The sequence below is a fragment of the Barbatula barbatula genome (genome assembly GCF_947034865.1).
Source record: "Barbatula barbatula genome assembly, chromosome: 14".
Taxonomy (NCBI): domain Eukaryota; kingdom Metazoa; phylum Chordata; class Actinopteri; order Cypriniformes; family Nemacheilidae; genus Barbatula; species Barbatula barbatula.
In genome coordinates this window covers 12,427,712-12,671,504 of record NC_136777.1, presented here as the reverse complement: position 1 = coordinate 12,671,504, position 243,793 = coordinate 12,427,712, and the positions used below count along the sequence as shown (strand labels likewise).

The 243,793-nt window shown below is 38.8% G+C and overlaps 6 protein-coding genes across 14 annotated transcripts; 4 read left to right on the top strand and 2 right to left on the bottom strand.

Annotated features, from left to right (window-relative positions):
* Window positions 1-4,741: 4,741 nt before the first annotated feature.
* Window positions 4,742-30,464, top strand: ppm1ba (protein phosphatase, Mg2+/Mn2+ dependent, 1Ba). 4 transcript variants are annotated; one of them, XM_079472609.1, is made up of 7 exons: window positions 4,742-5,226; window positions 20,636-21,505; window positions 21,730-21,847; window positions 23,368-23,479; window positions 24,287-24,344; window positions 24,539-24,614; window positions 29,257-29,498. In XM_079472609.1, exons 2-6 carry the CDS (start codon window positions 20,651-20,653, stop codon window positions 24,575-24,577), a joined length of 1,182 nt encoding a protein of 393 aa, XP_079328735.1. In that variant the 5' UTR covers window positions 4,742-5,226; window positions 20,636-20,650; the 3' UTR covers window positions 24,578-24,614; window positions 29,257-29,498. The 4 variants fall into 4 exon arrangements, with proteins under 4 accessions (XP_079328735.1, XP_079328736.1, XP_079328738.1 ...); XM_079472610.1 differs by lacking the exon at window positions 24,539-24,614 and having other exon boundaries at window positions 4,745-5,226; window positions 29,257-30,464; XM_079472612.1 differs by lacking the exon at window positions 24,539-24,614 and having other exon boundaries at window positions 4,775-5,226; window positions 24,287-24,348; window positions 29,257-29,422.
* Window positions 30,465-33,344: 2,880 nt separating this feature from the next.
* Window positions 33,345-39,522, top strand: slc3a1 (solute carrier family 3 member 1). The gene is made up of 10 exons (XM_079473832.1): window positions 33,345-33,883; window positions 34,537-34,716; window positions 34,926-35,068; window positions 35,222-35,347; window positions 36,310-36,429; window positions 37,244-37,368; window positions 37,450-37,651; window positions 37,921-38,097; window positions 38,181-38,306; window positions 38,383-39,522. Exons 1-10 carry the CDS (start codon window positions 33,490-33,492, stop codon window positions 38,806-38,808), a joined length of 2,019 nt encoding a protein of 672 aa, XP_079329958.1. The 5' UTR covers window positions 33,345-33,489; the 3' UTR covers window positions 38,809-39,522.
* Window positions 38,834-48,534, bottom strand: prepl (prolyl endopeptidase like). 4 transcript variants are annotated; one of them, XM_079473829.1, is made up of 14 exons: window positions 48,245-48,534; window positions 47,984-48,112; window positions 47,818-47,884; window positions 47,533-47,745; window positions 47,321-47,447; window positions 47,016-47,232; window positions 46,695-46,886; window positions 45,949-46,155; window positions 45,600-45,775; window positions 45,280-45,496; window positions 45,048-45,197; window positions 44,838-44,964; window positions 39,389-39,471; window positions 38,834-39,036 (listed from the first exon to the last, which is right to left on the bottom strand). In XM_079473829.1, exons 1-14 carry the CDS (start codon window positions 48,344-48,346, stop codon window positions 38,953-38,955), a joined length of 2,091 nt encoding a protein of 696 aa, XP_079329955.1. In that variant the 5' UTR covers window positions 48,347-48,534; the 3' UTR covers window positions 38,834-38,952. The 4 variants fall into 4 exon arrangements, with proteins under 4 accessions (XP_079329955.1, XP_079329954.1, XP_079329957.1 ...); XM_079473828.1 differs by having other exon boundaries at window positions 47,818-47,911; window positions 48,245-48,506; XM_079473831.1 differs by lacking the exon at window positions 47,533-47,745 and having other exon boundaries at window positions 48,245-48,514.
* Window positions 48,535-48,622: 88 nt separating this feature from the next.
* camkmt (calmodulin-lysine N-methyltransferase) lies at window positions 48,623-133,737 on the top strand. 3 transcript variants are annotated; one of them, XM_079472605.1, is made up of 12 exons: window positions 48,623-48,715; window positions 48,832-48,978; window positions 49,077-49,249; window positions 52,013-52,077; window positions 104,673-104,733; window positions 107,540-107,594; window positions 110,284-110,347; window positions 114,752-114,818; window positions 115,882-115,956; window positions 121,821-121,884; window positions 123,688-123,819; window positions 130,866-133,737. In XM_079472605.1, exons 2-12 carry the CDS (start codon window positions 48,859-48,861, stop codon window positions 130,956-130,958), a joined length of 969 nt encoding a protein of 322 aa, XP_079328731.1. In that variant the 5' UTR covers window positions 48,623-48,715; window positions 48,832-48,858; the 3' UTR covers window positions 130,959-133,737. The 3 variants fall into 3 exon arrangements, with proteins under 3 accessions (XP_079328731.1, XP_079328733.1, XP_079328732.1); XM_079472607.1 differs by lacking the exon at window positions 115,882-115,956 and having other exon boundaries at window positions 48,625-48,715; XM_079472606.1 differs by having other exon boundaries at window positions 48,637-48,978.
* Window positions 133,738-182,925: 49,188 nt separating this feature from the next.
* On the top strand, window positions 182,926-186,298 carry six3a (SIX homeobox 3a). The gene is made up of 2 exons (XM_079473634.1): window positions 182,926-183,965; window positions 185,217-186,298. Exons 1-2 carry the CDS (start codon window positions 183,274-183,276, stop codon window positions 185,407-185,409), a joined length of 885 nt encoding a protein of 294 aa, XP_079329760.1. The 5' UTR covers window positions 182,926-183,273; the 3' UTR covers window positions 185,410-186,298.
* Window positions 186,299-197,532: 11,234 nt separating this feature from the next.
* On the bottom strand, window positions 197,533-200,378 carry six2a (SIX homeobox 2a). The gene is made up of 2 exons (XM_079473720.1): window positions 199,534-200,378; window positions 197,533-198,412 (listed from the first exon to the last, which is right to left on the bottom strand). Exons 1-2 carry the CDS (start codon window positions 200,091-200,093, stop codon window positions 198,091-198,093), a joined length of 882 nt encoding a protein of 293 aa, XP_079329846.1. The 5' UTR covers window positions 200,094-200,378; the 3' UTR covers window positions 197,533-198,090.
* Between the last annotated feature and the right edge of the window lie 43,415 nt (window positions 200,379-243,793).

The following is a 243,793-nucleotide window of genomic DNA, read 5'->3' as shown; positions in this document are numbered from 1 at the left end:
GACCATTTTCAGAGGGTCTTACAGACCTCCACATGCTATGAAGTATTGGGATGAAATCCTCAACTCTATTGTCAGATCTTGTGCTGGTCCAGTGCAGAGCCCTCCTGGTGCATGATAATACCCGACCTTATGTGGCTCTAGGCTGTTTCTGGATAATGAAAGCATTGATGACATTGACTGGCCCCTCACGTTCCCAGACCTAAATCCAGTTGAAAACCTCTGGGATCTCATGTATCCAAAGCCATTAAGTAGCACCATAGACTGCCCAGGAGCTCACTTATGCTCTGATCCAGGTCTGAGAGGAGATTTCACAGGAGACCATGTGCCATCTCATCAGGAGTACGCCCAGACATTGCGTGGAGTTCGTACGGGCAAGTAGGGCAATGCACATTACTGACTAACATTATTAGTTACTGTGGTAAAACTTTAAAAGTTGAATGAGCCACTATTTAAAAATGTTTACAGTGATTTTACTGTAATTCCTGCCCTGAATGTGTTTATAATTTTGGTTTTCATTGACCATTGTCACATTATTTTGTTCTCGCAAGTTACATTTTTTTATGCAAAGGTATGCAAAGTATGTAAGTAAATGGATTTAACTTGGATATTTTGTTCGTTGAGATCTAATGTAATGTGATTTAGGTGTTCCCTTTATTTTTTTTGAGCAGTGTATATTAATGTAACCATCAACACAAACACATAGTATGGTCTTCAATAAAAACTCGAGACAGTAAAATGGATTTACAAGGATTCTTGGACTACATTTCTCATCTGATACTGTGCTTGATGCAAAGAAGGTATTTTCACTGACAGTCTTATAAACAAAATGAAGAGAGAATGTTTAAAAAATGTAAAAAGGCAGCTTTTGCAAGTGATCTTTAGTAGGGCCTTTAATGTTTATCAGGTTAATGGCCAGCTAACGAGACAGCGGCTGAATCTGAAATCGCATACTTTCATACTATATAGTAGGCAAAAAGCAGTAGGCGAAAGAATAGTATGTCCGAAACCTAGGTCTTCATAAAACAGCAGGGGCCACTAATACCCGGCTGGTGCACAATTTCTCACGATATTTGGACGTACGTATACTAATGTTGCATCCGAATACGTGTAATGCTGCTAGTCAACCAGCCACCCACCAGAATTTAAATACGAGGCATAATATTGATCTTATTTTCAGCAGTTTATTTATTTATCTGCACTTTACAATATTATATATTCCTTAAATGTTTTTTGGTGACCCATTCCCGAAATGTGACCTCTGCATTTAACCCATCCAGAGAGTAGTGAAGTATAAGTTAAAAGTAAAGGACCACCTCTGCAGTATATTACCCATTCCTTCACATCGTTGATTATTGTGGAACAATAGTAGCCAGCAATAACCCTGTTGTAAGTGCCTCTGACACCAATGTGATTGCCAGTTACAGGGTTATTGTGACACTCTGTAAGAACAGATGTTTTCTCTTCCTCTGACAGGCTAAATCATGTACTGCCTGCTAGGGCCGGTGTAGAAGTCTGTCAACTGTTTTAAGAAAAATAAATCATATTAATATCTTACTGAGACTAAACTAAATTATAACTGCACCACAGTCATACAACTGTAAACAGCTTTCGTGATTTAGTGCTGCATCCACCAAACGGCCTTTAGTATTTTTTACATCCAATCATTGCATATGAACACACATAAAAATGAGAGAAATACAACATTGGACATAACTGACATCAGTACACAGAATTAATAATGGAAATTATACATTCAAAAAACTATTACATTATAATATTATAAGCCCTTGAAGCCTTTCTATGTTTTCATTTATACAACATACTACAATATTAACAGAGTTGACCAATGAAATCGCTAGAAACATGAGGCATGGTGGGGGGTATGTGGTTTGGGTTTAACTGGTTTAGGGGAAACAAATTCTGCGTCCAAATACCCCCATTTGCGGTCTTGGCCACTTGAGAGCATGTGCACGGGACAGGAAGTTATATATATGTTTGCACTTGCTAAGTGTGTCCCATCAGTTTAGAAATACTACATGTTCACGTGGGATCTTCAAGCCCACTAGAACACTTGGGCCAAAAACAGGAAATACGTCAAGGAAGTAGTCAAGTGCTCAAGTTCAAAGACTGCAAGTGGGGGTATTTGAACGCAGTCTAAAATAACTTCTAATGGGTACCCTTTTTAGTGCCTTATTTAAATTCGGACAAAATTACATTACAATTTATGTTGCTGGTACTTTGTTAAAATTGCTAATACTGTCTTTTTCACTAAATGCTTCATATAATAGCATATAAATTAGGATATGGGTGAAATCAAACAAATCTTGTTCTTAATGTTTTAGTTATTTATTATAATAAAACCATGGAAATTTTAAAATATCAAAAGTGATGTTTTTTGTCTGTTAAGCAGACGTTGACCCAGAAATACTGGCGTTTATGTTGCAATCTAAAATTTTTACATGTCATTTTAATGCTTATATATTACTCGGCGTCTTTAGCCTGCTAGAAGCTAACTCAGCTTCGGTTAGCCATACAACAATATATCAAGATAACAATTTTGTGATCAGGAACTAACTACCTACTAAAATGGGTCCTCAGCAGACACAATTCACACAGGGACCGTATTTTTCATGACACCAGATCGCATTCATTTTACACCCGTTCAGGCAAAACACCACGTACCTATTTAGCCCTTGTTAAGTAAGTACTTACTGAAATTAAGAACCTACCCATTTCGGAGGCACCCTTGGTCCCAATTCTTAACAAAATAGCCGACAGCACACTCAACACAGTTTTTCATTACTGAAAACATTTCTGTATTGTAGGAATAGATTGCTGCCAAAACAATTTTAATAAAAATTTGATCTTTATTATAATGTTCATCAGATTAATGGCAAGCTGACGATACAGCATCTTTATGAGATGTTTGCGTGTGCAGTTCGCTTTTAAACACAAATAATAGTAATTATTATTTACAACATCTGACTTTAAATAGCACACAATCGACATCATCTAAAGAAAACATTGACACTAAATAACTGAAAACAAAATGGCCGACGGCACGCTGAATACAGTTTATCATTACTGAAAACATTTCCGTATTGGAGTAAAAGAATGCTGCCAAAACAATTTAAATGAAGAAATTTTGTGATTACAATGCAAATAATAATAAAATCAAGGCTCGGACTACATTAACTGAGAACATTAATAGTGTAAATCATTAAGTTAGCCAGCGGGTCATCAGTCTTAAAGGGTAACTCTGACAAAAAATGAAAAGTCTGCCATTAATTACACACCTTCAAGTACTTTAACATCTGTAGGACCTCCATTTTCCCCCAAAATGCAAATTAAGGTAGTTTTGGAAGCTTTCTGATTCCAGATTGCAACGCAAGCTTCCAAAACTACTATAGTGCACTACAGTTTTTAAACCGTTTTTGTTTAAGGTGAGCTTTTTCTGTGTCACTAGGCATTTAGTTGGATCTAACAATGGACTTTACACTGGTGGTCATTATTATCACTTAATCAATATATCATTACGTATATGTTTATCTTTGTTACTAAGATTCGAACCGGTAACCTTCTGATCACAAACCCAACGCTCTAACCACAGGTACACATTTAAATTAGTATTACAGTATGAATACAAAACAGAATTTCATAAACCTTTTTTGGCACAAAAGACTTTGTGCTTGGGTGATGGTTTTGTGTGCTTAGAAGTTTTTGTGTGCTTAGAATACTTTTTCTTATGCTCAGATGATATTTTTCTTGTGCTCGAAGGTGATTTTTGTAATGCTCAAAGTATCTTTTTCTGATGCTCAGGAGTGCAGTCATCTAAATAATCTATGGTTATCACCTGTGGCTAACAGGGAGGCTCAGGTTCTTAAAAAACAAACTTTGGTTGATTTAAAAGGGGTCTGGCTGGAGAAGATGTGGACACATTGGCGGTGGGTACCTACAGACTCCATGAAGTTTTCCTTTGAAAATATTTGTTTGTGTTTTTTTCTACACTTACAAAATGATAAAATCATGGTTGATTTCCTAAAGGGCTTTTAAATCCTATTAAAGTACTATAGTGCACTACAGTATATATTACTATAATATAGTATGGTGCAGTATACTATAGTAAATTCTGTAATATATATTATTGTTTCATGTGATCACACTCATCTATTGCATGTCATTTTGTCAAAGCAAAAGCTGTTACTATGTATGGGCTTAAAGTTTACCTGTGGACTGTGGCCTACAGCAGCACCCTGTGCTCGACTGGCATGTCTGAAGCAAGACACGCCCCCTCAATACCATATGAAATGTAGAAATAAATAATTGCGAAAATAAATAAATGTGAAAATGTCAAAAAATTTGGAAATACATATATTAGAATAAATGCATGAAATAAATACGAAAATGTACATAAATAAATGTTTAAATAATATAATTTTTAATATAATTTTTTTTGTTGTTATTTTTAGAAAATTTATTTCTGTATTATTTATTTTCGCTTTTTTACATTTCTTGATGGATTATTTTTGTATTTATTTATTATTAATTTTGGCAGGATTGGGCTTCCATACTGATTATGAGGGCACACGCCTTTTTAAAAGAAGAATCGACCCACATTGATAAACTATTTACAACGCTGCAATATGTCATGAAGAAAATAAGCATTTTATTTTGTATTATTATTCTTAAGAGTTCCATAAATTATTTCCCGGTTAAAGTGGGAAATATCGAATTTCCGAGAGCCCTTGATGGCAGCATCAGCAGAGGAGATAGCACGCCCATAGTCTATGGCCCCTCCTACCAAACAGAACTCGGGCGCGCGGCCGTCAATGGCACTGAGTAGTGCACGTCACCTACCTGTTTCTATCATGTAGCTAGAAAAGCTAGCACGACTCGAAATTCTTTACCGATTCGGCCTTTACGACTAACATCGAGGTCGCACTCATAGTTTACTTCAGTCAAGGTGAAACATTTTGTCAAAGATGTTTGCTAAAGCTCGCGAGCCCAACCGAGAGCCGCTGAGGGCAGAACTGACCGTGTGAATTTAACCGCATTAGCTAGCCAGCTAGCTGGGTTTACCTTTAGCTGCACTAGTCGAGTCGAGCTAATATCATTCGCGGCCCAATTCTTTAGATGTTTAGGGAGACGATTTTCGATAAGAAAGGTAAACTCGACGGCAGCCTGGAACGTGGCGTCTTCTGGAGGGGATATTTCGACCTGAGAAACGTAAGTGACATCGCTTTTCTCGGAATAAGTAGCAAGCTAACGTTATCTACCGGGCTGGACTTGTTGTTGTAACTGCTGCACTTTCTCTTACGGTAGTCTGTGCAGCACTGATGCCTTTCCCATGCCTAACAAGACTTCATTTTTGGGCTTCGATTTAATGCCCCTAAAATACTGTCTCGGGCGGTTATCAAGTACAACTAGGAATTCTCTGGGTTGCGTTTCCCAAAAGCATCATCATGCCCTGGCTGGTGGCACACTTCTGCCATTAGGTTAACTCACTCGGGAGGAATATTGGTTGTAACATGTAAGTCTGGGCTTATTACACCCACGTATGTAGCAGTAAATAAATCAAGCTGTGATTAAAGTGACATATTCAGGGAACAAATATTCAAAAGAGAGAAATGAATATGTTCCCGTAGCCAGTTGTAAGCATTATTTGCCTGCATTTTACATTTGCCCAGATTTAAGATGTTTTAATTGTTGGGGTTACAAGGCACTTTTTGGTTGACCTTGTATCGTGAGGTTTGTTTTATGATAATTATGTTACATGCAACATTATAAATGCTATAAAGATGGGTAGCAATGTATCTTTTCCATATGTTATATTATTGAACTACGTTTATTTGTCTGATTTTCTAACCCCCAAAGCTCCGGTCAGCACCAAAGCATCAGCAATAAAGAACCTGTGGCCAAACTTTGTGCTTGAAAAGAGAACTAGTGCTTTTGCTTCTTGGCTGGATTTAAAGAGACACGATGATGTAGTCAAACCATGTTTAAATGAACAAGATTGTGGTTCTTCTCTAGATTATACACCGTGAACAATTGCAAAAATGTCCACAACAAAGTAGTATTCGAGTATACTTGTCTGGATTATGTGCTACCTCAGTGTAAATTAAGCCATCGCATGAGAGTCTGTTGTAGCTGATAAATGTTTTCATTTTTGCACCTCCTATTACAATAAAAACAGGGCTTCAGACTGCGAATAAAACGGTTGATGAAAAACAATAAAACCAATTTTTTTTAGTTATATTTTTGCTGAGATCACAGCGGAAAAAATTCTGTGTACCGAATGCCAACGAGAGAGAGAGAGAGAGCGAGCTGTGCAGGTAAACATCACCCCCTGACACCAAGAGGTGCTCTAGAGGCTCCTTGTAAGAGCGCCTGACTCCCATGCCTTGTAGCAGGAGTAGTGCGACCAGTTACACCAGCAGTTGGGCTTTGCTGCGCACCAGAGCCTGATAAGGCAGCGAGGAATAAGCGCCCACAGATCGCCACAGAAAATTCCATGTATTTCAGCGCTTATTGACAAATATACAAACAAAACATGAACCAGTACTAATATGCGCTGTGACAGATTTTTAGTGAGCCCGAGTACGAACAATGTTATATTTGAGACGTTTAAAACTAAACTAACCACGGAGAAGTTCAGGGAACGTAATTTATCCGTCTTATTACTTGAGGAACCACTGGATGATTTCAAATCCGTTCAATGCGAGAACAAACGACATGCAAATTCTCTTGTTAAGATTTATCTACTAAGTCTACTATCAACTGCATTCAAATATAGACAAGCAGAAGTTTAAGACTATTTGAACACATGTAAACACTTTTAATACTATTGAATGGAATTCTACCGATTTCCACCAAAATTTAGTGCAAAATTAAAATGGAAAGTGTGCAGATTCTGTATGGCCTTGCTTATGAGGTAAAACTATTTAAAAAAAAAAATCATGTGAGCAAAACCTATAAGAGTGAAGATGTACACACAAAGTACTTCATTTAAAAATGTTAGTTCATGTTATGTGGTTCTTAAGAAAAACATTTGGCGCCTGTGTTTTTCCTCTATTGGAGCCAATGGTTACTTTTTCCCTAAAAAGGGGAAGGTGATCAAATGTATCTGCTGAAAAGACGGTGTACAATGACACAAAGGGCCATGTAATCATTCAAGTCTCTCAAAAAATATGGAAAGATAGTTTGGACCAAGCGGATATTTAAAAAAGCTAAAGAATTGCTGTTTTGCACATTGTACGCAATTGTTATATTTTGAAGATGGTCTGAATCATTTTTTCAAAAATTCTGTTTTCCAAGATTTGTCATCCCTAAAAACTAAGTTACATTGCAGCTGCACCAAAAGTTTCAAACATTGTAGTTGTTTCTTTGAGATGAAAAGGAGATATAAAGACATCTAAAATTAGCTGAAAAGGAGGGCATTATCTGTGTCAAGGAGGCATAATTATTTAAGAAAGCTGGGCCAAAGTGAGGTATAGAACATTCTCTTGTCAATTAATGTCAATTAAACATGTAATGTACAAAATATTTGTCCTTGCATCTTTTATTGTACAAAATTTGTACAACACCTGGTTCATGTCTTAATAATGGCACAATATTGTCAAGCTTCGAACCAGAGCTGTAGAATGCACTCAAAATAGAAATGTGTACACTGTTTTTATGAGGATCTTGAAAACGTGGTCTCATTTAGGTCATCCTTTGCCGAGTTAGAAAAATACCAATTAATTAAAAAATCTTAAACGTCTTATGTCAAAACTCTATATTTATTGATTATGCATTGATGAATCAGAACTGCCATACTTATTTTGAGCTTTGGCCATGCAAACAATTACCACACATTCTTCTCTTAATCACAATAGGATTTCCTTAACTTTACTTTAATTCTGCAGTGTAATTAATCAAATCAATCAAAGGCCCATTTGTTCTGTTCTTATAGAGTGTTCACACCAAACGTGGTAAATCGTGCTGTTTGTGTGTAGTTGGACGCTTGAACATTTAGAGTTTACTTGCATCATTCGTGCACGAAATTCGCTTCATTACAGATGCAAATTCGCGTCATGGGAGGGGCTTCTGCCAGGCGGCTCCAGTCTCGTTGCGAAATGGCTGACATGGATTTTGTTGAGAAGGTAGCTGCGCATTATGTGCTATGGAAGGCTGAAGAATGACGTAGACTCGTTCGGCGCCGTGTCTGGGTCCATCAGATCCTTCGGAGGAACAGTCCTTAATTTTTGTTTCGGATTTCTGCCTCCGCTCGCTATGTCATAATCACGTCCCTACTAGAATTCACTCCGGCGAATCATGCGAACGCTCAATTGGCGTAATTTGCACCGCCTCATTCGTGCGAATCACACTGCAAGTAGGTCTATTGCGTCTTTGCATTGACTTAACATCGAAATAACTCCTGCTTAACGCTTCATTCGCGCTTGGTGTGAAAGCAGCATTAGGATGATATATGGCTACAAGCTTTGCTTGTTCTTTACTGCATTTTTAAATGGGCTGCCTGGGACCATTGTTTGCAGGACCTCTAATGTCTTGAAAGCTTTTGCTCAGTAGCTAATCAGCTACTGCATGCATCTCATGAGTGGATTATCAAATTGAGCTTGTTAAGGCCACTATCTTGAATCCCTTTGAACCTAGGCTTCTGTTTGCAAACGCTGATTAATTATAGGAAGATCGCACAAAGTCATGTTCTACACCTTGAATCTATATCTGTCATTACCCAGTATAAAAAAAGACATTGGTTGGTGGCTTATATTTTGCTTTTTCACTTGCAAAGTGAATGAGGACTGAGGCTGACAGTCATTGACATTTTGCATTATGGGCAAGAGGACTTGAGTCCTGGGATGCAACGATCTATGATGAAAACGATGATCGTTTGGTTCTATAAAAACATTTTCTAAATAAAATGATTGGTTATGCTGCCGTTTCGGGTGGTACCCAGAGATTTAATTTAGGGATGCTCCGATCCGATATTCGTATCGGGTATCGGCGTCGATACGTAATAAAATTCTAGATCGGGTATCGGTGCAATTTGTCACCGATACCCGATCTGACATAAAATTTGTGCTAGACGATGTAAAAGTTCATGGAGACACCGGCGCTAAAACTCTCTCGTGGGCGGCTGCGCATTGCGCAACGTGCGACATCATACGCTAGCAACGTGTGACATCATACGCTAGCAACGTGCGACATCATACGCTAGCAACGTGCTCTGTACGTAGTGCACGTGAACAAGTGAACATATAGCAGCGAACAGCATGGAGCGAGCCAAAATATCTGTCATTTGGAGTTATTTTACAACAGCTACGCCAATAAGTTCCACCGCTTTCATTGTTATGGATGGGCAACCGCTGTCCGTCGTTGCGAATAATGGCTTCAGACTCCTTATAAACCACCTGGAGCCGCAGTACGACACGCCGAAGCGTAAATATTTAACTCTACCTTGAACTGTACCGAAAAGTCAAAAAGCAAACACATATCCGAAAAAATTGAAGATGTCAATGCGGTGAGTTTTACAACAGATATCTGGAGCTGCGACGTGTCCCCCGTGTCGCTTTTAAGTTTAACCGCACACATCCATGGATGTTAAATTTTATTTTCACTAAACTTTAGTTTAGTTAAGTGGACTTTGCTTTAGTGACTAAAGCATTAAAAAGATCTGATTCATGTTATTTTGAATATCTAAAGCAGTAAAGCTATTACTTTTTTGCTCAATTTCAGCAGCTTTTTTTTGCGAATTGACTTTTTAATTATTTTTGCACTTTCTTAAAAATTATTAAGAGATTTTGTTTCCATTTATTTATACCCGTTTATCAAGCTAGTGAAGCTGTTGTTATATTCAGCTGTTTAATTTGCACTTTAATTTTGAATGTCTTTTGTCCAAAGATAGTGAACACTTTTGTTTTATTTTTCATTTGTTTTGCACCGGTGCTGGTTTAATAAACTATTTACTAAATTTGTGAATCATTAGTTTGTTATTTTGTTTTACGGGGTCAGGAAATTTATGTTAAGTCGAGCCTGATGTCTTGCACAGCAATGCACATAGTTTATTAAGTAATTGTGCACTTTAAAATTTTTACCTTAGTATCGGATCGGTACTCGGTATCGGCCGATACTGAATCTCAGGTATCGGAATCGGTATCGGAAGCAAAAAAGGTGGATCGGAGCATCCCTAATTTAATTGGTTGTGTTTCGAGAGTTTGGAGTCCAAGAAGAGCATATTGAAAGCTCACAGCATTGCCTGGTTTCACTTTGATAAACTTTACTTAAAATACAGTCAAGTGCAAAATCTGCAGCACCACGCCCCATACAAAACATCCAAATCTACTATAAGCTTGATTTGTTACCATCTTACACACCGTCTACAACACATGCGAGTAGCATGATGCAATGTGGCAAAGCAAACAGAAACCAAACAAGGTATTTGTTGCATCTCTTCTCGCTGGATCCAGTGGGCACAGAATTTTTGTTTATAATGGGTTCTAGTGATGTATTTGAGCCGCTTGCGGAGAATGGAAAACGTTTCCCATGAAAGCTGAGCGTGGCGCCTCGAGGAGCAAAGCGAGTAGTCCCCCTGCTCCGCAAGCGCCACGTGAACATGCGCTCAAGTTCATTAGAATGGATTAAAAATGCTCATCCTGCTCTGCACCAGTGTATTTGGACACAAATTGTCAGCTGAGACCACTCCTGTCAGATCTACGTAAGAAACTTTATCATCAAACACTGACAGGGTAGACAAGATGCTTCACTCGAAATGAAATATGAACAAAAATGCCCGTCACTATTCTGCATCATGTTACTTTTAGTGTGATATTACGGTTTAAACTTCCATGGAGAATTTATTCTGTACCTTAATTTCTCTTCAAGCTACTTTATTTGTAGTAAGTCTTTTTGTGTTAACTTGTTTTCCAGACCATTATTAGCATGCAGTCAAACGCTATTAATACATTTCGTTGCACTGTACTTGTATGTGTGTAATGACAATAAATTGAATCCAATCCAATATATCCCTATACATTTAGATTAGATTAGATTCAACTTTTATTGTCATTACACATATACAAGTACAGTGTAACGAAATGTAGTCCATCAAATTGTTCCATCATTGTATAACATGTGACCTGTCCTCATTTGACCTGCACAGAAACGCAGCTAAGGACAGTTACTTGTTTATGAAATGTATAGCTGCATGGTTTGTTTAGAGGATCTTCCTGCATTTTGTATAGGACTTGGGATATCAAATGAATCTGCCTGGCATGTGTCATGGTGCATACTGATATTTGTTTTGGCATGGCACTGTTTCAGTGTAAAATTAGTTTTTGCCAGAAGAATTATGGATATAAAACACCGTGGTACGTTAAAGGGCCTGTTAAGGACTTGTGTCTCCTGTCTGTAAATTTACTCTAATTATACAGCTGCTCTTGTATTGACATAATGCTATTTGTTTAGGGTCCAATAAACAAGACAACACAACAAGTACACATCTCAGTGCCAGTTTAGGGACTCTGACACTTGACTTAATATTTTTTAATGCATGGAGCACATGGTGTAAATGGAAGCTTTTAGGACATGTGATTGTGTGTTTATTTGTTTGACATATTGTTAAATAATTACACAAACAAGTTGTGTAAAAGCACTATTGTATTTAAATGTGCTTTGCAATGTTAGTTTTGTTTATCAGATATCTTGCTGCACTTGCAAATCCAAGGGTCACAAAAAAGATGTACTGAAGTGCCCTGTTGAAGCTCTCTGTTACCATAGAAACCACTCTCTTAGCTGCCACTCCAGGCACTGTTGGCATGGAAACGGAACATATGACAGTGGTCCAATGGTTACATCATTGCAGTACCAAAGATCTCAGGAGTGTGTTGAACTCCTCTCTTCACTTCGTTGGAATGTGGAAATCTTGTATGAGCAACCAGTCGTCTAGATGTGTAACAGGTGAACAGGCCAACGTTCGGTCAGGTAAGGATTATTTTTATGGTCACAAAATGACTCTGGTAAAGATGGTTTTTAATAGAATTCTGGGAGTTATCCGTTATTCCGCGAATATCTGGTCAGGTTTAAGACTGGTGCCTGCTCGATTAAAGAGGGTTGTTATGAAAGTGCGCACCTTGTGATTGCTTGATCTGCAACGCCTTTTCATGGGCACACCGCAAAAGCAGTTTCTGTTGAATGCTGACCTTTTCAAATTCATTGGTAGTCTGTTATGATTCTAATGATGAGGAATTGTGTGGGTGATGGTGGATGAAAGTCAGTGTTTGTCACAGGTGGCCTGAAGTGCTGGGCGATATGACAAGGCTGAATAAATCCCTAATGTTTCTTTCTTTTGATGGGTCCTAATGTTGAAACCCTTTTCAAAGGTCTAGCCCACTTCCTGCATTTACTGGATGTTTTATTTGTTTGTATTAGTGCTTTGGCACAGAGTGCCCTGTGGATCCTCGCACATTCATAGGCAATGAGTTATTGTCATCTGGCCTTGTTCTGTTTACTGTGATGCTAAACAGAGCGCATGATCAAAGCGTGGCAGATCCGGAGTCAAAGCACAGGTGCTGAATGCTGTTTCCAACGAAAATTTGAGAGGATAGAAAAGTAGTCTCCAAGAAGGTAAAATTCACAGCATGGATGAATACATTAATGTTATGTACAGTTTTACATATGCATTACACGTACATGTGCTTTGTCGTGTAAAAGATGATCTATATCGCGGTTTATAGAGGAGGTTTAGGGATATGCTGCTTCCCATTGATGGAAACTGAAAAGTGACCTCAAAGCTGAAGGTTTAGATAAGTGGATGGGGGTTTGCATGCAATCCTATCTGGGTTTATTTATAGTTCAATAGATGTGAGGTGTGGCAAGCTCAGATGCCTAGACATGCGGTTCTGTGACATCATGGCATAACACATGACTCGATTGCAGCTTGCTGAGCAATAGCGGGGTCTCCATGGTACAAACCAGGATCCCTCTGTGTGTCATTTAAACCTATTTTCAGCTTGTCAAGACCACATGACCATTTAAAGGTGCCGTTCTTTGGCTGTTTTCGAAGATTTTATTGTTTTTGGGTGTTTAACAATGGATGTTCATGTTTAAAAAAAAACGCTTTATATTTCACATTTTCAAAGTCTATTGTTCAGCGCTATCCCTCTTCTCACAAAAAGATAGGTTTCTTTCTGATTTCTATAAAGTTCCTCCTTCCGAAACGCTCTGATTGGTAAAGCTGACCCAGTCTGTCGTGATTCTTTCCCCGCTTAGAGCGTGTGTCTGAATATGTCCAACCCACACCATATCAGCGAGCTTCCGCTTCTCAGGTTGTTGTGATTGGTCGTTCCGTTCCCTGTCATTGCACGTGGATTCATAAGCGTTGGCTTTTAGCAATAAACAGTACAATGGCGTCAACTTCACTTCATCAGTTAATATATTTTTAAATGTATATTTCAGTTTAAAATATATTTGTCCACACAAAACTACAGAGGTTTACCAGACTTTTATTTTGGCAGGTCTTGGGAATGCTTATTTTTCAGTGTGTGATGGCTTCACTCAGTAAAATGTTCTGAAATAAACTCTCAGAGCAACTCTGGAGATGAAGTTCATGTCCTCATACAGCGCAGACATGGACAAATCCATGAGAATCATGCGTGTTGACATGCAGATCAGCCAGATGGCATGTTTAAATAACAGGATTCGGCATCCACAAGTCTGGATCTAGTTATATGGACTCAATGCAGCCAGACAACAAGTGTCACTCGCAAAAAAGACTATAACTAAGAAAAGTAGCGGTGCTATAAATGACAAACACGCTTCAAACAAACAAGCGGCTCTGTTTTACGCACCTGCCAAACTGCATTGCATGCGTGCTTCACTGGTAAATACATAGTTATATGTCGCACTGTATAGCTCTGTTAGGCGGACAGCCACAAAAAACGCTTTCAGCCTTTGGAGATAAAACGTACTGTGACTCGCCCTATTCAGACAGGATAAACTTTGCCGGCTGAAGTCCTAAACGTTTAGTTTAATGATACGGAACGGAAGTTCTTTAATTTATTCTGCAGCGTCTTCTGTGTTTACATAACATGTCCAGAGTCTTGAGGCTGTGCGGCAGTAATCATGGTCCGTGGGGAAACACGGTGGACCGTATGTACTGTAGTTAAATGGATTAAAAAAAGCTTGCCTCTGATTTTTTGCTTTCTAATTTCTTGAATTACTCAAGAAATCATTGCAGCCCTAGATCGTTGGTTATCTTAGAATGTGTGTAGCTGAATTCTTACTACCAGCTGTAGGACTGTGATGGAAGTGAAAGTAATAAAGTGTGTAGCTCAGTTAAATGTTAACCATCTCTGATAACTAAACACTACTCCAGTGGTTCTTCTCTAAGGAAGGCCTCGCCCCCTTTTTGGATTATTCCTTTGGGCAGTGGTTTTTCAAAAACTCGAAATAGTGACATCATGTACCTGGGAAGTAAAGGGCTGTGGTCCGATAACAGCTGTTCTCCGTAGTCCTTGAAAAGCAAATTCTGTTAAAGACTATATCTCGCTTGACACTGAACTTTGAGCTTTATCGTTTTGCTGATTTTTTTAAACATTACAAATTAACTAAAGTTTGAAAATTGGCATCACAGGGAACGGCACTTTAAAGTCCCTTGGTTGGACTCAAATCCAACCTTTTTAAATTACATGACTCTATGGGGAACAGAGTACAGTTCTGTTCATATTCACAATATGATGTTGATGATGTATTTCATTTAGTTAACACTTCTTTCCATGGGCTTTAAATCATTAATAATCTGTTGTAAATGTAGCTTGAGCCTATTTTCCAAATATTTTACACAATACATACACACACATTTTTTTCCTGTTATAAGGAAGTTGATTTTATTGTCCAGTCATTATTATGCTAAATTGCATTAAGGAAATTTGCTAGCCATGTAAAGTTATTGAAATGACCGTCTTGATTTGCTGCCCCTGGTAGATGAGATACTACATCTCAATGGGACCTTTTGGGATAAATAAATACTTTAAATAAAAAACTTAAATAAGTTTGTCTGTTGTCTCTCCTTGGGGCTGAATCTGCTTTCTCTTTTCTATGATGCAACATTTGTCCTATGTAATATATTGATCTAATTGATTTAGTTCTGCAATTTCTGTTGAGACTAAATTTAAGTCTGGTCATTCTTTCCCAGCAAGCCACTGGCTTTGGTAAAACTACACAAGACTTCTATTCCTGGGTATTTGTAATGTTCTTACTGGAGCATGTTAGCCAAAGCTGCTTATAGCTGCTCTGAGGTCTGTAATCTATCAGTGTTTAACGGCCAGATCTAGTGACCATTACAGAGTCACTGTTTCTTGCACGTATGAGTTGTGGGCTTGCAGTATGAATTGAATGTGATTAAAGGAACAGTTCACCCTAAAATTCTAATTCTGTCATCATTTACTCACCCTCAGGTTTTAATCAAAACCTGTATACATTTCTTTGTTCTGCTGAACACAAAGGAAGATATTTGGAAGAATGGCAGTAACCAAAGAGATCTCATCAAAATATTATATTTATATTCTATGGCAGTAAATGGGGGATGAGATCTGTTTGGTTACTGATATTCCCTAAATATCCTCCTCTGTGGAAGTAACACATTTCTCTGTCTTGCCCTGCACACACCCTAAGCTTAATGTGATTAAAAATATTAATGTTTAACAAATGAAGCTAAAGATGCAAATAAGAGTTTTTGGTTATACGTGGCAGGGCTCGACATTAACGCTTGTCCGGATCAAATTAATGTTTTGTAATGGCAAGTGAGAGAATTTTAGACTTGAAAAAAACAAACAGTGCGACATATGTAGAATAATAAGAATATGTGCATTAGACAGAGCTGCGTGTTTGTGTAAAGTGCGTTTGTCGTGGTTGTGCTTGTTTGTGTGTAGGGATGCACCGATACCACTTTTTAAGGATTGAGTGCAAGTACTGTATTTTTTCCCTGGTACTCGCTGATACCGATGCCTGTTGTACAGTTTTTTTGTGTTTTTTTTTTAATGTGGCAATTTTCTAAGAACAACACATTGAGACTAATGAACATATCAGCATCTTTATTTTTTACAACTTCAACTCATATTATGAAAAAATGTATCAATCGTATGTGCGTATCACAAATTTTCAAAGCCCAAATTTCACAGTGTCCAATAACCTCCAAAGGGCAAAACCAAGTACGTAAGCATGCAGATTGCCATGCGTGGGTCGTCATTGATTTTAAAATATTTCCACACTGCTAATAGTGTTCACACCAAACGCGGTAAATCACGCTATTCGAGTGTAGTTGGACGCTTGAACATTTTGAGTTTACTCGCTTCATTCGCGCGTGGAATTCGTATCATGGGAGGGGCTTCTGGCAGGCGGCTCCCGTCTAATTGCGAAATGGCGGACATGGATTACGTTGAGAGGGTAGCTGCGCATTATGTGCTATGGAAGGCTGAAGATAGACAGAGACTCATTCGGTGCCGTGCCTTTAAACCTCTCTAGCACCAGTGCTATGTGCATAGAAAGTTAACTAGCAGCCTTAACACTAATAATAATTACTGCTTGCCTTTGTTTTATAGCAGTCGCTAAGAGTATTAGGCCTGTAGCGATGCGTCGTCGACGTCATATTTTAGCTGCTAAACAGGCTGGCCTTTCATTTCGTATAACAGTAAAAAACTTTTTTTTGTGTAAAGCAGAATATGTTTTGCTGTGCAAAACTGTTGTATAATAAAGTATATTATTAAGAATTTTTGTGGTATTTTTGAGATAGATTTTGGTTTTTATTAATCGAGCAGTAGAAAAATTATCGATAGACGAGTCGGCAAATGTGTCGTTAGACTAGTCGACTAATGGTTAAAATAACCGCCCGATTAATCGTTTAATAACTAATCGTTTCCCAAGCCCTAAAGAGTAGGCCTGTAACCAAATTCAGGCAGCCAAAGCGGACACTAGTTTAAATGCTTAGAAGCAAACTTGACCAATCTAAATCTGAAACTATCATATTGATTTATATTATAATTTTAATGAAATGTCATTTTTGTATGTTTTTTTACTCTTGAGAAGTGAATGACAATTTTACATGTCCGAAGGACAACTACATGACAATTAGAGCTGCAACTAACGATTATTTTAATAATCGATTAATCTGTCGATTATTTGTTCGATTAATCGATGAATCGGATACAAATTTTTAAAAGCATTCATTTTCAACCCTTTATTGAAAAATAGAACTGACATTGCAAAACATATTTCAAAAGCTTTATTATTACTTATTATATTATTATTACAGCTGGCTGTGGTTTACATGATGCATTTCCCATCAAGAAGCCTCTCATGGTTTGCTGTTTTTTTCTGGAATTTTTTCGGGTCTCTCTGATGGTCTTTCCTCTACCTCCGCTCTGCTTTTTTAATTTATTTTTTCTCCGCTATGCTGCGCGGCGCGATCAACTTTTTTTAGTCCTGTGACACACTAGATGCGTGGCGTGAGCGTCTCAGAAGCCTGGCGTGACCGTTTTTAAATCGGCTCCCATGTTAACAGGTTAGAGCTTGCACACTGCCTGCGTGAGACGAGCCGCACGGAAAACGCGTGCATGCTAGGAATTGAATCGACGCCTATTTTTCACGAGACACGCAAGCGTGTTGGAAGCGTTTCCAGGCAAAATAGAATAGGAAAAGATGTTTATATGTAATTTTGTACACGAATACATATTAATGAATGCCATTTTGATGTTTGAAAGCTAATCATCATTTATTTGAACGTATTTTCAAATTGAATTTCATTAAACCAACATCTACACGTTACGGGGTTTACATGTCCACTGTAGAAAACATCAGGACTTAAATCATGTTTATAATGCATTTTTGGAGAAACAACAAGTGAATATTGAAATAAATTATACATTAATATTCCTATTAAGTATGAGATATTATTACTAAAATGTTGCAAATGAATACTCCAATTAACTACTTTTTTCCATAAAATCTTCCTCCAAGAAAATGCTTAGGCTATATCCAATGAAAAGATACATTGCATTGAATGGGAATATTAATTTATGTCCATCTTAAACACATATTGCATAAAGTAAACTCGTGCATCAATTGATTACGTTACATCTTTAATAACATATCTGAGAATCATCTTAATACGAATTGTGGTTCGTATTAAACCCCAAAATGTATTGGTGACTGAATTATTTTTGTTTTTTATGCTCTTAACAATGTGATTAAAAAAGGAAAAAAATATGACACACTACAATAACAACGTAGTCTAGTGTGTCATCTGAGTGACGGTCCAACATCAGGTAATAAAGCTACAAAACATTTGGAAATGTTATTTAAATAAACAGACAGCCTACTTACTCATTTTTCGGATTTTGGAAGGTGTAGGTTATGTGAAAAAAGTTTAAACATGTCGTGAATACAAGACCCTTGTCTGTCGGCGGCCTCCCTCTATGTCACCTATAGCAGCAGCAGCGCGCCAGCGCCGCGTCAGGCACGGTGCTGGTGTGCAAAGATACAGAAAACACGACGCAGCCGCCACAGAGCTGACACGCAACAGAAACGCCACGCTCACGCCACTCAAACATGTGGCGCGCGTTATAGTCGCGCGATACAACGAATCGATAATGAAATTCGTTGCCAACATTTTTAATAATCGATTTTTATCGATTTTATCGATTCGTTGTTGCAGCCCTAATGACAATACTAAATAAAGATACAATGCCGTATTGTCCTGCTTTGTATATGTGGGGGATATTTGGATGACCAACATTACAGTATTTGTAAGCAAGTCACACTTTGGTGACCAAAGCGGTTTCATATCATCAGCAGACATGCTTGATAGCAAAAACATTCACAATTGGTTATCCAAATATGATTCACTTAGAAATTAGGAATAGTCTAGACGGGTGCATGTCACAGCTTGACTCTAGTTTTAATAGGAATGTTATCTGAGGAGAGCAAATCTAATCTTCCTACTGGGTGAGAAGTGTACTCTCTGCAATCACATCAATTGGGATTACACTACTGATGAACGAATGAAGTGCTTACTGGGGACACTAGCAACACGGTGAGAGCGAGATCTTGCCGTTAAAACCGTAAGAGATATATTTTAAATTAAATAAGTGAATATACATTTTTACTAAGATATGGTGCTGCTTTGGATCTGGGTTTGTACAGTAAGCACTATGTTAGCTGGCTGGTCTAAAAGACACCACATCAGTAAAACAGCCATACACAGACAATTGGAATATCTATCTGGGCTGCAGTTTGTTGCTTTTTCAGAAGCTACACCCACTCTGAGACTGCAGGGCCAAGAATCTCAAAATGTTTATTTCACTTAAAGTTTGTTATTAATAGATATCCATCTGTTGAGCACCAAGACTAAACCCTCCTGATTTGTATTCACTTTGCAGTGGGCGTTGTTGGACCATATGTGGTAGTTTGTCAAAATGGCTGCAATATTTCTTTCTCTATTTTTAATTCGGGTTTCCAACCTTTCTTTTTTTATCATATGCGGATCGGTCTTGCACATCGCTCAATGAAGCACAACATGCCGGTTTCTGAACCTCCTCCACGCACATCGATCAAAACTACTGACATGATGACAAAAAGACAGAAGACAGAATCCATGTTTCACATGGGCGCATCTGGGGAATATTATACCTGAATTACCTGGATAATCTGCAATCAAAAACAGGTTTTTTCTCTTGACAAGAGTTCCGCTTGTCCAACTGACAATAACAACCAAAACAAATCCTATCCAGCGATGGGGTGTTTTCCATGTTAACTTCGATCTTTTGCAATGTCCTATGCTGTGATAAACACACATCGCGTCTGCTAATCATTCGATTTGCGTTCTAATGACTCCTTTGAACCGATTCATTTTATAGAACGGTTGAAACAACTGCGATAACACTGAACTCACGAGACTCACATTCTGAATCCATCAAATAACTTACTCAGAAATTACCTTTAAAATAAATTTGTTTAGACAAAAGAGAGGTAAAACTAGATTAAATCATCAGTTGTTAGCTAGCTGCTAATTCAATTTGTATATGGTGGAAATAAGATTTGTTATTCAAAGTATGGGATATGGGTATAATAGTTTTTAATGATGGTCTACTGATATAATTATATATCAAGTGTGGCAAATAAAAATCAATGAAGGCCAAAATACAGCTTTTTGCAAAGAGGGCAAGAATAAGGAAAGTGAGTGACCGGTGATATCTGTGGTGCATTATTTCATACCCCATTATATAACTTAGATAAGGTTGTAAAACAAAAAAATAACAACTGAATAAAAAACGAATTATAAATTTTTTGGTGCATTTATATTGGATTTTTGGTCAGTATTGGATTCGGAGTTCAAGAGTAGCGTACGTCGTCATTTACCACCGAAGACAAGTTTCGACCCAGGAAAAAACCCTGTTTCATAATATGTGAAGGTGCACCATAATTGTGGTGCTACATCACTAATGTAGTGTGAAGGAACATTTTATCTTGACCTGTAGGCCTCAACATGTTTTCTGTTGTGCCACAACCCACTTTCCACATTTTAAATATTTGTTGTTTACTCAAATGTTTGTTGCACTAAAACTTTTTGTTTCTTTCTCCATAGACGGTGGCCTGAGCCATGGGGGCATTTTTGGACAAGCCCAAAACAGAGAAGCACAATGCTCACGGAGAGGGAAACGGCCTGCGTTTTGGCCTGAGCAGTATGCAGGGATGGAGAGTTGAGATGGAAGATGCACACACTGCCTCTTTGGGCCTGCCATACGGTCTGGACGACTGGTCCTTCTTTGCGGTCTACGATGGCCACGCCGGCTCCCGTGTCGCTAACTACTGCTCCAAGCATCTGTTGGAACACATCGTCTGCGTGGGGTCGGTAAACGAACTGCTGAAGGCCGGAGCTCCAGCCCCCGAGACGCCAGCCATAGATGCGGTGAAGAGAGGGATCCATGCCGGCTTCTTGAGGATCGACGAGCACATGCGCTGCTTCACAGACCTGCGGAACGGGATGGACCGCAGCGGCTCCACCGCGGTCGCTGTACTGCTCTCTCCCGAACACCTGTATTTCATTAACTGTGGGGATTCGCGTGCCCTTCTCTGTCGCAAGGCTCACGTCTGCTTCTCTACACTGGACCATAAACCCTGCGACCCAAGGGAGAAGGAACGCATTCAAAATGCAGGTGGCTCGGTGATGATCCAGAGGGTCAATGGGTCGCTGGCTGTTTCTCGTGCACTAGGTGATTATGACTACAAGTGTGTAGAGGGCAAGGGTCCCACGGAGCAGCTTGTGTCACCAGAGCCGGAAATATTCGAGATCGCTCGGTCAGAGGCGGAGGATGAGTTTGTGGTGCTGGCGTGTGATGGTATCTGGGATGTGATGAGCAATGAGGAGCTGTGTGCCTTTGTGCGATCGAGGCTGGAGGTGGCGGATGACCTGGAGAGAGTTTGCAACGAGGTGGTAGATACCTGTCTACACAAGGTATGGTTCCCTATATACCCCTTAAGGTTGCTTTTAATGCTATGGAGATTTGTTACCTTCAATTTTAGTTTAAATGAAGCTCATGTTGGTCCCTGATGTGAATGCTAACCTGCTGTTTATGTGTTAGAGCAAAACACTTTGCTTTACTTATTTAATTTGTGTGACACTTTTAGTGTGTTTTTGTGTGATTTTTTTTTTAGATCTTTCTCTTATTCTCCTTTCAGGGAAGTCGAGATAACATGAGTATTGTATTAGTCTGTTTGCCAAATGCACCCCAGGTGTCAGAGGAGGCGGTGAAGAAAGAAGCTGAGTTGGACAAGTACATTGAGTCGCGCGTGGAAGGTGAGAAGTAGACACATTCACGTATAAATATGCCTAGATTGTTCACTGTGAGTCTAGGAGCATTTGTACAAAAATATAAATAGTCAATATTTGGCTCAGTTTATTAAGAGTGGCCCACAAAAGCATTTGGATTCTAACCGCACACTTAAAATTGTTACATAATGCAATGACATTCACAAATTAAGGCATGTGGCTGTTTGAAAGAAGGAAGTTACGCTTTTAAAACAAAATCACAGCACAAAAAGAGTTTTGTTAGGTTTTAATACACAAGTAGGAATGTAATTCATACGTTTTTGGACACTCTGTGGCTGTCAGCGGCTCTTGCATAAAATGAAAATTAGAGATAAATGTCAAAATAACAGAAAAGATGCTCTCTATTTTTTCAGACCTCAAATACGGCAACAAAAGTTTATGTTCACTTTTAAGCAATACAACAGTAATTTTTGTACATGCATTTAAGAAAAAAAAAAATATAAACTATGATTAAAATCCAGTTTATCATAAGTCTTATCATGCTGTCAGTCTTTCACATTGCTGTTGGATGACTGTAGGTCACTCTTTGATTTGGTTGAAATTCACACTACTAGTTGAAAGCCACACTACTAGAACACCTGTGCTATCCGACTAGCTAAAAATCATCTTTTAGTTATGAGTCGTTCGAAAGCTGACTATACAGTCAAATTAATTCTGAGAAAAGGTCTAACATTCTTTTGCAGATGACCCTTGATATTTGATTAATGCAATTCCTTTCATTTTCAGTGTCTAAAAGTGTCAGAATACTTTTTGGGGTCGCTGTAAAACACACATTAGTTTCAGAATAAATGCCATGTTCCCTCCCCCACATTTTGTAATTATCTTCTCATGTTCTTGAATGCACTATCCTATCTCCCTTTCTTTATAATATTCCTCTCTTCCCAGTTTAATATCTTTCAATAACCTGACACATTTCACTTTCTTCCTCCATTGGCTTTCTTTTTCTGCATTGGACGTGGTAGTACTCTGGCAAGTGCTTGTTAGTTTTGGGGGTTATGTAAACTTTTGGCTACGAGCATTGGGCAAAGGTTGGGCTAACGTTGTTGTAATGTTTGGCTGAGTACTTAGAGGGCCTGAGGGAGTTGTCAGCACTGCTACTCTGGTGAGGAATGCGCTGGCTGAACATCTAACTGGCAACAGACCCAGAGCGGCCCAGAGCAGACCAATTGCGCCACATGGTTTCCTTCTACAGTCTGTCTCTCTTAATGTCTCTGTTTTTTTTATTCCTTTCTCGTTACCTTCCCTTTGGCGTTTCTTTTCTCCTCCGAGGCTTTTCACTATTTACCCCATTTCTTTCTTTAAAATAATACCAAATATTGGAAGTAGTGCACTTGTATCCACTGATGTGATCTCATTTTCTTGTTGGCACCGCCGAAATAAACCAGGTCACATATTCGATAGTCTGTTATATTTGTGTTCCATTGGCTGCTGGACTTGGTAAATATTTAGCAAGCTTTAACCTGTGGTTTATCTTTTGTCCTCATCAGCGCTCATAGAGAAAGCAGGGGAAGAAGGCGTGCCTGAGCTGGCACATGTCATGAGCATCCTTTCCCAAGAGAGTATCACTAACCTCCCACCAGGGGGCGGCCTTGCCAGCAAGTAAGTAGATATTACCCTTGCAAGCATAGATTGACACCTGCCTAAGTACAATTATGGGGTGGTGTAAGGAGCCTGAAATGTTTGTGGGTTCACTGTCAAACAAACTTGAACCAGAATCTTGCTTGACCCAGGATTTTCTTAGGTTTCCTAGACGTTATTCATTGTCATAGTTCAGCCCACAATCATAATTCTGTCATCATTTACTCACGCTCTTTTCATTTAAAACTTGTATCACTTTCTTCCGCAGAATACAAAAGAAGATATTTTGAAGAATGTTGTTAACCAGCACCCATTGACTTGCATTGCCTTTATGTCCATAGAATAGAAGTGACTTGGGCCAATGCTGTTTGGCTACCAACTTTCTTCAAAATATATTTTGCTTTCTGCGGAAGAAAGTCATACAGGTTTGAAAAGACAAGAGGGTGTATAAATGATGAGAGAACTATCCTTTTAAGTTTATTGTCTTGTCCATTTTGTATCACACGCCTCATATTTTAATAATTTTATTAAAAAAGTAAAAACAAATACTGAACGCAGATTTCTTGAGCAAACACAGATGCTAGGTGCCTGTGTTCTATGCTCTGCACAGTGTTAGCATTATGCGCAACACCAAAACGAATCAGACGAATGTTAATCATTTCCAATTTTATTTATTTGTACATTCTTAAAGCACAGCAATAGCAACACCTTGTCATTCCTTTGTATTTTTTTACAAGAGCCACAAGGGGCTAAAATAACTTCTGTAAGCATGAGTTTTAAATGTATACTCATTTTCTGTAACAGTGTATCTGTTTTTTGTCACTGCAGGCACAGTGTTATTGAAGCAGCATACAAACGGTTGATCCCCCAAAGAGAAGAGGATGCTGTAAGTATGCACAGCCTAGTTTTTTTAGAGGTCTTGAATCTCCCAGGATGGTGCCTGCTTTGCCGCAGGGCTTACCATAAAAGGGTAGACGTGTAAAGATCCCACCTTCCCAATTGAACTGTTTGAGTCATCTCATCATGAGACGTTAACATGATTCACACCTCACTCATTCTTACCTAAGCTCTCTATCACAGGGGCTTCCCAAACGTTTCAGACCGCGACCCCCAAAATAACAGTGCCAGGGCCTCGTGTCCCCCACTATTCTCGGAGGTGGGTAAAGTATACAAACATTGCGCGCAACTGCGCACATGCACTTATTAGGTCTATCCAAACATGCGCATAATGACAACACAAATGAACACAACCTAAATGTATTGCCCACCTAATCCAGAAAAGGCACTTTTAAATGTTGTTTAACATATCTGTGTGTCAGGAGTGTGTGTACAGAACCTAGAACGATAAAAATCCACCCATTCATTTAAAAAAAATAAACATCAAATGATCTGCATGCACAAATTGGAATGTTTAACATTGTGCTGTTAATCGACTTGCTGCACCTAACATAATGCGGTTGGTAATATGACGTAATCACTTCAGGGGTCACGATCGAGGGGTAGGAAATTCCAAATGCTGATGGCTTTTTATTTGCATGGTTTCTTTTTAACTAAACTAATATTTGTATGTTTTGTCACACTTATTGATTAAATACGCTTTTCTGAATAGTCAAAAATACGACCCCACCCTCGCGGACTTGCGACCCCCCCCCCAGGGGTACCGACACCTACTTTGGGAACCCCTGCTCTATCACACACCACGCTTCATGCATTACCTAATAGCATTTAGAGATAAACATCCAGATCAGATCACCGCAGCTGTAATGACCTCAGAAAACGAACCTCTGCCTCAAAGCACAGTGGTTGAGATCACACAAACACTTCTAACACATCCCAACAATAGGTGAGATTTATTGGCATATGAATAGATGACGAACGGCAAGTGATTAGTTACAAAGTTTAATTTAATACCTTGTAAATAGCTTTGTACTCATAGGCTTGTCTCATGATGATGATGTGATGATGTAACCGATTAATGTGTGGTTTGAATACATTACACTTCGTTGAATGCTGGAAAGCCTGCGGTGAGACCTGCCCTAAAAATCTATCCAAATTGTCCGTTGGTGCAGAGGAATTTTCATTCCTCATCTATCTGTTCCTTTCTCTCCAGCTGGACATCTGAGAGATGCCTGTGTGTGGGTGTATGCTTGAAAGAAAGATAGAGGTGGTGTTGTCTGGACTGTTGGACTGTTTTCATAGTTAATGTTTTGTTGGTTTGTTGTGAGAAGTAGACTAGCTCTGTGTTTTTCTCTGTGATAGCCTGTGGCAAGCTTGACTATCCGTCAGCCTCCTCTTTTGTTAGTAGGGATGCTCTGTAAATGATCGGCCAAATCAGTATCAGTAGCAAAACAGGACAAAACTATTTTTTGTTTGTTGAAGTGCACTTGTAACCCGTTTTAATAAAGAAATTAGGCACTATTGCCAATGTTGGTGTTGCATAAAACAGGAGAGGTCCCCCTCCCGCTTTTAAAAAGTAACTAAGTAACCTTTACTTTGAGTACATTTTTACTTGAGTTGATTTTATGACTGGTAATTTGACTTGTACTCAAAAGTAGGAGTTCTGTATTTGAGTATAATATTTTTGTACTTTTTCCACCTCTGATAATGATGTATGTGTGTTCACCCTTTGATTTTTGCAGCCCACCTGTTTCATTTGGTAAGTTGATACTAATGTTGTTTTGTAGAACAGGCAGTTCATTTTCAACATCACTTCATCTTGCTAGAATGTACGGATTGTATCAGTTGAGCGTTTGTAGTACAGTTAAAATGTCCAAAAGTACAATGTTATACTGTACTTGTTAAATATTACTTAAATCCAGTGGATTATTCGCTACTTTATTTTCAGAGCAGGAGTGTGGCTGTCAATGAATGCAGATGGTCTGTTTAAATTGGATTTGATGTTATCCTGCGTGTTAGTGGTTGACCAGTGTACAGACAAGGCCAATAAATGATTTACAATCCTAAAATCTTATGTAACCTATATTGCCTTTTAAAGATTTGAATCAACAAACTTTGCAACTTGCAAAACATCAGCAATAAGATGCATATTGTAATAGTCAGGAATAACGTATTCTTGACTCATGAATGTTACGTGATGGTCCAGCTGTGAAACTAAAAGCATCAGATCCAGGCTGTATGAAGTGCAGGCAGTATTGCTGATCTGCTCAATGTTTGAGAAAGTAACTTTGCTTGATGCTGTCTCTCTGTGAGGAATACATGATTGTGCGCTCATCATTCAGTTAACTTCTGGGTGTCTGGTTGTTTACATTCTTTTATAACGTTTATCAAGGTGTCTGTAGTTGTCACTAAAGGTACATGACTACATTCTCATTCACATGATTAACTGCGAGTAATCACCCATGTATGGTGAAATTAAACCTACACTATTTATTTAGTTTAACATGTTTATTTCAGTGCTGTCAATCGATTAAATACATTAACTAACTATTCACAAACAGCATTTATGTTTACAACTACACTTTTACATTCTAATAATTTCACATTTTATTTCCAAATGAATGTAGAAACAACACGTTTCTTTAACAGCATCAATTTATGAATGGAATCCGACATACTAATATTGTTGGCTTTACAACTGATGTCTTTATTAAATATGTTTTTCTATTTATCATACCCATTATAATTCCTAACGGGTTGGAAATATACAATGAATAAAGTTCTCAAACACTTTACAGTCCTTACCGCTAAATACACATTAGTGACAGGAGTCACAGCAGCACGTTTAAGAACGCAGGTCGAATGCGCTTCCTGTTGTTGGCTACGCTTTTCATTCATTTAAGACTTTATTTAACTCGTTGAAGACTGTGCTTGCCAAAATACTTGACAAAATGTGCCTTCTGGCATAAGTGTTTTTGTTCATTAAACCACAAAAGAGAAATTAATAATGTTGCGCTGTTTGACAGATTCTGACGAAGGCTTTAAGCCATTTGAACACCAGACGGGACTGCGTTTGCGTCGAGCCGCGCTCCACAGCCAGAAGCTGTCAATCTATACTGGACCTGTCAATACAGCCATTTCAAATAGCGCCTTAGTAGTTTAAAGGCCTTTCTATGAATAAGAGCGTGATTATATAATGTATTGCTAGACAACGATGACAACACAATTTATGGGTACCTTTTTTGAAAATGAGATGGATATTCGATGCTTCGATAGGAGGAGCCTGATTCACAGTCTGTGTTATGCAATGGGGATCATGCCATTTTGGTTATATGGGCAGTTGCATAGCAGAGGGGCACGCACTTCTCTGCCAAAATATTATTTATGATGTAACGAAATGGGACATTTTAGGGATGTTTCAGTGATGGAATTTTCCCACCGGTTAATCAACATGTAAAAAACACCAGTTCGAAACTGGTGACACCAGTGACATTTGCTTGTATTAAACACAGACCTTACAAAACGAATAATCACAGCACACATCAAGCAAAAAAAGAAGAAAACATTTTTTTTACTTAAGATAAAATAAACATATTGAGAAAATCACCCGCTGTTATGTGTTGTGGAAAAGCGGAAATGTTATGCTTTACATAGATACCAAACTTGAGTGGGTAATTCTCAGAGCAGGCAGCAGCGACAGAAATTTCTAGGCATGTTTCAAGCCAATTTTATCACAATTTTGGTGCATTTTTATATATTTACGGTAGGAAATTTACACAATATCTTCGCGCAATAATCTTTACTTTATATTCTAATGATTTTTGGCATGAAAGATCAATCATTTTGACCCATACAGTGTATTGTTAGCTATTGCCACAAATTTACCCATGCTACTTACAACTGGTTTTGTGGTTGAAGGTCAAATATAAATTTTCTTAATTAATATTACTTTATTACCATTAAGTTATCTAATATATATATATATATATATATATATTTATGTGAAACCTGTCCTGTTAAACTGCTGTATGGTCTTGGCCACCGTGCTGCAGCTCAGTTTCAGGGTCTTGGCCATCTTTATGTAGGGCAACAATTCAATTTTTCTAGTTCCTCAGAGAGTTCTTTGCCATGAGGTGTCGTGTTGAACTTCCAGTGACCAGATTGAGAGCGATAACACCAAATTTAACACACCAGCTCTCCATTCACACCGGAGACCTTGTAACAATTGTACATTTTGAGGGGACAGCAAATTTACACTTGTATACAAGCTGTGCACTCACAACTTTGCTACAATGTAAAGTGTCATTTCTTCAGTGTTTTCACATGAAAAGATCATATAAAATATTTACAAAAATGTGAGGGGTGTACTCACTTATGTGAGATACTGTTTATATACAGTATGTATATATATATATATATATATGGACAACATCTCAGTATTAGCCATTACACAAACATTATATACGGCAGGAAATTGTTAATCTGCTGTAAAAATGTGTTTTTGAAAAAGAATTCTGTTAGGTAATGGGTATCATACATTTTCCCCCTCAGTCCGAATCGTTATGATTTTCTGAAATAGTTGGCAGATGTGTAACATCATAATGGTTTCATTGGGAAGAACAACAATTCTATAGCGCAAGGACATTTTTTACTCTATATACTGTTTTTTTACTCCGTTATTGTGAGTGAGTATATGAATGCTTGGTTCCTTGAGAATTCTGCCATTGTTTGCGGTTCCTTTTAATCCTGTTTTTTTTGTGTGATAATGATCAAATCACTGGTGCTTATAATGCATACTGTATTAGACAAAGAAATGGAAAGCCTACAGTTTAGCTATAATAAAATACCAAATGTGATTATATGCGCTTACTGATCTTGTACTCTATGTGGACTCTTTGCAGAGTGCTGCGGAGCTTGAGGACCCCTGGTAGTCGTCCCACCCAAGGAGAGAACCCTTCTTCTCTACACAGACATCAGTCATGTTCCTTTTTCCAGCGAAACCAAGAGATTCAATGGACAGTCTTTCAAGAGTCACAACACAATGGAAACCGTTCAACCAAAAGCATTACAAACACTTTTTTTCTAATAGAAGAGGGAAAGTTCCAGTTTGAAAAAACTCAACTAAATGACAAAATACACATACAATAAAAAAAAAATTATTGCTTTTTTGTGGTGGCTGTGGGTGTTCATTTTGAAATTAAGGATTTTTTTTGTGGGTTGGACCCATAAACGTGCTGTGGTGCCTTTTTCAGTTGGCTGCAAACGAGTGACTTCTGACAGATGCCCTGAGCCCAGGATGCAATGGAGAAACTTGGCTATGCGATACCACTGCAGCCCCTGGTACGGGGATCATCACTGAGTTGAAGCGAGGATGTATTTGACTGATGAATGTGTGTGGAACATGTTTTAAAGAATTGCTTCATTTACTATGTAACCTGTGTGGAAAGGTTTGAAGCTTGTTGGCTTTATGCGGCTTCCTTCCTTCCCCTCTCAACATGCGCTGACTGACCTTTCGTTTCGCAGGTTATCACTTGATTGGTTGTCGAAAGCTTTTAATCCTGCTGTTTCAGAGAATATAGAATATATAGAGAGAAATATATATATAAATTCATATATATTTTTTATTTTTCCCAAGATTAATGTTCTTTACGCTTAACGTGTGAGAAGCAATAGAGCTGTGTTGGTGGCGACTGATGTCGTGCGAGTTCCTTTTTTTGACACATTTGAGTTTGTTAAAGTTTTGTACTTGTGTAACCCATGAACTGTGGGTGTTGATGGCTAAAAGGGATTGTTACTGCCCACCAAAGCCACGCAGCTTTTCTCAGCTCCCCTCTGTATTATATATCTAGGTCTTCTTTTCCTATCTGGCATCACTTTCACAACGCAGATGTGAACTTGCAGCGAGCTGCCTTTGTTTTTCCTGTTTTCCAGAGTATATTGTAAAGTGGTGTTTTGTTTTGGTTAGGTGAACATGGAAATACTAGCTTTGATGAAGTCACAAATTGTTTTCTGATTCATTATACAAGTGTAATGTTGGTTTTGCTCAAGTATATTTTCAACGATTGACAGTACTTATTGGCCTCAGAACCTGAAAGGTGACATTGAGCAGAACAATAAAGATAAAGGAAAAAGAAGTCTTGTGTCTTTTGTTCAGTTACAGCGGTGATGAGCTAATAAAGCAGACACAGAGTTCCTTATATATGGCCTGCATTACAGCTTACATTCTTGAAAATAAGGGTGCTTTTATGTTTACCAGTTTTAGTTCCATAAAGAACTTTTAAAGGGATGCTCTGCCCAACAATGAAAATGCTGTCATGAATTGCTCACCCTCAAATTGTTCTAAATCTGTATACATTTATTTATTTTGTTGAACACCGAAAATATTTTTGGAGCAATGTTTGCAACTGTCAATTCTGGGAGACCATTGACTAGCATAATAAAAAAATGGTTCGATTTAATTTTCATGGTAGTCAATTATGCCCCAGAACTGTCAGTTGCTAACATTCTTCCAAATATCTTTCATTTATATCTTTCATTAGACATTTATACAGATTTGGAACAATTTATGACAGAATTTTAAATTTTTGTGTGGAGAATCGCTTTAACATCTGTTTCACAAAAAGGTTTTTATCACAATTTGTTGGAAATCTCTTCTTTACAATATTATAAGAATGTTGGACTGAATCTTTCAGTTCTTCTGTAAAAAAAACTTTGGTAGCACCTTTTTTAAGAGACTGTATTTCAGCCAATTTCTAAATATAAACTTGAAAAAATAGATATGAACATTTTGACTATATTAAGCAAAATTGATGCTGATTGTTAATTCCTTAAGTATCAGTAAAACAGCCAAGAGCTATGTTTTCCATGTGAACTTTTGTTCCTTTGCTAGAAGAGGTTTTTTTTAGATTACAACAGCTAATCAGATTACAGCTTGCCAGATCAATAAACAGCCATCCGTGATATTTATTTATTGTATACGTAACACTATGCCTTTTTTCTTTAAAGATCCATCTAGAGTATGAAAAATGTGCTGTATCTACAGTGCATCCGGAAAGTATTCACAGCGCTTCACTTTTTCAACATTTTATCATGTTACATCCTTATTCCAGAATGGATTCAATTCATTATTTTCCTCAAACTTCTACAAACAATACCTCACAATGACAACATGAAAGAAGTTTGTTTGAAATCTTTGCAAATTTATTCACGGTCTTTGCCATGACACTCAAAATTTAGCTCAGGTGCATCCTGTTTCCACTGATCTTCCTTGAGATGTTTCTAGAACTTGATTGGAGTCCACCTGTGGTAAATTCAGTTGATTGCATATGATTTTGAAAGGCACACACCTGTCTATATGAGGTCCCAGTGCATGTCAGAGCACAAACAAATACAAGGAATTGACTGTAGACCGCCAAGACAGGATTGTATCGAGGGACAGATCTGGGGAAGGGGATAGAACATTTCTGTAGCATTGAAGGTCCCAATGAGCATAGAGGCCTCCATCATATGTAAATGAAAGAAGTTTGGAACCAACCGGACTCTTACCAGAGCTGGCCGCCCAGTCAAACTGAGTGATCGGGGAAGAAGGTCCAAGGAGGTGACCAAGAACCCGATGGTCACTCTGACAGCGCTCCAGCATGTCTCTGTGGAGAGAGCAGAACCTTCCAGAAGAACCACCATCTCTGCGCATCTCCACCAATCAGGCCTGTATGGCAGTTTAGCCAGACGGAAGCCACTCCGTAAAAGGCACATGACAACCCACCTGGAGTTTGCCAAAAAGCACCTGAATGACTCTCAGACCATGAGAAACAAAATTATCTGGTCTGATGAAACAAAGAATGAACTCTTTGGCCTGAATGGCAGGCGTCATGTCTGGAGGAAACTAGGCACCGCTCATCACCTGGCAATACCAACCCTACAGTGAGCATGGTGGTGGCAGCATCATGCTGTGGTGAAGTTTTTCAGCGGCAGTAACTGGGAGACTAGTCAGGATCGAGGGAAAGATCAATGCAGCTATGTACAGAGACATCCTCGATGAAAACCTGCCCCAGAGAACTCTGGACCTCAGACTGGGGCGACGGTTCATCTTTCAACAGGACAATGACCCTAAGCACACAGCCAAGATAACAATGGAGTGGCTACAGGACAACTTTGTGAATGTCCTTGAGTGGCCAGCCAGAGCCCAGCCTAAAACCCGATTAAACATCTCTGGAGAGATCTGAAAATGGCTGTGTACCGATGCTCCCTATCCAACCTGATGGAGCTTGAGATCTTTGAAAGACTAATGGGAGAAACTGCCAAAAATAGGTGTGACAAGCTTGTAGCATCTCAAAAAGACTTGAGGCTGTAATTGGTGTCAAAGGTGCTTCAACAAAGTATTGAGCAATGGCTGTGAATACTTATGTACATGTGCTTTTTATTTTTAATAAATTAGCAGAGATGTCAAACAAGCTTTTCACGTTGTCATTATGGGGTATTGTTTGTAGAATTGAGAAAAATAATGATTGTATCCATTTTGGAATAAGGCTGTAACATGATAAAATGTGAAAAAGTGAAGCGCTGCGACTACTTTCCGGATGCACTGTAGAACAATAAATGAATCGTGTAAAGCAATTAAATTCTACTGAAAGACTACACCGAGACATTGGGTAACTAAAATGAAGTCTACCATCTGCCAAATAGTTGATTCAAAGAGAGACAAAGCTGAGAAACAAAAGGGATGCTTACAAGTTTGCCTCAGTTTGCTCAAGTTATTTTTTGTAAAGAAATTGTTTAATTTTCCTTTTAAAAATGTATGTTCGACAGAAGTAGTATTCAGACAGATATACAAATCCTATATTAACCATTGTGACCAATTGATTAACAAAATTAATAACATCACAGTCCAAGAGTTATTTGACATTTCAATAATATGTAGCAAAGGTAGATTGTGATTGTGCCTAGTAATCTCTACTCAGAGCTGCCGCATTCCTCCGGGAGGGGTTTTATTGTGTGTGTGTGTGTCAAAGATGGAGAATGAACGGCTTTTGTGTACTATGAACTTATGAATGCCTCTATTTAACAGGACTACTGCCGTTTGCCTCTCACAGTTCATCCTGTGCTCTGGGTGACCATCAGCAGGCTACAACTGCAAAATGACTTCAACCAAAACCACGAACGTTGACGCACTGGAGCTAGAAGACGGTGTCCAGAACGCAGCCTTTCAAGAGGATGAAGATAGATCACAGCCTGAGCCCGCCGTCGTCTCCGTCACCGGGCAAGACGAGGTGGCGTACACTCAGATCAAACCTTACGCTGGAATGCCCAAAGAGGTTCTGATGCTATACTCCAAACAAGCTTGCTACAGAGTTCCTCGAGAGATCATGTTCTGGCTGATCATCGTGTGCACTCTGGTCCTAATCGGCGTGACCATTGCGATCGTGGCGCTGTCACCTCGATGCTTGAGCTGGTGGCAGGTGTCTCCTGTCTATCAGGTCTATCCAAGATCATTCAAAGATTCAAATGCTGATGGTGTTGGAGATCTGAAAGGTAAGATTTGACCTGCTTTGGGGAGAGACTGCAGGTGAATATTGGAAATAAACATTGCTTTGTTGTTATTTTGTTTTGTTGCCTATTAAGCGAATCTGTATTATGAAGTACCTCAAAACATGTTAGTGTGCTCACTCATTTATATTTGCTTATTTTGTATGTAAGCATGTTTTGACTAGACTAACAATATTTTTATAAACATTTCATTTGTACATCGTCATACGTCCAACGCGTTATTTGGCAAGTTGAACACGTCAAGCAATGAGAAGCCAGCATGTTTGATAGTCTTAAGAAGTCAGAATGCATGAAACACTGTGGCACCCCACCTTTAATCTCTTGGACATGCAAATAAAGATGTTTGTCCCTTCTAATGGCTCTATATGGCACCATATATTCTGTTCATACCAGAGTAAAGAGTTGTTTAACTGCCCTTATGTAATGTTCACAATTACATCTGCTCATGTCATAAAGTACAAAACAGATTTTACAGCAGATTCTTCGAAACATGCTCACAAGAATCATTCACAGAGTGATAAGACAGAGTGATTATCTTGCACATGATCCTTTGGATAAAAACGATAAAGATGCCAAACGTATTTTTATTGAACATGGTTGGATGACAGTTCTATAATTGAATAAATGCTTGACCTCAGGAATCAAGGAGAAGCTGAGTCATTTCGACTACCTGAACATTAAAGCGATCTGGATCAGTCCTTTTTACAAATCTCCCATGAGGGACTTTGGGTATGATGTGGAGGACTTCAGGGAAATTGACCCCCTCTTTGGAACCATGCAAGACTTTGATGACCTCTTGGCCAGCATGCATGACAAAGGTATATCGGATCCTGCAACATCTGTTACGCTGTCGATGTGTGCCAAGACAGTTAAACTGTATCAGGCTCATGTTATGGTCTTCATAAGTAACGCAAGGATTTAATGAGTAACTACTACAAACACGTTTCTTTTGTAATACTTGTTAACATACAATGTCAGGTCATTGTGTTCAGTTTCCTAATGGGTTTAACCTCTTTCGGTGTTCCAGGTCTGAAGCTGATCATGGACTACATACCTAATCATACCAGTGACAAACACATCTGGTTCCAACTCAGCCGAAATGGCACTGAGCCCTATAAGGACTACTATATCTGGGTTAACTGCACGGAAGATAAACCGCCTAACAACTGGGTATGAATTATACAGCATTAGGGCTTCCACCAGTATCAATGGCAATCAGTTTATTTACTGATATTTTCATTCAAACCGAAACAATTGTGACTGTGCAGTAAACTTTAACTGCATGTCCTGTAAAGTTGTGTTTGACATTGTTGGATTTGTTAGGTAAGCGTGTTTGGGAACTCCTCTTGGGAACACGACGAAATGAGAAAGCAGTGCTATTTCCATCAGTTTCTCAAGGAGCAGCCAGATCTCAACTTCCGTAACCCTCTTGTCATACAGGAGATGACGGTAAGAAATGTAAACATTTGCGAGACTATGACATTTAAAAGACAGCATCGAAAGAATCTTTTAGAAATGCGATGTAATGTATCGGCCTTTTGTGGTTGCCAGCCTACATATGACATTAATACAGAATACAGGTGTGTTTTTAGTCATCTTAAAAATAGATTCTGATGGGATGCGCTGCATTCAAATATGTTGTATGTTAAGAATGTTTGAACACTGTTGTGATGGTGGAAATCAACAAAGGATGTGTGAGAAAACAGTGTGGATGAATGAGTCTAAAATGTATCCAGGCACTAACCCACCTGAGCGTGAAAACACCACACATTAAAACACACTTAGAGACTGGAAATAAAAGAGATAGCAGCCACTAGTCGTAATAACAACTTAAAGGGATAGTTCAGCCCAAAATTCTGTTATCATTTACTCGCCCTCTTGTCATTTTAAACCTGTTTGTCTTTCTTTCTTCTTCAGAGCACAATAGAAGATATTTAGAGGAATGTTGGTAGCCGAATGGCACTGGCCCCCATTCTATTGTAAGGACAGAAAACAAATGCCAGTGAATTGGGGCCAGTTAACAACATTTACGTATTCATATTATTTGTATAAACATATATAATTAATCAGTTTTAGCCTCTCATTCTGATTTAGTCAATAAGAGTAAACTCTCTAACTAGTTAACTGTATGTTTACACAAGACATTGTCTAACCAGTGGAATAGTAAAATACTTCTCTTTTTGTGCCGTGTTGGGTGTATGGAACACTATTGTAGTTAGTTTAGAACTATAATAAGGGCAAGACCTAAAATATTTTCACCCACATGTGTGACCACTTAGTGTGACCAAATATTAGTCTTCAAGCTCTTAAAAAAAGCCATTCATCCAGACCTTTGAATATATTTGCAATATCACGTTTCACTACTACAAACGTTGACCTTCTTGGATCTTTGGTTTCTGTCACTGTTATAGGACATAATCCATTTCTGGCTAAAGAAGGGTGTGGATGGGTTCCGCATGGACGCCGTGAAACACATGCTTGAAGCCAAACATCTAAGAAACGAACCCCAGGTTGATCCAGACCAAGATCCGGTAAGTCAAACAATAGAACCTATGAATATCAATCAACACTTGGATTTTTACAATGAATCACTTCTCAAGAAATAATGAAGAGAATTTTAAATTATTACATTAAAGAATTTCAGATTTTTAAACCGACAACTTCTACTTCGAATGTGTTCAAGGGTTGTGCCATTGTCAAAACTTGTTCTCACAATGTCATTTGAGGATACATATTTCTCTGGATTTACCTCTGTCTAGCCAGTTTATTCCTTCAGACGATTACAAAGCCACTGAAGAACTACAAGGCCGAGGCATGACCTGGCTTTCAATGGCTTTTCTTTCTGTTGTCGCTGAAATTGTTAGCTCTCATTTAGGGGATTGTTCTGGTTTTAAAATAAGTGATTCTGTTGCTTAGATACAGTTCACCCAAAAGTGAAAATTCTGTCATCATTTACTCAACCTCTTGTCATTTCAGACCTGTTTGACTTTCTTCCGCAGAACACAAAGGAAGATACTTTGAAGACTGTTGTTAACTGGCCCCCATTGAACTGGTTTTGTGTCCATACAATAGAAGTGAATGGGTGTCACTGCTGTTTGGTTACCAACTTTCTTCAAAATATCTTCTTTTGTATTCTGTGGAAGAAACTCACACAGGTTTGACATGACAAGAGGGTGAGTAAATTATGACACATGTTTTCATTGAGATAGATGCAAACTGAGAACTTAATGCATTTAGACCAAGTGTGAGTGGGTTCAAATCTACAGTTGCCTCGTGAATTCTCGCAACGAGACCATTTCTTGTCTAATGTGACATTATTTCCCCTCTCTCTTTGATGTTGTTCAGTCGACTGTGGACACGGAGTTTGAGTTGTTTCACGATTACACCTTCACACAGCCGGGGCTGCACGAGATCCTGACTAACTGGAGGGTAGAGATGGACATCTACAGCAGAGAGCCCGGTCGCCACAGGTACCCTGAATATGAGCCTCTACTTCTTCCCAGTTATCCCTGCATTGCTTTTTTATAAACGCCTGCTTTATATTTTCTCAGATTTATGGTGATGGAGAGCTATGACTACGAGGAAATCGAAAAAACTATGAGATACTACGGTACAAGTTATGCCACGGAAAGCGACTTTCCTTTCAATTTCTATTTGATGTATCTACCTGACGCCCTGTCGGGAAATAGAGCCAAAGAACTGGTTGACGTTTGGATGAAAAACATGCCAGAGGGAAAATGGCCAAACTGGGTGGTAAGAGACAGTGTGCTCTGAGAGTTGCATTGCCTACATTTGTATCTGAAGTTTGCAATTTCTGTGCCATTGGTTACAACACACAAAGTCCAAAACCAAAAAATTGTCGCTGAATATTAAGCTGGAATGTTTTTTGTATTTGAAAAAAAATCACACACCTCAGTCTTGAGTATAAACCATAAATTCAAAGTTGGTTCCTTGCTAAAATTATATCTTGCACTACTGCACAATCCCCTATGGCAAATAAATCCACTTGTCTGTGTACATAGGTGGGAAATCATGACAAGCCACGCATAGCCACGAGTGCTGGTAGGGAATACGTGCGTGCTATAAACATGATGTTGTTAACACTTCCTGGTACTCCTACGACCTACTACGGAGAGGAGATCGGAATGGTGAATGTTAATGTGTCTGTCATTCAGGATCCTTTTGGAAAGTTTAATCCAGTAAGTGAAAGTCAATAATTTTTTTATGTTTTAAAAGGTAACTGCAGCATGCAGATATTTGTACTTGTATATTAACTATTTAGAACAACAGTCGGGACCCACAGCGAACACCAATGCAGTGGAGTGACAAACTCAACGCTGGCTTTAGTGACAATATAACCGGCACATGGCTTGACATAGCTCCAGACTATGAAACCGTTAATGTGGAGGTATGTATTTTCCAGAATGCTGGAACAAGAAACTACGTGTTGTTGTTTTATTCCAAAATACTTTTTTTTCCTCTAGGCTCAGCAAGCCGATTCCAATTCCATAATTTCTCAGTATCGAACCCTGAGCATGCTGAGAGGAGCTGAGCTCGCCCTGATCCGAGGCTGGTTCTGCTACGTCAGGAGCGACGCTAACGTATTCGCCTATTTGCGCGAAATGGACGGGAAACGGAAAGCCTTCCTGGTGGTACTAAATTTTGGCGAGGATACTGAAACGGACCTGTCTTCAGTCAGTGAGCTTCCAGATGTCCTTACTGTGCATTTGAGTACAACACCAATAAACCAGAAGACCTTCTTAAAATCTAGAATTCCAACATCTAAAGGGCAGGGATTGCTCCTGCAATATTCCACCGATAAGAGATTTCATTCGAATCATGCATCTGAGTGTTATGTTTCAGAGAAAGCCTGCTACTTTCCTGCACTAGATCTTTTGTACAAGTGCTGAGGAAACATTCTAGTACGAGGCTTCTAGTAGAAGACAGATGTTTTTATTAGTTTCTTTAAATACGTTTAATTTCATTCTATTAAATAGACAAGTGTTTATAACAAAATCAATGTTTGGACTTTTCGAGTTCATGGGACTTGGCGTTTAATATTGTCGTCCTCTTTTTCTCTGAGTTTTTCGGTGGTCCAGTCCAAGTTCTCTGTACAGAAAAGCAAACTGTCGGGCATTCTGTGTGAAAAGAGAAAAAAGAGGGCAACACGTACTATAAAAGTAATACAGAAATAAATTTACTTTGCACAGAAATACATTTACTATATAACCCTCTAAAATCGAGATGAAATGGTTAACATCTAGACTGTTTCCTCTGAACAGCTTTCTAACCAGAGACGACTTCAATGAAATCCCCACAGTACAAGTTAATATGTAATACTGTGATTTATCTAATGCAAAAAATATGATCATAAAAAAGTTGATCATATTATCAAAAGCTTGAAGGTTAATCTAAAGCTTTGTAATATCCAGCAAGTGTTAACTGAAAGTTTGAATAACACAATCTGATAAGGTGAATATTATCATGCACCTCATTCAAGGACAGGTGAAAATCCTCAGGTCCAAAGTGATCGGCACCTCCCCGGACGTCCAGAATGACAGCTGGGACACGTGCTGGTTGTAAAATAGTGCACAAGTTTGTGTTATAAAACGGAACAGATCTCTAAAAAAAATTATGTATTTTATTGTTTTTATGCTTGAATGAAGAAACAACAGATATGTCAACAAGATCTCACTGCAAAAACGTATTCATAGCCACTTTGTAGAATGGTTATGTACGATCTCAGTTGTACATTTTAGTACGATTTGCTTTCAGGCCACTGACATTAGGTTTACGGGTGCGGCTTCAGTAAGGCTATATTCTAGTAATCGTATGCTTTTTTTTACTATTTACAACATACCAATTCATGCGAATTAGCCACCTCGTAACATTATTATGAATTCCTGTGAGATCAGGTGGGATGTGAACATAGTTAATGTGTTGGAACTAAACCTGTCTTTACTTCAACATATTGTACGAACTTAAAAGTGGACACTAGTCGCGCTTGCTTGTAAAACTGAAGAGGGGGAACAAAGTTAAATAAATATTATATATAAAATATATTTTAATTGGAATAAAAAATTTGAATTTCATAAATGGATCTTCATGTCAAAGGTGATTTTTGTTAGCATAATCTGGTTCACCGGCTCTGCATCGTAACGCTTGAAAATATCCAACACTCAAACAACGAAACGATGAAAAGCTGCCATGTTCAGTACGTAGACTTGGCCCACTCTCCTGCCTGACTGGCTTATTTCCCCCTGGTGATGAGATCTCTCTGAAGTGAAGCTGAGTGCAAAAATCACACGTCTAATCCTTCAGACTCTGTCTTCTGCCTCTTATCTGCAGCACGGCCGCTTGTCTCTCTGCCTATTCCTCTTCTTCTCCTGTCTGCATGTTTCACAAGCCGTCTCCTGACCTTGGCACAGCCCGGTGTATTGTTCCTTATCTCCCTGCCTGATACACTATCTCATAAACATGTTAATCGTCCGAGCTGGCAGCATGCGTGATCAGCAGTTTATCTCGCGGGGAGAAAAGAGGGAGATTAGAGGCAGTCTTTCTTTTTTTATTCTGTTGTATGTGTGTGGTGTGGTAGCTGAGGCGTCTCTATGTATGTGTGTGTATAATAAAGATATAATTAAGGATGCACAGAAGGAGAGGGATTCTGGACTAAGATGTGCTGACAGCGTATCTCGCAGACAAGCTCACACACAAGGTGACCTCAGGTTGATACGGAGAGGAATCAAATCACCTGTTTCCAGATCAGTGCTTTCCTCTCCTGAGGGGAGAGTATAAATGCTTCTCTTAATCCAGGGTTTTGAGTTGAGAGCTGGGGTTTCGACTAGTGACCTTCTAAATTCATCTCCATTATACTTTAGGCCTACTTCACACATCTCCCTTCTTTGTTTGTTAATAGTTCAAATATTACACATTATTGTATTTTTACATTATTGTATAGGCTGTGTGTTACAGTGATTTTGCCAAGGTTAAAATGATAGTTCCCCTAAAAATGACAATTCTGTCGTCATTTACTCACCCTCAAGTGGTTGTAAAACGTCTCCGGTTACTTTCGTAACCTTGGTTCCCTGAGAAGCGGGAACGAGACATTGCAGAGACCGTATATGAAACTCCTCCTCTTTTTCACTTTTCCTGAAGTCCTATAGGATAACCGCAGTAAAAAAACTGGCCAATTGTCGCAATACATGCACAGTATGCAAATACAGCCGAATCTAGAGAGTATAAATACAGTGCATGTGACGACAATCCTCAGAATCTACGAGAGAACGCCGCCCGGTGATAAGCGGCGAACACGGCGATCTACGCAATGTCTCGTTCACGCTTCTCAGGGAACCGAGGTTACGAAAGTAACCGGAGACGTTCCTTTTCGAGAGCGGTCACTTCGACATTGGGGAGAACCGCATATGGAACGGTAGAACAATCCCGCCGTGAGAGCTAGCAAAAACAGCCCGACAACTGGGATAACACACAAAGTATGTGGAGAATACAAATCAACCATTCGCGAGGTCGCCCCAAGCGTTAACCGCTGATTGGCTGAAACCGGCCTATGAACTGCTAGATCACTGAGCACGCCAATGAACTGCTAGATTGGCCTCTTGGCAAATTTGCATATCCAAACCCAACGAACGCAGCGGGCTGCGCTGAACAGGGCAGACACCACAGCAGTAGAACCAGCACGGAAACCCGGGCGATATAATAGCGAACATAAGTACACCAAGCACAGTGTAAACAGCAATGCGGTAACAACTGTGTAGCACAAGAAATTACAAGGTAGAAGATAAAGCTTAATCTGCACTCACCGAGAGGACTTGAGAAGCCAACGAGGACACATCCAATCTGTAGAACCTGGCGAAAGTATTCTGAGAAGATATTCTATTCTGAGAATATGCTGTGTATTCTGCACAGCATATGTCCTGAATAGATGTGCCCTTAGACCAGGCCAACGAAGAGGCGATAGCCCTAGTCGAATGAGCTCTGATACCGAAGGGGCAGTTCTGACCCTGACTTTCGTACATCAAGGTAATAGCGTCCACCACCCAGTGAGAGAGCCTCTGTTTTGAGACAGCCCGGCCTTTAGTACCCCACCAAAACAAATAAAGAGCTGCTCAGACTGCCGAAACCCGACCGTGCGATCAATGTAAGCCCGCAAGACCCTTACCGGGCAGACCGCTTTCTGAGCGTTAGCATCCTGCGAGTCTGACGACTCGCAAGACAAAGCGGGCAAAGAAATGACCTGTGCTCTAAAAGGGGTAGACATGGACTTTGGCACATAACCCGATTTTGGCCGGAGAGTGACGCTGCAGTCGCCGGGTCCAAAACGAATGAAATCAGCGCCGACTGAGAGCGCTTGTAAATCCCCTATGCGCTTAGCCGAAGCCAGGGCGAGAAGGAGAACGTTTTTTTGAGTGAGCTCTCTTACAGAAGCCGCGTCCAAAGGCTCGAAAGGGGGAGAAGAGAGAGCCTTCAACACCAGCGCTAAGTCCCAAGGCGGTACCGAAGGGGTTCGCGGGGGGAAAAGTCTCCTCGCTCCTCTGAGGAATCTGACCACCAGCATGTGCCTACCAATCGATTGCCCATCAACCGGGGAACGAAACGAGGCGATAGCCGCTACATAAACCTTCAGCGTTGACGGGAGGCCGCCGTTGTCCAGCCTGTGCTGCAGGAAAGATAAAATATCAGACACGGGGCAGGACGCCGGGTCGATATTGTTACTGTTGCACCATTTAGCAAACACCCCCCATTTTAGAGCGTATAAACGTCTGGTAGACGGCGCACGAGACTCCGAAATAGTATCCAGTACACGCTGAGGGAGTGCAGTTAGAACCCCCGAAGCGGCCAGGCATGGAGGTTCCACAACTCTGGGCTGGAGTGCCAAATCGTGCCGTTCACTTGGGACAACAGGTCTCTCCTGAGGGGAATCCGCCATGGCGGTGCCGTCAACAACTCCCTCAGGTCCGGAAACCATGGTTGATTCGGCCAAAACGGAGCGACGAGAATCACCGACGCCGTCTCCTCTCTGATTTTGCACAGCACAAGGGGTAAAATCTTCACCGGAGGAAACGCGTAAAGCGGTCAGTTCACCCAAAGCCGGCTAGTCGAGGTCGCGAGCGGACCTCTCTTCGGCCCGTACCTCTTCTTAGCTGGGCCCGACCATTGTTTAGGACGGACGTCCGGCTCGCGACCTCGACTAGCCGGTGCGGGAACCGTGTGCTGCTTGGCGGGTCTCTGCGAGGAGGGAGGCGCGGAAAAAGAGCGGGCTCTGGGAGACGGTTGGTAAGATCGTCGAGGCAGCACGTGACTCATGGCCTTGGCGCGCTTTTGCGCCTCACTAAAACGCTCTACTACGGACTCCACGACGTCACCAAAGAGGCCGGAGGGAGTGATCGGTGCGTTCAGAAGGGACTTACGATCAGCGTCCTTTACATTTATTCATTTGGCAGACGCTTTTATCCAAAGCGACTTACAAGTAGTTTTATACAGTGGCACATTACTGCAGAGCAATCAGGGGTAAGGTGCCTTGCTCAAGGGCCCTTCAGTCATGACCTGCTGGCACTGAGATTAGAACCGGCAACCTTCTGATACCAAGCCCAACACTCTAACCATTAGGCCACAGCTGACCGGAGGTCCGCCAACGTAAGCCACAGATGATGGTGGAGGACGACCATGAACCCCATAGACCTGCCGATAGCTTGTGCGGTGCGCTTTGTAGCCATCAGAGCGAAGTCGGTCGCCGCCCTCAGATCCTTCATGGCGTCCGCCTCCAGGCTGCTGCTATCCAGAGACTGAAGGATCTTAGCCTGGAACACCTGCAGCACCGCCATAGAGTGCAAAGCGGAGGCGGCCTCGACTGTAGGCTTTACCGATCCCGCTCCGATCCTGCCCAGTCCTTGTCCGAAGCCGAGATGGACATGGAGTCATCATCCTCCTCGAAGCCGAAGGAAACGGCGTCCGCGATGGAAGGAGGGGGACGAAGGCTCCCGTTCACGTAGTGGTGCCGTAGGTGACGGCAGAGGACGGGGGGCCGGAGCCGGGTCGTCTCCGCCACCTCGTGGAGTGGGTGGACTCACCAGCGGCTCGTTGGCGGCGGTGAGCCTCGACCCTATGAGTCCACGAGCGATGGTTCTGCGAGTCCTCAGGACACGCGCCGGCAGGTCTGCACCGTGCGCGCAATCAGACTCGCAGAATGCATCCTCCGCGTGAGCAAGGCCCAGGCAGTTAATGCAGTGCTCGTGAGTATCCTGAGTATAATGGGGCCCGCGCAAAGACGACAGAATGAAGCGTGAAAAAGAAGATTCTGAGGATTGTCGTCACATGCACTGTATTTATACTGTCTAGATTCGTCAGTATTTGCATACTGTGCATGTCGTTGCACTGTAGTTGTATGTATGTAATGACAATAAATTGAATCCAATCCAATGTCTTGCGACAATTGGCCAGTTTTTTTACTGCCGTTATCCTATAGGACTTCAGGAAAAGTGAAAAAGAGGAGGAGTTTCATATGCGGTCTCCGCAATGTCGAAGTGACCGCTCTCGAAAGGGAACTGTATATATTTCAATTTCACAAAAGAAGATATTTAAAGAATGAGGGAAATAAAACAGTATTGACGTCAATACTAGTATTTTTTCAAAAGTGTCCCAGAACGGTTTGCTTTCCAACATTCTTGCAAATATCTTATTTTGTGTTCAACAGAACAAAGAAATGTATAAAGTAATTTTTCCTAACATGGTAGTCAATAGCGCCCCAGAACTGTTTGGTTGCAAACACTCTTCCAAATATCTTTCTCTGTGTTCATCAGAACAACGAAATGTTAACTGTTTTATAACAACTTGAGAGTGAGTAAATCATGGCTGAACTGTTCCTTTTTTGGGTGAACTGTTCCTTTAAGTGGATACAAAAGAGTAACGATACATATAGACTCACTGTCAGCACAGTCTCCATCATTATACATCTGGACTGCTTTCTTCAATCTTTCCACATACTTCAGCACCCCTGATAAAGGTACTCTACCGTCTTCCGAGTATGCTGTGATCAGCATGGACGGGTAAAGCTGGAAATGAAATACCATGAAACCATTATACACCCCTTAATGTACAATACACATAGATTATGTCAATGAGGTTAAAGTGATACCTGAGGTTTAATGTTGTGACAGGGGCAGTAGGAAGCAATGTTGTCCCTGTGTTCTGAGCTCACAAGGGGGTCTCCCCACTCCCCCCTCTCTTCTATAGTCAGTGGAAGGAATGGGTCTTGCATAGTGCCAAGTACATCTAGAAAAGGCGCCTGCAAAGAATCGCAACTTCATATAATCTCACAAATGAAGGAGTAGGTTTGGGTGGTACTTAATGATGCATTAAAGGTTCACCTGTAGAATTACAGCTCGGAGAATCTGAGGGTTTTGGTTGCACAGCGCCCCCGCTAGGACGGCTCCAGCACTGCGAGCCGTGAGGGCGGTCAGCGCAGGCTGAGACACACCCAAGTGATGAAGAGTCTGAATGCAGGAAGCAAGATCTTCCACTCCTTTCGGTTTCTGCAGCAAAGAACCTGACCTATGCCACGCTAGACCACGTTCACCACCGCCCCTAGACATGTATCAACACTCATCAGGATGCATTAAGAGACTGAAAATGTTGCCTCTATTCTTTAGCATAGATGGAAAAGGTGACTGGAGTTGTAGTTTATCACCTGACATGGCAGTAGGCCAGAGCCCAACCGTCCTCCAGCAGCAGTCTCTTCTCAGGACTGAAGGCCATGTTGAGATCCATACCATATGCTCCATATACATGCAAAAGCAATGGAGATTTACTCAGCTGATGTAATGCAGGCATGTGAAAGAGAGTCAACGGCACCATTGTTCCATCCTGAAACCAGACATTGAGACGATACGGCATATTAAAGAAGTCCTAGTAGGACTTTATTATTTATTTACATCACAGTGAGTGCGTTGCGTGTTGAAATGTAAAAATATGCGGTCATATGTTATCATTCTCTTGGTAAAGTCTGATAAACTAATTTTACATTAAATGCCTCACACCTGACTGGCCGCCTGCAGGCGTGTTGTGTTACATTCTGGGAAAGAGTTAAACTGGGTGTCTTCCTCTATTACAGATAGTTCTCCTGTTCTTGGAGAACAGAGGTGGCGTACTGGTGAGTGCACTGGGGAGGAGAGGAGGAAACCAAATGACCTTCCCTTCTCGCTCCCTACACGCCCTGGTGATAGATCACAAGCCCACTGGGGAAACTGAAATGAAAATAGAAACATTACTAAAACTAAATGTGTATTTTAAACTTTTAAATGTAATATTTACAGCATATAGTAAAGTTCCATTTGACTTCCTAATAAGTTCCGTAATGTTTCGAATCCCTAGTTTCTAATAGTTTCATTTATCCAGTATGCTAGTTTTTAAAACGGCAACATTTTAAATTAATCACCTGAATGTTTTTATAACACCTGAATTGAATTTCTCTTTATTTTAATATAAAATGTATATTTTATTAAAGCTGCCACTTGTAAGGTTTTTGTGGAAAAAACATCATTGTACATGAACAAGTACATGAAAACATAAATTGGAGTTTCCTTGACCAAATTCATAATAGTAAGCTTATTATTATAATTTACAAACAGTTGGGTCAGAATTTGAGGGAAATGTCAGTTGTTTTTAACAAATTTTACTACGTCAGAGTGTCGCTATGCAATAACGAATAAACTGAGTAAAAGTAAAATTGATCCAGTTAATTCATTTGAGATGTTTTGAGATTCAATGTGACTGTTGTTCACACCTGCAGTGTTTTTAACTCATGGGGCTCTTTTGAGGTAAGAATCTGAATCAGAAGCCCACATTGTGAATCCTTCAGTGTAAACACAGAGTGATCATGAAGCAGCTCCATGTCTTTAATGACTGTTCCTGGAACAGGTGTGAACATCGGCACCCAGTGTGGTATGGACGGAAAAGCCAAAGGTGTCCTTAATAGCTTGAGAAAGACAAAATGAGACAATTGGACAGAAATGAACATTCAGTTTGGCTCTGCTGAAGTCACTTTATGAACGGAATAATTGACCACTAACATGGAAATACAACAAAATGATTGATGTGGTATTACCTGATACTCCTGGCCTGGTCCAGTGTTGGCAAGAATAAACAGATGGTCTTCCGAGTGCTCCACATGGTACATCAGACCAGGTTGACGGGATTGGATGAGGGTGGGACATGAGAATGGAGCTCTGCTGTCAATAAACCAAACTTCTGAACTGTTTTTACTGTTACAGTTAACTGTGACCAGTCTCTGGTCTCTGGAACGACTGACTTCCACAAAAAACCTGCGGAGAGGATACAATACCACATCGATCTGGGAAAAACACAGCACTTAACCAAAATGGTCAGGACCTAAACACACTCTGGTCCTACTCTGGATCTTTTTCTTCGTAAATAAGGTCGCTTTGGACAGCATTATCCCTGAGATGAAGACGGAAAACCCGCAGGCTCTGAAGAGTCTCCTGTGTGCTGTAGAACAGGACATCATCTGTGGCCCATTCTGCAAGACATGTTTGAACGGAAAATCTGTCAAGAACAGGTAACAACCAAGGCATGTCTTTTGCAACTATTACAGTAAAACAAACCAAAGCTAATGACATTGTCTAAAACCACCGGGGTTTTCTGTGGAAGGCCGACTCCTTCTAGATGAACCAACACAAATCGGGTCTCCTCATGATGGTCTTTCTTCACAGTGGCTGCCAGCTTGTTCTCCGAGGGAGACAGTCTGACCCTCTGGATAGTTTTATATCCATCTCCTCCCCGATCGGCACAGAACACCTCCACCATCTCCTGTTCATCTGTGTATATTTACACCACATTGTTTGTTTCTACTTTGAACTCAACCTTTTAAAACTAAATACGCCATTTACCATGTGTCAGGGCTGCTCTTTTGATGCTCTGGCCATCTTCAAGGTATATGTGATTTTGTCCCTGGAACTGGAGACGGTGTTGAGAGAATGGAGACTTAATATAATAAATGATTTATTTAGAATATGATTTATACCAATTATCATGTATTTGAAATATTACACGTACAGTTACATTCTCTGGTACATCAGCAAACCTCCGATGAACTGAAAGCAATCTTCTTTTAAAATGCTTCTCTTCACCACTGATTTTTCTAATTTGGGCTTTGGACTGCTCTGTTGGGGTCTTTGAAGTATCCTAAATAACAGAATTACATTAACATCGGTTATATTAATGCAGAGGACATGCTATGTGTCTAAACTTTTGTTTGAATCGTTGTTATTTATGTGTAGTGCACCATAAACTCCCAATACCAAATGCGTGTCTTACCCCAGTGTAAAGACGTAATGTAGACGGAAAACATGGGCTCGATCGATGTATACAGCTCGAGGCTGATCGCGACAGCAGACAAGCGGATCGGATGAGATTCATTTAATACGGCAGGATGTCACCGTCCCATTTATTCATAAAATCTTCACATTTAGAAATATATTACACATTCACATCACCACTGTGTAAATATTAATTTAAAATTCACACCACCGACCCTCCATGTGTTTATTCTAAAAATGTGCGGTGCGTTGTTTACAGTGGCGCAAGAATATGACATCTTCTCAGGCGAGATCAATCGAGGAGAGAATCGTCGATGACAGCCGGCGGACGTGACTGTTCGATGACTCTGAAATCGACTGGATTTCCGTTTCCCTTGAAGAACAGGAGGAGGTGTACGGAAGTAGCGTGCGATTTAATGAAGCAACGGAGACCACCGCATACCGGCGAAGTGATAAAACGTCATTAAATGTAATGATCGACTTTATCCGTCTACGCAGAACAAATGCCAAAACAGCCTTAGCTTTGTATCTGCGATTCTTTTTCGTTTTATTCATACTGTGATAACTTGTCTTTGCGTTAAACAGAATCAAACCTAACAGGTTGCTGTAGGTATGAACGCTTTTAAAGATCCTGCCTCGCCTGCGACGGAAAAGCGCGCAAATAATCACCAAGATCACGAATCTAACTGTGGAACCGATGTGGCGCGCGCACGGTGGGCTCTTCTACGACAGGTGAGGGGTTCCGCATGCTGCTGACTTCATGTCATCTGGTGCAAATAAACGTTTATGCAGTGATATCACACGCATTGACATGTGCTGTGTCGTAACAGGTTTTGAAAGAGAAGCAGCTCGACAGCTCTGATGTTCAGCAGGTGTCAGTGCGAAGGTTTTCCTCCTTTAACTTGTTCACCAGGGTCACTACCACAGAGACGGGTGACCTGTCAGATGGCCCGTGGGTGGAGTACAGAAGTACAATCTTTCCCCAGTACAGTGCCTTACTCAGGTGGGTTAAGTAAGAGTCCTTATTACTTCACTCTTTTTTTATTTTGTAAACATTTCTGCCTTGAGACCTATTTGACACTCTTCTGGGTTGCACTGGAAGAACATCTATAACTTGTTTATTGAATACAAATACCAGAAAAGTTAAAGCATATTTAACTGGTGTAAATGACCTTGTATTCTGCTATCAAGTCCACTTATTTAATATTAAGATACTGTATACCGGCTATTATATCGGTTATCGGCTTAAAACGTTAAATTATTATCAGTTATCATTATCGGCCAAAGTTGACATATCGTTGCACCCTGGGAATACAAATGGTAATCAGTTCACCAAAAAAGCATGGCATTATAATAAAACAATATCATTTTTTAAGGGAATATCTTACAGTCCTACTCCTCAACTGGTCAGTTGGGTTTGTTGTTTTATTGCCAATTTCAGCATTTTGGATGTGACATTTGCAATCAATACGTGAACTATACACAATATAGAAATATATGTTTCTTGGCAATTTATAGAACCATGTTACCAAAAGTACACATTTTTGAGAACTGACATTCTAATTTAAAAACAGAAACCAAAAGCACTAACAAATTAAGAAGGGATGGCTCTTCATAGAACATTAAATAGTTATCATATGTTTTATTTTCATGTTCCCATTTATGAGGAATATGGACTGATATAAATGTTTCAATTCTGAAAGCTGCACCATCCTGACTATGGAAAATCAAACACGGGTCTTCAACGTTTTTCGGGGCAAGGACCCCTTAGATGAGAGATGCATGGAGCAGGGACCCCCTTATACTAAATGTGTAAACAGAGCTCTTTAAATAGAAACAACCCTTAATGTTTCAGCAATATTATGTTAAGGCATTACATTAACACTATTATGCATGTTATTGTTGCACATACATGTATTCTTTTTATTGTTAATATAGATTGTTTGATTATTTTAAAGGACTTGCAGCATCAAACTGTTTCATTTCACTGAGAGATGGACAGTTAAAAATGTACTTTTATCAAGGCTTCAAAGAGTTGACTGGCCCTGGTTAATGGCACAAAACTATTCTAGTGGAGGTAGAGGTTGTCTCTGGATGCGAAAGAAGAAATCACTCAAGATTTTATGCATTCTGTTGTAAAAGCAAGCCATTTTATTAAGTGTCATTCTTTTAGTTTTTTCCTTCTCCTCTACCGCTTTTTTATGATTCTGAGCTCCGTTGTCTTTCTCGTGGATCAGCATTGAGTTTTTTTCTGCAGAGCATCATTTCAGACTAAGGAGAGCAACATGCAACAAGTTATTTGTGTTCCAACTTGTTTGACGTGCACCATCAGTACACGGTGTGCGTTTCACTGATTTTAAACACGTACGATAGTTTTGTCAGACTTTACAATGCAGAAGCGGTATTGTGTCCTTTGCCTGTCAAATTAGCGCTTTACAGCTTTAACAAATTTGACACAAATTATTGGCACCCTTAGAAATTCTTATGAGTAAAATATCTCCCAAGTACATTCCCATTGATATTTACATTTTCTTAGCACACCAATGTGTCTAGAAACTTGATGTTGTCCAGTCATGACTTCTTTTTTTACAGGAGAATAAATATAAGTAACACAAAGCCCAAACCCCCTTAATAATTCATCACAATGGATGAAACCAGATATAGTTCTGATGTCCAATAAAGTTCTGTTGAGCTACACAAAATACAAAATGGCTTTAAGGAAATAGTTAAAACAATAACGAATCTCTTTGGAACATCAGGGCAATGATTAAAAAGTTGCTGGAGAAATTCTGCTTGAAACAGGATGTGTGTCTATATTGTCTCAATGCAAAGCGAGGAGAAGAGTTTGAGTGGCCAAAGACCAGATGGAGAATTGCAATAATCAGTTGAAATTTGGGCTCAGAAAGTATTTGATAAAGATAATGGAAAACTGCACCTCCATCACCACAAGTTGTTTGGGACACTGTTCAAGACACAAATCTTCTGCTCTCATGCAAAAACAAACTCCACCATGTTAATCCATACTGGAACTTCAACCAGGACTGGGTTCTATGGCCATATGACATGAAAATTCTTTTTTTTGCAATTTATTTATTCAGCAATAACACAAGATTAAAAAGCCCCATGTCCACAGTTAAATATGTCGCCAGAGCTTTATTGTTGTAAACCTTATCTTATACCAGAGGTCCTGGACATCAGATACATGGCATCATGTTTTATATCAAATACCAACAAATAAAAAATTAAAATGTGACTTGCTCTGCTAGAAATATTATAATGGGCCGTGGTTAGATGTTCCATCAGCACACTGGTTCAAAATAAACATCAAAATCAACAAATATTGTAGACTTTTTAAACAAAAGATCTATTGGGAAACAATGCAGATTTATTTTTATAGCCTTCTTTGCTCAAATTTACCAAGGGTGCCAGTGATAGTGGAGGGCACTGTATGAGAATCTAACTCTGAACTTATGGGAAGGGAGACAGAGAATGTACTGATTCTAAACTTACAGTCTTGAAAGAAAGACATAGGTGCTTATTTGATTTAGGACCTACCGGTTTTTTATGATGCAGATGTAACATTTCTTCTATCGCTTCTGCTGCCTAAATGGATGTTTTTTGTCCACACACAGGTTAAGATTGCAATGCGTGGGAGCTTCAATGAGACCGCGCGGCTGTGCACATGCGCAGCTTAAAGAGAATATATGTTTTAATATTTTCTTTGTATGTACAGTACATGTAAATCATGCTTATTGATGCATTTCAGAGACAATCTTGGCCCCATTAGAGTGGATGAGGTGCTCAACAGCTTCGACAACACAGGGAATGTCTGTGAGTACCCTGTCTGTGCATATTCATGTGTTTATTAACAGCTGATGTCAAAACATAACATACTGTAAACTCAAGTGCATTCTTTGTGATCATGTAGAGGTCAACATGGTCTTTTACTGTCTGATTAGAGATCAACATCATTTCACTGTCTTAAAAGGAACAAATCTTCTGTCAGACAGAAAAGTGTGTAGATCAAGCTGCAGATCCATGAAGCACCAGAGGCAGGCACACTTGAGCTTTATAAGCACATCATTGACTTCTGTCTATGAGTTCAAATAAGACTCTGTGAAGAGTATGACAAATATATCACACAGTGTAGGTTATATACACAATTCATCTACTATTAACATGGGTCATCACTTTGTCGGCATAGAAATACATCTTTTATCATAGGCATCATTTTGTATTTATCTCAGTCTTAACATTTTTGCCATTGAGACTTGTGTAAGTCTTGCCAAGGTCACATTTGTCCAATTCCAGGAGTTATTTTAAGGATTTTATACAAAATAACCTATTCTTTGGTTGCTTTGCATTTAGTCATTTAGCTTTGCATAAAAGAAAAACTATTTTACTCGAAAACGTTTCTGAAACTATTTTATACCCTGTACGTGTTTTGTAAATAAACTAGGTTTTCTCTGTGTCGGATTTTATGTCTTGAAATATGTACTTCTTTCACTGGATTAGTCAAAAGGGGCAGCATGGATGTCCTCTGCAGCGGGGTCATCACTTCTCTTTTCAAACCTTCCTCTCAACCACTCTTAATTGATCTTACGCATTGGTAAACCCAAACATCTCCCCCATCGTCTTTGTCAGCTCAGCCAGGCGGGTTCATTGTCTGAAAAGGGGGGTGCCTCTTGTATTACCCACCTCATATGCCCAGTTCAAAACCCTCGCCTGAGGATTTGACAAGCCGAAAAGTCTCTATGTCCTCCGATGCGCTGAATGTGGATTAGCTATCCAAATGTATGGATTACAATGATCCAACTTGTCAGGAATGGAAGGGTTGACTGTGCTGTGTGTTTAAGTGCTGTTGTTTCCAGCCGGGATCAAGAGGGACACAAAAAGGTCTTATCTGAACACGGTTTAGAGAGGCTTGTTGACCACATTTGGATTCAAACATCAGCCTGTCATGTGGTTGGGTCAGATGTTGGTTAAAAACTAAAAAATATATGGAGACATGATGATTTGTCAACACATCCTAATACTTGTTTTAGAGACATTAAAGGGATAGTTCACATAACGTGTTCCAAGATGTGGAATTTTCTCAGGTTGCACATCCTGCATTCGTTTATGTGGAGTTAAACACATGTCTCATTGGGTCACATGACACGTAAAGGACCGATCACCTTGAGACAAATCGAGACATTCATGCTTTCAAACATGCAGTGCTTAGCCTCAGCAGGGTTTGCCAGAATGCTCTACAACCGCTGATATCATGAATCATGTGTGACGGTGTCTTTTAGAGCATTTTCAAAGCGTAATGAGCGTTATTAGCATGCATGCCTCTTTCGTTTTGATGCCGTGTGTTTGTTTGTGTGAGTCCAATGCCCTCCACTGGCGTTCCTGGGCTTCCTACCCCCTGCTTGAGCAATTATGCAGATTCAGGGACCCGGTATACTAATTGCTCAGATTGAGGCTGTCCAACGAGACCTGTCAGGGTCAGAGGTCTGCCTCTCCATCTCTGCCTTATTCTCCTCTCCTGTGTCGGTGAGAGTTAATTAACAACTGCTCTCAGACTGTTTACATGACAGCTCGCTGACCAGACCCGAGCCCTCATTAATGCCCAGCGGCCTGTTGAGCGTGCGCAGGAAGCTTTGTGTCAAAACACAAAAAACCCAACTCATCTGTGAAAGTACCATCAATCAATACCGTTGATGAAAAGGCCAGGAACCGCTTTCTCTATAAAGCAACCGACAGGAAATATTGTCTGTGTTTGAGCGACCCAAAACCGACCGCGACTTCAAGCTGAATGACGAAGGTCTAAAACAGTTTAAAGTCATTACGTGAAACAGCGTTACGTGATAACCTACACGCGAGGTGGCATAATAGAAGGATTTTCTTTTCTATGCAAGCGCGCGTATAAAAGCAAACGTTGCTAATCGTGGCTACAGGGGTCAACGGTGGGACCAGCTCTATCGGCTGAGGGCTGTGATAAAGAGAAATTACAATTCTAGACTATAGGGGTCATTGTGCGAGGGGTAATGCAACAGTAATTACCAACATACCTCAGCAACCAGGTAACACTTTTATCTTTTGTTGGAAAGGTCCTTTCTTGAGTGGAATTAGACGGGAGAGTGTGTGAATGAGGAGGACGTAATAACAGTCTATAAATTCACACTTGTGCGTTTATCAGACTTTTGCGTTTCATTGTTTTTGCAATGCCAAGACTCCTCATGAAGTGTGCTATTCGCTTTCCTCTGAAGTGACTAGCTTCAATTTTTTTATTTCATCTGGAAATGTGGAGCTTTGCACAAATTATCATTCTAAAGACCCTTTCGGAAAACGTTAAAAGCGCAGGTCCAAGTCTGGTCCAGAAGAACTTCCAGTTTTAGCGTGTTAAACGTTTGAACCGAAACAACCAGAAGCTTTATAACTGAATCAAAATGTTAAACGAATAGCTTTATTCTACTTAATAGCGATTTCATTGCATATGTAAGATTAACAAAATAATAAAAATGAAAGTGCTGCTGGAATAGCGTTTACATTTTGCTAAGTGGTCTATATCAGTAAACTACTTTAACAAAGTGATAAGCCATGAGATGGTGCTTTAGTGGTTTCGTAAAAGTGTTCAATAGCCACATTATATTATTTATAAAGTAATTATTGTGATTATTGTAATAAATTAAACAAACATTTCTTCTGGGTAATTGTCAAAATAAAAATTTTGTAAAATGTTTAAAGTTGTATATATATTTATATTATTTACCAAAGTACAGTGTTTCCCACTGGATTTTGAGAGACTGTGAGACCCCATACATTTTACATTGAAGAACAGCAATATGAGGTGATTTAGGCTTTATAAACCTGCTAGTTTGTCTCATGTAGCGCACAGCCTTCTGCCGTTACTCTTCTCATCGATATGTTTTTGTATTATGACCGCTTTTTTATTTTATTTGATAGTTTTATGGTAGATTAATGAATGGCGAAACCGCAGTATCTTTTTAGCCTTTTTATTGTTTATATGTTGTAAAGAACACCGGTTTGTCTACAGGCCTCTGTTTCCCTGTGAAATGGAGTGTATTTGTGTCTCTGTGTGATACTGCGCTCCCATTGGACGATAAAGTGATTAATGCTGTGTAGTTAATTTGTCTCGCGTTTCCTCGTGTCCATCAGCGCAGTTGGTGTGTTTGTGGACCCCCCTCAAGGCTTGTATTCACCTCCTTGTGTACTGAGCCCCCCCCCCCTCTTTTGCCTAGCAACCATGCCAGTTTTACAGCAGCACTAATGTACTTGATGATGTTTTAAAACAAATAGATCATTTATCTGATTAGCGTCTTGGTGGAAAACAAGGCATGTGAATGGCCACCTCTTACTCCGAGCTTGGGCAGTACTCCAAAAATCTGACTCCAGCGAGGGATGTGTGTATGTGTGTGTTCCCTCTGAATGTATGTTTGTGTGTAAAGCACTTCATGTAATGACTCTCGTACACTTATTTTTGTAAGTGCTGTCTCTTTGGTTTTTGCATTTATGTCTCCTCATTAACAGAACTAACATGTCTAATCTGTGTGTTGTTAATGGGCTTCCGCTGTATTTAAATTATATTTCATAGATTTATATACATTGTAGTATTTTCCTCTCTGTAAATGACATAAAACAGACAAATTATTTATCAAAAAAGGGATTCACAGACTTATTTATATAGAGATAGAAGAGTAATCTTATTCAGTTCATTTCAATACTTTGCTTCAACTTTAGGCGCTTTTGCGTCCCAGATGTTTGTTTTTTGCAATATGTAATTCTCATAGTAAACATTTTATGTCATTTTAATTTAAACATTTTGGACTATGTTTTATGCCTGTATTAGACATGGCATTTTATTTTTACAGTATATAAAAATATATTTTTAACATTTTAACATTTTTGATAATATAGAAAGAGTGACAACATTTTTGTAAAATGTACATATTTAGTGTTTTTTTGTCATTTTTAAACTCTTTAGTTGAATGTATTATTAATTTGAATGATAATTTTTAATGATAGGATGGAGAAAATATCATTTCCACCACAAACAAAATCATAAAAAAAGTCCATGTGCCCAAAGATGCCCATAGTTGAAAACAACGTCCTTATCTCGTTTCATTAAATAAAACTTAAGAAAATAAAACAAAAATACTGTGCACAATTTTTGTGTTACTTTGACGTTGACAAGACTGACGACACTGAAGTATTATGATTTCAAATGTGCAGCACTGATAGCATGAATTTCTCAAATCACACAACTTTGTCTAATTGCTGTCAAGGTCATTTCGTTGAGGTCACAAGCACGGTGAACAGTGTTGAGTTGCTCAGTGTCTGACAGCTGATCGGAGGGTTGTGGGTTCCATACCCCCCCCCAGCTGGCCATAGTGCAGCCTGCCTTTTGTATTTGACCAGCCAGCCCGAAAGCCGGGGGCCGGTATGCCTCAGAGGGAGAGCGAGTGAGGAGAAAAGGAGCGAAGAAAAGGAGAGAAGTAATTACGTCCAGTCATTGAGTTCTGAAGTTCCCCCCAGGTTCATTACAGGGGCCCTGCATTGGCGACAAAACGTCGGCCATTTGGAGCGAAAGAAGCAGGAATGTTTTGGAGGAATATGACACCTCCAGATCTCAGCACTGGCAAGAGAAGCAAGATTACGAAGCTCACACCCCCTGCTTTTGGGTTACGGTATAATTGCCTGGCTTAGTCATTGTCTGCACTTTGTCGTTGTGTCACAGGACAGAGGCCCCACACTTTTGCTTTTTGGCCAGTCAGCGTCTTTCTTTTCTGCATTCTCCTGTTGGTATTTTCAAAAGTCTATTTCATTAAATGATAAAAGTTTGGACATTCAACATGTATACTTGACTTTAATGATGAAGGCCCAGAAAACATCTAGGATCTAAAGACTCTTCACATCAGAACAGTCACATAAAAACAAATGTGTTTCCTTCTTAATCAGAATCATCATTCTTTCACCTTTCTGGCCTAGTTGCGAACGAATGCTGTCGATGGATATTTTGTAAAGCTTTAGCCACCGAGTCTTTCTCCATTTTTGACCTTCTTACTCACAGAGCGGGCAGCCCATTTATTTTCCAGCAGGTTAGTTCCTGTCTCATTGTCTTGGTGGAGCCGTGTGGGGACGTAATCTTCAGCAAAAAGAAGAAGTAATTTATTAGTCCCGGCCCAGGGGTTCATGCTTCACAAAACATATTGAGGTCGGGGCGACCAATCACCAAACAGAGTTAGGGGAGTGCGGTGGGGGACATCCTAGTGCTTCTTTCACCCAGCTCTCCCTGCCCATCCAGCCCACAGGATTATGGGGGATGGATGTAGTGCTGGTCAAATGGCCAGATGATGCCAGGACTTCCCACTGAGATCTTTAGGTGTGTGTCTGTAACAGACTTGCATAACCAAGGCGCATATTATAATTTAGGAAAAGTGTACATGCAAGTGGGCCGATGTGCGTATCTTCACATATCTGACCAGTATTTGAGAGTCGTGCTATTGTTTTTCCATCCACTTGCTTGTAAGTACACCAGTTAAATAGCTTGCCAACACCCACCCCTTCTCCAGAACACAATCCCATCACGCTCTGTATAACAGTTTGTACCACACAATGATACTCTTCCACACACACCCACATTCCCTCCAAACAATCCAGTTGATGCTTTTTCGTTGCTTTTCCAAGTGGCTTTTTACAACTGTTCCACAATGGAGTAGCTAATTACTGTAGATTTGGAGAGCTGGTTAATTGATCGTGCTAGCGTCCTAATTGCATCTCTCTTACCTGGGGCCTCTGTGATGGCAGTGAATGCCTCTCATATGACCTCTGTGTTTTGACACAGTGAGAAAAACACATTGCTGAAACTCTTCACAGGGATACTTGTGGAAAGGAGGCATGTTTATTTAGATGTTTTCAGGATCCGTCGTTTTAAAGCACTCGTGTTGGTGGTGGTCGTTATTTTCGAGTCTCTCTCCGCGTCCCCCTTGTTTGTTAATCTTTTCTTATGTGACGTGTCCAGTTGGGGGCACTCTCATACTTTGGAAAACTCACGACTCTAATATGACACAAGTTTCTCTCATCCCTGTTCTTAATTCTCCGCATAAGACTCTAGATAGCGCCTGTGAAACCCGGTGTATCAATCTCGTACCTCTCCCCATAACCATGTTGAATTTTCCCATCAATCTGGCCGATGTGGCTAACTTGCTAAATTGATGCTTAATTCCACTTGTGATAAAGATATTAATTGAAAAGTGTCACATTACGCTTAGTGAAGAGGTAATTCAGTCTGTCTGAACTTCGCACCCGTGCTGTCATTCATTCGCTCGCTCACTCTCAATTTAACACACGCATGCGCGCATGTACCCTGTTGATGTGATGTTGCCCTCACTGTTAGCGTGAGCCGAAACCCATAGCGCGCTCCAAAGTGGGGCACCGCTGATCAATGAGAATCGTTTAAGTCCATTCTCTCCTAGAGCAACAAAACACAGCGTTTTACTAATCAATTCAAAACAAGTGTCTTTGACTTTTCCAGTCCACAGTGCACATAACTTCCAAAGCGTGTGTAGTGAAAGTGTTTGCATCCCTCCAAGTCTCGACTCGGCAGGAATGCGTGTGCGCGCAGCGCATGTCTGCAAGATCTTTCGCATTTTTTCCCCTCTTCTGTTAAACGCCCATCCGCGTTTGTGTGTACTCTTGTGTGTACACAAGAGCTCTGCATCAGATTAAATTAGCCAGTATTGTCCTGTTCACTAAAAGGGGGCTATGCTATTAGCAACCTTTCTAAGGACTGCCGCATCCCGCACCAGGCAATCAGATCACTCAAGAGCCTCTTTCCCCCGCCGTGACCTGGGCTCTGGGCCGGGCCGGGCCGTCGCTCCTCTAATGCCCCTCTCCAGCCTCTACTAAGCCCCCACCAGCCAGCGGCAAGCCCCCTGCGTCCTTCACCTCACACAGGGGAAGAAAGACAAGGTCATGCACATGGAGAAATAAAGGCGAAATGATTCCCATTCAATTGAGGTGAAGCATTCCATTTAGCAGCTAGCCCCGGGCTGCCACTGAGAGAGAGCTCTAACCGGTCAGTGCATGCACCATGCACATTGCCCAACTGTGGGTTTACGTTATTTAGAGAGAGTGAATGCACAGCTTTGACAGGCTATTACTGTAAATAATGAAGAGATGGGCTGCAGATGTGAAGCAATCAGACACAAGCTTGTGGCCATGAGAGAGAAAGTGAGATGCTGTGGGACACTGAGAGTTGTTATGTTCCATTTACTGGCGATGCTAGATTGATACACCAGGAACCTTTTAAAAGGTACTTATTTGTACCTAAATATTGTGTAAGCCTTCAGATATGTAAACATTTGGTACCAATATGGATGTACTAATATGCACTATTTAGGTGAAAAAGTGTACCGCCTCAGTGACAGGTTTTGTACCGTTTCTCTAAGAATGTATATATATATATATATATATATACACGTTTCCATTGTTTACCTTACTTGTGCTTGTTATTATTGACCTAAAACTCGGAGAGCTCTTTAGGTACACTCTAAAAATTGTGGGTTGTTTTCCACTTGTGGTTGGGGCAGAAAATGACAAAACCAAACCATGCGGTTAATTAAGGAAATGTTCATATTTGACCCAACCATGTTGAAACAACCCATTGTTTGTTTTCAGCGTAATATTAGAGTATTAAAATAATGCCACATCTATATAAGAAGTTACTGTGGTATTTCTATTGTACTTCAACAACTTTTATGGTGTAGTTGTATTGCCTTAAAAATTCATGTTGATGTATGAAAATTTCCCCAATGTATGTTTAAAATTTATATTCATTTATTACCAATTTATCAATAATATACAATTATTATATACTGTAAAAATAATTTGCATTAATCATTCATGTACAGTAATGAGTTTAAGATGTTTCGGAGTTAAGTTATGCCATTCCTTTCTCCATTGTGCCTGATCATTTACATAAAGCCACATGGTTAAAATATGAATGTCACTCATGTCAACTACACTGTGGTAATACTATAGTACTTTTTATTGTAAGTGACACGTTGTTCGCTGTAATTGTGTTCTAGGAATCAGGGGCCATGTTTCATAATATTTCGTCATTTCAGTATTTCATTTTTAGTAATAAACTTGGCAGTTCTCAGCGTTAGGGATAGATCACCCTAAAATGAAAATTTTGTCACCCTCAAGTTGTTCCAAATCTGAATACATTTCTTTGTTCTGCTGGGAAAGAGATATTTGGAAGAACGCTTATAACTAGACAGATGTGGGGCACTATAGACTTCCATAGTAGGGAAAAATACTACTATGGTAGTTACTGGAGCCCCAAAACTTTTTAGTTTCCCCACTTTCCTTAAAATATCTTCATTGTTTTCAACAGAACAAAGAAATGTATACATTTTTTGAGAATGAATGAATGATTACAGAATTGTTTTTGGGGGGTGAACTATCCCTATAAACTTGGAAGTTTCTGTAACATCACCCCAGTTACACATGTTGAAGTTATGCTAATAAAGGTGCTAGAGGGGTATATGGCGAAGACCTCACTGCTGTTCATACACACATGGATACACACACATTCACTTTTTAAACAATGATAGAGATAGTCAGCAAGAGAAAGGACAGTGAGAGGTTGAGAGATTCACTGTATTGGTCTTTCACACACAGACACAGGGTCAGTAATAACAGCGGGCAGGCTCCATTACTCCCACGGTTCGAGTGTTAAGTGCTGTTCTGGTATCAGTGGAGGATCAATAGCCAGCACTGTGTCACAGTCAACGCAGTCGTGCCAAACAGCCTCGGGTCAGAGGTCACTCAGCCAGACAGTTGAGAGGGCGTGGCAGCCCTTGGGGGGTGGCATCACCACAACGGCCCATCGATACCCAGGCGGGGCAACAGAGTGCTAATGCCCTGCTGATGGAGGACCTCCCTGCCCCCAGAGGACCATTAGATAGAAACACACATACACAACACGTCACAATATGTTTAAGCTTCATGGTTTTCTTACAGATACATGCATGTCATTGCACGCAATCTCTTGCACTTTGGAAGCTTCACCTGGATTGTAGTAGTACATACTGAGACAAGCGTGCACTGCTTTAATCTAGTCTGCAGCTTGTCTTAATGAAAAGTTCATTATAGATACTCACAGTTATTGATCATTCCCTCAACCTCACATACAAAGACGTTCGTGTGATGTCCTACACTTAATTTCTAAAGCAAAGAGGGTCAGTGGGACTTGATTTTAGGCCTTTGTACCATAAACATATTTTCAATATGGCCTCAGCTATTTTCGATCCCACTGTATACTGTACTGTACATCATATCTTCTTTTTCGACTGTATAACACAACAAACTTTTATTCAGTGTTTTCTGTGATTCGTGCTGGCGTGGCATTGAAAACATGCATTTATTTTACAAGGTGCAAACTGTGTCTTTCTTTACATCTTACCGAAAAAAACGACCTACAAGTACAGCACGTTTTGATGTAATCCCAACTAAAAGAGCGTCCGTCTGTCTCTGAGCATGCTTCAGAGAGCGAATCCGTTGCCCGTGCCCTCCTGCTTTTTTCCTCGGAACAAGGAAGCTGCCTCCCCTAGATGAGTCGGTGGGCGCACATCTGTGTCCGCCCACGACCATCGGATGGACGAAGTCATGCAGAACCACCACGGCCCTTGCTGGACGTGCATTCTTGCCCACCGGCCAAACTGCTTAAGTGCTGCATTCCATAGAAGTGCTTCAGGTATAACAGAACAAACTCCGCCAGGGAAAAAAGACGAGTCCGATACCGACCTCGAGCCCTTTAGAGAGCTGCGGAGCACAACGAATCTTGCACTATGTGCTGCCGTGGCAGGGGAGTGGCAGATCTATGACCAGTCTCGTGGTGCTCAGCGCCATCTGTGGCTGACGCGTACGGTGATAAAGGAGGCTGACAAGGTCCCCTCCCTCGATGCACCGATTTCCACTACCGGCCTCTTTGGCCTGGCGGTGGAGGGGTTCTCAGAACGCTTCACAGCAGCGCAGAAATATTTGCAGGCCATGAAGCATTTCCTGCCCAAGAGACCCGGATCCAGACCTGTGGCAGCTCGCCGAAGCCAGCTCCAACTCCGTAGCCGTTAAAAGCCCCTGCTGCTCAGAAGGCTATGGGAGCTGAGACACATCAACGCTCACCCTCAACGACAGGGACCCCGGCCTAAGATCAGGCTCCTTTCTGAGTCCAAGGTGATGAACAGGAAGGGACCATGTCTCGCTACGGCTGGACCTCCTTCATATAAAGCTCTTGCACTACGTGCTGCCACGGAATTCGATAGGCAGATCCATGATCAGTCTCGTGGTGCTCAGCACCATCCTTGGCTGACACGCATGGTGATAAAGGAGGGAGGGGACAAGGTCCCCTCCCTCGATTAAATAAACCACCGGGAGACTGCATTTAATAGATATTATTTACTAGAATAATTTAACTTGTTATATTAACACCATGTACTGTTTACTTTTTTGTGTTTTTCGGTTTCTATTTTCCCCTGCAAAACTGCTTTGGAACAATGCCAGTGTGAATAGCGCTATATAAATAAAATTTCAGTTCCGGGTGTCGGTGAAAATGTGTTTTTGGTACCATGTTGTGAATGCCGGGCCTTTTCTAACGTCCACACAACATACCGCTGTTATAGCAAACAAATCTATAAAACACAAAGATTGTCAGGGAAAGAGCAACCTTCCTCTTCCACTCTCCACGGACGTCAAGCCCCCAAAAAGGTGGCATACCTCTTCATTGCATTCAACCACTAGCACACTGTTGGGACGATCAACTGGATTAGGCCACCTATTAGTTTGGCTTTTCCGCATTTAGCAGGGATTCCCTGTTCCATACCCTATCCCAGAGCAACGGCTTTGGGGCTAACTGGTGTTAAGCCCCGCCCCTTTTGGCGGGTGCCATCGCCATAGGTCTGTGCAGGTGCTGTGCAGTTTTCACTGTGCTATTGAAAAAAGCTTCAGTCATCTGAGAAAAAGGAGTTTTCCCCCATAGTGTCCTGCTACGCAGTACTCGTTCCCGTATCTCAGGGAACCGAGGTTACGTTAGTAACCGAGTACGATCCTCTGGTTGTTCTTTCTGAGGTCATCATTGCTGCTAGAGTTGTAATGGCTCTCTAGTGTCTCCTCTCCACTCTCAGCTTCTATCTGCCCACAATCTAGTGACCCCCACCACTCTAGCTTTTCTCATTCTATCATCGCTTTCTCTCCATTTCATATTTCGGGTAGCATTTTATTCTTTTACCGCACTTTCCGGCAATGACCTTGGGCTCCGAGCCTTCAAAAGCACTTGGTTTGCTTCCTCCTCTTTGATGGTCACAAACATGTGGACTATGTGTAGAAGGTTATCTATGTGCTTCGGTCTAATGTTGCAGATATTTTGATCAGGTTTGTATGATATGGTTTTATGTGCAGCTAGATTGTTTGTATGCGTTGTATATTCATGCATTTGATTGATACAGAAATTTTATGTTTTATCCAATCTTTATGAAAAACGAACGTCTATTTGCCACTTAAGCTTCATGATGGAAAAAAGAGGTTGTGGGATCAAACACTTTGATGGTGAAAGCGCTGTCTACTGCCAATTTTGCCTTTTTGTTATTTGATACGTTGTTTTGCCATGTACAGGTTTGGACACCTAAGTCACACACAAGAAACTACCTTTATGTCATGTATTGGTTGTTTTTAGACATTTTTAAGTGTGGCTTATGCGTCCATATTTGAGACCACTGTACCATACAGTCTTTGTATCATTTCTGATTCCTAAACATAAAGCCTCATAATTTGAAATTCCATCAAAATATCCAATGCTTTCTCAACCCACCAAACATTTTAGCAGTGGAGGCTTTTTTTTAAAGGTGTTGATAACAGTGTTGTCATGGGGGGATAAACAATGGTGAAGGTATGTGGCGCGGCAGTAGCATACGTAACTCTTGACACATTCATTCACGTGAACAGTAGGTTCAAGTCAATCCTGCAACTTAGTCGCGAAAAAAATAGCACACACTAATATTTACTATTTATAAGCAAAATTATATATTTTTTTCATACTGTGAACTTGTGACAAAGTTCCCAAATTTCATATGAAACGTTTGCTTAATATTTGCATTTTTTTCTAGAAAACTGAAGTGAGCAAACTGGTCAAAATAACTAAAAAGATGCAATGTTTGCAGATCCGCTAAGAAAGTTAATAAGAAGTTCAAACGTATGTTTAAACAACACAATACTAATGTTTTTACATGTGTTTTAGCATCAGCTTAAAAATGAAACTACGATGGAATAGCTTTTTCACAACTTTCTCGCAGTCTTTCACACTTTGTCATTCCTAAGGTTTGTTTCTGTTGAAATTCAACAGACACTAGATTTGAATAGCCACAATACATGCAGAAATGCTGATTCAAAACTGAACTGAAACTGGAATGGTCTCTTATTTTTTCCACGGCTGAATATTTAAAGCTTTCCCTTTCTATATACTGTACAAGTCAATTGCAGTTTACACTACAATTGTTTTTTTTTGTCACCGTGACGAAAAGTCCCAATCCATTGCAAGTTTCAATAATAAACAACATCTGTGAATAGATTTTCTCTACAGCTGTGCGATGGGGACTATTCCTGCTCTTCAGAAACACTTCACATATAGCAAGCTTGATTGTCCTCTTCAGGCCTCCGTACTGAGAGCTCATTCAGCGTAGTACATAAACAAATCAATCAAAAGATACTCTCTGTGTGTGTGCTTGTGCCTAAATGACATTGCATATGTTAGAGTACTTAATATACACGTGCATTTAAAAATGTATACACCGTAAGCACCTATTGCATGCGCTATGCACTGCACACTTTACTCGTCACTAAATCTCCGTACAAATTTCACAATATATTCACATCTGCTATCGATATTAAGCATCCTTGAATTCCAAGACACAACAAGATATTGAACTTTAAAAACAAGCTCAGTTTTGACCAAAACCTCTCCTGGAATGTGCGACAAACAGGATGGATTTAGGTTCTCATGAAAGGTTTTATGAATTACATAAGATTTGTTTAATTAATGGGGTTATTGTGAGACTACACAGATCGGCTCGCCGACCCAGTTCGGCTCTTTGTTTTGCTGTTTATTTTGAGGTCTGACAGGATTTTGGTACTGTTGTGAAGCTAAGGTGGGTTTCCTGTGTAAGGACTGAGTTTAGACAAACAGCCTGTTTCCCATCCGGTTCAACACAAGCCTAACACAGTCTGAGACATCACAATGCCTCTGTGACCTCTTGTTCATCATAGCTGCATCTATACACCATGGGTGACTGGTCCTGCAGACTTAACAGTGTCTATACTTGCATTACAGAAGAATGATTACATTTCTTCTGAAACAGATGTCATTGCACCACATCTCATTGCAACATTTAATGAACTGATAACTTTCGATAGTGAAAATGAAAGTGATTATTGAAATGAAATTTTAAACAGGAAAGTGAAATGTAAGACTTCTTTGTCTTGCTAAAACTGATTTCATAGCTAACATTTTATCTACTACCCACAATACAATTTTCACACTTTAGCATAATTTGAGACCAAAATCACTATTTTACAGTTTACATTTTTTTCTTATGTTTCACACACACATCACTTAATTAAAATGATGTAATATTACGTAAAAAAAACTGTAGTAGTTGCAAAATTGTTGTTGTAGTGTAAATGAGGCCACAGCCGTATTTTGAATTAATAGTAAAAATTATTTTCAAACAATTCATGTTTTATGGTTTATTTATTCTTTATTTTGATGATCGCAGTGTTCAAGATCATTTATATTTTTAGAATGGGTTTGAAAAATATGTAGATTGTAATGTTAAAACTTAGACCAGTTAAAAATGATTAATTTAATTTTATAATTTAAAGTAAAAAATATTATAAATACATGATGTTTAAAAGTTTGATTGTCACCTTTACAAGGAAAAAAGCAGAATTCCATCTGTGGTAAACATAAGTGGCTGTAGATAAATCTTTTACTACCTGGCAAATAATTTACTACAATTGTTTAATTCCATACATTTTCCCAGAATAAGCTTGGTTTATAATATTTTTTTCCCTCCTCAAATGTTTCTCCTTCCATTATTCTGATACTGTCACAAATGTCATATTAAGTTTTATAAGTCTGACGGTGATTCAAGTTCTCATTTTAGGGATATCTTAATATTTATCAACCACAAAACTCCCCAAGTGTCTCTTTCTTCATATCAAATTGTTCATGCAGTTTCTTTATTTAACTCTAGGTGGCAGCAGCTGTAACATTTTAATCGAATGAAGAAAGGACCCCAAAATTCATCAGCATGAGAAAACAGTGTAGCGCCCTTCGCTTGCTTCCGTTTGTCTTTCTTTTTGTGCATTTTTGAGAGAAATGATGTCAGAACCATTAACAGAACCTTATTTTTTGTATTCCGAGTTGGCGTTCTTCATATGAATGAATATTTTTGCAGGAAACCTCCTTAATCGTGTTTTATTTTACAGTTGCCTAATTATTTAGCCAACCCTAAAATTGACTATTTTTGCTGTTCGTAGTCAGGCTGAGGATTGGTGGGTTTTTGAAGTGAAGCATGGTGATATTTTCTATATCAAATGGAGGAGAAGAGAGGCCGAAATGGAGTGATTGAAGTGAATGGATTACATTAGTCCATTCCAACTAGAATTAACTGGACCGAATGATACGCAAGAAGGCCTGTTAACATTCCAATCATCTACTGGCTTTCTGCATACATGTTGAGTTTATTTCGTGTGTGTGTGCTTGCTTATGTTTGTTTGTTTGTGTGTGTATGTCTGTACAGCCTTAAATAGAGCACTTTGACTCATAACAGCCGTTAAGATTCCATTTAGGAATAAACCCTGTAGCCTCTTTCTCTTACACGCACACCACCCTCCTGCTGCTATGTTGTTTGTTCTCCCCTTGTAAATTTTGTGGCAATTTTCTGTCTTGTTGCTCTCTGTCCCTTTTATAATGCAAGTTTTTAATAGGAAATGTGCAAATAAATTAAAGTGTGGGAACGATTTTAGTTAGGAGATTACATTTAGGTAATGTGAGATGTTTATGTGGAAAGTGTTTTTGAATGATCTTCATTGAGTGTATAATTAGGTTTAATAATTAAAATGCCAATTTAATTTATCCAACAAATTAATTACATTTTGGCGACCAAGACCAAATGAGGAGAATCAAAAGAAAGGGCGGAAAACATTAAATGGACAGTTCACACAAAAAAGAAATTCTGTCATCATTTACTCACCCTCAGATTGTTTCAAACACGTGTAAATTCTTTGATTTGTTGAACACAAAGGAAGATATTTGGAAGAATGTCGGTAACCAAACAGATCTCATCCCCCATTTACTGCAATAGCAGGGAAAATAAATACTATAGGACTCAAAGCTTCCTGTCGAGCTTCAAATACCTCAGGCCAAACAAAAGATTTAGCAAAATCCTATAAAGCAGGGTTTTGTAAATGATTTAAAAAAAATTGTACACGGAAACATGAATCGCACTGCACATAATACCACACGATTATGCAAATGCATTACGTCATCACTGTATGGAATTTGCACATGCACGTTTCTGAAGTGATCCTCGGGATAGATGGATAAAAGTAGTGTTATTGTAATTCGATAGATGGATTGAGCCAAGATAATCCAAAACAGATGATCATTTTGCTTGCAAATTTGATTGATAGAGGAGAAGAGGGAGAAAGGTGGCCTGGGATTTTCAGAAAGATTTAAAAGGCGCATCTGTAGCTGGGAGACAACACACACCCCCACATCATGTCATCTCTCCATGGGTTCACTCTCATCATCTCCACACCTCTTTCTTCTTACCTGTGGTACCCCACTTCCTCTCTTCCCATCTCCCACTCGGCCCCGGTGCCCTTTTAGTTGTTTCATTTTCGCTCATTCTCTTGGTTTTTCTCTCTCTCTCTGTCTCTCTCAAGAGTGTTGGCAGTATAATCCTCTGCCTCAACCCGTGTTGCCACAGAAACATCAATAATATTCCTGCTCAACAACATCTTAGTGCATTAAAGTGGTCATATGGAGTACACCTCTCCCTCTCTTGCCCACCGGCGCTCTCGGTTTTGGACTCCCTGTAATGCATTTCCTGTCATTTCTAGAGAAAAAATAGCATGGTGTACTTGGAAACGAAGGATGAAGGATTGTTTTTTATCGTTATTTGGAATATCCTCAGATCCACTGTCTTGTTCACACGTGGCTTTGTCTCTGTGTGGGGTTAAGTGTGCATGTTTTCACACACACCTAATTGCACTATTTGCACTCGGGAATATATTTGCGGGTCACGCACATTTGTTGCCCTCAACTGCTCGGATCCAAAATCACCGTTCGCACAAACACACCCCCACCTCCCGATCATTCAGTGCTCAGAGAGTGTGTGTTTGCATACCACTTTTTCTGTAATGCATTCTCACTGCTCCATTCACTGATGATCACACACACACACACACACACACACACACACACACACACACACTGTTGGTGGTCTGTTCAGGCTGAGGATGTCATCATCACAGCAGACAAATTATTCTGATTGACCGTCTGATTTCCTGATAGAAGGGCTTCAGTCGTTAACGGAGGCAGGGGTCCCGCACTCCTAGTTCAACTTTAATCAAATGATTTGATTTTGCCTTTTATTATCTCTCCCAAGTACAAAAATATCACCGGTGGTGGGCTTTTCAACTACTGATGAGACCAAACTCTGGGTTAGATGGGGGGAAGTACAGACCAGGGGATGAGAGCTCACTTCCTGTGGCTACGGCAAGAACTGTACAGAGTCTGAGAACCGTCTTAACCAAGCCTGACATCATATAATAGCAATGAATAATAGTTTTTGAGCGCTTTTCCACCATCACGCCGAACCGTTCTAAGATAAGTCTGAAACGGTGACAGTTATGTTTCCATGTGAGCCGGGTTCGACACGGCACGATTACAAACTGTTCTTGGAATTTTCGACACGGTTGTCTAAAAAAATGAAACCATTTACGTACCGGTTGGCATGGATCAGTATGGCACAATTAAGCAACAAGAACGATTCGGTGAGATGGTGTAAAAGCGCTCTTTGTCTTACCGGTATTTGACTGCGACAACACTTTTGTCACTTTTTATTTTTGTCTTTTTGCTTACCTGTAGCTCAGTGGTAATAGCATGGCGCTACAATGCCAAGGTCATGGGTTCGATCCCAGATATTTCACATACTTACCAAGAAATGTATAGGATAATGCTATGTAAGTTGCTTTGGATAAAAGCATCTGCCAAAAGCATAAATGTAAATGCCACACTGCATGGGAGGTCCTCCGGCCAGTTGAGAGAACCGCCACTTGCCCGATCGGGCCAATGGTGTATCGTCATAGAAAATTATCATTTGTACGTTTTTAAGACTTGCTTATTCAAATAGTCACCAACTTTATTTATTTAGAACTGTTTCTTTAAATACATAACACACTCATTAAATAAGCCAGCTTTCATGTCTTACTTGCCATAACTTGAATCGTTTCATTGGTCACATCATTGAGATTTGATTTACAAAATTCAGGGATGATCTGAGATTGTCCAGTGTCTCTCCCGCTAGCCATTCCTCCTGACATTTCTTTGGTTTAGCACAGAACCAGCTCAGCTTGTAAGAGCTGCCTGCATAACATAACAAAACATGCATCGAGGAAAGGTTCAATGGACACTCCCATGCTTGCAACACACTCGGTCATCATCTTGCTTTTGTTTTTTTTAGGGTTGCCGTGTAAAGCAATGTTCTGCAGCGAGCGTCTTCAAATGCCAAATGCCTTTCCTGCATTCCAATCTTTTCCAGTCCTCTCCAAGCAATTTTCAGTTATTTTCTTGTCTGAGTGCAGCTTTGCGTGAGGGTTGTGTTTGGGACACACACACAAAGATACACAAAGATACACAAAAACCTTGCCTTGAAGCTCTACCGGCTGCCCCGCGTTTGACTGCCCGGATAGGAAGAACTGCATGCTATGGGTCATGCAGATGTCACTTCCTATTAACAAGTGGAGATTGCTACCCGTGTCACGCTGGGCATACACCTCCATGCTCTTGTGTCTGTGTATGTGAGTGAAGCTTCTCTTGCTTCTCGTCTAAAGTAAAATTATGTTTTTTGTGGTATAAAGGACTATTTTGCCCCAAAATAAAAATTCTGTCATCATTTATTCACCCGAAACATGTGTAACACAAAAGAAGATATTTTGAGAAATGTGTCTGGGGTTTTGTGTCTGTATAACAGAACTAAATGGTAGACAATGTTGTTTGGTTACCAACATTCTTCAAAATATCTTCTGAAGTGTTCTGCAGAAGAAGAAAAGTCATAAAGATTTGGAATTACTTAAAGGTGAATAAATGATGAAGGAATCTTCTTTTTTGGGTTAACCTTTCCTTTATTTGTCACACATGCGCCTCTGATGGGGTTTGGTTTTGTGAATATGTGGTCATATAATTGTGAAAGCTATTATGTGTTTAGAAACACTAAACTTTGATTAGAAAAGGCAACAAAGCTTGGCACCCACACCAGTACACCCACACACATTTAAATGTGGATATACTTTTCTCTCTTTGTGGGCCCACTGTGGAATCAGCACCAATGTGGGCAATGCAAAGGGATGCATAGATGACCAGACAGGGTCTGAGCACTTTAGTGAATCATAAAATGAAAAATGACACTATGTTACATTATAGCCTATAGCAACAAAAGTCCTCACGAAGTGCGTCATTTGATGCATTTCAATTCAGTTGCTTCGAAGGTTCAATTTTGGGTTTGGAAGCCCCCTTGGCTCCCATCGACTGCTGTCTCTGTAGGTAGTAGACAGCAGGGCAGTCCGCTCGGTTTCAGAACAGAGCTGTAGTGTGTGTGCCAGCCTGTTTCCCCCCTCACCAGCTCTGTTTTAAAAAAACAGATCTCAGACAGCAATAGCAGGGGAGAGCTTTGAATTAGTCATGACTGTGGACTTTTAGAGTGCTACCCGTTTTGGGAATCTGTGTGTGTGGCCTTCACAGTAATCCTTGCCTCCGTGCTTCCTCTCTCTTTCTCTCCTCCTTGTGTATCATTGTAACTCGCTCGCTGAATAATTGCAGTGAGGGGACTTTTCAATGCATTCGTGATTGGCTCTCTGGGCGATGTGCGCTTGCACACAGTAGGTTGGTGTAAAAGCATGTTCTCCGCTCGCTGTTCCCGAAGCCAGACTCCTGCAGATATCAACACATGAATGTGGACAGAGCTGCTCGGCTACCCCACGATCACCTTATACCAGACTGAAATTCATCTATTCTTGATATTTGATGTTCTTGCACCGACGTGAGAATGTAGAGAGAGCCATTAGATGATATAGCTGGGGTGGTGTGGCTAAGGTGTTTATGGTCTGGGATGGTAACCGAGTAAGTCAGAACTGCAGAAGGGGTTGACTTTATTTAATTGTTATTTTTACGCCCGTTCTCTGTTTAGTAAAGGTTTTGTGACTTTTTTGTAAACATCTTCCCATGTTTAATGAGTAGCTTAATTTAAAGTGGTGGTCTAATGTTGTAATGTTTACTTAAAGGGCAGTGAAACCCCACCTTTCCAGCAACAGTCTACCTCACTGTCATTTTGATAAATGCAACTAAAATGGGCGTTTTGACAAATGAAATGCGTTAGGGTCTTACACTATGGCCTAAAACAAAGGTCCACACGAAGCGTGCTATTTGAAGCGTTTCAATACAGTTGCTTCGAAGGTTCAAGAGCATCAGGTCACGGTACCGCATTCCTGACACAGACTGCCTTCATGAGCGAGTCCAAAAGTCCACTTCAAAAAAGCTCAATATCAACTAGTTTTCTCAACATAAACCAACTCTGTTAACATATAAATAAATGTGCTTTATGTTTCATCATTTACTCATTTACTCACGCTCATGTCATTCTAAACTTGTATGACTTCCGCTTCTGGCTCGATCGTGGAAAGGCGGCTAATGTGGATCAGTTTAGGGACCAAACTGGCTCCAGGGAATTGTTTCTGAATGGTATTGATGTATGTATGCATCTGCCACAGTTGGTAACATTTCCTACTTTTTTTCACCGGCTTTGACCCTGAATGAGTCTAAATGAGGTCTTTGACCAGTTATGGCATAAAGTGAGCTACTTTCCAATGTTTAACTGATCTGTGTACAAGCTCTTTCTCCAGCAGCGCATTATTCAGAGTGTTATGACATAAACACCAATGGGCCTACTTTTAATCAAGTGGGAGGAATCAGTAACGTTTTTAAATTGTACCAGATCCTACACATCATTAAAAACAGACACTTACATCCATCCACTCACCAGCAACTCACACACTTCAGCCTCCCACAGGGTCACTATGCAAATGTGACCTCATGCAACAAACATGTTATATTCATATAGTTGTAAGTCGACAGGCCCATCTTAATACACAAAGATCGATATGCTATACAAACATCAGATCCACATTGTTTGGGTTGTGTTTTGTGATAGCTGTTGAGTTTAGTTTCAAACAGAGAAATTGTAGGTTTGTCAAACTGCCAGATTTAGTGACCGTCCCAAAGGTATGTTATTAATCCAACGCCCCACCTTGCCCGGCGTCCCGCTAATGTGTATGAGTGAACCTGAGGGTGTTAGACACCTGCCCATTGCACCAACCCACACCAGCTGGTGTCTTTGTTAGTAAGAACAGTCAATTGGATATCAACTGAATGAACACAAATGTGTTTGTGTGTGTTAATAAAGTGAAAGGACTGCGTGTTCAGCGAAACTGAATGTCTTTTTTTCAAGCTGTGTTTGAAAAATATGCATTTAAAGCTTAGTGCTTGCACCTTTCATAAACCATATTCATGCGTTTTTAATGAAGAGATGTAAAAAGAGATCCAGAAAATGAAAGTCTGTCATGATTTACTGTATGTCATGTCTTTCAAAACCTTTGTGATTTTCTTTGAAAACAATGTGAAAGAAGTATGATACAAGTAAATATAACTGTAATGATAACCATATTATATATCAAAAGATACATTGTTGATTTTAAGATTGCACACTTGCAGTTTCATGGGTGTGTGAGACCTATAAATTCAAATGGATTTTTATTGATTTACCGATTTGACAATTTATCATTCATCATCTAAAGAAAATCCCCTCTGATATTTCTAATACCTCTGGTGTTATAGTCAGTGCTCGAATTGAGGGGGGCTAACACCGCGTCTACACCGGACGCGACCGATGCTACATGACAACAAACATTTTTAAAGATAAATTAATTTGTTTATTTATGTTGATTTTATTTACTCGTTTATTGCCCAGAAATCCCCATTTGAACTCAGAAATATAAACTTTTAAGCTCATTTGTTTTGGTAACACTCTCTCTCTCTCTCTCTCTTTCTCTCTCTCTCTGTAAAGTATTTATCCAAACTATGGTGTGACAAACTCAAAGCACATGTAATAATGCTGTTCTTATATTTTCTCCATTTCAATCAGATATTGGTGGGTGGAGTTGGTGTAGATATCCCCAACCAACAAGGTGCGCTTTTTCCACTCATTTTAGACATTCCAACAATGTAATATCGCTGTCCTTATAATACCTAGGATGTCCAAATTCAACGTTTTTAAATGATTAAAAAATGTGAATTTTCAAATAAAAGTATTTAAAAGAAATAAAAATTCTTAAAAAAACCATATCATGGGGACCCCATAAGCCATGATTCAGTTCGAGGACTGGTTATAGCTTGCTTTCCTTTTTCATGTAAAACTGCTTTCAAAATGTTGTCTTTAAAGTTATTATCGTTGTGAACATGCCTTCAGACATACTTAGTTTCTTTAATCATACTTTTGCTTGTGACTAAAACAAACCTAGAAATAACTAATTTTAAGTTATTCACATATAATATACTCTTCCACTGCCATGAGCTGTTAGCTGATTTGAGCGACGACGGCTGGAATAGTTTGATCTGGTTTGAATCATTCATGATCGGAGACATGCGAGTACATTATTTGTACGAATTTTTGTAAAACAATAAGAAAGTACCCCAGATTGCCTCCCCCCACACATTTACAGAAACCTCAAACTCTTCTTCTGGATTAAGGTTAGTCTGTAGCTGGCTGGTGTTAGGTGTGTCCAGACAGACTTTCCTCAGTAGGGGGTTAATATTTGACCAGACGCTGCCTCTCTTGGTAGCCCCATTATTTGGGTTTCTCAGCATTCAGAAGACAGGTGCTTCCCCTCCCTGTATGCTGTGAGCAAGGAGGACCGACTTCTGTGGAGTAGCACTTCAATAGGTGGGATGCTGGGACAGCAGCAGGCTAAGGAAGTCAGGAGGTTCACTAATAACAGGGATGTGTGTTTGAGTGTGTGTGTGTGTGTGTGTGTGTAGCACTGACCAGTGCACCAGTGCTATATTGCAGTGTACAAACACGGTGAATTAGATTTCTCAATCATGCAGGGTTTAGTTCTTTTTGAACAAACAGCGGCATTGACCTTTCAAACCAACATTAAATTAAAGGGGTAGAATGCAGTTTGTACCTTTTCAGGGCCATTATTTGAGCAATTAAAAGCTATCAGTTGAGTACTGTATATGGTCCTGCTTCTCGCTTGTGTTTTTCCATTTTCCCTTCTAAGTCATGTCTTTGTCTCACATCAGGAGATGCTAGCATATAGCTGCAGAAACATGAACAAGCTATTTATAGGTCTGTGTTTAGGTAAAACAATCAATTTTAATTCATTCTGTGAACTACAAACAATATTTCTCCCAAATTATTTCTATATGCATTTATTTGCAGCAAATGAAAGCTGGAGAAACAGGTCAAAATAACAGAAAATATGCTCTGTATGTTTCCAGACCTCAGATACTGCAAAGAAGTTCATGTTCACTTTTAAGCAATACAACAGTAATATTTGTACATTTCATTTCGGAAACTGATTTTATTTTCATGTGATTACCTGGATTTTTATCACAGTTTTCATGGGCCTTGTCATGCTGTCACTCTTTCACGTTTGCTGTTGGACGACTTTGACACTCCTGAAGTTTGATTTTGTTGAAATTTAACAGACACTGGACTGGAATGGCCGCAATACATCTAGAAATACTGATTGAATGAAAATTTGGAAATGTCTCTTAAAGTTTTCCTGGCTGTTTATTTTGCTCTGCCAACGATTCGTGCAGTTTTTATTTATTAAACAATCCACATTTTGTAGGCTCATTTTTAACATACAATGCATTGTACTGTATATTACTAACACAACGATGATTGATTAATGAATTCTAAACATATAATACATCAAATTTTCATGATCAGAATCTTGCAATGCGGAAACAAATGTTTCACAGTAGAGACATTTTTTAACCATTCCTTAAGGATGGATGCTTTGAACATTTCAATGCATTGCATAGACCCCTTTGTGTAAAGAACTATATTCTCCCCTTCCTATCTCCTGATTGGATAATTAAGTTGTTTCATTGGAGTGGTGGTGGGGGTGTATAGTAAATCCCTGTGCATTAGCAAAGACAAATGAATGAAAAAAAGAGGAAAATGAAAATATGTTTTGCCAATTCAAAGCCTCCCCTTGTAACTCTCCCTAAACGTCCCTGACCGAGGTGTAACAATAGCTGGCAGTCACTGGAGACAAATCATTTCATCAGTGGGTTACATCAGACAAGGCCCATGGGTAAAACCACAATAAGGAGCTAATCTCCTAATCCACCCAAATTACGTCCAACACCTTTCAATGATGATTGCACTGGATGGAGGTGGGGGTGTATAATCTCCTGATGAGTTGTGTCCGCAGATACAATATAGTAAAATTTGAGGGCTTTGTACAATTCATTGCTCTTTGTTTTTTGGTGACCGACAGAAAACAATACAATACGTAGACAAAAGTAACATTTATTTCTTATAAACCCCACAAATAGGTTAAATAACAAACATTTGTTAAGTCAGTTATGTTAAAAAAAGCAAAATGTGCTTTTAACAAAAATGTGAACATTCATCTTTTAAAGTACACCGTGTTTGGTACTCTTATCTCTCAGGCAGAATGTGTATTTTACAGTTTTCTCTCAGCATTGAATACAATTGTCGAGGACACTTCCTGCCTGTCCACTGAGCACATCCTGTGTCACACACCCTTATTGTTACACAGACATGTTGACAAGGCTCTTCACATGACCTTCCAATGTCTGTGTTTTTGCCAGCTCAAAGAAGCACATTGTCTCCTCTTCCAATGCCATACAATAGATACCGTAGTACACAGGCCCCCTGAAAGACTGATCTGAGCATCACAAATAAGTAACACAAGCCTGAGAGTAATGGAACAGCTATGTGTAGCAATCTGTTCACAAATACATCTCAGGTATTTGCACAGTTTTTAGGTCCCATATTCTGTCTTGAGGTGTCATGCTTTATTTAGCATAGCATATAGAATACACAGCCCGTATTGGCAGGGCCGTTTGAAGGAATTTGGGGGCCCCAAGCAAAATGGACATGGAGGCCCCCCCAACCCCCCGCCCGCACACACGCAAAGCCTACAGGAACCACAGCATAGCCATAAAGTTTAAGTTCAACCACACTTTATATAAATAAAAAAGGTTTACAGTGCATAAACTGCTGTTGCATAAACATTCTGAAATATCCATGGGCTAAAGTGACTGGTATTAACACAGTTTGGTGGGAATTCAATAGTGATTTGCACTGTTGTTTTTCTAACAATATGACAGCACACACTTATCAGTTTAAACTCTGGGCTGTGCAGGATATCAGCTGTAATTCTAGAGCTTGTGGTGGTACCTTGTGCTATAGAGGAAACATCAGCACTGAGAAGTGATGCATCTGATGTTGAGGATGAAGTTGATGGTGTAGCTGGGAAAATAATTGAAAAAAAAAATCTGAAATTACCTGTGAAGTACGTTTTACCATTTCACTGTTAGCATATTGAAAGAGGTCACTATTAACAGCTCAGCTCAGTGAGAGAAATTCACTCTACCTTCATCAGTGGAGGTCTCCTTAGGAAGAGCCTGAGGGCTGAGAAATTTAAGCAAAGCACTTTGAGGGAGAAAGAAAAGATGGTAACACTTAATAATAACAATCATTAATAGATGGTAAATTGATAGTTAATTAATCTTTAGTTTACTGTCATTTAACTGTTAGCAAACAGTCTTTTTACTGTTAACAAACAATGAAATTATAATTATATGTTTACTAATTATTAGTAGTGCTGTAAATTAACAGTTTATTGTAACACACATTATATCTATCATATAATATATTAGGTATCGGGTAATGATTAAACATTTTTTGTAAACCTTTAAGAAACCATTTTAAAATATCTATAAACATTACATAGATAGACGACCAGATATTCCTAACACTTTGTTAAGGGTTACTAATGCTTAAAAACATCCCAAGCTAATGTTTGATGCACGGAATTTATTGTGTGGTTTTCCTAACCCCCCCATTTGGTAAATAGATCATCACGGTGGAATAGTTAGTATAGCATGCTAACGTTATGCCACTTTCATCAAAACCTATTACAAAGCTATAGCAATGTCATGTCATTAAATACGATAAACAGTGATTCTGGAACAGATCTGCATCTTCCTTATCCCGTTAAAAAACATATTACAGTAGTATGTAACCATATTCCGTCCGAAGTTGCACTAACTGTTCATTACAAGCAGCATTTGCCGTCAGGCAGGTTACAGGTAACGTTAGCTAACATATTTTTGCAAGCCTACCTGCTGCAAAATGACACCAAGACAAGAAGAGCTATTTTATCCAGTGTAATTTATCACTTACCACTATCTTGTTTATTCTTATCCTCCTCTTCCTTTCTCTTCTTTCTTTTTTGGGATCCTGAAGCATAATTCCGCTTCATGACTGCCGACGGAGGTTTTGTTTTTGCCGGCAGCAGAGATCACGAAAGGGGCCCCTTGAGGGGGATCCCAATAAAAGTGTCATTGCACTTTACTGCATTGACTGTCAAAGGGGCGCTCAGTTTGTCGTTGCATTTTATTCTTAACCAGTTGTTGTCTTTGGGCCCCAGGCCAGCTCGGGGCCCCCGGCCAGCTCGGGGCCCCAAGCAATTGCTTGGTTTGCTTGCCTTGTCGCGACGGGCCTGCGTATTGGCCCCTGATAGCACACATACAATTTTTTTATTGTTTTCTCTGCAATACGTCTCTGCGGTCTTCTGTCAGATTAGATTAGATTAGATTAGATTCAACTTTATTGTCATTACACATATACAAGTACAGTGTAACGAAATGTAGTTTAGGTCTAACCAGAAGTGCAATTAGCATGTGCAGGATCGAATAAATACAGAATACAATATGAGAGAATACAATACAGTGGGCATGGACTATAAAAATATTTTGCAGTAGGAATGTTCTGTGAAAATATGACAGTAGGTATATACTATGAACAATATATACAGATGGCTATATACTATGAACATTAATGTACATGTGGATATGAACAGATAATAAAAAGATGTCAAATAGACATCTGTAAGATGTTCATGTTGTAAAACTTCTAAGACGTCGACGTTTTACACAGTTAGTGTTACATTTAGCAGACATCTTACGGACATACCTGTGCTTTCTAGTTAGTTTTGTTTTTATGGTCAGAGACTTTGTAAAGATGGAAAAATATATTTCGTTGATTTCGGACAAGATGTTAGAATGGCAAATTGTGGCTCATGTTTGGGACTGCATCTCTTGGTGGATGAACCATTAGTGTGTGATTGAACTTCATGTTCAATCATTGCCTTGTGTGATGTAACATTGATCTAAGAATCGGGTTGAAGTGTGGCTAACTGGGCTCTGTCAAAAGTAAATGCTTGAGTTGAAAGAAGGTTGAAAATGGTACAATTCAAGAGCACAGTGTACAGAATTAGATCAAACTCAGCAAATTACTTGAGAGAGTTCACAGTGATGTTAATTTGTGGTGCGGTCTGTGTCCATAGGAGAAATATGCGTGTCCAGCGCTATTGCTGCCTGCTGTCAGCCTATTTCAGCGCGCACAATAGAGGTCTGAAATGTTTTCAGTGTGTTCTATGCGTGAGCATGACCCAGACCATCCTCGCATCTCAACCTCCATCTCCACCTCTGATTGGACTGCTTTGACAGCCGAATGCTCCTGCATTTGTGTGGACTCCTCTCTTTTTGGAGCCTCCAAATGGTGCTTTCTCTGTGCGAAATGAGCAGGGGCAAAGCGAGGGACCCCATCCATTCTGCTGATGCCCTCTGACAGAGCCTGACTTGCCCCCTTGGACCCGCACCTATTTGAAACAACTATGCTTCTATTCATTTGGCCATAATTGACCGGTGCTGGTTAGTCTTTATGTGGCACGAGAACAAAAAGGGTTACAAAGGAGTCCAAGGGCCAAATATATTTACCTTCACTATGTATGGTCTTTTTGTCTGACCAGGCACACACATAGACATGCTAAATGTAATTTTTTTTGCGGTCTCTCTGTGCCACACATACCCAGCGTCTGACCACACTTTGGTATTTTGAAGTCTGGTGGTGTCACGAATTTTTGCGCCCGCTAGGGGCATTGAATGATAATTTAGTACCGAGGAGGACAGCATCTGTTTGTGTGTGTGAAGTAACTCCCTGTTCTGTAGGGTGCCGCACGCTTTGCCAGACTCTCTGGGGTCGCACGCCACACGCCCTCTCCGTGGTTCTAATGACTCTGTAACTGCGGTAAAAGGTGAGGTGCAAAACCCCCAAACTATCTCTTTACCCTCCAGAGGCCCCTTGCCCTCCTGCTCATCTACTCCGATTCTCGGCCTCCCTCCCCCTGTACTTCCACTGAAACGCACTCCTCTCATTACTGTGTTAATGATGTGTTTACATCCCTGTGTGTTATTAAAGGCTAACCTCAGAGCACTAATAATTGGGCCTCCCCTTCACACATACTCATCAGGCCTTCTGTTTTATGCACACAAACACACACAAATAAATATACCCCTCATGCTCCCATGGGATGACGTATTGGTTGAAAATATTCTTTGAACTTGAAAAGTTGCATATGAGATAACAAATTATTTGTGTTTTAAATATGAGGTATATCAGAGACAGAATGGGGAAACAGACCGCTGATTGGAAAAAAAGAGAAATGGCAATGTTTCAATTATAATAGTGGCTGTAAAGGAAAGGAAGTCCAACCTTTTTAATAAAAGAGCAGTTTGGTCTATAGTATCACATTGTTCTGTTCTGTTTTTTTCATTTAAACAAATTACAAATTACAAAGCTACAAATTACAGTGAGATCCAAAGGTTTAAGAACTACAGTAGTGAACGATTTCAAATTTGCATTTTTTTATCTTAAATAAACAGTTCACCCCAAAATGAACATTATGATTTTACTCACCCTCAAGTTGTTCCAAATCTGTGTAAATCAACAAAAAACGGTTGTATTTTTGTCTGTGAGTGGAAAAATAAAATGTTTTAAATATAGTTACCCGTATCTACAGTAAATGGGTTGTGATGGATCAGGCAATGTTGTAGTACAGTATCTACAAGTATCTTTTTGGTTATTACTGTAGGTTGATATTAAACAACTGAGTGAATTTACTGCAGTCAGTTACTGTTTGCGCTTCAAAATGAATCATAAATGGGCCACATTTCTTATGAATCACATTTAAATACATAATTGATCCGTCTATTCATTGTAAGTAAGTGGGTCTTATGAGACAAACACTGTGACCATTATGACCTAAGGAAATGGACTCTTTTCACACACATCCACACAGAGTATTTAAGCTAAGATGCTTTATTTGTCTTCAATCCCCGAGACACCGAGAGCTCTACTTTGTTTACAGTGAGCCTTTCGAAAGGTTTTTGCAAGCATATTTTTGGATACTCTCATGGTTTGGGTGTGTATTTTTGATTTGTTTCTTGATGGACACGTCTCAGTCGCTCTCCAAACCTCAGACGACTGTACCTTAGTGCTATCTCACTCAGTGTATAAAAGCTTTTCAACCATGACTGCTATAAAACCAACCCAGCACCCAAGAGCAGTTCAACAAGGGGGTGAATGATTAGAAAGAGAGCGAGAGAGAGAAACATCGCTTTCAGGGTAGAAGTGATGTACATGTATGCTTTGGTTTATTTCTATTGCTCCATTGAACACTTTTTAGAGCATTTTAGCATTGTACATAGATGCTGAAAATGCCTCTATTTGAAACGTGCATTGTGTTTGTAGGTCATTTATAGATAAATGGTGGAAATCCTTTACACTTTTAAAGGTGGAACTCTATCCTCTTTTAAATTCACTGCCTGGACTCCACATATTTCCAGCCTTGTTTTGTAACCAATTACAATTAGCCTTTATAGTTCTGGGGCCCCATTGACTACCATAGTACATTTTCCTACTATGGTAGACAATAGTGCCCCAGAACATTTTCATTACAACTCTCAACATTCAGCGGAGGATAATACAATTTATACAGGTTTGGACTAACATGAGTCATTTTCGGGTGAACTGTCCCTTATTGAATTGAGGTACAGTATATGATGCACATGTGTGAGGAAAGTAACATGTGTGTGTGAGTCATGGGTAAGAGAACATGACTGTGTGTATGTGCTCATGTTGATTTATTTCAGATATGCTTTTCTGCATTTAAAACGCCAAACGACACTCTCTCTTCCTGACCCTTCACCTCCACTCCAGCTCGCGACTGACAGACTCAGCTGCGTAAGGAGAGGAAACCTGGATGAATTTAGCCCAATTAAACATCCTTTTTTTGTCTGTGTCAGCTCTTCTGCTGAGAGATGAATTACATGATTTAATATGACAGCTGTAATTGTCACTTTAAAAAAAGAAAAAAAAATTATGCATATTGTTTTGTCACAGTCATGACTATGGCTCGAAAAGGAAGTGCTGTTTGGCTTTGAACTAAATGTATGCAAAGTTATTAAAGTGACACTTTAATTCAGCCCTGTCAATAAGACCTTGTGACCTAACTTGACCTTAAGGCCAGTTTGAAGAACAAAGCCTGAAAATCGCTTAATGGCTTTAATGGCATTACATTAATTTAAATAATTAAAAGTATTATTTGCAGGCAAACAGAAGAAGTTCTGACCCTGTGCATCCACAGTAAAAGAAAAGAGGTGTGCTGTATCTTAAAGGTGCTGTGTGTACGTTTTAGGAGGATCTATTGACAGAAATTCAATATAATATACATAACTGTTTTCAAATGTGCAGGGTCTTTCCTGAATAAAGAAATTGGAGGTGGCTGCTGCCGTCAAATTTCGTCAAAATGATGTCGGGTGTCACAAAAACACTGCTTTCATTCAATGGACTGTCATTTGTAACTGCAGTTGCGACATTACGCCACTATGGAGGTGCTGGTTTGTTATAAGTGTAATGAGGCGCTGGAGAGTTGCTAGCTGTCTCTGAATTCGCTCACTTGTTCACTCATTCATAATTCCCTGTATAGCGAATGCCAAATGGTCCTCTATACGGGAAAGAAGTGAATGAAAATGAGTGGACAATTTCGGACACTGACGTAATATATCCTGCGTCTGACAATACTGTCGCTGACATTTGTCATAACGCTAATATTACACCTGTGTGGCTTTATGGATTATTTTGTAAAATAGTTAATTTGTCACGTTTATTATATTCGTTTTTAATAAAGAGAACAAAACAAATGTTTGCCACGTTTATTTACTATTACAATTATTAGGTTTAATAAAATTACTCGCTATTTTATTTTTTTAAAAGCACCGCTGTATATAACATTCATTTAATCAGTTTATTTATTGTTCCTTATTAATCAGTTATTATTATTTGTATACTTGGTGGGTCACTTGCGAAGCTTACAAACATCATTTGTTTTATATAACTCATTATTCCCTGACTTCTTTTTAAAACCAAAGCACACCCTCGCTTCAGCTCTGAGAGCTTGAAGCGTTCTTCTATTTTTCGCCATTCTAGCTTCCACTTACTTTTGGACATATGTATAATGCGTGATTTAAAAAAAATGATACGATTGTAAAGGTACACTATCGATACAATCTTTTTTTTCTACATACACCGCAGGGCCCCTTTTATGTAATTCGCCATTTTGTTTCTACAGTAGCCCTAAAGGGAGAAACTGCTCTACAGATCTCCTTAGGCAAAGAAGTCAATATGTGACAACATATTTGTTCTGTGTCAGCCACGGTAGTGCAGTGCACTGGGGTCACAGTATCATAAAGCAGTTTCAGGTCTGTCAACTCATGACCCAGGTCTAGCTCAGTATAGCTTTCTTATGTCACGGTCATGTTACTGAGGCCATGCAGAGAGTGGTAATCATGTCAGGAGGGACGTGAGGAATTGTGTGAGGGGTTGGGATGTGGTTGATTGGTACATGACAGACAAGGCGAGGGGTCAGATATAATCAGGAAGACAGTAATTGAGGCGGGAGGTGAATTGTTCTTGTTTGTTTGCTTTTAATATTCCACTATGATTGAGTAATTCCCAACGAGATTAAAGGACAGGATTTCTATCTTTGTAGGTGTGCTTGTGTGTGTGTTTGTTTGTTTGTTTGTTTGTTTGTTTGTGTTTACGTGTGTTGTGTGTCCTCATTTTGACCTTTTTAGACCCAAATTTGGTCATTTACATTTACATTTTATGTGTTTGTATATAAGGTACAAAATTATTCAACAGTAATTTAAATGGCTAACTGGCTGATTAGGTTTGCTTGCTCTTTTTTTATCTGTCTTCACTGTAGGCCTTTTTAGGTCAAAAGTCTGTGTTATCAGATGTAATAATCTACTAATAATCTACTCTGTAATCATCCTTTCATCATTCATGTGCAGAAAGGATGTCTTATTCAACTGTCTGTTTCTCTTATTCTCTTTCACTCCCTCTCTCTCCTTCAGCTTCTTAGTCAGGTTAAGGTTTTGACAGCATAGGAAGGCAGAGTGGACGTTAGGTAAATTACTTTTCTTGATAACAGAGCAGAGTTTAATGAAATGCATCGCTGTGTCAGCAGACGTCCTGTTCTGAAGCAGTGGGGCCTGCTGTCAATCAATCCTTTTATAGAGAGTGGGCGGCGGCTTCCACAGAGCAGGGATTTACTCTCCCCGTTTCTGCCTATACAGAATTTTTGCAGAGATGCACCGATATATTGACCAATAATCAGTATCGATCGATAAAAGCTATTTCGGCTGATATCAATTATTAACATTCAGAAAATTAAGAAATATTAATTTAATCTTCAGTATCAGCATCAGCAGAGATCTCTCTGAATAATCATATCGGTGGAGAAATTTTGTATATGTGCTTCTCTCTAAATATGCTTTGTTGCCTAGCATTTTTCTCAACATGTTTGGAAAATGGTAGTCTTGCCAACACCAGAGCATTGTTTTACTGCACTCAACAGTTTGTGAATGAATTGATGCATGCATCAGTTGTAATATTCTGAGACTAGATGTCATATGATCCCTTTTAAGTAGACTGTGACACAGTCCGCAAAGGCTGTACGCCATAAAAATAATGAACAAGTTCTTCTATGATGATAATGGCTGGATTTGACAGATTATCCGATTTCCTGTAGTGATCCTAAAGGGCTTGAAATTGTGATACCACATAAAATAAAGCTAACATCCCTCATCGTGTAGACAGGGCCCTAACCTTTGTATTTTCATTTATATAAGTAATACCGTAGAGGCAAAGAAGAGACCAGATGGTTTACAGTATGATTTATTGTATTTGTGGAGCTACGACAGCTCCCTATGCTAATGTGTTTAAAAATACAATTCTAGGTAGGCATTGTCATTACAGAAAAAGCAGAAATGGTTCAAATCCCACAACATGATATTCCCAAATTAAACGTACCCTGTTCCCCCCCAAGACCTCGCCCCATGTGTGGTGAGATGTATGACCTCTGAGCATCCACTGCAAGTATCCGACCAGGCCCGTTCATTCACCCACATGACCTCAATTTGTACCTATTTAGCACCGCAGAACTGAGTATGCAAGAAGACTCCACCACATCACATCGCCTGACAGAGACAGCGAGGGTGGCGGACGACCGCAGGGAAGACGATGAGGTACTGAAGATTTTGTCACAATGCCGCATGGACTGATAATTGGTCACGTCTTCCTTCCATCCCCACCGTAGATCTATAAAAATGTAAATGAGCATGGAGTCTGTCGGTGATAGCAGATGAATCGGAAGCAGCAATGAGGGCCGTTTAACAGGCAAGAGCAAGAACTTGTGGAAATGTTGAGATAGGACACCGTTTTGTAAGAGCTGATCACATAGTGTTCTTGCAATTGCAAAGCCACTTGACACCAAACTGACATTACCATCAAAGTCTCTAAATCATATTTCAGAGCAAAAATCAATCCTTTGTTGATGTACCAACATAAGAAGAAATCAACCCGAAACTGTCCAATCAAACCAGCTTGGCTAAAATCACAACCAGTTCATTCCTTCGCGCAATCTTCTTCACAACCCGCACCCATGATGCTCCATTGAGAAAACTTCACCCATTTCCTGTCCTAAAACCCAGCCTGGAAACCCAGCTATTTTCACTCATGCAGTCAATATTCTCCTCCCTTTATGCCTCTCCCTATACCTAAGGCACAATAGCCTGTAATAACAGCGCTGTCTTTAAAAGTGGTAGAGATACGGCAGTGTGTCGACGGTAGGAAAAGGCCTCAATCAGTATCCATAGAGCACCTCCAATTGTGTGATCTATGGGGCAACGGAAAAGGTAATTTGAGCAAAAGAAAATGACACCGGCACAAAAAAACATGGTGATTTACACAAAGTCAAATCCCACCATTCTGTCGACACCTGGCTGTGTTATTATGTCAGGAGTTGGACCGCCGGTTGATATCGTGGGGAGGCGAGAGAAAGGCGAGGGAAAACATTTGTACACAAATGATCGAAAAAAAAGCCAAGATGCTAAACAAACAAAAAAGCTTTCTCTTCGCATCCATGGCTATCAATTCTCCCTCCTCTGGTTTTGAAAGCATAGCTCCTGGCTCGATTGTTCAGGCATTGTTCTCGCGAGGGCAGGCGGAGTCAAAGAAGAGGGTATCAGAAGAAAAGGGACAATTTGTTGTTGTTTGTTGATATCTAGACCACTATAGCTTGATTGCCTAGCATTAAACTGGCAATAACAGCCCCAATCATCACACTTACACCACAAGATGCAGAACAACTGAATTGGATCAAACTAGTCTCTCCAGCTGGCCGACGATCCTTCGCTCTCTTTTTTTTCTCTCTGCCGTGAAATGCTTATTAGCCTGTATCGATCCAACCTGGTCAATTGTCAGCTCCTCTCATCCGCAGAGTATTGACGGCATAATCAGTGGATGGAGGCGGTAGACGGATGAAATATGATGTTGGTGGGTAAATTATTGGCTGCTTGCCTGTTGACCTGGGGTGGAGGACTCGCACCTTCACACGTATACACACAGACACAAAAGCCAGCATTCGAATGGGTTTACACCTACAGCCTAGCTATCAAATGGATTCTAACCCTGCAAAGTTATATATAGAAAGCAAATGCTTGCGTAATCATTTAGCATTCTGAGTATTAATTGCCTTTAAATGGACCTGAATAAGTAACTGAAAACATTTCCCTTTACGCACTTACTGCATACTACTCGTGCTCGTCTTTAGTTTTCATTGAGTGTAAATTAAAAGATGCAGATTTTTCTCTCCCAGCTCAGGAGTCAAGTTTCCATGCATCTCCTCCTGCAGACAAAGGCAAATAGATGGCAGTCTATTGAACGCGTGCTGTTTATATGTACCTAGAGCTCTGTTGATTTGTATCTACTGCAAGGCCAACCTTGAGCTTCTGGCCTCAAGATGAATCCTGGTCTCCTAGAGATCTGCAAACCACTCAAGTCCTCAGAAATGGAATTGGCTAAGAGAAAAGTGTGTAGAGAGACAGAGAAACGGCAGAAACGACTTCAATTAGACCATATTAATGCACTCGCTGACATACTGAACATCTCGACACAATAATAGGGCTGTGAAATGAGAATACATTGTATGAAATGTATAGGTCTATTCACCAGAGTACAGACACACTCCGCTTGATGCCTTGTCCCCTGCTGAGCAGGACGTTTTGCTGGGTAGAGGAGTAGCTGCCAGGGCCCGGGTCTTGCTGAAGGATGGGTTGCGTTGTACTGTGAGTCGGGCATCTGTTTCAGTCACTTGTGCTGTCATCGGTGCATTGTGGAGTCATGTGTCTTTTGCGAATTTCACAAGAACAGATGATTAAATCACCACACTATACCTTGCATCTGTATCTTTTAAATTCGGCGAAATGCTTGTTGCATATTTTAAACACATTTAAATCCTACTTGGAAATTAGTAAGACTCGGCATGAATCCTCCACACTTTTATTGGAGCATGAATCTGCTGTAAGATCGTTTTTACAAACAATCAGTTTATTTCTCTAAGTATGACAAATATCTACAGTACTTCTCACTCTGCAACGCCAACACTTTCACATCTGTCACTTTGAAAAGTGCATATAGTAGCATAACTGTGAGCTCTGCAAGACTGAAGTGGAGGCTTTAAAATGATACCAATTCAGTGTGAAATTGTGCAGCTGATTCAAGGATATAAACTCAAAGAGGTGTAACTATAGCCAGTGATCTGACAGTGGGTGGGAAGAGAAACTTGTTCCGAGTTTATTGAGAGCATGAGTGTGTGTTGCTTTTTCCTGTGAAGAAATAAAGGAATGATTGTGGAAGATGGTATGATTGATACGGATAGCAGAGGCTTAGTTGTTTATGGATTGGTCCTCAATGCAAGACCGAGTTTGTTTATTCTGATTTGGAAGTTGCTTCCATTTGATTTTTGACGGAATATTGATTGCTTGTCAGAGTTGTTCCTGTACATCCTCTCTTTTGGATCTACAAAATAATCACACAAAGACAAAGATCCTGTCAGGAAGATGATGCTCGGGTGCAAACTGCGGAAGAGCAAAGTTTGGTTTGCATGCCATTTTTGGCAATCGTGGCATCAAACAGACCGCAAATACACCAAATGCCAAGTAAGAATGCAAAGTATTCTATTCTTCTGTGCCTTATTATGTAACGTGGTTACTGTAGTGAGACAGTGGAGCATTTGTGGTATCTGTGTTTTTTTACAAATACTCATTCGGAAAATTAACCAAAGTTTTAGTAAACATGGTTTTGGGACGGATTGGGACAGATTGATTATAATTTATTACCACAGTTTTGCTACACGTTACTGCTGTTGTGGTTATGGTTTGAGTAAAAATACTGCCAAGAGAACTATGGTTATTATAGTAAAACCATGGTCCACTTTCATGAAGTACCATATTACTGCAGTAAAACCTTTGTTAATTTTCATAAGTGATGTATTAAAAATATCAAAGTTCATATTATAGCAAAACACTACTTTATCTTTAGGTGACGTACATCTATACTGTAGTATTGTATAGCAGATATGCAATTGATCTTTACCATATCGCTGATGTCCTTCTGAAACCTTGTATCTCCTTATTTCGATTATTTGTCACCTATAATGTTCGTCCCTGGGTTTTGCAAATGTCTTATCAATAAAACGTATTCAGAAGTGCTTGCCAACAGTATTTAATCATTTTAAAAGCACAATGATTTTTCCATTTCCTGAAAAACTGTGATTTTGGAGATCTGAACTTTTTTTGAAAGGGACAGTGGTGATATCAAACTCACTCATTCCTGTTGACCAGTTACACCTCACATTCTCATCGCTGGCCTGCGGGGTCTTGTAAAACATTGAACTCTCTTTTCTTTTCTTTCTTTTTCTTTCCTGAAGACAAGTTAAATTAGCTGTCTGCCGGCGATGCCCCACCGTCTGCCGACTTCCCTGTGTTACCACAGCGCACAGTGACTGTCAGCAAGAGGCTGACGACTTAATAGTGTCTCCTGAGTGGATTTGGGCACTTTGCCTGCCTCTGTTTACATGCGCATGTCAGCCCTAAAATATTCAGATGGAGATGTGAAATATTCATATGAGGTCTCAACCAGGCCTGGCAAGATTCCCTCCACCCCTCCACACACATGCACACACACACCACCAATGTGCTGTCAGTCACCAAGACCCAAGAGAACGCTGATGAAAGTATCGTCTCTTTAAAGGTGCCGAACAGGATGTGACCAGAGAATTGAAGATCAGAATATTCAAAAAAGATTTAGACATTTTATTCTGTTAATAGCTTCTCAGTTTGCATATAATATGAAACACATAATGTTTCAACAGTGTTTTCAGCATTACTGTAGAATCTGTACGGCTATGGCAAAATAGATACAATCTCAGTTAAGTTCTGAGCTTTCAGTCTGAATTAATGAGAGATAAAGATTAGCCACCTTTATAAATAAGCAGTATTTTGAATTGCCAACGTTGTTTGGATGCAACAACAAACACACAACACAACCAGTCTGATCTGCAAAGATTCTTCTGCTAATGAATTTTGTTAAATTATTAACAAATTTGATATGATCTTATTTCAGCTCACTCATTGCATTGGCTGCCACAGAATTAGCCTTTGACTCCTCAAACCATACGTCTTTGTTTTTGCTGCTGGCAACCAGTTATGTGTCGTATGAGGCTTATGAATCTAACTTGTATGATTTTTTATATGACGTGTGTTTTTTTTTTTAGTGATACTTTACAAATATCTTGTCAAAAATATTGTTAATATTTACTGTAAATGTTTGTACGAAGAAACATCACTGTATAAGTATCACCGAGTTTGCTACGAATTATTGAATTCCTATTTTCAAATTTCCGAGTATCATCCTGAAATACAAAAAGGAGTGAAATTATTTAAATTAGATTTTCGGCAAAACTGCTTTCCTGTTATTAATCTAATGCCTTAATATTGCAATAGGCCCGAATTGAAATGCACAAAGCGCAGCTACATTTATCCACCAGATACAGTACTGCTAAGTGGGTGAAAAAACATCCGCAAATCAACTTTTCCTGGCAAATGCAACATTTACAGTTGTTTTTGATTATTTATAATCCGTACCCATTCATAGCGGTTTTTGCACGTCACAGACGTCAGGCTTGTCTTTCAAAGTAGGGTAGTACAAATTGCTTCTGCTACTATACTATATATGAGTCCATTCAATGTGCACCAGTGCAGAGGAGAAACTAACATTGTGTGTATGAGAGACAGAGAGAGAGAAAGAGAGCGAAAGACAGAGAAGGGAGGGAGAAGTGGGTACATTAGAGAAAGAAAGAAAAGCGTGTGACATTGGGGATTGTTGGCAGCCCTGGTTTCATTGGCGCTTCCTTGAATGGCTGCCATATGTCCTCGCTTATCTTGACATTCTAATCTCAGTGCTGGCCTAGAGATGGTGGGGGATTTATTTAGTCTGCTCTTCTGTATGAATGCAAACAGTGGAATAGGTAGGCCTGCCGCAGCCCTTACCCTCGTTCAATCACACTGGTTAAAATGATGTGATACGGCTTGCGCTCTCTCCCTTTTGCTGTGGCTCTCTCTCATTTTCTCTGTCTTTTTTTTCTCTCACCGTCACTTGCAATGCGGCTGTTTATCTCTTGGCTCTTCCCTTTGTGCAATATCAAACCGGTGAAATGCCTCTGCATTATATTCCAGTCTATGGTCTTTTCATTTTCCACTGTGCAGTCAATATTAGTTTGTGTGGGTGCTTGTGAGGTTTGTTTGTTTTTCGCTTTGGGTTTTTAATATGTGTGTGTGTTGAAAAGGGTATATGCAGAAGGGCTACTTCGAAAAGCGTGTGTATATGGATTGCAAAGAATAAAAGTGTGTGTGTTTAAAAGGTTTGTGGAAAGTGTCTGGCTGAGCAGACTGTTCTATATATAAATGCCTTGCTAGTTCATAAGTGACGTTAATGATAGAGTCAGGCAGACAATGGCAAGCTGTCAGGGTCAGTAATTGAGTAGGAGGGATGAGCTCTCTTCATTTTAGTCCATCGGTGTCACGGCGACAAGAGCGCCACGGCAACTCATCACCCAGAGATACCAGCCTGCCTGAACAATAGCTCCTGTCCGTCACAGCGCGTGGCCATCTAGTGCTGGCGGGGTTAGTGAGATGATGCTCTCGCCAGAGAAGAGAGAGCACTCATTACTGCCGTACTTCTCCGTACTGCCGCGCACACACATTTGCATACAATGGATCGGCGTCGGCCGTGGCAAGAGTCGGGTTGATATGGATAAGTTTGATTACCATTGTGGAGCGGTTTGCGGCCGCTTTTAAAGGTTAAGTTTTCTCCTATAGGGTTTGAATGCGTGACGAAATTAACTCTCAGGCCTTCCACAAATCCAACCTGCCACTTATCTGAAGCCATTGTTTGCGCCTGTGCCGTGAAAGGCTGTTTTATTTGGCAAGAACGTGGCCCTATTACTTAGCCTAATTAAAGCAAGGTACATAATTATGGTTAATTACACACCGACAGCAGCATCCCCCTCCCCATTTTTAATTTTCAATGTGTGCTTTTGTATCATTGCATATCAAATGGGTTTACAGTTGTGAGTATATTTACTGTTTCAGTGTATAGATATAGAAGTTTGTGTGTATAGATTAGTAAGAGGCATGGAGTGAGATCAAAACAGTGCTTTGAGTTTTTTAATTGCATTTAAACCAGCTGGGTCTTCAAAAAGAGATGACAGAGAAGAGGGAGCTGGAGGTCTGCCTTTGGGGAAACATTTGGAAACTTTTCTATTCATTAAATATTAAAACAAATCAGGATCTCCAATTAGACCATGTGTGTCTCTTGCTAACTCTGATTAATATCTTATCTGTGGAGGGATTTTACCCGCCTCTTGAAAACTGAAAGGACTGTCTTTCTTTGGTTACTACTTTGGAAGTCTTTGCCCGTTTCTCAATATGTCTTCTGTCCTCATGTTCTTGCTCTACGTCATCAATAACGTGAAAGTCCAGTTCCAATACTCAAGAACACACGAACAGAGAACGCATCAATGTACCCGGATATGTTCTTGAAATTAAGGATGTATCGAATTTAGTCTTGCGCATCCCTAACCTCCCTGAAGTCCCAGTAGTCATTGCGGCGCGTCCATCAGAGTTTGTTCTTTCCAGACTGCCTCTACACGAGAACACATGTCTGTTCTTTGCATTTTTGGAATTGAGAAACGACCTTAGACTGGCCGAATCATAATTTTCATATGCTCTGTCTGTCAAGATTTGTTGCGTTTGATCAAAATTTGCATGAACGATAAATATTCATAAACAATTGCTGAAATGAACTGCAAAAAATACCCTTAAATTGTATATTCCGGCAGCTGAGGCATGAGAAAATATATGTTCCTTGAAGTTTTCCTTTTATTTTAGAATTTTAACATTTTGTTTATCAAATTAAAAAAATGTGTGAAAAAACTATTTTATAGACTAAAATAAAATGGTATAATTCCATAAAATGACAGGTTTAAGAAAGTATTTTATTCAATATTTTTGTGTGCTGTGCATTTTCAACTTGTTTTAGTCACAGCGTTGGCTTAGAGACATGCTAATGTTATACTGTAGTAGCTTGCATGCAGTTAGCAAGGAAGCTAAAACGTTTTTCTAACCAAAAATCTGTGGCCGTTTCTCAATATGCGGTCTTGTGTCCTCGTGTTGTTGCTCTACATCATCAATAACCCTCAAAGTCCGATTCCAGTACTCAAGAACACAACAACAGGTGAGTACTTCCACGTGTTCTCGATATCAAGGATGCATTGAATGCACTCATACGGAACCCACCGAAGTCCCAAAAGTCACTGCGCCGTGTCCATCCAAGTTTGTTCTTCCGATGGTGTATCGCAAGACCGGTCTCCATGAGAACACAAGTCTGTTCTTTGCGTTCTTTGAATTGAAAAATGGCCTGTGATCTTAAAGGTCACATTTGTCTTGAACAAATGACCTAGTCAGAAAAACTTGAATTTACCTTAATGTGGTAACTGTCTTCTTTATTGCTGTGGGGTATTGCTAGACATTTGCCTCCCCCATTCTCCTCATTCCTCTAGAAGTGTCTGAACAAGAAACCTCATCGCAGTAATAAGGATCTGTAAGTGGGTTTAGGGCATATCCAGTGATATGTTCAGGCATATCACTGGTCACCTCTTCTTAAGGTCTCTATTTTAGTCCATGGCTGGCAGCGTAAGGCCTTTCACAACAACACTCCTCAATATCCCTCTGTTCCTTAAATTGCTTTAATGAACAAGCATAATATCACCTATTAATAAAATTACTCAGCGCAGGAGATATTTGCTTTCCAGGGTTTACCGGTATGTGGGTACTTACACAAAGGTTGGCTTTTGGGTGCCTGTATATTAATTTCCTTCTTCCGTCCTTTTTAAAAAAAATGTTCATGTTCTTTCTTTTCTGCCCTATTATTGCAATGCTGTATAGTTGCAAGCCTATAATGGCACACAGAGAGGTGGAAATATAGCGGACCACAGAGGCCCTTCAATTGTAGTCTGCTATGTTAGGAGATTAGTAGCATTGTAACATGACTTTCAGTGGAAGAAAGTCAACATTTTCAGTGTTCATGTGTGTCTCTCTTTATCCACAGTGCTCTCGGTATGCAGCTGTCACACGCTAGGCTTGACTTTGCAACACACAGGTCCATGCAGGGATGCTGTTAGCTTTATGAAATTCCATCTTTACCTGGCTGAAATAACTCATCCACAGTGGCAGGGTTTTTGAAATCTGTGGTTTTATCTGGCCTGGGGCTTTTGTTGGCCAGGTGAAGCTGCAGAAGCCGTTGACCATAGACTAGTGTTTTTCAAGTATAGCCAAATGACTGTTCACCTGTAGAACCACTTTTCATCCTAGTATTACCCCATTGCTGTTTGTTTCTTGGTTATACAAGCCTCATCATAATTAAATAGTGCGAGGTAACAAGAGCTCAAATACGACAAGGGTGTCTGATGCATTTACTCAGTCCTAACATAAAAGATCATCTCACTGTACGTGTAACTTGCATGAAAACGTTCGGACAGTCACACCCTCAACAACACGTATCGCTGAAGCTCCCTGATGGCATAATATCTGCCTGCTCTTGGTTCATCTCGAGTGACGTAGATTAAGTGTGTATCTTTGCCCCAGGCTTGATCTTTAAAACAATAACCCACATTTGCCAGGTTCCCGGAGCGCTTTGAGGATGGAGACACAAAGAAAAAGCAGCATTCAATCTCTTCGTTTTTATCTAAATGCTTCGAGTTGTCTTAAGATGGAAAAGCATTTGGACTTGTCTCGATTTACTGTGATGTAACATGAAGCGTTTACTCACTTAACGTGTTATCGGGTTTAGTGTTTTTTTTCTGGCGCTTTTAACATCTGTCTGTTGGAATACTCTGAGCTGTCACACGTTGGAGTGTTGTTTTGCAAAGCCGAAAACTTTTGACTGTGCACCTTACCAAACACTCTACCCGCAATGTCCCTTGAACTCCTCTCCCTGATATTACACACATACATCTTAGAGATGTCTATTTGATGTCTTCGTTTGCATCTGTGAGATGAATTATTTGACTGTTGGCTCATCTGTAAGTCTTTAAGACGTTTCCTGTCAGATGTCATATAGACATCTTAAGACTCAATAAGATTGAGGTTACAATTTGTACTCACTTTGTTAGAGTACATTCTATCCTATATTTTTGACTAAAGAGTATCTAAATGTATGACCTATAACAACACACTAAAAGAAACTGGGAAAAGTCTACCTAATATATTATATAACTAATTACTTAATACATTTTGGTAATTTTAACCCTTTGACAGCACTCAACATTCATCTACTTAATTATTATTAATAATACATAATCAATAAGAATAATTACACTTTAAATATTACTTTTTCAGGGAAGGTTGAATTTACCTAAAATTGATGAGACCCAAAAGATTGAAGTCCCAGACATTTCATTTCTACATACTTTGAGCATTATTTGATCCGTCTTATTGGAAATGAATTGACTATTTATCTTGGTCAAAACTGCTAACGTTTCGCTAATTCTCCTAGCGCGGTCTTGTGATGTCTCATATGTGTAGATCTGTGAAAGAAAAGGTCAGAAACACAGACATTAAATGAAAGAAGCACAGAAAACATACATATAACTTTGTGGTCTAACCAGACAACATGAGCAGCCGGACATTAGAAAAGGTGCTTTTTAAAGTGGTTTAACTAGTAATGCCATCGCCAAGTAAAAATCTTTTGCTAGATATTACCATTAAATGAGTGAACACTTGCATTAATGATGATATTAGCACGTCAAACAAAACGTACCTGTAGCTTGACACTTTTATGCCCCACCAGTACGACGATCATTTGAATCTTGATTCCCGCCTTGAAGTTGATGCATGCGCACTGATCCAGGGCTAATATTTAATTTCACTTAATATTTTAATAACAATCTTTAAAACAAATAAATAGAATCTACAACCCATAAAACTTAAAAAAATAAGTAAAATATACCCCAATATGATTAAGTTGCCAATATTACTTGACAAATATGAATCTATTATTATTCAGAATTATCTTATTTTAAATTGATGGTTTAAGCATAAAGAATTCTGTTCTGATACAGAAAGTAGAGAACAATTCATGGTTTAAGTCTCTAATGAATGCTTAGGCTCTCTCTTCCTGCTAGGTCAGTGTTACTGTGAAAAGGGAATACTTATCATCGTGTTCGAAAAAACATTTTCTGTTAGTACTAGAGTTTGTGTGTGTGTGTGTGTGTGTATTGTTTCAGGAAAGTGACAAAAGTGGAAAATCATCAGACGGACGTAGCGTCATGTTTTAATTGAGTTCTATTATAGTACATGCCTGTCATTTTTGATAATCTATAGGATTATATGTCCTGTCTCATGACTCCAGAAGTGTTTGAGAGCTTGTTTAAGTAATTATCTATTGATAACCTAACTATTGTGAGCTTGATTTACCCAAGTAAAGACGTAGTTAGTTGACTCTGCTTAAATACTACTGCGTTTTTAATGCAAGGCAGCTTAGCCTTCGGAACTCCTTGAGAGCGCTGAAGCTGGAAAACTACAAACAAATTTTCAGTAAATATTCTTGGATTAATGGCAGTCCTGACTTTTTGTCTTAATTCATCATAACTGGTCTACGGGTCTTTTACTGTAAATTCAATTCAATTTAAAAAAAATTATTTATATAGCGCTTTTCACAATTTGCATTGTTCCAAAGCAGCTTTACAGGGGAAAAACGAAAAACCCAAGAAAGGGTAAAACACACTACATGGTGTGTTATATAATAAATCCAATTATTCTAGTAAATAATATCTAATGTCAGCATCTCCTGGTGGTTTATTTAGCATATTTGCATTAAGTGAATGCTTGGCTGAAAAGATGCGTTTTTAATCTAGATTTAAATTGGGCGAGTGTGTCTGATCCTCGAATAATATCAGGAAGGCTATTCCACAGTTTAGGTGCTACATATGTGAAAGCTCGACCACCTTTGGTGGATTTAGATATTCTAGGTAAATCCCCTACAGTGTAAGCCAGGAGTGCTGTAAATAAATAGGTGCATGACAACGGGTATCAGTTTTGAAACTGTATGTATCTGTGTAATCTATGGATCTACTGATAGAGAGGGTGGGTATTTAGAAGAAGTAATGCGAGCCTACACATGCTGGGTGCGTACCGTAGAAGCGTATAAAACGAACGAGAGTGTATTTTGTGTATGTGCGTGGCCACACAGGTGGCTCTAAATGGCTTTGCTCTCCCCCGGTGGGCCGGGGTTTTGGTGTGTCCGAGGCTTTGCTTTGTCCAGGGCTTTCTGACTGATTAGACCCCGGTGAGGTCTCACTTAAAGGCCGAGCGAGAGCAGCGTTCTACCTGCACTGCCATGCTGTTCCTATCACAGCCACTTCCCCCATAATGCCACTTAATTCCCGAGAAGTGGCACGTTGCAGCAGTGGCCAGCCGGAGGAAGGGTGTCGTAATGCATCTGGACCCGACATCGCCCCACAGGGATAATAGTCCTGATTGCTCCTGATTCCCCATCTCCACAAAGTACCTCATGTAAAATAAGTGACATTTAAAAGGCATCAAGATGTGAAAGGGAGCTAGGGTGTGCACCGGAGAAAACTAGAGAGAGAGAGAGAGAGAGCAGGGGAAGTAGTAAGCTTTTCACCTGAATGAGAAGAAGAAAAAGGTCCCTTCCACTGCCGGCGGGGGCACGACAGAAAAGCGATAAGCCCTCGTGTCGCGAGCTGACCCTCGCTGCTAAGCTTTTTAACTTCCCCCTGTCTCCACTGCTTTTCTCTCCCTGCAGGCATCCGCACACACGGAAAGAGAAAGAAAGAGGCAGGAAAAGAGAGACTGTGGCAGTGGGTTGACATTGCTTCTGGGAAGTGCTTGAGTTGGCGTGCTAAAAATCATTTTAGGTTAGATAGAGGCCCCCTGAGCTGGCCCGGGGATATCGCCACGCTCATCTCCGTTTAGAGTGAAAAGCGGCAGCGTGTAGCAAAGCCTGGAGGTGCCCTGCTTGTCCGTTCTCCGGGAATGAGACAGCGAGAGAGAGAGAGAGCAAGCCAGCGAGCGCTGTGAAGGGAATGCGAGGGCACTTGCTGCATGTTACAGTGAGGTTACAGGCAACATGTGCCCTATGGAATGCTCTGTGAACTTGACCCAACACAGAGAGTCCAAGTCCAGTTATTTGACTTATTCACACACATTTGTCTTTTATCTCAACACTGTTGCTTAATTTTTATATAGTGAATTTATATAATGTTGTGATAATACTACTCTTGTCTGCTTTGTGTTTTTGTCTAATTGCTGAAAATTTCTTCACTGTAATTTTCCATCCTGACATTATTGGACAGATTGATCACACTTTATTTTAAGGTCCAATTCTCGCTATTAACAAACCATTAACTACGACTTTTGCCTCAATAAACTCCTAATTTTTCCTTATTAGTCGTTAGTACGGTAGTTGTTAGGTTTAGGTATTGGGTAGGATTTGGGATGTAGAATAAGGTCATGCAGAATATGCGCTTCATAAGCACATAAACAGCCAAAATGCTAATAATAGGCATGCTCTAAGAAATGAGTTATTAGTGAGAATTGGTCCCTATACTAAAGTGTTAACGGCAGATTGTGACTTGATGTAGTCTGTGAAGAGGTTGGGGCGTTCTTTACTATGGCCTTGGCTTTAGTACAAAGTAGTAGTTCAAACAAGAACCTATAGGAGCAGTTCAGCTTAAAATGCTAAATCTGACATTATTTAGTCACCCGCATGTTGTTCCAAACCCATCGTTGATACGCAATTCTTTCATATTTTCCAGGGAACACAAAAGGAGAAATTTAGAAGAATCTTTACTTTTATGTTGATCAAGTCCAAAAACTTCAACTCCAAAAACAGGCCACTTCAAAGTCACAGATGTAGTTTATACAGGGAATGTGCAGAGAGAGAGTGTATCAGCCATGTATTTAGGCAGTTTTATGAAAATTTGTGAGTTGTACTAATTTTTTACTAATTTTACTTTTTCACTAATTTGTGAGTTGTACAAATAACATGGTTAAACTGTTCTTGTGATGAATCAGTAGTACATTTGTGGTTACCATAATTTGGCAGAAAAAATATATATGTTTCTCCTGAGGTTCTCCAAACACTGGACAGGAATGGTCACAGTACATCTAGAAATGTTGATTTGAAATGAAGATTAGGGATGGTGTCTTAATTTTTTCTGCAGCTGTATATACAAACTGAAAATGAAGTCAAACTTGATAGTTGTGGTGACTCTAAACAGATATTGTTGGTAAAGATGAAAGAATGAAGATGCAAGAATGAAGAGTTCATTTGTAATAAACATAAATGTATTAATGTTAATAAGTAATAACTCAAAAAACACAATAAAATAGAGATGCACCAATACTAAATTTCTCTGTTAATTCAACTGTTAATATTCAATTCCGCTGGGATCGAACCCACGAACTTGGCATGGCTAGCGCCATGCTCTAAACACTGAGCTACAGGAAATAAATCTCAATAATAAGAGTTTCATATTCAACAGTTGGACAAAAACTAGTTTCAGTACCTGTCAGGCAGATGACACCATGATGGCATATTGTCATGGTTACAGTTCAAATAAGAGTTTGGCCTTTATGATAGACCGTGTTGCCCTTGAGATGCATTTGTGTGTTTGTGTGAGTGCGTGTGTCAAGATCTGTCCTTTGTTATAGCTGTTAACACATTCTCACCTGTACACATTAAATCTCACACACACCTGCAGCACTGGATAACTGTTCACACATTATCACCCACTGAGCACACGCATTTTCTCACAGTGCTGTTTCATAGCCTACATTACTGCATGGCCCTGTAGGGGATAAGATAGCAGCCAAGTCGAGTGCTGTGATGCTATATAAAGAGACAAATGGGCAGCACTGGCACTATTTTTCTGTCAACTTAACAGGTTTATAGTAGGAAATGTGGGTAGATTGTCGGTTGATGACATTTTGCTATATTTAACTGTGATAATTATTTTAGAAAAGGTAGCGTTTGAACGCGTCATTGAACCTAAAAGAAAACTGAGTTTTTGTCAGCGAATTCACTTGTAATATCTCATCACCCGTCTCATCCAACTCTTCCCCTTTTTTCTCTCTCTCTCTCTCCCTCGTGTCATCCCTATCATTTCTTTCTCTCCCTCTCGCTTTAATTGTTTATATGCATTAACATTCCCCAAATAGACGTTGTTCAGGTGACAGGGCTGTAATTTGCCTGGCCCTTGTTCCACGGTGCGGTGGAGAGAGGTAAGCAATTTAGGTTTGCGTGGCGGCTGTAATCTGGGGTTGTCAACGGCCCGCGCCATTCCAGCCTATGCTAATCAATCAGCTGCGGCCTGCACCCGCTCATCTGAACGGCTTAGCCCCGCACCCGCGCGCTGATATATCTATTAGTGTGCCGTCGGCCCCGCTCCGCAGCGAAGATGAGATTCGCCAGCTTTGGCATTTTCTCTCACAGATAAGTAAGCTATCAGGCCACCGGATAAATAGCAGAGCAAAGAGTTGCCTTGGCCTCTGCGTGCGCCTGTGACAATGCGGCGATGGCTCTCCTCCCCTCATTATACGCCGCCACCCCTAATCCAAAAAAGTTGTTTACCAAGAGAGGAGGCCGGCCTTATCTACCCGAGGCACAGTGTTGCGGCTTTGAAAACACACTTGTGTGCGCAGCTGGGCAAGACGGAGGGGCTTTTTCCTCTCTATTCTGTCATTTCTGTGTGGTTAGAGGCTGACTTTTTTTTGCCAGTCGGTGTGTGCACCGAGCACTGCTGAGGGGTGTGTGTGTCCGTATGAACGCGTTTGGGTTGTAAATGATTAAGCGCCTTGAATGTGAACTGAGTGTTCATGCAATTCCAGAGAAAAATCAGAAGCTGTCTCTGAAACGGCTCTGATTGGTGTTTACATCTGTAGCAAAGACTGTAGGGTAGAGCGGGGGTAAGCTGTGCCACTTTTCATTGCAGTGATTTTAAGAAAGTGTCTATTACATTTACGTCACATTAATATGTATAATTTTATTCAGAATATTCAATTTATTTCAATATATTTGTAATGGTATTTCCTGTATTGGGGTACACTATTAAAAAGAAAGATGCTCAAAAGTTCTTCACAACGATGACATAGAAGAACCGATTTTGGAATCACAAAGAACCATTCAGTCAAAGGTTCTTTAAAGGAACATCTCTTTCTAACTTTTTATAATCTGAAGAACCTTTCTTCGCCCAAAGAACCTTTTGGGAAACAGAAAGTTCATCTCAGTTTTGCAGCATTACCTTTTATAATACACATTATTTTGAAATACAATTCATTTTAGCTGACATGTGAAAATGTGCTTTGACAATCAAAAATAGTTGATCACATGCAACTGTATGTGCCGCATCCAAAATTGAAAATGTAATTTTATTTAGATTAGATTAGATTCAACTTTATTGTCATTACACATATACAAGTACAGTGTAACGAAATGTAGTTTAGGTCTAACCAGAAGTGCAGTTAGCAAGTGCAGGATATACAGTTCGAATAAATACAGAATACAATATGAGAGAATATAATACAGTGGGCATGGACTATAAAAATATTTTGCAGGAGGAATGTTGTATGAAAATATGACAGTAGGTATATACTATGAACAATATATACAGATGGCTATATACTATGAACATTAATGTACAGGTGGCTATGAACAGATAATAATTAGTTCTAATGTGTTTCTTATGTCTTGTCGTGTCACACTGGTCACGTCCGGTGTAGACGGTCTTTTTTGAAAATCTAATTTTTACAGTTTTACACAGTGGCACGTCTTATCCCACTTTCCCCTACTGTATATCCGAGACGACTGGAGAATGTACCCTGATTTTTTCATACTCCAGCCTTCCTCCACCACCCAGAACACAGCACGGTGACTTTGGTTATCTGTACGTGTGTGCTCCGTAATCCTGAGTGGGTGTAAAGTAGCAGTGTGAGGGAACAGATTGCACTTGATCATGCTGAAATGAACTCTTATCCATTATTGGATCTGAAATGGAGGAGGCTTAGGAATTATCAGAGGCCGGCGGTAATGTGGAGATCATCTGGAGAAAGCTGAGGGCCGGCTGGCTTTCCGAACGGGATTGTGAACACCCTGTCTCGCAACTTTCTCCATTTTGTTTCTTAGAGGTTGCCTGAGTCCGATTTTCCTGTCATAGTGTGTACCGCATTTGTTGAACTTGATAAATTATGTTCTTAAGGAATGCACGTGTGTATGTATTCTTAAAATGGTATTGTCCTTTAACCTCACAGAATCTAACCCTAGAGTATGTAAGCACATACTGGTGTGAAAAATTGTGGACATGAGTGCCTGGCAGCATCTGCGCATCTCATCCCAGCTCATATGATTATCATCTGGCCTTTCCGCTGGGATTAGACAGGCGCTGCACTTTTACAAAGTTCACAGGGATCAATAGTTCATCCACAAGGACTTCTTGTAATGAGGTGCTGTGTACCAAGGTTCTTGTTTATCAGAACTCAATAAGTTTTGCATTGCGCTTTTGAGAAGAGAAAGTATCAGATCAGCTCTGTGTCTCATTTTGTAATTGATGGTGAGAAGTGATTGGATTACCTCAGGAAGAGCTTTATTCTGCTATCACCTCATGGCTTCTTCATTTCCTCAAGTGCATCTTGACCCCTGGCATTAACAAAACACACCTAACATGCACAATATAAAACTGTTGTTTAGTGTGTTAGATTTAAATTTGTAATGTCGCTCTTAGTGTCAAAATAAGTTTACATGTACATAAAAACACTGATGCTGTCAGCTACCAAAAATCGAATAATTATTGGCAAAAATGTAGTTTTTCTATTATTCATTGTAAGTTCACTACATTGCAAGTTTTTAGTTCTTTGAAAATGTGTCATGTGAATAGGCTGTGCAAAAATTTTGCGTTCTCTCAAGAGAATTTCAATACAGAATTTATAAAGCACATTGGTTTGGTTGCCCAAAGTTTACAAAATGGTGTACGGGAGCAATAGGTCCGATAAGTATCGGGCATCCATATTATACAGGGCTTTGTAGATAAATAATACATTTTAAATCAGTCCTTTAATGGGCATCCAGTGTAGAGACAAAGTTGCAAATTAATAAAATATATTTAAAATTGCAAAAAATACATTCAACCAATATTCAATAAGAATGAGGAATAATTTTAAGGAAAGCATTAATTTCTTTATGGTCTACTTCTGCCATGATTATATCTCGCCATAATCATTATTGAAAAGACCTCTGAAAGCAGAACAACTCCTGCTCTTATTAGGCATCCTCTATGTTATCTCACCATTTTGTGCAATTGCTGAATCAATCAATTTCAAATGTCATTTTTAAAAACGTCTGACTTATGAGAATGTCATTAGGCCATCTGTATGCAAGCAGCGTATTTAAGTACACTGCCACTTTCTCCAGAAATGTTCTTTGATGCCTTTTTTTCTGTAATACAGCAGTGCTGATTTTTTAAGGAAATACTTGAGGGAGCCGAACTCGAATCTAAATAACATCAATCACCAAATCTCATAAAACCACAAGCCTCTTGAGTGTTTTATTTCTGCAAAATGCAAGGTGTTGATAATCCAACCTACTAGATATTGAGTTTTACAATTCTCAGCGTTCTGTCGTAGAGGAGACTAGAGCTTCAGAGAATTGAATAAAAAAAGCCATAAAGTTGTTGTTATGATGACCTCCAAGTGTCGTAAGTTTGTTTTTCTGTCAAACTAAAATCCTTCTGTGATAAATCGTCTGATGGCCTCTCGAAATGTCATGTGGTTCATCAGCAGGTGGAATACCAAGCAGGTGCTGTCTGTTTTTAATGGCAGAGGCATATGTTGACGTTTTATCAATAGACATTATTAAATCTTGCTTGGGTGAGTTAATCTCAAGCTGATGGTGCAGAGAGGTTGAGAGAGACAGTCTTTAACAGGCCTTCCTGAAAGGCAGGTCATAAGCTGCTTATTATATCGACTGTGTCTTACACACACGCACACACGTTTTTCACTCCCTCTCTCTCTAACCCTCCGGATTTCTGTCGTTGTTTATGCTGAAAACTGAGAACATTTGTGTCTCTGCACCAAAACACGTTTCTTTGTTCTCAGGTCTGAAACAGTAGAATAACACTTCACAAATATTTCAACATGAAGATGAGTCGACGAACAAGTAAAGTTACACATGCAAATCCCAACACGAGGGAGCTCCCATCAAAGGACAGCTCAGGGGCCTAAGTTTATTGAAATGACTATTTTCCTCAGCAGTGTGCGCACGTGTGTGTATGTATGTGTGTCTGAGAGACAATAGCAGCTTTATGGCTCTTGCTGGAGCTAGCAGAAGGAGCAGAGGCTGACAGTGGGTGATAAGACCACCAGCCTGCTTCTTGTGATAATCGTTCGCTGGACCCCCACTCACTCTGTGCACGGCTTACAAGTCTAAGTAGCCAGAATCTTGTGTGTGTGTGTTGGAAGCGAGCGAGCAGACGCCGTCCTTTCTGCGAACAGAGGGAAACCACCAGTGTGATTGAGAGCGAGACATTGTCTTTGTTGCATCAGGTGAAGGTAGCATCCTTGTGCAGGTATGCAGAGTGTAATAAAGCAAATTGTGCTTCTTTGGTTTTAGGACACAGTTTCATCCGACTATTTAACTTCCAGAGTATCCAAGTGTCCACTTGATTCATACAAGGAAATCTGAGATTAAAGGGATTCTCCACCCCAAAATTACTCAACTTCAAGTTGTTCAAAACCTGTAAAAAATTAAGTTTTTCTGTTCAAAACAAAGAAAGATATTTGGAAGAATGTTAGGTATTGAGATTTCTGAGGCACCACTGACTCCCATTAAAACGGTTATCGGATGTTCACCTCTAACCCCTCTCTTCTCTTTCAGGTGTTTGGCCCTCTGAAGAGGTGATGGCCTACTATTGCCTAAAGAAACGTCACATGTTTACGTGAGCCAACCTTTTCTCTCTATTTCTTTCTCTCTCTCTCTCTTGCTTTCTTTTTTAGCGCCATCTTTCTGCCTCTGCTTTAGCTCCCTCTCTGTCACTCTGGCCATATGACAGAGAAGCAAGGGGCACTTTTTGATTTCCACTTAAGGCGGTACACAATCCTTTGATTTCCTGTTTTTACATTCAAGAGGCAGAGTAGGGGAGAGAAGCTTATCGATCACACAGCAGCAAGCTGAAGGTCAACTGGGCATATAGAGACAGAGCAGGGTTTTGCGGCCTTGGGCCCATGATTGTGAAGAAGTGTGTGTGAGTGAATGTTTAACAATAAGCTGGCAAGTAGCTTTAATTAACATTTTTTTATATATATATAAAATCTGTTTTATAACATGCTGTGAAACAATTTAAGAGACCATTTCAAATGTTAGTTTAATCAGCATTTCTAGATGTATTGTGGCTATTCCTGTCCACTGTCTGTTGAATTTCAACCAAATCAAACCTCAGGAGTGACATAAAGTGTCACATAGGATCACTATATTGTCAGTATTGTCAAACATGTACAAATATTACTGTTGTATTGCTTAAAAGTGAATATGAACTTGTTTTCTTTGCAGTATGAGGTCTAAAAAATACAGAGCATCTTCTTTGTTATTTTGACCTGTTTCTCCAGTTTTCATCTTCTTAAATTAAGTGCAAATAGAAGCAATATAATGCATAAATGGTCTTTGAAATGGTCTCTTAACTTTTTCCGTGACTGTATTATTGATATGGTATACACACGTTTTTTTATTTCAGTTATTATGGATTTTTATCATTTTTGTATCAGACTCAGGGCAAGCAGTGGTAAGATTAACTTACTCTCTCACACTGGCCCCCGGGCCCATATTTTTGAGCCCTGGTGTTGAGATGTGATATTGTCTGTGTATGACTTGTACACATATTCAAACCTCTTAATCACAGGGCAAAATTTCATGTGCATGTGCACAAGCAGCGTGTTTGTACGCGTGTGTGTGTCGCGGCTGCACCCGCTTGTCATCAAGTGCTGTGCACCCACTTGCTATCTTCTAGACCTGTTATCAGCCACTCACGAAAAAAAGAGAAAAAGAGCAGGATAACAGAGAACAAAAAAGTCAATTTACAGAGAGCGCCCATCTCTTCTCTTCATCCCTCTGGTATTTCGCCTTTCTTTCCACTAGCCCAATGTTCAGCCAAATAGCTACCTGTCACTGGGGCTTTGTCCCCGCTGCAGCTCATACTAGCAGTTTTGTGCGCATTAATTTTTAATTGCACTCCCTCGTTCAACAATCGCTCTCACTTCATCCTCCGTTCCGTCTCTCTGTCAATGGAAGGTGTCGGATCACGGGCCGAGAGCCGACAAACACATGGAGACATAGAAATGACTGGCGAAATGATGAAGTCTCGCTACCAGTGTGTGTGGGTGTGTGTCTGTATGTGTGTGTGTCTGTTTAAGAGGAAGATAGAGCGGGTGGTTCTGGTGAGGGTTTGAGTTGCTTTTGATATGTGATGACTGTATATTTTGTGTAGGACATACACGGATACATTTTATGCAGATTATAGTGTACATTTTTATCTCATTCCATTTCTTCCTGTGTAAATTATATGAATTACTTTTCATATGAATTATTTGGTGCAGGTCTCTGTGTAAAGTGTTGGTTTAATATGCTTTGGGGTTGTTATTATTTGGGTGGAAATTCATGAATAATAAAAGGCCAACATACTACATGTTTCATGTATTTAAAGAAAATGCTTATTCAACATACTAAATAACATCGGTAGCATTATTGAAGAAACAAATGTGTGTGTTGGTGGTTGTAAATGTGATGGTGTGAGAGTAAAAATTTTGGGGAAAAACAACAATGAAAATAAATCTGTCCTATGGCATTTTATATTATAGGCTAAATATAAACTTTAGGAAAACAAAGTATAATATATTATTAGCAGCTTGTTTTCTTATTTTTATGTTCATCATAGGCCACGACGTTATATTTGTCAAGGAAGAAATACTAGAAACACTTTATAAACCACTTCGCAAGATGGAAACACTGATCCTAAACACTTCCAGTTTTAACTTTTTGTTTTCAAATATTATAAAATCTTAAAGAAATTATGATGAAGACATTTGGATTTGATTCAGTTATAAATGTTCTTTTGGTTGTTTTCTGTTCAAGAAAAACTGACACAGGAAGTTCTTCTGGACCAGAAGCTTCCAAAGTTGTCTATACGGAAAGGATCAAAACCATTTTTTAATTGAAATCGATGTAATTTGGAGTGCCGTCCAAGCGGTAATCATTCAACACTTTTTATATGAAAAACATACACAGTATATTAAATTGCAGTTTTAACAGTGGATGCCATCACGGTGCCACTGTCACATTTTTTTTGTACAGGAGTACAGTACAGAACCAAAGTTATCCCCATAAGTTTAATTAAATGCTTCTGCTGCACACAAATCCACATTTCCAGCAGGAAAAAGGACAATTCTTCTTTTGTGAATGTACATACACCCACATTCTCCCACATGCAGGGAGAAAGAAGGAGAAGGAAGGTTGAGATCAATGAGCCCAGTGGAATTGCATTCCAATCAATGGTATCCCCCTACACAGGCAAGTTAATTAGCGTTATTGTCAAGACACAACAGCCATCCCTCCCTCTCTCTGCATCTTCCTTGATCTCGCACTTGTTTTTCTGAATCTCATTTGTTCTTTTCTTTTAACTAGCAAATTTACTCTGATGTAATACTGATATTTCACTTAAATGCTAAACGCATCGCTCTCTCTCTGTCTCACAGCGGCTCCTCGGTGTGCGAGTTGGGTGGAGGGATGACATGTCTTGCTGGGCTCATGGTAAGTCAAAAGTGAACAAAAATGACATACACTATGCTCACACGGACTGACAGTCACAGGCAAATGGGCAATTTCCATCAGCATGGGTAATCTAACATGGGCATATTGTAAGCAACACAAAATCGGCCAGCACACGTTGACATTTCTACCTCAGTGACCATAAACACATGCAGCCCAGTGGGCTTACTTCATCATAAACGCACAGGCATGCAAATGCAAGCACTTTCTCACTCTTTACTCTCGGTCAAACACAGAAACACACACACCAGTGGCTTAGGCTGTGACTGTGTGTAGTGTATAGTAGTTTGTAGTAGCCTCTCCAGATGGACAGGCTTAACATGTTATCGATTTCGCCTTCACAAGACCAGCTTTCCCGTATCTCCTCACTCAATACCCCCGTGTTGTGACATTACGGACCTCCAGTGGATCGCCCTCTTCGTCCCCCACTCAATCTCAATCGCTCTTTTTTCCTCTAGCATTCCTTTTTCTCATCCGCAGTACTGACTTCTTCATGGCAGCTTTGTAACAGACATCGTTCATGCGTGAAACATGCATTTCTTCTCTCTCGTCATCTTTTATGCGTTCCCCTTCCCTCTTTTTCTCTTCTCCGTCAGGTGCCCTGCAGGGTTTTGGCAGCGCTGCTTAGATTTATTTTGGGGTGACTGGTTGGTTTCCTGCAGGTCTTAATGCCCATATGGCTAGCTGGTGGTGGGGCCCTGTGACTTGACACTTGCCCATAGGGCAAAAAACGCCGCATGATTCATTACTGCTGTATTGTCTCTGTTTGTCTCTGTCTCTTTCTTGTTTTATTATGGCTATTTTCACTTTTAAGTACATTTTCCCAGGGTGCTAAAATAAAATTTGCCAAATGCCAAATGTGAGCAAATAGAATAGAGTTACTCAGTGGGACATGTGGATCAAATCAATTAAGCCGTCTACTAAAGACAACATTTCTTGCAGCTTGTGCCTCTTATGAACGTCTTATTTTTATTAACGTCTTTTTTATTTTTAATAAATGTTTTATTTAGTCATAGTAAAGTGACATTAAAATCTGAGTTTCTGTGTTCTGAGTTTGTCACACAACACAAAAGTGCGTTATTAACCCCCCAGCCAAATTTGAATGGAAAAAAAACATCCAAGCAAATAAAATAAGTTATCAAAATCTTGAACAAATAGGCAGGACTCTCAAACGCTGGGGGAGTGTCGGCTATCGCCACCGAAACCACGCCCACTCGCGGGAAAGCGGCCATTGTCTTGACACTGTTTCTCAACTGTCAAATACCGCTGGTGCGGAGCCATGCATGCTTGGACGCCCGTTTCATCATCAAGTAACCTTTTTAGGCCCGTCTAGAAAATCTGAACACAGAATAGGTGAAAAACTGTTAAACATTTACGATGTGTTTAGAAAAATATATCTGATTTCTCTTTACCCGGTTCTCTTTACTTTTTTTATAAGTTTATAAAATTTTATAGTTTTATAACTATTTGTGGTTACACACAAACACAAAATGTCGACTTGATACTGCACTTACCCAATGTATTGCATTGTTCACCATTAACATGCAAAGAAAAAGCATCTGGGCAATTCCATGCAAATGTCAGTTTTAGAGGAAAAGAAATCTAAAGGTTTTCACCGTACTCTCAGATGTCATAGTTTTTCTTAGTCATATAAGTGAATTGTAACATCCATAACGGTCCATATTCCTCATAAGTGGGCACATTAATGTTTTAATATAACTATTTTGTGGTCTATGAAGAGCATACCTTCACTATTTGTTTTGGTTTGATTGCTTCTGGTTTGCAGAAATCCTACAAAGCATGTTATCTCTCAAAAAGCCTAGTCATGTTTTTTCACATCCCTAACATAAAATGCGTAAATTATAGAATTATGAGAATATATATTATCAAGACTAAAAATGTCACATCCATAAAGCTTGAATTGCCCATCTAAATAATCCATCATAAAATATTTTTGTAAAATTACAGTTTCATTGTAGGTAAAATTTATCCAAACATTTTTAATCTCGGGGCCAAAATGTAACATTTTATCATTCACAAGCGCAACCTGAAACCTCCCGACCGCCTTTACGAACGCACACACGATCCTCCCATCCCCGCGTCTGCCCACTGCGCCTCTCCAAACAACTGTTACACCGGCTATGATAAAGACGACTACTTGAATGAAAAGACTGTATATAAAAGAGGAAAGAAAGAGCTGACAGCGGAGCAGCACAAAGGCAGCGGATTCGCAATGCAAAGTTATATGAAGGGCATCTGGCAGGCCTGACGAGCTGAGTAAGGAGTGACAGCGGAGCGCGATGGCCCCGCCTGATAAACGCCACACTGCAAATGAAAGGCTCTGCGCTCGCCATCATCCCCTGTCACAATGCAATTACCCAACAGAGTGATAGCAAGATAGAGGGCTCCCAGCCACCGGGAATGATAAAAGTATTGACTGATTTGATTGAATGATTAAAATAATGCAGACGTAAAATGAAAAAACGACCGAGAGACAGAGATGGATGGAAGGGAGCAGAAACGAGAGAGAAAGTGAGGCAGGGTGGTCGTTTTGGAGTGGGGTTTTAATAAATACCGGCGCCGTACCGATATGATGTGATTGTGTACGGTGTGATGTGGATATCTGGCTTTGTTTCTGTTTATTTATTTTCATTCTATTCTTTTTCCACAGATTGCAGTTTGTGCTGATGTGAAGGAAGTTCTGCTGTCGGATGGAAACGAGAAGGCGATTCAAAGTATCCTTGTAGTACGGACCGATGCAGGTGTGTGTGTTTCACACCCATGCATTTGGAAGGAAACGTGCGGTAGTGAAACTCATCTCCACAGACGTAGTGCAGATTGGAAAACCTTGATGTCTATTTAACCCCAATTTACCACGTTCCACGTTCCATCTCACACATCCAGCTTTCTCAAAGAATACCCTTACACCCACCCCCGACACATCTGAATGCGAGTCAAATCATCCAGCTGACACCCGAAACCTACATTTAGCATGTTTAATACATATTCATGCCATTGAAGGCTACCGCTGTGTGTGTTGACTTACCTGCTCCTTGTCTCACCCTCCTCTTCCATTCCTCTATTGACTTTCCCTTTTGCCAGGAGCACAGATGAAGCTTAAACAGGTGACAGGGCACAGCTTAAACCTTCCTTTTCCATTTCCTTTCTCCCTTTTTTTATGCCTCTCCATCTCTTGTTTCTCCACCACAGTTGCTCCAACTAGAAAGTTGTTTGTCTCACGAAGGCGGCATAACGCGTGAAATTATGGTGCCAGCGTTCATTAGTGCAACAGCCGCCACTGCCACTACAGCGAGCTTTTATTGAATACCAAGTCTCAGAACAATGGATGTGGCATAAAAATGAACACAATTCAGTATTGAGAGCAGATTTGTTTAACAGTAAATGGAGGGAAGGGAAACCGAGCAAGACATATTCACAACAATCAGAGTCTGTCTCTGAAATGTTTCCTGTAATGGGTTGTGAATAGACTGGCAGTAGGCTGATTGGGAATAAATTGACAGTGCTTTGTTTGAGAGATGTTTCTGCCATAATAGAACACGGAGAGATCTGATGATCGGGCCAGGAGCGACAAATTCTCTTGTGAAAATCTTGTAGCGTATAGAACCATGTAGCATTTTCTTTCTTTGTTTGTGTCCAGTCTACGAAGCGACTTAAATCAGCATGTTAGTGATAGGATTGCTCTAGACGTTAGTTTTCAAACTGGGGTCAGGGGATCCTCAGGCGGCCACCAGAATGGTCTAATGGGTACCCGGAACATTTTTGAGAAACAAATTGACAGTAAAAGTTCTACTAAGATTATTTCAGTTTAATTTCTGAAACGCGAATTTTTTTTACAAAGCCCATCGCTCTGAAAAGCGAGGTGTGCTACGATTGGCCATTTAACCAGTGCGTAGTGATTGGCCGAATACTGCAAGCGTGTGACGGAAATGTAACGCCTCTTACCATATTTGGAACATCAGGTTCCAAAGCTGTTGTACTGACAGGTACGCCCACCTTATTTGCGTATAAATTTGGGCGGTCTTTGTCTAATCGTACCATGAACTGATGTAGATGTGTGGGGGTGTGGTTACACGAGGCGTTTCAGGCAGGTCTGGCTGAGCATTCAATTTTAGATAGAATGCATGTTTTGTTCCAACACTGTAATTTTTGCAATTTTACTTGTCTTACACATGCATGGGCAACTTATAACACACCAAAGACACATAAAAACACATTTACTCCAAATGACCCCTTTAACACTTTATTTTACTCGTTGAGCTTGCGAAAATACTTGACAAAATGTGCTTTCTGGCATAATCTTGTGTGTTTTTGTTCATTCAATTACGAAAAAGAGGTTAATACAGGTGCGTAATACAGATTCTGACGCAGGCTTTACCCCATCTGTAAACCAGACAGGACCGCTGTCGCGTTGGATTGAGCCGTGATCCACAGCCAGAAGCTGTCAATCTATACTGGACGTGTCAATACAATATTTAAAAATTCGCCTAAATAGTTTAAAGGCCTATATATGGATAAGAGCGTGATTATATGATGTTACGCTAGACCGTGATGACAAAAATAGGATGTTGCGTAGATCTGAAAACACGAATCGCATGCGTTAACACGTTAAGGTCGACAGCCATAATTAATATACAATCAAATTCAACAAAATTGTTTATTTAATACAATTATTATACAATAAAATATTAATATAAATGCATTAGTTAAATAATATAATTATTAGCCACTAGCCAAACCGATCTACAGATACAGACCAGATGTTATCTTCGGGCCAGGCACCTGCGTCAGATGAAACCATCTCTAAGTAGCAAAAGACTACTCTGTACTTCCGTGTAAACGGTATGCTGCCTTATAAAGCAACCGTGTAAATACATTTGGAAAGCTTTAAATACACACCAACTCTTTGAATTGCACATAAATGGCCCCTTCACAATTGATTGTTAGCATTTTTTAACACACAAATCCAAAAAGTAACAATCCATTTCTTGTCACAATGCGTTATAGAATTGCTCTGTTTATAAGGATACATGCCTTTCAAGAATGCTGCATTACAATCTTGCTTAAAATCTATTTTCGGAGACAATGTATAATTGAAATGTCCTTTTAAACATCTTCACGTCAGTAGCACAACTACAGTGCCTCCTACATACAACAAATAGCCAGCTGAAAATAATGTCCAGGTATTACTCAGGTAGTGATGCTGCATGTGGGACTTTGTGCTCATATTGTATATTTTTAGCTTAAGGCACTTTTAAAATGAGAGAGATACAGCAGGCAGCGCTGACCTCTCCCCCAGTGGTATTTTTGTGATTGGATTACACTGTAAGCTTCCCACTTTCTCTCTCCTTAGCAGCTGATCGCACCAGTGTAACACGCACACTCTGCTTCCTCCCCTCCTGCCCTCTTTCATCGAGGGATTTACACTCCATCCCAGCGCTATAGATTGGATTTGCTACGCTTGTTTTCCGTGGAGCGAGAGAGAAAGCGTGAAAAAAAGCAGGAAATCGTAATTGAATTAGTTTAAAACTGTCAAGGGGTCTATTCATAGATGTGCTGACATCAATCCCGCAGCATAACCACAATGGGCAGAGGCACATCTGAGGAGATGGCCGCAGGTTAAAAGCCTCCCTATTGATTACCTATGGCTATTCTTTGCATGATTTGGTTTCGAGCTCTGTGGTAATCTGAGGATGAGGTGTGGAGAGAGAGGCCAGAAGGAAACAGGCTATGTAGAATGACTTCATTACATGACAGACTTTATGAAATTGATTAAACTTTAACAATCTTGCTTCCTTGCTGAAGGAGATAACGTATTTACGAAACGGACTCTGTAGAGTTTGTCCGTTTAAGGCTACTGTAGAAACAACATGGTTTTTCCTGCGGTGTATGTAGATAGAAATGGTCATTCTAAGGTAATAAACTAATTTAACAAAGGCTAATGAAGCGTTATGTTTTTAAGTTCTTACAAAAATGCATTACAAACAAAATATCATTTGTGTGCATTTTGAGACAAAACAATGGCACTGATGTATTTAAAAATTTGTGAGCGCAATCTGTTTTCAGTTCAGACAGCTCTGAAATATATTCTCTTAATCCCTGTCCAGGAAACCACCCCATAGTTATGTATACTGTATTGGATTTCTGTCAATAGATCCTCAAAAATAACACACTGGACCTTTAAATGTTTTTTTACAAACCTAAAAACCCATATTTTTAGGCTGCAAGATCAGCAGACTCTGTTGCCATCTTTAAAAAACGCCTTAAAACGCATCTCTTCCGTCAACACGTCTGTGATTGATTTATCCTAATTCTTTTCCCTTTCCTTCTTAAAAAAATAAACAACAAACAATACTAACCTCACTATTCTTAGCTTTGTATACTGTGCTAGGCTTTAATGGACTAGTTTGATGCACTTATGTATTTTGTTGCCTATGTTGTTATAATTGCTTCCAATGTTTCCTCATCTGTAAGTCGCTTTGGATAAAAGCGTCTGCCAAACGACTAAATGTAAATGTAAATTGGTAAATTAGTTGGTTAAAAATAGTAATATCCCCCAGAAAGTTCTCAGCATACATTTCGCATTGTTATATTACATCTTATAGGAAGTTTTTGTTTTTAAAGAAACACAGGTTAGTTTTTAATTATTAAATCTGTTGATTTTGGTCACTATATCATTCCTGTTATTCCCAACACGAGTTTACAGAATTTCGTAACTATGTTACGAGGTGGATAATTCATATGAATTCATACAATATAAAATCTATTAAAATGTATGATTATTAAAAAGCTAAACTAACCCCACCCCTAAACTTAGCGTCACTGGCGGGAATGCAAATCTGGTACGAATAAGATCGTAAAGTGAATAAGCCACCTAATTTTCACCGCTTAAAATACCTACGAATTCCTGCGAGAGTGTGTTGTAATAACGTTGCTTCACACATCGCATGACTTCTTGAATAAATGATTCAAGAATGTGGAAAATAAACAGATATAAAGAAACACGTAACGTTGTCTTTAGACTAAACTTTTAAATGCTAATGAGTGTATCTGTCTTCACGAGGTAGTGTTTTGTAATTCTATTCATTTTAAGCAGTTTTTGGTCTTAACCCATGTGCCAGACGTGCGCAGTGTTATAGAGCGAAACAGGCGAGATGGGCTCCTTCTGTCTTCCAATGTGTCCACCAGGTAAGAATCCTCACACACAAACACACACACACACACTCCCAAACCTCTGATAATAAAATAACTGATATTGCATTACAGCCATACAAAGTCTATCTCTTAAAACAAATACGATCAGAGTGTACAATAAATTTGTATTTTTTTGCGCTCCATGGAGTATAGGAAAGTGTGTTTTGGTAAAGTGGCATTTATGGCACTTATGTTCAGGACATAATAGTGTCAATAAGAAGGCAAAATGAGGTCGCAAGGCTTCACATCACTCTCTGAACCCCACTGGCCTGGTAGCGGTGTATCCGAGGCCACCGGGCGAGCTCTAGAACGCCTGCGTGCTGAGGTGTATCCATGCAGAGCGATGATGAGCCACTCTCCATGATTGAATGCCCTCATCTAGAAAACTCGAACACAGACACTAACACCCCTCTCTCACATTTGCCAAAACACAGCTCATCCACTGTGCACACCATCACGCAAATGCATTATCACCTAAAAAGTAATGTTGGCACTCAGTGATCTAACCACCCCCCCACACACTTCTCTCCTCTCGCTTTCTCTGCACATGTCCCCCTCCCTGTGTATTTACACTGGGCTGATGAAGTGAAAGAGTAAACGTATAATTAGCCTGCATTACTTTGATTGTTTTCTTTAGAGATTAGGCTTCCTGTCAGAGCGCGGTTTGAGTGGGGTGAAGGTCGCACGTGATTGGTTGAGGGAGGAGCGGGGGTCTAGATTCGCTTCCTCAAGTCAGTGAATAAGCAGCGCGGACCCCCGCTGAGAGAGGAGATTGTATTTCCACAAGACATAATTTTTGTTTACTGACTGTTAATAATGGCTAATTAATAATCAGATTTGCTTGCCTGTGAACCGGCCCTAGCACTTAAAGAAAAGAGAGAAGACAATCTTCAACAGACAACGCATCAAATAAAAAAGTGTCAGGTGTGTGAAACCCACACTGGACACTTCATTGGAAGTGTGGGATTATGGGTAAATTGTGCAGTGGGTTTTTGAGTTCTGTCATTGGTTCTTCATAAGCTCTTGCAGACTCTCTTACTGTGTTGTCCACTTTCAGGGTCGTGAGATGGGACAATGAGGATGATGTGTCTTCTCTGGAGGGTCGCTTTGACGTGGTGATGTGCGCTGACTGGTAGGTGGACTCTTTTGTTGAACTGTCAGCTCTTCAGAGATCCACTGTCAGCTGGTATACAGTCACCCTGAATCTGACACTCTATACAATCTTTGTTACCTTCGAAACCGATTTTTCAGGCCAGACTGCTTTCTCTTCGTGGACAACTTTAATGACACAATTTCTGATGTTGGAGATGCTATATGTGACGATCCGTTTTCTGTAAGTCAGGAGCTTCTCTCTAAAGCAGCAATTCTAACTGCTATTACAGAATAAATATCATACCTCGCATATTACCAGCATCTTCAGCCAAAATATGTCTACACCTTCAATAAGAGCATGCACCTTGCTGTCCCAGTGATGTGGCATTAACATTCCTGTGCTCGGAACGCTTATCAGATGGCAGCCATCAGCCCGAGGATGGCACAGCATTATTTCCCCTTGGCTGGCTCCTCCAGGCATTTCCATTTTTCAGAAATTACCTCTTTTTCATGCTTGGCGTCCCAGCAAATGGATGTCTTAGGCAAATTGCAAATAATTATGCCTGTGCAAGGAGAGAGAGAGAGAGAGAGAGAGAGAGAGAGAGAGAGATTGTAGAGCAATACAAACATTTCAATTAGCCAGGTCCTGAACATGCGGAACTATTGTTTTTTTTTCCTATTGTGTGTCAGTGTGAATGAATTGTTGTGTGTGCATAACACACGCCTTTAACACTCATTTGGAAGTAAATTTAGCTGCTGGTACATTTAGACTTCATTATGTAATGGAAGAGAATTTGATTTTACTCTGAACGTCGCCTTGGGTTGTTTTGGAAAATCAGAATGCAGGAGGACACGCTGTGATCAAAGAACAGTGAATGTTTTCTCATGTCTTTATTTTTATATAATGTGTGTTAAATTGTCTTCAAATAACATGTTGTAGTTTTATGACTTTACAGTGAATCTCCTTGATTTTCATTCAAATTCATTTTTCATATCTTATCGGTTTGCTTACACGTGCCGGATAATTAGCTGATTCTTTGTAACGAACTCTCCTCTCAATACAGAAGTTATATTACTTTAATTATATACATTCACTAATCACATACATTCTGTGAATCAAACTTTTCCTAAAATCGATTATAATTTATTACGCTGTTATTACATTGTTATAAACACAACCAAAGCACAGGATGTTCTTTGGCATTGTCTCTATCCAGCACAAAGTGGTGAGGCTGACGGAGGCGGTGTATAATGATACCTGTGTGTTCTCTGGCGATGATCACTAAAGCCTGGCACAGCCTACTATTATTCTAATGTCAGACAAATGGCAGCTAATATGCAGGTAAAATGTGAAGCGGAGGGCCAGCATGAGATTGATTTGTGTGTAATAAGGAGATACTTTGTGTGTGCGTGTGACAGAGAGAGAGTGGAGGAACATACGTTAGGATGAATCATGCCGCGCCGGCCGTCCCCCCGTTGCTCGCGCTGGCAACTCGTCTGTAATTGCCGCGGTGAGGAGAGTGATCGCTTGGCGATTAACAGACATAACTGTGCTGCCGATCACCTGCGAAAAGGTCAACAGCCACACTTCTGCTCCGATTAATTATAGTCTTTCAGACAATTGTCAAGAAAGACAAGACATAGTGCAGCAATGTTCACGCTAGGAGAAAGGAATGAGATAGAGACTCGGCTATGATAGCCAAAGGTTGCGCCGAAAGACGGCCCTTTTTTCACCTTGTCTGAGGATTGCACACTATGTTTTGTAGCTATGCTAAGAAGTTAGCTAAAGCACTCAAGGCTTATAGTTTTCAATTGAAGTGTTTGTCTGAAGCAATATTTCTTCACTGCTGAGCAGGTGAAGTCTTGTTTTATCGGTTAGATGCTTTGGTTTTCATTAACTGTCAAGCTACAGTGAGATTATTGCATTTTCCAATAATATTTTATTCATACTTAAATTCGTAAATCACAAAAAACATAGTCTAGGTCTGTTTTGAAATTCCTTAAATATGACCCAAGATCACACGAAAACAAAACATAACGTCCTACTTTAACGAAATAAATAAATATATAAAAAGCATTATATGGCATTGTATGCATTAAAATGAAAATATCATGAAACGTTTGCCTTTATCAAACATGGGTAAAGCAAGAGTTTTTATATGTATTAATTCCAAAACGTACATAATCTGTTAATGACTTAATAATGGAAGATGTTGCCCGCTTCTGTTTCTCAGCTCTTCTGTAGTTACTGCATGTAAACATGCACACAGGGAGCTGGTTTTAAAGTGCTGACTCTGGAAAAACATGCTGCATCCCATCACTTAGATCTTTACTTTGAATGGTAACATCACCAGACTGGGATCAAGCATCTGAAGAAGCAGTCAGCCGTGTTCATGATAAGTGAATCATTCATCAGTATCCTCCACTTGATCCTTCTGGCAGTTCCCATGGCAATGGGTGCCAGTGAGATGCAGGTGAATCTCCATATTTTAGTAAGATTCCCTTTGGTCCATTTAGGGCTGACTTCATGTACTTTGTAAGATGCTCGTCTGCATGTGCTGTAGCCGACCTTGACATGGCAACTCTGAACATCACATGGACTTACAACCTGTTAAGTATTGTTAACAAATATATATTAAGATTAGACATAGAATGCTGTTGCGTGAAGTAGGGCTGCGGCAACTAGTCAATGAAATCGATATTTAAAATTGTTTGGGAGAGACTACTGTCAGCTGCTTCTAATATGACACACCTGAAACAACTCATAAGCCTTGGTGTGTTAATTAGGGGACATCCACAACATTTTGGGAGAAGGGTAATGAGTTCACTTGTGTTTACTTTTCCCATCTCTGATTTAGTTATAAGCCAAAGATCTAAGCAAATGACTTTTCCGATTAACCGATTAATCGATAAAATAATCGTCCAACTAATCGATTATCAAAATAATCGTTAGTTGCAGCACTAGCGTGAAGGCTTTTTACTTTGTTCGCAATATTGATAAGCTTCAGAAATACATTTTTAATTGATTAATATATAATTATTTAATATATATTCACCTTCCTCAGCCAAACATAGGAAAAACAGCATACTGCCACTGTCCTTCTACAACCTTATGTTTCTTTTTTTTGCCATATATTATTATTAATCAGCCTTTATATTTTTCAGTAGGTTTTGCAAATATCTTAACATTAAAAAGTATTAAAAAATGTTTGTCAACTTTGACAACACAGTATTTAATAATTCAAAGGGTGTTTTTTAATTCCCTGAACAGCAAATTTGGTTTCAGAAGGACAGCGACGAACTACGAATATTTACTAACAACATTTGACTAATGATACTAACATAATTGGTCTAAATGTAAATAAAAGCTTTGCCTATATAAAATATATATGTTCCTGGTTGTTACAGTAGAGACACTTTGCATTTTTTATTCTGTCATTCATCAATTGCCACTGCTACTTCCAGCAGTTGTATTCATCAATCAGACACAAAGATGTTAAATGATTTTTAAAGAATATGTGTTTTGATATGAGGAAACCTTTATTGATACAAAAACACTGTCTGTCTAATTGCTTTTTTCACCATTTTCATGTTAGTGGTCAGCCTGCTTCATGCCACCCATAAAACATAACAAACTTTATAGAACGCTTACACACACATAGCGTTGCGATTTGTTGTCTAAGTCCTTGCGTGGTTGTGCTGCGATCACTGCTTTAGTGATTGATTGACTGAATGGAAAAGAGCTTGGCATCTCTCCTTTCTCTAAGCCTCCTGTGTGTGTGACTCCAAGATAAAGCTCTTTGTGTTTATGTACATTGGTTTGCATGTGTTTATTGTCTCAGTTTTTAAGAAATTGTGCTATGTAGCTGGATTACATTTTTTTATATTTCATCCCTGGTTGAGTTTTGCAGTGATGGTGTGTACAATCTACATCTTTTTTCACAGTATATATGATGGTTTATATAAATTCCTTGTCTCACTGTATTATTTAGCCCTATTAACTATAAGGACAGTAAGCAGAAAAAGAAAATACATTAAGGCAAATACAGTATAAAAGGTTAAAAATGGCACTACTTAGAGACTGGTCACTTGTTTTCACAATAGCTTGGAAAGATGCAATGATTTTGGATGTAGCTTACAAAAATTGGCCTCATCATTCAGTTTATTTCAATTCGGATCCCAGTGCTCCTGTGTGTTTTCATGGTGTGCAACTTTACAAAATGTTTGTGTAACTAGATTAGGGATTTTTGTACTCAAAATCCCATCCATGCCCCATAAAGCCTCACATGACTGTTAGGCCAACTGAATTCTCAATAAACCGAAAAACAAATGTAATGTGAATAGCTATAAGAATGTTTATACATGCATACATACAGTATGTATTATGTAGGCTTTCAAACATTTCAGCGTAAGCGTCTAAATGACTTTTCGAGTAATTTATCTAATGCCTTCACTGAATCCTTAAGGTTTCATTGTGCGGATGAAGTTAATGCACACTGGATTACATCACATTCCATATGAAAAGCGGGTCAGAGCCGCTCATATTTTAATCTGACTATGACCACCCTTCAGATTTACTCAGCTAGAAGTATTTCAAAAATGACACTTCTCTCACATTTCTCCAGATTGTGTCTCAACCAATGTTATTTTAAGCTTTAGACTTGGCCGACTGCATACATTTTTGTTTACAGTTATGTATTTCTGTTATACTACCCCACTTCTATTTGAAGAACTGTAAATGCACTATTCGCACAAACCAGGAAACAGAGAGATCTGAATGTCAGATAACTTATGCCAACGTTCAACGTTAGGAAATGCAAGATATAGATGATTACCTTTATATGTTCCATTATATACACAGTATGTTCTGTTTCAACAGGGACAAGATCATTTGCTTATTAATAAAAGATATATGTGTCTTATAATAACAAACCATAGTAAAAGCATTATATCGCTTAGGTTGCTATAAGGAAGTAAAAGAGGAAGTAGCATTAGTATAATGGAACCAGGATTTTGTTTGACATGCCCTGTCAAGGTCAACATAGCCAGACGACCTTTCCTCCACTCTTACCCTAAACTCACCCCCATTGTCCAGACTGACATTCTCCACCCAAAACACAGGGTCAAAAGTTGAACTGCTAATGAAACGCTTCAATCTGTCAAACTTGTGACCGCAAGACGTGGTCAGTGGGATCATACATATCCCGCTGGTTTTAATCGTCATAATTCTGCCCTTTGACCCCCGAGAAAGGAGAGCAGTGTGTAGAGCAGGGTCAGAGGTGATAGGAAAAGAGTTTGAAAATTTTCATCGGGACGCAGCTCAAACTTGGAGAAGTACTCGCGGGAGTTTAAATTCGGAATAAATCAAGATCAGGAATTATATTAAGAAAGAGTGTTTTTACTCAAAACTAATAGAAATAGCTATTAACGTAAGCTAATAAAAGCAATTCAATACAACAAATGTTTATCAATGAATTTTTTTTTAGTAATGTACTTGTTTTAGTAATGGTTTCATTCAATTTTATGTTTACAATCTGACCTATACATTGTTTATGACAACAACGAGTCAAACATTGGTTTTACTCAATCCTGTAAAATTGTGGGCGTGGGAATAATTTGTTGTTGTTTGTTTGCATCGTGTGCACATCACCTGACACTGCTGTGAATGTTAATCTCTGTCAGCATATGTGTTTTACCTTTGATGCTTAAACAAGACAAGAAGAGATTTGTTCATTTCTAAGAGAAAAGCATCTACACATCTACATCTACAAATAGTTTTTCGCTGTGCCGCTGGATTTATTCGTATCAAAGAAAATAAATAGCCTGCTGCTTTATCTTGAACTATTATCATGGCAATGCATTCTAATCTTTCTGGCTTTCTCTCCCATTCTCTTATTCTCTTAGCCTGTTTCTTGACCAGTACAGAGGCAGTCTGGTTGATGCACTAAGAAGATTACTGCGACCTGATGTAAGTGACTTTGTGTTTGGACTCTCAGTAATTAGTTGGCATGCAGTGATTGAGAAAGTAATGGAATGGCGGGATTAATATCATGTAATACTTTAATACTTATTATGTGCAACTTAGATTGGGTCATCTCATCTGTTTTATGCCCTGCACTAATCATAAAACCCACGAGTCTTTTGTGGCCTCTTGATAAGACCCTGTACAGCAAATGAAAAACACTTCAAAGATCACAAAGGATTTGTATTAATCTGTAAGGTTTTTAATGTGTTGACTTTGATATTTGAGGTCTTTATGTATGCGTGTGGGAGAGAGATGGGTCATTTAATAACACGAGTGGCTTTTTCACTTTGATAATATTAATAAATGCAAGGTTGACAATTTTAGATTTCAAGTCGACATAATAAGCTTTGTAGTTTTGTGAAGCATTATAAAGAGAATGTAATGCTGATATTCCTACTAATATCCATTTTCTATTGTAAGATCATGTCACGAAAGGCATTCCTGCATCCTTATTTTGTCTCAATTTTATTCTCTAAAATCAGACCGTTTTATTATCAGAAAATGATGCATTGTAGTCTGGACCTAATTGATTGTTAATAGTGAAAACTATTAATAATATGCAGATGCTTTTAGACCTTGAATACCAGAAGTCAAAACAATCACTCATTCAGTTAATGAAAATGTCTGGTTCTGTCCCTCATGGCTAAGACGAAAAGAGTAAAACCGAATTAATGTTAGTGACTTTCCCCATAGCAGTACTGATCAAATGTTTGAGCAGATTTATCAAAAGCAATTAATTTTCCACCTAATGATTCTAATGTGTTATTGCAAAATGAAAGTGGATCATCCGAGCAGCATACACAGCTGATTAACACATCTGCAGATGTACGCGTGCGCTTTTAATGTACAGCATGGCCCCACGTAGAGCTTATGAGAATACAAAAACATCTGTTGTACCGAGATGATCCTGTTTTTCTCATATTAGTCCTTGTTTGTTTCGTTTGTGTCGGGTGGCCGTTTAATCAAAGCAGTTATGTGAGCAAAACATATGAAATAATATTTAAAACCAAGATTTCAAAGAAATTTGGAACCTTTGGGTAATCCTCTTAGCTTGTCTAGTTGGTCTGGGCTTGTTGATCTATAAAGAGAGGGGATGCGCTTTCAGCCATTGATTGGATTAGGTGTGCTTTAATCTTTTTGTTTATTATCTAATATAATACCTGGGAGAAATCAAATGGAATGTAATGACGCAAACCACCAGGTATGGCGAGTGGGCTTTAAGGCGCAGCCGAGATGAGTTTGGCTGGGAGTAGAAAACGGAGCATACAACGTTTGAAAGATTAAGTTTAAGGCTGTACATTTTTCTTGTTAAAAGTACAGTGTGTCATTTTTTGGGGAGACAGAATTGACAGGAATGTAATTTAATATATTAACTACTGTCTTCAGAGCTCTTGAATACACTTTACGTAATGAAGCGTTATGTTTTATTATCTGTCTACATACACTGTGGATACCCTTACATGGAATGCGTTATCTCCTTCAGCAAAGAAGCGAAAACGTGACGACATCTTAGTCCTGTGTGACCCTCCGTAGGTAGAGTGAGCCGTCGGTTGCAGTTCGCAACCTCACAACTAGATGCCGCTAAATTTCACATAGTGGACTTTTAAAGTATGAGGCTGACTTTTAAAGTATGGCCACCTGTTACTCTGTGGTTTTATCATTTAGTATATTACTAGACAAACAAAAACCGGTGATAGTATTAGGAATGTATCTGTTAACTGTCTGTTTGTGATTTTTCTCTTTCAGGGGACGGCTCTTGTATTTGCCCCTACCAGAGGAGACACGCTGGCAGAATTCTGCAGACTGGCAGAGAGCGCAGGCCTGTGCGTATGTCGCTATGAGAACTACGTCTCGAACGTGTGGGACCTTCACCTCAAGGTGTGTACTGTATGTGAATACCTATGTGTAAAGTGTCAAGTCAACAAAGTATTTAGTGCTTTTGCATACTCCTTTAAGTGATTCATTGAAATACATCATGCAAAGTCAGCAGGCACAAGAAAAGTATGCACTTTCTGAAAACCAGACTATAAAAAAGTAGAACAGTGTGCAACATCTGTTCCTCTGCATGAAGGCACTAATACTGTGTCCAGGTCAGGGCAGCAGTAGTGTCCAGCTGGTAAACTGGCACCAATAGGACCACTACGGCTGCCATTTTTGGTTACTGTAGAAGCTGTGAGGACCCATTATGCCCCACAGGCTTGACAGTGGCGGCCCTGCCTATTCCTGAGGAAAATGGGTCTACCAGCAGGGCTCTAGAGCTGAGTGATTGGAACTTTATTTCTGCCATACAAAGTGGTCATTGTGGCAACCGAGGAAAGAGTGTGCGAATTTAAAGCCATCAATCGAAAGGGAGAAGGAGAGCGGGTGTTTTTACATTTCTTTAAAATAAAGGTGAACAAATGCAGCAACTAAAGTGAAAACTTTTTAAGCCCTTAGTTTGTAAAAAATCAAAGCACAAAAGAAACACACAGACTAACAAGCCCCTTAAATCAAGGAGAAAGTTCAGTCTTATTAAAAGGGATCTACGCTTATTTGACAACTATGCATAAAATATTATAAATACAATGTTCCAAAGCCGACAGATTTGACTAAAATAGGATTAATTTAAATCAAGTTTATATTGTATGTTTATAAGACTTTGTAATTTATATGTTGCAGAGCAGCTTTACAAAAAAGTAACACCTATATAAAACAAATATGTTTTTTAGCCATATCATAAAAAACATATGGGTAGGTTGATTCCTGTGATTTCTCAGCCCATCATAAACGCCATCTGCCTGTGAGACATTTAGCTTGTTTGCTTACATTGAACTGGTTGTTACATCTTAGGTGGGCAAGTGTAGGAAATGTAAGTTCATTTTGTAGCCAAATTCATTTCCAGCAGCAGTATTTTCCAGGTGATTTTTATTAGTCAAAAGGGTGCCATGCATGCCCATTAACAGGCACACAAGTACTTAATGCTCTCACCCCGTCATTGTGTGCCCTGATACACCTGAATTCTAGCAGGGTCTTTTTGAGCCGGACCACCTACTGTGTTTCTGTGTGGATAATGACACGAGCAGCGAGGGGCCGAGATAGCTGAGTCAAGAGTCCTACTGTTCGCGCCTGTGCGTGTACGTCTTAACTCCCGGTTTGTCGTCAGGTCATGCAGCCGTGTGTGTGATATGAGGAGCAACCTGAAGTGGCCTCATCATATCTCAAAGTAATTAATTCCTCTTTCTTATCTCCTAATGAACACCATGTATGTGCGGGTTGGTCGGAAAGCTTGTGAAAACACACCAGACAATAGATCACATGTCCCACCTCCCAATACCAAATCGCAGTCTTCTTTTTAATACCTAATTATAGCCCCTCCCAGACACCCGTGTACGCACTTACGCGTACAGCCGTCCGGCACTCCTCACCTCCAGCCGATGTCTGATGTCTTGGAGATTGAAGTGTTTTCTTTAAGACTCCAGATCTCCTCCCTCCTGTGTGTGCATTCGGCCCCGGCGCAGGGGGATGAGGCTGGCCTCTCAGTGGTGCGGGGATGTGGTGCGGGGGCCGCGTGTTATCCTCTTATCCCCACTGTTCTGGAATAGAGCACCAGCAGCTGGAGGAGCTGCAAGCCGCCTGATAATGCAGCTATTTTCTACTCGCCCATCTTAATCTTGTTACTCAAATGGTTGTGAAGAGAGTCATGAATTTTAATTCGGACAGCCCCCATCCGTACCAGCACCCTCATGTGCCCACATATACATACACATATTAACTTAATCTCTCCGCATCCTCCCAACTTCCAGCTGCCTATCTGCCCGCTTCCCTCTCCATATCGGCTCTCCTCTCATTTAACACCTGAATCTATCCATTTCTGGGGCCTGTTGTGTCCAGACGTCCAGTTCATCTTGCTTTCTGACGTTCTCGCTCTTTCTCTCTCTCTCCTTGGAAAGGGTGAGAGAGGTAGGGAAAAGCCGCAATAAAATAAATGACTTGCATCTCGGCAGCCGTGCGATTAAAACGTAGGAGACGCTTTATCCAGCCACCCATGAAGCTGATTAGCAGACTGCGATCAGGAGGAACAGCTTTGCTAGTTAAACTTTTCACCTTTGCAAGCTCACCGCCTTCTCTCTTGCTCTCCTTATTTTAAGCTTCTTTGCTATATCACCCTCTAACACTTTTATAGCTCCACCTCTCACTTTCAAATTGTAATTTATTGACATGATTGTTTTACATACAATATTGCCCAAGCATCATACACAATATAAGTAACCATGTATTTAAAACTGAAATCTGTGATATTGTTTAGTTCAGACTACCGTCTTCAACGGCGAGCTTATAATAATTATGTATCATTTGAGCCGTTTGCTTGGAATTTGTGGACAAGGTTGTTTTTCTGCATGTACATGAGTACATAAAGTAACCTGCAATTGTATTTTTCTATCAGAGATGGCAATAGAGAGGCACATTTTACAGATTGCAGCTTTAAATGGGCAAGTTCCCAAAAATCACATTTCAAACATGTTTCAAAGCGGTCTTACTTTTGTCTATCTTTGAATGACGATCTAGAAATCTTTTCTTTAGGAAAGTTTTTTATTTACCAATTTTTCATTCTATTGAATGCAATTCAAGCAGTCTGTTTCACCATCACTGTACTCAAATGCACTGTACTGTACTTGAAATATAAATGCTCAGAGAATGTATTTATTGCAGATACATTGAAATCAAATTCAATGCAAAAGTTTGGTATTTTAAAAGGGAGAAAAATTATCAGTTGGATGTATCTTTTGTTAAGTTCACATGATTGTGAATTAAAAGGCACAAACCAGAACAATAATACCAGACAAAAGAATGGCTCTTTATAAAACATAAAACAAAATGATAATTTTAATGTTCCCATGTGACAATTCACTTACCTGACAATAGAAAAAAACTAAAATGCTTTGAAAACTTTGAAACTTCACTCACTTTAAACCCCCAGACTGACCTGGGGAATAGCTTTGGTAAAATCTTAAGATTGACATTTACATTGATTTGCCCCTCTGATTATTTAGGAATTGATTTCCTTTATTGGTAACTATTTAATATAAACAATGTTTGTTTTTAGCTTAAGATTGATTGCTTTTCTGAGAGAAATACTCTGGCATTCTCTCTCAACACTTCTCTTCATGTACATACACTCAGTCTCGCCTTTGCACTTTTTGTCTTGTCTGGGTCGGTGTGAGATTTAAATGTGAATGTGTCGATTCTCGCATTGGGCTTAGTGTTGGTCGGCTGGCCGCCCCGATTACAGAGGGGTCGCGGGTTCAAACATCGGCTGCTGTGTCGAGGGGTGGAGAGAGAGATAACGCACATCAAGGGCAAGAGAGCAGCCTTTTATCTTTTATGTTATCGCAAACCACAGAGAAGATGAGGTGAATATTAGAGAAAAACAGAAGGGGAGAGGAAAAGTGTGCATGTGGGAATATCTTAATAAGGGTTATACAGATTTCATATGGATCAGTAATAGGTCATTCTGGGTTTGTAGGTAGTGTAGATAAATCAGAACAGAAAGATGCATCATTTTTGCCTTTGAGTTCTGTCTGGAAAAGTCTTTCAACTGCTACAACATTTTTGACAGAGACAAGGCCTAACAGTAAGCATATAGTACAAGCTGCGGTGCTTCCGAAAAAATGATTGTTCCCTCTGTACTATCTCTGTTTATTAAAAAGTTTTTATCTTAAATACTTTCTCCTATTTCAACTACGACTGCTCAAAACATGTATTGTCCATATATAAACTCATTTAAAGAAATACTTTTATTTCATATTATTTTAAAATGTTATTATTGTCCGCGCACAGGTAAGGTCCTTTTACAGCTTTTGTAGAATTGATTTGGGAACACTTTTCTTATCAAACCACAAGAACAGTGCATTCCAGAATAAATAATGGTGAATGGTTATAATTGTGAGTGTTGTACAGTATCTACATCTGGGCAGCATTTTCTGAAATTTTTATTCAAAACTTGAAATATAAATTCTCTGAGAATGTATTTATTACCAATATATTGAAATATCTGTTTATATTTTACAAAACCCCGGGTGATAGAGTCCAGACATCAGACAAATATCAGTCTATGGACAAGTCTTGTATTTCAAAAGGGAGAAAAATAAGTCAGTTAATGTATGTGACTCTTCTTTGAGAAACAAAATATTTTGTAGGAGTTTCTGAATTAAAATGCACAAACCTGAAGCAATAATACCCGACAAATTGATAAGCAATATGTTGTTTATTAAAAATATTTAAACCATGACTGCTCAAAACATATATTGGGGCGTCATGCACCCATTGGGGGCACAGTGTGTACAACACACAGATACATGTCCTTTACATACAAAAATACATTTAAAGCTATATTATATATTAAATTATATCTGTTAAGCGTATTCAAAACATTGCATAAATCATTGCGAGAATAAAATTACAATTTTGTTCTATAGTAATAATCATTGTTTGCATACAAATCAAAATAGATCCAATAAGTAAAAGCAAATAAACATGAAGCATAGTGATACCCTTTGTTAAACTGCCTTTAATACAGATTTATTGTCCATTACAACATTTCTTCCATTATGAAACAAAAATAATGCAATATAATACATAATATAATGATTTAAATGCATCTATTTCTTAATGTATGAAAAGTGTCAATTCTTTATGTATTATTTAATATATTATTTTAACCAAATTACCACTCAATATATTTCCAAATCTACATTAAATTATTTTATATACTATTGATAGTTAGAGGAAATATATATATTTTTAAGAGTATCAGTCTTTGCACCCTGAAATTTTACTGTAACATAAAGTTTATTCACTTTCAACTATGCTACCTTTATGCCAACTGGCAAGAGGTGTTCGACTGTACAGACTACACCAACGTATCGCAAGAGCCATTTCGAAGCATATGGAGCAGTCTGTTCTTACAGTAGTTTGTGACATACAGTGATCGGTCTGGGCAGCACCGCTTTTAAATAAAAAAACAGTTCATGGGTCCAGTTCTTGCACCCGCATTTGGTTGTGGTGAGAAATGGAAGTTGGTGACAAATGCTTTGCCAAAACTACAGCGCATACTAACACGAGTCTGAAAGTCTTGTTTCGAGGACGAGGGTGTTTCCGTGAGCCGAGCTCCCGATTGTGCGCGGACAGCCAGCACTGTTGCTTCTGTCGCCGGATTGATAAATGTTAAGCTACTGTACGTGATCAAAACAGCGAAAATCTCCAAAAGAGGAAGAGGGGGCAACACATAACTGATTTAGTGCCTTCCTATAGAAACGTGCAACCGATTAATAGATGCCTAAAGGCTAAAATACTCTACAAGACTATGCTCAGATTTTGCCCACATTTTCAGTCTGGACTTGTTGCAGGAAGTCTGTGCCAGTCTGCAGATTAGATCAGTTAGTGTGTTTCTATCTGAAACTTTCAAAAAGTCTGCAAGTGTATGATGTCTAGTTTAAAAAGAATCAGTGTACAAAAAATCTTGTAGTGTACAACTAAATGCATGCAGGTTGCATGCAAAACTGTAAAACCTCTGTTTGAATAGGCATGACGCCTTGTCCAAATAAAATTAATTCAAAGAACTTTGTGTGAAATTGGTCTATTTCATACAAGTAAAATTCTGTTAATTAATGTTATTTCAGTGACGTTTTATATAAGTTTTAAGCAGGAAAGCTACAAGGCAAATGAATTCTTAAACATACCTTATGACATCATAAAGATGACTTTGCTTAAGAGCTGCAAACTCAGTTATAACTGCAGTGTTGTTTTGACCGTCGACGGCAGCACTCGGTTAAGTTTTTCTCTGAGATCTGACTTCACCTTTGAGCACACGGAAGATGGCATCCTTTAATGTCTGGTGTGGTGTCCAGTTCCGGTACAGTTGCCTGACGATGAGCCGATCGAGGATGATTAGATGGATTGGAGTCCATCTGTACCTACTTGACTCTTTCCATCAACACCTTCCTCATCTAGACCCCTTCTACAACCGAACGGGTTTATCTCCAGGCCTGCTGATGAGCCAAAGCCCATGGAAGTAGACGAGCCGGAGGAGGAAGATGACTTCATAGAGTGGATTCCAACGATACCCACTGCCAATGTCTCCACATCTCCAGCCAGACTACTTCTGAGGCAAGCACAATCTGTCATTAAGAGCCTGAGCCTCCCTGTGAGCACAACATACAGATGATTTAGGTGGCACCAGAGCTGCACTTCGAAGCAACAGAAAAAGATGACCAGAGCACTAGAAAAAGATCCCTTGAGCACCAGCAAAAACAAGATCCCCTCAAAACCAGAAAGATGTCATTCGAGCACAAAAAAAAGATCACCTAAGCAAAAAAACATCACCCGTGCACAAAAAGTTGATGAATGTGTGGTCTATATTTATAAAATATTTCTGTAGTAACACCAGTAGTAATTCAAATGGATACAAAACACAAACTGCATTACTGTTATAAGTCAAGTGGATTTGACGCACACAAGTTCCTAGAGAACTTATTTTCATAAGCGAACTGCACATTTCTCTCTTAGCTTGGTCCTGGCGGATCTTGTGGGACTTTGAACGAGCTGATTGGTTGGGACAGGCCTGAGCTCCAGGGAAGAACATGCTGGCAGTGTACTGCCGCAACTCAGAACTCAAAGAGTGGCAGAAAAGCAGACCCACGGGGCATATTGTACAGCAAGCCTGTGTGACATAATCTCTGAAGGCACCTCTAAGTGAGCCATTATGAAGTTGTTAGTGCGGTTCTTGTCGGTTGTCCTTGTTTGTTAGACTTCTTGCACTTGTTTCCTAAAGCGAAGGGCAAGGTTTTTTAAGCTGAAGAGCAGTAATACTTTCTACTTCCTGTCATTACTTAACATAAATAGCCCCATAGGTGCTTATACTTGATTATATTTATTGTTTTTTTCAGATGCAGAGAGAATCCAAGGAGGTGTATGATGAGAACATCCACTATCCTCTCCTGCTGACTCTGACTCACGGCTCCAGTCCAGCTCTGATCTGAGCTGGGCAAAGCCATCTCATGCCAGGCTGCCTTTCTGTACGGCCCTCCTCGGCTTCGCCACTCTGTCCCCAGACCGGTGTGTGTGTGCGCCAGACCTCAAGCGGGCCGTTTTCACTCTCCTCAGTTCTGCTAACTTTTTATATCCGCTGAGTGCGTGTGCTTTGAAAACAGAGTGTGTAGGTGTTCATCTGATCTGCCCAATTTGCGTGTGCTTGACCTGTTTACTGTGCGATGAAATGCGCTAAATAGGGATGAGATCACATCCCGCCCTCTCATACTACTAACACTGCAAATGTAAAACAAGTGTGTGATTTCAGAAATGGTGATTCAGGGGAAAACATTGTGAGATTATTTAAATTCAAGATTTAAATGTTAAGGTAGATACACATTATCAGGGTTTCAAGTAGGCTTGTTTCTATCATGATGTCAGTTTTATACTAGCACTGGTTCTTTATCTAAAGGTTTATTTTGACACCAAAGTTTGAGGGGTTGAGTTGGATTCTGCTGTGCTGAATGTTATTTGCTTCACTGTGAAATGCTTTCACTTGTCATTGCTTAGCCAAAAAACTGACCAGATATGATAAATAAGGTCAGACTTAGACTGAATTGATGTCCTCACAGCATCACACTACCAACGGTATGACCAGCAGCACTGTTCTACACCGTCCTGGGGCCTACACATTCAGAGAGATGCACCTGGACTCATTAAAAGAAAATGTTGTTGTCATTTACTCACCCTTATGTGTTTGTCCTTTTTCAAGTTTTGACAGTCACAGCTCCCAACCACTTTTGTTGTATGTGTGAGAACAACATTTGGAACAACAGATTAGGGTGAATAAATGTAAATTTTTGGGTAAACGTCTTTTGTACTGTACAAAATAAAGTGATACGGCATATCAGTATACATTGTTGCGTTACCTACTTCGATCAAATTATAGTTAAAAATGACACAATTAAAAATGATGTCATAATTTACTCACCCTCTTGTCATTTCAAACCTGTATGACTTTCTTTCTTCTGCTAAACACAAAAGAAGATATTTTGAACAACGGTGGTACCCTTTTACTTGTTTTTTTTTCCGTACAATTAAAGTAAATGGATACCACCGTTGTTTCGAAATAGAGATTTAAACATCTTCTGAAAGCTGAATAAATGAGCTTTCCATTGTATGGCTTGTTAGGATCTGAAAATATTTGGTCGAGATACAACTATTTAAAACTGAATGAGCAAAAAATCTAAATATTGAGAAAATCGAGCTGTAGCAGGCCGTTGATCAGAAAAAACAGATTTGTTTTAACGCTCTCTATGGGCTTTACGACGTTGTGGAGAGTACATGATCCCGAAAGCTGAAATTCTAAGCTTTAGATAAATACCAAACTTGAGTGGATAATTCCCAAAGAGCGGGCAGCAGCAAAGGGAAGTTTGCAGGCGTGTTTCCGGCCATTTTTATTAGCGAGTTTGCTGCATCCACTCACAAAATAAAAGTCTTATATATTTACAGTCTGAAATTTAAAAAAATATCTTCATGAAACATGAGCTTTACTTAATATCCTAATGATTTTGGCATAAACTTAAAATACATAATTTTGACCAATACAATGTTTTGTTGGCTTTTGACACAAATGTTCCCATGCTACTTAAGACTGGTTTTGTGGTCCAGAGTCACAAATGATGAATTTTCATAAAACACAATATTACTTGTATACTGTATGTAACATGATTTGTTTGGGGAGTCAAAGTGGACTACTAAAGTAAATTGAAAAATCAGTACATTCAGATTTTATCATGTGTAATTATTAAACTCTCTTATGACAGTGTTTTTGTGCCATATTTAAATCTAAAAATTTGAAGTCAAGTTATGTATTGAGCAAAAGGTCAAATGGAGAATAATGTTTTTGTAATAAATATACACTTCCTGTCCCAAAAAAAGTCACACACTCTTATATTTCATTAAGCTTTGATTTCGGCAGGCGTTTGCCGTGGCATCATTTCGATAAGCTTCTGCAATGTCACAACAATTATTCCCGTCCAAAGTTGCATTCATTTTTGGCAAGATCTTGTATTGATGATGATTGAGTCGGACCACTCAGGTCTGGACTGTGGTGGCCAATCCATGTGTGAAAATGATGTCTCATGCTCTCTGAACCACTCTTTCACAATTTGAGCCCGATGAATCCTGGCATTGTCATCTTGGAATATGCCCCTGCCATCATGGAAGAAAAATCTATTGATGGAATAACCTGGTCATTCAGTATGTTCAGGTAGTCAGCTGACCTGCGCACATAATCATTGGGCACATAACGTTGCTGATCCTAGACCTGACCAACTGCAGCAATCCCAGATCATAGCACTGCCCGAGTGGTGACTTTTTGCTTTGGACTGGCAGTGTATAAGTGTTATGAGATTATCACACTTTTTAAATCCTTGCTAAAAATGATACGCTTCAGCAAGTCTGGCTATCACTTTAGTCTCATCGTTTGGTAACATTAATACTTTAATCATATAATATACGGTAACTATATTTGTGTGATTTAGAATTTCTTACATTTTAATGTCACTAAAATGCTGTTGTAATTCTTTTGACCCAGTGCTTTCCACTGTTGTTTTCTGCTGGTGCTGCCTCATTCAGAGCTCTAAGGTTTTGTTGTGAATTGTTTAGGGCTGTATGCTTCTGCACTGTGATTACGTTTGTACAAAACACAGATGAGTCCAAAGTGATTGTTTTACACTGACACTGCAGGTGCTTGTAACGACTGTGAATAAATCATTGTTTATAATCCTTCTGTGTCCTGGTCATCTATTTTTCCTCCACGTGTCACTTTATACCATATGTTATTGATTTGGGACAGCTGGTCTGGATTAATAGCAAGTACAGCCACAGAAAAATGAAGAGACCATTCCAAATGTTCATTTAATCACCATTTCTAGATGTATTGTGGTCATTCCAGTCCGGTGTCTGTTGAATTTAAACCAAATCAAACCTCAGGAGTGACTAAGTGATCCAACATCAATGTGAAAGAGTGACAGCATGACAAGACCCATGAAAACTATGATAAAAATCAAGGTAATCACCTAAAAAAATTTAACTTACATAGAGGAAAATTATTGTTGTATTAAAAGTGAATATGAACTTGTTTTCTTTCCAGTATTTGAGGTCCGAAAAAATACTGAGCATCTTTTTCTATTTTGACATATTTCTACAGTTTTCATTTTCTTCAAATAAATGCAAACTTTGTAAACATATTGGAGTATAAATAGTACCTATAAATACATAGTAAATTCAGAATAAACGAAATCAAGCTTCGAAACGATCTCTTCATTATTTCCGCGGTTGTATGTTTATTTCATTATATGTGATGAATTATTCCTTTTTCAGATACAGCTGGGTCCAAATTCCTTGATTTAAGGACCCCTCTCTATGTTCACTGGCGGATGGCCTCACATGTGCCTCAATTCACAGTTTGACCGTGTCCATGTAGGCCTCTTCATTTCCCATGCTCTGATAGCCAACTTGAAGCTCAGCTGTACAGAGTTGCTACCCAGCTAATCCTGTCAGTCAGTCAATGGAAAAGAGAGGGGGGTGGGGAGTCGTGTAAAAAGGCACCCAACTCTGTCTTTTGAGATTCGAAAGAGGCCCGTTTTCCCCTCCCTCTGTCCCAGTAGAGGGAGAGAGCTCCCTGTTCACTACAAGGGCTCCATTAACTTGACCACTTGCCCTTTGCACACAAAGCCTGGGCCGGCCCACTGTCCCACCCACCCAATTATGTGCGATTAAGCTCAGTGTGCTGTGTCAAGATGCAGAGAGACAGAGGGAGAGTGTTTAAAAGGAGAGAGAGAGATAGAATAGATGGAATAGAAGAAGAGGACAGTTATTAAAAGACACTGCATGTCTGTTACCTCTACGTTTGTTTATTGTCTACCACCACAGTCAGATTGTATTACCACAGATTGTATGAAGTTGTTTGTGGTTCAGAGAGACAAATCAGATGTGATCGTTTACGGTATAAGATGCTAGTTAGTTTTTTCCGAGAATGTTCTGAATGCGTATACAAATAGTATCATTTTTAAGGAAAATGATCTCACTTCTGGTTTGCAATGTTGGGGAGCAGGTATTTAAAGGGACAGTTCACACAAAAAAAAAAATTCTGTCATTTACTCACCCCCTTGTCATTTCAAATCTGTATGACTTTCTTTGTTCTGATGAACACAGAGATATTTGGATGACTGCTTGTAAATAAACAGTTATTGGACCCCATTGACTACCATATTAGAAAACATTACCTTATAATATTTTGTTCTGTTGAACACAAAATGAGATATTTTGAAGAATGGAGGACATCAACGAGTTCTGGGGCACTTTTGACTACCATTATATCATTCTTACTGTAGTAGTCAATGGGGTCCAAGAACTGTTTGGTTACAAGCATTCTTCCAAATATCTTTCTCTGTGTACAGATATGTGTACAGGTTTGGAACAAATAGAAAGTGAATAAACGATCACAGAATTTTGGGGTGAACTGTAACTTAAAATGTATTTCACACTAACAAACACAAGATGCCATGCTGTTATTATAAAGGCACCATGTCGATGTGGATCTCTTGAGGCAGGTTGGCTGTGTTGGGGTTAAATTTGGCCAACCATCCATGATGGAATGTGCTGAGTTGATGTAGGTGTGCATGTTTCTCCTCTGAACAAAAATGGATTGTTGTCCGGATAATGGTCTTTGAGCAAATAGGGCCTGTGCCCTATAAGGGTCCTTGACTGTCAGTGGCCCCTAAAGTGTGCGTCCGTGTTTCCTCTTGTGGATGTCAGTGCACAATGACTGAATGTATACACCACACGTATAATTATTTCATTTTATAAAGTTGAATTTGCATAATGTAATTTTACAATTATTTTGCAAAATGAAAAAATAATGAATTTAGTAAAATGATGGGTAACACTTTACAATAATGTGCTATTTGTTTAGAATGAGTTAATGCATTAGCTAATATGATTAGCAATGAACAATACTTCTACATCATTTGTTAATGTTAATGTAAAAGTATTGTCAAAGTAATTTGAAAAGCTAAAAGACATGAATGGCACACTAGGGCCTCATCGGACCCCAATCTGTTCTTGACTGCATGTAGACTTGTGTGCTTTCGGCTTTCCAGGTAGACTCCATTAATGACTAACTGTCAAATGTACTGTTTGCAGTTTTTATTTTGGACATCATATGCTGCTTTCACATCCCAAATTGTGACCAGTATGCACACCTCCGCACTTGACCTTGATATTAAAGCCAATAAAAGCTCCTCTCCTAAACTCCTCTCCTTCAGAAAGATTTCGAAAATGTTGCTTTTACGGAGGAAGTGAGCCTCCGTCCTTAATTTTGCTGTTGGGTTTTAAAAAGGTTTTCCTCTAACGGGCACAGTAAATCAAGGGAGGTGAGTGCACGGTTCCTGAAAGCATTTTCTCCACTGAGAGCCATTGAGTGTGTAAGCAGCAGGAGCTGGAATACTTTCCCTTCCAACACCTGCTACTGGCCCTGTGGGGCCTGGATTACCTTTTCATTTCCACCCTTTCTGCAGAGAGAGAGAGACAGACAGAGAGAGAGAGAGAGAGAGAGAGAGAGAGAGAGAGAGATGTAATGCTAAGTGAACTCAAGATAAACGTGTACCCTTTGGGCTGTTTCTGAGCACAGGCATCTCTGCTGTGCGTTGCCACTTTAAATATTACATCTCTTTGAATGTTCATGTTGCATTTTGAAGGATGCTTGAAACAGTCCAATTTCAGCATTGTGCTCCTGTATAAACCTAAATTGATTTTCTGATTAATTTATTGACATGCATCCTTACATAAGTTATACCTCCTCCACCTGCTCATTGAAGAGGAAATTGTGCTGTACAGAACGACCGGATACTTGTGACTATTTGAAGTTATAACTCGGTCTGCTTTGAAAAGAAGAAATCAATGAAGGTCCTAGAATTCTACATAACAAAGCAAATAACTTGGATGCAGCATTTAATTGTCCACGGATTGCTGTGAACTATAACGTTAAGCTAAATCTGAACAGGACCTGTGCGGCACAATTAGAGAGACCGCTTGGCTGGCTCTATTGGGAAAGTGGCTGTTTGAAAGAGTAGCTGCAGAAACCCAGCTCTCCATCAAACTGACTTATCCAATCCCCCACCTGGATTTGACATTAAGCTTTGTGGAAAGGATCCAAACAGCTCGAGAGGAAGAGACATTGTGAACGTGGATGCGCTCAATGGAGTTGATTGGTGGCACATAATGTTCATTAACTATGCAGTTTATGTCAAGAAAAGGATCAAAAACTGCTTTTGTCTTTCGTGGATTGCTGTGATGGTCTAAAATTGACAATTTGTTTAATTCTGAACTGGCTCTGGTGCCAAGAAGTTCTGTGGGCTTCTCTTGGTCGTCAAGGCAACCGTGTGAACGCGTCCAAAGATCTTGCATCTCTTTCGCCCACTGTGATTGGTCAACAAGCCTCTTCCTCTCACAAGTGACCTACTAAGAAACTAAGTGGGTCAGTATTCATTCTGAAGGTCAATGAAAACGCAACACTTTACTCACATACATTGTCAAATCTGTGCATTAAAACCGATGCAGTCTCATAAAGAGAATTAACACTTTTTACACTGAGGTCATATCCAGGCAATATTTGCACTTTGGGTAGCATTTATTGCATTTTCTTGAGAACAACTGAAAGTAATTCGACGTAAGCTTTTGTTCAGAATGGATATTATACTGAAATCCACTCACACTAATGCATTTGTTTCCAGAAACTTTCATTTTTTTAACTGGGCTTTACTAGGATTTGAAGTTATTACTTAATTTAAGTAAATATTCTTTACAGAGCCCTCTTAGAGTAGGCTTAGTTTGTTATGTGAGCTCTTGCTGTGGCGATGACTTCATGTAATTGTCTGTAGTTTTTGGGACTCTTTTTTTGGCGCAGTACTCTTGCATGGAATTTTGTAAGATTATTGTATTTTATGTCAATAACTACTGTGCAAGCTCTTTACTGTCTTTTTAAGGTTTGTACTTGTGTTTTAATAACATATGCATTACAATTATTTAATATTATTTACACAAAATCTTCCCAGTCATGTTCAAGATATTGTTCTGTCCTGACCATATTGCAGCCGTAATTGCCTACAAAATGCAATGTTACTCTTAATCAAAGCTCTTTGTCTTGCACATGAATTCCTGCCTGGGAATTTTTCTAAGCAGATTATACCACACTTCGTAGCTTGGATTACAGAAAATGTAACTCATAAAATATACTGCCAGGTCTTATTGCCGTTTAACTCACACAGCTAATGCTAATTAGATGTTTGATCCTGTTAATTGGGTTCCCACCGCTTTTAAAATTGATAACGTCAAGCCACCCTTAACAAGAGCTTTCCGTAAAAAAATCTGAAACACTTTAGTAGGGGGGCAATTCTCACTATTAACTAGTTGTTAGTAGCATGTCTATTATTGGCATATTGGCTGTTTATTAGTACTTATAAAGCAAATATTGTGCACGACTACATTCTACATCCTTAATCCTACCCAATACATAAACCTAACAACTACCTTACTTACTAATAATAAGCAACAAATGAAGAGTTTATTGAGGAAAAAGTCGTAGTTAATGGTTTGTTAATAGCGAGAATTGCCCCCACACTGAAGTGTGACCACAAAACTGTTTGCTAACTAATGGTCCCACACAAAAAGCTTCAATCAGCAGGGTTTGAAAAACGATAAATATGTTATGTTATGGTATGTTATGTTAATGCTATAAAAGATCAGAGCAGAAAATGCAGATGACCACACAATTGAAAAGCCATTTATTAATACTTTCTTTTAGAAAAAAGGAGAGCTTGAAGAATTTTAAATGCATTATTCTAAGACTAAACAGTTTCATTTTCATTTTCTTTCTAAATATATTATGACATTGTTAATAAAATGAATGTGTAGCAAAACGAACAATAACTATCCAGAATAATGAATACAATTTTAGAAATAGAAGTTAGTAAATTAATACATTTATTTTAGTCCTTATCTCACCACAGATAAAAGATTGTAGAAATAGCTATTTCTACTCCACTTCATGCATGAAAATCTTCGAAAAGATTATAATACATCTTAAAATGTTAATTCTTCCAAGGAATAATGCTAATTATTTGCTTCTTTTGAAAGTGTATTACAGGATTTGATGATAACACTTTTCAAATATTTCTGATGGGGTTTATCTAATATTATTTTTTATTTATTAATAAAGTCGTTTCTAAATATAAAAAAATATAAACAACTTGTGTATTTATTTTCAATGATAATAATCAATAGCATGATTTGATGTCTATGCCATTATGCAATGCATTCCTTGAATTAATTAAAAAAAACATTCTTCTACCGAACGTGTAAATGGATAATAAAATATATTCAAAGTCTAAATGTGCTTTGACCACTGTTGTTGCACTTGAATGTAAAAGACAGAGATTTTCCTCTGTTTGACCCATCTGTCAACTCCAACCTGCCCTCATACATCAAAGATTGCTCATAAGGAAATGTCCAACAACCGGCAAAAACAATTGAGCGGCCTTTGATGACAGACTACTGTAAACATAAAGAACTGGACTGTGGATCGCAGCCAGAAATAAAGTGCTGGTATTTTTTGATCTCCCAGTCTGTTGCCTGGTTCACATCCTGCCTGAAGGAGCTTGTGTTTCCTGGGTTGGCTGGCAAAGAGAGTGCAGATCTGTGGACGTGGATATGACCTGTCCACTGGGCTACTCGTGCACTCGTTCCGTGTTCTGTGCTAGAAATTTACTTTGCATGCTTTTATTAGGTCGTGTCATCAGTTATGGCTATGTTGCGTTGATGGTGTCTACCTTGATGTAAAATGTGAAATATGAAGTTCAATGGCACACCTCTGACCGAAGAAGTTTGATACATTTGAACATATTTGTTAGGTATTTCCTCTGATATTACCATGATTAATAATTTACATTCTAAATTACACTGACACTGTTTAAGACCCTCTGAAGTGTATTTAAAGCTGACAAAGATAACCAGTATATTTTGGATTTCAAAATGTTTTAAGTTCTTAAAAACAGCATTGAACAACACAGTTTCTTGTTGTAACTGAACAGGTAATGCATTATTCTTTCATCCCTTGTGCCGCTTAAACCAGCTCTTCAACCTCCAGTCACATCTTAACTTCAGAAACATGTCAGTTTTCAGCCGACTGAAGCCTGAAAATGTCGAAGTCTTTTGTGGGAATCAAGTGAGAAAAGTGAACTCGGGGGAAAGCCGGCTGTCATGGACCTCAATGGTCGCATTATGTAAATCTCTGACGTCCCTTGATGTAAAACTGAATAGAAACACATTAACGTCTCGTATATACTTAAAAGGAGCCAGACTTTGCAGAGCTGAAACGGCAGATCCAGTAATCATGTTGACAAATTAATGGCAGAGAATTAGTTGTCCATTAAAAGTGTATTATGTGCCACGCTGGCACATAAAATTACTCCCAAATAAGTGTGGCAGCGAGGGAAAGAACGTGAAGGAAGGAGAGCGCGAGGAGAAGCGCGAGTTCCCTGGCGAGGGGGTGGTCGACTGTCACTTTGAGACCCAGAGCCATCAAAGCACGCTAAGTGTATGCTTTGGGGCACCAACCTCTGTTGAAAGGTTGTAATGAGGTTACATGAGGGTGAGGTGTCAGGCGTAAGGTCTTTCTGTTTTCCTCTGGCATTCAGAGTATGCATGCGCATGTGTGTGTTTAAAAGTATGACTGTCAGCATAGCAGACTCATAACCGCTATTCATTTAGTGGATAATTTGGCCCTGCTGTGCTGTGATACAGTGTCACCAAACCTGCCATTTTATTCAGGGTGCTCACACTGCCTCATACACACACAAATGCAGAACGTGCACATGGTGAGATATTATCATCATTAAAGAAATATTATTTTTAAGCAGTATGCAGATGAACAGAAATGGATTCAACAGCCAAATATGAAACGAAAATTCTGTCATCATTTACTCATGCTTAAGTTATTCCAAATCTGTATACAATTCTTTGTTCTTTTGAACACAAAGAAAGATATTTCGAGGAATGTGAACAACTGAGATGTCTGGGACATCATTGTCTACCCTATTAGAAAAAAAGATTTATATAAATGTTTTGCTTTGTTAAATAAAAAAGAAGATATTTTGAAGAATTTAGGAAAACAAACAGTTCTGGGGCACTTTGGACGACCATCTTTACTTCACCAGAAGTTGCTGACATTCTCCTAAATATATGTGTGTTCATCAGAAAAAATGTGTACAGGCACACTGTATGTGTACAGGTTTGGAACAGCTTGAGGGTGAATAATTCATTACAAAATTCTAATTTTGGGGGAACTATCCCTTTAAGGTTATAATGTTATTCAAATCTAAAATTGATTTTCCTTCCACTCTGCTATTAGAAATGTTAAATAAACCCTTTTGTATAGACCATTTTTCAAAATATACCTGTTAACATCACTGCTCCAGAAGAACTTGATTTGTAGTCTTGTAACACCACACAAACATTAGAACAAAATATAACACAGAAAATGAGAATGTTAAATGTTAAGAGCATCCTGACTACATAATATGTTAAATAAAAAATGAAATCAGAAGTGCTTCTGGACCGGTGTTGTTTACGTCCTGCAAAATTGTCTATATAACATCTTTAAGCGGACCAGGAAACGATGAAACACATTTTGTTTCAATATAATATCTAAAGTGGTGTGTGTCTCAAATTGGTTTAGTCAAAAAATGTCAAATTTGAAATGTTTAATTCCCTAAATGTGTAAATTATTGTCATACACAACAAGTTTTTACTGCTAAAACACACGAATGTATTAAATCACTATTTTTGTAGCTCTCTTGTGTGTAGTAAATATTATATTCAGAGACGTACAATCTACTATCACTGCAAGAGCGGTGTGAATAATAATGATGTCATTTTTCACAAAAAAAAGGGTCCCTATTGACTTTACATAGTATGAATAAAAATTACTCAATTATGAGTTAATGGGGTCTTTCTTTCTGTAATGGAGAATAAAACTCAGGCTGTTTAAAAACATTTCCCAGGCACCCTATCGAAATGATAAAGAAAATGTTGAACAGAATCAGGAGCATATAGTGCTTTTTTAGTCCAGGATCAACAGGGAGACCTTGTAATACGACAGCGTTTACATGGCATTACACATAACGGATCTATCCAGATGTTCCATTGATACATGAAACATCTCCAGGCATATAGGTACGTAAAAAGCAATTTTTGACACCTTACCATCTCACGATAAATGACTTGTGTCATGCAAAGAGACTGCCTTACAGCGAGGAGCAATAGGGTAAAATGTCAGTGAAGTTAAATGATATAAATGTCAGCTGTGCCACTTTTGCATCCAAACCTGCAATATGTACAGATAGTCTGTCAGTTATCAGTGAGCCGGTGAATGTATACATGCCTATTCCAACCACGGCTCTGAGCGCTGAGTGACAAGACAAAGCCAGAGTTAAATAAACATTTGAGACATGGTTATTTCTCCCTTTCTCCCTCTCTCTACATGTCTAAAATGTAATTCAGATGTCAACGCAGATTCTCTGTCTATAATACAGTATGCTCTTTCTCTCTTTCTCTCCTCCCTCCCTCTCTCCCTCTTCTTATTGTTCCTTTTGTACTGCTTCTGTATTGAGGAAGATGTTGCAAGGCAGAAGAAAAGATGACACACATTCACAGTTGATCGTGTTCTCTTTTGGAGCGCTTGTCATTTCTGTAACGGCGCAGTGACAGTGGTTTGTTGAACAGAACATATCGGCGGTTCACTGTGATGTTACTCTAATGGAACCGTGACACTGTCCGTCATTCCGTGTGTTGGTCTGTCTCTCACAGCGTAAAATTACAATCATCATATTCTAGTGCTGAACAGAATCATACAGTCATACCAGCCATTTCTGGGATCGACACAATCATTACCATAACATCTCTAACACTTTGTAACCTGTGTCTGTCAAAAAATACAGTTATTATATTTGATTTCACATTGCGTCTTGCATGTAAACACGCAGAAAAGCTTTCAGCTCAACTTTCACAGAGAATCACAGATTAGCATTACGGTTCAGTTCCTTAAAGGGTACAATAATATGTTTTTTAACTGCTAAGAGTCTTATTTATCAACGGTAAAAATGCCTAAAAATTATTATTACTATTATATTTTGTAACTCCATCAAACTTGCATTTCATATTAGAACGAACATGGATATTTAAGTTCAAATTCATTATCAGCATCATTATCAGCTTTATATACAAACCTATAGGAGCTTGTTGTTCCAGAAGTTCTGGCTTTAATACAAGCAGCCCAATCAGAGCTCTGTTTTTGACGGTATGAAAAAGCATCCAGGACATAATGCTGCCAAGAACCAAAGGCCACCAAGCTCCACAATACCGCTCACATTGGTTTGGGGCCGGGCAACCAAGACACAAAAGCACGACGGAAGAAGGGCTAACTTTTAGGAATGCCTAATGTGTTATAGGCCAGTAGACTGACTCACGGCAAAGGGGTAGGGGGCTATTGTTTGGCAGAGAGAGAGACTGGGGTAGTTTAAGGGGGTGAAAGAAATAGAAAAGAGACAGAACTCCCTCTCTTAAAGGGATAGTTCACCAGAAAAAAAATTCTGCCGTCATTTATTTACCCTCATGTGGTTCAAAATTGTGTATAGGATGTGACTTTTTTCTGTGGAACATAAAAGAAGATATTTTGAGAAATGTCTAAGTGGTTTTGTGTCCATTCAATGGATTTCAGCGGATGTCAATAAAAGATATATTGTTTGTATCTTTCAAATACCTTCTTTTGTGTTCAGCAGAAGAAAGTCATGTAAGTTTGAAATTACATGTGGCAGAGTTTTCATTTCTGGGTGTCCCTTAACTGCTTCTTTCTCTAGCCATGAGATATTTGCGGATATTTAGACAAGGTCTAAAAGAGTATAAAATTCAATCTTCAAGTCTGACTTCAAGAAATATTATTCAATATTTCAATATGACAGTCAATAAATCATGGGTATTTGGGTTTAAATCTAGTTTATAATTTAAATGTGACTGACAAAAAAAACATGACTGCATATTAATGTCACTAAAACATGTTTGTTGCATTACACAAATTAAACGAAACAATGATGTAACAAGTTTTGTCTGACCAAAGTCCTAACTTTGTGTTCACTTGATAACAGAATAAAATAGAGCTACTTGACAAACAAAGCCAATCACAAGCAATCGGCGAGACACAAAAGCATCCTGCATTAAGACTGAAGAGACATTTAGCTCTGTTTCCGCGTGATCTGTCATAGAGTTGGTCAACATGTCTGGTCTCAGACAATACGCAAGGCCACTGTGGTATTGTAACCTTGCATATGGGATTTAGTACATGAAATCCATAATGGTAAACATTGACAGATGGCGTCAGTTTGTTTCCATTGGGGACTGAGATTGGTACACTTGTCCTAAGTGGCTCATTGGTACTGAAGACTAAGCACAGTTGAAGAATACCCTTAATAACGTCCTTAAACAAGACCTTTTGTGGCCCCAGCCTTTCTCAGGCCACAGAATTAGGCTTCCTTTTCTGTGGCCTTTCTCTCCTTCTTTTCTCCGCCTGTAAACTACTACGTGAAGTGGTTCATTACGGAGACTCTCCTCCACTCAGGTAGTGGCCCCGGCCATTCCCAGCTCTTCAATCCTGTAACTCCCCGAGGAAGGGAAAAAGGAAAACATATTGGACAAAGGTCCTGTTAGCACTTCCTATGGAAAATTAGCAGCTTTCGCAAAGGTAGAAATCCCAATTACCTCACATTGTGAGGATGCGCCTAAAGGCTTGCTAGCGACTCGTCGCAGTGCCAAAGTGAGTCCTCCCACCGAACCCCAATTAGAGCGAAGATGCTCTTCTCCCTTCTGAGTGCATCTATTTACCTTGTCCGAAGCTAGCCACTCCTAGAGCCCTCAAAAATCCCCAAAATGCACCTTTGAGATGCAGAAGTGCTCTCTTGCTTCAAGCAGGGTGATGATGGGCCTTTTGCATCCCGACGGTTACGCCCTTCAGGTCCAGTGGGTCTGCATGGGGTGCATTGTATGCCTCTGAGAATTCTCTCGGGACAGGAACAACAGTACTGAGACGAATAAGAAGAACTATAGGGAAGGGCAGGACTGCACACTTGTAAGAAAAATAATGCCAGAGATAAGGAATCTTTGACGTCACTATAGAGAAATCTATAAAGGTTGGTTTCGGATGTCACTGCCTGTGGAATGCGCTAGACAACTAAAGCGGCCAAGAATGTTAGTGTAGTACGCTGTCAAAAGCTCAAGGAGGAACCCAAAGCTTTCAGATGACTGGCTGAATTAAACCTCCTCCTCCTCGGCTAAACAAATGCTTGTTTTGGCATACAGTGACTGAAAGAAAAATCCCAACAAGGAAGCGGCGAATGAAATGAAGGTCTAAATACAGAAAGGAATGTATCTGTGTTTGCCAATATTTCATAAAAATGTGTGCAAAAAATGATCCCAAGACAAAGGTCCATTCACTGTTTTGAGTCACATATTTTCACATATAAAGAATTTGAGAATTTGTGAAAATGGAAGTAAGTCCTGAATGCACAGAGCCTGGTGTCATCTGACAATTACATGCTCATTCTAAGAAGCAAAAACCATTTCCTTATTTTTTTAAACATAACAGAAGGGCCAATCTAAGTCTTTAATTCCTGCAGTGTTTAAACTATGTATTACATGCAGTGCTTGTCTGGAACAGGTCATGAGAACAATTGTGGAGACAGACTACAGACTTGCTTTGTTCTCAAGCATTGTAGTTATTTTCCTCTTGCAATTCATTCCAGATTTAAACTGCTTGTAGTTAAATATTATAGTAATATTTTACTATTACGTATTATGTTTTATAAGCAGTAGTGCAATCAAAAGTTAATTCATGCTCAGTGTAACATATTGGTTGATATGACAAAGCCTACAGGTGATGTTTTTTTGGCATTTAATTTGGCATAATATTGAATGTTATTATTGTTCTGTGTGAAGAGGATTAGTGGATGAAAGGAAAAATTGAACAGATGTTTTATTGTAAGCAGAGGGACATTTTTAAGAAATACATTATTTAAAAAATATATTTTAATACTTGATTTAAAATTAATAAAAACAAAAAGGGCAGTATGCATCCACCAAACCTAAAAATCTTTCAATAAGGTTTTTCAAAATATATTTTTAATGGTGCTATGCAAAAACAATTTATGAAACCAAAAAAAACAAAATGAAAAAAAACGAATTTTATCATATACATTTACTTAACTTTGTTTAAGGTAGCAATATACTGTATTTACACGAATAATAAAGTTCATGTCTAATAAACAGTGTAAGAAATCAGTGTTAAATCCTTCAAAATGTGTCTGTTTTAGTTTTTTTTAAGATAAAAATTTTAATCTTGTGAAAAAAGTTTCTTTTTCTAAACAATATTTCTCAAACATGACACATAACAAAATCTACTTTGATTGCTTTGGATAAGTTTTTGGGAGATATGTAACCTGCATGTTCAGAATGAACCTGCTAGACAAAAGATTTGGCTTCCCGAGCACATCAGTAAAATAAACATTCCAGGTTTCATTGTAGCATTCTGCTGCCGGTCATCAAAAGATCAAATACACACTAGAAATTCCTTAAGAGAAAGAAAAAGTTGAAGAAAATATAATGTTAAGAAAACTTTCAACTTTTAAAAAATACATAGTCCATCTAGTTCATATTTTTGTTCAATCCATAAAAAAAGATGTTAAGGGAAATTGTAATCTGCTAACAGTAGGAAATTTCACACACACAGACAGAAAAACATTGAAACCAGCATTGTAATGAAGATTTGTCACAAATATGCCTATAAAATCAGACACAACAACATTATTCAAGGATGCTTTTTACACTATTTACCTTTAAAACTTACCCTTTTTGTTACCCTAAAAACATTTTCCATTTCCCTTTACAAACACACAAAGAAAAGTAAATTTTCAAGCCTATTTCTTTTTGGTCTAACATAAACTTGGTAACCGATCAAATTAAGAGTTAGAGGTCAGAAAGATATCAAAACCTCTGTGACGTATTCTTGATAACAACAACAGCTCAGTGCATTGTACTGACCACATAAGCTGATTAGTATGCATGTGATCTCTCTTACCGTCCTATCTATGTTATACTCTTTGTTTTTCAGGTTCTGGCTCTAAGAAAAGGTTTTTCATTAGTGAACACTGTCCACTCTTTTTTCATATCTGCCTTATGTTTATTATTCATTGTTGAATAAATGTAGCCGCATATAGATACTCCAACCCCTGTATTTGCTCTTGTTAAATTGGATCTGGCCTGTGGCAAACATCGCTAGCATCTGGAATAGAGAAATAACACCCGGTGACAGTCGCTTAGCACCTCGGCAGTAAATTAAGTCCTCAATGCCACAAGCCGCTTAAGTGCACGACGCACGATACCAATCTGCAAGTTTATTATTGCCCGTCCCCATTTGCCATTATCGGAAAACACAGTCATTAAAAAGCATTTGACCTTTTTTCAACAAGGATCCAGAAATTACTTTTCCTATTTCGCGCCTGCTCTCTCCGTCTCGTGTTCTCCAATCATACTCCTCAGCAAATTGTAATGCGACCCCCTTCACAAAGTGAACCACAGCCAGACAGCCCTGAGGAGATACTGTATTTAGTTAAATGTTATATCTGCCAATTTCAAGACAATGAGGAGAGGAAATATAGGATGGAGACATGAGGGGAGAGAGATAGAGAGGATATGGCTCCCTTCTGTCAACGTCCAGAGGACAGCTTTGGCTCTTGGATGGGACTGCTTAGGTCAGTGCTTTCAGAACACGGGGGAGAAAGGAGAGGGTGAGCAGAAACCTCTGCATACTCTTTGAAATCCCTCCTCATCTCTATCAAGGCCTGTCACATGTGCTGGATTCTATGCATTTGTTTTCAGCAGGGTATGAACGTGAGCCTGGCTCCTGGAACTGTTGTAGGAAAAATGTTTCCGAGGGTCAGTGTTTTGCTTGAATGATGCAGTTATGGCTTCTTTAATAACTCATAGTTTCAGATAGGCCAGTATGTGAAATTACCTAAAATAATTAGAAATAATAATTCCTGAAGGGCAAACGCTATTATTATTGGTCTCCGTATTATATTGATCTCATATCTATGTCACACATGAATGCCACGATGAATTAAAGCTAAGATTAAATACAGTGTTATTCCATTATTTTTTTATCTCATCCTCTTAAATACAGTGGCATTCGAAATAATTCACACCCTTTTATTTTATTTACATTTTGTATAAATAAATATGCAATGTAAATATTTCAGTTTTGTTTAATTTAGTTTTTTGTTGTTGTCACAAATAACTTTGTTTGGAGTACATATTGATGTAACAAATTTATTTTACAATAGTTTAACATAAGCTCATATATTCAACTTAACAAAATGTGGCTAAAATGAAGGGTTTTGAATGCATTTGCAAGCCACCATACATGCAAAACTTTAGTATTGTATTGTTTAAAATGAGTATAAACTTGTTTTCCTTGCAGATTTAATAAAAAAAATTCTGCAAATAAATACAAATTTGGATACTATTTAATCTGCTCTGTCAAGCTGTGTCTCCCTGCAGGGGGTGCTGTGAGCAGTTCTGTATCAGGAAGGGCTCATCTGTTTATAAAATAGAATTTTTCAGGACTTAATTCTCACAACAAAAACATCTTCACCTTCAGGAACAGTATCATACCTCACAAGTTTCATTTAGGTTAGCAATGAATTGAGTCATCGCTTGTGGCTTATTTTCAGAAGTAGTGGGAGGTCATAAGGCCTACAGACCAAGTGAAGACATCCGTTGTGTAAATAGCGTGTCTTCAGGCGATATTAACTCCCAGAACCACACCGTAGCAGATAAAGAACAGGATAGGAGATGTAAAAAGGGGTTTATTCAGCAGGGGTGATGCAAAATTTCCATATGGGCAGAAAATCGGATTTAACGGCGCATCACCACAACAATGGCTGAGTACGTTGCTTTGCCAACACAAAAGGCACAATGTCTCAAACAGACTCATCTTTACAGAGTATGAAATCGATCTGACTTTAATAAGGCACGGGTCCTTAATTAATTGTTGGACTACCTCATATACAACAATTCTAGCCGGAAGGCTTCTTTGACCATGTTTTGGATGCCGTGTCATGTGATTACCACTGATGGAGATCACAGTTTTGCTATAGGCAGGAAAAAGACTGTTTATAACTACTAAACAGAATGAAAACATTTGACTCACATTGTTACAAAAGTTAATATATTTCATTTTATAATCTTTTTAAAGACAACACATTTTCCCAGACTGTCGTGAAAGCTCAGTTCAATTTAGATATTGCTTGAAAGTAATTACAAAAATCTTTTAAAAGAATTGCTTTCGATGAAGGTTGGTAAAAAAAACTGACATCAGTAAAATACTTTAATCTAAATGGATAACAATACAAATTTCTCACTTTAAAAATGCTGAAAATGCTGTAAAATTAGCTTTATGAGTTATTTTAATTTACGATTTAAATTTTTGTAATGATTTTACATCACTCATAAAAATAAGTTGATCAATAAAAATAAGCATTTTCAACGTATTTTTATAGGACGCTTTGCAAGACTCAAATTGACCGTGATTTCGTTTTTGTAAAAAGATTAAATTTTTTACAGTTTATTTTTTAAATACAGTCAAAAGCTAGAAAATGAATAATAATTTATATTCTTATATTCTATCATTTTAAAGGGGAAACAACTTTTTTACGGTATATTTCTGTTTTTCCAGTTTTCTATTTTTTTTCACGGGGAAGCACTTCCTGTTTTAGTTTAGTCACAAACATTAAACAAAATGCAATCAACCAGACATTTAGAACTAAATCACAATTTTAAACGAACAGATTTAATGTGAAATAAAAAAACAAACATCAAAATGGTCAAAATTTTATATATCAGAAAGATGTGTTTGCAAATTTGATTTGAGTATCACGTCTCAATTTCAAATGCAATGATTCTTCAGATACAATAGAATCCACACACAGTAGCGCACCTGACACACTTCTTTCGATATAAAATGCTCTTATTTGTAAATGTGTGTTGTCTGTATTGTGAATTGCCCCCTGCTGTTGAAACTACAGGCCAGAGAATATAATACTAACAATAAAATGCAGACATTTACAGCCGAACATAAACAGACTGTAATTAACACGAAGTATGTGGACATACTGTATATCAACGACAATTCAGCTTTACCTATCTTTTATTTTTGTGGACGCATTTCTTTAACGCATGCATGATGAATATTTCCTCCCTGATGGAAACACAATGGCACACACACAAGGTTCTGAGGCGATACTCCTCCCAACTAAAAAATACATAAACAATCAGACAAACATTGAGCCGATTTCCCCTTCACAGCTCGGCTAATTTACACATATAGACAGACACATACATGCAGAGCTCTTCTAATTTTCCTTGGGCCTCCACAGGGAGTGTGTTGTAGCGCAAACAGAGATGTGTTTTGGGTAATTGCTCGTGCTGTGTTTGTATGGAAATCTCAGAGTGTGTGACAAGGCCAGATAGCCGTCCAATGTTGTCCTGATCCAAGCTTTAGGCGACCAGCCAAAGTATTTTATCTCTTAATGTATTTGAGTGATCTTCCAATTAGCCCATGCTCATAATACCCCAGGATCTGGTGCCACTGTGTTTATGTGTGTGTGTTCACGCATCTTGCTGAGGGTGGGGGGGCTCTGCGATAGTTCTGCTTGAGAGGTAAACGGAGGTGCTTATTGTGTGGCGCGAGGGTTGTACGCTTTCCGGGGCTCCTGTTGTAAAGTTTGCTGATAAGGGAACCCGGCCCTTGAGCATCCATTCTGTCTGGTACATTAACACTCCTTATCGGCAGCCCAGATAACATGCGCATGCCATTTGCCTTCCGAGGAATTAGCCCGTCTTCCTTGGCTAACCAGGCAGTGGTGATTAACCTTTACACTGTCCAATATTCTCTGAAGACTCCCTCTCTCAGATTAGACACTATTAGTTATGACCAACTAAATGAACAGTTCTCGCCTCTCCAGAGAGAGAGAGAGAGAGAGAGAGTGAGTGAGTGAGTGAGTGAGTGAGAGAGCAAGACATGCGTAGAGATATGTATGTGTTGGATTTAGGAGTGGTTTAGGATGGGAAGGCATTATTTGTATTATTTTACATTACATATGGATTTATTAATAAAGACTTAAATTTTAATTTACATATGTCTATAGATAAACTTAATTTCCTGCGTCACCATTCCAATTAATCAATTAATCATAATTTTTAGATGTTTTGTGGCCATTCCAGTTCAGTGTCTGTTGAATTTCAACAAAATCTAACCTCAGGTGTGACATAAAGTCATCCGACAGCATTGTGAAAGGCTGATAAAAATTGAAAACTGTGATTAAAAGGTTATCGGGGTTATCACTTTTCCTAAATACAGGTAGAAATATTACTGTTGTAGTGTTTAAAAGTGGATATGAACTTACGGCCATCTTTGCAGTATTTAAAAAAAAGTATAATAAAAAAATGTAAGTAATTTTGAAATGGTATCTTATTTTATTTCTGTTGCTATAGTATATAAAATGTTTCCATATATAAAAGTAAAATACCCAGGAGGTTAGTTCAAGCAAAATGTCATCACATAGACATGTGTTAAAGAAATAACAGCATCATTCTTTTAATTCATGCAGTACTACAATAAAAGTATTTATAGATTATAAATGAAATATTGCTTAATGGTAAGTAAAGTTATTTATTAATAATTGATTTTAACATTTCAAGAAATATGGTTTGCTGACTGATTTTCTTTCAATTCGTTTTTTCTCTGTGATATTCATCATTATATAAATTGAAATAGGACAAAACACAAAACATGCCAGTGGCAAAATATGAGCATATACGAATAAATATATTTGTATTGTTAACATAATACAGTATACCTTCAGGAATAAAATGTGTAAGAAAGAGGCATGCAGATGTGCCAGCAGAGGTTAAATTTGCCTGCAGTCTGAGCTCCCTGCTCTTGACAGAGGTCAAAGCAATAATGTGATAGAGACAATATGTTGAGCAGGTCCCAGACAGAAAGGGAGTTCAGGGTGTGTGTGTGTTTGCTTCAGGATGAGATAACCGTGCTCAGGCTGGGGGGTAAAGTGCTGCAGTCCAATGTCTCTCTATCTGAATGCTTTTCCCCAACACACACACATACACTGTCACCAGAGCTCGACATATTAAGCCATCACCCCAGAAACACACTGACATAAGATGTGCTGAGTTGATGATTACAAACCTAAATCAGACTGCATGCTGTGCCTCAGGCATTTGTCCACTTCCATTCTTCCTCTCCAGTGTTTCTCCTAGTTGATATGATATCAAGATATCCAGACTCGATATATTTGTCTCGAATGAAGCATACAAAAAATTGCCATTTTCAATCACAAGTTCCAAGAGCTGAGACGTTGTCATATCAGTACATCGAGAGAGTAAAGCACAAGATTTCAACCGCAGGCTTTTTTGCTGGACCATTAGACATGACGACATGTGCCAATGCACATACTTTCAAAGAACTCAAGGCAATCTTCATACACACCGTTGACTAAATAAACATCCACACTGCCATAAGTTTGAAAACTATCACCCGTAGTCGGCCACTGAGTGCTGTGTTTCAGGAAGATAACTTCATGGACGTGACACGGGATGACACTTGTGCACACACCAGTATACAGAGCTATCCAAGCTAGTCACATTTTCAACCAGATTAAGTCTTCTCGTTGAAAGTGACGGTGGAATTGGATTACCCCATTGGAAACAAGCCCCTGGATTTCTCGGAATGAGCAAGTGCCTTTGAAAGAACGCCATGCTTCCACACACACACACACACACACACAAACACACACACATTGATGCACACACACGGCCAACATTTCCCCAGCACACGTTTATCTGCAGGCACAATTAAGAGCATGAGATTTAAACATGCTGTGTTAAGTAAGAAAGCGCTTTTGTTCCAAAGGAAACAAAAGCTTGGGGAAAAAAATGAGTTTTTCAACCTTGAGAGAGCAGCGCCAAGGCTCACTGATACCCAGAATAATCACATTCTGCCTCAAATCCCTGTGGCTGGCACAGGTAGAGCTTTTAAGACCGTCCACCAGCTACTCTGAAAAGGAGGCGCAGAACGTGTTCTTCACCGTCCGTCCTCAGAGCATGGAGTCCATCAGCCCTCACCGCACAAAGGGGTGCCAAAGCTAAAGCGAGCAGCTACACTCACTGAAAGCAGAATACCATCGTCCCCCGCGTATCCAAAAGGGCGGAATCTCGTCTCCACCTTAAGAAAGTGACTAATCAAACAGCCTGGGCTCCATTTGCAAGCTGCCAATCAAACAGCTTTGCTATCTTCCCACCACGGCTTCTTCCTCTAATACCAATTTAAATCGTTCACAGGCCTTCCGCTGCCATTATTCAAAAGATCATAATAGTTTTCCTCGTGCCCAAAGCACAAAAAATCAATTATTTCCCCACAAAGACTTGAAAGTACTTAGCGTGGGGCTGCGGCGAGTGGAGCTGTGGGTTATATCAAATTGAAACTGCACTCATTACACGCCACACAATTAGTTACCTCTGGTCTGTGCAGCCTTTCATTCCAAATGGCATATCTGTATTATTACAGAAACAAGCATGCAAATGCCATTGTCTGGGATTTAAAGAAATCAATAGGACAGTGGCGCTAGCGTTTGGTGGCCCGTCACTCAAATCTGCTGCGGGCCAGAGATAAAGGTCTGAATTTAAATTAGTGCCGGCAGCCTGTGACATCACATGTGACACCCCAAATAAAAGCCTGGCACCATGATATGTGTAATTATTCCCCACGACTTCTCCTCCTTTCTTCGCCCCTCATTGTGCGGACTTGTGTAACTATGTTTTGTATAAAAGGATTAAGAGTATTTTAATAAAAAAAATTAATTGTTTCTTTGTGTGTGCACGCTCTGTGGATACGCATGTGTGTGTGCGAGTTGTTCTCATGCAGCGGCTGAATAGCTCGTCTCTCATTTGTTTCCATCTCTCTTTCCCTCCTCCTCTCCATTGATTATAAGACATTTCTGCTCAGACCAATTTCACAATCTCCAGTTCACTTAAACAGTCACTTCACCCCCTACACGGATATAAGTGCAAGACATTAATTAGTTTTTCAGCTCGAATAGCGTGATTGCGTAAAAGGGTGTTTTGTAAACGACTTTGATGAGTGACCTCTCCTGTAGACCTGACCTCAGGCCAGGTGAGGTTAAAGGTCACGATCTTAAAGGCCAGAGGTGGGCTGAAGACCACGGAAGACAGGGGTTAAGCATCTGCAACGGAAGTGCCCACAGTGGCATGTCACCCATATGATCCTTTAACAGCTTTGAGAGCGTTTGAGTGTCCAAAAGAGGAACAACAATTACCAATTACCAGCCTCGTTTCCACCCCCAAAACAAAAGCCAGAAGGAATGCAACTGCTTAAAAGAAGCAAAGAAGAATTGAAGGGAGGGGTTTCCAACATTCCTCCCAGCCAAACACCCCTGAGGCACATCAAGACGCTATTTGAGCTCACATCTGCTATATCGGCGCGGTGTGTTTATTATCTGTGTCGCTGCATTCATATTCCCGACAGTGCTGCTCATTTCGAAACAGAAGACATCCAAAACGTCTCTCATTCAATAACAAACAAAGACGTGTCCTTCCTACGGCAGGGACGAGTGTCGAGAAAGAGGGAGGGAGGACGTGCCCTTTCTGGCCTCTCTTTCTCTCTCCCCGTGTCCTACCCCCTTCCCCTTTAACACAGGGGTTCCTCATTCAACGACGGTTAAACGTTTTCACAGCCTCACAATGCCAGAGCAAGATGGCAGGTGCGAGCGAGACCGAGAGAGGGAGTGAGAAAAGGAGAAGGACAGAAAGAGCAAGCAACAGAGACGAGGTCAGCCCATTTGGCACAGTAATCGCTGTGAGCATATTAACGGAGACCCAGGTGTCTACGCTTGACCCCCGCATGACGGTTCCATTAACCCTTCAGGCAGGCAGGGAGTGTCCGGTAAATGGGCGTTCCATTCGGCAGCGTAGAGCTGGGCTGGGCCTTGCTCGCCGTCATGGCCATCACGAAACAAAAAGGACGACAAACCCGATCATTCGTGTAAAAAGCCCCCACTGGACACATGGGCATGTTACAGGGGGCCACAAGCCACTCTCGAGACCTGCACGCACAGGACGCAATATAATACGCATGTACCAATACGCGCACACATGCTGCTTTTTTCTGTATAAAAACCAAGTGAGATAAAGACTGGCAGGCTAGCCGAGAGGAGGAGGGTGTGGAGGGGAGGGAAAGGAGGGGCCTTTGGAGTTGTCATTCAGCTGCTGCCAAAGCACAGAGTGCACAACGCCACATTGTGCAGGGATTGTTAGCTGCGCTGGGTGCATCTGCTAGATGATTTACATTTTGTACACAAGCGTGTTGCATCAAACGTTTGTTTGTACACATTGGTGTATATTTTGTTTCTACGTGATGCACACACGCTCACTGTGCATACGTTAGATGGGTGTGCCAAAACAAAGTTTGATGATTCAATTATGTTAAACCGGATTTTTCCTCGTCCAAGTCATAATTTGTTCTCACGTCTGACAGTCTTTAAGGTGTTCCAACATGCCTGCACAAAGGTGCACACTCATCATCTGTGAGATTGTGGTCAGACAGACCATTGTTGTATCAATTAGACAACCCTAAGTCAAATAAAGTCGGAACTTGCCCTTGGGCAGCCGAGTGATACTGTGTGTCACCTCCTATTTGCGTCTATATAACTTGTTTATGACCTGAGCATCTAACCTTTCCATTGACTTGGTAAGTAAAATATGTACATGACTTGCCCATGTAGATTTCATTTTTAATTCATTCATAAACATTTAAAAACAAATTGATACGAAAAAGCACTGAATACAAAATGATTTAATGAAAGACTGCTTACAAGATTCTCTCCGGGCACTGATGTTCATTTTTCTCGATTAAGTTCACCCAAGATAACTTCCTCTTTCACAGCCAAATCAAGACACAGCATGACTGGGTTTACTTCTGTTTATGCCACACCAACATTTTTGTGGTTACGCTGAGACAGGGATCTGTACAATGAAGCCTGAAGGGAGAACTGGTCTCTATTGACATGGAGACTGTGATGGAGAACGTATTCACACTCCATGAGAGCAGCGCAACACCTACCTGAATTGGCAGTCAGGTGTCAAAACACTGTGAATGTCACTCAAAACAGCACCACCCAGACCAAACATACAGCTCGGAAACGAGAAAGATCTTGGAGCCTTGGTCTCAGGTGTCTCCAGTCAGCCGCTTCAGGCAACATCTGTTCATCTAGCAGCATTTGTACAATTCAGTATAATTGGCATGCTTATATAAGGGCTGCATCCTTTTTTATACATTTTACACTAATGCATGGGTATTAACTTAAAAGACAAGCAGCTCAATGAAGGAATATGATCGAATACTATAAGAGATCAGATTAAATGAATATGGCTATGGCTTAGTCTCATTCTTGAGTGTAACACAAACAGCGCCGATCATTTTTTATGTGGGGCAAAAAGGAAAGATGTGGGAGGAGCATGTTCCTCTCCTGTCAATCACCACACAAACGTAAACAACTGATCACATCACTCTAGTGACGTGTTTTTTCAGCACATCTACACAATTTCTACTCCACTTCTATTTCTATTCACTTCTATTAGGAATTAAATATTCAAACAAATGAATTATTAAGTCCAAGGGGCAGTAGTGCTCAAAGTGCTATAGAAAACACTTAAAAGACTAAAAACTAAAATATGTCCTGAAGAAATTTAATACTTTAAAGTATTTATATGTATGTAAAGTGAGCAAATGCTTATATTTTTCAATGTATGAAAAGCAGAAATTAATTATGTATTATGCAATAAATTGTAATATATTTACAATTTATGTGTACGTAGAATGTATTATTTTTTAATGTATACGTTTATTTTCAAATATATATGAAATGTTTTTCCAGTTTTACATTTGTAGATGTATTGTGGCCATTCCAGTTCAGTGTCTGTTGAATTTCAACTAAATCAAACCTTAGGAGTAACATACAGTAAAGTCATCCAACAGTAATGTGAAAGACTGACAGCATGACAAGACACATAAAAACTCTCATAAAAGTATCATATAAAAAAGTTTTCTACCTTTTCCTAAATACATGTTTTTTTGACGAGCATCTTTTCAGTTCTTCTGCCCGATTTATCCAGTTTTCATTTTCTGCAAATAAATAAAAAATAAAACCAATGTTTTTATTTAAAACGTATTAAACTCATAATATAAAAATATTAATGTGTTGTAGATCACAGAATAAAACAAAAATGATTATTTTACCTAAACGCATACATACATAGTAAATTCATACAACCCGAAAATACTTTTGAAATGGTCTCTTAATTGTTTCTGCAACTATATATATTGCTTAAAGGTCTATATACAGGTGTTATTTACATCTTCCCAAATGGTCTATAAATGCTGCAGATCCATGCATATAAAGCTAAATGAAAGCCCCTCACCTTTCCCACCCCTTCCGCTGGTCTCTGATCCACTCATTCAATGTATTTTCCCAGTCAGTCCACTGGGCACTTTGATCAGTGTCTCTCTGTACATGAAACATCCATTAAGACTCAGGTAGAAGGGTAAATCAGTGGGATTGTTCGGCCTGTCTCTGCCTTCTCCCACATGGACACAGCCAAATAAATATTGCAGAGATTTTGCATATTGAGCAGAATATTGGTGTAGCGTGTAATGCAATCTGATAAACAGTATCCTGCAGAGGCTCAATCACATTTTCATCTGTGTTGTTATTCAAGTTCCTCAGCCCTACTGGGAATCATTGTGAAAGTGACAGTCAGGTTCACCTGGACATCTGGCTATTATTATTTACTTAATAAATGTCATATTACTCTATCATTTCTGCAAATGCATTGAGCAGTTTCATCCATTAAGCAGCTAGATTTTCCCTAAGGGAATTTGCTTTCAATATTTGATGCCAGCAGTCAGAAATGCCGACATCCTCCGTAAAAACCTGAAGGCCAATTTAAGGCTCACATTCAGCGCAAGCTGTCTCTGATTTAGAGCGAGCTGTCTCTGTTAAAGTCACGTGGACACACGAGTGATTCAGAGATTCAGTAGTATATCATTAAAAACTCAATCCAGGCCTTTAAAAAGTAGATCTTGCTTGGTGCAGAATTGTTCTAATCTTTGTATGATCAGAGGATCTCTGTGCGTGTCTGAGCAGCCGTGATGACATTTTGACACCGCGTCTACAAGAAGTTCAAATGGTGGTTTGTTGATCAGGGAAAGTCCCGCACATACCATCTCAAATTGATCCTGTTCAGGGCAGCTGGGTAATTTTGGGGTTGGCATTAGGGGATTAACAAAGCAGGCCAAAACATTCCAGAGTAATTAGCAATGCCATTCATTTCAGTGTCAAAAGTGTCCCAATACACCTGAAATCACCCTATTATTGTTCATTCATTACAACACAATCTCACAGGAACTCGAATTATTTTATGAATTCATATGACTTCATACGATTTTATTCATACGTTTTAGTATGATTTGCTTCCGTGCCAGTGATGTTACGTCATGGGGTGTGTTAGGGAAGGGCTTCCGGATAGCTTTTTTAAATAATATTACATTTTTGTTAGATTCACATTGTACAAATTCAAACAAATTAGTAAAATCTTAACTCATGCTAATTAATGAGTTAATGTTAAAATGCACAACTTGAAAGGTAAAAATGTATGTGGTCACTTAACATGAATACAAAGCCTTGCACTCAACACACTGATAAACTAAACCTAAGAGGTAATTTGAAGGCAGATTGTAAATCATATAGAAATAAAACATAAATTAATTCATATCAACCATGAGCTAAAAAATGTCTTTCTTGGAATGAACCTAACCTTATGTTGTGAACACAACAACCCACATCCGCCCACACACCTACTGTATACACTCGCACATGTGCCATGTTGATGTAAACATAATGAGGGGAAAGGAGTTACTCCCAAAGAAAATTCTGTAGTCTTTTGTCCGTTGTCAGTAATTAATTTCTTTTTCTTTTAACCAATGAAAGTAAAAAGCACGAAGGGAGTTTCTTAATAATAAAAACGAACAAAGATTTGTCTCAATCACTTTTACCTTGAGATTTCGAAAATGCTTGCACGCAAGGGTCACTCACTGAGAGATCGTCAAACTAAGTGCAAATAAAAGCTCTATCACAACCTTCATTTCTATTCCTCTCTCTCTCTCCCTCGAAAACACAAAAACTCGTCCGCTTGGTGTCTGTCCTGTGTTTTCAAAGAGCAGTATGAGTGGGCACAATATGCTTCAGTCCTGTGAATGCGGAGTCTGTTTTACTGTCAGGATGAATTAGCATTACTTGCTGCGGTTCAAGGTGATTTGCCTTCTTCAGTCATTAAGAGACCTGTACAAGTAGATATATAAATGTATTTTATCCCACTTGAAAAACACTAGCTGTATGGAATCAACTCTTTTTATATTTTGTCTACCTTCAGTTAAGTGCACTAATTTAATTACCTGCTACCTGAATAAAGTTGTTTGTATAAAGACGATAGTCTTTGGTCATCTGATGGAGAACAGGTTTCAAAACAGCCCTCTTAAAAAGCTCCACATTCCTATTGATCTCATCCACACAGAATACAGCAAGCACAAAGCAAACGCAAATACGGACACGCATGCGTCCACCAGCAGAGAAGTGGACAGAGTTGCAAACACATGGTATTTGCTGGAACTGCCACAACTGCATTGACACTCCGTTCTTCTGTCTCCTGCAATATGCACACATTTCTTACAATTACCAAATAAGTTGGATGTTGTTTGTTTCTGGGCAGGTGGTCTTCAGTCCATCCAAAAGCACTTACAGTAAACTCACACGCATACACACGAATGCTCTGAGATGTGTAAAATGTCTAATACATGTCATTTGAAAGCGCAAATAGGAGTCCTTGGGGTTTTCACATATTGAAAATCACTAAATTTCTGCAAAGGTCAGATGACTCTACTGATTGCTCACATAAGGCAGAAAGTGTTAATAAAAAACATCCATGTACTCTCTCACTCTTTCAAAAAAATCACTGAAAAAAAACCGTGTGATGGATTTACTCGATTGAATTATGGACATTGGTTCCTCACATTTACTTTGAGTTCAAACTGTCCTACGAATTTCTGTTATTTAATTATAATACTATTGAGTTAAGTGCAATAATTACAGTTATTGTGACAGTACTTTATATTAATTATGCTATCCATTTCAAAGTAAAAACCATGTAACCTGCCTTGCAAAAAAACACTAACTTGGATGTGAAATCTTAATGTTATAACCTTAAGCCTGGCTGTGAGAGATCTTTTATGAGGTAACGTTATAGCGCGAGTACTCCTTTAGTTGAACTAAAAATCACACTGTATGTTTAACTTAGTTTATTTGTCGGTAAATCGGTCAACTTCACACTGTTCCTCTAGACAGATATTGATATTTTTTTTCCATTTTTTTTTTGTTGAAACTTCCTTCAAAAAGAGAATTCGACGTAATAGACCGTCCACATGATTTATCTTTAAACACTATTTGTTGCATTTACTCTGACAATGACTGCATTTTTAGTATATATCATACGACATTTACTGAAAAAGTCTTACCTTTTACCGAGCTTTGGAAACAAATCAGTCAGCCCCCTCAAGTGTGCTCCCCAGACCAACGGTCCTAGTTTTCAAAGCGCATGCGCTGATTCTCTCGTGCAGGTTGCTCCCGCGCAAACGATAAGAGAAACTGCAAGGTGGCGCCGGTGAACTTTCGTATCGAAAGTGGCCAACTTCTGGTCTTATAATATGTGAAGATGGGTGTTTTTTTTAATAAAAAGACAAAAGTGGTATGTCAGCAATGTGGCCGAAAATATTTTTTACAATGTTGCGTGCCTCATTAAGCTAACACATGACTAGTGTGAGGAAAATCCCCATGCCTTGAAAAAGCTAAAATGAGTATGTGGGCAGTTTTATCACGTTCTAAATTTGAACCTTAAAGATGTAGTAGTTTGTATTCAATGTAAGGTAACATTGTAAAGTTAAGTATTCAATAAAAAACGGAAAAACAAGAAGAATTACTGTTATTATTTGTTATTATATTATTAACAGTATGTGATATATTTTTTGTGTTTTAAGTCAATATTCAACAATACTCTGATGCAATAAATCATATTTATGTATGCAATTGAATTTGAAGTTGAAAAGAAAATAGAAAGTAATTGTGTGACATGAGCTAATTTTAATCAAGTAAATCAAACAACAGTTTTAACAGTCAATTTACATGAACACCATTTGTTGGAAATCTGAATCAATTTGAACTTATTCTTGCAAAGTGATCATATCACGTTTTGATGACGTTTTGATGAATTATTAAGTAATTTATTTTGTTTCAATAAAATAAATAAACTTTATAAATTATTAAGTAATTTATTATGTTTCAATAAAATAAATAAACTTTTTTTTCAGTGCAGGTTAATACATGAATTTGCTTCAGACACCATCCTAACCTCAATAATCTAGATTCTTTTGAAAATTGGCTCTTAATCCACACTCACAAGCGGCCTGTGTCGGTACCATCAGTACCATCAGGTGTATTTAAAAATGAATGTATTTTGACATATTTATCAGCCATGTCTTATGATTTAACAGAACTATTAAAGGGGATATGCAAGGGTGTTTCATGCATTCTGACTTCTTTAAAATGTTCTTTATGACTTCTCATGCATGGTCAACTTGTCAAAATGAGTTTGATGTATGACGTAGTGTTTCTGTGCTCAATACACTCCCCCAGTGTTCATATAGGTTTCAGAAAGTTTTTTTCCGAACATTGAAGGGTGCGACACAATTCTGTAAGTTTAAAAAAGCATGAGACTTGATTGTCCAAATGTACTGTTATTAATTAAAAAAGAAAACATTCATAAATAAAGATTTTTTTAACTTTAAGTAAAATGTGTTGTCATGTGAGCGGAAATATCTTACCCAGTCAGTGAAAACCAGGCTAAAGTCTTATAATTATGAGAAAACCATTTCAACCATTCATTTCACTATGATTTCTATTTTTGACACGGCCAATTTTTAAAGGATGTTCATTACATTATGTAGGATAATATAATGTAGAAAACAGTCAATCACAAAAAATTACTTTGGTTTTCACAGACTATTTTTATTGTTTTTTGAAGGCCTCACTGAATTGTCATTATGGCAAGGGCTGGGCTCCTGCCAAAGCTAATTAGCATGTACAACTTCATATGGCGCCTGTGGCAGGGGCCCCGATAAGAGGGTCCCGCACACAGCTCCATACAAATCCTCTTTCTTATCTCCATCTCCTCAGAACAACCAGTTCCAGCCCAATTCTATTCTAATCTTCAGCATAAACAATAATGATATTTCAGCAACACAAAACACAGAAGAAAACAGTGGGGAAGACATGGGCATGATAAGATCTCTGCCTTACAAAATGCTCACCTGCTTCCACACTCACGTTAGCATATTTTGTATAATGTATGTTTGTGTCTCCGTTTGTGTCAAGCAATTTCACACATTCATCAATATCCTGTTAACATAAGCAGAATTTGAAGAGCTTCCCAATTCCTGTTGCAACGCACCACCAACTCCATCTGTATATTTCTTTACTTCTGTTAGACTTGGCCTAAAGATAATATATTATTTGATTATGAAGCAATTAGGCCTATGTATAGTAACAGTATACAGTATATTTATCTCATTAAAAGACTTTCTGAAAATGTAAACTAATGACTAAAGTAATGTATTAATCACTTAATTTTGATTATAAAAGAAATGTGAGCAAAAAGCTTTCAATCTTTAATGCACATGATACTACATTTAAGTGAAACCTGTTGGTCCAATTTTCACAAAAATGTCCTGTGTTCCTCCTTCATCATGGACTCAGCCTCACTGATGGCTGAGGATAACCTATCAACTCTTCACAGAATGAGAAATGAAGTTGATTTAATCATTGATGCTAAGCTGAAGTACACACACACACACACACACACAAACTCCTCAACTCTACTCATCCTGTTAACTCCTGCCATAAACCTGCTTCTCTTTTCTATCGTCCCCTGAAGAGAACACGTCTAAACTGTTTGTCATCAGAATTGATAGCTTTATTGACAAGACCTAGTGAATGAAGCCGGTACACATACAGAAGTAGACACATAATAATAAAAATAACGCTTGCAGACACAATACGGCTAAAGATACAATGTACTGTGTGTACTGCAATGTATGTACATTTAGCTTAAAACTAAAAAATTGACTGTGTAATGAATGTATGACAGCATTGCTTCTGGGGATTGAATGAGACTCAATCTAGAAGATCAATCTAAACAAGATTACAAAGAAAGGATCATGTTTGATTGTCTTAACATAATCACCACAGTGAAACAAATCTCTACAGCCAGACATCAGACCGTATGCATAATCTCTTCACTCTGAGAATTCAAGTCACGTTTGCTTTTCATATTATGCAATAACAATTTTCTACATAGCAATTATTGCGAAAACTACCTTTGTCACAAAATACTCAGCTTTGTATTTTGGTATTTGGACCCCTTGAAGTTATTATCTGATTCTTTTAATTGAACTTCTGTGTGTAATCACTCCAACTCTAGATAATACACCTGAATTAAATGACATTTATCGTAAGAATAGTAGGAAAGTAGGTTAAATTTCTTGACATAAAGATGACTCTACTGTCCCAATTTACTTCTATTAACTAAACTTTTCTTAGTTCTTTTTCATATTGCATATATCTTAGTGACAAAGCAATTTGTTACTTCAACTGTATAAATAGTTTTTGTTTGAATCTTCATTTGTTGTTAAATGCAAAACAAAGTCTTACATTTGAAGTAGGGGTCAGTAGTGGTGACTTTAATACATTCTTATATGGTAAAACAGTCATTCTTATGATGTGACATGCAAGACTTACTCATCTGTATGTGTGTGTCAGGTGTGGTGTTCACAAGTATGCGTGAGTCAGGATAAAGAAAGGGGGTCAGCAAAGGGTATTATCCCAGGACACAGCCAGACGAGCAGCGATCTGACTTCATGAAAGGGAGATGAAACTCTCACCTGTCCCTCTGTATCACATCAGAGAAAGTTCTACACACACTACTGCCAGTAAAGGTAGAATATCACGTTTTGATATTGAGTCCACAGTGGTAAGCAATGGAGCACACAGAGCACAAAACTCATCAGTGTGAGTCAGGTACAGAAAAAACTGGAGATAAACAAATAACATATAATGAATTAATTTTATTGTAAAATTTGTTTCTAGACAAAGCAGTAGTTTTTATTAGCAGATAAGAATAGGGCCTTCTTTACATAAGATGATATTTATTTCTTCAACACATACATATTTTCACTTTAAGAGTGTAAAATACTAAATTCTGGAAAATGAAATATATATAAAAAAAAATATGTATTCAATGTAGAAAACTGCTCTTAAACAGTTCTGCTTTTATGTTACGTGTAATTAAAATAATGCTGTTAAAATTGTTTTATGCAGTTCAGAGAGTAAAAAGGAAAGCTGTAGTGTGATACCTCCCCCGTCTCCATTCTGCACTAGCTGAATTACAACCTGGCTGCACACTTAATATTTCATCCTTAAGCAAGTACGACAAGCTCTTTTTGTGTCACTCTTACCCCTCCAGCCCCCCCCCCCTCTCGTCTCACTTGCTTAGCATTAGCAAGCGTGCCGTGCTTTGTCATGTGACGAAGATGAGGAATGAAAAATAACTCCAACCCAAATACTAGGGAGAAAAGATGACTTCTAATGAAAATAATCAGTGTGCTCTCCGTACTGATGACCTTCCCTCGAATACAGAGAGCAAGAGACGAATCATTCGACCTCAGAGGAAAGGATGGAGGTATCGCCGGAGAGCACCGCACACACTTCAGACAGAGTTGCATCACCGATTTGTTTTGGCAAATTCTGGGTCCCTAACATGTCATCTCAGATCACTAAACATACTCCTGTGTATCTAACCATGGGCGAGAGACGTAAACACATATCATTTTAAATCAGGGAAAAGCCCAACACTCTATGATGCAGCATTTCTCAAGTTTGTTTACAGCTTAATTTTTACAGTTAAAATGGTCAGACTTGCTTATGTTTTTCTGAGTTAAGGAAGCCAGTAATGGAAATGAAAAATATGAAACATCACATTGGGGATTCATGTGTAAAACTAATTCTATATTTCAGTCTGATCTAACCCTTGAAATGACTTTTGGTATAATGTATTCATTTTGATTCAGGAATATTAAATGATATAGACGGTTTCAAAGCAACAACACAAACAAACGTTACTGCGCATGCACGCTTTTGTGGCCCGAATTTAACTTCCGGTATACATCGGCAAAGAATAGAGTCCCTGTAGATAACTTCTGATAACAAGCTAAAAATAACAAATAAATTACATTTAGCTAGCAAGTTAAAAGTGTGTATTAGCCAGTATTATTTGGGATTATATAAAAAAAATTAAGAACCGTTACCTGGCTACAAGTTTCACGACAAAGTTTAACAAATTGTTTATTTAATCAAATTAATATACAATAAAATTCACCAAATTTTTTATTTAATGCAATTAAATATTAATATAGATTAATATAAATTTAATAAAATATAAATAGTTATACCATTAGGTGTGTGAGTCCAAACCGTCTATATTTGACAACAGTAGGCCTATAAGATTTTGGATGTTACTACTAGATACCAATTTTTGAGGTCACATGACCAAATAATTTTCACAGTTAAATCTGAATAATAGTTTACATCATAGGTCAAAACTTTTGTTTACAAATAGTCTACACACAGACCAAAAAGGGATTCCACTGAAAACCTCTGGGATTCCCAAAGAACCTTTTAGTGAATGGTTCTAGAAAGAACCATTTTCCCCGTACCACAAAGAACTCTCCAAAAAAGGACCTTGAAAGATAAATATCTATCACTGTACTGCACACAAAATTCAGCAGCATTGATCATATAATTTACTCTTCTCTATAAGCCAGCAATGATATTGATCAAATAATTCCTTCTGCAGATTCTGGACACTGCTAAATTGCTAAAACGTTTCTGCCACATTTAAGCATATCCTGTAATGGCCCGGACATCGATTGCAGCTTCCATTCTCTTTTTGTATGTAAACAGCTTCCTTTCAGGAGCGCCGAGCGCTCATAGTGCATAGCATGTCGTGTGTTCGTCAAATTCTGAAATTAAGTAATTCAAGTGGCCTTCTCATCCCAATACTCAGAATAGAAACAAATTGCTAGCGCTCACTCCTAAGGTAATTTCCCAACGATTTGAAGATTACTTGGCTGAAAGGCAATTTGACCCCATTTTCCTTCTGCTCTGCCTTTTGATTTTTTGCGAGCCCCTAGCCTGCATCTTACTGAGAGAACACAATACATAATCTTGGATTACTGTATAGAGGATGTGCAATGGATGGACATTGGAGTGACAACACTGTAAACACTTGCTGTGCACTTTAATGTGTTTTATTTGCAATCGCATGTGCAGCATCTAATGTTACGGATCAATAGATACACCAGCCTTCTACCGTTTTGTTTATGCTTTAGTCTTGAGTGAGTCATGTGACACCTATATACATTAATACAATAAAAAGCTATTTTAATATGAGAGATCAACAGACTTTTACGCACACCATTTTAAAGCACACTGCGCACACATCATGCGCACAGCTCCAGTCGTCTCTCTGAAAAACGTGCTCAAGACTGCAGCTGGTGGCACAAAAGGCGGCGATGCAGGGAAGTGACACCTCCTGTCGCCACGGTGACTCCGCTTGACTCACGGCTGACAACCCCATCAACCAGACTTGCTGATAAAGCGCTCTGCATCTCTCTCTTTTTCTCTCAGCGCCTCCCTTCACGCCTGCGACCTGATCCTGTGTGAAGGGCTTAGGGCGAGCGAGGGTAGGAATGAATAGTGTGAGAGACAGAGATATCGCAGGGGGGTTTGGACCGGACTGTGATAGGGAGGAAACAGTTGCAGTGGGAGCGAAAGAGAGAGACCGCACGCTCGGGTCAGATCTAAATGCGAGTGACATTGCATCAACTCACTTTCACATCTCCTCCACGCTGGTGTCCATCAGCTGTCCACCCTGCTAACGTCCTTGACACACAAGCACTCCGCAGGCCTGTTACATACGCACACACATACACGCCACTGTTTGAAGCTCATGCCTGGCCTGTCATCCATCCTGCAAAAGAGGTGACAAAAAAGGATGTCATCAAAATGTGCAGCGGATTCTTATGCTTGTACAGTCTGATGATGCAAAGATAATGTTTGGAGAAATCCCCCCTCCCCACACCCTTGGTTAGAAACAAACACTCACACACACAGGCTGAACCATACCCATAAATGTGTGTGCAAAATGAGAGCACACCTCTAAGAGTGCTTTGATTTGCATGTAATAAATTAATGAAAAGAGATGGTTAGGTTATGCCACCACGATCTACAGAAGGGAGGAGGTAGGCGCTGAGGCGGGTAAAATCCTATAATAGTCATAGAGATCAACGGACCTTGAAAATAAAAATGCATATTGTGAAGGGTACACAATAATCACAGAAATTTACAAAATACAGAATTCTCAATATGCAATATAATATACCTACTGTAACTATAACTTCAGATGTGTATAAAGAGCTTACATAATTAAGCGTTATGTTTTTATTACCTTAGAATGAGCTATTTCCATATGGATACACCGCAGGTCCCTTGCATGGCATTTACGGTACGGTAGCCCTAAACGGACAAACTTCTCTACAGAACACGTTTCGTAAATACATTACTTCCTTCGGTAAGGAAGAAAAAACGAGATGACATCTTAGTCCTGTGTCAGCCAACGTAGTGCTCGGGAAGGAGTGAGCCGTTGGCTGCCATTCATTACCTCACCGCTAGATGTCGTTAAATTTCATACACTGGACCTTAATATCCGACTGTTAAAAGGCCCAAAACACACTACATAAAGGAATATTATTAAGGTTTTAATGGCAAACAGCTGATGACTCATAATAGTATTTGTAATGAAGCCGACCAGCGAGGTAGAGGTGAACTGAAATCATGAAATAAACAAAAACAAATACTAGAGGCTTACGTTCCTCCATGCAGTAATGAATTTCAAATAAGTAATTCACTTCAGGAATAAGTGGCTGGCACACGGTCCTTACAGCTGGTTTGTTGAGATAATTGATTTTCAAATAGTCTGAAGATGGGCTGACAGCCTCCGCAGAGACAAACGCACCAGTTCTGCAAGTTGTATCGGTTTAATTAGAACAGCAACTGGCCTTCGACACGGCCTCTTCCCTACCTAAATTAAAACAGCCCCATGATTTACCAGGCAGGAGCGATTAATTTTTCATGTCCCCTCTCTGGAGTACTCAAGGCACCATTGCTGTTGTCTCGTTTTCGTTCAGCGGGTCACCGACGTGTCTTTAACAGATAACTAGAAGGACTGTGCGCCGATGCGAAGAATTGGCTGTATTACCTACTTTCATTTGAATTGACAATGTAATTTGTACGTTTTCTGTTTCATTTAATCAATCAGCCCGCGGGCATCAATGCACACTCACGCTACACATCCATCATTAGGGGTGAAAACCATAGCAATGTCGTTGTGTGGCAGTTACACATCAACAGAAATGTTTATCGTGTTATTAGCCAGTAACGTGGAATATAATTTAAACCCTAAATCTTGATCCTTGATCTTAACTATTAGAGGTGTCAAGTGTCAACTCCTTTCTATTCATATCGCTAAGGTTTTCTTGTGAAGGATTATGACTACGTGGCTCCAGGCAGGCCCTCGGGCGTTGCTCTAACAGACCGGGGGTTATGAGGTAGGCTAATCGCAATGACCAATTTCAAGCCTGCTCATTAGTGTCTGCAAACTGGGGACAGATGAAACTCAATCTTCGGCCTTTGTGTGTTGAGGGATGCAAAAAACAAAATTCCTTTGCCTGGGCTTGTTGGCTTCTAATGCAGGGAAGTCATTTTGCACACTCCTCTGATTTCCTCAAATCAGTCCACCTGTGCAAGTATTAGTGAAACCCTTTCTATGACCGGCGCAGGTAAAGATTTGTACACATGTACAACCTTGCCTTGACTTTGGCTTGTGATTAAGATTGACGTCTCTAACAGGAAATGGTGAGGTCAAGATGCCTTAAGGATTACACAGCCAATGGTGTGCTGTGCAGTGTCATTCCTAACAATTTGGTACAAAGTGTTTTTCTCTGTCGTAAGTATTAACATGCTGTTTATGATTATAATTCACATGTAGTGTGCATACCACTGCCAATAAGTTGTTGTCAGGGCTGACATTCAAGTACTCAAGAAACTCAAGTTATCTACTATACACAATGAGGTGTATTTTTTTACTCACCTGCCTGCTTCATCTGCTTCGTCGTCATCATCATTATCTTTGGAGGCAATAATAGAGAATTGTACTGACTAATGTCCTGACAGTGCTTTGATCTTGGTATTGTGTTACATTTGACTACATTCATTTATGTGTCACTGTCTCTACACTATAATTTAACAGCCTACCAGCGGTGCGTGAGAAAGACAGGCTTTCTCACAGAGGGACTTTCTAAGGGCAGTTTTTCAGGGCAGTTTTTCACACAGAATTCCACTGAAGTTAAGGAAAACAATAATCCTGTGATACTGTTTTATTGCACTCTGAGTGCAAAGTGTGTGAAAACATTATCTATTAAATGATTGTGACTAAAAACTGTTGGACCTCAGTAGGGGATTTCGCATTATCTTTATTGGCTCTTTATGAATTGCGTCTTTCCTCCAAGTTCAAGATGAGGAATTAATTATGTGCTTTTTGATGTAAAATGAAAGAATAATGATTACTGCATGTCCTCTCGCTTAAAACAAGACTGCATTGACGGCCATGAAGTGCTTCAGTCACTGACACTATTAGTGCAAATTATTAGCACATAGAACTCTTATCTCATTGCTGTTCTCGCTTCTCTCTGCATGCCTGGTGCCTTTGTGTGGTAGTAAATGAATAAATTATGATTAAAACTGTTTTTGAACATTTAGAGTTAACTGTGATGATGAACCAGGATAATTTCACTGTTCAGTACTGTTAATAATTTTTTTTCAGATATGTGTATTTAAAAGCTGGATGCAGTTTATTTTCATGGCATGATATCATAACCAGGAGAGATTTTTAGACACAGTGCTCTGTCAGCAGTAGCTCATTGTCAAGGGAGTATGCCTAGGAAAAATCAACACGGAAAAGCACTTTTTAAAAAGTCTGGAAGTGGAGATGTGTGGACATACACTGGTGAGAGTAGCTTACACATCCAAATAGCCAGTCCACTCTCTGTTACACAGCCAAAGTGACATTGACAACCACCTCTTCATGACTTTGATCCCTCAGTGTGTGTCTCTGTTGTGTTGTGTGTCGCTGACAGCCAGTCATTACAAAAATCTCTCCAACCCTTTAACATGTGTGTCTGAACTCTCCCTGTCTCAAATTAAGCTCAAACGTCTTGTGTGTATTTACAGTATTTAACAGGACCACCATGCTCCCCACCAGCACCACCTTGAGGTTAAAAATTAGAGCCACAACTCTGAGATGTAGGCTACAGCCAGACACACAGCCTTGAGGAGAAACTTAATCTGCCATCTTGTAGCTGGAAATCAAGTTATTACCGTGAAAAGATTTGAGACACAAAAGGTCAGCTCCTTTCAGATGCTTATGTTCAATCTACGTCCTCATAAATGCATGGTCTGATTCTCAGTAGAGAGGCTGTCCTCTTTCTGAGGCCTAGAAACTTAAACTTGCACAAAATAGCTTTTTTTATAGCAAGCTCGAATTGATAGGCTTAAAGTAATATTGAGTTTTCAATGGGTAGGAAAACGAAGTTCAAAGGAGATAAACACATAACTTTATATTGTCAACCAAAATTGCACTTGCAGCCTAAAAGTTTTTAAATGTCATGTATGTGTAATAAAATGTTTTTATACATCCGCAGTGCTCATTTTATTCATAATAAATGAATGGTGGTCTGATGGACAAGCATGCCCCTTTCCTTCAAGTTCTTCCAACAATGACTTCTCATGTCTGTACAGCGCCTGCCTTGACCTGGCTCTTGTGCGGCACAAAGGAGTCTGAGGACTAGTGGCTCCTTCAGCATTAGCATTTTAATCACCCTCCTACAACAGTAGCGTTTATGCTAATATCACGCTAATGCTAGGCTAGCATTAAAGTGGAGGTATTTTAGAAAGCCTGAGTGACAAATAAAGATATCATTGTATTATTTAGATGCTTTAGTGCTGAAATATTTTAGAAAAATATTACATTTGAAAAAACACCACACTCTTAAAAAAGGTGCTTCTTCAAAAGGTTATTTGATGCCTTAGAAGAACCTCTTGGCTGCATAAAGAACTTTCAACATCTGAAAAACCCTTCTGTTTCAAAAAAGGTTCTAAATTGTGTAAAAGAGAAAAAACCTTTGTCTGAATGGTTCTTTGTGGAACCAAAAATGGTTCTTCTATACCATTGGTGTGAAGAACCTTTGAAGCACTTTTATTTTTAAAAGTGTAGGTATGTTACATTATAGATGGCATGTCACACAATCATAGACTGTTGAAATAAACTGCATATGTTGGGTTAGGTATATTTTTGTGCTGGTTTAAGCTGGTCACATGCTGGTTTAAACTGGTGATGTGCTGGTTTAAGATGGCCATGTGCTGCTTTGAGCTGGTCATGTGCTGGTAGTGGTGGTTTTAGCTGGTCATGTGCTGGTTTAAGCTTGTCATGTGCAAGTTCCTCACCAGCTTAAACTAGCTAAGGACCAGCACATGACCAGCTTAAACCTTTATATGACCAGTTTAAACCAGCACATGACCAGCATCAAAACATACCTAACCCAGCATATGCAGTTTTTTTTCAACAGGGACAACAACCAAAATGATTTTATTTTTATGTATTTATTATAAACGTATGTGATGCAACAATGCATTACAAAAGAAAATGATGAGTCAAATCAGAAAATTAAATAGTTTGTTACCTCTGGAACAGCTATAGTGTTCATGTTACTTTAAAGTGTTAACTCGCACAGTGTTGGAAATGTGTGCCTATGAGTCATGAGTTCCTGAACACTTTCTGAAACAAGTGATGAATACGACAAGCGTCACTGTAGATGATAAATGCATAACCAAGCAGAGATTCATCCTCCTCCAGTGTCTTTACTTTTAAAGGCAGTCTATCTGTTTCACTACAACGGAGTTTCGAACAGAATAACGTGTAATTAATGTTGGGATGTTGCCCTGTGAAGCTTGGAAATGTAGGAAGAGGAGAGAGGAGGGAAAGGAGTCACAGAGATTTCTGATTACCTGGCAAGTTGGGGCCGGAAAGGCTACACTTAGCCCATTAAAGATTTTCCAGCGTGACATTTGAGAGCAGCTGCCGCACCGCGCACCATCTCACCATTTCCCCATTCGCTGGGCATCAATTTAGAGAGAGAAAGAGAGAAATAACGGGAGAGAAAGAAAGAGCAAACGAGAGAAAGAGAGGCCACCAGACAGACACTGGCACAAATGGATTTCATTCACCAAGGTGAACTGTACTTGGCTGATAAATGCACTTCCTTGAATGTCAGCAAATGTCACTTGTGAAACCTTTTACGGTTGCTTTAATAGCTTCCCTAAACTTAAAAAGAAATGAAAATAGAATGACAAAGAGAGAGAGAGAGAGAGAGAGAGAGAGAGAGAGAGAGAGAGAAAGAGAGAGAGAGAGAGAGAGAGAGAGAGAGTTTGGCTGTTGTCACTTCCACATGATTAAGCAATAAGACATTTGAGAAGTCCCAACAAGAAAGTGGTTAAACTGGCTGGATAATGTCTACCAGATACTTAGTTTCTTGCTTTGAACTGAAGCTTCGAGGTAACATTATAAAACTGTTAAATTACGTGACTAAGTCAACTCTGTAAAGAAATCGAATGTAATTTGCTGTCATGAACCTTTAACATCTGAAAAACCTTTCTGTTTTACAAAAGGTACTTTGTGGCAATAAAAGGTTCTTCAGATTATAAAAAGGTAAGAAAGAGATTGTTCTTTAAAAACTCTTTTAAAACTGTTCTTTGTGGAATCAAAAATGGTTCTTCTGTGACATTGCTTTGAAAACCTTTTAAACACAATTAATTTTTAAAATTGTGTATATTGTTACTAAAATGTAATTACATTTCACTAAATTCTAAATTGTATAAATGGTTTGGTAATACTATCTTAAATTGTTATACCTTCATATACATTTGTGGCTCTTTATGATGATTTCAGGACTCTTGGTTGTAGCCTGGGCAACCTCCCTCTGGCCCAATCCACAAAGACAGCCCACATGGCTGTGATAATCCCCATTTCCAGTAGTTGCTAAGGTTACAAATTACCTTCGGTACTCTTAACCGGCTCCTCTGTGACACTCTAGTAATCCTTTTATGGAATTTCATTTAGGATTAATACCTCAGATACAGGATTACACACCACTACATTTTGTTTTTTCCACATTTGTACAGTGGCACATTCCAGCCTCATTTATTTACGTGTCAAGTACTGGGAACAAAATGTCAGTGTCAATGGCTGGAATGTTAACATTTTGCTCTCTTTATTCAGAGAGACATATCCCATTCAAGACAACTGTGAGATATTTCAAAACATAACATTCCTCTGTGCTTTTTCACACGCTTAACACAAAATATCTACTAACTATCGTCAAAAGCTTATAAAACACATTACACATGAAAAAAGATTGATTAGCCAAATTAGATGCAATAGCTAATTTATTTGTCACTGTTTAAACATATATCACCTGCGACATTAAAAAACAAAGACTTGTCTATGACATAAACGTATATAAAGTAAAAGTGCAGCCACCTTAATGCGAATGTTCGATTTTAGATGGATGGATTGACCTCAGAAAAGAAAGTGCTATGTGGTTGTGACGATACAACTAAACAAGAAAAATATTTGTTTACACAATAAAACAAGCATTCAAACAATGGAATAGTATTTAATTTACTATAGTTGGTGTTATCTGTTAAACCATCTGATACAAATGTTAGACCACTCAAGGGAAAATAGTGAATGAATGAGATAGAAGCAGAGAGAGTGAGAAAGAGAGATTTCTGTTTTTATAAATGTACATATATTATAGTATAAACCACTTTAAGTCCACTACACACATCACACTTTTTTATTTTATTTTATTCTACCTTATTTTATTTTATTACTATGTTATCTTTCTCTTCGTTTGTTTACATATTGCGCTATTTGTACGCAGCCCAGCTGCAAATGCTGGCAATACGAATGTACACTTTGTCATGCCAATAAAGCACACCTAACAAAAATTGAGAGAGAGAGAGAGAGAGAGAGAGAGAGAGAGAGAGAGAGAGATGTGAGCTGTAATGATGTTCAGTTTGTTTGTGATGCTCCACAGCTAAACGGATCTAATGAGGCTAATGGAGGCAATATCAACACATGGAAAGACACACACACACAACTGTAAGTGCTAAGAGCCTCTAGTCATGTTCTGAAATACAGAGGATACAAGTTTTTCAGCTCCTCTTTTGCTACTTTTTCTCTCCATCTCATACTCTCACACATTTACAGTTACACAAAGCGAGCAGCTCAGCCATCCGATAGTGACAGGCTGACAAACAGTGTTATTGTTCTGATGGGTTAAATACTGTAAGCTCTGCAAGTAATGTGAAGCACATAGCATTCAAAGACAACACCAATAACTCAGTGAAGTGTACAGAATGTTTTACAGAGCAAAGAATATATATATGAAACATCATGGGTCACTTCATGAGAGGGTCATGAGATTTTTCTGCTTCGAAAAGATATAATACATATGTAGTACACTTTAACGACTAATAATTAAATAAAGCTTGTTTCTTATTTTTCTTAGAATATGCATCATTACATTATAATTAATTTTGAATTATTTTAGTATGTAAATTAAACATGGCTTTGTAACTCTGAATTGTTTGCTACTTCATCAACAACGTCAAAGGTTGTATGATATATGGTTATGAGTGGTTGTGTGCAATTGTTTGCTCTCTTGTTTGATTTTAATGCTCAACAATCTGCGCATGTCATTTTCATGTCATCCTGAAGAGACCATTTCATACATTTTCGAGCTGCCTACTATAGTAAGGTATCCCTGCTGGAACAGGAAAGGTTACCCCTAATTTAAATGTTACCGCATACTTGGAAACGGCCAGATGTGCAGTCGTGGATTTTCTGGGTTACTGAAGACAAAAATAGCCGAAGACAAAAGAATTCACTTTGAGTCGAGGATGGGTGTTTGCTTTCACAAAGACATGACCATATCGTGCAGTTTGTGACGTTGCAATATTATTTGTGTTCCTGTTTTGGTCAATGTTGTAAACCTATAAAAACAAACATGGGTGCGAGCCGGTGAGCGCAGCGCTGCTGGGCAGGACACATCCTCCTTTAGGAAGGAAAAGGATTTGGCGGAGTGAGCGAACAAAGATATTAACAGTTTCTTTAACCCCGCAGTGAACCACAGGCCTGCGGGACAATCTATAGGACAACCTCCCAATAACTTCCCTTTACCTCCGCGTGACATTTCGCATTCAGATGCACCTTGTCAGGCTGCAAATGCATAGAACTTGTGGCCTAAACAAGAATTGCGCTCATGCAAGCCAATGAATGTTTGCTGACATTTCATCAAATCAAAAACAAATGCAGGTCACAAAACTACTAAACTTTTTCGGGGTTTCGTTTACGTTTAGAATTACAGATCATGGATCAGACTATTAAAAACAGTGGCTGAGGTCCCCGTTACAGCCATTGAAAGGGCGGTCTAGATTACAGCTGTCAGTCATGAATTTTTCATTTAGGTAGCTATGGGACAATGCGTCGCGCAAATAAACATTTTAAAGACGTTTTGACATCTGCTGGATTTTTTCCTTGTAATTCAGTTAAGTGATCTTATAAAAAATGCATAATCGTCTGCAAAAACCAGCGATATAAATAAAGGCAACTGAAGTGTACGTGCTCAATTGTTTGCGTTTATTTCGCACGAACAGCAAAACAGAGTCAAGTAGCGATTTCGTCAACTCTAGAATCGACCAACTCTGCAAGTGGCTGTCGACTGAAAACGAGAAAAACATTAGCATCTGGATGCCGTGGACAGCTCTCTAAAGGAAATAATTAATTGTGAATTAAAAACGACAGACATGCCTCGCTATGCAGACACTATTGAAGCTCCTGACTCAAGTCTTAATTTATAATCTTCATTTAATTCAAATGTGAATCATACATTTTCATGATATCTTCAATTAATCGATCATCCATTTAAAGAAATGTTTTTTAAACATCTACATTTTTATCCGACAATTTGTTTAGCTATTTGGGAGAGAGAGGGAGAGGGAGAGAGTGGGAGAGAGAGAGAGAGAGAGAGAGAGAGAGAGAGAGAGAGAGAGAGAGAGAGAGAGAGAGAGAGAGAGAATAAAAACCTACAGTACAACTGTCAAGAGGGTAAGAAGTCTTCCGGCTTTCTTGAGGACTAGACCTACATCTTAGACAGTCTGCCTTTGTTTGTGACTTCCCCTGAATAATCCTTAGTAGGAAGTTATTACGAGAGTATTTTTGTGTTAGATTGAGCTCACCATCCCCGTGATGTTCCTTTCTAAAATGTGACATCAAAATCTATTTAAAATTATAGTTTTTTCAAACGATAGTTATCTAAAACAATACTATGCCACAATATAATCTAATTGGCTTTGTTTTTCCATGTCTTTATTTTTATAGCTGTTAATTTAATGGTAATTTCTATATTTTCTGCTTGTACTTTATCTTTAGCCGAAGACTAATTTAAGTGAAGTCTTTGTTTCGTTGGAAAAATCTTTTTTTAATTATAAGCAGCGACCCGCTGTCTGTGGTGTGGGGTTTTATTATTTTTGTGAGCTAGCTACCTGTTGCTGGCTTGTACCCGTCACAGCGATGCAGAGCATCAAATCTTCTGCAGGAGTCCAGGCGTCCTCTATTGATCTATGTGGTCAAACTCTTCTTTAGACAGAAATCCTAATCGACAGATGCTGTTCTCCTGGGAATAACAAGTTCTCCATGCGGTGCTTTCACTGTCTTGCAAGCTATATTGCCAAATATACATAGGCCTAAAATCCCAGGCCTGTGTATGTCTCGTAAAAAAAGTAAATGAAGATTTGTTGCAAACCAGCAGCACAGAGATAACAGAATAAAGCTATGCAAAATCTTTATTTTTGCATTTTAAAAGTATCTCCACGCTTTGCTTCGTTACTTGTTTACTCGTTTAGTCGTAGTCTAAAAACACGTCAGTGAGTTGGAATTAGGCTATAAATTGAAATCAGAGATAAAAAGACGTATAAAACGATTAACATAAGAACTTTCTAACCTTTATAATGAGAGCCTATAGGTCAGCACAGGTCACGCAGACGCACTAAGCCAACACGTTTTTTATTTCTTGCTTTATCATGCTTTGATGAGTATAAAACTTTAAATTTGGAAAAATTCCATTGGATACAACAGAGAAGTTTGAAGACCCCTACCAAAAACCATAATAGCATAACCAAAAATAGGCTAAAGGCACATAAGAACTTTCAAACGACCTTAAAAAGTGAATTAAAAAAACTTGATTTGGGGCAAAAGTTTTATTATTTTTACATTCTCGATAACTGTAGCAAAAACACGTCGAGCCAGAATAGCAGGGCCTGTCACATGCTGGTTTCACTCGTGTAATTTCAGTCTCTTGACTCCTTGTCAAATGAAGGACGAGGAAAGACTTATGTTAAACACGACACGTTAGACAGGCAACATTTGGCATCATCACTGTCCACTGAACGCTTGCAAACAAGTGATCCAAAACAACTATTGTAATTCATATAAGAGTAATTGGGGTATATCTGATGACGTATTTCGTATTTTTTATTTCACTAAATAATTTAGACAAAAGTAAAAGTTCATGAAGTCTGATGTGTATTTTTAGACTTGTCGATGGCACATACAGTTCAGTGATAAAGTGATGAATTAAATAGAAGAATAGACTCTGAAACAAATGATTATAACGCACAACTTCAGAAGTATTTAATTTGTCGTTAAGTTAAATAAATTAATAAAAACACGCCACCAAGATCAGGCTACACCTGAATGAATTTTACTCGAATAAAATAATTATAAATCATGAATGAATGGAATGGACTAGTATATTCATGAATGGACATGCCCTTTCATTATAAACTCAACTGAAGCGCTAATAATCGCCCTTGTTGACGATTTGCTCCAGATTGGGTTGTTTTACTAAAGGCACAGACTCGTTTCTGCCGATTTAAATGAAATGATTCGAGCATTGACAGATTACAAGCTTTTGAAATATTGTCTGATACAAGACAACGGGATTTATGTCAATCTAAACACGTCTAATTCATGTACTTCTTAAACCAGTTAACATGGTGTCATCATTTGTCAAATATTTTACCAATTATTTCGAAAATTCTATAATAAAATATTAAATATATATTAAATATGTAAAACCAATGTTTATGAACAAAATAATTTAGTTGGCAAAGTTAGAAATGCATATTTTATTGTTTAAATAATCATTATCACCTACAAAAAGGTAAAAGTAGAGAGTAGTTCTGAGTTTACAAATCCTTCTTTAACGTATAGCTACTTCGTAATTAGGCAGAATATGTTATTGTTCAGAAGTTTACAAATAGTTTAACTATGTATCTACCTCATATTTAACGGATTTTCACTCAATTAAATGTTAACTACGTAACTTTAAAAAGTTAAAACTCAGAATTGGCTTTTAATGTAGATATTTTTTGTCGAGGTCGATGATAAAAAGATTTAATTAAACCGTATACAGTATTTTTCTTTGTAAGAATAAATGATTGCACATTATTATGGTAAGCCTATGTGTTTTACATAAAATTGTATAGCTCTTTATAGTTTTGTAAGAGCTTTTGGATTTTTTCACAACACAGGAACATGCTTTACTAAACTGACATATAAGTGTCAAATAATAAAATACACGCATAATAATCATTATAATTAAAATAATATTCGTTTATTATACACTAGTCATTTTCAGACTGAAACAATTGACACAAAATTTAATTGTTTAAGTTTGTTGTACAGTGAGTTGGACAAATACATTTTTACAAAGCCTATCAAACAATAATGTGCACATTTTATCGATTAGTCCTGGAGATTTGTGGAGATGTTTGTGTAATGGAGATGCAAGCGTTACCCCCCTAAGGGAAGTAGCCTATATGATGTTGTTTTCTGAAGCCGCAGGGCCTGAAATTAACATTTCAATTAAGGCTAAATAAAATGGATACAAGGTAGCCATCTTTTGCCGTATACGCATATCACTCCCCCGACCTCCCAAAATACCGTGCACATCCTCCACCAACCACACAGACTATGGTTTTGGGCCAAAGCTGTAAGACGAACCGGAAGAAAGAGGGCCTGCAGTTCCAGGCGTCCGCATCCATTCACAAGCAAAATCTCCAATGGCTTCATTAGAAGTAACGAGTTGACACAAGGTAAATCTAACATTGAATCGCCATTCACTTGGTTCGCAGAGTACCCTCATTAAATGTCGCTAACAAGCCGTGCAAACGCAGTGATTGGACAGCTCCCGTATAACTCTGCAGACCTAGCAGGATGCCCACTTAATGAGACCACACAAATAAAAGAGGAGGGGGGATCTCTACATTTCTCCTATCGCTCCTTCCCACAATAAGGAAAAACAGAATCATTTTTATGTGGGGTGCAAGAACTTGTGACCAAAAAATAGAACATCATTTAGAATAGTGAATACAATTTATTTTTAGCTTTCCTATTATAAATTGTCGCTAATAGCATATAAATATAAACCTGTATTCTATTTTATCTAAATGTAATCTGGCTATACCCAAGTATGTTTGACAGAATATGGAAGAAGTAAAAGAATAAAGCGCCTTCATTGAGGTATCTGCATTTAACAAAACCCGTCGAATCAAAATACAGCCGAGGTTAAGACCCTGAGCTGAGAGAATAGAAAGGGGCATTTGCGCCCCCGTTACGACGGCCCCACAACGCTGCAAGCTGCACTTGTCTCGCACGATTCACGGAGAGAAGATGCATGAGAACGTCACAAGCGAAAAGATGGGAATACGCGTGGTACTGAACGATGCTTGTTTAATCTACGATCTATCGGTGTATTTTACGAAGCTCTTTAACACTCTTAAGAACCTGCCCAACTCTCCGGTGAGTCTCTCAGAACCATTAGCTGTCTTTAAGATAAGTAATTTGATTCAAACTTACATGATGCCGAGACGTCCGCTTTCGCGGAAGACAAACATGCCTCATCATCAACTCCGTTATGGATCCATAACTGTTGCAGTAGAAACCGAACCAGCAATATAATTTCTTAAACAGACCAAGGAAAACAGAATAAGACTAGACCTATAAAAGGGCTGCGAAAGAGAACACATACAAGATAACAGGAAAAAAGTTAGCAAAGGGTCATAGTCGATTGAATCAAATAAAGTTTTACTAAGTGACGTAGTTCATTGAAATAAAAGGGGGAATAGGAAAAAAGGACGCAAACCACAGTTCTCCGGCGACAAGATGTCTCTTGAAATGAATTAAATTCCGTAGCCGTCACTGGAGACAGTTTTCCTGATTTGCAATGTTAAAAGACAAAGTGAATGTGTTAAAATAATAAGTTTCAAATAAAATAAAACATTTCAGCGGAGAAAACAACGTCCCCTGCACTTTCCTCTTCGAACACACTACGACAATGCACAAAATTATTCATGCATGCTTTAAGGTTACTTGCCAGTGTTGGCGAGAGGATGGGAGGACACATTTTCGTGTGATGATAACGAGCAAGTTTGAATAGAGAGCTAAGAAATGGTACACTTGCCTTCTACGGTCGAGCTCTTCCAGTGCATTCGCGCATGCTGTGACGACACTTAGGTTTATTTAAGCTATAAGGCACTGAGCACCGAAATGACTTGAAGTTGGAAACCCCTGATCACTCCGCTCAAAAGCACCGAAGCAATTATATAAACACACGTTTTTAATAATGCAGTGCAATTTGTCATGTAGTCCTAATGCGTTACTTCATGGTCTTTCTAAGTAGAAAAAAACAAAGAGGGAGATAAACGTTCATTGGTACTGAGGTGCTTGCTCCCCGCTGTTTTTACACGGAATGGAGAAATTAAAGCTTAGGGACATACAGGCGATTAGATCAGGTGAATAAACTTGTTTGGAGATGCTAATGACATGCTTAACGAAAACAAAGGCTATGTTAAATAAAGTGATTTTACGGCACCTTGCACATTATACTGTTTTGTATTCCATTTCCACTATTGCGTGCGTTTCAGAATCATCATGCAAACAGTTATGCCTCCGGAATATAGTTATTTTAAACACGACACAAAACAAACCCAGTACTATATCATTCCGTAAACAAATGCTTTCCAAGCGCAAACCAGCGTGATTTTTAAAACGATTTTTTTGGACTTCTCAAGTCCAAAAAGCTTTCGAAGGGACAATTTCAAGTGCCACTTGAAATTACTTCACTTAAGTTTCCTGTGCCAGAGGATCAAACAGATATGATCATGGAGACACAACCTGACCCAATGCGTCTATTATGATATTTCCCCCGCCCCTTATTCTATTAACAACACGAGCAAACATTATATTAAAAAAATAACCTACAACCTACAACTATATTTAACATTGTATTATCCTATTAACGTACACGTCTTTGAGAACACTCCTAAACATCTCTGAATAATGGAGTTCATGGCCGCATTGTCATCTATAGGCTAACCATCCGCAGATTAGTGAACTGGATGGTGTGTGGCTCTCATAACACCTCATACGTGTTTTCACAATGTGGTCATTGTTCTTTACCGAGTGGACGAGTCATTTTAAAGTCAATCTAATGCAGCATAAAACCTTTGATGCAAGTCATGAAACACATACCAACAGGCCCTTAAAGCCGAATCTCGTGACATATAGATTACGCGTTTCGTTCTGTTGAAACTGCCAATAGGCATTCGAATCTAAACGACCTCAAATGGCTCAAAATAGTCGTCATAATATAACGGAAGCAACAGAGCAAATTAACTTAAAACGTATATCAATAATGATGTGCGTTTATACGGCACTTTGTCAACATGCATAGTCTGTGAGCAAAGTGCCACCACAGCCAGGGATGCGCGTCCACTGAGCCCGTGTTGTCACTGTCCGCGTGCGAATAGCGGTCATTTCGTATGGCTAAATCGTGCAAAAATGCGTCCAAAGTGACCCTCCGGGGTTCCGCGTACGAACAAATATAAGTTAATATCTCAATGAAAAATATAAATGCAACGCTTTAGGGGCTACTGTCGCTTTAGAGAGCAAGCGCAGCATCGTCTCTTCTCCACAAAATTCTCTTCATACGCGGCGCAAAAGAATGCAGTTAGCGTATCTGCGCATCCTGTTGTAGATCCCGTTTTAACATTTAAATGTGCATTCCCGTTTCCGCGACTGTCACTCGGAGACCCCACCCCTGCCTTCTCTCCCTACATATCTTCTTAACTTTAACGAGCCTCGTTAAGATCACAATAATATTCCACCCACTAATTGCTCATTCCATTCAACAAATAGGCGAGCCTCTGCTTCGACTTCACACGAGTCACGGGAGGGAGGGTGCTGTTGAGATTGGAGTTCCTGATAACCCCCCGTGCGCGCAGCAGAAGTGGTGAAAGCCTCTACGTACTGGCTAATGATTGGCACGCTTGACAGTGATTGGCAGGGCTACCATGACAACCCTACAACGACACCGAGAAGACCAATAGAAAAGCGAAACAAAATATTTCAATGCTACACTCACGGTGGATTTAGGGGGAGATATTATGAGGCTGGTGTCATTAGGCGATAGCTATTGAATCATACAATCTGAATTCGTCGTTCTTTTTTTCCTTGGCAAATTTCATCCTCTCTCAGGTCATTTCCATGGTTTTCAGATCGCCTTTAGAGCTTTATCCCTCTCATTTCTTCCTGCCAAACTTTGCTGATCGCCCTCTGCTCTTGGCGAGCAGCGCGCCCAGCACCAGGTCTCCTGAAGACTTGTCAATGTTTCAGCTACCGACCTTAAACTTCTCTCCAGAGCAAGTGGCGAGCGTCTGCGAGACGCTCGAGGAGACCGGGGACATCGAGCGCTTGGGTCGCTTCCTATGGTCGCTTCCAGTGGCGCCGGGCGCTTGCGAAGCGATCAACAAGCATGAATCCATCCTACGTGCCCGAGCCGTGGTTGCCTTCCACACGGGCAATTTTCGCGATCTCTACCACATTTTGGAGAACCACAAGTTTACAAAGGACTCGCATGGCAAATTACAGGCGATGTGGCTAGAGGCTCACTATCAGGAGGCCGAGAAACTACGCGGGCGTCCCCTAGGACCAGTTGACAAGTATAGGGTGCGAAAGAAGTTTCCCCTGCCTAGAACCATCTGGGACGGCGAGCAGAAGACGCACTGTTTCAAAGAGCGGACGCGGAGTCTGTTACGGGAGTGGTACCTTCAGGACCCCTACCCAAACCCCAGCAAGAAAAGGGAACTGGCGCAAGCCACTGGACTCACTCCTACACAGGTCGGGAATTGGTTTAAAAACCGGAGACAACGAGACAGGGCAGCGGCAGCAAAAAACAGGTAAGCCACGCTGTTTCAAATAAATACAGTGACATATATACACAGAAACAAATATAAACGTAGACATAGAGAGAATTTTGAAATGCTTAAATAGATTTTAGAGACATAAACACAAGGGAAAAGAACGACGACATTGTAGTAACGTGTATATCATTTAGACAGTCTCAGCTACAACATTGCAACACATAGTCACGGAGATGAAAATAAGTTTATAATATTGACGCAGAGAAATTAAAGTGAACATGTTTTCTTTGTCTTAAATATGTATCGATAAGTTCTAAAAAAAGCTTAACAGAACATACTGTGTGTATTTTCACAACAAAGCCTTCCATTGCTTTTTGTCATTCTTAACACAACATGCTTAAATCTGAATTTTACCACTAAAATTTTACCACTATTTTATTTAGATGCAACAGAAAACAATGCATTATAAATAATATAACTGGAATATAAACACTGCACGAGTGACATTTCTCGGTTGCAATAAGAAATCCTCAAGTCGAGAATTGTTTTATCACAACGTGTTTAAACGCAGACAAGTTTTACAACACGAGATTGTAAATGCAATTAGTTTTACATTTCTTCTGACAAAAATGTAGGGAAAATCTCATTTAAATATTCAGAAAACTTCTTGGGTTTAGTTTCTTATTCTTGGCCGATTATTAATTGTTTGACCCAAACGGTCAATTCTAAATTACATAAAATATGTTTATAACGTTATAACACGGAAGTGGTGTTTCAGATGCTATATTTACTTTCTCTTCTTGGAAATAGGAAAATGTACACACTTTCATGACTGATGCAAGCTTTTGTAATTTGTTTATATTATATTTATGCCTATACTTATAAATTACTTGACTGAATTATTTTTGCTGTATAAAAGAATCATGATATTTTGATCATGCAGTAACATTGCAACCATGCACTGACGTCACACAATTTGATCATATAAACAAGAAAAACAAATATGTTACATTACAAAATAAATATCCCCAGAATTGAACCAGATCTAAAGGAGGGGCCAATGTTTTGGTGTGTAGACTTAATTATTCAAGCTCCAGGATTTTGTGATATTTTGCAATAATAGTACATTTCTGCGACTGTTTAATGGTTTTCATTAAATTATTTTAGAAGAACGGTCAGCAGTGTTGCTCTGTTAATGTTCAAAGTAAGCTAAATGTGGAATGTTTTACAATGATAAATACTGTGTGTAAAATAGTATAATAGCGTACCATTTTCTCACTTTGCTAGGCTCCAGCACCAAGCAATAGGGCAGAATGGCATGCGGTCCCTTTCAGAATCCGGCTGCACCCCACGTAGTTCGGCGGAATCGCCATCAACTGCGGCCAGTCCAACCACCAGTGTCTCCAGTATGACAGAACGAGTCGACACGGGCACGTCAATCCTTTCAGTAACATCAAGTGACTCGGAATGCGACGTATGATCCGCAAAAAGAGAAATATATACAGGAAATATGGACCTGAATAAACTTTATGAATTATCGGGAAAAAGGACCAATTGAAATTACTATTAAAAAAGGAAAAAACAGACTAAACAAAACACAAAAGCACGTCTTTTTCAAGCGCTTTCAATGGACCCCACACCTTTCCCCACCCATCACTTGCATGATATATATATCTATATATATATTTTCTTTTTTGTATGGGGAAATGCCCCACGTTTGTTGTGTCTGCCAGGACCACCGCAAAGAGGGAATTACAAGAACCGGTGTCCATCGCCTTTTTTCTGTTTTAGTCCGAGTGACGACGAGCAGCCAGGATGCAATCCTTTTTTCCTTTATGTTCATCAGACAATCATTTAAGTCGTAAGCACCTTTTTACTACACTTCTGTCACTGCCTATGTGGGGTACTGGTCAAATGTGGAACTGAATCGTTATGACTGTATCAGATTTTTATTTTTATTTCGAGATTTTATATTGAATTATGTATATCTTAAATAATGCGATCATTCTCCCAGTCTGTAATATATGTGTAGAAATACGCCTGTATATAATTCTGCTCTACCGCCTTCATTCTCTTTTCTATCCTTGGTCACTTTTCTTGACTTGGTGCCCCTACATAAACTATTCGTCTAAACGTAACTATTGAGTGCTCTAGGCGTTGTTTCTTTGTTTTTATACCATGAAAGAACGCTAGTGACTATGAATTATCAGTCGGGATTAATGCAAAAGACAAATACTGGATATCATTATCGAATGACCAAGTCTATTTCATGTTTCTAGTTCAGCGCTTACTATTCAATGTTACTTTCTTGCGTGTTTCTGTTAATGTATACGTTTCTAAATTGAAAATACAGTATTCAATTTTGGTATAAAACTGCATTAAGTGTGTCATTTCCACAAATGTCTGTGCAATATCGTTCATAAATGTTTCACTTATAGAATGAAATGGGCTAAACATCGAAAACAAGACGTATAATGTCATCCAACAATACACAAACCATTTTTTACTTTTTATTGTAACTATGTACAATTTGAAAATATTCATCAACAAAAAAAACAAGGCGAGACCCCTCCCCTAGCCAAGCGTCCCATTGTAACCAACGAAAAAGCTTTTCATTCAAAACTGCAAGAAAGCTCCCTTTGGGCGAGTCACGCCAGCCCACATGAACCAACAGAAAACAGTACAATGGACTTAACTAGGAGTTCAGCTGGTAGTTTGCTTCATATTTGTTTAAAGCCCACCTGAACAGACATTAAAACGTTATCAAAGTAAATAATAGTGAAGTTAAGTTAAACCCACATTTACAGTTCTTTAAATATTTACTTATATGATTCATTTTCAAAAGCTTTTGTAACAGGGTAACTAAAAGATAACTAATTATTGATTCGTTATAATGACAAAACTTACCAATTGAAAAGGATATTACAAAATATATAATATCTATTCTATGTTACCTAAACGTTAAGACGCCCTAAGTAAAATTGCTAAATGATTAAATTTGTTCAGCAGATTACTTGAAGATTTGGGACGATGGCTATAATGTTTTGCTCCCACACACAGGATTCACACACAAGACACTCAATAACAAGTAAACAAAAATAAAGATTTACATTCGGTCGTAGTTCAGACATTTTGCCTTTGAGGTGCATCTGCAATGGGCAGATATGGGCGATGGGGCTCTCTAATAACTTACCATTGATCTTTATCATTACATCCTCTCAGACTACATTAGTTTACTGGCCAAATATGTCATAAACATGTTAAATATAAAAAAAATAATCTGAAATATAGAAAATTGGTTTTATTCTACCATACCATATGCCTACTATTATGTGTAATGAAGGTTAACAATGGGTAATCAAAGTGTGAACTATTTATGTGTGATACATTAGTGGAGTGGCCTATATAGCGTTGTATCGACCTTTTGGACCAGAACTAAGAAATCAATATTTTGACAGTAACACATCTTGATTGCCTGACTTAAAATATTGCGAGTAAAACGTATGCATGAAGGAGACCAATGTGATGCCTCATCACTTCATAATGATTAAAATGACCCAAAGTGTGAGCTCAAATGTAATTACGTCGTTATTTTTAAATGACAGTAAGCAATGTTTACACTGAATTAAGTGAGTAACTTGTCAGATGAGCAACAACGCATTTCATGCATTTCCAGTTTCTAATCTAAAACGTGTATTATCTATTGCGAGTGTCAGAAAAGCAGAATATGTTTTTGTCCTGTTCCCATAACTTTCACAATTGAATGCAATTGGACCGCAGACTACAATAAGAAAAGATTGTACGGCCCTTTTTTCTCAGATTTCATCGGTTAACTGAACACAACTTTTCTATTCGTGTGTATTCATGCAGTTCTCAATGAGCGTCAGTTCCCTCTGACCCGGATTGAACGCGTGGAGCCTTAGCATAGCCTGTCAGTGCAACCACTCTTGGCAAGCCTGGGCCTTTTTCCTACCGAAACAGTGCCTTCTCACAAACAGACACAGAGCAAGGTGCGTGGCCCTAAAATCAGCACTGCGATATTTAAACTGCGATTGTGCCAATCTGTGTATTGGGCGAGAGTGTGTGGAGGGAAACGCATGGACTCATTAAATAACTGAAAAATGTATATAAATAAATGGGCAAAACATTGTCAAATTGAGCGAATGGTCCAAACAAAATTGCCAACTGTTATTTTTTTTTAAATACGTACACTTTCGAACATAGTCGGTTCAGTCAAAATATTTTAATATTTAACAGATTTCACATCAGGAATCACACGGTTGTCTGACCATACATTTCCCTACATATCTTGACGGTGTGTTTTATTTCATTACAATTTATTTGATGTCTTAAGATATCCCAAATATGTATTAGTAATCAAATAGAAAAAGGGCTTCAGCAGTTTCGAATGTGTGGCAGAAGTCAGTTAATTCCATCCCGAATGTTGAGAAGCGAATTAAAAACATTTAGTGTAAAGTTCTCAATGGCAAGATCTAAAAAGCCTTTGTGGACATATTTAAAACCTTACTAAATCAGCCTATACATTCGGTGACTGAACAATTGTCCTTTAATAAGGATTCGCAGATAAAATATGCAAGTAAAGGTAAATAATCACCTATGACACGTCAGTTGAGCTCACTGTAGAAATAAGCGGTTTACAACAGGCTTCTGTTGGGTCTCAAAGCCTTCATTTTATGCGGTTGTTACACAATCTATCGTTTATGTCCGAAAAAGTATTTCTGGTAAATGTTTACATTTCTAAAATAGTTATATTGTTAAGACTCTTGAAGGACCGAAAGTCCTTGGGGGGGTTACACCACTTAATAATGATATTTTACCCTGCATCATATTTTTAAACATTTCTGTTTTATTTACTTTGATGTATATGTTCAGTTCTGATCAATCTGATCAAGTTTTTCGTTGCACCACTGTAGGAGGAATGACAATGAAAAATACTTGACCTGGAAAAAAGTCATTGGTTTAACAAAGACATACACGATGTTTGTGTTAGGTACGACACAGATATATGTGAATGCCTTTTCGGCTAATAATCAAGATCAACAATTGAAAAATCAATCATTAACATTAACATTTTCATTTAATCGACAAATGCATGTGTTATTCTCGACCCAGTCTGCGATGAGGCGTCCTGGAAAGCGGGATTAAAAACTGTAATTCTATTAAAGAGTAATTCAGGGGTCACAAGAGTCTATTATACAGGATCAGCAGAGTGTAAGCGCATTTTAGCACTTCAGATGACAGAAAATACATAGACATAACATATTTTCACTACTATATAATAAACATTTTGAACATCAATTACTTTAGAGTAAAAAAACCTACGACATTTAGACTTAGTAGTTAGTAGACATTAGGTTATTTATTCCTAGTGTAGTGAACGAAAATCATTAGCAGGCTCATAATTCACAACAATAATACCTTGTATAACCTGCTTATTCAAAAAGCCATGTTTGCAAGCTACGGATATGCTATCTATTAACATAAATATAAAAAGGTAAGATAAAATGAAATAAATTAGATGATAGATAGATAGATAGATAGATAGAGAAAGAAAGAAAGAAAGAAAGAAAGAAAGAAAGAAAGAAAGAAAGAAAGAAAGAAAGAAAGAAAGAAAGAAAGAAAGAAAGAAAGAAAGAAAAGCAATGGCGATAAGTGTAGATAAAGTATTTGGCCAAGGGACTTTGTAAAATATCTCTTTCTGAGAGAACGAGAGAGAGGTTTTGGTCACATATCTTATCTAAACAATACGCTCGGTTCGAGGAATCGTGCCCTACCCCAGCTCTTCGCGCTCCCTTGCTCCACTGGCCCGCCTCGGCTCGGCCTCCTCAATTAGCGCCGCTCCTACTGAAGCCCCGCTGCGCGCCAGAGCTCGACCTCACAGCCTCCAATAGTACTAACCGCCTCCTACGGCGATTCCGCTCAACAATCATGAAACCATTTAGCAATTGACTCATTCTGTAAATAATCTTTGACGCACTAACAAAGACGCCATTCGAGAGGAGTTTATTAGCATGAAAGCATTTAAACAGATGTCATGTTAGCTGCTGGTGTCTTAGTGGCACATCATTTAGATGAACTACAACTGGCGTTTTTTCCTACAGTCATGCTCCAGTGGATAAAAAACAAAAACACGCACACATTTCTCATTGGTATAAAAGCTAGAGAGCTTGCATTGTCTCTTGTAGGGTGCAGAAATATTTTACAGACACTAAAAACTGGAAAGCTATCCATAAAAATGAAACCGGAGCCAATAAAAATACTTTGTATAGGCTATCATATATTTGTTGGTGCTATTTTTGGTGAGCAATTTCAAATTTTGTTTGGTTTTCAATTTTTTTTATTAATTATTTATTAAGTTGTAATGATAATGTACATAAAATATAATCAGTTTAACACAAAAAGCTGTAATTTAACAGAGTGTGTTAGCCAGCTTATTTCAGTTTGATTCATGGAATCAAAAACGGTAGTTTTGCTTGTCTTTATCTATTTAACCCCCGCTCAAAGTAGCAGAAAGATGTACCAGTAAAAGTCAGTAAAAAATACATCCATGTGTTCAAGTAGACGGAGGCACTTTTGCTGATATGATATGCGCGTTTCGCCATCTTGTGGCGAGAGGTTGAAAGCTTTCATGTGGCGTAAATAGGATACATTTCAGGAGTATCAAAGTGATAAAGCAATAAATCAGATCAGAACTATTTTGTAATTAAAAAATTGGCTCTATATTCTAAAATAAAACGTGTTTTCTAATGCTATACAGCCTAATGCAAACGCTAAATACATCTTTAATTATATTAAAGTCAAATCATGTTTGAACACTGAACTGCATTTCTATTTGTGCTAGAAAAACGTGTCTGACAGTACTTCTGGCTGTAATAAAATTCCGGTTCTCTTGTTAAATTTTCACCTCTTATATCTAAACTGTCGGATTACTGAAAGCAAAATATACGTCAAGTTCAGTTAAAATCCAGATTGAGAACCAGAGTTGGTTTCGGTAGGTTGTAAAATGATTTCATAGAACGAAGATGTTTAAGATCATTCAGGTCTTCACTTTTAGGACTTTATCTGCCATTCTTATGCATTGTAAGTTATAAAACAAAGCAAGATTTAAAAGCAGTTGTAACAATACAACACCTTGATCATCTATTTAGGTAGACTGACACACACAAAATATAAAGTATTTTCATAATATAAAATATTCTTGTGTATAGGCTGAATTGGTCATTTTCATGCCAGAAGGTGCTGAACTCAAAGTTCATGCTGTCGGTTAGGTAAGTATGACACCTACTGGTGAAACACGTGTAGCACACACATCCGCTCATAGATTTTGGTGATACACATCAACCAACTGCAGCCTAACAAATTAGATTGTTAATAAACAAGCAAATAAAGAAATAAAGTTACCTCTTATATGTCATCCTTTGGTATTGACCTTTCATAGTTGCATAGTAAAAACATACTGTCAAAGTCTTGTGAATTTAACAAATGAGATTTCATTTCCTTATGCTGTTTTGAATGAAATACTTCTTGTTTTACGGCGGTTGGCATCTTGCGTCTTGGTGCATTACCAGAGGTACCCTCTGTTCTGGTGTCTGGATCAGAGAATAGGTTCACATACTAAATCATCCACCTCCCTCCTTCTCTCCCATTCACACACATTTTCAAACACACTCCCAACCTGTCCTGTTACATAACAACAATTTATTAACACTAACACTCATACTTGAAATATCTTCAGTCTTTCCTTCATATCCAAATGTAAACCCCAACTTTAAAAAAAAATCCAAAATAATTATAAATCATAATAAATCATAATTACGCTTTTAATGTGAGGACCTGAACCCATTCCTCTCTCATCCTGTTTCTCATCACCTCTCTTTGAGTCACATACTTATTACATTTTAGATATTATGTTCTACTGATTCCTCTTCTTGGCCCACTTCATACTCTTAACCGCTGCTTTACTTATACTTAGTTGCATGCTTATTTATCCACCATTCAATTTCCTGCAATCCCCTCATGAACTGGTACCCATATAAACTTAACCTGACTTCCTTTATTTGCTATTCTTGTCACCGATTGGAGAACTTCATACAATTGCTCTTGACAGCTTACTTTCTCTATATCTCTTCCGTAAAATTTTTGTTTCATTCCATTCTGAATTCCTGGTAAAAAACTTTTCTATACCGAATCTAAATCCCCAATCATATCCTCACTCCACCACTTTGTCTACTGCTTCCTGCATTTTCCTCATTACATACTTCACATTACTCCCTCTCTTCCACAGTACTCCATCCTCTGCCAACAATGATCTACCTAATACTTCCAGAACATCCCTAAATATATCATTATTCAAAATAATGAAGAGTAAAAGGCTTATCACACTCCCCTGAGGTGTATCATTACCAACTTCATATTGATTTGAAATATTTATCCCAATCCCAATTTGTATTTTCCTTCCGACTAGAATATCCAGTTAATTATTCTCCCTTCCAATCCCCATTTTATTCAATTTCATTACTAATCCATTTTTCCACATCATATCATATTCTATGTTGAAATAGTAAAAGTAATATGTTAGCAAACTTTCCAACTTATTGATCAGAATGTTGATGGGTTTGGATCGACGACAACAGTTCCATCGGCTTGCCGTGGTATTTTTGTAAAATTACAATACTTTTTATTTATCAGCGTGACCAGGAATGTTATGCAGTTTTTTATTAGAAAAATCATCATGCAGTAGCACAAAGAGACCACCATGTATGTTCATGCTTTTCAACATATATATCAAAGCTTGAATTGCTACAAAACAAAGGTGTTAAACAATGCGAGCACTTTTTTGGAAACAAATGTTGCAGGCTATAGATTGGTAGCTGGGAAATTATAAGTTCATTAAGGTACATATTCTGCAACTTTTGATTTCAGGATGCTGTAGATTGCTTTAAAAAATGCATCACATTCGTTTCCAGTGCATTTCATCTACAGCTTTTCTACATATTGCAATTACGCCGAGGTTACCAGCAGATGTCGTCTGTGCTTCAGAGAGTGCCTCCCATAGCGCCTGTCAATTTGTCAAAATGGTGCACAGTCTGCAGACAGTATGTATTCTATGCTTATTAAGGTAAGCATCTGAAGTTTTTCCTGGGTCAAATATAAAAAAGTTTATATCTGTTTTAATGAAATGGAAAACCCAGAAGTCTTTAAAAAGGCACACAATATTAGTTGGATTTCTACCGCAATAGCACGGCACAGATTCCCTTTGGTGGAGTTTTAAAGAATGAGGTGGATTTTACAGAATGTTACTTCGTTAGTTTGACTGAATGGGCCTTACAAAGACTGCAGCTCCAGCAGCTTCATATTCTCTCCCTTTTTATCCAATTTGAGGCATCATTAGAAGTGTACGTAGCATTCCTAACATTCAAAGTGCCCAATTTTTGGTAGGGAATGCTTTTTTGTATTTTAGGATAAAAAAACTAAATATTAGATAATATAAAAAATTCATAAACATTTGCTCATTCGTACATTTGTTTTGCACACATATTGAGAGAGCTAATTGCTCAAGAGAGCAATGGCCCCAGTCAACGAGACATCAAATGGTACACACAGCCATATAGCCTAAATGTTAATTTCTAAAAATCTAAAAATTGTATCAACTAAGTAGCCTACTCACTTTTTTATTCGTTGAGTATATTGTAGAGGTGTCCAGAAGATGCAGTAGATGCCATGGCCTATACGCACAGTATAGTGCATGTCCAGCATTGTACCAGGCATATAGGAAAATAGCAAATTGCAGCTCTTACTTACCAGTTTTCGATTGAAAGTTTGAATCAGACTATATCATTATATAGCACTGATTTGCTATTATTTAATGCCCCTATTGTCATATTCTGTCCCTTCCTCTAGCGTAAGAATCTCAGTCCATCATCTCTATGTCTTCCACCTCAAGCAGCATCATTTAGATCATTTTTTTTATTCTTATGAATGTGATCATGCTTGTTTATCTTAAGGTGTGTGAACAATTTTACTTCTTCCATATGAAAAATGTTGTCAAGGTTACATTTGTAGGCCTACTCTCAAAATGAATCATGATAAACTTTTCCAATCTCACATTGAGCCTTTTTATATATAAAAATATGTTATACACTCATGTATCAGTTACTGATAAGGATAACCAGGCCAAACTACGAAGGATTTTAACATTAAGTGGTACTGATGCTGAGGGATTTGCAGCAAAAAAGCAATAGTTTTCTTTAAAAAACGACTTAAAAACATGCATGACATGTCCCGAATAAAAATGAGACGTTTCTAATGATATGGTTAAACACATATTGTGTAAGTTTTTTCCACTACAAACAATTTGAATTTTTGGTTCCTTGCCACAGTTGACAGTTGCACCCCAGCCTTTTCATTGGAGGTCTAAACATATAATATGCATAATATTATTTCTAATGCAGTTGTTCATTGATGTTCTCTCACTATTTCTAGTGAAGAACAGGACTTTCACTATTTCTGTATAACTCTGAACTTCAACAATTCAATCTTTATGATCTGAGAGCTCCACCAGTTTGTCTATCTGCTCGTTTTACATACAGACAGCATACAATTTAATTGAGGCTATACTTTACTATAAATAGTTAGAGGTTGAATACAAACAAATAAAAGTCCTATTTAGATGACACATAGTCAGACATCATCTTATTTGTCTGGAACATTTCCTTTTTTACTAGTTGTTAGTAATTAAAGACAGACTTTCTCCAACGAATCATTTAGTCACTAGGGGGTGACAATGACTATTACAATCACGTTAGAAGTGTGACCACGTTTTGCCTCGTTGAGGAACGACTTTGTGCTGGACGTAACTCAGTGCAGCACAAGGCCACCTTGGTAACTTGAGTTTCTTTAATTTTACTATTAATATGTAAATCCACTACTTTTTAGAATATATACAGCCATTCATGTTAAATTTCAAATTCACGTTAAATGATTTTGCATACTTTTATAAGACGTTGTGAATAAGCGTTTACAATATCAATTACTTTGACCTGTTTTTAGATTATTCTTTTTAAAATATTGTTTTGTTTTGGTCTTTTCACAACAAACATGACGTCATTGGTCGAATGCAGACTATTCACGACTGCAGTTTTACTGTTTTGCTGAAGTTTCAAGAAGGGAAGGATGTCTTGCTCTTAGTTCAGTTGTTTTTATATGAGAATGTCACATCATTTAATGATAATAGCTTTTTTAGGCCTACTTAATTTTAATAAAAAAATTCATTAATGCAAGTTGTGCGCAGTCAAGTTACTTATATTTACTGTATGGGAAGGTTTTGTACGGATTCTTGTTGGTCCATAGTCGTGACACCCTATTGCGGTTGTTAAGTCTTTTCGAAAGTAGGCAACAGTATTTTTATGTGGAATCGAATATCTAATTTGCCCGGAATACAGAATAATTTTAGAATGGTTAAATGAACACAATTTGTTAACTGAAAGTTGTACCGATTTTTTGTGACTGAATCTGGACATATAATACATCTAAACAACATATATTAAAACGAAAAAATAAGCGCAATAATAATCCGTTAATTAGTAAAATATATTGTGGCTGGGCATATATCGTTTAATACCACTAAGCATATAAGTTGGTATAAAATAGACTATATGTAAAAACTAAACATTCTTAACTGCATAAAGCTATAAGCATATAAATGACAATTACAGAAATTTAAATGTTAATCTTCATTTTATCCATGAGCATATATTACTTATTTATATCTATAATTATTCCCTAATTAATATATTGATTCATTTATAGAGCGCAGCCATAATGTAACGTGTTTGAAAAACATAAACATGCACAAACGGAAAAGGGCAAAACTATAAAACGCATTTTATATTTTACGCAGCTGTACAAAAATTCAGGATATGAACAAATGTTTGAAACCGCTAAGCATACATGAAATCTAAAGAAGTCAGAAATTCTTTTAACTGTCGGGTTTTCAAATGTCGCCATTGTGAAATTTTTAAAATGAAAAGATATATAATTTAGGGCTAGAACCAAAGTTTTCTGATTGTATAACATAGGCTGTTTTTAAACTAATGCTGTTATGTGCGCGGAAAGTCACAGTGCAATTTGTGAGGCTGCGGATAATACAATTAATGCAGAATCGCAAGTTTGTTATCCATCGGTTTTGACGTGTTGAGTCATCTCCCCATAAACATGCTTTCCAGCTTTAACTCAGAGTATTAGATTGCATTTACAACACCAGAAAGCTTGGCCTCACTCGCAAGACCTTTTCTTTACACATTATGACTCATTTTTACAACCTCTCCGCCTCTTTTCTAGCAAAAACAAACCCAGTAACATTTACATGACGGCGTTACTTGTTGATTCGTGTTTTAGAAAATTAAGACATAAGTCTTCATGCTCTAATGCATCGAAATGAATCTGGCGTTGTAGGCCTATGATGCTTCAGTGTGGTCTTGATTTAATCATAATCATAATGATAATAAACTTTTAAATTCAGGACTATTTAAATCTAACGATCCTATGCTGCATGCTACACTAAGGTGATTATAATTATATTAGTTCTAGATGCATTATTTTACCATATACGGATGTATGAGAAAATACAAAGATTCTATAAAATAATGAAAATGTAGTACGCGATAAATTTCACGTAAGATGCTTTATGTGAAGTTTAACTTAATGAGTATATTATATATTGCGACTGGCATGTGGACCTCAAAATATTTAGTTTTATTAATTTATAGAAGGCCTACATACGCGTTTTGACACAGACGTTACGTGAATCAAAAAATAAACCTGTTTATTGGATCACTTCTTTTTAATAAAGATTTACACTTTTTTATTTAAAGGCACGGTGATAAAGCATGTTTAAAACTTATGATGGAAAGAGACAGAATTTCGATCACATTTGCGGCAAAGGACTTTTTCACAACTCAAACTAAGAGATAATATTGGCCGCATCAAAACAGTGGTGAAAGGCGGACTAATGCATATAAATTAATAAAATGTTTGTTAATAATGACTATTTTAAATTAATCAATTAAACTAGCTTAGTGTAAAAAAGTACGCAGATATAACTTGTAGTTGATGGCGTATGATAAAAATGGGAATTTGTTGCCTTTTAGGTTGGCCTAATGTTGTGCTTGTTTCAGAGCATGTTGCTCAACTTAGACTTGCTCAAGTTAAAATTGACCGAATACAGAATATTAAACTGAGTACCAGAGGTAAAAGTATGTAAGATGAACACTTGTTGTTCAATGTCAGGTTTCTTTTGCATTCCTTTTGTTTACTGTATCCAACTCCGTAGAAAGAAAGTTTAGAGAGAATGTCATATTTCAGGTTTGTAGGTTAAGTGTCACTGCCGAAATCAAATACGTTATGACTAGTCACATGACCTCCAAAAAAATTCGCTGTTTTCCACCATCTTGTTTTGAATCTCTAATCGATATCACAATCTAAAATTGTTGTAAACATGTCCAGAAATATTTGTCGATTGCAAAAAGTTACCCACACGATCAAATCAAGACACCTGCACAACAAACCATTGCACAACATTTTACTGCTCAGTAAATGCATCTTAATTTTATTGTAAAGGGTAAATGAAACTATGATGGGTGGAAGTTTATAGTTTATTATTGATCCCAAAGTTTACATGCAGTCGCTTTCCAAAAGTAAAATACAAATGAAAATAAGGACATGTGCTTTATTAATTAATTAATCGAAAAATGCATTGTCTGTATTAAAAACATTTCATAAAACGAAATCCCATTAAAAGAAAAACTATTTATGGCCTTTTTAAAGAAAATGTAAACAAATGGAATATGCGACTGGGGAGTCTCGGATCAGTTGCAAATTAATCTAAAATAACGATATCAAATAAGTTGATATCAAGAATTAAGACGTTTATTCGCATGTTTATTATCAATAAACCATCGCATTACATTCTAGAAAAATACCTCTCTCAAGGCCCTCCAATATCAGCTTTGCAAGTGGTTCAGCCGATAAACATCCACAACTCTTTTTGTGCATTCCTTATCTTTTCATCACGCTAAAAGTGTCTGGAGATGTTTTACGCTAATCGTCCATGTACCAGCGTCCTTTTACAGGGTCCATATGTTTAAGAGCCAAGGTCGACCAAGTTTGAAGACATAGGGTTCAGTATAGTGTCGTGTAATGAGTGGTGGTGGTGGTGGTGGTGGTGATGTACGGAATCTGCACTAGGCACTGGGATGGCGCTGGGCCCTGGTGGAGGTGCGAGGCCGTGAAGGGACTGTAGCCCGGGGTTTGACGTGAGGAGCAAGGCCGGACTTGACGAGGTGTGATCTGGTGTGCCAGACGGCGTTTTGTCGTCGTCCGAGCTTGCTAAAATAGTCTTATTTCCATTCATAGAAGATGTCAATGGGTTGTGACTGTTTGTGTTCGAGTTCTCGTTATTCTCCCTGTGAAAACAACAATGATAATTTAGAGTTAGAGCAACATCTGGCAAAACAAATCCGTGTCCATAATTAAAATCCGCACTGTTCTCACATTTCAATACTAACCATCTATCAGTAAATGTTGGTGTGTAAACACATCCGTCAACAGAATATATTAATAGGAATAACTATTATATGTAGTCCTGCCTGCATCTGAGGTCTGGCTTTAGATCGAAGCTATAGGCTAGTTAAATAAAAATTATATAAATTAAGGTAACTATAGGTTTATAATTTTGGCCTGGTCCAAATTTGTTAATATGTTAAGAATTTTGAATAATTGCCCATTGTTACTGTGTTTGTGGCCTATGTAAAATATTCTTAATTTATACCAACGCTTTGATTCTGTATTGTGCTTTAGTTTTTAGAAAAAGTATTAACAATTTATTCAACAGGCTATTAAACACAGAAAACTCTACATCTTTCCAAAAAATCTACCATTTTGTGAGTGTTTGTGCATTCGATTTTAACTGGCGTCCATAATATTATATAAATTGTACAGCATACTAGCGCGTTAATACCATGTCACCCTTAACTGTGCATAAAAGAACTAGAAACAATTCAGGTAAAGTAAATCACAACATGTCAAGTAACTGTTCATGAAGTATTAATTAAGCTTAAGTTATGAAAGCATAGGTGTTATATAGTTTACACTGTGGTTTAGATTGACTATCACGCCTGGGGAGACAACGTCTAAATGCATATAGGCTCAGATAACTTTTACAAGTCGCAAAACTTTCAAGTTGAATTACAAGCGGCATTGTTTAGGTTATAAAACGCACGTCATATGTAAACGCTTAGGCTTTCTTAATATTCATACAAAATGATATAATTATCAAATCAGCACATTCATTTGTAGTTCGCAAACGTAGACCTAATATAAACTTAAGACAGTGGAGAATATGTGGACATTGACAAAACTTGTAAAAAGTGACACCGAACTAGAAAAACTATAATTTTCTGTGCCAGGGGCCCGGTTATGACTCGACACTCAATACATGATCGCATTTAATTAATTTAGGCTTTTAAATAGATTTTTTAAAAGATAATCCGTCCACAGGTATTAAAGTTGAAACACTCTTTCTTACCTTTCTTTAGCCTCCGCTGCTCGGTCCCGTTGACGTCTGTTTTTAAACCAGTTACTGACTTGTGTTGTTGTTAGCCCAGTTGCCTCTGCCAGTTCCCTCTTCTCCCGCGGGGAAGGGTACGGGTTATGGGTGTACCATTCACGCAGCACACTTCTGCTCTTTTCCTTAAAGCAGTAACTTGTCTCCTCGCCGTCCCAAATGGACCGGGGTAGTGGAAACTTTCTTCGGACGCGGTACTTCCCAACAGCCCCAAGAGGGCGGCCCCGGAGCTTTTCTGCTTCGACGTAATGCGCTTTGAGCCACAGCTGCTGGAGCTTCGGGTGGTTGTGCGGAGAGAACTGGTGGCTCTCGAGAATCTTATAAAGCTCTCTGAAATTTCCCCTATGAAAAGCGACTACGGCTTTTGCTTTCAGCACACTTTCATTCTTGTGGAGATGTTCGCAGGCCGGCAGAGACCACAAAAAGCGCCCGAGACGTTCAATGTTACCTCCCTGCTGAAGGACCTCACAGACGCACGCCACTTGCTCTTGCGTAAAGCCGAATGTTGGAAGCATGGACATGATTTCTCGCGAATAAACGTCCACTTTTTGTATCTATGTCTAAGTTAGAGGTAAGAGTTCTTCTGTGAATTTAAAGTCAACTCTTGAGAGGTAAACTTGGAGAAACGATTTTATAAAGTTGATCGAATCAAAATCCACTCCTGGCAGAGAGAGGCACAAAACGTTAGATCCTGTCAAGCACGCATAATACACCGTATATCCCTTTAAAGCAGACGAGAGAAAGTTGTTCCTCCTGCGTGAGTCGCTCACCACCTCTTCTATGCCGTTTCAGCATAACGCACTCCCGAAGAAGGACCTCGCTCGCTTGTTTTAATAATATTATTCTAAGCTGGCAAGAAAAGCGATTATGTGAACTGTGATTGGTTGGTTATCTGACCCGGGGATGGTGAGGATAAGACAATAGTTTTAGTCAAATTATTTGCCATGGTTACGCTGTCATTCAAAGTAACCTGATATGCTTTGAGGTGGCTCCTCGGGCCGACCGACTGATTATTCCCTTCATTTAGAGCCCGCCCACCGACACCGAAATACTGCCCCGATTTCCCTGGATTTTACATTTTTACTCCGAGCTTGACAGACACTCCTAGCAGCCAAAGAGCGCAGATCTGCGATGCAGCGAGGTAGCAGCATCAGAGACGAGCGAGCTAGAGCAGAAGGCGCACCAGATGCTCTCAAAACCCGTACTGGACCCGTACTGTGAGTGGCCATAAGCAAAATCCACCCTTCCTATGCAAATATTACCGTTGTAACGTTTCACAAAAATATTTGAATGCTTTGGAATCTTAGAAAGCATGCCCAAGGTTTCTCTGTGTTTTCCGCAGTAAATTGTGAAGTACTATTCCTACAATCACAAGTAAAAATACACATTAGTATTCTTGTTTTTTGTCCTTTATTCGGTTTATAATCTTTTTTTAAATGTAGTGAACATTTAATCGGCCCTGTTTTCCTGTGTCATGCATTATTGAGCAGTTGGGGATAAGCCACGCGCACACGCCTGTAATTCATGCATTGGAGACAGGGTTGGAGGTCGTTTAGCATGGAGGTTTTACAGGATACACGTTAGAATAGCCATTGGGCATTATACCACGAATAGACAAAGAGGCACTACACACTACGAGGGTCGTTTGATGCTGGTAAGACAACTCATGTAATTGCAGTTGCTGTCGACAAAAGTTTTAAACCGTTTTTAAAGTTTTGAGATCAATGTTATCTGAGGGCCGTAACGTCGTAACCTCGATCTGCCCGTTTATTAAGAGGCAATGAGCAATCGTTATATTAACCAATGAGCTCCGAAATGTACGGATTTTAATTCAACGTGAACAGTGATACAAAAACAAGGTTCACCACTGTGATTGTATATAAATTATGCTTGAAACCCCAATGAAGTCACATCTTACAGCAATAGAAAAAATTATGACGCCATGCCAGCTTTGTTGTAATGGCTAGAGAAAGTTGCTTATGAAGATATTTAGTTATGAAGGCCTGACGTGGTTTGCTGATAGTGTAAAAGAGACTTGAAAACTTACACTTCGCTTACACTGCAGATCTTGTAAAATTCTGTGAGGTTAGGAAGATGAAAAGATTAAAAAGATAAAATGACCTTCCAGCTTGTGATTTTAAATAAAAGAACATCTTTATGTATACTAATATTTAACGTCAGCACGTTGGTGCATAGCCTATTTGGTCTTAAGTAGTCAATATTTGGCAACAAATCAAGTCAACAAAATCAAGTAAAAGAAAAAACATTTTTGACTTATTTCATGAAAATGATTTATGTAATAATAAAAATAATAATGAATAAAAATTATTATCATTACAGCACACAGATTCCATTAAATTGAGCAAAAGAGTCAAAGATCTTTAACCACAAAAGTCCGTCCTATGATTCTGTAATTTCGCAAACATTTCAAACATTACTTTTGTGATTAATGACGTAAAAATGAGCAATTAATGCCAACCTCGTAGACAAGCACAGCCTTCAGATATGCTTTTGTATGTCGCTTAAAGTGCACATTGCTGTAAGTAAACATTTCACGGATTACTTTAATCTCTTTAATTGATTATGCGCAGAATTCCCATGTGTGATTTTAAACTTTATCAACTAGCATCTGATTTGCAGGATTGCTGATAACACCAACGTGGGTAGCCTCAACTGATTCTGATTTACATTGTGATTAACCATAAAACCCAATTACTAAAGCAGCCAAAGGCTATATAGTGAGCAATCCTTTGTTAGTCATACATGTACCTTATAGAGATAAAATACAAACATATACAAAGAATTTCGTTAAGTCAGTGACAAGCCCAATCAAGGTTCTCGTCTCGCCTTGACAATGTTTGTAAACGGCTTGTTTCCACGGATCATTTTGATCAGAGCATCGCAGGACCTGCGCTGTTAGTCTGCATGGTGATTATTACAATACTGATGAATGGGGATCGCGTTTCGTCTAATAGCCGCCCCCTGTTTTGACAACCTCCCACAGCTAACCGGAGAGCGCGCAGCCGCGACCTCCACTAATTGGACTGATTATTGCAAGATGTTTTTTCCTCTGCCGAAAGCGCAGGGTGGCGGCAGTACGCGGCTGCTCCGTGTCCTGCCCCAGAAGACCTGATGAGTTACATTCTTTCATGCATGTCATGTTAAGAGAGAAAGAATTAAACCCAGACGCATGGTGTCAATGTGCGGCTCAGTGGAAGACAAACAAGTCATTCGTCGTTATTAAATATTGAGATAAACCAACGTGAATAGATAATCCATTGCATTTACAAAAAAAGACTCATGGTCGAATATTTAATTCGAATGACAACACAAATGCCGCTTGTGTTATTTAAAACAAACTTTATTTCCAAAAAATTTCTATCGTGAACCAGTGAATCTTTTTATCGATAGTGACGCTCATGCAACAAGTGCATTTCGAGAAATGTGGGCTTGGTGACGTGCGTGGTCCGTGGTGTTCAACAAATGACAACCTTTAGAGTTTGTACACGTATCGTTTCTGGAACTATACTTTAAGCTCTTAGATAAGGGTCTGTTTATTGCTGCACACATTATGACATGCTTGCATTTTCTCTCCCAGGAGACGGTGGTCGTGACATGTAGAGTGTCTGCTTTGTGTCTGCTATAACACTGTCTAACGGCACAATTTCTTAAGCAAATCTAATGATTGTAGACTACGAAGCGCCGAGCGCGCCAGCACGTTCAACTAAAGACATCAGAGATGCACGTGACTCTGGATATCTCACATTAATTTGTATGCAGTGTCTGGTAAACTGAACATTACATTTTCTTATAATAAGAACAATTTAACCTTTTCATTCTCTAAATAAAATTAAATTGCAAGTTTATATATATCTGTAGATGAAACAGGACAATACTACTAATTTTACTCGTATTTAAACTATTTCAAACATTTGATGAACCTTGAGAAAATCTAAAAGAAAGAAATTTAGTATTATAATAATTCGCCACATAACAAAAGAACATTCAACAAAGTTCAAGTGTAGCAGATTTAAGTATGGGGTCAAAACCTATAGATTAAATAAAACATATTTAAGCCTACTGCGGTGTCGTTCTTGCTTATAAACCCTATGCTCTTTATAAAGGTTTTATTATATTGCTGTAATTTTCCTTAATCAAAAATGTATTTAATTATGTTAGGACATGGAGGCTCAGCTTTTGCAACCAGATGTTGTGTCCCAAAAGCAATAACAGATCATAATTGTCTATGACAATAGAGCCTTTCCTCCTTGGGATATACACTGCTCCGTTTGTCTAATTATTATATGAAGGCAATATGAAACTATTTAGTGTGAACTGTTTGCATTTTAGGTAGAAGAGTGTACAAATGTTTACATATTGTTGGCTCTCTCAATACTTGACCATGATTTGATGCAGATTCGCATGTTAAAAGAACAACTGTAAAATGCAAACCTCTGTTTGGGATCCAGTATTTATAATTGTGCATTCATGTTACCTTGCCTCAAAATCATATGGAACTAAGCATAACTGGTATTGAAAAGTAAGAACATGTGTTCAGATTATTTGCCTCAGATTTATTCTTGTTTCGCACTTCTCCAGGTCAGCATTAGTTTCCATCAACACCACGGTGACTGAGAGCGAGACATTTTTGGTGGTTGGGCTGTTTTGCACTTGTAGCCAAAATATAGCAGTGATCAGAGTAGTGAGAGTGTGTATTATGTGTGCATGTGTTATGGCATTCGACATGTACTTTTATAGTTATCATCTATTCACAGTGGTTGTTTCTCATATTTCGATAGGTGACAAGGACATTTTTAAAAGCATTATACAGCATGTACGAGCACACATCATTAACCATGTAAAGTAATATAATATAAGTGTCCTTTCGTTTAAAAATAAGAAAGAATTCTTGAAAATGTTTCCAACATGCAAAGCAAATGGTATTTTTTTCAAAATGGAGGTTTATAACTGATTGTGCAGTTTTCTGGCAGAAAATACTACTATTTTTAAATGTTTGGTAGTTAGCTGCCTCGACTAAAAAAAACAGAAGATCTTTATATTGGTACAAGAACATGTCTTTAAATAAGCTTATTGCCTTTGTTTGTCATAGCAGTATTTAGTATACAATTATATTATTAAAACAATCTTATTATTCAAAAATCACATTTTTGCATTTGGCGACATAATTCATAATAACATTTCTGAATGTTTAACATGCAGGACTGAAGATGAAGCCCTAATTTAGTTCAAACACTTTTTACAAGAGCGTGTTTTGGAAGTAGGATAAGCACAGCAATATGTATATAATTTTGCATAGTTTTTTGTGCGTTGTTTCTTTATAAGGACAAGTGGAATTACTGTCAATTAAAAACAAGTTGCAATGCAACCATCATTCCAGGCCACCCACACTCACACACACAAAGCTGATGGATGGCTACATGTGTCCATTCCAAAACAGAAAGGCAATCCATGATGTTTCAGTCACGTTCACTTATCAGTTTACCTAAAACTGTATCTAACCGGAACTTAACAAGTTTATTTCTGAACATTATTTCAATTTATATTGTGTTGTCCGTTTTGTGTTCGTATGGTGAACTTAACACTTTAAATAGAGGAGACCAGGCCTAGCTGTCACACTTTACTTTAACTCCAGGGAATTTTGTAGGTGCATTTTCTGGCAAAAAAGCAACTATATTTGTATAATTATATTTATATAAAAACACGGGTTAAGCAAAGTATTTGAGTAATTTTCTCGTTCCCACTAAAATGGAGGGTGGTTGCCAAAACTGGAAGCTGCCCTTAAACCGTGAAACACTTCTGAAACCTAAATTAGAAAAGAGCAAATGTGTAAATGTAATGTACAAAAATATCCAGTTATAAAATGTACTATAATTATACTATTGGTAAAATTGTTTAAATATTTTTTTAATTCTCTAATTGATAAACCATGTAATTTTCTAATATTTGAAACGTTACAAATCTTTTGGGTAAAGATTTTAATATATTTAATAGTTTATATAAATAGTTTTATTTCTCTGTAGTGTGGCTTCATTAACTTTTAAACTAGGTATTTGAAAGCAACACTAAAAACACTGCAAGAGAAAACAAACAGTATTTTGAAATAAGACATTTGTCTTTTAGTCCTTGAAATAATGGCCTGACAGCTTTCCATTGTGCCAACTAGCCTCGGTGTGGCCTATTTGGGGTGCCCAAGTGTTTCACAGTTCTTAAAATCTTCCTACGAAACTAGAACACATATAGGTCCTATTATATGATTATATTGTTAATGTGATAAGTGTAAACTTGGCCTCATGTTATCAGCGGTACTAATCATAACAATAAGAGAAGACATCTGCTGGTGTATGTTACTGCGGCACAAAGTGTGCCTAACTACACTACCCTCTCTGTTAGTTTTTTTCCAAGCACAGTCTATCTGACCATCACTTGTGTAAGTGCTGATTTTTATCTTGTTTCCATGTGTTTTATGGATCAAAATTAGTGTGAGAAGGTTTTTCTTCAGTTGTGATCAGATGACTGATCCAAACAAATGAAACGACTGCAGTAATGCATTTTTATTGATGCCGTGTAGATTGCAACAACTAGGACAACACACACAAGCCTGTGTGTGCGTAACAATTTCTGTGGCAGCTGGTGCAGAAGTCGGATAGTAGAGCGGTCCTCAGTAGTCATGCATTAAAGAGGACTTTACACCTACAGGTCAGGGCAGATAAAAGGCTTGATGGGTGTGCAAAGTAGAAATGTGTCTGTATATGTTACAGATGGCCGTGGGGAGAGGAAACAGTGGGTTCTACAGTTACAACATATACTTAATTACTCCTTCAGAATCCATATAAACGGTGTAATTTGGGAATCTTCCACAAAACGGGAGCATTTATGAAAAGAGACATACGTTTATTGTGAATAAGTCACATCTATTAAACGTGTTTATATTGATGCCACATTTTTTCTTTTATGTTACTTTTAAATGTGATAAAATTCCAATAATAAAGCTTTTCTGTATATATTTGATCACATTTGTGTAACATCCAGCACCGTAAATTAGGAAGTCATTCTTACCATTTTATACAAAAAGTAGCACTTTTCTCTGGAAATGCTTAAACGTAGGACCCAAGTTATTTATGCTCCTGCATAAAGCTATGACCGGCATCGACTGGGAGTATATAAAAATATGAAAGGATAGCATTTAGATATTTACTGTTGCCTACTCTTCTTATGACTTCCTGCAGACCCCTGCCAGAGCCTCACCTGAGGGAGAGTGGAATGCGGGTCAGAGTTTGGTCTTCGGGCCAGCAGTGGCCCATGCTGAGAGAAAGCCATTATGCCATATTTACATCAACTATAGTAATATTATCAATAAAAGCAGAGGGAAAGGCACCTTGCCGTAACTCAGTCCAGACAAGTGCCTCAGCAGCTGTTCGGAGTCTTCCTGGAGTCCTGTGAATGCAGGGGGAGATGTACAGTTCTCCAGCCCAGTCTAAGCTCTGATTAAGTTTGGATACGGTTTACAACATTATCATCAGTGACAGCTGAAGCTGTGTAAAAAGAGTTGTTGCGATTTAGGGTTTCACAGTTGGGGGAATAGTAGCGTTGATTTTGTTCTCTATATGAACTTGGATTGAGCAACAGGGATAGTTTATCCAAAAATGAAAATTCTGTCAATTTACTCACTCTCTTGACATTTAAAACCTGTATGGCAGGGCTAGTTAACTGGCGGCCCGTGGGCCAAATGCAGCCCGCCAATCATCTTTACATGGCCCGCCTTAACATTTCAAATAAGTGGAGAGACTTTAAGAATGGTGTGCTTTAAGAAATGCACGTCCTGACTGAGATGTCACATCTTTGAAAGTCCAAAACGCTTGATCAGGCTGTCATTTAAACTTAATGTTATTTACAACGTTATAAAAAGGCAATCCACAGCCTCAGGGAACAGGTTTGCACACACGATAGGTTGCGTTCCAAAACGCGTCTTGTGCTCTTGAAAGTAACTGCAGGAAGGGTAGGCTACTACACCCCGTGAACTGTTCTCTCAAATTATGGGAAAACTATGTTGTTTTTTATTACTGCATTCATTATGTTTGAAAATATGACTATATTTACGAGAAACAGCATTCCATCTCCCTCCAGAACTCGCACTACAAAGAATCTGCCCTTTTAGGTGCTTATAGGGCAATCACCCAGAGAAACGATAATAGCGTCCAATTTCTTGCTCAGATCAATTAATTATCTTTATGAGACACCAGTATTACGTCACAAGGGTCAGGGATTACTTTTGTGCTGAATGTATTAGGGTTTTTGACTTTCATCAATTCAACCAAATATCTTCATAAATATCTTCTTAAAAAAACAATTCCACCCCATCACTTTTAATTAAAAACACTGAAAAGGCACAAATACCGGATGCGATGATTATAAAATACATGTTTAAATATATGACCTAAAAGTAACAGAAACAAACACAATATAAAAGGAACTTAATGCAATAAATAAAAGAAATACAAAACAGCAAATGGTCAAAATTGGCACACATTTATACTATTGGTATCTGGTCCTCAAAGAAAAGTAGTTGAAGACCACTGCTGTATAAGTCACATCTATTAAACGTGTTTATATTGATGCCACATTTTTTATTTTATTTTACTTTTAAATGTGAGAAAATTCCAATAATAAAGCTTTTCTGTATATATTTGATCACATTTGTGTAACATCCAGCACCGTAAATTAGGAAGTCATTCTTACCATTTTATACAAAAAGTAGCACTTTTCTCTGGAAATGCTTAAACATAGGACCCAAGGCCAGTCGTACTTTTAGGTCATATATTCTTTCTTCTGCACAAAAGAAGAGATTTCAAAGAATATTTGTAACCAAAAATCATTGGTCCCCATTGACTTGCATTGGCATTGGTTTTGTGTTCATACAATGCAAGTCAATGGCGACCAACAGTTTTTATTACCAATATTCACAAAATATATTTTTTGTTTTCTGCTGAAGAAAGAAAGTCAAACAGGTTTGAAATGACAAGAGGGTGAGTAAATCATTTTCATTTTTAGGTAAACTATCCCGTTAAGGTATCCAATACTGGGAACATGATCTGGATTTTGTTGCGATAAATATGTCCTCTAATATGATTCAGACGATGAAATGGATGATAAAATGCCACTAACCATGGGTTATTTCAAACCAGCTTTGGGTCAAAAAGGGACAAAGCCAGCTGCTGGGTTAAATTAACCTACAAATGGTTATTTTCGGCATGAGTTAATTTGTAACACAACGGTACAACTCTGGGTTGAAAAAAAAAGCACACCAGTGCACAAACCAAAATGAACTGTACATCTCTTTGGATAAAGCTGTTTGCCACATGTGTAAATATAAATGAAAAGAACTTTAATATTGTAAGAAAGATTTCACTGAAACTGGCTATTCAAAGCATTACATCTAAATTGTAGGGACTCTAATGGCCAATAAAGCTGGATGTTCCTCTCCCACCAGTGCAGTAAAACGCAAAAAGGTGAAGTTATTGAGAGTTAGTAAATTCTTGTGGGGCACCAGCTAACGAGAGCTTATTCCACTATCTTGTAGCGGGGCGCAAAGGTTCAGAGGAAACTTGCCAACAGAACACAACTTCATCCGAACATTTGACAAAAAGTAATTCTGAAAACTACAAGAATGAACACAAAGTGCAGGCCTTCACATTAAAAAATGAATACAGCTAGCCCTGTACATGCGGCCGTGGCGTTTCCCAGTTGACCTCTCCATTACAGTCCAGCTGCTTTCCACATCCTTTCTGCCCAACAGTCCCATTCAGATAGTTCCCCTCATTTTGTGTTTAAATAGTAGTTCTGAAGCAAAGAGAACATTATCATCCACCTTCCATAAAATGACTTTCACAGTTCCCTTTTTAAACCTGCACCGATTACAAGCTCTCTAACTTCAGCAACATTTTAACAGTATTGGGGGGTGTTGGGTTCATTAACACTCCACTTATCTGCGCAAGTAGCGTCCTTCTAATAGTTTCTTTGGACACCATATGTCCTTCATGTTAGCTAGGATTCTACAGTTACAGTTCAGTTTAGTGTGAAAGACGAACAAGTTGTATAATAAGAGGCCTTGGGGCGGTTTAAGCAGATCTCACCATCTTGCATTACCATCAATAAATTCAACCCTGCAATAGTGCTGACATATATTAGGGGCCCTGCTCTCCTGTAACTGTACTTCCAAAGGTGTCATTGTTCAGAGTGGCATTAGCAAGCCTGCAGTTCCGCAATTAAACAGCCACTTCTTCAACAAATGCTTCCCCTCCTTGGGTCACTGATAGCAAAAGGCTCCTAAACTTTATATACCCTGATGGAGCGGAAAAGCAAGCACAACACTGGAGTTTGATGTTTTGGCAAACTTTCCAGTGCCCTGATGTTTGGGGGGTTAAAGGGATTGATACATCCAAAAATGAAAATTCTGATATTATTTATTCACAGTCATGTAATTTCATTCCTGTATAAATTACTTTGTTACGATGAACACAAAGAAAGATATTTGGAGTGTTCAGTTCTAGGACATCATTGACTTCCATAGTAGGAAGAATGAAAAGGTAGTCAAAGGTGCCCAAAATCTCTTTATTTTCCTACTAGGATATTGGATGATGTCCCAGAACTGAAACATTCTTCCAAGTATCTTTCTCTGTGTACATTGGAACAAAGACATTTTTACAGGTTTAAAACAACCTGAGGGTTTTTGGATGAACTATCCCTTTAAGCGTGTTTATTGCAGTTGTGGGCATCTGTAACATCCAGGGTATTTGTTCCTGTTTTGCAAGCTTGTAAACACGTATACATAGCAGGGGATAGTTGGCACAAAATAGCGGTACTGGAAAAAATTATGATATTAAAATGTTTTCTTTCATGTTCAACAGAACAAATAAATTTACAAAGAAAAATGTGCCACAATTGTTCCACTCTCTGTCCGCCTCCCTACACTTGTAGTTTAAGTGTTATTCATTGGCAGAAAAACAAGAAAACACAAAATAAACAAAAGTAGAGATTCATTTGGCTAATAGCATTATTGGTGAGTTCTCAATCATGGGTTCCCCCCACAATTACATGACAGCCCTATACCGGGGTGCTAATTTGTGTTTAAAAAAAGAGAGGGATTAAAGATTGTGTAAAATTTTGCTCTTTATCTGTATTTAAGATTATTATGTTCTTTATCTGGAGATTTTAGTTTGTGTGTAAAGTTAACAGTATTTCTCGTTCAAAGGTTTAAATCTTCTCATGTCTCAAAATTATTTTCATTTATCATGTCTTTCTAATTTGTTTTAAATTAAATCTATTGTAACTACACTCAGAACTTTTGAATACACCAGATAATAGTTTACACAGACAATCAAATTACAAATGATCACATTAACAATTTTATTTAAAAAAAATATTTGAAAGGAGTATAAATAACAAAACAAATATACAAAACATATAAATAATTTATATTATACAAGCTTAAAAATAAAGTGCTTAAAAGGTTCTTCACAGCGATGCCATAGAAGAGCCATTGAGTAAAATGTTCATCTCAATGTTCATAAAACATCTCTTTCTTACCTTTTCATAATCTGAAGAATTTTTGTCACCACCTTGTGAAAAAATTTTTTTTAGGAGTGTAAAAACTACATCTAAATCTTTTCTAAAATAATGTTTTCAAACATGTAAAAAATGGTTTCTTTGAACTGTGCTTTCTGGCAAATAAGCACTTAAAGCAGCTCATGCATCAGCAGATTTTGTCCAGCCTGATCTAGTCACTTAATTCAATCATTCAGAACCACTTGAAATGGGAAAGGAAGACATCGACTATGAGAAAAAGCGTAAAATGGAAGGTTATGCAAGTCAATGCTAATTTAATAAAAGACAGGCCCTCACCTGTTTTTTACCTTACAAATTTGCCACAGCTTTCAATGCTGCGTTTATTAAAGACAGAATTCATTTAGTTTCCTTGATTAGTACTTTTTAAAAGACAACATTTTGCAAGACTCTCTATACAGAGGGGCTTGTTCTGTCGGGACTAGTTCTATGAAACTGGGAGAGGACTCAACGCTGGTTAGACAGAATGAGAACTGGCCTTTGAGCGAGGCTTCCAAGAGAAATAAAAAACACCCACTTGTCATGTTTTTGGTCAAAGTCGGGTTCAGCTGGAGAGTAGATTTACCCGGTCAGGGCTCACGCACCTCGCTCTGTCAGGCTATCAGACACGACCGCCACACCGAACGGATGAGCACAGGAAGGGCCAGATGGTGGAGGGTGGGAAAGCAAGAAACTCAGCGCTGATCTCAGGAAAGGTCAGAGGGAGATCGGAGGAACAGGAAATGACATAGCATCTTCTTTTCGAGGATCTGTATTTTCTTCAGTGGCTGCAATTGAAGCTTTGAGGCCTTGCTGTTGAGTGACGGGCAGGCAGAGGAGAGCTGACATTGTTGAAGTATAAATTTCACCGTTTGTGTTTTTTGCAAAACACTAAGTCGGATCAGTCCCTCTTGATTGGCAAGAGGGGCTTGTCCTGCAGTCGACCCGCCGGCAGAGGAGGGGGGTTTTGTTGGCGAGTCAAGTTCAATTTATGAAAGCTGTTCAATTTAATTCATGGGACCTTGTTCCAAAAACATGCATTGTGATGAAGTTAGTATTCCTTATGGCACACACTTCACACATAAAGTGATTGGTTTTTTACATGTGAGCAACATAACACTTGTTATATACACGGAGAGGGGCTGATTTTGTTTGCTAAACAAAAAGCATCTACGTGTATGGAAACAGATTCGTAATGCCAGGTAGAAATTTCACATTAGATGCGAACAGGGCAAAAAGTGAGAGACTGAAAAAGAGATGTTCTGTGTCTGGTCTTGATCCTGGCCTAAAGGAGTTCCTCTTGCCCTTTCTGCGAGCTGAAGAGCTCAGAGCTGTTGTGACATTGCAGTGATTGATGGGTAAAATGAGACCATCCTGTAATAAAAGCACACTGCATGCAACAAAAGCCAAGATTTTAAAATCCTCAGTCAATATGGAACATTGATCCCACTAGAAGGTAACCAAAGCAAAACGGGGATAAAACTGAAGAAAATGAATTGCCCATAAAAGAAAGAATGAGGTATTGTGTGAATATTCGGTTTATGTGAGTTGGTCATCTGGATAATAGACGGGGTACAGTTGAATCGTGCTGACCAGATATTCTGTAACCCTAGGACTATAAAATCCAGGTCTGGAATCAATCTATGATTTTATAGCTGCCCTGTTTCTGCTCTCGGATGTTTTATCAGTGAAGGGATGGTACATTTTTGTGCTCTACCTGCTCACAGGCACTTTAGCGGAGTGCCGAAATGCTACAGCGGTAATAAATATTGGTCATAGCTTCTGTCATCCATCACTGGAAGTTCAGTGGTTCAAAACTGCTTTTGACCACTCTTAAGACATGTCATAAAACAAGCAAGATTTTTATCCATCTACCTGTACATATCCACACACCAGACTTGCACAGGAAAACTTGCATTCTTCGACAGACTGTTTCAGCATATGAATTGTGAATCACGTCTCCATTCCTCGGTTAAAGCGATAATTTACCCAAATTTGATCAAACCTGTATGACTTACTTTCTTCAGCAGAAAACAAAAGAAGATATTTTGAAGTGCATTGATAACCAAACATCAGCCCCATTGACTTCCATTGTATGAACACAAACCACAAGACATTTTTCAAAATATCTTCTTTTGAGTTCCACAGATGAACTTGTCACATACAGGTTTTTAAAGGGCGAATAAATGATGACAGAATTTGTATCTTTAAGGTAAGCTATCCCAAGTTCTACAACACCTACGTTGTTGAAGGTACCTATATGCATGAGCAGCATCCGATCACTGAAGCAGACCTGCTCCTGGCTGGACTCTGCAACCACAGACTCACAAATGCACACATGTAAGCCCACATGCACGCACCCACACAGATGTCTCATTGTTCCTCAGTGGCTTACTTAGCGTGCTTAATTAAAGCTCAACTGCGGGAATGTCCCTTCGACTGAGGCTTCCAACCTCTGCTCTCCTGGTCTCTGTCTTATATCAACTTCAACAAACCCCTCTGTGCTTCAATAGCACGCAACAAATATATTTTAGACGAAGACCAGCACATAATCACTCTTTTTTATACGTATACAGCTGGATTTCATATTGCACATTTCCTAAAATGTTTATGGCTTTTGGCAGTGCACTGCAAACTGTAGCGTAAAAGATGACGGTAGCCAACTGCACACAAATTATGGAAAATAGAGTTCAATCGACCTGGATGCTTGAACAAATTAGTTTGGTTTTAAAAATGCCATTTTAACTGCCATTTAACTGCAGCTACTCTCTGTGTATTTCTTTCTCAGAATCGTAATCTCCCACAGTCTCTGTGTGACCATCTCCGTTTACCTTTCTGGTTCACTCAACACCCGGGTCAACCTGCAGCTTGTCTGGTGGTAAAGGTTATCTTATCGGCTCATGTTCATTTCAAGTGACCACCTGAGTGGGTGGACTAAAGTATTTGTAAAGTGATCACAGCAGAAGAGTTCTAGTTCACAAAGATAACAGACCATCTGCTGCTTATCCAGTGCACTACATGAGTCAGCAAAAGGGAAAGCTATGACTACCCATCTCATCCTCCACAAAAAAGATTAACATCTCAAACTGTGGTCTGTCTCAGACAGGTGTTCTCACTTCATGTCTAGCATGCGTAAGTAAATATTAAAGTAGGGATTAACAACATTCAACATTCATTCTACAAAACCTCAGACATTTTAAACTGAAAAACTTTACTTTAATTTAATTCAAATGTTTCCTCATATGGCTCATAATGATGCTCATTATTATGACATTGAGCTCTTGCTTCGCAAGATGTAAACACTAGTCCAGAAGCACTTACGGTTTCAGTTGTTATTGAATATTTGTATTATTTATTACATAAAGCCCACTTTTTGTGCATTGGATGTTGTTCCTCCTCGTCTCTTATTAGAGACACTTGACTCTATTAGTCCCAGTTCAATTAATAGCAGTTTAATCAGTTGAATGGTCCCATGCCACTGTGCAGCCGCTACTCAAAAAAAACGATCTTGATCCAACAGTTTTAAATAATTAGCGTCCCATTTCTAAATTGCTATTTTTATCAAAAGTTTTGGAGAAGGTTGTGTTTAATCAGCTTTCTTCTTTTCTACAGGATAAATATCAGTCTCGCTTCAGACCGCAACACAGTACAGAATCCGCATTGCTAAAAGTATTAAATGACTTATTGTTGATTCCGGTAATTGTGCAGTTTTAATTTAGCTCAGTGCGGACACTCTAGATTACAGTAAATTGGGATTGAAGGTTGTGTTTTAAATTGGTTTGTATCCTACTTAAAGGATCGAACTTTCTCTGTAGAGACTGGAAAATATTCATCATCTCATTCACCAGTTTTGTATGGGGTTCCACAGGGCTCAATTTTGGGTCCTGTTCTATATTCTTTATACATGCTTCCTTATGCTATATTTAAGAGGCACAATGTTTCATACCGCCGTTACGCACATGATATGCAGCGTTATGTTCCCTTGAACCCAATGGATGTGTCCAGTTTACAGTGTCTGTTTGATTGTCTGAGAGATGTGTATGTATGCAAACTGTCTGTTTGATTGTCTGAGAGATGTGTATGTGTGCCAACTACCTTCAGTAAAATGAGTCTAAGACAGAGGTCTTAATTCCTGGCTCCCCTGCTTCTACAGAGGTTGTGGCCAGTAAACTGGGACCTCTATTTGATCATCTTCATTCACATGTCAGAAACCTAGGCATTACGTTTGTCTTTGCTTTGACTTTTGATAAACAGATCAATGCTGTGGTTAGAAGTTGTTTTTATCAGCTAAAAAATATTGCAAAGATGAAGTCATTCTTAACATTAAGAGACATGGAGTCTGTAATACATGCTTTTATCTCATCCAGATTAGATTATTGTAATGTATTGTACTTGGTTGTTTCACTGTCTCTATTGCCTCGTCTTCAACTTGTTCAAAATGCTTCCTCTCGATTGTTGACTAACTGAAACAAGGAAGAGGGAACATATTTCTCCAGTGTTGATCTCTCTCCACTGGCTCCCAGATAAATATTGCATCAATTTTAAAACATTGTTGTTTGTTTATAAGGGTTTGCATGGACTGGCTCCCTGATATATCTCCCATCTCCTTCTGTCCACTGTAATGCCTCCAGGGAACTTCAATCAACTAATAGTCTTCAGTTGACTGTTCCAAGGACACACTTGAAATCGAAAGGAGATTGTGCCTTTTCAATGGTTGCTCCACAGCTATGGAACAATTAGCCACCATAAATAAGAACTGTACCAACATATGCTGATTTTAAGTCTCTTCTTAAAACGTATTTATTTACTGTTGCATATGGTAAGTGTAAGTGGAGTGGCATAACTGTACTATCTGTTGCTGTGTTTTATGTTTACTTTTTTATTTTGTTATATGCTTACATTTTGTACGGCACTTTGGCCAACAACAGATGTTGCTATTAATTGTGGTCTTCTGACTTAATGGATTATTACCATTATATTAAATTTTTTTTCAATATACAGTTTAAATTTGGTGAATATTGTGTATTTTAAATTATGACCAATTTAATTCTTGACACCATTCTTCAAATCTAGTCTAATCTATATAATGATGTTGATGTTCACATTTATTCTGATTTAGCTTTTTGCTTCTGGATTCAGTCAAAGAATTCTTTCATAATTTACTCACCCTGTTGTCGTTTTAAACCTGTATGATTTTCTTCTGCAAAACACAAATGAAGATGTTTTAAAAATGTTGGAAACCAAATATTTTTGGTCCAACATATTTCAAAATATCTTTTGTGTTCTGCATCAGAACAAAAGTCAAACTGGTTTGAAATGACAAGAGAGCATATACATATTGAACGAAATTTCATTTTGAAGGTGAACTATTCCTTTAAGGCAATGTTAATTTTCAATAGATGGTCGAAGTATGTTCCTCTGCTTTGTGAAATTCAGGCAGGACTCCAATGTAATGTTCTCACAAACCACCAAGAATATTTCTGCTCATATGGAGGGATGTTATCTGCCTGCCACTTCCACATAAAAAGACACAGTTGCAGTAGCACAAATGTTGATATTGGCCTTCTTTACCATTGTATTTGTCCTTATATTAGAAAAATACATTTTTATTAGATGCAAAGCTAATGAACTCATGCAGTATATGGCTGTTTTGCATAGCGTTTGCATACAATTGTGTTAACTGGGCTCAAATTGTGATGAGATTATGAAGACTTGGAAGTGTCCAACATGACCGCATGATGTAATATGCTACATTTTTGCGGATTGAGACTCAAGACCCGAAACAGTCTTGCTGTGAGGCAACAGTGCTACCTGCTGAGCCGCACTACTCGACATAAATCTAAAAAGTGAAATATGCTTGCAGACGTCCCAAGTCACGGACACCGTTCTCATCGCCTGACCTTTGTCTCTTTATAATGGCCCAGCATCTGTTCAGGCCTTGCGAGACTGGTGCTGCTAAACCGCTTATTAAACTGGACATTAACAAGGGCGGCGTACCAGCCAAATGCCTTGTAACTTAGACGAGCAAGGTGTCGAGATCATTAATTTTAACGAGAAGAGCCGATAATAATCTCATTGGACCTCTTTTTATCCTGACATTGCTCTCTTGGGTTTGTCTAAAGACAAGAAAAAATCTCAATTTATCAAAGCAACACAGCTTGTACTCATTACATACAGTATCTGTATTAGTTTAAGATCTATTACAGTGTGCAGAAGGTGGATTCCCAAACTCAACGTGTCAGTCATTGGAATTTTAACTATCCAAGACAAAGGAAGCTTTTATTTATCCCCAACCCATCTTTCTTTTACTCCAACCCTTCTGCTTCGATGAAACAATAAACTCGTCTGGTTTTAAGTTATGGGAAGTTTTTGAAGTGCTAGAGGGGCCCCGTAAATTTGGCGGGCACCTTTGGGATCCGCTGCAGCAGAACTGGCCGTGCCACTATTTCACAGCCTGTATGATTTGTGTCTTTCTGTGTCTTTCTCACAGAGGCCCTGTAAATCTAAACTTATGCTGCCGTCATTAGGGAGCGGGGGGGCCACATCACATGGACTAACGCTTTTGGTCATTTCAATGGTCGTCACATTTAATCTGGGTGATCCCACCGCAGCCAGACAGACTTTGCGGAACGAGCGGGCCGCGACCCTAGAGCCTTCACACCGGCTTCACCCACGCGCACGTCTGGCCTTGGCTTTCCAAATCCAGCTGTCCTACATGCTCATAAAAATCATATTCCTATTAAGTTATAAAAAGGTTTTGCAACAAATGCACCGTTTCATGAGCTTGAAAGTAAAGCAAATGTCAGTGGGAGAGTAAATCTGAGTTATTGCTTCCAGTTTGTAAAAGAGCAACAAGTAACCGATTGAATATAAGAGAGGCAGCAGAATGATAAAATAAAAGTACGAGGAGGATAAGAGCAGGGGAAAGCCCACGGGGGGTTTGCATGGTCTTTGTCCATTTTTTACACAAGCTCCTGGGCTCCTTGTTGTAGACACCTGTGCGCGTCTAACGTTTCAGCCGCTCTCTGAAAAACAAACGCAAAGCTCCGATCTCTTAATCCGCGTGGCTCCTTGGAGCGTGGTCACATGATACGGCTGGGGTCGACGACTATGATGATGGTGGTGGGCCATGGTGGTAGGGGTATATGGGGGGGCAAGCTTAATCTTTTTTAATTCAAATCAAGGAGGTCCCTGGTGGGACACAGGGATGATACCCTATCCGCTGCAATCAGGCTGACCTCCACTTCGGGCGCGCTCTAAATGATTAATGGAGCTGCCTTCCCACTGGTTTCCACGGCAACGGGTAACCGGATAGCCCACAGGAATTCGCCTGCCCGCCCAAGTGTGCGCCAAGGGAGGAGGCAGAGAGTAAGAGAAAGAGCGAGAGGGAAAAGAGAAATGAAACAGTGGTACAGTCTGTAAAAGGAAGCTGATGAGAAGGATGGGGGGGTAGTCCCTGTTCCAGAACATTTTCAAGGAGTTTTTGGACGACCTATTGATAGAAATGCAATAGAATATACATAACTATATCTTCAGAGGTGTAAAAAGATCTTGCATAATGAAGCGTTATGTTTTTATTACCTAAGGATGAATTTCTATCTAAGTATTGCATGTAATGTAGCTTTCCTGTAGCTCAGTGGTAAGAGCATTGCGTCAACAACGCAAGGTTGTGGGTTCGATCACAGGGGATTGCAGATACCTATGTAAAATGTATAGGATAATGCTATGTAAGTCGCTTTGGATAAAAGCGTCTGCCAAATGCCTAAATGTAATGAGACCCGCGTTATATGTCATTTTTTATCTATAGTAGCCCTAAACGGACAAGCTGCTCTGAAGATTGCATTTCATAAATACGTTATCTCCTTCAGCAAAGAAGTGAATATGTGACGACATCTTAATTCTGTGTCAGCCACCGTAGTGCTTGAAAGGAAAAGGGTGAGGGGTGGAGTGAGCGGTTGTTTGAAATTCACAGCTTCACCACTAGATGCCGCTACATTCATACACTGGACCTTTAAAGAAGAACATGAGCGAATACATTTATTTATCACTATCCATCCTACACATTCAAGATTATAAATATTGAATTTGCACCACGCTAAAAATACAGTCACTGTTAACTCTTTGTCTCGCCATGCAATACATGGGTTTTTAAAGTTTTAAAAGACTGCCAGGTCAGGTGTCCATCTGCCCAGAGGACGATTGATAAGGGCGTCTGTGTTTACTAGATGGGACCTCTTGTTCTTAAGTGGCTTTACTGGGTAAGAGGCTACATGGGGATTCATGTCGATAGAGCTCACGGTTTAAATTGATCTGCCCATCAGGTTCACAGCCAGATTGTGTATTTGGACTGAACTCAAGAATGATGGAACTTCAGCAGTCATGATAACAAGACTGAATGCCTCAATGTGTTAGTTTACTTAAAAATGAAAATTATTTTATCATTTATTCACCCCCTTGTCAACCCAAACCTGTAAGACTTTTTTTCTTCTGCAGAACACAAGAAGATATTCTGAAGAACGTTGGTAACCAAACAACATTGGCCTCATTGACTTCCAAAGTATGGGGACAAAACCACAGAGACATTTCTCAAAATATCTTCTTTTGTGTTCCACATAAGAAAAAGTCATATTTTCAAAACTTGAATAAAAATGGTATAATTTTAATTTATGGGTGAACTACCCCATCTTTTGCATTTTAATATAACACAGATCCATGTGTTAAGGTTTGTGTTGCCAAACACCCTGGCAGGGACTGCATTACTAACACAACATCCACACGCTCTCTCTCTCTCTCTCCGTTTGTGTGTGTGTATATTGGAGAGTATCTAGTGTCAGGCGTATTGTTGTGGTTGAAGGTAAAATCAGCTGCTTGGCTTTCACAGGAAACCACACAGACAGAAAATGCATACTGCCCAGTCTGTGTATTGAAATCCCATCCCAGGGAGTGTGTTGTGGGGGTGTGTATATGAGCGTGTACATTGAAACACATTCAGTGTGACCAAAGGTATCTGTGTACATGCTGTTGCGTCTCCCACAACATCCTGTCACTCATTAATATGGCCACAGTTTAGTATTGAATTTCTCCAAAATGTTTGACGACACAGAAAAAACCTTTTGGTGTGATCATGCATCACTTTGAATCAGGAAGTGACGGCTTTGTTTCCCATTTTGGCATATTTTAAATCCACATTGCAGTCACAGAGAACTGGTGTTAATCGGCAAGCTCTGGAATATAAATTCATACTCCATAAATTCACAGGCTAAGCTGAACTGCATAAATTTGCAGTGTGTATGTGTTTGTTATATACAGTGCCGACTGACTGATGCAGTGGGGGTATCGCTGACAGACTGACAGGCCAGTAAACCCAATCTGACCTGTTCCTCCTTGCTCTATTGTGGCCTCCATCTCCCAGTGTCCCTCAGACTCCAGTTTCCTCAGTTTCCTGTGGATTCTCACAAGCCTTTATAGAGCTGCTGCTAGTCACTCACACAGCCCGCTTAAACCCACAGAGAGTAAGAGTGTTGACCTCACCCACATTGAGCTCTACAGTCTATGAACAGTACATCCATCTTCTGTTCCTAAACTCTTTCACCAGTCCATGGCGTAGAAATGATGACAGCTCATTAGATGGCTGTGTTCACATGACAGTTTCAACAGCCTGTAACTAAAAGGTATTGTATTTAAGCAATTTCGAAATTCATTTCATTTCCAATGTGAGTGTGACACATCTACATATTATAAAATCATTCAAAGTGGTATTACCATTTTAGGATGACAAGGAACCAATAAGAACTAGGATAAAAGTAAAACTTGAGGGCCAATTTACTCAAAAATGAATTTACGATTTGTTTTATCATTTACTCACCCTCAGGTTGTTTCAAACCTTTCTAAATGTCTTTGTTGTGTTAAACAAAAAGAAAGATATTTGTAAGAATGTCAGTTCTGTCACAGTTCTGTGATATCATCCACTACCATAGAAGGAAAGAAATATTGTATCTATTTTTTGTTCTGTTGAACACAAAGTGAGATATTTTGAAGGATTTAGGCGAACAAACAGTTCTGGGGCACCTTCGACTACCATTACATTATTCCTGCTTTGGTAGTTCTAACATTCTTCCAAATATCTTTCTCTGTGTTCATCAGAACAAAGTAATTTACACAGGTATGAAATGACATGAGGCTGCGTAAACGATGATATCATTTAAATTTTAGGGTGAATTTCCAAAATCCAATTTGTGTTATTTTTTACTCACCCACATGATGTTAAACATGTTTTGAGACCTCACAAATAAAGATATTTAGGTGACACCAGAGAGAGTTCCAGGCCTCCTCATAGACATGATGGTTATAGTCCATCTGATCATAGTGGCTCAATTAATTTTTTTACAGCGACGACAATATTTTATGTGAATAAACAGACCAAAATAACGGCATTTATCTATATATTTTCCTCTGGCTTGTCAGTCTATGGTGCGCGTTCACGAGACCCCTTCGACGCATGCACATTCGGTGGGGCAGACGCCTGCCTTTCTTACTGGCAACCCTCAAGTGCAACTCTGTGTTTAGAAGACACACGCTGATCTTCACAAAATGTCTCATGATTTCGATATCGTGGAAGACTTGCACTTTTTTGCCCAACTGAATGCTCGTGCGTCGAAGTGTTCCAGTGAACGCGCACCATAGGCTGACAAGCCAGAGGAGAATATATCGATTAATGTCATTATTGGGTTTTTTTCGCAAAAAGTATTCTCGTCGATATGAGTCACTCTGAGCGGATAGAGCAATTCTTTATTACATTTCTGGACTATGACAGCAACTTTAACCATCATGTCTAGAGGCCTGGAAATCTATCGGACGTCACCTTAATATCTTCATTTGGGCTACGAAGACGCCTCAAAACATGTTTAACGTCATGTGGGTGAGTAAAGATTTTTCGGGATGAACTTACCCTTTAAGATCATGAGAAACGAACATTCTGTCAAGTGTGTTAAAAATGCATGGTAATTTTTTCTGACATCACAGTATTGCTTTGCTTACCAGAAAACGCAAAAGACAGGCTTTCGTCATTCACAACCTATATTAAAGCTTAATTCTGGAGCACTTTCTGAAAGCGACTGTAGTTTTCTGTATGAATTAGTTTGTGGAACACATGATACATTTTTACTCCGTGTCCTGCCTGGTACCACTTGAAATTATGTATAATGATCATGCCCTGTGTCTGCAAGGCTCAGTGTTTACTTTCATAAACAAGTTTATAAGACGAATTGAGGAATTCAAACTGTGTATACCAAATGGAAGCAGAAATGTTTAGTCACAGTGGAATATCTGACACATGTGACTACTGAGGGCCGAGGGCTGCTGGGCAAGAGAACGGGGGAGCGTGTGTGGGTGGCTGAAAATAGACAAATGGCAAACAGCTAGAATCCAAGCGCTGCGGACATCGTAAGCCAAACATGAAGGAAAAAATATATTTTCGCATTTGTTATAGTTGTGTGCATGTGCGTGTTTGTGTGTGCTGTGGTTGTCAATAGACACAATTGTGCCAAATATTTGCCGACCACTGGAATTTGTATGAGATGGTTGTTTGTACCTGTAGACGAGGTTTGGTCCTGTTGTTACAGAAATCTTGATTTAGCCGTAGTGAAGTGCGGAACTTCATGGACTTTTAGGTTTGGACTGACATTTAAGAAAAATATAATTTTAATTTTTTTATGAACGCATAGTTAAACTGTATTGTTTTATTAAAGCTGTATATGAGAGGCACACAAGAGTTATGACTAGCCAACAGGCACATAGCTGAGAGTCAATGTGAACAGTGTGAGAGGGGTCCTCCAGTAGGTTTGCCCCCTGTGTCAGAGACCGAGGGGGCCACTCTAAATGTGTTTCATGATTAATGAGAGAGGGAAATGGGGTCATGTTGTATTAAGAAAATGTGTGTTTAAACCCAAAACCGGCACAGTGCTCTAGACTAATGCATCAGTTATCGACTGGACACCTGAGAGCTATAGGCTGTTACAATAGTCCCAGCGGCTTGCAGGCCCATCCATCTACACCAGTCTTTTCCCTCTCTCCATCGCTCTCCATTTCTGTGCTGCATTCACTCTCTCTCTCACTCTCTTCTCTTCTTTATAGTTGTTTTACTATACATTTCCACTTTCATTTTCTTACAATCCTACTTTATATCCAGGATTTCCCTACTGTCAATTCATTCTGTCTTTCCTTACTACAACACAATAGGTTCAGTGTCAGTGTGATTGTGTGTTTACAAGAAACTATGATGGTTAGCGCTCAATCCTTTCGGAAGTCCCTCAGTGGACCGCAACTCGATCCTGATGATTTGTTGGGAATATATTGCCATGGCCCGGGGACTGAGATTACCCTTTTAAACTCTCCATTTATTTCTCTAATGCCAGTACAGATGGTGGCTAATAATGTGGTGATATTTGAGGAAGTTTTTTCAACGATGGCTAAATACTAGCACAACCTGGTGCTTTTACAAAGAAAAAAAATCTTTATTTTAAAGACAGCAAAGCTGACACTGCAGATCTGTTTTTGATTTGCTCAAGTGAACCATCATTTCGATGCAAAGAGTTCATGTTGCACAGTTTAGCTGTAAAACAAATATGGAGGGTAGATAGCCACTAAACAAACAAGGACTGATTTTGAGGAGTTTCTCATCCTTAGTGGAGGCCCAGACAAATGAAATAATTGTTGGACAGTGCAGAGACGGTACAACAGGCAATGGAAACAAAAAAAACAAATAACACAGAATCACGACATGAGAAATATGTGCAACGGGCACGCCTGAAATTAAAACAGACATTTCCAAAATCAGATTTCATTACTGTCTTTTCATCAATATGGCTATTATCATAAATGGGTTATGAAGAGTGAATTTTTCTGGTTTTGATATATTGTTTTCCTCTCGACGGAAACTTCTGCTGTAAGGTACAATCAGTATATTTATCCCATAATTAAGTTTGACTAGGACTTCGTCAAAGAAATAGATGATGAAAACTTTCAGAGGGAGTTTGAAAATCAGACTGTTTATCTTAACTTATGTGCCTCTACTATCATTATTTCCTAGGTTTCCAACAAAAAACTTTTTTTAATTGTGCAAGACCTGCTGAACCAGAGTTGACAAATTTATGCCGTCATAATAATATTTACATCATATTTTCAAGTGTTGTTCATGGCAATTGGAACAGAAAATAAAAGCTTTACTTTTGAATCATAAGCCATTGTACACTTAAGTCATTTTATCAATTTCTTCATTTATACTTCTACTGTTTATATTGTAATACAACTTATCTTATTAGTCTAGTGTAACATAGATATAAAGTCCCAAAAACATGCTTTTTAGGTTTATACAGTGAAACCAGAAATAACCTTTTAGTTCTCACAGACAATTAAAATGTTTGTTATAAGAACTAATAAACTTAACATTCTTAAACTATATTCTTATATCTTCTTGTCTTATAAATGAGGCAGCACAGGGTGAAGATGCTCTGAGCTGATGCTGAAATACAGTATACAGTTTCATATTGATTTCCTCATTGCTGTCCTGCTCTTAGACAGATGATCCTGTTATATTGGATCATTTTCTTATTGAAGCTCTACATTAGGAGACAAACAGAACCAAGAGCAAACACCAAGAAAGGTCATTTTAATCCTACAACAATTTCAAAGTTAACTTTTAAATGCTGTTCAATTATTATAGATTGTTAAATTCTAAACTAAAGACAGAGGATGCTGCATGAAATTATTTACACAATTTCAGACATTTACAGAAATGTATTCAGTGAGGTATTTTTGCCTTACTTACACCTATTTATTTAAAATCATTTTAAAACATGAAAATGTTGTAATATGTATTAAGGTATGGAGTAAACATTTGCTTGTTTACCTTACACGTATTGCAAATGTGCCACTAATAAGTAGTCCAGCCGCACGCACAAACTTCCATTACTGTCATCAGTGCCTATAGATCAGAGGTCAAGTGCGATTCATCACAACATTTCCTGCAGATAAAGTCCCATAAAGAAATGCTGTCAGGATCAGGCCGGCCTGAGGAAAGACGCTCTGTTTTGTTTATAACGTTAAACCACAACATCACATTAAACCTCCTGTTTTCTAAGATGTTAGGGTCAGGATGTGCAAATTTTATTTGAGTAATTCTGCTATGGCCACTATGTTTTTTTTCTGCTTTTACGGATCCTGCTGGTTACATTAACCGATGTTTGGACATCTGCTTGGGTTTGGCTTAAAGAGCGGGCCTGTCAACGTGAACTTTAGAAAATCGAAAAATTGCACAAACACAGAGCTGTGCAGTAATAAAAACAAGCTCCCGCTAGCTGCATTAGTCTTACATTAGCCCGACTGTCCGGGCTCTTGTGATGTATTGATGCTGTTAGGGATATCTTTGGTCACAGATAGCCAGTGTTTTAAATGCTTCCCGGATGAAGCGGGGCAATATGACATTTTCCTCAACGGTTTTTTTCATTCTTTAACGTCAAGCAGTTAAATTATGGCTTGTGGTCTAATAAAAAAAAGTTTGTATACATTTGATGTAAAAGACTTTTAACTTTACAGCTTTTAATAAAGTGCATAAAAGCAAGGAGTGAACTAGAGAAACAATAAAGAGTGATGGTTCAATCTTAGCAGCAGGGGAGTACTACAGTAGACCGCGTTTATTTACTTTAAAGGGTTTTTTCGACCATGGCTCGCTGGTGAAATGATACAGACTGATGTTTTGTCACATGTAAAATACGAGTCGCTTAACAACATTGTGAAAGAGCATAAACAGTTAAATGACCCTTGGAGTAATAACCATCACTCACCATTGGCTGATAGTACCCTGATAAGAAGCCTTCTTTTTTTCCCTCCACACTAGATTAAAGGAAAAAAGCTAAATTAGCAAACTAAATGGATAATTGCTTTAGAGGGAGATATGAATAAAAGGGAAGAAATCTGAGCTCCTGTGTGGTTTTATTGCTTCCCATGTCTTTCATGAGCTTTCTGCTTCTTCCTTAACAACAATGACAACCATTGATGCCTTTGAGTGATGCTTGGTCAATAGTGAAAATGTTATTTATACCTATTAAAACTGACTTTTGCTAATAAAATCATCTACACTGGTCTGGTTCAAAAACAATTTCTGAATATGTTACTCTGAAATTCATTATAATTATATAGTCATTATAATAAGCTGCCTTGCTCAAAATAATTTCAGTTGCTATTATTATTATAGAATAAAACAAAAAAATCGTGTCGAGTGAGATTTTCTATTTTTATCTAAAAATATTAATTTGAATCTTATTTATGTATACCTAAATTGTTGAAGTGTGGAATATATATTTTAATTACCAAAAGCTATTTTATTAAAGTAATGTTATAGGAAAATAGCGGAGAATTACAATATGTATTAAAACAAATTAATTTTTTTAATAATATTGGAAATGTTTATCCATATGTGGTAAAAACATACAAAATCCTAATTCTGTTCACTCGATAATTGTCTGGCTATAGAATCCAAAACCTACAGATTTAGTGAAAGACATGTAAAATCGTTGTCAACAACAATGGACAGGTAAAAAGAATGTGGTGCGCCATGGTTCTTGAGTGAAACGTTTACGCGCCTAATTTAGTTTCGTCAAAATATTGTTTACATGTCTCTGTGGAATAGACAGAAGCAGCTTGCTGATATTTGAGCCAAATCATTTGTCAGTCCCGTTGTGACAAGGGCACCACAAGACTCCTCAGAAGGACATGAGCTACCGAGACCCAATTTCATATTTCAGAGGGTGTGAGACATCTGTCCGCTTTAGCAGTAAAATGACGGCTTATTTATTGCAATTGTACTAAATAATCACCATGTAAAGTAACACAATTGCAGAATCAGCCCAGAAGGTTAAACTAACAAGAAAAAAGTATATATATAGAGATGCGACACATGCATGAATATCCTCACTTAGTTATTGGTCATCTGTGGAAATCTGTGGACTTCAGATTCATTGCGACGGGATAATCTCCTACAAACCGTCTGGAAACAGACACTATGTGCATTGAACCGGGGTGGGAATTCCCCAGGTTTGTCAATGAGGCCTCCGAAGCCCAGTGACAGTTTGTTGTTCTCATATTGTGTAACCCAACCCTCAAGGAGAGGTTTGTCACTCGCTCACCTTGTCTACTTGTAAGCCAATATGGACAGTAATTGACAGCTACACCTCTTGACTAAATGATTTAAGTTATTTCGGGCCAAGTGTGGACTTGAACAGGTTTCCGACAAAATGGGTTAATGTTTTCTTGTAGGCAAGTCCGTCAAAAATCAGCATTGAAATGTTATAATTGTGTTTCAGGATGTTTTTATATTACCATGTTTTATTACCTTTTATATTCCCAAATGTAACAACATCTGAAAATATTGTACTTCAGGTTCTAAATATCACACTTGTCAGTTATGCAGTTCCAAAACAGGAATATACATTCAACTGATCAGCTTTAACAGCTCAATACCTATACCTTGCAGACCCTGCATCTATCTCTAAGCAGCTAGCCCAATCATTTCCAGATGATGTAGGTTATAACCACTTGAGGGCCAGACAAGCTGATCTACTGTCACTCAGAACGTGTGTGTTCAAAAAAGAAGGTAGGCTGGATGCACATTGGTCTAAACGGAGCACACAGACAATTGCCACTTCCTTCATTTTTTCCCTAATGAAGTAAATCTGATACTGTGATAAACCTGTCTGTGATTTAACAACACATACACAAGGTAATTTTGCAGTGTGTGAATACGCTTCAGGGACATAACTTTGTGTGTGTGTTTTGCACTATAGAGCGTCTGCATTCTAATAACTACTCCTTATGCGTGCTACAGAATCATGATCCTTTTTCAATGTCCCAGCAGCATTTTTGTGGCTGTTTTTCAGCACAAGTTACCTTGAATGTGAGTCATAAGCACCATACAGTGAGGAGCTGTCAATGACGAATTAAGTGTATGAATATAAAATAGCGACAATGTTACAGAGACACAGGGTGGGATGCGTTTCAGGTAAGGGGACAAGAAAGTGTCTGTGGTGAAGACTGTACCATTTCTCTTATTTTCTCCTTTCTCTCTCCTCTGCTTCTTGTTAGGTGATCAGATTTCTCCTCTGGCTGAATAGGTGGGGCTTGATCAATGATAGGAAACTAAAGGATCAAATGGTAATATATCAGTGCAAGACTGGGCCAAAGTCTGCAGTCAACCGCACACACGCAACACTACACTGAGGCAAACGTGACCACAGAAACAGTAACCTCTCAACACAAGGACACAAGGAGTCGGTAAACTTCATCTGATCTGTATGAGAGCATGAGACCACATATGAAGGATCTCTCTCTCTCTCTCTCTCTCTCTCTCTCACACACACACACTGGCATAAAACATCTTAATACAGTTTATCGTTTATTGTGAGCAGTTATGCAAATAATTATTATGAATAGTGTTTTTGATACTATTTTTGTTTAAATATATTATCTGCAATGTGTGTTGGTATTCGTTCATTTTAATTATATTCTTTCAAATTTACCCTGAGGGTATGTGTGAATACTTGTGGGAATTTGCTTAATAATCTAACTTGAATTATTTGTAACTCTGTACCACATGTGTAAAGCAATAAAACAATTATTTTCGTCTCCAGTCACTGCAGGACTATTTTTCTCCTGAATAACTGAACTCTAATTTACAGGTTTAATGATTTAAGCATGATTAATTTAATCAGGATATTGCCCACACATTAAACCGGATTTATTTAGTTATTCGATCTTTATCACATTCATATTTGCTTTTTGCTTTTGTTTTAATTTTTTAAGCCATGGCAAACCTCATTTCCAGTTTTATATTTCAAGACACGTGGACAGTGTGTGCAATGTATATCTTAGATCCGTCTGTATAGTGGCGGGTTGGTGTCAACTTGCAAAACAAGCCAAATCTAAGGACATTACTTTCGATGATTGTTTTCGCCGCGAGGTTATATAGAGACGACGCATTACGCGGACACACTCTACCTGTAGGAAATCAAAGCATGTGAGGAGATTTAGCGTACACTCGGAGAAGCCCATTTGTGTTAAGACTCGGCAATATCTATTAGCAGATGCTACTGCGATGCAACCCTACACCGGCTTTTAGTCAAAGTGGACACATTATGCCATCGGTTAAGCTTAATGTCGAAGGGGCTCGAATTGGTGCTTGAGTGTATGTATGCGCATCCCGCTGGCTGCCAGCAACGACCTCAAATTCTGCGTCCTTAAGATATAACATATACAAAACTTCTCCCAATTAGATAGAAATATTTAATAAAAATGAATAAATATAATGGGAATACATGGGAAATTTGGTGAATAAAAAACAACTGTTTATCATGCGTTAAAAATAGCTAATTCTAATACATTTAGTCATTTAGCAGACGCTTTTATCCAGAGCGATTTACAGAGAGTTCAGGGAGCAATAAGCGATGTGTCATACTAATCCCAATTCTCTAATTACATCCCAGCTTTTGATTTTTGGCAAATCAGGACGGTTTCAACTTTTAAATCCCGGTTCAAAATGAACTGGTTCCTCTTTCCCTGGGCTACCGCTCAGGGCCCTCGTGTTGCAGTCGGCGAAACCTTAAATTACGAGGGGCAATTACTTCTCATATTAAATGCGGAGTGGGATCAGTGTGCAGGGATTAGATGGGGTGGACACCACTTGTCCCAAGGGATCGTGTCTTCCTGTGCTGGATGCGAGAGCGGAATCCGTGGCATGCAAAGGATTCTCTGCGTGTCTACAGAAAAGATCGTTGTATAGAGATTATAGAGATTGGTGGCATCATGAACCCATCTGCCACATACCAACCCAAAAGCGCAAATGCAGTTGCGAATGGGATTCTAAAAAACTCACATTGTTTTTAAACGGAATATAAGAAACTCTGTAGTAGCCTAATATTTTTGGCTTTGTCCTTGGAAAATTAAAGCATGTTTATTTGGCGTATTGTATTACCATTTGTACTGCCATAGTTTTATAACACATATCAATAATTATTAACATAGTGATGTGGGCCTACATTTGTGGTTACTCTACAAATAACACAGTAAAACCTTAAGTCATTTTCGTAAAGGTAGCTACACTTTTTAAATAAGTAAAATCAATGCAGGCCAAGGATTTGAGAGCGTTAAATATACAATTTCTCTCCAAGTATTTAAAAATAAAATAAAACTGCACTGGCTGGTGAAAATTATGCGCCCTGTGCAAAGCACGTCTAGGGAGTTTATGATTATGATGATGGTAATGATGATGATGATTATGATGATTGGTTAATTGCACTCGACTGTGCCTGTTGAAGGTGGCTGGATTTCTGTAAGGTCCATGTATCCCAGGACGGGTGCGGGCGTAAGGCGTGTAATATATTTAACTATGGTAAAGTAGTGTTTTGAGAATTGGTAATTGCTCACATCCTTCTCTGGGCACGGGGACACTGTCCAGATCTCATCGTGCGCACACGTGTGCGAGGCTCTGCGGTGCGCGCTTTCAGGTCTCCATGGCACGCAGCCAAACGCGTCTCGGCTTGTTTCCCGACGTTAGGGGTTGACTGTCTGATAAGAAAAACAGTAGCGTGGAATAATAACAGTCAGTACCCGTTTGATAACCCCATATATAGGTTATGGCTCTGAGAAGACGGCTTTAAACATGAAAGTGTCGTTGAGGTTGCTCGAACTCGAAAGCAAATGAGATTGAAGCAACTTCACACTAGCGCTTTTTGCATGAAAAGGACGTGTCTGCAGTCATAATATTTACTTTGATAATGTTTTCACGACATGGCGACTCCGAAGCGGGGATATATGAAGTGTCTAAATATGACAGTACATGCAATTTGGTATGCGCAATGAATTAGGCTCCTTTTACCCTCTCTCCAGAATTCGCTCTGAATAAACACGAGAATCGGGTCAGGTCCTCCAACGTGTGATCTACTTGGTAGAACGGTGGTTAAGCGTGACATGCTTGGCCCTTAAAATATACCCTTTTTGTTAGAGGGAACGGGACAGAATAAATATACAGAATTCTCTGTAATTACGTATAAAGGTTTATTTTACTTTGAAGCCGCCATGAAGAAATCTCAGACGATGGAGACCTGAATGTGCATGGCCTTATGGGCTTCAGGTTGTCTGGAGCAATCTAGCTTTGGGACTGGTTTGAATTTGCTGCCCCGCGACAGCAAAATTGTCGTAATCACAAAGTAAACAGATACTTCCTCTGCTATCAGAGCGAGTCGACCAACTTAGCGAATGAGGAAACTTTCACTCTTAATTGTTGTTTTCCTTCGTTCCCTGATTTAAAAACACGATCACAATTACGTGCAAGTTTGTCATTTACTCTGAAAGGGGCTTAAGGTGTTTCGGCAAATTATTCACTTAGGTTTAGTTGTTCTTGAATTTCCTTATCAAAAGCAAAACAACTATTTTAGGATTTAGGTGGCTGAATTTGTATTGCAATACTAATGTCCTTATAGAGTAGCTGTGGTCTGGAGCTGAGGAGCAACTGACACACTTCTGTCAACTATTATATATTGTAGACGAATACAAATACTTTAAATATTAAAACCAAGGATGGGTATATTCTACACAGACAAATCGATCCTACATAGAACACATACACATGCTCCCTGTTTTTTCTATCATGAAGACAAAAGATGATAAAATGATCATTGTTTAAAAACAAAATAGCTAACATTGTAAGTTTTAAAGTTACATGGACTCCAAATTAAACACGATAGCCTACATAAGCAGGGACCTTAAAGCTTTTTAATGTTTTAACATTAATCACATTAATATAATTATGTTTTTTTGTGTTTTTTCAACTCTCTGGAGCTACTGTAATTCTGATTAACAATATGATCACCTGTAGGACATGCATCAAGTGGGTTTTAAAATAGCCATATACTTAAACAAATGTAATTTTGTAAATGTAATTGTGCCCTCTCCTTCCAGCACCTAGTGTAACATAATATTTGGTATCTGCCCGATATATGTTATATATTTGACATCTGAGGCACATTAGACTGAACAAAAACAAATGTTTTTTTTAAATTAAAACTTTATATATTTTGGTGTAGTGCATAATTAATTAACATCAATATAAATAATTTGAGACCTTCTTTTCCATTAACTGTTTAAGTCCTAAAACAGACGGATATGGCCTACGCAGAGATCTGATATCATAACTTTCATCAAGTAAGTTCCCTCATGAACAGAGAGAAAAAAGCAAGAAAGCCTAAATCTAGAAGAACTGTGGCAACATCTGCAAGATGCCTGCAGATTTAGCTTAATTCATTTCACAATTTAGTAATAAATAAATGTTTGAGATTTTGTGTGTTATATAAATGCAATATTTTAGTTTTATAAAAGCACAAAAAAATTGCATACACAAACATCTTTACAATATTGAGTATTTCACAATCTACATGTGCATATTAAAACCATCTTTTCAAATACATATAAATAAATAATTATTTTAGGTTTTCCCCTGTGAAAAATGTCCCTTGTTTTGATGAATAGTATGCTTATCAAATCTGAAACAGACTACATTTTGCCTCATAACAAAAAAAAGGTGGACGTGGCAAATGATCATGGACCACCACATAATAAAAGTCCTTAATCCAATATAAATCAACACGTTTCACCAGTTGAAACATATCTCAATTAAATTTCATATTTCAACATAAGTTATACAGTACATTTGGAATAACACACACACACAAAAGCCCAGAGGAAGACTTTGGTATATATCTAAAGTTATGTAAGTAATGTAAATCTGATGATGTGTAACAACACCCATTTGACTTTACAACAGAACACCACTTTTGAGATTCCTCAATGCCCTGAATATCCATCACTGTCATCCCCAGAGAAATAGCACAGGAGCCCATGTTGATAAATGGGACAATTCCAGTTTCATCTCCTTTCCATAAACATGATAATAATCTAACCATATTGTCCACTCCTTCATCCACCTGCCATTTTAATTTCCACCTGGTAATGGAAAATTTAAAACATTGCACACAGGCATAATGGCATCACACAAGAGGTATGTCACCAGATTCACCCACTAAAATGTATTCATGTTGCCACCTTCAAAAAACATGTTTATTTTGTAAAATATATGACTTGATCAATTAATCAATCAATATTTTCTGTGTATTTATCTGTATTTGTCACACATTCTTATGTGCTTATGATATGTGGTAATGTGCTCTAGATTTAATTTTGTATTATTATTATTATTATTTTATAGTTACGAGATGTAACACTGGGTTGATATTTGTTAATTCTTTTGTTTGCATACACAAACATCTTTACAATATTGAGTATTTCACAATCTACATGTGCATATTAAAACCATCTTTTCAAATACATATAAATAAATAATTATTTTAGGTTTTCCCCTGTGAAGTTTTGGAAATGTGTATGCTGTACAATTCTATGTGCACCGAGTTGAAAAATACTGTGTTTATTTACCATAAAGCAATATGTAATATGTAACAATGTAATAAATTTATAATCATTGCTACCCTCAATGTGCTGCTTTCCTTATTTATTTTGACTGTCTCTCCATTTACCTGTTACCTATTTTTCCAGTCATAAAAAGGTGCCAGGCACATAAAAGCAGAGGCCATGAAACCGTACCCTCATCATCAGACTGCACAGTACAGTAGGAGAGCCATGATGTCGCTGTAAGCAGTGCATAAAAACACTAGTGCATGATAAGGAGCTGCAGAGGGACTTTGAACCTTTTATTAGTATCTATAAAAGAGTAACAGGATGAGGGACACAATGTCTATAAAGCTCTAATGGAGGATCAATTAAGATGCTTAGACTGCAGAGCCAGGCTTTAACAGCGTGGGGCTTAAACACTATTAACGCTAAAACCAAACGCTGGATACTCTTGCGTAGTGTAAATTCCAGTGCATCACCAACATCATCTGATCGTGTAAAGAGTGTAATGTCTGCAGGTGTAATACAGGTGAAGGAGAATACCTGGTACAGAATGAAAAGTATTCCATTTTATTATTTTTAATAATAGTGAATTGTTTTATATATATGCATATTTTTTTCCTAAATTATTTTAAACAATGATATCAAAGAAAAGGTAGTGAAAGTAGGTAATGAATTATTTAACATTTGCGAGCCTCGGAAAACTTTCCAAATAGCCATGTTTTCTCTAAAATCATCAATACTGCATGTATAATCTTTCACCGACCGTGATCACACATAAAAAGGCATATAGTAAATGAATGGATGGGTGTATTTTCAGTCTCTTATTTAAACAGATGTAAGTGTTCACTTTTACTAATAATCAGATGATTCTATAATTTAATGTGTATTTGACTTTCTCTGAAGGTAGGTACCACAACTTGCCTTAATTTACCAAATAAACAATTTCGGCCTGAACTAATAAGTCTGTATTAATTCCCTCGTCTTCCATACCTTCCCCCATCTCTCTGCGGGGACATAGCATGACAAATTGAATTACGCTTCGAACACACGACCGGCCGTCTATCAAAAACAAGCAAAAAATCTTCCCTTTGCATGTTTATGAAAGACATTTCTCAACTCTTTCTGACCTGAAATGTTTATATGCGGAGTTTACGTTGTGAACATTTTAGATGTCATCAAAACCACCTTGCTCCAGGGGTATAAATTGATTCCATTTGTAGCCTGCCCAAGTGGCTGGCCTCGGCCACAGGACCCATGCATGGGGGAAACTGAGAAGCTGGAGAAATCAGCTCAGAGGGGAGACACTGTGGACTTTCAGAGGGCTTCGTGATGAGTGAAAATCAGGGATGGGGTTCGGTGGGAAATCGCATGCCATGCCTCAATCAGCGGCATGTCCCAACAACCGGGGAGGCATGTGTCAATCAAAGCCATGTGGGTTTGTGGGGAACCAGTGAATCAGTAGTGAGGCTTATAAGCCATCATTAAAGCAAACTGAGAGATGCTATAATGTTATAGATGCCCATATCATATTTTAAATAATAACTTAAGACACAGACTTTTTCTTGCATTTTGTGTTTTAAGTACATTGTTGAATTCTCCCCTAAAATGCAAAACGCAAAAAAAGACTTCCAATCCCACCCACTGCAATAACTGCTCTTAAAGCAAAGGGCCTTCCAGGACAGCGCTGAAGTTTTATAAACTCTACCCAGGAAGTAACGCTAACAAATGTCACATCTCATCATAGCTCATGCCCTTAGTGAGAGGATATGCTACGTTATCAACTCATCTAAAAGACTCTCATTCAAACGGTGCCAAACCATGTCAACAGGATGTCACAGAGAACCTGTATACTATAGATGGATGAAACGGAGAGTAATGATGTGTGTGCCTTTTACAGTAGAAGCAGCATTAGCGCAGCTTACACTATTAAGTAGTGTAAATACCTAAATACATGCATGTGAAAGTGTTTGAGAGTAAACGTGTTTCTATCTCATCCCAACCAGTTTGATAAATGTTTTATGAATAGACTTACAATGAAATTGTATGTGCGTGTGTTCTAGATGTGTCTACCCTCCACGCTCAGACAGAAAGCAGATGTCGGGAATGTGTTAAAGGACAGCCTTGTTGATAATCAACCTGCTATTAGTGAGGTATGTGGCAGTGGTGCTGCTGGGCTGTGAAAGATTACATTACTCAATCCCTCTAGAGGACAAGTGGCTGCCTTTCTCTAAGTGGACGTCCAGCCCAGAGGAGTGCTGCGCACACATACACAAAAGCATAACAAATGAGTTCACACTATTTTGGAGCATCTCCCCGGTTTTGTTTTATCCTAACTCTAGTGCATGAGAGTCTCTCCGGAGTGAGTTATGGTCCGAAATGGCTCTTCGGTTCCTCCCGTGTCTCAGAAGGTCCTGTAAACATGGACTAAAGTAATGCACCCTATTCGATTTCCGAGGGGGCGGCAGGAATCTCACGCTTGTTTTTTTTCCGAAAAACACATGGAACCGCAGATGAGGTAATAGCTTCGGTTTACAGGTTGGACGATATGGGAGGGAGTGAGAGAAGAACAGGAGAGACAGGGGGGTCTGAAAAGGAGACCGCTGAAATGATTGAGAAAATGTTATACATTGAAAGACCGAGAAATTGAATAATGGAAAGGAGTCAATCAGTGCTCTTTCTTCGTTTGACCAGCGGCCAAGCAGTGAGACTCTGTGGCCGAGCTCCTTTGAGACAGCTGCAACGTTTCAGAGCTCCAACTCAGCAAATTTCCATCAGCTGCCGCTGCCAGAGACCACAAAACGCTTTCAAACAACGACTCACTTCAAGAATTCTTGTCTTGGGGAGGAGAGAGAGATGGCTAGAAAAATGCATCACGGTGTAGCTGGACGAGCCTGGTGCATTAGGTTAGCAGATTAATGCAAACTGTGCCCTGGCAGAGGAGTCTGATTGGCCTCTCATGGCAAAATTGCTTGCAGGTTTGGACAGCGGTGGAGTAAGTGTGTTAGAACGAGGAAGCCGGCGTGTTTTGTGTCAAACGCCCCAGCCTCTTCAGCATACATTAACACTTGTCAGGGATGCCCATTAAGTACAAATCCAGTGCCGAAAATTTAATTACCAAACCATTTATTTCATTGCTAGGAAAATAAACCTATGAAACCCCAGAATGCATTAAGCTGGCTGGTGGACTTTAAATTTTTTCAACTTCTATGTTGATAACACCCAGGACCCTGCTCAGGAATTGGCCAAGTGCTCTGAAATAATGCTTCTCTTATACACCGCAAGCCACTCAGCTCTATTAAAACCAGCTGGCCGGCATAAGTCATTCTTTATTTAAGGTAAATTAAGAGAACAACTGATTTAATGAAGGAAGCTATTTATACACAAGGGTTACTCATCCGTGCCGTCCATCGGCTGAGTGCCTCGCAGGCAGAGGAGAGACCTGTCTCAATAAACTAGACCATTTAGTCAGGGTGCTTGTAAAAACAAGTGGGCCCAATCCATTCGTGACCAAACGCGAGGGACTAAAGGCCGCCTTTGTCATGGATGGACTTGGGAAGGAGTTTCAGTTTAGAGAGTTCAGGGGCTCTGAATCAGATAAAGAGATCAGATTTGCTGTTTGCTGATGCAAGTACAAAAATGATGTGGAATACCTGAATTGTATTTCTTAAAATAGAAAGTTCACTGGAAAATCTAAATTATATCATTTATTCAACCTTGTGTCATTCAAACCTTTATATGGCCCTTTCGTTTTTTAATGTAAACTGTCCCTTAAACTCATTGCTTTAAATCTGCAGGCCTATTTGTTATTTCTTGTATTTCACACACAAAATATGAAAAACTGTATTTCATTGATCAGATAACCAACATTTTTACTTGTAACTGTAAAGTTAAAGTTTTATTATTATTAAATATGTAGTGAAAAAAATTACTCTTAAACTGGGCCTGTCAAACGAATAATCGTGATTAATCGCATCCCAAAAGAAAATGTGTGTTTACATAATATATGTCTGTGTACTGGGCATGTTAACTTAGTTTTTATAAAAACATACACATACGTGCATTTACAGTACATACAATGAAATATTTATAAACATTTTGACGAAACACGAGACTGAGTTCAAGAGAATGAGACGAGACAAGATTTTTTGAGTTTTTTAAAGAAATCCTCAATGATGAATTATATAGGGGAAAATAGTCCCTTAATCACCTTAAAAAAACACAAAAATGTAGGAATTATAAAATCAACTTGTTTCATAAAAAACAAGTAAAACTTCTGTTTTAATGAATTATATTATGCAGTTATAATATGTAAACACTACAAAATGTTTTGTCACAAACTCAACTGACAGGCAGTTATTTGCACAAAAATTATGCTTTGTTTTCTTAACAGGTGCAGCTTTTAGTAAAGAGCTGTGGTTGTTTTCTCTATATGCTTTTACTGCAGAGTTGGCGATCATATCACACTGTCAATCCTCCTTCCTCCACTGACTGAACCCTCATAGCTTTCAGAGAAACAGTTATAACTGTTATATAACTGCATAAACGCATCATGTTTTATGCCAACATTGCACATATGTAAGAGACATATTATCACATATTAAGAGGTTTGCATGTGAATGTATTTAAACGTAATGTGAACTTACAATTGCTATACCCTACTCTCTCAAAGCGCTCCTGGCAGCGCGAACCGCCGTAAATACTAGTGCTTAAAGCCCAAGGTATGGTCCGTCCATCCGCGTTCGCGAAGCCCTGCGTAAGACTCGTGCGAATGTTAAAACCATCCGTCTATGTACGAGTCTTTACATAGAGAAACGGGTGTAAAGTAGTGCTGCGGAATGGTAAATCACGTTGTCTATAAATGCCCGGTCCGGTCACTGTAGCTCACAGCACGGCATGCATATACTTTGTGCAGTTATTAGCGTTTTCTGTACAGTAATGAAAACAGGTCGCACCACAACAAAATGTGCATCCACACAACTGCTCCCAATTATATTTTGCACAAGTTAAATTTAGGGAGCATATGCCAAAAAAATGGTTGCAATTTCGAGTCCAGCACTCCATCGTGACAATTGCGTGAGGATATTGTGTTACCGCGAGACCAATCGGATCTCGTCACACCCCGGTAGAAAAAAATTCATGTTAAATTTGCTGAATATGTGACATGTGAGCACAAACTTTTTATTCTAGATGGGCTTCATTGCGATCAATCGTTTGACAGACCTACTTTAAACTCTTTTAATTACAACACAGACTAAAGATGTCATACAGACAGGCCTTATAAAATGAGAACCCAGTTCCACAACAATTCAAGCCCACCAAACCTGCTGGAATTCGGACACTGCTCCACTAAACCTCCCTTTTTTTAAATGCTGCGTATGAGCTTGCTTTCTTATTCCGTGCATTATAAAAAGTGAAGAGCTGTACTGGAAAGCAACGTTTGAAGTCTGGGCCCAGGCCCCACCTCAGCAATAAAGGGACTCCCCCTGCCTTTTTTTGGCCATATAAATGACAGCTAGTGAAACCCGAACCGCCGGCCCTTCGTGAAAAAGAAAGCCATCCATGCCGCCCTCTCAGTTAATCAAATCCTCCGTAATTGTCATCTGTGGATTTTTAAAGACGCAAAGGGGAAATTGTAACTTGACCCACGCCTCCTGACTCGGGGTTGTCATAGTTTGTGTACGGTCATGCTTCGCCGTGCGTTTATGTGTGCGGCCCTATGAGGTTTGGGGAAAAAGGCCACGGCTGTCAACTTCATCTTCTATCCCCTCATCTCATGCTGCCCAGCTCTTTAGATCTTCAAAGTAAAAAGAGGAAAACAAATCACGGCGTCTCGTGAGTGTAAGCCTATAATAACAGTGACGAGGCATGACACCGGGGAGTAGAGCAGTTGGAACAATAGGGGACCATATGAGATGCTTGGTGGGAGGAGATGGAACTATTTAAGTAGTAAAAGAACATTTGCAACAAAGAGGTGAACGATAGGGGAGCAACCATGAAATATGAAATACGCAGGTCGTTGTAACATATACAGCCTTTAGAGAGATTATACTCATGTGTCCACTCAGACCAGAAAAAAACAAATCGCTTTTTTATCCCACAGATGAACTTCAAACTTCACATAAACGTGAACTTATCACCCGACCTTGGCTGTTCTGAGCTAACAGAAATATCTGCTAACCGGCTGAACTGACTTATTCTGCTCATAAAATAGAGCGTTCGCAATGCATGGGGGGGGGCTGTCGAAACAGCTGCGCTGATGGTGTGCACGTACTGCTGTGGCTGCTCCGGGACAGTGTTGCGGTGTTGATTGACAGGTGCCGGAGACCTGCGCATGAATCTGCACAGCCGGACTCTGACAGCAGACTTTGAGTAATACCATGTCAACGGCAGGGCTCACAATTGTGGGTGGGAAAGGAAAATGTTATTATGTTACCAGGAGAGATGGAACAGAAAAATAACACTGTATTAAGATGAGTTAGTTAGTTTTTAACGGCAGCTTTCACTGGTGCCTGGAGATTTATTTGTCCACCTCTGAAGAATATAGTTTCTCTGGGCTTGTATTGTAATACCACTAATGTTAAAACAATCCACACAATCAAAAAGTAGGTTTGATCATTTTTTTAAATCATGTTTGTTTTATTTTCCTTTTGCAATGATGCAATGAGTCTGTCTGTAACAGTGCATCCACGTCCATATGCTATTGTTAAAATTCTATAATGTGTATATAAACCTCAAAATAATTCTGTGAGTGAGAATGTCCATAAATCATGGATAAAACCTATATCAGATTAAATAAAGCAAGCAGTATTCCGAGTATATGGGTATTTATCTACATATATACGGTTATATTTTGTATCAATATCCAGAAAAACATTGTATGGGTCAAAATTCATGATTTTTCTTTTATGCCAAAAACCATTAGAATATTTAGTAAAGATCCTGTTCCATGAAGATATTTTGTAAATTACCGAATCGTGGAAAATTGCTAACAAAAATGGCTGAAAACATACCTGTAAATTTCACTTGCTGCTCCCCGCTCTTTGGAAATTACCCATAAGTTTAGTATCTACGATTAAAATTTGTGCTCTGATAAGGGTTTTTGGGGCCGATCACCAATATCTTTATAACCAGTTTCGGCCGATACGATCAAAGATGACCGATCAGAGGATATATATGAAGCCTTCTATTGATTTAACAGTGTATATTACCTAATGAATTGAGGAATCATAAATTGACAACTTGCAAACAACATATTCCCCTCCTTTTTTAGAAAGTAAACATAACTGAAAGCAGCCATGGGAACAGCTTAGAGTTTAACATATATTCCTGTTTAATAATTATGAAAAACTACAAAATAAAACAAACACGTGCAAACTGCAAGCTTTTGGGAGTAGCGTCTTGCAGCTGTAAGAATATAAACCGTTTCGTATCTGTTATTTTTCAGCTAGGATTTGCTATTTGTTCATCAACTAATCTAAAGTACCTCTGACAGACACACTGGGGTGGTTTCCCGGACATTCATTAGCTTAAACCAAGACCAGGCCTTGGTTAAATTAGGATTTTTAAGTCGTTTTAAAAACATACTTTATAAAAAACATTGCTGGTGGACATCCTGAGACATAACAATCACATTTATATATTTTAAGATATGTCATGGGCAAGTTGTTTTCGTTTAAGACACCTCTAACATTTAAGTTAGTCTCGGATTAGGCTTAAGCCCTGTCCGGGAAACCGCCCCACTGTGTTTTATTGGAGAGAGCTCTTTTGCAGTGTTGCCATGTTCATCTATTTTGAATCACTTTAATGTTTGTTGTTTGGTCACTTGCGAATATAAGAGATTTTTGTATTTTTAAGGTTTTTTTTGGGCTTGTCCTGGTTTGCAGATTTTTTCTATGATGATCTGGCAACACTGTCACTTTAGCGAAGGGCTAGAGAGCACCTAAAGGCCCGGGCATACTTGACTTTCCGCGTCCGTGTCTGTGTCCGTCTCAGGCACTTAAGCGTGGACGTCAAAGTTCAACACATGCGCAAAACAAATTAGTATGTGTGTTCTACCAGACTGTCAGAGGGCAGAGCTGAGTGGCGTCATTTACCGACCTACTGCTAATTAATGATTGAGGAAGGGTTTTCGCCATTGCAAATAATTTGAGCAAACAGCAAGACAACAAGAACAACAACCAAACAGTGTGGAGAAGCATATGCTTCGAAGCTTACTGTTCTTTGTTTCAGGTGTTGGTTTCGTTCACTGCTGTTTTCTTGCACCTCACAAACAGATGGAAACACATCTCTGATGGGCGTTTAGATACATCATAAGCTGAGTTATTGAGTTTGTTCCGTACACACTGGGTATAGTTTGATAAAGGCTTTGGGGGTTAATTGGAAAGTAGAATGCTGTTATCACTATGGTAAACCAAATTTATCTGCAGTGTGTATGTGTAATGTTATCATTGATTGACTGAGCTGAATGCTCCAGACCTCATAAGCTGCTGGGTCTGCACAGCTCGGCAGGTTATTACATCTATTCAAAATCATATAAATATAATATAAAAAACTGTAAAATAACTTAAAACTAACTAGGGACGCAATGCATAAACAAAATAGGATTAGTCTTACAGAAGGAGTTTGTATTTGCCCGTGTTTTCGAGAAACTGAGTGGCACATTTGATATGGTGCACACAGGTGTCCTGGAGCCCCCCATTTGCAGCGAGTCCAAGAGCTTGAATGAGGATTGACACGATTAACTCGATAAATATGAGAGTCATGTAGGGAATGATATGAGGTCTTGGAAGACGAGGGCAAGGGAGCTTAAACCGGTTAACTCATAAAAGCTTGGAGAAACACTCATGATTTATGCCTGAAAATATAAGTAATAACATCAATAAATCTCCTTCTTTTGGAAATAGATTGTAGCAATTAGTTTTAAAAGGAGGCGATTGTTCACACACTGCCGACACATGCGTTCTCAGCTCTGGAATCTGAGGGCTGTTTTTTAGTCCAACACTGCATGACTCCAGAGTTCAGAACCTGCATTTAGGGCACAAATATTTTGTTCACAGCCTACGTTAGTTTGTTTTATTATTCCACTTTAATAGATATTTGTTTGGCCCATCACATCTTCATGTAATGGTTTCCATTTGGGACACAGCATGAAGGCTGTCTGGAAAAGGCAAACAGAGGTTTTTCTTTCTTCTCATCATGTAACTGAGGGAATAAAGCCGGGTTTCATCTATCACACATAGGAATGGTGCAATTACGCTGTTGTTGTTATTTGAAAGTGATATGCAAGGGAAGCACATAGAAAGTAAACGCTAACCAGTGATCTCCTGGCACTCTCATTTGCTTTTATTTTATTCCCTATCTGTAGGTCAAATCTATAATGACTCGAAACAGATTTTGGACAGTTTAAATGGACGTACAGACCACTTAATGGTCTTAAAAGGATACTTCAGGATTGAATCAAAATGTCCCCATGTTTTACTTACCCTCAGGGCATCCTAAGTGAATGTGACTTTCTCCTTGAATAACAACGCAGTCGGAGTTATAATACCACGTATACTTTTACTTCCAAGCGGTAGAATGAGATTGAATGGGGAGCAATTTTTTGAAGCTCCAAAAAGTGCATCCCTCGATCAAAGAATGGCTTGGACGCTGCAAATGTGTAAAATAATACAAACGTTTTATGCAGCAGTCGGGCCTTCATCACTTCCCGAGGCTGATGATGATGGGCATAGAAACACCCGCGCGCACACAGAGGAGATTGGGAATGAGGAGATGGAGGGAGAAGTTAGTGTAAAACCTTCACTGTGGTAAGCCGAACTGCTTTCGAAATAGTGATAACCCTTGATAAAACTGAGCCAAAAACAAAATTATGGCGATAACACTGCAATAAAGCTTTTGCACTCTTTGCTCTGCGACTACGTCAGTTTTGATTGTTAGTGTTCAGAACGGCTAGTTTACACTTATGCACAATGGCTAATACATTTAAAATATTTTTAAGCTTGTTCTTTTATGTCTTTACTACAAAGCGATTTTAATGTCTCTACAGGTCTGTACAGATGCCCGTGCTACATTAGACAGAGCTGCGTGGATG

Excerpts from the sequence above, each read along its gene's own strand:
- camkmt (XM_079472605.1), top strand. The coding sequence starts at position 48,859 with ATGAACGCTTTTAAAGATCCTGCCTCGCCTGCGACGGAAAAGCGCGCA. Across the intron at positions 48,979-49,076 it reads GGTGGGCTCTTCTACGACAG|GTTTTGAAAGAGAAGCAGCT; the intron begins GTGAGGGGTTCC and ends GTGTCGTAACAG. Across the intron at positions 110,348-114,751 it reads AAACGAGAAGGCGATTCAAA|ACGTGCGCAGTGTTATAGAG; the intron begins GTATCCTTGTAG and ends CCCATGTGCCAG.
- ppm1ba (XM_079472609.1), top strand. The coding sequence starts at position 20,651 with ATGGGGGCATTTTTGGACAAGCCCAAAACAGAGAAGCACAATGCTCAC. Across the intron at positions 21,506-21,729 it reads TAGATACCTGTCTACACAAG|GGAAGTCGAGATAACATGAG; the intron begins GTATGGTTCCCT and ends TTCTCCTTTCAG. Across the intron at positions 21,848-23,367 it reads CATTGAGTCGCGCGTGGAAG|CGCTCATAGAGAAAGCAGGG; the intron begins GTGAGAAGTAGA and ends TGTCCTCATCAG.
- prepl (XM_079473828.1), bottom strand. The coding sequence starts at position 48,346 with ATGAATCTCATCCGATCCGCTTGTCTGCTGTCGCGATCAGCCTCGAGC. Across the intron at positions 48,113-48,244 it reads CATTACGTCTTTACACTGGG|GATACTTCAAAGACCCCAAC; the intron begins GTAAGACACGCA and ends TCTGTTATTTAG. Across the intron at positions 45,198-45,279 it reads TCCGAGCTGTAATTCTACAG|GCGCCTTTTCTAGATGTACT; the intron begins GTGAACCTTTAA and ends GATTCTTTGCAG.
- six2a (XM_079473720.1), bottom strand. The coding sequence starts at position 200,093 with ATGTCCATGCTTCCAACATTCGGCTTTACGCAAGAGCAAGTGGCGTGC. Across the intron at positions 198,413-199,533 it reads GCAGCGGAGGCTAAAGAAAG|GGAGAATAACGAGAACTCGA; the intron begins GTAAGAAAGAGT and ends TTGTTTTCACAG.
- six3a (XM_079473634.1), top strand. The coding sequence starts at position 183,274 with ATGGTTTTCAGATCGCCTTTAGAGCTTTATCCCTCTCATTTCTTCCTG. Across the intron at positions 183,966-185,216 it reads GCAGCGGCAGCAAAAAACAG|GCTCCAGCACCAAGCAATAG; the intron begins GTAAGCCACGCT and ends TCACTTTGCTAG.
- slc3a1 (XM_079473832.1), top strand. The coding sequence starts at position 33,490 with ATGACTTCAACCAAAACCACGAACGTTGACGCACTGGAGCTAGAAGAC. Across the intron at positions 33,884-34,536 it reads TGGTGTTGGAGATCTGAAAG|GAATCAAGGAGAAGCTGAGT; the intron begins GTAAGATTTGAC and ends GCTTGACCTCAG. Across the intron at positions 38,098-38,180 it reads CTTTTGGAAAGTTTAATCCA|AACAACAGTCGGGACCCACA; the intron begins GTAAGTGAAAGT and ends TTAACTATTTAG.